This window comes from Buteo buteo, chromosome 3 (assembly GCF_964188355.1).
Source record: "Buteo buteo chromosome 3, bButBut1.hap1.1, whole genome shotgun sequence".
In the NCBI taxonomy this organism is placed as follows: Eukaryota; Metazoa; Chordata; class Aves; order Accipitriformes; family Accipitridae; genus Buteo; species Buteo buteo.
In genome coordinates, this window is record NC_134173.1 from 53595107 (window position 1) to 53883464 (window position 288358).

Sequence of the window (288358 nt, forward strand, 5' to 3'; positions counted from 1 at the left end):
ACACATTTTGTAAAAAAAAAAAGGCCTTTGGTGAAGTTTGTCCCTTAATCCCAGTCCAGCCTGGTGTGACTCGATGTTGGGGTTGTGATCGGGTGGCCAGTGCCCATTGGAGGCCTGGGGGGAGTCGGGGTGGCACAAAGGCAGCGCAGTGATCGCTGCCTGACAGTCTGCATCAGAAACGCCCAGGCCTGCAGCTTTCTCTTGGCAGCTCTGTCTCATCGCCTGGCTTCCATTACCCACTCATTGCAGTTCTTATTACATAATTCCTTTGGGTTAAAAACACTTGGTTTCAGCTTCATGCTGGGCTTTCCACTTGCCTTTGTCCCTATAAAATCAGGGTGACAAGAGGAGCCGGTGGTGGAGCACTTGGCTATGAGCCAAGGTAAGCACAGCCGTTCTCCATGGGACCAGGCATGGAAATGCTCCTACCGCAGTCTGGTGCTCCTAGCTGGAGGGCTCAGGAGTGTGGGGAGGCAGCAAGTGGATCCCAAGACAATCTTTTGTTATTTCTGTGACCTACAAGGGTTATTTCTTTTCTCGTCTTTCCTCCTCGCACTCATTTCTATCTTTCCAAATCATCTGTCTGGCTTCTGGTCTTCAGTTCTGCTCCTTCTAGTGTTAGTGCGTATGCTTAGCTTCATGCTTGCCATCAGAGATTGCCCTTGCACAGATTTAAGGATGAGCGTAGGCATTTGGTGGTTTTGCAGGTCTTAGCCCCGAGTCCTTCATGGGCGCTGCCCATATGGATACTCGTGGTCCATGAGGAGCCCATTAGCTGCTATTCTCTTTGCCTGTGGAAGGCCTTCCCTTTGCAGGTTGCAGATGATATTTTGGTCTTTGATAGATTCTACCAAGTACGTAAATCCCTGATAATCATGGATTGTAACATGAAAGAAAACGTGAGCTTGGTTTATTTGTTAAAGACATGCCTGAAAGGTCTGAATGTTAAAAAAACACCCTACAGTAGTAAATCACCTGCCCCTTGGTGTCTGACAACCATTAGGATGCTTCCTGTACTCAGCTTCTCTGTCTTCACATTCATTCTTTTATGTTATTTGTTTCTAATGTGGCGTTCTGTTTTCCTGCTGTTAAGGATCCTGCCAGCATAAGGAATGCTATTTCTGGTTTCCGCTTTGACTTGGGGCAAGTTGCAACCTCTTTATCTCTTCCCATCCCTGCAGACGGGGCTGCCTTTAAGACCCCGTGCCTATGTGAGGTCCTACAGATTTGGCCTAACTGGAGTTTTCCTCCCTTTGCTTCACTGCACTTCACTCACCCACATCAAACAGTGCTGAAATTGTTGCTTCGTTGGATTTCAATCCCACCCCTAGGAAGGGGATACACAGAATCGTGTCCTAAGTATTTGCAACATACTTTGAAGGAGAAGGATTATATTGAACAATCTGTTTAATATAAGGAATATATTATACAATCTGTGTGTGACACCCACGAGGAGCAGACCACTGAAAATCTGATAAGATTTCAGTGGGGAACGCAGCCTAAAAATCAATGACACAGCACGTCCGGAAGGTGGATCTAGAAATAGCATGTTAACTGTTGAGAGGTGTCACGTTCCTGGGACTGGGTGGCACGCAGCGAGAGCACTCCAGGCATGGCCACCTACCCCACTGGGGACAAGGGTCCTGCCACTTCCCAGCACAGAGCCAGCTGCTGCACCCACACTGCGCAGGGATCTCCAGGGATGCACGTTTGCCTGGGAGGGGCTGGGAAAGCGATGAGTGGGGTGAGAGATTGCTTGTGCCAGATTCACTTTGTTTTCCTACATGGCATTCCTGTTTTGATAGGGAAGCAACCAGAGCGGGAACCGAAGACGATTGTGATCTCAACACCACCCGTCAGCCAAGGCACTCACAGAGCACAGGGCAAGCAAGGCGAGGGGTGTGGAAGAACATCTGCCCAGGGAATGTCCCTGGGCTCTTCTTGCCCCTTCCAGGGCCAGGGTTCTCTAAAGAGGGATAGGTTTCGCTAAAGCAAAAGAGACCATTACGGTCCTTATGACCATTTGACTTGGGCTATAAAACGCTGCCTGCAGCCTTCTGACTTAAACCACAAGTGGTAATTTGTAAGAGAGACTGATATGTTTTGCTTTCTTGGTTATTGCTCCTTTCCCATGTCCAATGACTGATGTAATACACGGACACGTTCAGCGGTGGAAACATGCTGGCATAGGCAAGCGATCGGGCTGAGGCTCCTAAGCTCTGCAATACCACCATTTTCCCCAGTTGAGAAATACCATGGACTAGTCATAGCAAGACTTCTTGTTTTGGCTTCTGGAGCACACATTCCTGGTGCTGTCAATTCCTGCAATATTTATTTTGAAGACATAGCTCCTGGATCCATTCAACTAGGTGCAAATCGCAGCTGCCTCTTACTCGCCACCCCCTCACCCCTAAAAGTTTCTAGTCTTCCTGTCGAGGGAGAAAAGTCCAATAAAATGAAATCTTGGGGCAGAAAGCCAAGTGGGGATCCAAAACGGGCTGGCATTTTGGGACAACCCCCCCCTCCCCGTGATTTTCAACCCCTCCGTCCCGTTTTTTCCGGCACTCGACGCTGCCTCCCGGGCTACCTCGGGAGGGTGGCGCGGAGCAGCGATGCGAAATCCGGCGGCAGAGCGCTGAAAACACGCGGCAGCGGCCAGATTTCCCTTGAAAAGCGGGAGCCTTTCCACGTCCCCGCTTTTATACCGGGCCAGCCCTCGCTCCGTCGACCCGCGGCGCTGCTCATGTTTTCCACTGGGGGGGAGGACGAGAGAGGGGAGACCGGGGCGGTGGAGAAGCAGGAGGAGGAGGAGGAGGCGGAGGAGGAGGCGGGGGGGGGGCGGGGGGAGTGGGGGGAAAGTTGCTTGAATTTGCGAGGGGCGAGAGCCGGCGGCGGCGGCGCGCCGCCTCCTTCCACTGGCTGGGGGAGCTGCCAATCTGTGTTGTAATCCTGCAGGAATTTCTGCGGGGTTTAACTGGGAGCCGCGCCGCCGCCGCCGCGCACTCGGGGCGGAGGGAGGGCGGCGGAGCCGGCAGCGCGCAGCCTGCAGCCCGGGCGCCCCAGCGCCGCGCAGCATCGGGCCCGCCGGGCAGCGGCGGAGCGGAGCGGAGCGCGGAGAGGAGCGGAAAGAGCGCGGCGGTGCGGAGGGCGCCCGCGGCCCTGCCCCGCGCCCCCCCGGGCGCTGCCGAGCGCCGCCGCCGCTCCCCCCCCCCCCGCCCCGGTTTCTCCTTTGTGCCCGGCCCCAGGCGGCCGCCGCGCCGGCTCCGCGGGAATAATGCGGGGCGTGTGGCTAGCGCTCACCGTCAGCTTCGTGGCCTGCGCCTCCGGGCAGCCGGTGAGTGCCGGGGTGGGCGGAGGGGAGCGGGGACGCGGGGGACGGGGAGGGGGGTGGCAGCCCCGCGGGGCGCGGCGGGACGGGACGGGACGGGACGGGACGGGGGCGGCCGCCTCGGCTCCGTCTGCCGAGCGCGGGGAGCGCAGCCCCGGCCCCGCCCCGCGGCATCGTCGCCCGCCGGGACGGCGGACCGGTTCGCGGGGGCATCTGTTGATAGCTGAGCGCTCTGCAAACGGGAAAAAAAAAAGAGGACCCCCCCCCAAAAAAAAAAAAACGAAGCACCCTGCCGCCCTCCAGCGAGCCTCATCCCAAGTTTGCCGCGACGACCCACCCGCCCGCCGGCCCCGGAGCCCCCCTGGTGCCTCTTCCTTGCCGTCCCGGAGGAGGGAGGGGGGGGGCGGCGCGGCGGCGTGGGCTTGGGTCCGGGAGCCCTCGGGGGGCTGCGTTCCGCGGGGCTTTGTAGCCGTCCCGGCCCAGTAGCGGGAGCCGCCGGGCCGCACCGCGTCCGAGCGGCCGCCCGAGGCCCCCCGGCCCCGCGGGCGGCGAGGCGGGAGCGTCTCCTTGCAAAGTCACCCCTTCCCGGCCGGTTGCTAAAAAGAGGGAAAAAAAAAAAAAAAGCAGTAACTGCCTTCGGCCGCGCGGCTCAGGACTCCCCAGAACCCTCGGGTACGCCGCGCTGCTGCGCCTTTCCTTGCGCGGGCGCGCAGCGGTGCGCGCCTCCCCGCCAGCCCCGGTGCCGGCCCCGGAGGCGCCGGTGCCGGCTCCGCAGAGCCCGAGCCTGCCGCTGGCCCCCGCCGGCCCTTCCCCGACGGGCTTGCCGCGAGATGCTCGGGATAATGCCGCTGTTGACACTTTTTCCGAGCCACAAGTGTATTTGCTGACCGGGGACCTCTGCTTAATGCAATTAACTCGGTTGCCGGGATTTGTACCTCTGGAAAAGCCACTCTCCGGTGAAGCGCTCCCACCCTTTCGTGTGGCGGAGCCCATGAAGGCCGGCGAGAGGGTTTTAGTCTTTGCCGTTGGTGGATCTGAGATTGTCTTGAGGGAAGGGGGCATGCGGGTGACACTGTTGCAGTGTTTGGGCAAATACTAGGAAATAATAAATTGAGGTTTCAGTATGAAATTAAAAAACCATGACAATTTAATCCAATTAAAATGAGCCGCTCCGCTGAACTAAATATGTCACTAGCTTGGGTTAACTTTTGAAGTTGTCTAGCTATTGTATAAATTAGCCCAGACACAGCCTTCCTGAAATCTGGCTCATCATTAGGGATTTCTAAGGATACAATTGCAAAACACTTTTCTTAAGGACTAATTAAAAAAGGATGGCGAACAACACCGACTCCTGTTTCCGCTAAGCGTAACTGCACTGCAGAAACACCCTTGGCTAATGAGATACAATACACTTTAATTTTATAGAAATGCTGTTATTACGAAGTTCTCTGATGGTGTAGTAACTATTAAACTGCCACAGTAATTAGTAAAGTATTAAGTTTTATGGGTTTTTGCCTTAGGATGAGCACGCTGCGGCAGCGTGAGGCGGGTTGTCGGGGCGTACCGGGGCAGCGCGGTTCGGGGGGCAGGAGGGAGAGCGAGGTGGGGGGAGCCTGCCTGGCTCTGGTGCAGCACCCTCGCTGCTGCCAGAAAGTTGTGGAGAAATTGGAAAAGTAAAGGGAGGGTGGTTTTTTTTCTTTTCTATTTTTTTTTCCCTCCTCTTTTTTTTTTTTCTTTCACTATGTCTGGCAGCAGCTACATGGTCCCTTAAGGTAGGATTTTGTAGACGCATCTCTGGGAAAAGATAGATGCCAAATCTGTTGTCTCTGCACAAGGCTGTCCTGGTCGTAAGAGGAATTTTATATGGATGCTTAAACCCCCCCTGCTAGCTCTCCAGAGCACTGTCAAGGGGGTTTAGCTCTGAATTTCTTCCCCTTTGTTTGATTCTGCTGTTTATTATTTAGGCAAAGCTGTAAGGTAAAAATCTCGTTTCTGATGAAGTAAATTATCCAGGAGTTTTTTGGGCAGTGGGAGGGGAAGACAGCAGGAGATTTTGTTTCCTAAAGCAATGAGTTCCCTGCGTTTGCGTCATATAACCAACAAACCTCTTTATTGGTGTGGGCCAAGTAGATGTCAGAGCCATGTTAAAAATGTACTGGAAATGAGACCTGCCACTGAACCTGGGAGCGGTTTGTCCGTGCTGGCTGCACGCTTTGTGTGCCCTGACACGGGCTGTCGTGCCGCAGATGGGCTCCGTTCTGCCGTGCCAGCTCCCCTGGGGGAGCAGCCCTTTGGGGACACGGGTGGGATGCAGGGGGGGTGAGGGGGAGCCCAACCTGTTCATGCCAACCTGCGCGTGGTGGCAAGCGCTGCCCACATCAAAGCTGGTGGATCACAGCCAGGGCTTGTGGGGTGGTTTGCTGCCATCAGCGCAGCGCCCGGTGAGACGTCAGTTTAGAGCGGGGTCCGGTAACCCCGGCGGGCATGGAGGATTCACCCAGGCTTGGCTGAATGGCAAAACGTGTGCTTTTTAGCTACCTTCAAAGTTTCCTGGTTTGCTTTCAGGAGAGGGAAAGAGAGTGACATGAAACCCCTGGAAAGAAAAGGCAAACTCTGTAAGTGAAGGGCCTGATGTGCCTTTTAAAAGGTTGGGTCCGGTCCTGATGATAGCGGGAGTCGGCTCTTGCTGATTTTAATAGCACCAGAGAGCAGCGCCAAGTATCCAGCTGTACTTGTCAGCTCCCATTCGGAAGAGGCTGATAAACCTTTCCGTTTCATCCTGGTTCGCAGCAGTGGGACGAGTGGTTTTCCAGAGCTTATGTGATGGTCTAATCCTCTCTGCAAGCCCAAGCGCCTGTTGGGAAACTTTGCTGGCTAGCAGCTTGTGCTGTGTACCGTAGCGTTATAGTGCTGCTCTCCTAACAGAAGGCTAATCGCAGCTCTCCTTGTGAGGTTTCTGGAATCTGGAGACTTTGCTTCACATCAGCAATGCCTGTGCGTGGCGTTGGTTTTTAGGCTTTCAGTAAAATAGAGGACTGGGGCATCAACATTAACTGGGTGGTCTTCCTGTTTCTTCTGTACGCATCTAAGCACTGATTTGTTGGCATAAATGTAGTTATTGAAGGATGATCCAAGGGTAATATTTGGTATATTTTTTCAGAAGTATTTAGTATTTTAGAAGAACAATGCTGTAATTTTCCTGCATTTCTTTCTAATGGTTACTTTGCTTTTGGAATTTGGAAAATTGATAGTGTGTTGGAGAGGAGGAATGTTGTTTTATTTTGAAAAAGGCAGCTAGGCTTTGGAGATAGTAATTAGAGGCGAAGAGGGAAGAAGGGCTGAAGAGATAGGTGGCATTTCAGATTTATATGCCGTGCGTGTCTCTCCTAAGCATGTTAAATCTGCATTGCCAAGTAAGTTCCAAAGAAAGGTAGGAAGCTTTTTAGTCTTCATTTATTTCCACCCTTCCCCAATTCACGTGAGCTTTTTCTTCTCACTGTAGAATTAATAAATGTTTGTCCATTGCTTTTTGTGGCTCGGCAGCCCCTGGAATCAGCCAGCAGTATCTGCCACGGCTGCTTCCCTTGCTCTGGCTGAACATCTGGGTGCTCCCATCCAACAGCTGCCTGCACTGCCGTGCACTGGAAATTCGGGGGAGCTCTGGGTTTTGCCACTAGTCTCGGGTATTATGATTCTGGTGCTGCAATGAAGCTGCCCTTTACCTGGTTGCTCTTGGGAGCCATTTTCTGGGAACGGATTTCCCTCCCAGGTTAGCTTATCTTTCAAAAATTAAAGAATGGATGATTCTTGACCTGAGATCAAACACTGAAGCAGTTTCTCTTTTTAATATCTTAGCCCCGAGGTCTGCACTGGAACTGAATTAATACTCAGGCCTAAAGTGCAGAGATGTTTTCTCTGCATTTTTTTCTAGATCCTTATCGAAGAAGTAGATGAGAGCCTTGTCTTCAGGAACAAGTCGGGACAAATATCTCGGGGTTTGAAGTCGGGTACGGGGATTGTGGTTATTGGGCAGATGATACCTCTGTGGTAGGTTTGAAGCAATTGCTGCAGCTAATGGGGTAAAGATGGTGGACTTTAGAGAACGAGCCGTAAGCCTTGGGTTTGTTTGAAGTTTTGATGGATCTAAACTCTGTGGTCCTAATCTTAAATGCAATCTCAGGATGACCAGATCAAGGCCTAATTCCTTGGCTAGCAGAGGTGCGAGTTATGAAAAGCCGCACGTCAAACGCACAGCCATGATCTAATGCCTCCAGGGAGGATGCTGGAGAGCTACCTGCCATCCTCGGTGGGGAACGTGGCATTTTGGCAGGGAGTCCTGAGCCTGGAGAAGAGCTCGTCCCTGCCTGCAGCAGCTGAGCTCTCATCGGAGCAGCCAGTCGTTTGCAGAGCTCTCCGTTTGCCCTGTTCTTCATGGCCAGTTGTCTTTATAAAACATCAAGGAGAGGCATATGGATGGCATTTATTAATTACATTATCTCACCAGATTGACTTTTGCCATTGACCAGTTTAAACATTTTCCTTATGGCAAAGAATTACAGGCTTTAGTAAGGCTCAACGACTGAACAAAGGGCTCTTGTCTAGTTACGGAAAAGTGCTCTTTTGTCTTCTGAATAGATTTGACTGACTATGATTTTTAACAGAAATGTTGTGTTTGAGACTGGCAAGCTTATTTGAGGCCCCATGTAAGAGCCTACTTGAATGTAAGTCATAAAGATGCCCTCTGTGCTGCCGCATTTGAGAGAGGACGCATAAGTCATGAGCAAGCCTTTTGGTCCGCATTCAAGTTGCTTTGCTCTCCGTGTTGTAGCAAGCATGAGAGAATTACTGTAGGCTGTTCTGCGAACGGCTTGTTGTTTGGTTATCTTCAGTTCATGCTTACAAGATGATAATAAACTGCTATCTATAATCTTTTCAGGACTAGTAATTTATTCATAGGTTACATGGCCCTATTCAGTGATTTGGGAACAAGATTTCTCTTGCTCACATTGAAGTATAATTTGCAATCTCTCGAGTAAAGACTGCATTAGTGTTTGACCCTGTAATAATGACAGTTCTCTGTACGTATGTTGTTTTCTTGATTAGCTCAGCCCTGAGGGATGCTTTCAAAGCATACTAGATATTTGGGCAGAAATACAAAATACATGTAATCCTCAAAAGTATTGGAAAACTGCAGTAGGAGAAAACACAGCATTTAACAAACGTTTGCAACAAGTACTTTTGCGCTGAACAAATGATTTTTCTTGATGCCTCAAGTAGGGGGTTCATTTAAAGTGAAATAATGACTAATAGGGCGGTGATGAATCTGCAGAACTTGGCCTTGTCTGTAGATCCGCTATTAGTGTGTCACGTAAGCTGTGCTCAGCTAAAGCCTGAGCTGGACACTCCATCTGAAATCACTATTTTTAGTTTATATATAAACAACTTCTTCAGAAATCTCCCCTCTAAGCTAAATTTTTTGTTCCAAAGGTGAATTGATTTAGGAAAGTTCAAATAAAAACCTGTTTGGCTGTGTTTGAGTTGTGAGCATGAAGATAAATACATACTTTGTACTCTTATTAATGGTAGGGAGACAAAGAGACTTGCAGAAGGTCAAACAGCCTGTGGCATACGCAGGAACTGAATTGAAATGTTCAGAAAACAGCATTGTGATTAACAACCAGAATGTATTGTCTGTATTTAAATATTATGTTGTCAGACATGTTTTGTTCCTGCTTGATTAACCATAATAAAGCGTAATTTTCTCTAGAGGTGCTTCCACACTAATGGAGGTCACTTGTCACCTTTCAGATCAGTGTGAAGTGGCCCATCCTTATTTTTTGAAGTGTATTGCAGAAGTGTGACTGTAATGGTCTCGCAGAGCTGTAGGAAACAGTGCTGCTAAAGTAATACAGCCTAGGAGGTGAAGTACTTCCCAGGGAGCAGTTGGGTGCATGGCTGGCGTGGCCTCAGGACTAAGGATGTTTCAAGAGAGAAGAAAAAAAATGTAATGTACGTGCTGCCACAAGAATGAATAACCTAACTAGGTCTTCTATCTCTCCTACCTTCCCCAGGATCATCTCTGGTATGTCTGCTTCTGTCCCTCCATTAGTTATACAAGTAGAAGAAACCTTTCCTCTTTCTCTGGGCTGAGCTGCATTAGTTCCAGCTGTGGTGACTCTGCAGTGTCTGTAGGAACAGCTGGCTGGACACAGCAGCTGGAGGGCGCAGCTGTGACCAGCCAAGCCCCGTGCGCTTGATCTCTTTCAGCTTTAAGAGCTGAGTCTTGTTTGCTTTTTGGATGGGGGTCTGCAGGGGAAGGCTAATAATGGGTTTGAATACATGGCGTATCTTGCAGGCTGCAGAGAGGAGAGGTGTCCAGGAGGCAGATTCTTCCTTTGCTGCATTGTTTATCCATGCTTGCTTCGTTGTGGAGATCCCAGAATCACTGTGTCACTTAAACTGATTACCAGGTGAAAGCCTCCACAAAGCCTTCCCTTTGAATCCCTTTCAAGTGTTGTGCAGTTCTGCGTTCAAATATGCAGGCGTGGAGACATGACATTGATGGTGTTCTTGTTATTTAAAATGAAAACCTGCAAGGGAAGCAAAGCGGAAAGGTGGAGCTGGTTCAAAGTAATGGAAACGCACCATCATTGGGACATCTGAAAATTGAGCTTCTGTTGAATATAAATTTGTGACATTGCATAAATAAAAATAAGTATGGCTTAGCCCTATAAATAATAACAGTGTATAATTCCTGCAGCAAGGATTTGCATAGAATAACGTTGCTGAGAAACCAGGTTCTGAGTTTGCTGTGGAAGGGGGGTTGCAGAACATCCAGGTCCTGTCCTGGCTGTGGGACTGCATCTCCTTCGAGTCCGGAGCTCAGGGGCACTCGGTACTTGCCACTGGTGGCAGTGCAAGCACAGTAAATGTAAGTGCTTGTGCAGCAAGGAGAAGGAGCATCCACGAACAGGGTGTGTGACTTTTGGTTATGTTAGTAACTGGCTTGTGTCTCATTGTAAGAAGGTGAAAAGTTCTCAAGAACTGCTGTGGTAGCATACAATGTTAGAAGATTAATGCTTTACGATCATTAGTGACTTAAGCATCTGTAGCAAGTGGAACTCACAAATCTCTTTCTCCATGGTAGAACAAGAAAGATGACTAGTCCTGGAGGTAGATAGGAAAAGTCACTGAAGTGCCACGTATATCTTCTAAATTCTTGTCTTTGGTGGAGTTGCTTATAATTTTCCAGTCATGTGCTCTTTGATTATTTCTCATCTGTGAAGGCTGATTTTTTTGAATGTAACATCTAAAATGGTATGAAACGAAACTTTTTGGAGTACGTTGGAAATTAAGTGCCCATACAAACTGTCTTCCACAGATCATACAGTGCTGAGCTCTCTGCAGCTGTTGCAGTTCTAGCTTGGAAGGTCTTTGAAACTTTGCGTGTATATGTGTATTTTATATAGATCTTTATTCTACACAGATCTCTATTTTACATATATTTTTATTTTATGTACTTTTGTGTGGGTATCTTTTATGAAAGGCAGTATGTCTTTCAAGTGTCAGGAGAAGAAATGCCCCGCAGAACATGAGAAGGACTCCCGGTTTAATAAACAGAACAAAATTGCTCTCAAAATTGTCTTAATAATTCTCTTGGCCTGAATTAGGGTGGGAGGAGCAGCTTCCCTGACCTTACCAGGAAAAAAAGCCTTAAACAGAAGGTGGTCTTTACAAACGGTTTTCTTCTTGTTTCTTCACTTGTGATTTAATACAAAAATTTCTTAACAGTTTTCCTCCATAAGCATGATTTGATCTGCCGGAGCTCCCACAGGTGCTTGTGGTTTGATTCTCCAGCACAGCTTTCCCTCTGCCCTCAAAGCTGTGGTAAGGGGACAGGCATGGTTGTCACTGCAAAATGTGAATGAGTTGGAAAAATTTTGTTCTGAAGAGAAAAACTAGGAATAGTGGTTAGCATAGGTCTGTACCTGACCTGGCCAGAGCTGTTGTGACCAAATGGACTCTGGGCTCAGCTGAAATTGTCCGTCCATGTTGCAGCTTGAGCCAATTGAATTTTCCTTTTCCTCCCTTTTGACCAAAACGCTTTGGTGGACATGTCTGTCTGGTGCGTGAAAATGTGGCAGAGGTTTCCAGAGAGTTTGGCAGTGAGCATGAGGTAGGTGAGGAAGCCTGTGGCAAACCACGAGATGGTTTGTGCTCTTCTGGTAGGAGCTGTGGTCCTTCCTGCGGAGCAGCATAGAGCATCTGGTGGCCTGCAGAGGGGAGGGATGACATGAGGGCATTGAAGAAGTGGCAACTCTGAAAACTTGACTATAAAAAGATATACTGATACCATTTAACAGCCTTATCTCCAACCTATTGAATAATGTTTGGATACCTCATTGCCGCTTAATGGCCTGACAGAGTAGGGTTTGAGGGTGAGGAGAGTAGGTAGTATGGCCACCTGTTAAAAACAGACTTAACTCCTTAAAGCGCACAGGTGCTGGAGGAGACAGGGCGTTAAAAGTTGTGTGTGACTGGCTGTCTCCAGTCGTGCTGCCTATTGGAAATGCTTTTCTCTCTGGTGGCGTTTAGCCCAAGCAGCCATGCCCTGTTGAAGAGCAGGACTATGTTCTGCAAGGGGGCACCTCTTTGCCTTTGGTGAGGCCCAGGCTCAGTAATAAATAGCGTTTCTGCTGGGTTGGGGAGGCAGAGGTGTGCCCGTGCCACCGTGCTGGGGCTCACTGGATGGAGGGAACTTCTGAGCTCCTGATAATGCAAGAGCATTTGGTCTAAAATGGTTTGAGACAGTACTCTTAATAGTATTGCTGTGCTCAAAATGCCACTTCTTGTCTGTTTTGTAACTGTAAGGCATTAGAAAGGGGAAATGACCTTTCTTTCCTTTTGTTCCTGTTCTTACTGTGATTCACAACCTGAAAAGCTTATTCTACCCTTGGCTGGTTTGGGGTTTTGTGCTTTCACTGATGCTGCTTTCTTGACCGTATCTCTCCCACTTAACCAAGAGCTGGTGACTTGGCATCTTGATGTAGGTCTGTTCTGGTGGACACCTATAATTCGTTTTCTGCCTGGTGGCATCACTTGTCATATACCAAAAGCCAGATAAACTTAATAGTGATGAAGGTTTCCTGATACTTTTTTTGAGAACCATGAATCTTGTCTGTGGGTTAAAAAAGTCTTCTGGGCTTGTGAATACTTAGTAATGCTTCCGAGGTCATGTACCAATCATTTTATTTTTTATTTTTCTGACCTTCTCCATCTGCACTGGAAGAATTAGGCAGCTTTGGGTTATGACAGAAAAATAGACAGGTAGGAGGCTCTGTGATACTTCTTCACCATGCTACTTCTTGCTGTTTCACATAACATCTGAGGATCTTATCTCCACTGGTTTAAATGTGTAAATGTATTTGACTTGAGGAACCTGAGGAGGACTGAGGAGAAAACTTCTTCTGGCAGACGCTGTCAGTCTCAAAAAAAGTAGGTAGGCTCCCTTGTCATGAAGATTGTGGCTGTACAGACAGTCAGAGCTGGCACAGTTCCCATGTAGTAGAGTAGCTCGCACGGCATTTCTGTATTTGTGATCAGAGATGAAGGGGTCCTAAGGGAGGATTAGCAAGAGTATTTTTGGGGATTTCTCTGTGGCTTCCTAGAGATGCACAGAAAAAGCTGATCTCTTTCTCTCTCTCGTTATTTAATTCAGCTAACCTAATTGGAAAACCTCCTTAGAGCAGACTCTGGCAGCTAGCTGTAGCAGCTGTACAATTAGTAGTGTCACCTAACAGGAGAGCAAAACAAGGAGCAGTAGGAAACTGGAGGTGGATGTTTCTGTGTATCTTAACAACCCTCCCAACAGCCAGGCTTGCTAGAATGAACTCAGCTGTGAATTTTAAGAGCTTAAAAAAAAAAAAAAAAAGGAAAAGTCTGAGTTTTTACCGACTTAAATTTTGAATGCCTCGATTTTCTTACCACCAGTCTTGTTAAGCTGTTAAGCTCCACAAAAGGTGTATTTGACCCCAGCGTTACTGTTTTGGCTATATAACCCCCTCTTACTCATTGAAGTCATTTGGGGGTTTGGGCATTGTTGTAGTTTATTTACAGATTAATTTAATAATGAAATTTTACACAAACATAACCGGACGTGGAGGCTCCTGGGTTCTCTTGCCCATTCCTTGGGGTGTGAGCAGTAAAGCTGAGCGGGGAGGAGGTGTATAATTAACTGCTTTATATATCTGGGGACAGTTCTTTGGCCTCTGCCCTCCCAGCTTGGCTACTGGAGTATGCTTTATTTGGGGACAGCCCTGAAGCCCATTAAGAGCAGCAGCTGGTGTGGAGGAGAGCAGCAGCCCCGGGGCTGACTGTTCTGCAGCAGGGCAGGAGGTGACGGAGACGGTGGCAGTGATGCTTCCTGGCCGCATGGTTCAGAGCTCTACGTGGGCACCAGAGGGCAAAGACAGGTTTGCATTTGAATTGCCAATTTGGCACTTTACAACTTCACATTATTAATTACCATGATGCTAATGTCGTCTAGCCATACATGTATATTCAGGGAGCATTTACTTAAGAGTATCTGTGGGGCAAGTCTTAATTTCCCACTCTGTGTGGAGTTATGTGGTCGTCATATTTGAAATGTGTGACCCATGGTTATAAAGGATGGGTTTTAGAAGTGCTATTAACCGAGTGGCATGTGTCAGGGACTGGAAAATGTAGGCTATTTATAATTATCCACAGGTGGAGAGGGAGGCAGCAATGCAGAGTACCAGTAATAATTATCAGCAGTGTAGAAGTTCATCTCTTAAGCCGTTGGGTCTAATGGACTAAAAAGTATTTGATCTGAAGTCTGGCACAGCCTTCAGATGGAACTGTTCAAAGGCATCCTGACCTAATTTTGCTGCGGAAGTGTGCGAGCCTTCCTCATTCCCCTAATTTGTTGCAGAAGGTTTCAATGATAAAGTCTTCATCCCCTACACGTGCATATATTTTACTGCAGAGCATTTGAATAAAAGCAGCCATTACAAGCCAGGTGGTAAATATAGCACGCAGCTTAACAGAAAAGACCTTCAATTACGCAGAGGCGGGCCCTTCTCCTGCACTTTGCAGTTGTCAATTAGCTTTCCTTAAGACTTTTTTTTATTTGCTAGGTCTTTTTGTAACTAATTGCAAAGCCTGAAGTGCAGTGCTGGCTCTGTGTGTACGAGTAAAGACTTCATGTTATGCTGAACTCCTATTTCAGTGAACAGCTCTAAAACGTGAAGCAGCTTATAAATAAAAGTTTGCTTTCTTTTCCAGGGACATAAATCATTAATTTATAAAACATTGTCCACAGAGCTATGCAAATTTATCAGTTAAAGCTTATAGCGTAAGTGCTTTGACTTTCCTTTGGATAAATCAAAGCAGATGTAATGACATTATGTCTTAATGGACTTTTGTCTTCAAAAGAAAATGGGGAAAAAAGAAGTCTGTTTTTCAACGGTGGTACGATAGACTGTACTACAGAGATGGGTGGTGCTCCGTGTTATTGTCTGTGTAGGTGTAGGCTGTTTTTATCACAAGACAAAAACAAACAAAGCAACCTGAACTGAGAGTTTTTAAATTCTGTCTAACCTGTCACTTGTCTGTTTTCTCATGCCATTATCACCGCAGTGGTGGTGTAAGACTACCAGTTTCCTACCAGAAATGTCGCTTTTTGTTCAGTGTGGGTTTTTTGACTTGTGCTAACGGTATTTCTGAGCAATACTGCGCAGTACATGGTAACTATAGTGCACTTATTTGTAATTTGTATCTTAAGCTCTATATACTCTTTTTCTCTCCCATCTCTTGTGCTTTCAACCTTAGACTGATTCCCCCCCCCCCCCGCCCCGCTGCTTTTGTGCTGTCAGACAAGGCAGGTAACTTAGCACTGGCACCACTCTTCAGTCTCATGTTGCAAGTACAAGATCCAAGAGCAGAAGAAAAGGTTGATGAAGAACTGGGCCTGCTCTGGTCCTTTGCCTACCCTCAGGAATCCTTCTGCTCACTCAGCTTGCAGCAGTGAAAAAGAGGGAGCGGGGAGGAGGCGGTGGAGTGACTGAAGTACTGGCAGAGCTCTTGGTGGGGAGGGGATGCTGGACTGCTGACATGTCTTGGCCAGACCATAATTCAAGGAAAAACCTGGAGGTGACTGGTCTGGGGTGGAAAAGAGTCACTGTATCAGGGATACTAGCTCCATCTTTGACTTGTCAGGTGTGTCTGTTTGACAGCACTGGAGCACATGAACCAAGTGTTTAAGCAGATGTGGATGATTTGAGCACTGCATCCCTCATCCCCTTTGCTTTTTGGAAAGTGTGTGGAGCCAAACTTTGCAGCTTGGCATTTCTCCCTGCTCTTCAGGTTTTCTTGCAAGCCTTTGTATTCTCGTCTCGGACTGGGGAGGGATGGAAATGGTGGGTGTGAGGTGCTGATGAAGCCAGCGCTCCTCCTCTGACCTACAGCATCACTTCAAAACTTATTTTTGTGCAAATCACCATTTGACTGTTGAAGTGATCAGTAACTGTGCTTGCTCAAATGGAGGGGGAGCCGGCTGAAGTTAGGACTAGTTGGAGAAGTATCAGGTTACTGAGGGCACTATAATCAAGGTGACAGCTGCTTTCCTTATGCTATACTGAAACAAAATATCCCAAACTGCTCGACAGACCCTCACCAAATACATTAACCTCAGTACTTTTACTCTTTCCACAAGTTGGTGGAATACTTAGCACTGTTGGCTAATGAAATACTGGAGTGCTAATCTCTTTCCATGGATACCAGAGGGGAAAATGTTGAGTATTGCTACACCAAGAGTGCAAGCGTACGCATGCGCTAATGAACTCTTTCAAGGCAAGCAGTGCAGGGAAGAAAGCAGTTTCTCCCTGGGCTGCTTGTGCACCCGCTGTAGGTGCTGAGTGTGGCACGGGGGGAAAGAGGAAAAGTGGGCTCCAGCGCACCCGGGGGGATTATCTGTGGCTCAGCAGCTGCTGTCTGGATGCTCGCTTCTCCATACTCTGCATGGTGAGCAACCTGTTAACAGAAACCTGTCTCCCTCCCACTCCTACCAAAGTATTTACACTTGCCCTTAAGTAATTATTTCTTTCTTTGGCTACTTAAGCTGACATACTTTGAGATACTCAGGAGTGAAAAATGGGAGGTGCTACTTGATATAGCCTTGATGTGCTGCTCGGGAGAAGTGTGTTTGAGGAGCAGGCTATGAGAGTCCTCTCTGAGCTCTATACCTCCCTTCTAATAATACCAGTTGATATGATTTTATTTTATTTTAAACAAAAACTCCTGTGGGTGTCTTAGCCACAGAAAACCACAAAAATACCTTGCTGGGTTTTGGGTGCAGTTTGTTTCCAGCGATGAAGGGCAAGCATGTGTGGGGAAGAGGTTTATGTGAAAGAATAAGATAAATGGAGACCACGAGAAATTACTAGTCCTGGACTTCATTGTGGGACTGTGAATAAAGTTTTAGGAATGGTCCTCTGGTACAAAGCCCTAACAGGCTTAGAGAGAACTAGCCTTGCGCTTAGTTTTTGGATTGCCAGAGGCTTGCTCCCAGAGCAGTCAGAGGACTAAAAGCCCTGCTTTCCTTCAAGGCAGAGGGACCTTTTCCCAGGCCCCTGCGGAAGGGTCTGCTGAAACAGACGGCATCAGGAAAAGGGAGGTTGAACTGAGGAGCCTGAATCTGTAAAGACAGACTTAAAAATTGCAGGGGCGAAAGGCAAGAGTAATCTTCTAATTGCTGAGCCTCACTGTACGGAAAGTGTAGCTTTAGCGGTTACGTGCCGACTGCCACATCCCCTTTCTGGTTAGGAAAGGCAAGAACAAGGAGTGAAAGGACTCAGAAAATCATCTGGATTAACCTTGACTCACACAGGTCTGATAAAAGGCACCAGGATTTCCCTGAGTGCATTTTAAGAGATGGCTGTAAAAGCCTGAGGCAGGTGGAGCTGCAGCAGGAGGGAAGGTGGGCAGTCTCCAGCTGCAGGATTTGCCAGGGGCTCCTTCCCCACCATGAACTCCCTCCACGCAGCCCTCCTGTTCCGCCGGGCTGCCAGCGCAACTGGAAACCTCCCCTTTCCCCGGCCAAAGAGCCTTCTCCAGCTTATGGAAAAGCACGTCTCTATCACTTCATTTGTGGTCAATGACGTGAAGTGTTTCCAGAGTTGAGAGTACATGCGGAGCAGTGCTGATACTCCTGTCAGGGCAAAGAAACAGGCTGAGAGTTAAGGTATTGGTACTGCACAAACTCTGTATTTCCTGGCTTGCAGTTGCTTGGTTATTTCAAAGCACCTAGTTTATCCTTTTGTCTTTTCTCAGTTGCACCTAACTGGGGCAAAGCCTGTGCTGTGTGGAGACCACGTTGGAAGATGTGCATTTTGAATCAGAGAAACTGCTCAATAGTGAGGAAGGACGAATACCTGACAAACAGCTTTTATACCTCATGATTTTTACTTGTTAGAAGGTCTGGAGCACGCGGTGCCCCAATAACAAATCTCCCATGAGCAGAAGACTAAGCCACGATAGTCACAGTTGCATCCAGGCTTTCCCACGGGGACTAGTTAACCTGAACCCTTGCAGGAGGATGGATGAGGTGTGCCAGGTCCCCAGTCATGCAGCAGAGATCCCTTGCACCTCTGTTTTCAAAATTCTTGAGGTTTTTCTTCCTTACAATGCAAATAGAGGCTGAAACTGTAAGGCTGACCTCTTGCATGAGGTGACAGCTTCTTCCAAGGGAGAAGGAACAAGCACCAAGGAAATTAAAGGGAGAGTTGTTCCAATAAGGATTTTTTAGGGCTGTTTTGTTTTCTTTTTCCATAATTATTTTTAATCCTCTACTGCTGGCAGCATAAGAGGCATCAGAAGAAGGCAGTGTGTTCATTAGGTGTGGTGCAGGACTTGTGAAGCCTGACCAAAATGAATAGGCTTCACTGGATGGGCACTGAGTACATGCTCTGGAAATAACTCCTTCATTTTCTCTTGGGGTTTGGGAGATGAAGGGCGACTTTCTTTCAGCCCTCCTACTTATTTAAAATAATATGCTGGCATGCCAAGCAGAGCAGGATTTATTTTTAATAATGCTGGGAGAAGAAGCTCATGATTAAGAAACTGGTGGTTTGTGACTCTTAGTTTGTTTTCTTGTATTTTTGATGCTGGTGTTTGTATGCTAAGGTGTTCATAAAAGCATAAGAAAGTGTATTTTCGGGAAAGTTGTGAAATGGATGGCAATCTCCAAAAGGACAGGGTGTCTCTTCTGGCAGCATCATGGTCAAACAAGTCAATATGTATTTTGGTAAGGAACCTAATTTTGAAAACATCTATGGATCTGTCCCATCGTGCCCTCCTTAATGTGTTTGTAATTCCAGGCAGTCTTGGAAACACCACAGATGTCAAATCCAAGTATTTTCTTTTTTATATTTCGGGAACTTAAAATTACTTTTTAATTCTGTGATAACGGTCTGGATTGCTGCACAGTAAATACACTGGATTTATAGTATAATTAGCACAAGTTAGGGATGAAGTAGCCCAGAACTCCAGTAGTGGTGTCTCAGCACTTTCTGTGGAGGAAGAGGTAGCTGAGTACCAACTTCTGTTCATTTTTTACCTCTCAGCTGAAACTGTTGCTAACAGACCTTATTTGGGTGTTTGTATTTCCGATGTGGAGGGGTCTGCCCTCAACTAATGAAAACCGTCAAACTTTCCTCTGCTGAAAATTTGGTAGAGGGGATGGAGTGATGCTGCGCTGCTGCTGCTGCTGCTGATCTCCTGTGGGTACAGAGGGCATCGAGAAAGTCAGACGGAGAGAGACAGGGCAAGAGGAGAGAAGAGCCACAGTGTGACTTTACATGCTGAAAATCATCCTGTGACTGCTCACAACCAACTAACACCATTCCACAAAATTATGCATGCTTTGGAAGTGGCTGCAGCAACAGATGGGAGAGAGGCAGCCTTCCCTGAAAAGGAGGAAAAAGCCTCAAGAAAACCCACTTGCTGTAACTTTTGTTTCCTTCTACTTCTGTTTTTGTTGGGTTTTGGTTTTCTTTCGTTATATGGAGGATGTGACTACAATCAGTTCCTCGCTGTACTCTGCCCAAGAGTCAAGCGAAGCACTGATGGAGCGTGAGTGGGTACCCAGCACCGTCACTGCCTGCAGAGGTGCCAGGAGGTGAAGGGGTTGCCTCGTCTCACCAGTCCCTGAGCTGCTCACCTCCTTCAAACCGGTGCTTTGTCAAGGAAGCAAGTTTTGCAAGTAATGTTGTGAGAGGTGAGGGAGAAGGTGATTTGTTTGTGGGACTCCAAAAAGACGATCCGGGGAAGTGGAGGTGTGTCTGCTACTATAGCTGCTCTTGTGAAAGCAGAGGACTGCTTCCACTATGAGAAGCAGGGCAGAGTGGCAGGTTGGAGCTGACTGTTTCGATGGAAAAAAACCCAATACCCCTTGTGGTATTTCACATCTGAACTGATGTGAAAATACACAAACCAATATAGCTGTTATGTCAATAAATCAGCGTAACGTAAGAAATATCTAGCTCCTACTGCAACACCAGCAAATCAGTTACTGCTTTGTTACGCTCACGTATGAAGTAAAGTACCTGTATTTTATCAGTTTATCTTTGGAAATCTCTATGATTCAGGGCTTTCAGCATATGAATTAACCCAGTTAAAGGTTATGCGTTGCAGTGCATATGGTTATAGCGTTCTTACTTATATGATGAAAATTAGCTAATATTTTATATAAGCTATTAAAACTTATTTAGCTTTTACCTAATAAATATTTATTAGGTGCTAAATATCAGTCATTCATCCCTGATAAATCAGGTTCTCCAGGAGGCAGCTTCAGCTGGGAAGTCATCTCTCTCCTGTCCTCTCTGCACAGTTCTACATTAAGCGATGTTTCCCACCTGCTGCTTTTTGGCCACGGTTGGAATGTCCCTTTTCAGTGCCTGTCACCCAGTCTGGATGGAGATGTGGGTATCTTGCACTTCCCAGCACTCAGAAAGGGGCCAGTTCTCCAGGACAAATCCTCTTAGAGATATGAATTCATTTGCTTTGCAGGGAGGATTGAAATGGATCATCTACTCATGCGATGCTGTGATTTCTCCTTGGGAATTTAGGTGGATATTATGCATGTCACACAGCTGAGCTTCTGAACACATTCTTCTTTTTAAAATATGCTTTTAACTGTCAATATACTCATCTGTGAAACTTAAGCATCCAGAATTGACAGGTGTTTTTTTAGGACTAGACAGTCTTTGCAGAGAGGCAAGTGGGAAGGCAGTAGTAAAATAAAGCATTAGACTATTTGGGATTGCTGGTTCAGCTTTAGTATCAGGGATGACAAGTCTGGGTGTACTATGGATGCCATTTTCCAGGACACCGTGGGCCATGCTAATGCATTTAGACTTTGGGAGGGAGCAAGATTTTCTACAGAACAGGAAAACAATAATTCATCTGTATGCATTATGGCTGTTTGGTGGCAAGGGCAAAACACCATTTATATATGAAAGGTTCGTATGTTACAAGGGAGAAAAAAGACAGGGCAGGGGGGAGCTAAAAAGAATTGGCCAGAATTGTATTGGTTTGTTAAAAAACAACAGACTAGGTAAAAACTCACCAAAAAAAAGATCCGCCCCAAAGTCTAACTGATTTTACCATGATCAGCTATGGCCTACCAGGATAGCCTCAAACAGCAGCTTGGGATATGCTGCTGGCTGTTTTAAAAATAAATGATTGGTAAGTGGTGTTTTGCTGATGCATTAAGTGGCGGTTTGCTGCAGGATTGCCTTGGGGAATCAAAACAAGTTAGAGACTTTACTTTTTCAAATGTAAAGTTTCTATTGCCAAGCAGTTCAGGGATTTCCATGCATCAGCATGATCTGCATGGATTATGGAGCCAGATTTAGTTAAATGCTTTTACCATTTAAAAAAGTCAACACTTCCTAGCAATCTTGTATAAGGAACACTAGATAGTGTATTAATTTCCTTTTCAGTCAGTGTGTCCTGCATGAGGTTTTATTTTTTTTTTTTTTAAAGTGACCATAGCATATAAAACTTTGAGGATTAAAAGTAACTTTCAAGGGTGTAATTACAACGCAGTTCTCTGCTGCAAACACTTGTTTTGTAAACTGTCTCTGTGCAGCTGGACTTACCCTTTGAATGAAGCCTTATGTACCACCAGAGTTAATATTTAAACCAAACCACCCGCTTAAAATTGGCTACCCATTACCGCAGTTACATTAAATTAGAAACTCTGGTAACAAAGTGAAAAGGTTCTTGTTTTATAGCATGAGCCGCTTTCCCACCCTCAGGCAGCAAACTTGCTCTGAAGAAAATGGAGTTCAGTCCTCCAGCTGCACATGGCCATCTCAGTGCCGCGAAAATAGAAACCGGTGCTATCCCAAATGCATAATTCATCCCGTAGCTAGCAGGCATTCATGCAATACAGTAAATGGCGATGGCTCCTTTGAGCGTGCCGCGGGTGAACAGCAGCGCTGGGGCTGCGGTGCCTGCGCTCGCGTGCCCGTTCCCGGCTCAGGCTCTTCCGTCCTGTGCCCGGTGGGAAAGGTGCCCTAAGAATGACGTGGGCAGCCTTGCTGGGGCATGCAGGGACCCCTCTGATTTTGGTGAAGTGACCATAACTTAAGTTATGGGGAAGCTTAACCTGATATTGTCTTGGTTAATGTAAAGCAAAGAGTTGTAGAAATTAACAGAGCTCAACTTTGCTGGTATCCTTTGGATGAAAATATATTGCTCTACGGAACATGATTATGTTCTGCATTTGTATAGGAAAAAACAGTTTTGTAAGCTGTATAAATGCTGTGTGTTGTATTTTTCTTCCTTCCCTCTTTCCCACAAACCAGTATTTGTTTCTTCCCCTCCATCACATCAGTGTTACTAGTTACTGCCACCAAAAACAGAGAGTTGAGATCAAGATGGTGTTCACTGTTGAATATTTGAGAAGCACAGCATAAAGTAGCTCATTAATAGCATCCTTTTCCTCGTCTACTTCTGAGCAAAATTTTCTGAGCATTTCTTAATTTCCACTAAGAAATTTGAGATACTCTTGCTTTTACTCTTGGTTCTGAGCAAATGCCATCAACTTGAGTGAAGTTTGTGTTGTAGTAGTTTGAGATCTTACTCCAGCATACAAAAAAAAAGCTGTAGCTTTGGAGACACTGAAGGATTGAATAATCTCAGGTAGAAAGGGAATACAGAAAGGTGTTGGGTTTTTTACAGAGTGAAAGCATGAGAAAGATAGCTGACCTGTTACTTGTTTTGATAATAGATACATACACATCTGTTTCTCTACTGCTTTGATTTATGGAGGAATAAACATTGAGCAATGAAAGTAAATATGCCATGTCAGAGAAAGGTAGAAATTTAGGTGGCTTCTCAGCAAAGAGAGGAAATGCTTTGAAGTCTGTCCTGTACGAGTGCAGAGTTACAAGCACGCAAAACTTTTCATTCATTACGATGCCTTTCAAAAGAGATCTTTTTTAATAGGCTTCACCAAAATGATTCTTAAAAAAAATTAAAAAAAAAAAAAGTAGTTCCTTACTTGCTTGCAGGTCTTTTCACCCCTCTTCTAAGATGTTTTGTTGCTGTATCTCTGTGTCCACATAGGATGTAGATTTGGCAGAACTTCATTTATTTAGGAAGGGGAAGTGCTTCAGTTACACTAGGTATCCATCAGTGACTCTGATGGATGCAGAGAAGTGTTGACTGTTTCATGGTTATGCCTTAAGGAAATTAATCCCCAAATTAAGTGGATGCTTGAACCAGCGGGAGAAGGCCATTCAGAGAAGTGTGGCCATCTTAATGTCCCAAGTACATCCCTAGTGCCAGCAGTGGGGTGGGCAGCCCTCCTGCCTGAGCCCCACCACCAGCTCCCCCTGGGGCTGGTGCCCCAAGCCCCCCGTGGCATCTCTGCAGGGTGGAGGGGGGCTGGCATGGCTTGGAGGCTCTCCAGCTGTGCTGCCAGCTGTGTCCTTGCTGAGGAGCAGGTGGGCTGGGCACACGGCTGGGAGCCCCACGCTGCCCCGTGGTCCTGGCTCGGTTGCCTCACTGACCCTGTCCTCCTCCCACGACGAAGGGTCTGGCTGCCCTGCCGTTGGCGTGTGATGGCCACGTGGGACGAGTACTGCCTGGGGTCTGCCTGTGGGCCAGGGGCCATGGCTTGGCCACGTGGCCTCAGTAGCTGAAGCCAAGCTAAATCAGAAGGCTTGGGGATTTCAGTCATCAAGGGAGAGAGGTCGAGCTGGCAGCGATTCCTTGTTGCAGGAGTCCACATCTGTTAGTGCATGTGCTTTGCTCTGCTGGATGATGGTCTTTATTTTGCTGGAATTTAGGACAACCCCAGTCTCTACTTTACTTAGATGTATTTTGGTTGTATAACACTAAACAGTGGCTGATCCATCGCCTCACTTTGCTCTCTTCAGCTTCTGGTGATTGTCGACCTTTAAATAAAACTTTGTGCAACTGTGATAGAGTTTGTGTTGTGGGCAAGCTCTAAGCCAAAAGTGGTAGCAGGGCACTGAGCCAAAACTGACCCCGTGTGTTCCTTGGAGGGTTTGTTGACTCTGTTAAAATGCTCCATGAAGTGGTTTCACTGTTTTGGATTGATCCAAGACAGGCCAAAGCATGCTTTTGTCTGCTGGAGATCTGTTTATTTATTTATGAACTTACAAAATAATTTTAGTGCTCTGGAGGGAGAAGAGAATGGTACAAAATTCAGTATAAACACCGAATGGCATGAACCCTTAGACTAACACTGCACAGGTTGCGTTATTCAGTACCATATCTCAGGGAGAAGTCTGTGAAGGAAGCAAAACCCACCAAGTGTTGCACTGGGAGGAGCAGCCTGTGTAGCCTGGGCTGAGCACGAGGAGCTGACAAATGCAGAGAAGAGGCAGCTGGCTGCCTTGCAAGTTTGTCCTAGGAACTGTTGCTTCTTTTATAATTTGATTCATTTTTTATTTTTTATATACCGAAGGCAGTTTATGTGCTGTGTTTGGCAATTAAAGTTAGGAATGCAGCTGAGAGGGGGAATGCAAATCACTGCAGACAAGCATGAAATTGTCTCAGTGGAAAAGATGAGTAACTTCAGAAGAGAGTCCTGTACAAAGTGGCTCACTTATTTTGATCAGCCCTTCAGAGAGGGAACTGAAAGAAGTCTGTGAGTCTTGACAAGTTTCCACCATGCTAACTGGAAGAAAGGATGTTTCTTCTGTGCCTCATGTGAAGGAAACCAGTGGTTGTCATTGCCTGGTAATTCTATTACCTGTTGTTCCTAAGTGTGACTGAAGCACAGTACGTGTGCCATGTCCCTTTTTTGGTTAAGTAATATTTTCCATCACAAGCTCTTCTTGCAGCCTTGTTTGTGAAGCAGTCTTGTTTTCTTACTTGATAACTGTCAGTTGCCTGCTCTTCTCCCAAATCCTCACCCCTGTCCCAAACTCAAACTACTAAGCAGTGTAGGCATAAACCCATGGCATCTTGCCTGTCTCTGGAGCTGCAGCCCAGGCCTGGCTGAAGCCCAGGCTGTTGGATGGCCACTGCCTTGCTCCTGCTTGAGGATACTCTACATAGCACAAGCAGTGCATGTTTGCAAGGGCAGGAATTGCACTGTAGCACCTGGGAACCTGCAGCTGTAGCCTTTGGTCTAGCGTTGAGTTGGCCAACTCGTACAAGGTGTAGGTATGGGTCTAGCAGTGCAGAGGTTGTGCATATGAACCTCAGCGAAGTTGCAGAGTTGAGTCCTCCAAAGTTGATGCCACATGTGACACATGGACTGAAGCCTTAATTCTGTTCTTACATACTCACGATCCCTGGAAGTCATTTATAGTTCTGATTCTGTTCTTTGTTTCCTGCCAGAGAAGCTTTGGTGGTGTGTCCCATATAGATCAGGCACAGATGAGGTCTAGTTTATTGGGGTGGAGTACTTCACTTGAAACTGTACTTACTCCTGTGTTCCTCCAAAGCTAGTTGCTCTGCCCCTGGACTGGGGAGCTGGCAGGATTTGTAGGCACGTACCCTGTGGTGAGTGCAGTAAGGTTGTACCTCCGAAGCCCGTAGTCAGTTCTGCTTCGCTCCAGAGGATTTGGCAAACCCAAATCCTTCCTGCTGTGCCGTTAGGCCTGGCAGATGAATGTGATTAAAAATAAATCTGGCAGCTAACTGTTTGAATTCCCAGGTGGCTGAATTTCTATGTAATAGGACTTTCACCATAATTTATCCGCTTGGGGTGTATTAGCGATGAAAAGCTGCCTTTCTGCAATCACAGTTTTATTCATCATGTTTTGTTTCTGCAGTTGCTCGGTCTTTATGTCACTCATCTTTGCTACTAGGTGGCTTTTGCTACTGTAAAATTTGAGGTACTTTATTAAGGAGAAGCTATATCAGGAAATTACATCTTTATTACGCCTGCCCTAGTATATACTTTCCTTCCTTCCTTTCTTCTCCATTTTTCTCATACCACTTCAGCCTCAGAGCTCAGGTGATGAGAATTCCTTTGCTCTTTGTTAGTGAGGCCTTTCTCCTGTTTGAGGAGTAGCCGTCAGGCAGCGACCTGCACCTGGATGCTCACATGTGGCAGGGCAAACCGTGGCCTGGGTGTGCGAGGTGCTCGCTGTGGTACCTCCTTCTCCTGTGGGCAGGTCTGTCCTTGGTGATGGGGGGCTGGTCTCCTCCTGAGGCTGCCTCGCCAGCAGAAGAGGGAGGGTGGTGTCTTGGAAAGTAGAAAAAACTGGTGTGGCCTACATGGCAACGTGGTTTTTCTTTTTGGCAGCTGTTTTACTTGACTGAAATTCCAGCAGCCGTGCTTCGTGCGTGACTCTTGGGGGAGCAGGTTTCCAAATCGTATTGGTGCAGTGACTTGGCTGGTGCCAGCAGTCGATATGATCTGTATTTGTCCCTCAAGGTGTGTGACACCTGCTTGTGTAATGTTGATAAAAGCAAAATAGGCAGAGAAATTTTTTCCCCTCCCCTTTTCCAAGTGAAGCTTCAGCTTTGGACCTCTCTCTTCTTGGATGTGCCAAGGGAGTTCACCTCAAAAAAGGTGTTGTGTGAGTTTGAAAGCACGGTGTAATCTGCAGTGTGGGATTTCTGCTAGCATGTCACCTCACCCTGCTTCACTGGCCTTTTGAAGAACTTGACAAGGAAAGTAGAATTCATAGTTTATGACATGTTTGTATGGGAACAACAGTAATTTACCATAGACCCATAGTTTTTACTCTCTTCCCATAATTCACCTTAAACTGCTCAGTTTTAGAAAGTGTGTGCATTATAAAGGGGTTTTTTTTCTGGTTTTATATCTTTTACACATATTCTGTGGGAAGTTTTTATAAAAGATACTTTTTTTTAATGTCATTAACTTCCTATGTCATTTTCTTCAGTGTTGTATGATACTGAATGAGCATTCCTCCTGTTTCTTGAAGCATCTTGCCTTTGTTATTGTATAATGTTTCTGTAATTCATTAAGCTTTATAAGAGTTTCTTTGCAGTGAAAGAAAAGAATTGCAGGTATTTCAGGAATCTATGAATAGCTATCTCATAAAAAAAGGCTAATAAGAGGGGAGCATTTTTTTCTTGGTAAGCTGAGTTTCAAGAGAGGTGAGTACTAAGAGCTCAGTGTTGCGGCCTCCTTGCTAAAACTTGATACTTCAGCTGTGTAAAAGCAAGCTGTAGTCTTCAATGAGATTGTGGAGAGATAAAAATACAGATCCACACTGTGTCAGAGTATTTCTTGCCACAGCACTGAGTGAGCACTGAGGTCTCTTTATCTAAACCAGAAGTGACAGCAGTGTTGCCTTCAGCATGGCCAAGAGCTAAGGTAGAAGGAGGGGTACTGGATAACAAGTCCCATTTGAGCGCCTGTAAAAAAGTAAATAACTAAATTACTTGCAAATTCTGTAGTATGCTACAAGTCCGTCTCTAGTAAGGAGCGTTAAATAATTCTGGTTTGGAAAGACATCTCGGGATGACCATTTTACCTTTTAGAAAAGTAATTCTGCTAGATTTGCTTTGCTCTATATAGTGAACTGCAGTAGTTGCTGTGAGAGCCCTTCAACCTTAATGCCTTCCTTTTAGGAAGTGGTATTGCTAATGGGAAGTTGTACAGATTAGGTTATATCAGTGCCTGGTTTCTATCAAACAGCTTGGCAGGAATTGCTGCATTCTCTGCTAATAGATTCGGTCCTCTAATGGTGTATCTTTCTAAACGCAATCTCAAATGAGATACGGTAGTACGACTTTTGTTTCATGTCTGTACTTAAGAGTATTGCCTTTAAATCATGGAGGCTTATTGTGCTTCAGTTTACTTATGTTTAATTTTTAAGCAGGGATTCCCTTGAGCTAGGTACTCAGTTTTACTTAAGGCACATAATAAGGTAAGTATCAGATGTGGATGATTGTTTAATGGCCATGGATTTTCACAGTGTAATTAAGGTTAATGTTTTCCTAAACTTATTTGGTTTTCTATCTTTTTCAGTTAGTGTCCAATATAAACGATAGGTTCGTAGGCTACCTCTGCTCTAATTTCTTTTTAATTTTTCTAATGTGATTTAATTATTTCTGAGGGGGAGAAAAATCCTCTCTGGTTTGGCTTCAGCATTTCAGCAACCTGTAACCTTAGAGGAATATGCTAAAGCCTGAATTTAGCTAAACTTTTCTTTTTCCTCTCTCATCAGTAATGACTAGAAACAGGTTTCCATAATAGAAGGCTGCTTCTTTCGAGGGCAGTAGTATTACCTGTGCTGTGTGTTCAACCCACACAAGGTGGGTTTCAGTACAGATGCTGAAGAGCAGTTCCATCTCTGTTAGCAGTTCCAACAAAATAAAGGGGTTTTTTTCCTGTTGTCAGAAGCAGCCTTAGGATTTTGCTATTGGGCAAAGTTACCCCCAAATAAGTAAGCCTAAATTTATGCATAGTACTTATGCTGTATCAATTTTGAAAATAACACTCATTCCTTCCTAAAATAAAAGACATTTGATTCAATGCTACTGGTTCAAGGCAGTATCAGCAAGACACAGATAAATCTTGCCTGTGTGTTTGAAAGCAGGAGAAACATTGGGATGTTGTCTCGCTTCACACAGAAAAAATTTTAGGCCCAGATAATAGAGCTCATTGAGCAAGTTTAAACTGGGAATATGTTCTCTGCCTTGAAAGGATGGAACATACAGAGAGTATGCAGCTTGCTGATGAGTTCTAGTTATCTGTGACTGTTGTTATTGCAGCAACTATGCTTCATGTGAAAATCAAGGAAATTCAGAAGTATATGCAAGTTTTCAAAACAGATAAAGATTAAAAACCCTCCCTCTGTCCCCCACAGCCCGTGTTGTGATCCTCAAGCTGTTGTGAGGAGTTTGTGTATTGTTTTCTGTTCCTCACAAGAGGTACTTGTATTTAAAAGAAATTAAAAGCCCCTGTGGGAATGCCTGTTCTGTAGGAAGCTGTCAAGGCTTTCTAGTTGTATATGCAGTAAAGCTTACATGTTACTTGCACAGAAGTTAATTGCTCCTATGTTTAACTTAATCACAGACCTCAGGCATATAAAGGAATTAAAATGTGGGACTTGTCCTTCCTTGGTGGTGGCTGGATTTTGGGAGGGGTTTTTTTTGTGTGTGTGTGTGTTATGTATAGAGTTGTTTTGGTTTTTTTTCTAAAATTGTCCTTTTATCCCCTTTAGAATTATTGCAGTAAAGCAAAATGCCTATTTTTAATAGAAGTGAGTGCAGTATGGAGTACAGTCGTGCATTTATTTTTTTTTTTGTCTGCCTGTACAAATTACATTCTACATACTATGCTGCAGTGTCTTAGTAGGCAGTCTGATTTATGGTTGAAGATAAATACCATTGCTACTGTTTTTGAGAGCCTGGGAAGGAAGGAAATAGGTAGTCTTTCTGGTTAGCTTTTAGTGGAGTGCTCTGAAATGCTTGGCCTTTAGTCAAGAGAACAAAAGCCCTCTTGTTGGTTTATGAGGTTTTGGGGTGTGCCTACACCCTAAACATGTCGTAGTAGCATCTATTTTGGAAGCTTTATTTGGAGCTTTCATCAATGATGAGGAGGGGAGAGCTACTATCAACTCCTCTGCCTGGCCAATTTTTGGCTTAATCAGCCAAGAGGGAAACATCAGTAATAATGCATCAGCCTTGGCAAATCCTGCCTGGACAGGTCTTTCTGGCTTTGCAGAAAGAATGAGATGTTAAGCAAGATTTGCTGCTGATCTCTGTATAAATATGGCTGGTGGTGTGTACAATGAGAAACTCTGGAAGTAAAAGATCAACAGGTGTTTTAACATAGGTAATGCTTCACTCTGCTGTCTTCAACTGCCCATCTAATATAAGATCCAGTTCAGGATTTCAGCCTGCAAGTCCTTTATAATGTCCTCTGAAGACTTGCCTTGGTTTTGCAAAGGGACCATGTGGCTGAGAACTGCTGAAAAGCTACATGTAAATCTGTGCAAATCACCTCATAGCTATGTACACTGAAATGATAGTAAAGCTTGCTCCAAATCAGAATGTTTTCTCCAGCTCTTATGCTGTAGGTACGACTAAGTGACGTCTTCTAATCCCATGCCTGTGTTTCCAGGCATAAGACTGAAAATGGTTTTCTGTGTAGCTGTGGAGCCCAGGGCTGATGAAAATGCTGATCTCTCACTGCAGAGCCAGGACAGCACAAGCCTGGTGAGAAGGGTGCCCTTCTCTTTCTCACCATGCCCTTGTCAGCATTTCACCATGGCAAAAGGGGATGAGGATTATTCCTTCCACAAGAAGCTGTGGCTGCTGCAGCAGCCTGCTCTCCCACAGCCTCCAACATGGATGTGTCAGAGGCGGCAGGGGATGCGTGGAATTTAGTAATCTGTAGGAGAGCTCAACAGGGTGCTGCACAGCTTAGATGTGCCCCTTCACTGGTGCAGGAGCTGTTGCTGGTTCTCAGGGTCTTTCCCACAGCAGCAAGGGGAACCAGTTTAAGCAACTCTCAAGTTGTGGTGAGGAAGGCAAAGATTGGGGTTCTTGGTTTTCTATTTATTACAAAAATTGTCTAATAGATTTGTGTTACAAAGATGTTAGTGTTCTTCTCACTTCTACAAGGAACAGGTTATTTAAATTAGCTGTGAAGGTTTGGAAACTTTCTTTTTCTGTGCTTGGCATTTTTAAAAAAGGCGACCTGAGAGAAAAAATTCTTGAGTGTAGTTCTTGTATCCGGTGTAATTGTCTTGCACACATGGGATACGGAAGTCTGTGTTGACATCTGACGTTGTGAGAAGCATCTGGAGGTTTAGCGTGGACCTCGTCATCCTAGAAGTTTCTAGGTGGTGTAAGTGGACTCTGGAAGACCTGTTGGGTGACACCCTGGAGCTGTCTCCAAAGCTTGCCCTGCTGTGCAGGAGTTGCTGTCACTGAAGGGTGATAAGCCAGGCTTTGTTCATGTTATATTCAATACCTGTGTATAGGGAGTGTGTGCTGAGGTTACAAAGCTGAGCGTTTCAGAAGTTTCAGACACCTGCACAACCTTCATTCAAGGTCCTTTGTCTTGTATGCCACAGACCAGTCCCTGATTCGTAGACAGCCTCCTTCTGCCTGCAGCTCCTTCCCTCCCAGCATGGGACAGAGAAGAAAAAATCTTACCTTTTTGTGCCATTTGAGATAGCTTCTAGCACTGGGAGGTTCGCACAGTCCTGGAAGGTGCAACGGGGCCTGCAGGAGGCACACGTCCATCTGGAGCAGGAGCTGGGGACAAGGCAGGGTGCCTGAGGCATCTCAAGCAGTGCTACGTCCCCGTGTTTAGGAAGCTCAACAGGGCTCCCCTGGCTGCATTGACTAGATTTCCACTGATTAAAATAGGATTTTGGACACTGAGCTCAAGGCAAACGCCTGCCTAAAAGTAGGTGTCTTTGGAGCTGAATCCCTTGCTTTAAACCTGTCCCTCTGGGTAGCTGGGCCTCTCCAGGAATGGGTTTTAAATTTTCCATGCTTGTTTGTGCTTTTTCTCTTTTCCCTTTCCCCTATTGCTGACTTCAGCTTGGGGCCAGGAAGCACACCGATATCCTGTAATTGCCTTTCAGATGTTAGCTGTGAAGTTGCTTTTGTATAATTGTCTTGTTTTGTTCTCAGCTTGTTTGTTCCCACAGCCTCCTATTACATTAGGACAATATGTCCCTCTCGGAAGGTTTTCTAAGCCACTGTAAGGTAATTTCATCTTGCTGACCAGGACACCATTGTCTGTAAGTGCATTATATGCAGGTATCCTTAGGGAGTTTTCATACTGTGTGGGCATTTATCAATAGCCTGGCTTGAAAGAGAAGAAGGTGACACAGGAATAGGAACTGGAGTGCTGTCTTATGCTGAGGGAATAGGTCCTTATTGTTTGTAGGTAGAATAGGTATATAATTACCAGCAATTTCAAGCACTTTTTAACATAAGCACATCTCACATTTACATGTTGGCCTTAGGTCAATTTTTCTGCTATACTGTAATTGATAGGTATACAATCCTCTTTTACATAGAAAAGAACTGTGAATTTTGAACTGGTTTGACTGGTTTCTGTCTCATTGCATGATAGATATGGGATGTTTAATTTTAAGCCTTAATAGATTACACTTCATTCTCATTGTGCATGAGAAAATAAAATAAAATACACAGTCTGCAGGTTTTACAAACCATTACGTCCTTCCGAGATAGCACAAGTTTGAATAGTTGTGTATCTTGTGGATTTTGATTACTGTATCGTAATGCAGCTACTCCTTTGGTTTTCATTTCTCAAAGTGGCACGTGGAAAATCTTATTTCTAAAGCATTATGTTCAGCATGCATTCTCCTCTACACCCTGGATGGTATTGAGAAAGGATCTGATGATATATGTTACCGTTCATTTAATGACTGTCCAGGGTAGAATTAACAACTGGAAGAGAGTTGCAGTGCTCCAAGAGTGGAACAATCTAACTTTCATAGCAGTCATCAAGCGACTATAAGCAGCATTAAGAGGAAAAAAGTTTACCTGGAAGAATTTTTTTGGCACATAGTACTGTGCTAATTAGACAGCAGAAGTGGTTTTCTATACAGCCAGGTCCGCGCATTTAGTTGCATGACGGTGCTGTCCGGGTGCTTATATACTTCAGAGCTGAAATAGCTGCTGTTGTACATGGCCAGAGAAATACAGCTGCTTCGTGCTGAAAGAACTCTGCTATCAGGAATTATGCTGCGTTTGATTTTTTTTTCCTCCTTTGTAAAGCATCCAGAGAAATGAGTCCCGGCTGTCCCAGTCCAGGGACGAGTCACCTACTTGGTTGGGTTATACGGTGTCATTACAAATAAACAGAGGTCTCTTATTGGAACAGTCAGCTGCAAAAATATGGGTCTGCAGCCTGAAGTCATGGGGTTTGGGTTTTTTTCCAGTGCATCTTATGGCAGCACTGAGATACTGAGGTTTCCTTCCGAGTCTCATAAATGTGCTGTTGTCACAGTAATTGTTCCCTTGGAAAATGCAGAAGATCTGCTGGCTTTGCAATGTGCCTCTCTACTGTTTTATTCCAAAACTCATTCAGACCTACTGGAACCTGACATTATAGGTGCCATTTCAGTTAGAGATTGACTCCCTTGCTTATCATGTGTTGGAAGGACTGTTCAGCTGTTAACTGTTAACTGAGGAGTCTGAATTCAGACATAAAATCAGGGCTGTGAACAGCCCTCTGGAGGAGTATACCTCTCTCCATTGATCTGTAGAAGGACCTTTTGGTCCTAAATTTAGCTACTCTGAATTGAAGTAAAGTTAGGTGCTTGAAATACACAGTGACTTTCTGTCTCTCCATCTTCTTAGTCTCATCTGAGAGTGCTGCTGTAGTAAAGCCCTGAATTCGATAATCCAGCATGAGGCCAGTGAGTTCAAAATTACAAGTGAAGTCTATTTGTAGTGATTATGCTAATTGTACAGAGATATTGAGAGGGAAAGGAATGTGCATATGACTCTTTGGGGACTCACTTTGATCCTTTGCCTCCCTGTGCCAAGCAGAGAGGGACACAGAGAGTAGGAGTAGGTGCAGATAACGTTTGAAAAATACTTTACGTTTCATCTGAGGCTGATGTTACGTTTTAGGCCGCGGCACTTTTCACCAGGCCAGCTGAAACCACCAGCCCATGCAGGAGGCACCGTCGAGGTTGGGTGGTTGCAGTCAGCAGCAGAGCTGAGCACCGGCATTGCGAGGAGCAGTGCCCTTCTGCTGCGCTCCTTGTCCTGACCAGCTGCCATGCTGGGCCCTTGCTGGAAGCTCAGAATGTATTGATGAATAAATAGATGGGGCAGGAGCTGCCTTTAAACTAGTTGTCAGCTGAGAGGTGTGAAATCAGTGACTGATATCGCTGTTATGGAGAACCGATTTCACTTTTGCCACATCTAAATTGAATGATGTAACTTGTGCATTTGTGGGACAAGCTGTCCGCCCACTCCAGATAAAGCAAGGGGCTCTCCCACGTGAAATCCTGGCTTTTGGGAGGGGATGAAGGGGCAAGCAGGTGACGGATGTTAGTCATATGCTTTATATACCATGTTAGAGAGCACTGTGCAACAACCTATGCATGGCAGAATAAAGGAACATGAAAAGGTTCATCATTAATCCACTCTGGAAGCCATCTCTCGTGTAAGAGAGATGGCCTGGGCCTGGTGATGTCCCACTGGGGAAGTGGGGTAATGCAGGTATCACCCTGTTGCAAGGGAGAGCTACCAGTCTTTAGCTCTGGCCTCGCTCCAACCTGAATCCCATGCCTGGGCTAGAGTGCCCACGTCTCCTTCTTGGTCTTCCCCTGCTTAAATGGAAACACCTTTAGTTTTCTTGAGTAGGGGCATCAGCTGCTGGCATGCATAGCTTGTGCTGGCAGGGTCTGCGAGAGTGAGGGATACTTACATCTTAACCAAAACGTGTCAACACAGATTACGTTGTTAAAAGAAGTAAGCCTTTGAATCCCCAAGATGACAGTCGTAATCCCACAGTCATTACAACATCAAGCAACAAGTCTGAAAAAGATGTCGAGTTTGATGCTGTTGCTTGGGATGGCTTTAAGCCAAAGCAGCCAAGATCCATGGGCGGCACGGGACCACAGCTGCGTCCTGTGCTTTCTTCTGAGGTGCTGAGGTTTCAAAGAGTGGGAGGATGAGGGCTCTGGTGGGATACTCTGCTTTGCTTTGGCAAGCCCTCAGGGTATTTACTGCAATAATGCATTCAGAGGGGAAGTAACATGGCAAATAGCTGCCATAAGTGGAGGTTTCACGGTATCTTCTGTGCTTTGCTTGAAAATACAAGCCTGAGACTTGACGTGTGCCAGGATCACTGTGAATACAAACTGAATCTGTGTTTAATTCCTCTTTAGCATTGGGGTATAAACAAGGAGTATGTGCCCTGGAAATTTTTCCAGCTGCTTGCAGAGAAGCAGTAATGGAAGCTCAGTGTTGAGATTGATTGATTACTCACAGATTATAGAGCAGCAATTGCAGACAGTTTTACTGTTTAAACACTGCTTGGTATTAAACCACTTTTATAGCAGACTAGAAAGGCAGATGTCCATTTAATCTGTTTGGCTCCTTCAGTGCTGCATAATGTCATGAATGACAACCTTCTCCGGCAAAACAGAAACCTTCAGCTGCACGATCCAGCGCAGTAGGCTTGGAAGTGAGGGAGAAGCTTGCTCCTCTTAGCGACTCCTTTGGTGAACGTGAGCTTTAACTTTCAAATGATAGGGCTGATTATAAATTGATAATAGGATAAGATATATCTTAGGATATAAAGGATACTGGTTATAAATCAATGATAAGATGTTAAGTTGATTTCCTAAGATAGTATAAGGTGGAGGGGTGGTGTGAGGTATCCTAAACTATCCCTTTATTTGAATCTCATGTATTGGTTTAAAAAAGAAAAGACAAAAAAAGCAGTACTATTGCAGCCTGTCCCTCAGTGAGGTTTTGTGGTCAAATCTTTAAAAGTGCCACTTTTATACTTTGCTTCAGCAAATGCTGACGGACTGCAGTTGGCTGTTACAAACCCGAACGCTTTCCATTTTGTGTTACCTCTGAACTGTGGCTGTAATGAGCACAGAGAGGGGAACAGCACAACCCCCTTTCGTCCTCACAAAATGGGGTTTCGAAAAACCAGCCCCCGTTGGCTGGTCAGTGCTGGCTGGACTTGCTGCAGAGCTGGTACAAAGCAGGCTGGGAGGAGTTAACGTCCAGCGGGTGCGTGCCCGGGGACAGCTCACTGGAAACTTCTCCTCAGCTTTCCGATGACAAAATGAGGTTTTTCACTCTGAATGCAAATGGTGTCCCACTTCAAACCGGCCCTACTGGGAAAGTAATGAAGAAAACACTGCATTGTCTGTGAAGGCAGGCCGCGACTTGCCTGCCGGGTCGCCTTTGGCTCCTGGCACCGTGTGCTGCCTGCCCGAAGCCGGCGGCCGCCGAGCCGGTCCGTGTGAGGAGCGGACGCGTCCCCGGACCCTGACGGCTGCCGGTGCCCTGGGCCGCGGGGCAGGTGGGACAGACCCTTCCCGCTCCCTCCTGCTCCGTGGCCTGCTGTAGAAGATGGAGTGACCTCCAAAGCAGATTTCAATAACGTTAGACTTGCAGAGCGTGGCCTGGTCTTTCTTTTCAAAACTGTGAACAGGCTCATGGAGGACATAGTGTTTGAGCAGAAAATAAAGAGCGAGTCCTGGCTTTCCGGCAGGCTTTGTGGCAGGTGGGGCTGTCGGCAGAGCCTCCTGACTCTGCCCTCACCCCGGTAATCGAAAACCGAGGCGTTATCCCACAGCTTTGCGCTGTGTTTTGGGGGGTTTATGTCACTTTTTTGGCGTTGTTCTTCACAACCGTTCATTTTCCCCCCCTTCAAACTAATTTTAAAAGAATGAAATGGAGGCTTGTTAAGCCTTTCGGTTGCATAACGTGCTGTATCTGAGCCGTAAGCCAGTAGTAATCTGCTCTCGCAGCCCATCAGAGGCTTCCCTGAGGGACTGCAGCACGGGCCTATGTGTGCGCACACGTAATTAATGGAGGAAGGACAGCCCCTGCCAGGAGCTGGACCGGGGCCTTCGGTTTCTGTCAGCTGTTAAGCGAGCAGTTTCAGCACAGCAAACTCTTGGGGTGCCGGTTTATCTTGGTAAGCCAATTTTTCTACAAGTGAAGTGCAGCTACGTGTTGCACTGGATGAGTATCATTCGTTTTCATGGGATGTGTCCAGTATGGACTCATTTTTTAAAAGAAATGAAATGAGCTGATGACTCTGCTTTATCAAAATGACAGTAGCTGTTGCATTCTTCTGCCTAATGGTCTTTGTTTATCATGTCGTTGTGAAGTCGAATGAACTTCTGAGTGAATTTTAAGAAGAAGCATCAGCTACAGACATGAATTGAGTTTTCAGCAGGAATGATCTTCACCTTCTCAGTTCTCAAATGCTTCCTGGTCATTGTCTGCCTTCATTCAATTATTGTCCCTGAAAATGGCATGTGAAAGTATCTTTCTGATCTCTTCTGTCTGGTCAAAGCAAGTAAACAAATACTGCTTGCCGTGATGTACCATGCTGCAATTGTCTCCTTATAGTTGTCTTCCCCAACATGCCATAAAAAGCTGCCTCCATTTGTATTATTTGCAGAATGGTATTTATCAACAAGTTCTTGATCTAATTTGCTCATGTATGTTTGTAAGAAAACCTGATTTACACATGTCATGCCCTGCCCTGTGAGGAGAGGTTTATTCATGATCAAAATGTCTGATTTGAGAACTTAAATTACAATATTATTACACGATAGAAAACTCCTCTGCGCTTTCTAGCAAAGCCACATTACAGGTGCATTCTTCTATCTACCTGTATAGATGCATATGTTAAAATGCCGCTTCACGTTGCATTGCTCTCATTTGAAACAGTCCTTGACCGCTCTGTTTTCTTAGATATACATATGCAAGTGTACTAGTAATGTTGCAAAACTATTCTGTGTTGTCTTGCTGTGGCAGATCTGAATGTCTTGCCGTATGGTCTCACTAAGCTGAGTCTTTACACCACCCCTCTTTGTCCTCGGATTTTTTTTTTAAGCTCCGAGGACCCAGGGAGGTGAGCAGGTTTGTGCAAGGTCAGGTCTATTAAGCAGCCAACATTTGTAACACTTAGGCTGATGAAACCCCTTTTTGCTTGTTCCATTTCTGAGTGCCAAGTGACCCTTTTACTGAAGCAAACAGAAACAGGAACTAAGCAGCTTTCTAATGCCATCAGTGTAGCAACCTTTTTTATTGCTTCCAGAGAAAAACCTGTGGTTTGAATTAAACTTTTGTTATCAGTCTGGGGAAAGCCTTATGAAGTGCAATTGCTTTGGACATATCTGCAATGAAACTTTAAGAAAATTTGTCCATTTGATTGACGGCTGTATGGAGCAGATTATGTGCTGTATTTTTGAAGCAGAACTGTCAGAAATAAGGTGCAGATAATTGGAATACATTTGTGCTTTATCTAGAATAACTCAGGGTTGACAGGTTACTTATCTATTGTGTCCACTATTTTTGCCAACACTTAACAATGTTAAGTAGCATAAAGCTGCCAGTGCTGAATTAGTTGCTTCTCTAAGACATTGCTTAGAAGGTGGTTTTGTGGTATTTGCAAACTTTACTGAATTGATGACTTTAGAAAACATCTGTTCTTTCTATTCACTCTGCAAGGTACAGGTTTAACAAGGAAATAGGAAAGTTGATCCAACATCCAGAAATAAAATATCACTAGCAGAGATTTTGTGGACTCAATTTGTATCAGTTTAAATCTCTTTCTTTTACCCTTCTCCCAGGGCAGCTTCCTCTGTATGTCTTGGCCCTCAGCTGAGAGTCTAGTTATCAAGTGTGATACAGAAGTTGGTATCAAATCTAAATCTCTCAGTGCCTGTGTGGGGAGTCACTTGAGTGCATTTTATAGTATGCCCTTGGATTAAAACAGGGTAGGTCTTAGTCATTCTTATGACACCAAGGAGTATTATGGGTCACTGGCCACACAACCTTTCAGAATATGAAACTTCAAAGTAAAAGGACGTGCAAGAATTGCTTCCCCAAAATGGATCACCCTGTAAATATTTTTGATGAGTAAGAAAGTAGAAGTAGCGTGGATCTGGCTGCTCGACTGTGGCTATTCATAAATTACAATCCAAAGAAGACTGCTGCGCTAGCGCTGGCCTTCTCGGTTGATACCTTCAGGTATGAGCCTGCAGAAGACCATGAGATTGCTTTTTGATGTGTGCTGATATGTGTTGAGTTGAGGTTTGCTTTTCCTACCATGCCACAGAAATATGGTCCTCAAGCTGGAGGCCTTTATCTGATACGGGATTTAAGAATAAAGCAGAGTGTTTCGGTCTTGAGTTTGAAGTATGAGAAATTTACCTTTCTTTTTCTTTTTCCCCTTCCTCACCTCCTAAGCCAGGTAATGTGTTTTCTTACTCAGTAGGTAAATACGCTTGCTAGCTTCTGTTTCAGAGAGAGAGAGAGAGAGATGTAAGTGCCAACAAGGCAAAAGAAAGTGTGCAAGTTAAATAGGATGGTCCGGAAAATATGTGGATTTGGTCTATTTTGTCTGCTGTGCATTCACATTGACCCCTCTCAGGAGGTGGCTTAGGTGCGTAGCCAGATTCCTGGCAGCAGGGCAGTGATCTACAGGATATTAGAAGCATATCAGGAAAGTGGAGAAAAAAAGAAATGAAAAGGGAACTTGACAGACCCCTTTCTCATTTCTGCTTAGTACTGCCCCGTTTTGTGCTGTATTGTAAGCAGTGCTTTAGCAATAATACAGACAAAGCCTAACAAAGAGACCTGCTTGCTGGCAGAAAGTTGCTTAAAATAACTTACTGAGGATAAAGAGGCTGCCCAGGTCAATAATGCTGTGAAATCCTCAATGTGTAACAGCTCCAGGAGGTTTTGTAGGCATATGGATTTTTAAAAGCTTTAGACTGTTGATAAGGCAGTAAAGATTGTAGAGGGCTGCTAACCTTGTATTGATGGTGCTGGGACAGTTTTATGAAGATGTGGAGTTTGACTATAGAAATACTGAAATCTTTGTTCCCTTCAGCAGAACTCTGATTTAAAGTATGAATGCTAGAAAGGAAGGGTTGTTCTTTGTTAACAGATATTTAATACCATTAGGAATCTTTGTTGTATTTTACTCTTCAGTCAGATCTATGACTGTTAAAAATGCTGTAAAACAACTTACCTGGCTTGCTATCCTTCAAATCAAGGGAAGTTATCCAGTAGAGTGTAGTTTATCCCTACCTTCATTATGAATGTAATTATTTTGATTCTAGTTTTATGTAGCATTATTTTTAAAACATCAGCTGAAGGTAATCAATATGAAGCTTATTTCAGCCAGTTTTCATTAAAGGTAGCCAATCGTGATAACTGGGAGAGATTATGTTACCAGTTCACTAATCCTTCAGTTAAAGCAGCAGCTTTTTGACCATGCTTTAAACCAAAAAATTGTAATGTGCTGTTTGAAGATGGTCCCTTATGTAATTCCAGTTGAAACTTATTTTGAGAAATTCCTATATGTTCCTCTTCAGAGTTGTTAGATCCATGTTCTGTCACATCCACATGCACAGCTCATAAGGAGGGAGTAGCACAGGGGAAAGGGCAGGAGCTGGGGTTCTGGTGAGGAGGGGAACGTCTGTAGAAAATCAGGTGTCAGCCTTTCCGCTGCTCGTGGAGTAACTCTTTTAGTTTAGTGTACCTTATATTATGCGGTTTCAGCTTGATGCTTTCTATGTACTTTTGTGGGTATTTTTAAGAGCAGACATATGTCAGATGGTTCTTCTCAGGAATGTGAATGCATGTTAATCATTATGGTGCGTGGAAGTGTCCTAGAGCAGGTATGGAGGCTCACAGCAGACTGCCTCACCGAGGCTCTGCCTCGTTTTCTCTTGCTGTGCAGTTGATATGGGTGGGGTCAGGCAGCTGCAAAACCGAAATTCCTAACAATATAGTTCAAATTCTCTTTTAGTGGTTCTGCTCAGTATATCCATCTAGTTTCCAAATGCAGCCCTGGGCTGTATTTGCCTTCAGAAGAAATCGTCCCCTTGGTTCCCTTGTCCAGTATGATGCTGCGCTGCAAGCCCGAGGGAGCCGCCAGGAGAGTCAAAGATGGAGGGAGGGCAGGAGGGAAAACCCTTCCTTCTTGCCTCAGGCCCAGCTGGCTAGGAAGTTGGCTGGTGCTGCAGGCAGGGTGCCATGCCCCCCCCTGCCCCAGCCCAACCTGTCTGTTGTCTTTGGCTGGGGAGTCAGGTGGGCTTGAGTCGGTGATGCACCAGTTCCTTCTCCCTGGTGGAAGGAGGGGAGTCGTGCCTGAAGGGCAGCATACCAGACAGAAGACTGCTCCTGAAGCCACGTAGCCTGTACAGGCCGCTGTATCTCTGATTTCACTCAACTGCTTTTATAGTAGATGTTATTAGAGTGATTCTTTATCCCATCTGAAGTAAACTCATTCCTTATCTTTGTATGCATCAAAGAGGATATGAACACCAAGCCTTTGTAGCAAAAATTCAGTTAAGTAAGATGAGATCAGAGTGCTGAATCCAACAACTTAATCTTGTAGACCAGTGAGATGAGTGGGAGTTGGCACCTGGCAACAGCAGTAAAGTCATCTTTGTTGTCTTACTGTTTGGGGATCTGGGATACAAAGAGGTATCTCACAAGGATGTACCTGGTCGCTCAGTGCTTTCTGTGTTTGCTGTCTCTGTCTGAGAAGACTACACCGGTGGAAAGAGTAGCAGTGGTACCATTTATCCTTTTGGCCTCAGAGATTATGGCTTTTGCCCTAATTTAACCAAGTTTTGGATTTACTAGTGCTTTTCCTGCCAGAGGACAAACTGATCCCCTAGCTCCGTGCTTCCAGCCACCACCCAACAAGTTGGAAGTAGTTACCTGAAAGTAGTTACCTGAATAAATGAGTCTTCTGACTGCAGGTGTCAAGCAGAAGTGTCCACTGAGAGATTCGCAGACCTTGTTGTTCAATAAGTCCCTATCGAATAACAGATTACGCATTCAAGGATTGGAAATGCTCACTCCTTGAGCTGTAAAGTCTGATTCTTCCTCATCTTTGACAAACTTCAGTTGCCCTACATAAACTTTGCTAGTAATATTTAATTGGTGCTAAATGTAACTTTAATAATACACTTGTTTTATATGTAATTTCTCTGTTTATGCGAAAGGAATGTAATTGACTGAGACAGTTTACTGCCAATTCTTGCTACTAATGGCAAAAATATCTTAATTTAAATGATTTCACATTAGTTGATTTTGGGTTCCTCACATGGGGTTATTTTGTTGAAATCCACAGACTGGAAAGGAATCAATATGGGGCTTTTGAAACTGGTGGAGGTTTGCAGTGCTCCCACTACGATTGATTACAGCTGCTTTTGTAGGGCTTTAAAAAGAACAATCTGTATTAAAAACATCATTCTTTGGTATGAGCTCGAACAGCTCCAAATAGGTTTCCATGGGGGCTGCCCTGCAATTTGACCACTTCAAGGGATTGCAGTAATCACCAGTGGGCCAGGGCAGCGAGGCAGAGGAAAGGCTATTAGGTGGGGAGTTATTGGCATGCATGCCAAAGAGGTTACCCTGGCAGCTTTAATCATTCATCCACATTCTCAAGAGGAGGGAGGAAAATATAAGTGTTAGTTCTTCTGATTGATTAGGAAAAAGGATCAGTAAAGCATGAAAGGAGAGGGGAGGTGTGCATAGAAGAGCCAGTGCGTGTTAGATTTAAAAGCACTGACTGGGGCAGGTACATGTAGTTATGACCTCTGTACCAAAAGCTACCTGCTTCTTCCGTTACTGTCAGATTTGTGACTGGCAATTCAAAGACAGGCTAACCTCTTCATTCAGCATTTTCAAAGGAGCACATTTAACTTCTTGGTCACGGCTATGCCTTAAATTTAACCTGTCTGCACATGGGCTGATGTGTCCTTAAAAAACTGATTAGCATTTTGAGCTGTGACAACGATTTGCATGGTGGTTTTGATCCTATTTTTGGTGAAACCAATGGCTGCTTTTTGGAAAACGTGCAGAAAATTGCTATGCTAATTGAGATAAATCAATCTGTGATGCACATTGCTGGCTGCTGGCTTCTGATGCTGTTTCGCCTGCACATTGCCCTTTAATATTTCAATCTGGAGTAGCACTTCGGAAGCTGATTCAGCTGTAGCCATTCTAAAATAGTTTCCCTGTTGTATCGTGCCTACGTCAAAGCCAGAGTTGAAGAATAAACTGTTCTTTGCATCAATTGATGGCTTGGCATGAAAGCTGAAAGGGCTTTGAATCTTTTAATTTTGGGATTCCCGGAGAAGCTTTGGTATTAAACTTCTGCTTTTACATGGGAAATGAGAATTGCTGTGTACTGTACCTTGACTGTTAGGCAGTCTTGAGGTTTTCAAGGTAAAGGAGACAACTAAACTGCAGCGTTCAGTTCTGGGTTTCATGTACAAGGAGAGAAAGACTTGTTGGTGCCGAGTGAGGGAATGTGATACAGTGTCAAATCAGGGGGTCCATGTAAACAGCACAGCAGTACTGTTTCCTTGGGTTGGCGTATCAGATTTGCCCTGCCCCTCTGTCATTCCTAAGTAACCATTTTTAAGTTGGAGTAAGTTTATGTGGTCACTGAATTAGGAAGATCTCCTGGTCCTAACCGGTAGCCTGTGTGGAGGTGATCTGACCATGCAGGTCCTCAGCTGTACATCTAGGGAAGGACCAACAGGTCTGGTCCTCTCTCGAGAGTGGGCTTTCAGCACGAGCTGCTGTAGAACTGCAGGAAACTTTTATTGCTGGAGAAAGAAAATAAAATGTCTGTAGTTGCATATCCTATGATCCAGGTAGCTTTTACTTGCTGAGTTGTCAGATGAGGCTGTGGGACTTCTCCTGAGGAGACTCTGCCCAAGTGAAGAACTGCTCTTCACTGGGGTATAGTGGTGGCAGAGATCCACAGAGGTAAAGGTTTGTTTTTTCAGAAAATTCTGCATAACTGAATGAAGATGTAGGCATCTTCTGCAGGGTAGATGATGAAGGCATCTTTTGTAGGGGCAGACCCAACTATGGTCTCACTCAGCTAGCAGTCCTTTAATACTACTTCACGTGGGCTTGAGCCTAGCTGGATAGCCTAGGAGGCCTAGGAGGGCTGTTGGGTAATTGATGAGGATCTCTTTTTGTTCATTTACTAAATATCTGTTGTAGTTGGAGAGCATTGAACAAGTTGCTTGGTCTGTCTTTCATCACAAATACTGCTGTTGATACTTGTGCGTAAGGATAGAAAGCTCTGGCTGATCTTGCTGCCTTGCTTGCTCGCCTCCCTCCTGCATCTTCATACAGCAACCTCTGTCCCACCGTGGGCAACAGTTTCTGGACAAGGGATTAGATTAATAGACTAAAGTTTGGTCTCTGTGTGCATCTAGTAGATAAATGATGCACAAGTGGAAATTTTCACAGACTGTGAAAAGAAGTGGAAAGATAGAAGTTTTTGCATTGGAATTTACCTCAAATAGACCAGAACTTTAGAGGACGTTTATCTTTCTCCTCAAGGCAGGACAAGCCTCAGCTCCAAAGCTGTAAGCAGGCCAAAGACCCACTACACGGATCTGTGAGCCTTTATAATGGGAAGAAAAACATTTTCAATTAAGCTTGAACAAGTTCTCCTGTTATCGTTTTAAGTTCTGTTATCACATAATGTACCATACGGCATGTAATTACACATTGGGGAATATTTCTAAAGGCACAGATGACTGTTAGAAAACAGGCACATGAGTTTCTATGACTTTGTGAAGAGTGCGAACTTAAATCTATCAACTGCAGCACTGTAATTTCTTTGGTGCGTGGCCGTAAGTGAACAGTAGCTGATGTGGTGGTGGCTTGTTGGTGTCTCCTTACCCCGGGGGGCTCTTTGCCTTGGAGCATTTCCCTGTGAGCACCATGGATGCCGTGTATTTTCTTTAGTGCAAGCCATGACACAGACTGCTGAAATGCCTGACACCAGCAAGAGCTGTTTTATTAATGCTGTCCCTGTCAAATACGCCTCTGTTTTGGTAATTAGTCTGGCGTAACAGACTGTGCGCATCTTAAAAGCCAGCATATTTTGACTCTTGGCTCTGACATGAGGCAATCTCTGTAAATCAGCTCTTTTGGTAGACTCCTCTATTGTTGAATGCTAGCGGTAGTAGAAGCAGTTTGCAGTACTTGTGTTTATTTTGGGCTCTCCGCCTTTCCTCGGCAGCCACGAGCGGTCAAACCCTTTCTTTATCTGTCGTGAGGGATTGGAGGCCTAAAGCTATAGTTTTGTGCAGCATCAGGAAGTTCTTCTGCATGAGGTACAAGGAGCGTGAATAATCTTTCTGGCATGTGCTCCAGCCACGGTAGTGGCTCTGCACTGCACCAGACAGGATCTCAGCCTGCTGCGCCGCTGCTGGCACCGGCGCCGTCCCCGCGGGCAAACACCCGATTTACAACAGCACTAGTAGGGACACCCGTACAAAGCTGATTTACTCTTCCACCCTTACCTGAAGAAGGGCAGCAAACGTCCTCTAAGATTTTAAAAATACCTTTGGAAACGAGCTCTCTGGAATGAGTCACCGCGATTAAAGCTTGTTATTTAATTGGCCAAAGCCAGCGGTGGGGGAGGCGGTGGCTTTTGCAAATTTGGTCCAGGCAGTTCCCATCGTGAGGCTGGTTTTTGCATTGGGCACGTGGATGAGCAGAAGGACTGGCACAGAAAGGTGGCAGCCTTGGAGAGTGCTTAGAGGGTTTTAAGCTGTTCCGAGGTAAAACTGGGAGATGGTAACCATGTCAAAATAATTCAGGGGAAATGAGCAATGCAGATGTTGGCTTCTGTATGAAACCCTTGCTCTCAAACTTGGAAAATTCAATCTGGGGCCTGTTGTTATGGAAATAATATTTTTGCTGTGATCACAGTTACCCAGACCATGGTGTCGTGCAGCTTTCCTGCAGCCAGTACCCACTCCACTGACATCACCATTGTGCAGGCAGTACAGTTTCTCCAAGGAAGAAAATGGGGAGTGCTTAGATGGTTATACTTAAATTACATCGCTAATTATTAGCATCTTATTTCTCAAAAAATCCCACAACTGCCCACCACCGTGCCTCCCACCCCCACTTCTGCTGAAGGCCCCACCACAGTTGGCACAGTGCACTGAGATGGGGTTTGCTGGGAGGACTTTAAGGCCTGCTAGTCCTTAAAAATGGCCATCAGCACCTTGAAAGGAAATAATGGGGACTATGTCTCTCCTTTTCTTCTGTGCCCAGCTGTAGGGCATATCAGTGAAAGGAAAGAAAGGCATCTGTACTAAGACAATTAGTGGCAAACATGCTTTGTAAAGTAAAATCCTCCTTCAAAATTAGGTGGTTGTAGCAGGGTACACGTGGGCAGCATAGGGATGTGCCCGCTGAAGGAGGCTGATGAGTGCTGTCAGAGCCGGCAGAGGCTCATCTCTGAGAACCATTAATACAATGAGAAATGGAAGGTGAATGCTCTTCTGGTTAGCACGTTTCTCTGCAAAAACCTAGTGCTTTGGGGTGTAAATCTGATTTTCAAGTTTGGTGCTGTAGAATTTTTTTGTTTAAAATAATGACTCTTATTCCTGGACAAGGTTAATGAACTCTTAATGGGAGAGTCTCACCAGTGGAATAGTTTTCCTGGTGTGATGAGGTAAAGCAAAGAAATGGTGAACAATGATAGGAAGATACCTGCCAGCTTCGAGGATGGCAATGCTGAAGTCTGTTAGGACTAACTCCTATTGGGTGGCAGATCGTAGTTCCTTTTGCAGGAAGCCTAGAGGGAAATACAGCTTCTCCATCACACAACTGCCTTTTCTCCAGCCTTCAGTGGGAGTCTGCAATGGCCCTCAGGCTTTAGGTGAATGCATTCAGGTAGTTAGCTTTCCAAAAATGTAGTGTGTATGAAGAATGCATCACTTCAGTGAACTCAGGCTGACAGCTGAGCATGCTTTTACACAAGCATGTATAGAACAGCACTATCTGTTAATAGGAGAGGAAAATCTGTTTTCTTTCTCCTTCTTACATATCGGATCACTGCCTAATCAACAGCTGTAATGCTTGCAAATTTTCAGAGCCTTCTGGCTTAGATATTTGTGATCTAACATCACTTTTAAAATATTAGTCTCTGGTTCTGTGCATACTAAACGGGTTACATCTAAAAGACTTCCATCTGGGGAAAAAGGGAGGCAATGTACCATTAATAACCCAGCTGCAAACCTCAAATTCTCTGTCCCATACATATACCCAAAAAGGCAGAGAACAGAAATTTGAGTGCATCTGTAAGTAATAAAATGTTTCCTTCCATATGTCAGTTACTCATTGCTCTTCTGTCTGAGTTTCAAACAGCCACGACAGCCATGGTAGACATTACTTCTCCACTGCTCCTCACACCAGCTTTCTTGGCTTCATCCACATGGCACAAGTGTCTTTAATGTCTTACTCCTAAATCATCCCCATGTAATGGGAAGACTGACTGTAACAGCAGCATTGGAAAAGGGAATGGCTATGACAGGGCACTTTGTACTTTTTTTTTTTTTTAATGAAGTGCACCATCCTTTCCCAACCTTCCTATTGTCTGAAGATTGTTTCCAATTTTTTGCCATTGTAATTTTGATGAATGATTTATGCCTTTCATGAGATGATGAGTCAGAAAAAGCTTTTTTGCTTTTTTTTTCTTTCTCATTTAGTGTCAGAATGAGGTTTTTTTTAAGTATGTCCTGGATGATCTAAATTAATTGAATTAAAAAATAATTTAAAATGTAAGTTTTAGTAAAATAAAGACATTGAGATTTCAAATTCAACATATTACTGGTATGGGAGTATCTTTTATCTAGTACTTAATGAGTGCTAATCTACACTACATCCATGAGATTTAGATTTATGCCAGTGTAGTCAATAACCAGACAGGAATCAGTGATCATTGGCATGTAGCATGTGAAGTATTTAGGTCACAGGATTTTGCAGCATTATATTCTTGGAATAAAAACGTAAGTGGGATAACAATGATGGATGAGAATGCAATCTCTGTCAAGAGGTAACGAGCAGTTTTTGTGGCTTCAGGGCCAGATTAAAGGCCTGATAACAGAGACATCCTTGCCTGGTGTTCCTGCCGTTTTAATAGATCTGAAAATAAGGCTGTTATATAAAAGTGACATGAGGGCCCTCATTTCAATTGTTAGCCATAGGAAATAGTCCCTTAAATATTTGGCCTTCATAATAACTAAAAATAGATCTGTGGAGTTGGAATTTGCAAACTTTTTTATTTTTCCTCCTAAGCATATTGAAGTGCTAGTACAGACCTTTCTCTGTCCAAGCCTACTGACAACAGATTTGTTTTTCCAACTTGTCTTTTGTGAGCACCCTGGAAGTAGTCCACAGGCCCCCATGGATTCCCAGCTGACAAGTGAGAAAACGTTTCTAGAGCAAATATTAAATCAAATTTATTTTTACTTAGCATAAAATTGCAAAGCTCGGCTTCAGTGCTTGATACTTACTTAAGCACCATGAAGCATTCTTTTATTTCCATTAACCGTCTCTCATTTTTCTAAGCTTAATCTTCACAGAATTATTTTTAACGGCTGTGCATTTCTTGTTGACTGTTGGGCTTTTCTTTTTATTTTTAACCTTAAGGCAGTTTTCATTCCAAGTGGCCTAAGGCAGCTACATGTTTCTGAGCAACTGGGAAAAGAGATGCAAGCTGTGAGTGTACAGGGGGTGCCCCTACCCCAAGTGTATTAGCCAGCTTGCAAAAGAGTCTGTTTAGGGACAGTGCAATGCATTTATCTATGCAAATGCTTGGGAATTTTTAAGCTTGGGTATGCTTCTTTGTGCCTTTGGTTTGAGAGGGTGCTCCTGTCCTGCCTGAGTTCTACTAGACGAGAATCATTCGTACGGGAAACAGGCTGAAGCAAGCGGCCCTGGCCAGAAAAGCTGCAGAGCATCTTACTCACGTGGAGCTTGATGTCTGATCTGAATGCATTTGGAGTTCACTATACCATATATTTCTCCCTACAGTAAATATTGTACTGGATCTGTAAGACTGTGGGGAATAGTTTTCTCATTCTGATGGAGTTGTGCCATCCACAATACTAGATATTAAATAATTTTTCACATTGTATCCTTTGCATCCCCAGAATAAAATACAATGGATGCTCAAATTGCTGCTGAAAACTACCCAGGCTTTTCTTCCATTTCTGTTCCTCTGTTTTCAGCTGGTTTAAATCTTGAGAACATCTCGGCATAGCTAGAAATGAGAGCTTTTGGCAGCTGAAAAGCCATAATTCATCGAAAGAAAGGGAATGAATATGATGGTGGGGAGCCTGGCTGACTAGGCGCTTGCAGCTTGGGCTGGGTTGGGTTAGCTGTTCAGCTGTCTTACAAAAACTGAATCTTTAGAAGAACTGTCAGGGATCATTTGTGTCTTCTCTGAGTCCTGTGAGGCTCGAAAGAGCAAGAAAACAGGGTTGTTTGTTTTGGAGCAGGGGGATGTTTTGGATTTTGTTTGTTTTTTGAATTCTGCTAAGTTTGCTTCTGATATAGATAGATGTGGGAAATGGCCTAGGGAATAAATTGATTCGTAAGTTCATATGTTTATTCAACACTAAAAATTCTGGGCATGGACGTGTGATACTGTTCTCATGCAGACTAGTTTTCATTCACTAACATTTGCAAACTCAGGCTGTTTCTCGGCTGTTGCCACATGCTATTGGCAATTTCCATTGTTAGGAAATTTCTCCAGGTAGGTCTTCAATTTTTTTTCCCAGCTTGGCATTGGGTAACATTTACTGCCTCTGATATCCTTTGAGTATTGTATGCCTTTTCTATACTCATGGTCAGCCACCTGCATTTCCTTTTAAGTATGTTTTGTTTTTTCCTGCCTGATATTGAGGAGTGGGCTGTTTTGTACCACAATTGTGGCTGAAAGTAAAATGATGTGAAGGGGTTTGGTCCATTGTGACAGCCTGATCAACAGTAGGATATTTGTCCTGTGACAGGGAGTTGTTTTCCTATACGGAAACAGTCTCAGCTGTGTCTTAATTACAATACCATCTATACACCTACCGAGTTACTTCAGGCCTTCCTTTGGAGACATCTTTTAAAGGAATTAAGTCATTTGATGGTGACCAGACATTGTCTTGAATTTCTGCTTTGGACTGCAGCCAGTTCCAGGCAGACCGTGTGAACTAGCAGCAGCAGATGAGAGCAGGCTTTTTGTAAACCTATCTTAAAAACAGGGCTTTTTTTCCCCCACATATCCCACAGGTAAAAGCTGCCATAGCAAGAGTAGACTTTGACCAGGTATTGTGTTGTTCTTCTTTTCCTCTGTAGAAGAAAAACACCATAACACTGTTTTAGTTCAGAGCTGTTCAGAGAAGTGTTAGGTACCCTCAGTGCAAAGGTTTTTTACCCTGAAATACTCAGGATGGCCTTTCTGCTTTCCATGAAGAATCGTTTTTTATTGTAAATCAAACTGAAGAGCAGTTTTCTGCCGTGAAGAAGCTTAGAACAGGAATCTGTTGACAAAAACCTCCTAAAAAAAAAAAGGCAAAAATGTCTTCAACACTATTTTTTAGACCTCTGGGAAAAAATTTGCCTCAGAAAGTCAGACGTGGGTCTTTCCATACAGGAGTTACCCCTTTCACAGTTTGGTACCGCTTTAGGAAAGCTACAGTGAATGTTGGATAGCATAAAATGGGCAATCAATGCCATGCAGTAAAAAGTAAGATGGAAACCCTTAGGACACAGAGCAGCAGGTTTGGGTGCTTATATGAGATACAGAACAGATATATTTTGGTATAGCATTTTGATATTTGGCTTTTTGACTTAAAACTCCATTTGCAACTGCCATACTTTTTCAACAAGTCGTGGCAAATGGGCATTCACAGAAATGCTGGTAAAAGTAATAGTAGTAATAGCAGCAGGTACCTTCTCAGTCATCAATACATGGCTCCCATAAGGAAGTCCTGGTTTTGGCTGGAATAAAGTTCATTTTCTTCTTAGTAGCTTGTATAGTGCTGTGTTTTGGATTTAGGATGAGAATAATGTTCATTTAGGAATTGGAGCATCTTGCCTGACCAGAATTTTGGAGATATGCTGTCTGATCTGGCAGGAAATGTCATAATCCTTAATCAACAGCACTGTCTTGGAAACATTTGTATTCTGTAGTCCCAGTTGTTCATTCTAACTTGTAAAGAGTTTTGTGAGGTTTGGCTCGATATACCTCTGAGATGGTTTTTGATGTGTGCTCTTGTTGCTTCCCATTTGAGATCAAATGACAGACCTCACGTGACAGCCTATAGGTATGTGTATTTGAGATCCTGACAGAGGGCTTCAATCCTAGGATTTGCTTCTCTCTTGTTACAGAAGCTCTGCAGAGTATATTGCAAATCCCATTTATTCATTCATGCATTTAATGAGATGAAGAGTGATTTGAAGGGGGCTTGCTTCCTAAAGATTAGGTGATTTCTTAGTTTTCATTGTGCAGCCTTGGATTTTTTTTTATGCTGTAATTTTTACAAATTTCTTTAACATCTTAGACAAATGCATTGCATAAACTGGAAGTATAAACTGTTCAGTGTGCCATCATCAACTTTGGAAACAGGAGAGAAGATTGAGAGATTGTTACGCTGGAGAACTGTTATCTTTTTAACCATTCCCTCTTATCTGTTTTCCAGAGAGCAGATTTGACCTCTGATAAAGATTTATACCTTGACAACAGCTCTGTTGAAGAAGCATCAGGCGTCTATCCAATTGATGATGATGATTATTCATCTGGGTCAGGTTCAGGTGAGACAACATGTCACAATTTTATTTTAAAAAGTGTAAGAAGTAGTGCAATTATTTGAGGAAAAGCTGTGCAGTTTTCCTTTATAAGTTGGAGATGATACTTTCAGTGTGTACCATGAGTGCTTGGCTCTCTACAGAGCATTGAGCATCCCTATGGACTGAGTTTTAAATATCAACTTTCTGCTCTTTTCTCTTACTCCTTAGTTGCATCATTTCACTGCACTATTTTCTCTCTGCTGTCCCTCTGGTTTCTGTGTAGATCTCTCTGGAGTTTAGAAATAAGGATTAGAGGAGGCTTAGTTCTCCCATAGCATAAAGCTAATTTAGTAGACTGTAAGAAAACATAGTGGCAGTAAACTTGTTTTCTCTTACATGCATTCAGGTTGACGTAAACATGGTGTCCACTTCTTTTTTGTTGTTGTTCTTTTAAATTTGGAAGTCTAGATACTGCCAAAAGCATGACAGTTTTCTCTGTGGTAACTACATCCATATAGTGAATAAAGAAATTCATAAACATAACATACTGATTTCTCAGACTTAAACACCATTAGAGGCATGTAGCTAGCTCATCATTTTTCAAAAAACTGTCAGTGAAACCTCATTAATAATTTCTTTTAGAAAGCCTCTTTGTGGAGTGTCTTCTAGACTAGCTGGGAGGCTCCAGCCATTAAAAGTTAAGTGCAGGATTTTATGGTAGTTCTGGAAGAGAAATTTCCTTATTGTTGTGAGCATTTGCTGAGCTGTTGTGGAAATCCCATTTATTTTCCAAGTGTGTTACTTATTTTTTTGTTATTGCACTTTTTGTAATCTGTCTTTGATACTTATATATACTTGTAAATTTTTGAAGGGTAAGCCCTTCTTGTAGCACCTTGTCTTCGTTACTGTTGTAAGCCACAGTTGAGATTTTTTGGATAGATTTTTGTTTTTCCTTTCTTTTGGAGTTTCAAAGATATGTTAAAATGAAGTCTGCAGAGATCTGATTGTGCTGCCAGGTAAATTCAGGCCCATCAGTCACTGGCACCTGGGTAATACCCTGTGTTTTGGGAGTCCTCCATAGGGGGAATTTGATGTTCCATTATGATCAATGGCTTAATCAGGCCTCCTTGCTGTAGGCTTCTTTGAGGGGAATTTTAACTTCATTTGAAAAAAAAAAAAAACCAACAACCAACCACTCAACCTAACAACTCAGTGATTTCATCCAGTTACCAGGACTGTTCTAAGGAAATTTCTCATCTCTGAGAAAATTGCCCTTTCAGTTAGCATCTCATTCTGTCATGTCTTCAGGTGACTTTGTAAGCTTCAGGAAAGGAGATAGGCTGACAATAAATAGCAGTATCGAGAATGGTCTGTTTTGGTTTTATTTCCTCCCTCTGTGGAGTTTGGCTGTTTCTAATATGGATGATTCAAAATGCAACCCTGCTTTTGAAGTGGAAAGGACTATACAAGAACTGGCTTCAGATTTTATTAAACCATCTCAGTGATAAAAGTGGAACCAGAAGGACAGAAACTACATCCAGACTTCACCAAAAGTAACACCTTGGCTTTCTCTTCTCTCTTTTCCTGTGCTTAGCCTTGAGCCACGGGTGGAAGATGGAGTGCGTAACACACACTTATGCTACCTCTGACAATCTCTTTCCTGCAAGAAAGCAGGAAAAGTCTCACTGTAGACTGGGACTAGTTGAATGTCCCTCCAGAGGGCTCATGTGACAGTACCAAAATCTAAATCTTTTGAACAAAGGAAGAACTCTTCAGTTCAAATAATCTTCTGAGCAATCTCTGAGCCTAACTTTTTTCACGTAAGAAAAAAACTCAAAAGGGAAGCAAATTAGCATCCCCTCTGCCCTGCTCATTCTATACTTACTGCTATCTCTATTTTATGAAGTAGAAAGTGTCCTGCAGATGTACCAATGATCAGTTTTCCTCATATTATGTTGAATGTGTCTCTCTTCAGTGATGTAGTGTTCCTAGCAGGAAGAGCCTTCCCACACAAGAGTTGTTTTCTTGCTATGTAATTCCACTCCAAGCAAACAGATCCAAGATGACAACATGCTGACTCTTTTCCTTGGTATGAAAATTGTTAGCTGCCACCAGGCCTTTGGAGATAAACAGGAATTGTCAGCACCACCATTAATGCCCTTGCAGGTCTACAAGCAGCATTAACATGGACAAATGTCACTGTAAGCATGACACATTTCAAACTAGAAATTTGCTGAGGGCTTTTTGTAAGGAGGAAAAAAGGTGATGGTGTTCTGATTTTTTCTTTTCTTTCCTTTCATAGCCTCTTTATTCTTCATGTACATTCAGCTACTGTTGTGCATTTGCCCAAGTGTTCAGTCTGAATCCATTGGTCAAGTTTCCAAAAGAACCGTGGCTGCTTCCTGCTTGTCCTGTATCAAAAGCAGAAAGTCTGTAGTGAATTTGTTAGTCCATGATTTCCTTCTTGCAGTCTCCACCTCTGAGGAGATGCCTCAGTCTGTCATCACTCTTTTTAGTGTAAGTGTTCGTATATAGCGTAATAATAAAAGAATGAAAATAGTTTTCCTGCCTATATAAAACTTGAAATGCTTTTATAGCTACTGTTGCTTTTTCCTCTGGCATAAAAGATCTTAACTGAGCCTTGGTCTTGCAGGTACCTGGAAGTAGCTGCTAAGCAGCGTGACTACCCTTATGTTAAGGAAAGGTACCATCTCTATTAGATTTATCTACAAGTTCTTTGGAAAACTATCTATCTGTCTGGTTCTTGTGTCTTCTCTTTACTTACTTCTGGCAGGCAAGTCTCTGCACTATATATATCAGAATCTCATTTTCCCTTCCCCTTCTTCTATTCCCCAGCCTAATACTTCTCAGTCAATAGCAGCTCAAGTTGAGAAGTTTAGCTCGGGATGAACTAGGCCTAGATGGATATTGTGACTGGGGACTCTTCCTGGAGGAAAGTACGGTGGTGGGGTTGGAACTCCTCCAAGAAACACAAAAGCAGATCTGCTTTGGCTCTTGACCTAACGGGAAGCCAAAGTTATGCTTCAAGGCTGGAAGGCAGTTTCAGAGTCCAGTGGCAGTGTGGCGTGGGGCTGGGTGACAGGCGGTGGCATGGCTGGGGGGGCCATGGTTCTGGGGGGGAGGCATGGGCGCTGTCCCAGGTGCTGATCAGGAGGCAGCACGGGGCCATGGCTGGCACTGGATGATCCTGGCCCTGGTGGCAGTGTGCCCAGCGGGCACTCCAGGCGGGTGACACACACCCTCCTGGTGTGCTTCCCCTCCCGTGGTGCAGGCAACACAGCAAGTATTCATTTCCCATTTCCTAAAGTTCCACTTGTAAGTGCCTTTCAGATTGGCTTGGAGCAAGAGCTTCTTCTGTCCATCTGCTACACCAGCCCCAAGCATGCTTCATGACATTGACTGCCTGGTTCTCCAGGCCCTTTAACATAAAAACCTACTCTGATACCGTATGAGAGTGTGTTTTTGTTGTGCTGGACAGAATCTAATACTTCAGTGCAGTTAGGACTCTTCCTTTTATTCTTTCTTCAAGTTTAGTTGGTTTTTTTCCCTCCTCAGGTGAGAATTATCAGAGACACGACATCCTTGCACTGTCCACATTTAGTTCAGCTGCCCTGATAGGGCACTAGTCTTATGTTTACAGTGTCATCTCTGGTTGCATAACACTATGTTGATTAAGGGTTGCATTGGGGACTTTTCATGTGAATGGGGGTGAGATAAGCCAGCTAAAAATGTGTCTTTCTGGTATGTGTTGCATTGATGATAGAGATGGAAGATGTGAAAGAAATGGTGGTTATGTGTGCGCCCACCTTATGACAAGTTTGCTTGTGGTGGTAGTACTCCCAGAGTGTGATGTGCAACAGCAAACAAACATGATGCCAAAAGATAGGGTGAAATGATTGGATTTGTTTGGTAGGAAGAGTTAATCACTCACTACTTTGCAAGTAAGAGTGCTAACTACTGTGGGCTTTTTTGTAGTGTACAATAATTTAAGCTGGCACAGTCTTAATTTCCTGACAAGTTTCCTCAAGCATCAAAAGTGTGAAGGAGCATTTGCATTCCCATCATCCAAGGAGCAGCTAATAGACACATCACTGAGGGCTATACTAGATATTTCCAATACTACAGCACAATCTGGAGCTATTTTGACCACTATGAAGATAGCAGTTAGGCAACCTGAAGAAGTTGCAGTGGATAAAAGACAGTGTGTGGTGGTCAAGAGCTCTCAATTCTATATCACAGAGATGGCTATGGGTTTAATTACTGCAGGGTTCTTGCAGTGCCCTCACTAAGAGGGCAATATCTACTTGTAGAGTGACTCAAGGCAGTTAATACCCAACACCATCACCCAAACTGGCCAATTCCAGAAACCTTCTAAAGAGACATGGGTATTTTCAAAAGGAAGAAGTAAGCTCTCATACTCCAACCATTTCACAGTATTCCTCTTAAGAACCTAGCTGGAAATTACGCTCATGACACTGTAGGTTTTTTCTTTCCTGTCCTATTTAGATTCAGGGAGGAGAGTGGTTCTCTTTTTTTTAACTTTTAGGGAACATGATACTATATAAAATGCTAATGCTATGTTCTGGAGAGCATTAGGGAGGTTTTTTTGATCCTTCAGTCCTATTTATGGGTTATTCTGAGAATACTACTCTGTTTAGCAAAGGAAATGCCTTCCCCTTGTTTAGACCTACTCCAAGCCAAGCAGAGACCTGTCTAGATAAAGCTAATTAGAAAGCAGGAACCATAGGGATGTGTCTGAGCCAGTACCTGAGTCAGGCCTAAACGATAGGTGCCCAGGTGTTTTGGGGATTGTCAGGACTCACCTGAGGCCGTGTGGAAGAGGAGTTGGGTACCTTTGGTGCAAATCTAGCAACTAGTCCAGGAGCTAGATTAGTCACCCAGTTGTTGAGAGACTGGAGATCTGCATCCTCCATAGCGAGAGAGGTTCAGATCTTTAATGCTCACCATTTTATCTGGCAGACACAACCATGGCCTAAAGCAAAAGTGGTATTTAAGGATTTGGAGGAGCAGTTGTGATTAAATGGGACTTATCATTTCATAAAAAGAAGAAAATAAAGTTCTGTACTCTCAAAGTGTGTTTCATCAGATCTCTAATCTGATCATCAATTTTAATTTCCTTGACTGTGAAAGTCTTGTGTAATTTGGAGGAACTTTGGAAGGTAAAGCAGGCCGAGCTATCCTTTGGGCCCTTATTTCTCAAAGAAAACTCTTGAGGCAAAGCCAGAAAATTTTTCCTGTTGGCTGCTTTTCCTCACCTCTGTTTTGAAGAAGGATGTTGGTTTTTTGATCTTTGAGTAGCATTTCAGGAAAATACCTAATTCTTGTTGTGAGGTCTTTATTCTGGAGATTGCACTGTAATTTTGGTATCTCTGAAGATTTTTCCAGTATTATTGTGTGGCGGTAGCTTTAATGTAGTACTTTTTTTAATGATTCCAAATATTCTTTTCTACAGTACAGAAGTTGTTTTAGTTATTGTCTTGTTAACGCCCTTCCTTTCAATGCCAAATGTATATAATTCTTGAATGTGAGTTCAAAACTTTGCTATTGCACTTGTATTTTCAGCCTGTTTTCTTTCACTACAAAAATAAGATAAGAGGTCAGTTTGGAATGAGTGAGTCATACCATTCTGCTGTTAGAGGATATATTTTTATTTGTTAGGAATTACTCTTATGCACATTTGCTGGATTTATTGCCCAATGGTTACTTGGGTAACCGGTGTCTGTAATGAGCGGAACACATTGAGATTCGTAAGGAGTGGTCCAAGAAGAGGTTGATTCTTTTTCTCTTTCAGGTCTTGCAATAATTTAGTCTCTTGTCTGTGTCTTCTTCCTTTCAGTATCACTAAAGGATATTTATTAGACATGTCCATTATCTTATTCTAAAGGAGCCTTCATACTCCAGCAGGGCTTTGAACGTGGAGGAAATTAAATTTAAGGTCATCTTTAGGGAGTTTTCTATCCTCTTACTCTTTATTTCAAAAGAAAAAGGCTTCTGTATTATGTGGAGTTTAAAAACATGTGAATTCCTAGTGACTGAAACATAAAATAATAGCAATCTTTATGTGGGTAGAAACTACTCGGTTTTTTATGTTTGAGGATTTAACAGATTTGCTGTATAGGAGAGATTTTGTTGTTGAAGCAGTGTGTTATAGGGAAAAACTGTTCAGTTCATGTTGTTTAAGTCAAGTGAGGATTAAAGAAGTTATTTGATTGATTTGTTTATGACATGTAATTATCTGGTGATTATTGAACTATAGTTTGGGGCTCAATATCAGCAATACAACAGATAACCACAATGCCAGCCACTTACAAAATGGTCATATGCAACTACGAGTTTCCAACCCCCCCTTCTGTAACTGATCCCAACATGTGCCACAGGCACACAAAGACTTGTGTGCACACACACATCCCTCTCGCAGGCGTGGGGTGTGCAAGCTCCCCTCCTCTGGGTGTGCAGGACGCCCTGCCCACAGTCCTTCGCTGTGGGGGATGTGGGTGCCCCCAGCCCCATGTGATACCAGGGCCCCACCACCTCCTGCCACCCCCAGGAGGTGACCCTGTGCCCCCAGGGTGCAGGTCCCGGGGTTGCCCCTGTGGAGAGCTAGAGGTGGCTCCTGGGAGCAGCCATGAGGCTGGGGGTTGGCACTGCCAAGCCCTGGCAGAACCCCCGCTGCCATGGGGCCATGTCAGATAGTCACACCAGCCCTGACAGCAGCTGCTTTAGCTCCAGGGTCTCTCCCCTGTTACAAGTGTTTATGCTTTTTTCATACTTCTTTTCAGGCTGGTTCCTTCTGTTTCAAAAATATCATGGTAATTTCCTGGTTACTGCTTAATCCAACTGGTGGCCTCCCTTCCTCTTTCATGGGATCACTTGGGGCAAATATCTCCCTGACAGTTTGGGGCACTCTGTTTGCACTCGCATCTTTATCTTAGCAGGCATTGTCATCTAGGCCATTTGCCTAGGGTGGGCTGTGCAAGCACCCCTACCTTAGTGTCATAATAAAAAAAGTAATTGGTCTGGAAGAATTTCACAGGGCAGTGAAATGTCACCTTTTTTGCCTCCAGGTGCTGAAGAAGATGAGGATAGTTCAGTGATAACAACATCCAGAACACTTCCAAAGTTACCGACAACTAGTGATGCATCTAGGGCTGAGACCACCACGGTGAAAATGCAGACCAAGGTGCCTGCACAAACAAAGGTGCGTGGCTGGAGAGCAACACCATTTAAAATGGTTCCACTGTACCCCATTGATAGCTTGATCTTAACTTTGTTTGATTTATATGGATTAAAAAGCCCCCACAAACTTTATTTAATGCTACTGCAGCCTTTTAAATGAATACAGAGCTGCTCGGTTTCATTCCTACTAGAAAGTCTCTATAGGGATGTCTGGATTTCACATGAAAGAAGAGATGCAGAAAAGAATATTTCATGATACACAAGAGTTTCTCATGACACCTTTGGGTCTGAGCTGTACCTTTTTTGCATCTCTCAAGGAGTTATTAAAAAATTCTACATGAAACTTCTCTTCTCAAAGGAGAATGTTGTGTGGTCGGCTGTAGTTTGAACACTTGCCAGGTTCCACTTACTATTTCAGTATTCCCTTCTACTACCATAGGTAATGTTGTCTAAGTTACCCTCAAAGGCATTCTGAATATAACATACCTGATGGGTTAATTTCAGAATTGTTATTTCATTCAGAGGCTGTTATTCTGATAAACACCGGCAATATTTAGCAGCTGTTTGCTAAATATACTTTTGGGGGTTTTAAACTTGTGGATAGTGTTTTTCATTCTGACATCATGGCGACAAATAGATCCAGTTACAATGTCTGGTATAGCATTCTGTGATCAAAAAACTTCCTGCGTGTTGTGTTTGTCAGTATTGTGGAGTATGTGTGTAGAGCCACAGCTTCGTGGCTGCCCATGACGGGCAGTGACTGTGCTGACTTGTGGTGCGCCCTGTCTGTAAACGATGCTCTGTTTTCCTTTTTGTGCCACAGTCACCTGAAGAAATTGATAAAGAGGAAAGGCCTGAGACAGATGCCAAGAAAAAGAGTGATGAGCCAGGGGATGACACTGACGTGTTCACTGAGAAGCATTCAGAAAACCTCTTCCAGAGAACAGAAGTTCTGGCAGGTGAGGCGGCATTTGCCAAGGTCTATCTCACCAGAAATGCCACAGAAAACAGAGGGAATCCATATCAAATAATGCAAACTCAACATTAGTATTTTCTTGGTAGATTCTTAAACACTTTCATAGTGGGTAGCCAGTGGTTGATTTGATGAGAATGAGACGGGCATCTTCTGGAGTTAATTAATAGTGAAGTCTGTTGCTAATTGATTTGACGCCCACAAGTTAAATACTGCCTGCTTAATATCTGGAGCTTCCACAGCTCGGAAAGGGAGTTGCAATTTGGATTGATGCTTGGAGTGTAGAAATGTATTTCTTACCCACACTACCAAGAGCACACTGCTGTCTGGTGCATCTGGTGCAGATGGACACTGCCTGGGAGGAGCTCATGGCAGGGGTGGGTGGATGGAGAGGGATGGAGGAGCACGGTCCTTAGGATACAGATGGTCTATTTCCATGCATAACCCAGGGAGGCATAGGCTGGCCACCAATGCTTTCACTACATGGGAGGTTTTTTTGGCATAAGAACAGTGTTTGTAGGTATACTTTTCCCCCATGTCCTCAGAGGGGGTGTTGGGACCCATGAAAGTCACACAGGTTTGGACCACATCTTCCTATGAGCATCCAAATGTGAAATAGCCTTAATACCCACATCAGTGGAAGCATGTAGGTTTGCTCTTGAAGTCTAGTTAGAGTTGATACTTTCTACACACTTGCTAGTGCATGATGAATGCAATGCCTCTGTTCCTACAGGTACATGAAATGTTCTCTCCTATTACTCATCAACAGGAAATTCATTTCAGTCTAGAGTCGGAGTGAAAACTGATGGAGAAAAGGGAAATCCCATTTCTTGGCTAGTGTAACAAAATAGTTCTTTTAAGGCTGAAAATGTTAACTGTTGAAAAATGAGTTTGAAAGAAAAGTTATTATTATAAATTAAGACAACTTTATGCTCTGGCAGTATTGGCAGCTTTCTTAATTGAGGTTTTGGAAAATTTTTGATAACCTTTTTAGTGCTGTGGGTTGTTGGATGTTGACTTGTAGGTGGAATGTCCTTTTAAATGATTGCCTTCATAAACACAGACAGGCTTTCTGAGAATATATTTCAGGATACTAATAATGAAGACAGTTGCATAATGGGAGCCCTTTTCTGCAATTTGAAAATAACGGCAAACTCATTGTGTGCGATGAAAAAGAAACGTGGTGTTAAACTTGTTTTTCTGGCATATTGTGAATCTTTGTTTCTTTGATTACAGCTGTTATTGCTGGTGGAGTTATCGGTTTTCTTTTCGCAATCTTCCTTATCCTGCTGCTGGTATATCGCATGAGAAAGAAGGATGAAGGCAGTTACGACCTTGGTGAACGTAAACCATCCTGTGCTGCCTATCAAAAGGCACCTACTAAGGAGTTTTACGCGTAAAATTCCTATTTAGTGTCTCTATTTATGAGATCACTGAACTTTTTTAAATAAAGCTTTTGCATAGAATAATGAAGATTTTTTTTTTTCATTAAAGAGCCATTATGGCACCTTTATGATAAAATCCCATTGTATTTAAAACTTTTCATGTATTCCTTTAAAAATGTAAAATTAAAACTTAACATTTGCAGTGTTCTGTGAATAACAGTGGCAAAGCATTATTTTATAAAACCATTGATGTTCACTGAATCATTTTTAAAACTTTATGCATAAATATAAAATAATGAAAATTATTGTTTTATCCTATGGTTCAATGAAAGTTGTTTAATTTTTGTTGGCATGTCTCAGATTGATCTTACAAGTTAGATTTTATTTCATTAATTTATCTGTTTCCAAAAAAATGCCTTTTTGTAGTTGTCATGGTGCAATTTGTCTTCAGATAATTCAGATAACAGTAACTTTTAGTGTAAATGTAATTTTTCAGCTACGTAAACTTTAACCTCCACTTTGTATAAATTTAAGTGTCAGAATATCAATTTTACACTTTGCATTGTTTCTCAGCGTACCTGTAGCTTCAGTGACATTTGTAACAGCAAATTAATGTGTAAAATTGGATTATTACTACAAACTGTATAGTCGTGTTCTTACTAAACAAATCTCCTGTAAGGAAGATTTGGAGTAAGCTACTGACAAATCTAAGCAAACCCAAAGACTCTAACAGTATTTTGAGAAGTTGCTGCAGATTTCTATGGCCACTGTATTTGTTAATTATTTGCAATTTGAAGGTACAAGTAGGGGTTTAAATTTTTGTTCTTTAAAAATGCGTTTAAGTTGTAAAAGTCTTTTAAAGCCTTTGAAGTGCCTATGATTATATGTAACTCGTTGCAGACTGGTGTTAATGAGTATATAACAGTAAAAGAAAATGTTGGTATTTTATAAGCACAGACAATTCTAATGGTAACTTTTGTAGTCTTACATGGATAGACATAATTGTAATTTGGGAACATAAACACTACTGAATAAATCATGTGGCCTAATACTGAGAATTCCATTGTGATATACTTTTGTACGCTTTTCATTTTATGTCTGCTTGCTTATGTTTTAATGTCACAGACTACATCTAGTAGATCTTAAAAACCCAGACCAAAAAACAAAGGCTGTTGATCAGGCTGATCCTCAGACCAGATGTATTGCACAAGTGACAGAGAAAAGTGGGAATGTTTATGTCTTGCATCTGGTGTATGAGTTACGAGTCATTCAACCTTTGCAGTATATTTAATGGCAGTATTGACACAGACCTGTTTGTCCTGCAAATGTTGTTTTCCATACTGTAAAATTCAAAGAAGTGCCCGGGTTCATTTATTGTGTATATCAGTTTTTGATTTGTTGTTCAGGTTTGTTTTTTGCCTGGCCTTTTGGAAAAGTTTGGTTTATTCTGCTCGGACTCCAGCAGAAGAGATGAGACAAGTGGAGTATCTTCATAAGAGAAGAAAGAAATATTCTCAGTAGAAGAGAAAAGGCTCTGTTGCTTAGACCTCAGATAGGTGTTGGATAGAGGGACACATGGAGAAGATGATAGTCTGCCTCCTTATATTATGCTTTGTAACAGACAAATGGCTTCGTCTTCTGCTCTGTTAACCTCCTCATTTTTTATTCTTGAGATTTCCAAAATATAGGTGTCCAGGACGTCAAGCTGAACTGCTTCTCAGAAATGGCAATGTATTGTAAATAAGATCTGGTAGCTCTTCAGATAAGAGTTACCTAACTTGTATTTGTTGCTGTCCCAAGTTCAGTGGTCATTTAGGAACAAACGAATACTATCCTGTGCTAAAATATTTAATATATTGCTTTTTAAATTACTTATTCTTACTGGCAAGTTTTTCAAAGCCATACAAGTTCAACAAGTAAAAACAGGGTAAGAATTTAACAGGTATATCTTATTGTGCAATATTTAGTGAAATTCAATTAGTAAAATAACTGCTTGAAATAACTGTGCCAAGAAAAGAAAATTTCTGGCAAATGCTGTGCCACTGCTGTAAAATAAAGCATTTGTTCAAGTGCCAAAATAAAGTCTACCATGCCTAAACTAATACTTTATTTGTATAGTCTGACATCCAGTTTTTTGAAGCCTACTTTGCTTAAGGTAGTAGATCTGAATTTTCTTTAAGGGTGCAATGAATATCACTGTAAGTATAGCTATAAATATGAAACACCAGATAAATTGTCTCCTCCTTCTTCATAAGCAAATTGATATTGAGAAGCTATTTTCTTTTTATGTATATATGTTAGACTCTGCCTCTATACCTTATGTAGAGGACACTTTAGCCAATGTAGACATCTGTTGTAATTATGCAGGCTACCAAATATTATGCTTGTCTGGTTCCTCCCACATCTGCTTACAAGCAGAAGCAATAGTAAAGTTTCAGCTCTATTTCACCACTCGCCTTTTTTTCCCCTACACATCCATTATCCGCTCTGTTACATGCAGAAGAGGTTTAATGCAGAAGAGGTTTAATGTTTCAGCTATGTACACGGACTTAAAGTATCGCAGTCCTCCCACCCTCCCTAACAAAAACCCAAAACTTTAACATGCAGTAGGCACGATAGTAGCATTTATCATCTCGCGATCTCTTTGCCTTTCTGTTTTCAGTGCCAAACCGTACTATTAGGGAAAAATTCAAACAAAGCTATCATCTCAATTATAAACATTGGTTCAGTTTTCATCAGTTCGAAAACCAGGCTGATGCAGACACCCGGCTTCCAGCAACACTGTTCAGAAGAAATCGGCAGCTGAATGTGCATCTCTCACACTGAGGTTTCCTAGCACGAGTTGGTCTTTGGTTTTGCTTCCCTTTTGTTCTCCCCTTCCTGGATGTGTTTCTAGCAATACTCTGGCTACTCATGGATGTTGCTGGGCAGCTGGGAGTCCCGGTGCCAGGCTGTGGATGCTGCGCCGCCTGCCCGCAGCTAGCAGCGGCATCTCTACCCCTGGGATGGCTTTTCCTGGAGACCCTTGGCTCTTCTCTGCTGGAGCTGCTGTAGCAGCTCTGAAATTCCTCAGCAACCTGATACGGTGTCTCCTTGTGATTGATAGGCTCTAGTGTTTATCAAAATGCCATTTTGCTTTGATTTACCCTGGGTTATAAATGGTTACTTCCTCTTAGATTCTTTGCAAATGAAGCCCAATGCAAGTAACGTAAAGCTTTTGTTAAAAGAAGTCTCTTGCCTTTGCTTTATTCATGGAAAAATAACTTCAGAAGTTGAGTTCCTGGTTCCTTTGCTTGCCAGCTTTACGAGTGAATTGTAGCTCATGTTTACAGGCCGCATAGCTAGCTTTTTCTTCACTTTGGGCTTTGCACTTCATTGAAATAGGATAAGTTAAACCCAGAATTGTCCTCTTGTATCTCCTAACAAGAGAATAGCGCATTTGTAACTTTGGCTAGTTATTGCTTTTTTTTTTCCCTTGGAGCTGTGTATTGAAATGATGAACTGCAGTCTTAAATGATAGATACTATTTTTAAGCAACATACGGAATACAGGAAACTTTTGTAAGAAAGAAGTATCCAGATAAACATCAAACAAAAACTATTGGTGTGAAGGAGAGGATGATAGTGTGCTGAGTATTATATTCCTTGCTCAAAAAAGCAAACAAGGAGAAGGGAAAAGGAATCTGAGGGGAAAAAGATCTCTCAGGAAAGTATTATTCTTACAGATTGAAATAATATAGCAATTTTTTAAAAACTTGCAATCAGTTATATTTGTTACTTAGTGCTTGCTTAATCAGACTGGCATCATTGCCTTTAAGGAATTTGCAATATGTTGTCTATTTTTAATGAGCTTTAATATTATTTTTGTTACATTTAAGCTCTTGCCTGTGCGTCACAGAGCTCTGAACCTTGATGTGAAAACTCTGTGCTGTGAACTTCTAGAGCATTGCCTTTCCAAAACTTTCTTCAGGTTTGGGAAGCATGACTTTGCTGTACAGTTTGAGAAAAGATATAGCAAGTATCCCCCTCCTTGGCACACCTTCTGGTCTTGGGATGGTTCGTGGCTGGAGCAGAAGAGCGGTTTTGCTAAGGGACTGGAGCGGGAGAGGGGGGAGGCTGACATGTGCATTTCATTTCCTCCTGAGTCTTGGGCTGACCAGGCGCTGGGTTCAGCTGTGTGGGTGGGAGTGGGGGAGCTGTAACCCAACCCTGCCAGTGGAAAAGATGCTTTGCCAAGATTTCTTCCTCTGTGAAGTAAGTTGTATGCTTTTTGCTTTGAAAACAAACAAATGATAAATCTTAAGCTCAGTAGAGCTAGAAATGGAAACGTGGGCTCCTGCCCTGACCCTTGTGAACCAATTTCACATGTGCATTGGATGTGCAGAGTAGCTCCTCGCGTGGGTGGAAATCTGAAAAACCCTCCGTGTGTTTGCAGTATCTGAGCTTAGTTTCTAGCAGGGATGGGGGAGGAGGGATAGGGCCCTATGCAGAACTACAGACATTAATTTGGGGTGAGTGGAAAGAAGGCAGGAAGAGAAACTGTCCTGACAGCCCACATTTTCCACTGGAACTTCAAAGGCATTTTGTTTTCTTGAGTTGTTGCTGTCACACTGAATTTGCTCTTAACAGAGAGAACCTGTAGGCAGGGGAGCGGGCAGGTGTTGGTGTCATACGCTGAGAGACGCTCTTGGTTGCACACAGCTTCCCAGCACATCGGAGGTCTGTGCTACCTGTTGCAGATGTTGCCAGTCGCAGCTTCTGCTGGCTGCTGACCCCCCTGATTTGCAGAGGAACTACTACAGCAAAACGGGTGGAGGACCCGCAGCGTTGACCCTGCACAACTTCTGCTGCCCACAGGAGGTGCTGGGAGGGTGGCAGGAGGCAACGTCTGGGGTGCTGCATTGCACTTGGAAGGGTCTGGCTTGTCATTTGTCCATGGGAGTTGGGAAGAAACGGATGAGACATGCAACTGGGGCTTTGCAGTTGAGATGTGCTGTTGCGTATTGAAGCAACTTTCCGTTTGTTTTCCGTACTTGGGAGATGTCAAGCTTTCACTCCCCCTAACTCCTTCGATATCAAATGTGTTTATGGCATAGCCTGCAGAGCTCTTGAGTTTTTAAATTCACGTTGCAGCTTAAAAACTGTGCTGTAGTTGGGCTGGGCCTGAGGGCCGCTGTCTCTCATGGCTGAAGGTCAGGTCCAAAGAATTTCTCCAGCTTGGCAGTTCAGCCCCAGCCCAGAGTCAGAAGAAGTAGGAATGCTTGTGAAAAACTTCCAGAAAAATATTGCAAAACCTGTAAGAGTTTGTTGAAAATAAACAGAGACCAAGTTCTCTGTAGGGGGTGACTTAAATTCATTTGGATTTCTTCTGGGGCATTATGCAATTTTTTTCCCATGGATCTTTTGTTGATTTGTTGAATGCAGAGGAAGCTTCTGATTCTTTTCTATTTTTAATCCAAGTGCTGACATCTAAGGAACAGTAATTCCACCAGACAAGCTACTTGAAGCTTATCTAGTGGTGGGAAACTAAGCTCAGTGGAGGAAGAAGTTCTGTGTCCTAGTTACCCACCCACCTTGTATGGCCATATGTAGTCCTAGAGGCTAAACAAAGTTTGGTGCCCATTTTCCTGAGCTCCTGTGGTGGAACAGGAGCTTTCTCTAAACACTGCAGCTCCCCAGAGGATACCAAAGAGAAATGGGAACAGTCTTACTTTTTTATGTTTTTGTGTCATAACCTATAATACTAGCACTCATCTCCTTCCTACTCCCCTTTCTAAATATAGTGGCAGGGGAGAAGTCAACAACCATCACACTAAACAGTACTGAAAGAATGTAAAACAGCCCAAAGTTCAGTTTTCATCATTCATTCCTATAATTTTCATTACCGCAGAGCTAACAGAAGAGTCTCTTGTGAAAGGAAGAGAAGCGGAGCATGTGCTTCCTTCTGGACCAGCTCACAGTGCTAGCTGAGTTAATGCTGACTTGGGGAAAAACCTCTTCTTGGGAAGGAACAGCTTCTGAGGCCAAGTCTCGGATGGTTGAGGGCACAGCTTAACTCCTGCTGAGACCAAAAAGCTTGAATGAAGGACCCTGCCTTGACCTGGTGCCTCATTGCCAGGCTAGCAGAGGTGCCACCTTCATGCAGGTGAGGCAAGGCTGGAGGAACGGTACTAGTAAATCTTCATTATCTGAGCTCTATCCCATAGGAAAACCTTCCCTGAGAATCACAGACAGCTTATATCATTGACTACAATCAAAGCAGCAGCAAGAAACCTTTCTTTAAATCATCAGCTTTCACCTTGTTTTGCATGTGCTCAGGTATTTTCCTAAAGAAACTTGGTTTTCATTGGCTGGTAAACAAGGCAGCTTGTTAACTTGTAATTTAATTTAATCTTTACAGTAAATTTTGTACTTCTTTTTGCTCTGCAGGAGTACACACTATTTACATATTTATGCTATTACAAAGCTTAACTTCCATTTTTATATTCTAGTTTTTCCATTCTGTTATGTTAAAAATGGTAAATAAATATTTATTTACCAGCTGATTCAGTTTATAGCTTTTATTTGTTTCAACTTGCTTTTCAATGGAAATTGAGACTTCATTAAGAATGCATAAAATTACCGCTTCTTATAAAGTAAAATATACTAAGCACATCAGAACAAAGATTAGCAAAACCATTTTGACTTCAAAGCATATGTAATTATTGGAAGTAGCTTATTTACTAGGCAAAAGCATTTTTGCTAGTTACTGAATTGAACTGAGTAATTCCAATCACAATGTCTGTTAAGACTTTAAAACCAGTAGGTTTCAATCTTTCTTCTTTTCTCCCATAGGTTGGAAGAGTACAAGCTTTCCTGCTTTTTCAGCTTCTAAGTGGTTTTTTAAAAAAAAGCCTGAAAATGAAAAAAAAAAAGAGAATTTTATACCTACAGAAGAGCTGTCAAAGAGTCTAAAGTTTTCTTTTATCATCTCAAAAACTGGTTACAGGTGCTCAGCCATGTGACTTTTCTCCCAATTCATGGTTTGATTTTTGTAACAGCTCTGGCAGTAGAAATCATCAATTTTTCTCTGCCAGTATGTGCTTTTTATAACACACATTCAACGACTAAAAGCTAAGTGGAATTTTACTTCAGCCTTTCCTGATGGGACTTTTAATGCAGATTCTGAAACTCTGTAGACTTGTTCAGCTCTGGCTCTTCTAGATTCTAAGAAATACTGTACCTGTCCTTAAATAAGCAATGTGTTCTTTTACACAAGCTTTTAGTATATCAGCTTTTCACTTTCCAGCATGTGTATCAAAGGTTTCAAACTGTGATCAGACAGAATTTGCAAATTTGAGTAAGAATCATGCCATCTTCTAAATATATGCTGTAGAGGATCAGAAAAGGACTCCAAAACTTTAGTTAGTTTTAATAGTAACACATTGACTCTCTTGCAGAATCACAATTTTTGAAGTTTAAATAATTAATGCTGTATTATCTCTGCTTGACTTCAGCAGCCTGTTCAGAGTCTTGTAGTTAAACCTAGAAAGAGATATTAGTGAAGCTGGGTCTCAGAGCATGCATCTACACAGAGTGGGGAGTTGTGTCTGTTTGCATTCAAAACCTACCACTAAATAAAACACCTCTCACTTTTGGGCCTGTTCAGCTGGTAACAAGCTATTTTGGCACTCAGTTTCTGTCCATCTGTCTAGTATCCGACACTCCAAGAACACTCCCCTTCCCAATACAGTACAATGGCTGGCTGAAGCATCATTATCCAGAGAAGTCACACTCCTGCTCAGCCTCCCATCTGCCTCTGTTAGATGGATGTTTTCTTGGCTCATCCGGTACAAAGACAGCCTGTAACATTTTCAACACAGTTCAACCCAGCCCAAGCTGTGCCCAGGGAGTAACTGTGTCTTCATGCAGGGCAGTGGGGTTGTGCTGGATGTCCTTTAGCATCATAGAATCATTTAGGTTGGAAAAGACCTTTAAGATCATGGAGTCCAACTGTCAACCCAACACCACCATGCCCACTAAACCATGTCCTGAAGTGCCTTGTCTACGCGTTTAATACCTCCAGGGATGGTGACACCACCACTTCCCTGGGCAGTCTCTTCCAATGCCTGACAAGCCTTTCAGCAAAGAAATTTTTCCTTATGTCCAATCTAAACCTCCCCTGGCGCAACTTGAGGCCATTTCCTCTCATCCTACCACTAGTTACTTGATAGAAGAGACCAGTACCCACCTGGCTACAACCTCCCTCCAGGTAGTTGTAGAGAGCGATAAGGTCTCCCCTCAGCCTCCTTTTCTCCAGACTGAACAACCGCAGTTCCCTCAGCCGCTCCCCATAAGACTTGTGCTCCAGGCCCCTCACCACCTTTGCTGCCCTTCTCTGGACACGCTCCAGCACCTCCATGTCTTTCCTGTAGTGAGGGGCCTTTGAACTTGGAACTCACCGTTAACAGTAGGTGTGTTATGAAAAAAAGGGCTGCTTTGGTACACAGCAGGGTAGAGGATTCCCTTTACTAAGTCCATATATCCAGAAATAACAGATGTATTTTATCTGAATTTTTAAAAGTATCTATGGATTTAAACTTTTTTGGGAAAAATATGTGTTGAATAAGTTGAGCCTGGATTTTATCCTCACAAAAATATTGAGACAAATAAAGGTACCTAGCTGTAGTGGAGAGAGTTGCTGAAAGAAACTATAATTTAATTCCTTCATCATAAGAAAACTTATTTAGAGCAGTATTTAATGTATTTTTAATGCAAATATATGATAATTGATGTTAGGCATCCAAATGCCTTTGGTTTGTAAACACAGGAGTGGAAGAAGACTCATGTATATTGCTGGAGCATTTGCCACCCGAAGACTGGAGATCCACAGGAATGCAGAGACAGGGCTCCCTGCACCTCTGGTTTTACATCAGGTGCCCATGCTCTGCTCTCTACATATGGCAGTGTAAGTCACACAGTTTATAAGGAGAGTCAAGTGGGAACACTTTCCACCAATGCTTAACAAAACCCTTTCTGTGGCACGGCAAACCCATTGTCCCTGTAAGTAAACCTGTAGTAATCTGCAGGAGAAATTACTCTGCCAGGCTATGTCTTATTGGCAAGTTTTGCTACCAGAACTTCAGTGGGGTCATGAGTTGCTGACATTTTTATGTCCCTGGAGCATGTGTGTTCATCACTGCTTTTTTGAGGTGCTGCATGCCCTCGCTGCAAGAGGCTGTAGCAGAAGGGCTGCTGCACACTGAGTAAGGACCCAGGGCTTGCAGCTGCCAACATTGCTGTGTTCTTGGAGCATGTATACAGTGGCATTTTGCCAGTGGCTATATGTTGGCTTGTGTTGTTCAGAGAGGAGATTTCACCTTGTCAGGAGAGGCTGAATTTTGTTGGCTTACATCAACTTAGTATGAGAATGCATAGAAACTCAGGGCAACCAATGCCGACTTCTGACTGTAAACCTGTGTAGCACTGGACAGGCCCCAGCTAAGATGTGTCCCAAGCAAGCACACCCTACCAGCCCACTGCAGGCAGATGTTCTGCTCTCAGCTGATGCTGCTCTTGAGACCTGAAAAAAACAAGTCTCTGGCACAGCAGCAGAAAAGCTAGCAGAATTTGTGTGGAAGAATACATGCCATGAGGTGCTTGCTGTTTTTCTTTCACAATATCCCTACCTTTTCCCCATTCTATCCACTATTAGGACATACCTATTTGCTGCCAGGCTGCATAAGTGGAAAGACATACAAGTCAGGGTGAAGCTTGAACACTTCTTCCTAGGAAGAACTGAAACCCAGTGCTTCTTGGAAACTTAGGAATATTTCTTTTCAGCTCCTTTAACTGAAAAATAAGAGGAAATAAAAGCTGAAGTTTGCATTGATTAGCAGTCCATATTTACCTGCCTACAGTGCAAAGCAACAAAGAAAAATTTTTAAACGAGGAAAACACCTTCTAGTGGTACTGAAATACAATGTGGACCTAGAGGAGACTTTTGGGAGACTGAGTCAAAACACAGAAAATGCTTTGGTGAAGTAAATAAGTGTCATAAAATGAAAATTGAGATCATGTTTCTAAACAAGTGTAGCTGGTATATTAGTAATTCCTTCAGGCTGGTACAGTGTGCTCCCACTTCAAACACCTTTTGTGTTTGGACCTGTGCTGGCAGCTTTTCAAAGGAATCTTGTACTTTCTTCCCTCTCCCTCACCACTTTGCATAATAATTAGTATGTGAATATGCTTGTGATTTCTTCTTGTTATTTTAACACAGTCAAATTTTAGAGACTTCAATAAAGTTCGGAGCTCCACCGAAGCAGTCCTTGCTCCAGAAGCCATGCAGCCTAAACGGACTAGAAAAACAAAGCACAGTTAAATAGCATCATCCATCATCCCCATTCTGTGCAGGGAGAAGCATGGTATCAAGTGACTGTCCTATCAGAAGAGATTCAGGATCCATTCAGGCAGTATCCTGTGCCTAACAGCACACTCCACCAGTTGCTTCACATACTGTATAATAGAAGGTGAAAAAGATCCAGCAGTAAGAAGTGTCATCTGTCCTCACATTAGATTTCATTCCCCTTTCCAGCAGTTAGATACCGGCTTATTCCCTGAAGCACCAAATTATAATCAGATAATTCTGATTATTTTTGACATTCATATATATCCAATCCCTTTCCTGAGTATTAAGTTCTTGACTCTGACACTGTTCCTACCAGCATAATCACAGCAATCTTGTAAAGATACATCCATATGGGGACCTTCAAGCACCTGAATAGTCTAATGAGTTCAGAAGTATGCAAGATGGATCACATGGGTGATTTCTGGATGCAGGGGGGGGGGGGGGCTAGGATTTTGCCCAGCATAGTAGCTTATAAAGTCTGGGAAACTGAGCACAGGTCTCCTCAGCTCCAGCCTCTCCCTGATTTACAATTACAATCCTGAGGAGGGAAGAATAGCAATCTGAAAGTCCTGAAGCTGCAGACTAAAGGAAAACAAAACTATGCATTTAGTGAATAATGCAAAATATGAGAAAATAATGTAAGAGATGGGTGTGATGGAAATACCTTTCCTGAGGCTAAGTCGGTACTGATGTGTTTCAAACCCATAAACAGATATGTGCATGTTGCTGGCTAAAGAGGCTTGGGGGGTGGAGCTCTAAGTTTTGTTGTTATGTCTCCACTTGCTCTTACTTATTGCTTCTCAAGGCAAGGACATGAGCAGCGTGCTCTTTTCCCTCTAACCTGGGATTAATGACAGCCATACCAAGATTTCTCCACCCTTCTGACTATTTGATGACGGGGAAAAAAGATGGTTTATTATCACTCGTCCTTCTGATTCCTTGGCTGTGGAGGATTAACAAAGCAAGCTAATTCAGGAAAAATTAATGGGAAACAAGTTTTGAAAAGTGATTTAATTGTAAAGGGAGCAAATGAAGAGAGAAGGAATCACTTCCAGGAATGAACCAAAATCCTAAATTCAAATACTGCAAGTACAGTTTTACATGAGCTTGTTCACACAGACCTGTTCCGTGTTCTCTCTCTCCCTGGAAGCAAAAAGGAAAGCCATACATTGGCAGTGAAGTTCAAGACGTTGTGGGTGCAGCAGCCACCAAACTTTGGGGATGGAATATTTTCTTGCTTGACTTACAGCGACACGTTTATAACTATTTAATCACTGTGTATAATCTCTTTCCAGAGATACAGTCCCAGATGGACACTTACAGCTTACATGGCACAGTATGTGAAGAATATACAGCATGCACAGGCAGATCTCTAACAGCCATTTCCTTGTGCAACATTTTTATTGAAACAGTTATTTTGTTACCCTCAAGGAACAGGACTCTGAAGGACCGCAGCAGTTTGAGAAAGGTATTGTTGCATCCCACTGCCACGCTCCATGATCTGTATAGCAAAGGACACAGCCCCAGCTGCAAAAATGTACCATCCAGACTGTGCACTGAAAAATGCAAGTGAAAAATACAAATGAGTCACCTCAAATAAACGGGTGGAGGAGTCAGGTTGGCAGGGACAGCCATTATCTTATAATAAAGTGTGTTTCGAATCCCTCCTCAAGGTACATGCCCATGAAGCTCATTAGTATTACAGTCTTTTCACGTAGGTAGAAAGTTCATGAATATTGGAATACTGTGTTGAATATTAGAGGGAAATTATTCACCGTCTTCCTGCTACAGCAGCTTTTTGGAAATGCACCAAGGTCTTTGATCCTAAAACCACTTACCTATAAGCACCTGGGTAGTCCCGTTGACTTAAGTAGAATCAGTCGAGAGCTTCAATTCAAGTGTTTGCAGATTAAGACCCACGTTTGCATTTTCAGACCTTATTTACAGAAGAATTTGCACTCATTTACCCAAGTGTTTTTTTAAACACTTTATTTAAATGAGTGCAGTGCTGTGCAGGAGGCCGCCACGCAAGAAGCGGTGGCCCTACCTCGGTTGCCAGCGGTGTGAAGGCAGCGACGGCTCTCAGCGCGCTGGAAACCACCAAAGAATGACACGTCCTGCGCTGGAAACCACCAAGGAACGACACGTCCTGCCACATTCTTTAGTACCCAGGCAGAAGGCCGCTGCCACCACGCAGGCAGCGGGAAAGCCTCCTCACGCTTCACCTGTTGGCTGTACGTCCTCGCCCCACTAACAAAAACGCCACCCCGTGGAGCAGGCAGCCCCCTCGCACCGAGGGGGCTTCTCCCGGGGAAGGGCGGCTGGTGGTGGTGCAGGGGTGGGAGTTCGTAGGCCTCACCGAGAGGCCGGCATCGGGCGGGAGGGCCCGGGCCGGGCCCGCCTCGCTTCGCCTCGCCTCAGAGGGACCGACGAGGCGCTACGGCCCGACACGCCGGCAAGCGGGGGGACGCCCGGCCTCGCCCGCAACGCAACGCAGCGCCGGCCCCGAGGCGGCTTCCACGCGGCTGCAGGCGGCCTCGGCGCTACCGGCCCCAGCCGGGCCGGGTCGGCGGCCCGCCCCTGCCAACCCTCGCAGCGGCTCCTCCTCCCCCCGGTCCCCGCCCGGCCGGGCGGGCGGAGGCGGTGCTGGCGCAGCGGCTGCCGCCCGATCTGCACGGGGAAGGTGCGTGTTTGCTCTGCTCCCCTCCTCCTCCTCCTTTTCCGCCTCCTCCTCCTCCTCCTCACAGGGGGCCCCCGCGCGGGAAGCGCTCGCCCGGGCTGCTCTGCCCCTCGCCCGGCTGCAGCGCTCTCCCCGGGCCGCTCTCCTCGCGGGGGACCCGGCTGCGGCTGCGGCTCGGCCGCCTGGTTGGGGTCGAGGAGGGGCACGCAGGCCGCCATCACCGGCGCCTCGGCGGGACTCAGCCCCGTCTCCTCCTCTTGCCGAGGCCTTGCTTTAAAGCGCTGCCAGCATGCGCTGGGGTATGTGTGTGTGTGTGTCCCCGAAATGGGGCCTTCAGCCTCGGGCGCTGCCCTGGGTCGGTGGGCTGGAGTCCCCCGGCCTGGCAGCGGGGCGTCGGGCCCACCTCGGGCCTGTCCTCACGCCCTTCTCTGGAGGGGGAAAAACACCGGCTTGGTCGCCCTTCAGCAACACGGGCGCTCCATTGCATGGCGAGAAATGCCTGCTTCCCCTCTGGTTCCTTTTAATCTTTAATTATTTATTTAATAATTAAACGATTAATTTAGAAATGGTTTAATAATTAAGCAAATATCGGCCCGCAGTTGGAGCTGGCCGTCACGCACGTGCTCGGGGGACGTGTGGCCGGCGTTAGGCGAGGCACGGTGCTCTGCCGTGATCTTGAAACCGGCAGAGTTGACAGCAGTCGCTGACTGAAAGCTAAGCCGCTGCAAATGGGTAAAACCCATAAATACCAGATGGGTGCATTAGATATTTAATTACATTTTATGGCAGACTTCATAGTGAAGAGGTCCCAGCATGTAAAGTGGTTTAGTGCTTCTGAGTAGGAAATCCTAGTAACTAGTACCCGTTAGATTTGTTTTGACAGGATTTTATTCTTCAAAGACTACCTTTTTCAAATTCATGCAAAAGGGAAAAGTATGAGAGGCATTTTTATATATGTATATACATTTTTTATGTATGTGTATATGCATATACATATTTTATAGAAGTACTAAAATATATATGAGGGAGAGAAAATCGACATACAAAAAAATGAAAAAAATGTAAGTTTTGCAAGCTGAATCAGATTTTACTAAGGAAGCATTAGATAACAGAGGAGCCTTTTGAATCTAGTGGTTATGTCTGACAGGTTACAAGTCTGCTCAGAACTGCTGAAGAGAAAATTCAAAATACAAGCACCAGATTTCTGTTTCTTTGTTGATTACATGTTTCTTCCTTAAAACTGCAGAATTTTTGGGACCTGGCTTTCTTAAGTGCTGCATGAGCATCCAAAGCACCTGCTCAGAGAGGGCCATGCATGTGCAACACCTGAAATCCTGATTTCTTGTTTTGTAAGCCTTAGTTTTCAAAATTTTGCCTGTCTGGTTTTCACTCTGTTCAAAATTAGATTAATTTTTACTGTTTCTAGAGATAGTTCCACATCTGCTCGCCCTTTTGTATCAAAAGACTGTAAGAGTGTTGTAATCTGTCGATGAAGGGGAAGCGTGTGGGTGTTTCTTCTTATAAAGCAAGACTTGGTATGACTGTAGAACAGATTCCCTGTGTGGGAATGGAAAAATTGCTCACATCTACGTCTATCTAGAATGTATCTTTCTATTTTAGCTTGAGAAATTCATAAGATTTAAGCTAGGGTGAGAAAAATTGGCCTTGATTTTGCTCGGGTTATTTTTCTGGGAGGATGAAAGCTGTTAATAAAAGTCTTTCTCACGCTTACCTACAATCACTTCTTAAAATCACCAGTCTTGTCTGGTGCTCCCTCTGTTAGATTATTACTTTAAATAAAACCTCAAACACTTCTTTCCCCAAAGAAGCCCCACAAAGCCTGCCATATCCCTGAGAGTTCTTACGTCCCTTGTTTCCTTGTAATTTTTGACTAATTTCTTTAGACTTATCCACTCTATCTTGAATAGCATCTATCAATTGTGCTTGCAATCAGTTTTACTTTACCCAAACTTCAATCTTTCAGATGAAGTCTGTGCGGATAAACTTGGATCAGAGCCACTGCAGCTTTAGAGATTCATACAAAGCCTTTGTCTTAACCAATCTTGTTTCTTGGTGTTTTAAATATATGTAATTCTTTTGAACAGCAGAGCAATGAGATAGTAAATCAGATAAGAACAGATTGCAAATCTGGGCTGGGGAAGAACAACCTGGCATTGACCCCTGTTGGGAGACATCTGTCAGTAAAAGCTCATATAAATTCTTATTTGTTTTATAACATGGTTTTGCAAATGCCTGCATGTCTTTAATGCCAAATCAGGAAAGGAAGCAACTTACACAGTCTCTTATTGTTGATATAATTGCATGAACTCATAATGCACATGGGATTCTTTTATCTATTCCTGCTATAGCGTGTAAAACTTTCTTGTTTAAGATTGAAAACTTTGTCCTGTCATTTTTTCGTTCCTTTCCAGTTGTGTGTGGATGAAGATGAAGGATGGCAGTACATCTAAGAGATAGCAGCTGCAGGGGTGAAATATTTTGCTTAAAAAAGTACTTTGTGTGTAGAAATGTACAAAACGATTACAATCTTGAAGCTCTACAGTTCTTTCTCTTCTGTCTCGACAGGAAATATTATCTGTCAGAAACTGCATTGCAGTAATCTTTCACGTTTTTGTTACCAAATGTCTGCAATAATCTCAAAGTAGTGAAATAAGTGTAAGTTCTTTCTTCAGTTGACCCCCAGTCACTTACATTTTCACTGTGATGTCAATAGTGAATTTTTAGCTCTGATTTTCTGATCTCGTAAATGCCAATTACTTGATTAAGTCAGTATTTCTGACAGAATCTGTGGAGGATGCTCTGCTTTTTTTTGTTTTGATTTTACAATAGGAGAAAAAATTGTATGTCAGCTTGAGAAAAATGTTAACATTGTTAGCCTGTAGTTTTAAGAAATGGTAATTTGGGTGCCTTGATCTTATAAGAGCCTTGATTTCTGTTTTTGAAACAGAGAGAATGGACCAATGGTGGTGGTAGTGGGGTATTTATTTATTTATTTATTCATGTGGTTTTTGTTTGTTTGGTGTTTTTTTTTTTTAAATGGAGGGCATTCAGACACCCAGCTCATTTGGATTCTTTTTTCTGTCCTGGTATTAATAATAGTAATATTTTCTCAGAGTCTTTTGAATCTAATTAACATAGACCTGTTTGATGAATTTTCTCCACAGTGGGTGAGAGAAAAAACATGAAAATCCCTTTGGTGCTGTTGCTGCCAAGAGGGAGTTGATAGAAGTATCTAATGAACAGACATACGGATTAAAATGCATCTCTAAGAAGTTACGTATTTTGGCAAAATGTTTCTCTCTACTACCCATTGCAATCAGAGGTGTGGTAAAAAACCTATGATCTTAAAACCTGACTTTAAAAGAGACTAATGCTGTTTTAGAAAAGAAGAATTCCAGTCAAGTTTATCTCAATTCTCTAAGATAAAGTTAAATCAATGTTTTTTTGTGTTATAGTGAGAGGAGGTTAATCTCAGGTCACCTCTCATAGACATTTCTTACATCATAGGATATATAAACAACTAAGATTTACTTTAAACTTGCCTGAATGACCATCCTGCATTCAGTACAACAGTGACGGTTTCAGCCAGCTCAGGATTTGACCAAGCCTGTTTTGTGACCCCACAGATGCAGCATCTTGTGCAACTGAGAATTGTTGTCACCCTTGTGAAGGCTGTTTTAGTACTGATGTGAGAAAACAGTTCTGGTTTTAAGTATATGTGTGTTGGGGTTTTTTTTGCTTTCTTTTTCCTCCAGTTGCTGGTTATGGTGTCTGATCTTTTACTTAAATGTAGTGATAGCACATTTCCTGCCAGAAGTCTCTGTATGAAAGGGAATGAGATCACTTTTCCACCCTCCCACAATTTTTCTAGCTTTCATCTGCTACATGTATATTGATATCCTGTGCCTTTAATTTTTGTGTTAGTTTTTTTCAGAGGCACTTGACTGTGAATTTACATAAGACGAGTGAGTCAAAAGTAATTTTGTGTTTCAAGTAGCCCTGCAAAAGGGGCTTATGTAATATTATGCATGTGCCAATAGACATTTGAGAAAGAAAAGTGCTTTTTTGAGGCCTTAAAATGAGATCTGAGCCAATAGACTCTGTTGGGAAAGCATCCACTTTTTTATCTGTAACTTTTGAAGACAGAAGCATAAATTTTATTTATCTGTAATGGTTTCCCTTCTACTCTCCACAGGTTTTGAGATTAGCATTTCTGATCTTGTTGATTTTTACTGTTCTGAATCACAGGGCTCACCTTCTAGTGCTCTCTCTGGTCATGTTCTCCCATACAAAATGCGAGCGCTCTTCCATGGCAGACTGTGTAAACACTTCTTGGAGTTTTAGTTTAATGAAATTATTTATTGCTTTGGAAGCAGAAAGAATTGGAAGTTACTAATTTCTTTAAGATTGATCATATACTGCAGTAGACTATTAATATTTTCTCTTATGACAACTAGGTAAGGCAGAAAAGTACATTACTAATCTCAGGTAATGTATTCAGTGCTGCCGAAAAATACACAGAGCAGACAATTTCTACCTCGGTGATGCACTGTGAGATACCCTAGAAGGAAAACAAAGTCAGCTTGATTTTAATTACTTCTTCAGTTTGATTGTCTTGAAATAGTTGTTGAGTAAGTAATCTCTAGAGGGTTTCCAGAAGCAAAAAAGTCTCAGGAATAGGCTTGGAAAACTCTGTGCAAGCTCTGAGTTACTACCCTTGTCTAATTTACCTGCAGCTGCTGCGGAGGCTTCCATCCCAGCCACCCACCTGTCCCTTGGTCAGTGATTCTCACCCAGGTAGCAGAGGTAGTGGAAAGAACAGAGCTGTCTGCTCTTCAGGCTGCAGGGACTGCCACAGTCCAATCTTCCTTCAAGTAGTATATCCCCATTTTCTTTTGGCAGTAACCTACTGATACTAATGCTCATGATTAATATCTGCAAACAAAGAATAAATGTTTTTCAATGGATTGGTTCCCAGAACCAACTTGCTGCCTGACCATATGGATGAGGTTCTGGTGCAAGTGAATGACAGTTTGGAGGGCAGAGCCACTGTAGCTGGGACCTAGATGGACTTAAGCCACAACTGATCAAAATCTTCTGTTGCCCAGTCCATAGGCTGGTAAAGTACACCTACACTGATTTTAATATACGGTACTACTGCAGCTAAGGTCTGTGATTCATGCTTCATTTTGGACTTAACTCTTATAGCTGAAGAGAAAACTTGCAGAAAGGGTGGTAGTGAGTTTGAATATCTCCGAGTAACTGAATGTGGACAGATGTGCTTGTTTCCAGCAAGTGATGCTGCCCAAGTCAGCAGATAGATCTTGCTTTGCAGTGCTATCTGGTGTGCACTATAGTCGTGATTATTGAAAAGACATGGCATAGCCAAACACAGCATATCCAATACGAGTGGATCATATGGGGCTTTTTGGTAGTTGTCCAATTTTGGACTGTTCTGGAAAATGTGGTGTTGAGAGAGGAGAAGGTGGTCAAACTGGAAGAAACTTGGAGACAACAGCTTATGCTGAATGTCAAAACATCTCTTAAAAGTTTTCTGTGCTTGTAGCAGGTGACAACGCTGTCTTTAGCCTCACGTCTAAATTTTGACTGGGACAATGAATTTTTTGTCTCATTGGAAAAAGAGGGTGTCAGAATAGTATGATTATCTTTCTGTGTTTACATCTGGCAGTAGGTGAGCTGAAAACTCATTCACAAATCATTTTCCCTAGAGGAAAAGGTATTTCCCACCTCTAAGTGGTGTTTCTGTGAGCAGTTCTCTCACTGCTCAAAGTAGGTCTGATTTTTTGGCCCAGAATATTGGTTTTGAATAAAAATAATCCTTTTGACACAACAACATGAGTTATTTTGTGTTCGTAAGCGAACAAGACTTTATGCTTTCTCTAGTATTTTGTCATGGCTAGAAATGATACTTTTTTTTCCGCACATCATACTCTCCCATCTGACGTTATCTGTGAAACAAATTTATGAAAATTGCTTTATGGTTTAAGCTTTTGGTCTGGAAGAAGCCAATGCGTGGTTTAAGCTTTATTTGAAGAGCTGTTGTTATGAATAGTGATATATCCTATGTTTCTCCAATCTAGGTCATTTGGCAAATTTTATTTAAAGTAGAAGCATTAAAAAAACCCATACAAAGTGATTCCTGTTTTGCTGACCCTCACTTTAATTCAGGAGATGAACCCAGCAGTTAAAAACCACATATGTGTCTATAAAGCATATCTGATGTTTATATGCTTGTTTTTGTTTGTTTGTTTGTTTTTTAAACCAGTGCCATTTTCTTGTGATTATGGTGCAGCCCTCTCAGTTATCTCATCATTGCGTTACACACCACACTCTTGTCAGTCCCACTGTCATGCATTTACAGGTCCCAAGGGTTTACCAAAGTCAGAGCAGTTATATTTTGGGGGAGTAGTAGTCAAATTTTGTAATTTTTTTCTATCCTTTCACATGCTGCTTTATCTCCTTTGATTTTTCCTCATTGTTGTAATGCTGGAAGATATGGCACTTCTCTGTTGCTTCTGTGCTCAGTGCATTGGTATTAGAATTAAATTTATTCACACAGGAGGGTTCAGGTTGTTCAGCCTGGAGAAGAGAAGGCTCTGGGGAGAGCTTATTGCAGCCTTTCAGTACTTAAAGGGGGCCTACGAGAAAGACGGAGAGAGACTTTTCAGCAGGCCCTGTTGCAACAGGACAAGATAATGGCTTTAAACTAAAAGAGGGTAGATTCAGACTAGATATAAGGAAGAAATTTTTTATGATGAGGGTGGTGAAACACTGGAACAGGTTGCCCGGAGAGGTGGTAGAGGGCCCATCCCTGGAAACATTCAAGGTCAGGTCGGATGGGCCTCTAAGCAACCTGATCTGATTGAAGATGTCCCTGCTGATTGCAGGGTGGTTGGACTAGATGACCTTTAAAGGTCTGTTCCAACCCAAACTATTCTGTGATTTTATGAAGACTGTTTTCTGAAAATCCAGAACACGCAGCCTGGTTGAACAGCTTGCAGACAGGAATGGGAGCATGGGAAAGTTCCTTTGAAGAATGTTATATAAAAATAACTATTGGGAACTTATCAGTACGTGAACTGTATATAAAAAAACAGATGCATACTGGATAAATAATAATTAGACTAGGCATCTGTCTAATGCAACCTCCCCAAATTATCAAAATGAAACATGCTGTCTAACATCTCCTGTCCCTACAGATGAGTGGTACAGGAAGGATGAAAGTCAGCTAATACTAGCTTTTTTCCTGGAAAACATTTTCAGCTGTGGTGAAGTAACAGCTGGGCTGTTAGCTGCAAGCATCACTGCAACTGCGGGTGGTGATCTGTGCAAGCTCAGCTGCTCTTCTGAAAGCAAAAGGTAACTTTGCTGTAGAAAAAGCCTTAATCTAGGGATTAAATGGGATAGTAAACTTAAGAAATGTAGGCTTCTTGCTGACCTTGCCTGCTCTTCAGGTGTTTATATCTAAGTACTTTGTACTCAACAAGTAGGACTTGTTGGTAAACATGGAATAAGGGATGTAGGATTAGTGTTGCCTTCAGATTTGTTTCAATGGGTGACTGGGAAGTCATCATCATTGGGGAGCAGGTTTGATATGTAATTCATAGCCCAAAGCACTGTTTATACCCCAGCCTGGCTTCGAAATGGTTTCAAAGAAGAGCTTTCTAAGGAGTGACCCTAATATGGAAATCATGGAAGCGTGGGCACATGTGGCGAGACCATCATCCTTGAAAGGATCAGCACTTCATTGACAAGTCAAAGATGACTTTTTGGCTGCTTCTGAGTGAAGGAGCAGTTGTAACTTCATGTGAACTCTACCTCATCAAGTGCCCCTGCTAGCAAGCTGATATATGTGATAACATCGAAACCAAGTATAAGCAATCCTCTAATACCAGTTTCATTTTAATTTGGAATTGCATTTAATTCATGAAAAGACTGACATTTGCAACATCTGGATTCTCTGAAGGAGGCAGAGGCTCCATTTTTTCCTCATACTAGTAACACCAGAGCCACAAATGTTAAATAGTCTCTCTACTCATGCTGTGGATAAAGCCCTATGAATTTTATGCAATTATGACAAGGCAAATGTGAGGGTTTGAAAAATCACCCTTTATAGCTAAATCAAAATAAAGTGCTCTAAGTGGGTTGTTCCTGCAAGCTTTTGTCTCCTTAATGATTGGTCTTGTGACTAGAAACGCTTAAAAGCAGCGTTCCTAAAGCTGTGCTTGCAGAGGGCTGCTTAGCAGGTAGGATAAAAGCCAGAGGTGTCCTGATGCCGGGGGTCCCTGCCCAGTTTGGTAACACTGTATCTAAATAGCAATTTAAAGAGTGTCTAAATACGTTCACTTTTTATTGTGTTCCAGGCGTAACTCCTCCAGCAGACCCAGAAGGAGCTTCTGGCTGTCACCTGCAATAGCAGAAGGATAGCATGAGCAACTGGGGTCTCGAAATGGAGCTGTGGGCTCTCTGGGCTGTGCTTGGCTGTGCGCTTCTCGAGCTCAGGTGCAGTCACTCGCCTGGGCCTGGTGCATTCTTGGCAGTGGTGGTGAGCTGGTTTTCTCAAAGATGGCCAGTGTGAAAACTTCTCTGGAGTTTGGGAGCTGACACCTGCATGCCAGCTTTGCCTTATACAGTCTGAACTGTGCAGAAGTATTTAAGACCTAGGAGGAAACTTCTGGCTGTTTTGTTTCCTCCTGTACTTCCTTAGCATAATTTAATCTCTGTGTATTATTGGTCAGGTGCAGTGTCAGAATCATGTCAATGCAAAGACAGGGAGATATCTTAACATAATATTTGCAGAGAGAGGGTTGATTACATTCTGTCTTTGATAGTGTTGCAGATGCAGTAAAATGTGTGCCGGAAAAATGACATATATGTATACCTAGTCAACTTATGTTTGCCAAAGTCAATATCTTCCCTTAACATGACACTGAAGTACAGTATCAGCTTTTGTATTGTCACATTCAAGACCCTACTAAGCACTTGGATCAACCAAATGGTACCACAGGTAGTTTGGTAGCTAGAACAAAGAACCCGTGAGGACTTTAAATGATAGATCTCTATTTGTTTTTCTAATACCATGAGATTCAAACAATAATTGTGTTGAGAAAAGGGAGTTTCATAGTTCGTTAAACTACCTTCCTTCTCACAAATATTTTTTTGCCATTTTGGAAAGCTATCTCCAGTGTAGCTCCTGAATATGTTTTGGCAGTGGTACTTCTTTTATTTATTCTGAAGCTGCTGTTGGTATTTGTGCATGTTTGTTCTATGGTATCTCTGCAGGTACAGCTGTACAAGAATAAGGCATTTATTTTTGCTTGGACAGTTACTGTATTAACAACAACATCTAAAATCTATTCTATTCTATTTTGATATTTTTCTAAAGACTTTCCCTGATGAAAAACTTAAAAAAAAAACCCAAACAACTGGAAACTTTCTGGAAACTGTTGGCTTCAGATCTCTTGAAAAATGCTGATCAAGGCCAATGGCTAATATTCCTGAACCTGAAAACTATACTGTAGGCATATTCTATGTTTAGCTTTATAGATAATTCACTGTGTAAGCATCTTACTAAATAGAAAACATAGTTTATAATGCTGTTAGTCCAATGCTACTGCACTCAATTAAATATTTTAATTTGAGCACATGGATGGGATTTGAACGTATAAATTGCTAATACGGCTACTTTTCCTGGTGTTAATTCTGTGTACTGAGAAGTCAACACAGTCCTCTAAAAGGTGTTTTAGACTGTTGATTCCACTTTGAACATCCGCTCAGGTTTATGTTGTCACTCTTTGGCTGCTTCAGAGAGAAGTTTCTTCTGTTTCAGCCGTCTGCTTAGAATGGTAATTCATCAAAAGACATTAAGAAATTAGTGTTCATTCAGGTGTCAGTTATTCTTTGGTTCTGAGCAGTGTATTCCTCTCTTTCATGTTAAAACACCAAAGGACCTGTAGCTAGCAGTAGCAAGATGCATGTTTGAGAACTAAATATTCAAAATGAACTTTAAATTTTGCATTGAGGTACTTTCATGTGAAAATTTTATACATCTGGGCTTCCCTGTCTGTATTTGCTGATGTTCAAATTTTGTCTACACAGAAAATTGTCAATACTTACCTAAGATTCGCTAACCTATAGCAGCTCAGTGTAAGCTATTTCACAGGTTACCTGCATGATGGATCTATGGATCTTCTGAGTTACTGCATGAGAATTCTGGAGAGAAACATGCCAGCTGAGTTAGTGTGTGAACAACAATAGAGAGCAGACATTTTCAGATATTTATTACTAGTATACCAGATACAGTAATTGTTTACATTTATGGCTATTTTGCTATGCTCTATTAAAAAAATACCAACACAACTTAAACACATCTTTAAAAATTCACTTTTGGAAGTAGAATTGCATGGCTCAGAAAAATAGGAATTGTCTTACCCAGACTCACTGGTGTCAACATTTGTCACTGCTCTCTCTATATAATCGGTGCGTTTACTCTTTGGTATGTTCTTTGGGTGTTTTTTTTGTTGTTTTTGTTTTGTTTTGTTTTTTTCCACTTTGATTTCCTGTTGACTTTTTGTAATATCACCATTTGCTTCACTGCAATGAGCTTTTGACCGGCTTGTCTTGGTAGTGTCAGGAGAAAGGGGCTGAGTGGTCATGCTAATTGAAATGTCTTTCATGTGCAACTGAATCACTTGGAGGTGTCACTTCTGGGTCCCTCCTCTTCCACTTGTTTGTCCATTTTGTATGTCTGTAGTTGTAAGGCCCTAAAGGCATGTTTGTCTGTATCTGTGCAGTGGGTAGCACTGTGGACCCTGATCTTGACTGGGACTGTTGAATGCCACTTGAAATAAAAAAAAATTAATACTGATAGATGTCGGCTTCCATAACTGACTTTTTTTGTTCTCTGGTAGCAAAACTGTTTGATAATTTTTTGTCTCTAAAATGGCAGTAAAAAGTAATTAGAAGTTAAATACAGAATCAGAACCGCATTATGCACGGTAGCTGTAGTACTCCATGATCAAATGTGTGCTGCAATGGAGAGTAGCTTTGGTGAAGAAATGTTGTTGGAGCTTTCCTCAATGTCAGAAAGAGGTCTGGTTTTGCTAATTTATTTCTAAAAATTGGCTGAAAACCAGTTTTCTATCAAGCTCTTTAAGTAAAGTGTATCCATCTTGCTTACAGTTTGTTCTTTGCCTTGTTTCTTTACATTTAAACTTTTTAAGCTTGCTTTTCTTTGTATGTTGCAGTGCAGTCTGTGGTGGGATGGTGGCCCCAATTGTACATTGCCACTGAAGTGTAGCAATTTGTTTCTGATGTTGATATGTGGGAATACAGCATGATATTTGAGTACCAGTATTATGCCCTAGTGAACGTGATGAAATCGTAAATGACATACTTCATAACATATCTCATTGAAATTAATATCCTTTCCCACCCTTAATATAAGTAAAGAAATGTGTGGATCTTAAAGATCATTTTTCTGTCAGTTGTAATGAGAAATCTTCATGCTGTGCCTTTTTCATATAGTTGTATTTACAAATTCATCTTTTGTTTCTTTGGAAAGGGAAGGCACGGTGGGCATATCGTAGAGTAAGGAGGCAAAAGACTAGAATATCAGTTTTCTTAACAAATCTAGCAATATGTTCACCAGATTTCTTAGCTTCACAAAACCACTTGAATGTTGTTACTATAGCAGGAGGAGGAACATACCTTTTCTTGTGACTGTAGAGAAAGACTGTATGAAAAAACTAACAAATAAAGATGTTCAGAAAAGTTACAGTTATTTTAATCTGGAAATTTTATTTATTAATATTCTTAAATATCTCATCCTATTCGGCAATGTTGAATAATTATTGACTTAATTTGGGATTGTGGTGCTACTTAGAGTCTGTAAAATGAGACTGTAGCTGTATGGAGTAAAATAGCTAAAATGGTTGGATACTTTTGAAAATGTTGGTCTTGCCTTTTTTTGCTCTTTTTCTTTGAAGTGTTTAATAATGTGCCTAACTTTTCTCTGAATTTGTTGACTTAAAATGAAAAATTTTGTTCCATATACAAAGCAAATATGCTTTGTAGGTGTGTGGTCATAGAGGAATATTATTCTTGTCATTTATGGAATCACTAAGAATTTAACTTAAGAGTTTATAATTCTAGAGTGGTATATGATGTATGTAGGTGAGATTATCATCTGGCGTAATTTTTGTTAAGGCCAGACAGGTCGCTTCATCAGAAAACTTGGCCTGTTGCACTCCATTACATAATTAGTAACTAAGGTTGCTTATTTTGGTGGTTCATTTTGGCAAATATCCTGACCCTTAGTAGTGTATAGTCACCTTTAAAACTGAGATTTAATCGCTGGAAGGAGATACTCAAAGTATTTGTATTTTCTGGCCAAAATCTGGAGCAACATAAAACATACGTGTTCTGTAGGACTGAACAGCCTTCTGCTGGAATGCTGCTTGGAGGAGCACCAGAAGTGCCTGCGAGTGCCAGATAGCAATTTGATTCCTTTTGGCTTTCATAGGGGTGGCAGACCAACTTGTGACAGTAACAGCCCTGCACTGACTGTCGTTAATGGAACTTGGTTTGCTCCCATTACAATGTCCGTCCATCAACTTTAGCAGTTTTGCTTTCTAGAGATATGGATTGATCATTTGCTCATAGCTCATACCTTCTGTTTTAGGCTTTCTCCTGGTATGAAGATAGGTTTCATCCTTTGCCTGGATGCAGTCTGCTAGTCTTTCAATAAAAACTTGGAAAGAAAATGTTTAGCATTAGAGTTGTGGGAATAATTTAGCTAAATACAGGATATAAGATGTCTTGTTGAATGTGTTGTAAAAAAGAAACTTAGTTTAGCATTTCGACAGATGTTTAAGTATGGGCCCTTGCTGGCAATTCTTGTCTTTGCTGCCCCTTAGTTGGTGGCATCTTGTTTCTCTCTCTTGGATACTTCATTCTTTTCCATAGCCTAATTCATGTCCTCAGATAAGAAAATACAGAAAATACAGAAGAGTTTGTAAGAGAAGATTTCTGTGGTTATATTGCCTCAATAAAAAGGGAATGCTTTTCTCCTGTAGGAAAGGCTGAAAGAAAAACACGCAGTTCAGTGTCTCAGTTATATATGAATTTTGTGAAAAGATACAAGATATGTGTCTATCCCAAGGGCCTTTACAATAAAGAAAGGTTTCCTAAATTAGTAAGAGGCCACTAATGTTTTGTCTCAGAATCGGTGTCTGTGAATACTTTTTTCATAAGCCAGTCTTTCTATGTCTGAAGGCAACCTGTCTTGTTTTTTACACTACAGCAATAGCTGTGGACTTTAAGGAATTGTCACCAAAGTTAAGCATCAAAATACCAGGTAATATAATTGCAGCTCTATTTTGTTATGTTTTGATTTAATTGTAAAAAATCATCTTTCCCACCCTCCTCCCCAGTTGTCTTTCAATGCCATCAGCTGGCATTAGCTGTGTACTTTGGCATTCATTGTAATATGAAAAACATTGTGTATTTCGGTGTCATTGTTTCCTAACTGCCTTCCTTTCATTAAGTATTTCTGTTCTATTCAGTTGTTCTCATCTAAAAATCCCACTGAATTCCTGTCTTTTGCCTCTGAAAAAATAATCTGCTCCCTTTTGAGAACTGTTTGCATTTTGAATGCTCATTAAGAATAATATCAGCTGCTATGTGGCCTAAGCATTGTTTGGTGGTTATATTGTCCTTTTTTTTTTTTTACTGAATTTTTGTCTTGTCTGTCACTGCTTCTTAGGGAGGTAGCAGACTGATCATTTCTGTAGCTTTGCTGATACAGTACTCTGCACATGGATTACGGTGTGATTCTTCGGGATTACTGCCATCCGTTTTAGCAGCAACTAGTGAATAAGATTATATCAAGGTAGCCTGTTACTATTCTGAGGCTTGCAGGTGAAGAAAGAGTTAAGTATCGTTCCCTTTACTGCTTCCTTCCTATGTTAAGCTGTAGTACTTCCACCATACACAGTATAAAGGGGGTATGAACTTTTTCATTTGCCAAATGGGGAGCTATGACTGCAGTGTCTCTTGGCACATCTGTAGTTTCTCTGTTTTAATCCTTAGCCTTCTTTAAACATTTCACTTCCTATTCTGTCCACATAAGTCAATATCACTACCTGGGCATATATGGTCATACACTACTAGGTCGCACTTATCTTTTCAAGGATTTCAGGACATATCTTGAGTTGTAGCAAATCAAGGTAGTTCTTCTGAAGTGGATAAAGGTAAAACTACCCATGATTTGGTGTTTCCTTTGGAGTTTTAGACTTAATATTTCATAGTGTATTCAAAGTCTTGTATCCATATTGTGTTGTACCTTTCCTTTCTTTAGCTTTGGATGTAAAAAGGCTCATTTTAAGGACTTTGTAATATAAATGGAACTTTGACTGTGAGTGTTCCCAAAGCCAAGATTTTCCAGCTGATTAAACGTTCTCCAAGATGAGGAATCTTGACAATTCTGGAAAAGCAGTCTTTGAGGAATGTCTGCTTTTTTACTTCACTCTTCACGATCATAAAGCTTCTCCCCTCTTTCTAAGTGGTGGAAGAAGTCTATGACTTATTTTTAGGCATAAATTTCCTCCTCATTTTGCAAGTCCACCTAGCCTTCCAGCCATCCTACTCCACAGCTGTCACAACAAACTTTCTTTCAGATGCTATTAAATGTATCAGACATCACTCGGCAGTATGTGAGTTTGTTACCCTGGGGCATTTCAGTCCATTCTCATGTTATCAAAACCACTGTGTGATTTCAAGGTTTCCTACATTCCTTGGAGGAAAATCAAATGGTACATGGTTAGAAAACTGATAGATACGCTGCAGATTTAGCAGATCTCTAGCAATTAAGTGGTTAATATCCTCAATTTATTGTTTTCTTTCCTCATTTCCCATAACCATGACTCTTGTGAACTCTCTGTATCTTTTGTCTGTATTTTCAACTGGGATCTTGGGAAAACTTTGCCACACTGGAGAAGAAGCGTTGCTCTGGCTTTGTTTATCCTATTTCTGTTCCCTCTGCTCCTCTTTCAGTTATGTGTTTACTGTAGAGAGTATTCTCATCTGAGAGGTTTTTTTTTATCCTCTTTCTCTCATTCTTTTCCATCTGTTACATTTAAGTAATTTGTATTGTAATAATTTTAATGGTGGTAACACCAGTTAGCCTCGTTACAGATTGGGTGTGCTGAAGCTCTTTTATATAAGGGCACCATAAAAGATGAAGATCCCAATGATCTTGCCCTTTAGCGTCAAAGACAGTAGTTAGCAACAGACAAATGCATCAGACAATAGGTGGAAGCATCCTTAAAGTAGCTACTTCGCTACTATTAAACATATCTTCTTATGGGACTGTCTGCACTACCAACGTAGCATTGTGCTGTACTTTTCATTCTCTTTCATACTCATTGGAGCTGAAAAAGACTTCTTTCTTGCCTTTAATTTCTCTTTTTCTTCTGCATACCTAGCACCTTTCTCCCTTGATTTTTTTAAAATCCTTTCAGCTTGTGTTTATGGCTTCCTTTCATATTCTGAATCACAGATTTAGGTTGGAGGGCATCTTTTGAGCTCATCTAGTCCAAACCTTCTGTTTAAGCAGGGTCAGCTGCAGCAGGTTGCCCAGGCCCATGCCCAGTCAGGTTTGGAATATCTCCCCATATGGACACTTCACAACCTCTCTGGGCAAGCTGTTACAGTGTTTGACCACCCTCACAGTAAAAAAGTGCAATCTTGTTTTCAGATGGAATTTCATATGTTTCAGTTTGTGCCCATTGCCTTTAGTTCTGTTGATGGGCACCACTGAAAAGACCCTGGCTCTGTCGTCTTCATTCCCTCCCATCAGGTATTTATACCCATTGATGAAACCCCTCCTGGGTCTTGTCTTCTGCTGGCTTTGAACAGTCCCAGCTCTCTCAGCCTCCCCTCATAGGATAGATACTCCAGTCCCTTAATCATCTTCATGGTCCTTTGTTGGACTCTCTCCAGTATGTTCCTGTCTCTCTTGTACTGGGGAGCCCAGAAATGGACAAATACTCTAAGTGTGGTCTCTCCAGGGCTGAGTAGAGGGGGAAGATCACCTCTTTCCTGCTGCTGGCCACACTCCTCCTAATGTGCAGCCCACTAGGCTGTTGGTCTTTGCCATGAGGTTGCATTGCTGACTCATGCTTAGCTTGTCCACCAGGACTCCACAGCCTTTCTCTGCCAGGCTGCTTTCCAGATGGATGGCCCCAGCCTGTCTTGGTGCATGGGGGTTAGTCCTCCCCAAATACAGGACTTTTTCATTTCCTCTTGTTGAACTTCATAAGGTTCCTGCCTGCCTATTTCTCCATTCACTCTGAGTGGCAGGACAACCATTGTGTACATTAGCCACTCCTGCTAACTTCCTATCATCTGCAAGTCTGTTGAGGCTGCACTGTGTTCAAGCATCCAGATCATTAATGGAGATGTTTAAGAATACTGGACCAGGTATTGACTTCTAGGAGATACCACTAGTTAACTGGCCACCAGCTAGATGGTGTGTGAATAATGAAAACCCTCTGAGCTTGGTTGGTTAGCTGGTTTTCAGTCCATCTCACTGTCTGCTCATCCAGCCCATACTTCATCAGCTTCCCTAAGACCTTATGGGAGACAGTGTCAAATGTCTTACTAATGTCAAGGCAAACAACATCCACTGCTCTCTCCTCAACTACCAAGCCAGTAATTTGTCCTAGAAGGCTATCAGGTTGATCAAGCATGATTTCCTCTTGGTAAATCCATGCTAACTATTCTGAGTCACTGTCTTGTCCTTCATATGTTTGGAAATAATTTCCAGGAGGATTTTCTCCTGTTACCTTGCCAGGGATTGAGGTGAGGCTGACTGGCCTGTAGTTCCCCACTCTTACTTCTTGCAATTCTTGAAGATAGGACTGACATGACCTTTCAAAGATAATTGAGAGTGGTCTCACAGTGACATCAACTAGCTCTCTCAGCATTTGTGGGTGCAACCCATCAGGCCCCATGGATTTACATATGTCTATTTTGTTTAAGTGCTGGCTAACCTGGTCTTCCTCCACTGGGGGTGTGTCTTCTTTGCTCCAGATTTTCCCTTTGAAATGTTCTGCTAGGATTTTGCAAGAAGAAATCTCTTTCTTCTATGGACTATGTTCAGACCAAATCCTTCCTTCTGTATATGGATCCAGGTACTGCCATGGCTGGATGCCCCCTATCCACTTCACCTGAAGCTAAAAAAACTGGAACTGTTCTACATTACTGCCTTTTAGCTTTGTATTCGTTTTGGACCACAGAGTTTCCATGGTCCTTAAGTGTAGTCTTTCATCCTGGGAAGTTGAGAGCCTGTATAACCCTTTAAGCTGGAGATGATTAAGCCCTGAGCCCTGCTGAAGTTTCTGAAGGGACCAAATTCATCTGACATAAACATGCAGTGTCTAATATGTGAATGGCTTTCAGTTCTACTCAAAATGGGAAGAGGAGCAATGGTGACTCCCACTTTTTTGCTTGTTATGTCAGTGATTAGAAGTCCCTTTCAAGAAGTGAAAGGTAGGGGTTGTCGGTTTTATATGGTATTGAGAGCTTCACTTTTTAGGATAATACCCTAAACATGAGGCTGCAGGTAAGGCTGGCACAGGACCATTCTGTGTCCTTTCCATGCATGGAAGATTTACAGGGTCAGAGAAATAAAGTAGAGGGATTGTAACCCTCTAATGAGCATCCTTGCTTCCTGGAAGGGCAAGGGCAATCCCAGATTCTTATCCCTAGTTTAGAAAATGGTTATTTTGTATTAAAGAGCTGTGGAATGAGATGCATTAATAGGACTCGGAGAAAAGACTGTACTTCCTGAAAGTGTGTTTTCTTCTCATCTCGTTTTGCTCTAAACTTCTACTGAAGAAATTCAGTGAATAAATAAATGCATTGAACAATTGTGACTGTCTTTTTTAATTCAGCTGGCACTGTGATGTTCATTTGCTGAGTCTAAGTAGTGAGATGTGCAAAAATCAGTAGTCTCTTTTCCCAGGTGATTCACTGGGGTGATAAACTTAATGTTGCAGAGACTGGGACAACAGATGTGTTGTTCTTTCCCTGAATTAGCAGTGGAGTGATTCCTGTATTGCAGTCCAAGTGAGTATTACGTTATTTTACCTAGCACAGAATTATTTCTGAACGCTACTAGCTTTTGGACAGATTATGCTGGACTATTCAAGGAAAGCACAATAAATTACATTCCCATTCTTGTGTCCTTGCTCAGGGTTTGAATTCAGTTACACTCCTTTTACAATGCAGTGACAGGTAGTGAAACGTTGTACATGGCAGGAGTATGGTACATCCACAAAAGCTGTGGAAACATCCCTGTTCTCAGTGTTCAGTGGGAAATTCCTGGAAAAAGTGTGGCTTTTAAATGGAGCTCCTCTGGGGCAGCCTTTGGAGTGAGGATGCTGCTGGTTTTGAATGTGGCCAGGAAGAGCAAAGGCAGCATTTCTTAGTTAAGGGAAACGTGATAACTGTGGTTACATTTCTCCATTGAAAAACTGCACAGAGTTGGTAGCTGGGGGCTATGGCCAATGCTGATTAAACAATCCCCCTGTGTTTTCTGTTTAACAACTAAATGTATCAGCTTTGTCTGGTAGATTTTACAAACCCTTAAACAAACAAAACCCCAAACTTTAAGTTTTTGAAACTAACTCTACAAAGTTGTTGTCTTCCTCCACTCAGCAAGAATTTGTCTTATGGCAGAAATCAGATTATCTTGCTTGCTTCTTTGTGGATGATGAGCTTGGCAAAAATCAGGGAATGTGTATGGTCATCCTGAGAAAATTACTGATGTCTCTAGCAGAGGATGTCTATAAGCATGTAATTAACTGGTCCAAAGGGAAGGAACATGGGGAAAGTACAGAGTGTAGCAATAAAAATGCACCAATACCCTCTGTGTAGTATAACCACAAATAAGCAGTAACTGAGACTATAAAAGACATTTTGCATTTCTCTGTCGGTGTCCTGAGATAACCTGAGTCTTCTGCTCCTGGTTGTGTAAGACCTTTGCCCTGTCTGTCTTGCAGAGAGGGAGGAAATCTGTGTGATAGATTTATCATTCATAGATGAAATCACAGATTATTTTTGTTGTTCTTTTGGGAAAATGACTCTTCACTGTAAAGAATTTATTACTGCCTCGATCTCAAGTTTAGGGGACATTTGAAGAGTTAAGGAGAATAGCTTAATATTCTTATATTGATAAAGCTATTGTTTAACTTGCTGTTTATGAAAAGACCCATAAAGACCTACGCAAGGCTGGCAATTTGTGCTGGTTATCATATGAGCTAGGTTTGGTGACTCCAAAAAGTTTGTGTATGTGTTTTTTTGGGGGGTTGGGTTTTTTCTCTTTTGGTGGTTAATGGATCCTAGAAATGTGGTTTAATCTTTTCACTCTTTCTGTGTCTTAATTCTGCATTGCACAGCTGGTGTTTCAGATGACATCTTATGAATGCAGGCCTGGTGGGTCATCCTCCTTTCTTGGTAGCTGATCAGACAGCTCTTACAAAAATATTGTAGGTTGTCTCTTCTGTTTCCATTGATGAATCCGTGCTTCTAAGTGCCTGTACACTAATATACACAATATCGGGAATAAATACAAGGAGTTAGAGATCTGTGTGCAGTTGCAGGGCTGTGATCTTGTTGGGACCATGGAGATGTGGAGGGATAGCTCACATGACTGGAATGCTGCAATGGATGGGTATATGCTCTTTAGAAAGGGCAGGCTGGGAAGAAAAGGAGGTGGAGTTGCCCTTTATGTGAGAGGACAGCTGGAGTGCTTGGAGTTCTGCCTGGGGATGGATGATGAGCCAACTGAGAGCTTATGCATAAGGATTAAAGAGCAGACCAATACGGGTGACATTGTAGTAGCTGTCTGCTGTAGGCTACCTGATCAGCAAAAATGAGTAGATGAGGCCTTGACAACTGAAAGTAGTTTCTCCTTCACAGGCCCAGATGCTTGTGGTGGTCTTTAACCATCGCATTATCTTCTGGAGGGTCAGCACAGCAGGTTATAAGCAATCCAGGAGGTTCCTGACACAGGTATTAGAGAAGCGAGCAAGGAAGGGACCTCATACAAGCAAGGGAGGGCTGGTTGTGGTATGAAGATCAAAAGCAGCCTTGGCTGCAGTCACCGTGACATAATGGAGTTCAGGATCCTAAGAGCAGGGCAAAAAGCAAGACCACAGCTCTGGACTTCAGGAAAGAAGACTTTGACCTCTTCAAAGATCTGCTTGATAAAAGTCCTGTGGGATAAGGCCCTGAAAGAGGGAAGAGGATCCCAAGAAAGCTTGTTAATATTCAAGCATCACCTACTCCAAGCTCAAGAACAGTCCATCTCAACAAGCAGGTGGACAAGCAAAGATGCCAGGAGGCCTGCATGGATGAACGAGGAGCTCCTGGCAGAATGCAGACATAAAAAGGAAGTGTACAGAAGGTGGAAGCAGGAACAGGTGACCGTGGAGGAATACAGAGATGCTGTGTGAGCAGGCAGGGATGGGTTTAGGAAAGCCAAAGCCCACCTGGAGCTGAATCTGACAAGGAATGTGAAGGGCAACAAGACTGTCGTGGTTTAACCCCAGCCAGCAACTAAGCACCACGCAGCCGCTCACTCACTCCCCCCCCACCCAGTGGGATGGGGGAGAAAATCAGGAAAAGAAGTAAAACTCCTGGGTTGAGATAAGAACGGTTTAATAGAACAGAAAAGAAGAAACTAATAATGATAATGATAACACTAACAAAATGACAGCAGTAGTAATAAAAGGATTGAAATGTACAAATGATGCGCAGGGCAATTGCTCACCGCCCGCCGACCGACACCCAGCCCGTCCCCGAGCGGCCAAAATCCCTGCCCCCCCCTTCCTAGTTCCTAAACTAGATGGGACGTCACATGGTATGGAATACACTGTTGGCCAGTTTGGGTCAGGTGCCCTGGCTGGGCATGAGAAGCTGAAGAATCCTTGACTATAGTCTAAACACTACTGAGCAACAACTGAAAACATCAGTGTTATCAGCATTCTTCACATACTGAACTCAAAACATAGCACTGTACCAGCTACTAGGAAGACAGTTAATTCTATCCCAGCTGAAACCAGGACAGACGACCTTCCATAAGGACATAAGCAGCAAATGAGAGACTAGGGGAAAGGTGGGCCTGCTGCTGAATGGGGCAGGGGAGCTGATGATGACACAAGACATGGAAAAAGTTGGGGAACTGAATACCTTCTTCACCTCAGTTTTTATTAGTATGACCAGCGTTCAGAAATCCCAGGTCCTGGAGACCAGGGGGAGAGTTTGGAACAAGGAAGTGTTACCCTTGGTGAAGAGGGTCAGGTCAGGGAATACTTAAGAAAACTAGACATCCATAGGTCCATGGGCCTTGGTGGAATGCACCCACGAGTGCTGGGGGAGCTGGCTGATGTCACTGCAAGACCATTCTTGATAGCCTTTGGAAGATCACGGCAATCAGCAGAGGTACCTGAGGACTGGAAGAGAGAAAACATCACACCTATCTTCAAAAAGCACGGGAAGGAGGACCCAGAGAACTACAGGCTGGGCAGCCTCACCTCAATCATGAAGATACAGAGCAACCCATCCTGGAAATAATTTCCAGGCACATGAAGGACAAGATGGTGACTGGGAGTAGTCAGCATGGGTTCACCAAGGGGGAGGTCATGCTTGACCAACCTGATAACCTTCTATGATGAAATGCCTGGCTTAGTAAATGAGGGGAGAACAATGGGTATTTTCTACCTTGACATTAGTAAGGCTTTTGACACTGTCTCCCATAAGATCTTGGAGAAGGTGATGAAGTATGGGCTGGATGAGCAGACAGTGAAGTGGATTGAAAACCGGCTCAACAACTGAGCTGAGAGGGTTGTGATTATTGGCACAAAGTCTGGTTGGCGGCCAGTAACTAGAGGTGTCCCCCAGAAGCCAATATTTGGTCCAGTACTCTTCAACGTCTTCTTTAATGATCTGGATGCTTGGACAGAGGGCACCCCCAGCAAGTTTGCAGACGATACAAAGTTAGGAGGAGTGGCTGGAACAGCAGATGGTTTTGCTGACATTCAGAGGGATGTCAACAGGCTGGAAAAATGAGCTGACAGGAGCCTCATGAAGTTCAACAAGGGGAGGTGAAAAGTCCTGCACCTGATGAGGAACAACCCAATGCACCAAGACACGCTGGGGGCTGCCCAGCTGGAAAGCAGCTTTTCAGAAAAGGATCTGGGGGTCCCAGTGGGTGCAAAGTTGAACAAGCTGGCAGTGTACTTTTGTAGCAAAGGCCTACAGCCTGGTGGACTGCATTAGGAGGGATGTTTGCAAGCAGTTTGAGGGACATGATCCTTCCTCTCTGCTCAGCTGTGGTGAGGCCACACATGGAGTGTTGTGTCCAGTTCTGGGCTCCCCAATGTAAGAAAGAGATGGTTAGAGATGGTTAAGGGATTGGAGCATCTTCCATATGAGGAGTGGCTGAGGGAGCTGGGACTGTTGAGCCCAGAGAAGAGAAGGCTCAGAGGGATCTCATCAGTGGGTATAAATACTGGATGGGAGGGTGCAAAGAGGATAGAACCAGGCTCTTTACGGTGATGCCTAGTGACAGGATCAGAGGCAGTGGGCACAAACTGAAACACAGGAGGTTCCGTCTGAACATCAGGAAACACTTTTTACAGTGGTGGTGACTGAGCACTGGCACATGTTGCCCAGAGAGGTTGTGGAGTCTCCCTCCTTGGAGACATTCAAAAGCCATGTGGGCATGGTCTGGGCAGCCTGCTCTAGATGGCCCTGCTTGAGCAGGGGGGCTGGACAAGATGAGTTCCAGAGGCTTATTTTTATTTATTTATTTTTAGCAAATGCTGGAAAATGGTCCAGAATGAACATCTTGACAAAACGAGTTCATCTGTTTGTGGTTCATTGTAACAAACATAAGTGGAAAGGTGGTTTCTTAGCTTAGATCATTCAGAATGGAGCTTGCAGAAGCTTCAAATACAACTGTGGCATGTGCTCCCAGAGGCACAAAACTGGTGTAACCTCACCTTTACTCTCTCAGGAACTGGCTCAACTGCTGGTTTGCTGTGTGGCATCTGGTGGTGGGAGTTAATTCAGGAATATCCTGCAATCAGTGTTCTGTGGCGGTCAGATGAGGTAGATACTCTGGTCCCTTCTGGCATTATGATTTAAAAAACTATTTGGTTATTGTGAAATTTGCCTACTCCGTAAAATGACTGAGAATTAATGCTCGATTAAAGGTCCTGTAGTGTGCAATTGTCTGAAAATAAAGGAGGATTTTTTTTGTATTTTGCATGTGAATATCATGTGTGGATATAATGTGTACAAATACATGTGTGTATACACACACACACATACTCATACCCTCCCCCCTACCTTTGTACCTGCTCTCTTTATGCATATAACATCATGAACCAAAAATACAAGATAAGTATATTGTCCTCAGGTTCCTCAGGTCAGTGATTATAAAATGAAGAGTATAACTCTCCAGAAATACTGAATAAATACAAACAGGGAAGAAGGGTAACATGGAAATCTTAACAGCAGAAGCTTTTAGTAATACTTCTGCCATGCAAGTCTGATTTACCCATATTTTATCCTTATTAGCCAACTAATTAGTCCTTTGCTATTTGTAGAACAATTGTTATTTTGTAGAGTAGAGGCTAACATTTGCCTTTAGTGTTACTGGTTTTTAAGGCAAATTACATTTTTTTTCAAAAATACTGATATACCCATGAAAGTCCATGGCAAAAAGTGCTGAATCAAAATCTTCTTGGCCTAGTAGTAATTGCCTCTTCACTTGGCTGTGACTAATTACTATTTTTTTAAGTCTCATAATAGCTGCAGCTATAGAGCTGATTTAAAGGCCTTATTTCTTATTGCCAATTTTTATAATTCAAATTGCAGCCTGATTTAAATTCAAAGGAAAATGAAACAATTACATTTCCCTTAGTGTGTATCAATAAAGACCTTTATATTTTGGGTTTGGATAATCATACTTCCTATGTTATAAGAGCTTTGCAACTACTTCAACTGATTTCAGAGGTTTTTTTGTCAGTTCAGTTAATAGTATGGACAAACTGTTGCTTTTATGGGATTGAAAATTTGTAAGATCTTAAAAATGAGAACTTTTAATGCTAAGTTGGATAAACTATTAAGCGTTAACAAAGATAACTCTTGGTATTCAATGCAGGATCAGCACCCCTGGCACTGTATCTCTCTACAGTGCTGCTGAAGTCAGGCCTTAAAAGATACACCAGTTAATGAGAAATTGCGTTTCTCTGGTAGTCACAGATTTATGCAATGAAGAAATTCATACTTTCTTCCTGGGGGCATTGGATCTAAATTGCTCTGACATCTTTCTTGAGCGATAGAAAGTGCCTTCCTGATTATGAAGATAGAGATTAAAAAGCACATTTATTCATGAATGGTTTAAGAAATGTTTGCATCCAGGTATTTTGTGTGAAGACATGTGATTTGGCACTTCTGGCAAATTCTGCTCCTAACAGAAAGGAGAGGTAAAGCTCCTCCTGGATGGGAGCAGCCCTGGGTTTTGATTCAGTGAAGGATGTGATTATTTAAAGGGATGCAGCATTCCAAGGATGTTTCTGAAGACCACAACAAAGATTATGTCCAGTGGTCTAAGTATCTTTTTCATTTGCTTTCAATAATTGTGTCTCCAAGTTGAGTTTACTTTCCTGTCAGTTCTGATCAAAGCATTTTCATGATAAACTGATTACTTTTTATTTTGGTCTGTCTGCCAATCCAAATAACAAAAAGTATTGCTGATAGCTGTATGATTTTTTTTAATATTCTTTCTTTTTTTTCTTTTTGTCTCTCCAACAGGCCATCTGTGGAAAAGAAAAAGAAAAAATGAAGTATGTATTCTTAATACTTTTCATGAATTTATTACCACAGTATGCTGGGAAGTCTTTGAGAAGAGATGATAGATACCCGAAAACATTTGAAGACATTAAAAATGAGATAGCTGGCTATACTGATATTGCTAAAGCTATTATTGACCTTGCTGTTCATGGAAAAGCTCAGAACAGATCCTATGAAAGATTAGCAGTTTTTGCCGATACCATAGGACCTAGACTCAGTGGTTCAAAAAATCTAGATGCAGCCATCAAGTATATGTTCAGTGCCCTGCAGGAAGACGGGCTGGAAAATGTGCATCTGGAGCCTGTGAAAGTACCACACTGGGAAAGAGGAGAAGAGTTTGCAATGATGCTGGAACCAAGGAATCACAGTATTGCTATTTTGGGACTTGGGAGCAGTGTTGCAACTCCTCCAGAAGGTAACTCTTCCTTTTGGAATTAAGTATCACTTGCTTTTCAATACCAAACTGTATTATATGGCTAACAACTTCCTCTCTCAATGGTCAAACTGAAGTTTTCTGCCTGCTATAATAGTTCTGCAAGACGAGATGCTACTTTTCTGTGCGACATGGTTATAAATTATGCAGTTTGGTTTAACTCAGTTTGGTTGAACCGGCTTGTAAAATTAAAGTTTTTTTCTCCATTAAATCTATACCCTGTTGTTTAACACTGCTGAACCTTGTTTGCAAAGATTCTGCTCCTCCATTGAGGTTGGTGGAAAACTTGTTCTTGTGATCTGGGGCTTTCCAGCCCCTCTTTTTAATTTTGGCCAGAGAAGTTCTCTATGGACTGTTGAGTTGACACATGATTTCTGCTCTTCTTGCTGTGCCCTATCCTGCCAAGCTCAGCACTTCACTCTGGCAAAAAACAAGACAGCAGGAAGAGGAGGAGAATCTCATGCTGAGCTTGGAAAGTGCCAGCCCCTCGCTAAGCGTGGCAATTGGTACCTGTGTGTCCTTTCCTCCCCCTGTCTCATGCTCACCTTGGAAAAGTCTTTGGCACTTACCTCTTACTGAACTATGCGTTGCCTTTTAGTGGATCATGTGTGATATGTTACTTCAGGAACAAGAATAATTGTTAGCTTGGCTCAGCAAAATTCAGATGTTTTGAGCCCCAAATATTAGCTCACTTGCAAATGAAATGATTTATAAGATACTCCTTTTGTATATATTGATGTAGGGCAGGAGTGCTATTTAAAGGCCAGATGACAACCTTCTTCTGTGATTGCTCTGCATAAATAACAATAGACTTATTCCTAGACCACTTCAAAAGCAGTCTTATTCCTTTATGAGAAAATAACTTTAGTTTAGGAAATAAAAGGTAACATGATACTTATAATTTTTTTTTGAATTGTAAATTTTTGTAATAGTGAGCTTTCTGTTTGAAACAAATAATGTATAAAAGCTGTTTTGTTTAGAAAAATTATATAGCCCTTCAAAACACAACAAAGTGAAAGTGGGTAATTTAAGATATGTTTGGAATAAATCTTACTTGGTTTGGGAAACTGCTACTGTAAATTTTGTCTGAAGTATTTCTGTCATATCGAGGTAAATACATGCCTAAAATGCAAAACAACTAAAACCTTTAATAATATCTGTTTATCCCATGATATGTCTAAGGCTTAGTGCTTTGGTAAGAGAATATTTACAGCAAATGTTAAACCTACAACTTATTTTCTATCCTTTCCAGTCCTATTCCAAGATTCCTAAAAAGGAAGCTAAAATTAAAATGGTGTTTTTGGTGTTGAGCAAGTGTTACTGAACCTGCAAAGAGAACCTGGAATTTAATCTTGGCTAACATCTTCACATCCTGAGAAGTGATCACATCCCGCTTCCCTTTCTTAGCTGTGTAGTTACTTGCATTTGGCTGGTCTTACTCCTAGGTTTCCCTTTTTTCATTTAGAAAGATACTGAATTTACGTCTTTAAAATTGCTCACAGAGGCTAATCATGTCCTACCTTTTCATCTGATCTCATTATACTGATGACTGAATGGTCTAGCTGGTACCTGTGGCTGGTGATATCTTGGAAGATAACATTGTATTATCCAGTGCTGGTTTATACTGAGTAATGTTCAAAACCCCCACATTATTCTTCCTCACCTTTTTACTTTCCTCTGACATCGGCCACGTTTCTGAAGAGGTGTATGTGTTGGTGCTACAAGACTGCATGGCAATGAGATCTCTCACAGGAGAGTGGGCAGTTTCTCACACTTGGTGGAATAATTTTGATTAAATTACTTACCTTCTGACTTAAAATCTGTCCTACTGTTTGTGGCTGTTACAATTTCTGCTGGTCTCATCTTACTCTGTGCAAGCTGTGACAGGTTTTCGTGCTTGAGGAGGTTATGTGGGGTAGCTGGTCCCTGATGAGCTCTTGGCTGTCGTTCTTCCGATCACTGGACTGGCCGCCTGGCTGTCGGAAATGCCTGGTGAGAGCCACTCATCATCAGCCTCTCCAGGCAAGAGAATTGCAAGATGTGCTGCTCAGAAAAGCGCCTGTCCTAAAACTCACACTCATCCCAAGCATGGAGAAAAAATAGTGTGGTTAAACTATTAAAATCACCACCTCATCACTTCCGAGGAATTCATTGTCAGATCCACTCCCTCTGCTGTAACCAGCAATTGTCACCATGCCCTATTCCTGAAAAAAAAGGATAGGCAACTGAATCACATCAGAAATATTTGAACAATTTCCCTCAGTGAGGGAATACCGGCAGTTCTGATTTGTCTTGTTTTAGCCAACAAACTGTGGAAGTGTGTGAGTCATCCTGTAATCGAAATAATGCAATTCAATATTTCATCAATATGAGATGCTTGATGCTGATTCTCCTGGTATTGTGCTGCTGTTGCTGCATGGGATTAAACCAGGGAGATCTACCGCTGCTGTGCCGTGCTTTGCCAGAGTAATGTGTTAAAGGCTGAGGACTGGCGTTCAGGCGTCGGCTCCATGTTCTGGCCATTGGCGCCTGGGTTCTGCCCAGGGGCAGAGACACCCTTCAGAGCTGCCTCTAAAGTGGATGTGCAGGTGACCCCTGAAGGTGTTTGATGTTAGCTTGATAGTTATTCTGCATTTTAAATCAGTGCATTTTAAATCATTCCTATCAGGATATGTTTCAGACCCCTCGGTTTATAAACCACTGTCTGTAGAGCCCTGACAGATCCCTTCCTTGACACTACCTGGTGCCTACTTAGAGACAGAGGACAGCACTGGCTCAACTTTTTGTCTTTTAAGGTCTGGGGATGGGATTAAGATGGGAGGGGGTGACTCCTCATCCCAGCAGGAGGTACAGGACAGCATTTCTTGCTTTCTCATCCTCTCAGTTATGTCCTGTATTCCTCTCTTCCCATTAAGTGCCTGTAGGCTTTGGACCTGATGTGCTAAGAAAATAGGAAGTATTGGCAGAAACTTAAAACGTTGCTTCTCTCTGGATGTGCTTAGTGCTTCATGCTGGACATGGTGGCCCCCGCTGCTCTCAAAGCTCCTCCTGGAGCTCAGCTCCCTAAGCTAGTGCTCTGAAGGGCTCTTGATTAACATGGCAATAGCCTAACAGCGGTTAGAAACCTGGCTTTGCATGTTGGAAATTCAGGGTTTATTTTCCCTTCTGTCCATGGAAATTCAAACCAGTGTTTCCTAAGAGTGACCCAATGACCAGAGCACACGCTGAGGCTGCTCACTTTCCATTTTGGCACACACCAAGCAAGTGTGGAAAAAAATCCGTGATCCTTTGGGGCAGGAACAGGAAGCCCTAAATAGTAGCAGTATTTTAGCCATGGAGCCTGAGCCAGCATTGACTACAGGATACAAGGAGTGTCTCTTCCTCTAGGTCTTCTATCTAACCCATGCCTATGGGGTTGAAAACCTTAGGGCATGTGGACAGAACTTTGCCTGTTTATTGGATTTGCTGGGATTTGCCTACTTTGGCTCAGATATGAGTTTGGCATACTGATGGTTGGCTCACTCGAGGTTGAAACAGTTCTGATTATGTGCAGGAGGCTTTTTGGTACCTTGTGATCTTATGGGTAAAATCCGCATTTCCCTATTTTCTTCTTTAGAACTGGGCAACATGCCAGGATGTCAAGTTTCCAGATTCAGTCTGATTTACACAGCAAAAAGGGGCAGCACAGAAAAGGCTAGATTTTTTTTTTTTTTTTATTGAAGAGGAAAAAAAACATTTTCAGTGTTTCCCAAGATTTGAAGATGTTGGGTCAAAAAGAAAGTTTTCACTTCCTTTGATCTCCTTACAAGGAGGGAGTAACTTTCATGCCTGTCTTAGCAACAGAGAGAGGAGAAACATGAAACGCAAAATGACCTGGATTTCCAGAAGTCAGCAGAGATTGAAAATGGTCACCACCTCGAAGAAATGGATTCCTAGGTAACAAACAGGGTTGAATGTTAGAAAGCCCTCATTTTAGGGAGCTGGCAAACTGGAGGTTTACCATATTTTGTCAATGTCCGTGTCTCATTTCCAGTGTTTCAACATTGGCAAAACATAGAGATATATGTAGAGAGACTCTGTTGATTTCTGGTAGTAGTGATTATATCCCCCAAATTCTGAGGAAAATAGATATAATTGTTGCTTTGAGAATCCCATAATTAAAGGAAAGTAGTAGTTTAGCAGATGTTTGACCATAAAGTATCAAAGAATTCATATTTTCTGCATGTGTTTTAAAATGCACTTTTTTCTTTTCCTGATGGGTGACCTTGCCCTTTCATTTTAAAGGAATACTGACAAGTAGAACCAACCCCAGAATGCAGCCTGCCCGAAATGTCGCCTCAGAAAAGGAACAGTCTCTAGTTTCTATGTACTGTTTGTTGCAGTGAAACTGAAATAACATAAATCTGAAGATGATGTATTGGCAGACTTTTTCCTAGTTTTTGTGTTCGAGTCGTGGGTTTTTTTGTTTAACTATCAACAACATTTGGTCCAGTCTTGCTCTTATAGAAGGTGGTGGGAGTTTTGCCACTTAGATAATATGAAAATAGTTCCAGCCTGTTATTTATAAAATAGGGATTATATGTGTCTCGAAGCTGTTGAAGGCGTGTGCTGTTGCTGTAGGCTCACAGTCTTTTTAAGCCAGGGATGCTGCTGAAAGAAGTGGTCTGGCCCCAGTCCTGGCTGATGTATTTTTCCCCAGTGTTGACCCTCCTTTTTTGTTTCTCAGTGGTGGATTAGGGAATTCAGCTAGATTAACAAAAGGCCAACAAAAAAGTTAATTTTAATGTGTATCAGAGGATTTACCCTTGAGTTGCCAGCATCTCGGATGACCACTGACCTACTGGGAGAGGAGATCCTTCTGGAGGGGCTTGGGTACCCCCCTTGTTGAGGGGTTCAGTGCTGAGAACAGGGGTTGGAGAGATTCATAGGCATGAGAGCACAGTGCACAGCAAAGCCTTCCTTCTGTCTTCACTGGATCCCTCTTTTTCTATGCGTGAGGAGCTATTGATTCATATCTTGAGACCATGGGCCTCAGTATTGGGTGCCTGGATTGTTTATTATTACTTAGAGCAGCGCTGCTTGCAGTATGATAATTATGCTACTGTTTTTCTTGGAATGTAAAAGATGATGTCCATGAAGGACCTCAGATGCTGTGGTGTTCAGTGGCGCAGTGTCTGGGCCAATAGTTAGTGCAGTTGCATTTCAAAGATTTAGAGAGTAGGAGTAGCTGTGTGGCTTTGATGTGGACATGCTGTGTGGGAGGGACATGGGTTCCGATTGCTGCTTTAATGAATGTTCAAGTGAACTATATGGATTGGCAACAGCAAAAAAGTTGAATATCAGGCCTTGGCCCTTTTCAGTGTTGCTGAGTTTGAGGGTGGTTACCTCAAGGATGGTAAACCCAGGCTGAAGCTCCTGCCTCACACTAATGGAGGCAGGATTTGAACATGGTTTTCTACATGTGTGAGGAGTGCATGCACAGCTGGGTGGCACTGTCACCTTCCCTCCCAGGGGATGGCCTGCAGTGACTGGCATCTTGACTCGCTTAGCAGGGAATAGTTGCCCTCTGTACTTCCTGCCTTGGGCACCTGTGTGCTCCGAAACTGGCTTTTCTGGATCCCACTCTTGGATGCCTGATTATTCCCAGACACTGCATAGCAAGCCTGTGCCCTGTGCAGGGCTGCTCCTGGAAGAACCAGGACCGTTGCCCTGCTCTTTCAGCATCCAAGGCTTTGTGCTGGAGGTTGGGTCCAACCCTCTTGCTGCTAGGATTTACTGCTACACAGTAAGCTACATGTTATTGAAACCAAACTGTTCTAATGAGATCCAGTACTTGCTGGAAATTGTAAGTCGTATTTGTAAAAAATGTGACTATTATATAGTGGTGTTTTTTCTCTGTGTTCTTCTTAAAGAATGGAGTAATAGGTTTAGTCTCTGTGCTATGCATCAGAGCTGAATAGCCTCATATCCTTTTGGATAACTCTCCTATGTAATTCTAGTTTCATGAAGTAATTCTCTTTACTGTTCCACAGAGTAGGTGAGGTCACATTTTCCAGAAGTGTATTCAGATTTTACAAAATCTTTCTTCCTGATAAAAGCCTCCTTCTTCGTTTCACAGTTCCCCTGAAATAGTTAATCTTTTCTTCATGTTATAATTCTTATATCAATACATATTGATACGTGTTGATAGAGCAAATGTGTTTCCAGGTGTTAAAGTATTTTAAATTTTCAGTAAATGTTAATAATTTTTGAGGGAGAAAAAAATAAGTGATGATATGAATCTTTCATTTGCTTCAGCCTGACACCAAGCCTTAATTTGATGAGTTCATTATGGACCCAGAATTTGGGTCTGTTTTTCTGAAAATCTTGTTGAATTATGTGGGGCATTGGGAGAAAGCTGAACTAATTCCTGGAGAGAGCTGAAAAGCTACATGTTTTTAAAAAAGGCAAGATAGAGGTTGAGGGGAAAAATGTTTTCTGGCCTGATTTTAGAGGATGCTGAACCTAAATAGGATATAACACCACGTCCCTAATGTTACTTAGCTTTCAAGAATATATTTGCCTTTTCCCTCTACTCCCCAAAACCTTCTTTTCTTTGACCTGTCCCAACAACTGCCTTTCTTCCCTATCTCCAGGCATATATATCTAATTTTTCACTGTTGTATGCTTCATCTTCTTACATCCTCATCCAGGAGTATTGATCCTGGCATGTGGTCCGGCTCTGTGCAGGATGATGTGGCATCCAGGGTCCAAGACTGCTATTTTTACAGAAGCATTGCACATCCCAGCTGCTGCATTATAACTTTGTATGTGCAGCTCTTTCCTGTGACCCATGCAAAAAAATTTCTAGGTTTTCTGTAACTCTGTGAAAGAAGCTACCTTGCAAGTAGGCACGAGACAGTGCACGTGGGCCATTTCTGAAAGAAGCAGGAGCATGGTACTTTTATCCTGGGGAGATGGTCGAGTCTGAAGAACAACTGAATTAGCCAGGCTAAGGTCAGAAAAGCTTGGGTCTACCACCTGCATGTGCTTGCGGTCGGCATGGAATACAGTATACCGTGGTGCAGCAGCCTCCAGACTAAATTAGCTTTGTGGGAGAGCTGAGGTGGAAATGGAGAAATCTGAGAAGTTGCAGCCATCTAGCAGACATGAAACAAGGGTGGTCTGATGTCTCTGGTCTGCAAGGTATAGCTGTGATGGTCAGGTAGGCTTCATGCACTGCTCTTGTGGTGTGTTGCTGCTCCTACTCTGTCTTCTTCCTACCATGAAGAAGTGTCTTGATTTCCTGGTCCTGGTGTCCTAATGTTTGGTTCTGATGAATGGGGAGGTAGCTCTCTGTCTCCCTCTTGCTCTCATGACTGCAGAGGCCAGGATGTGTTTCAGATACATTCTTCCCCACTTTAAAAATCTCCACCAGTACCAGAACAATTAGATGTGTTGTTGACTTTTTGTGTTGATATTTCAGGCAGTATTCTATGCTTAGGATGCAAAAATTTTAAATATATAACACACAGAGAAGTTTAGCAGAGACTTAGTTGATGTAGTTTCCAGCTTTGTTGTGTCTAGCTCTAAAAATACTGTATTTAAATTTTTTTAAGCAAAAATTGCCTTGTCCATTAGATTATTTATTTGACAGTGGCAGCTTCAGTGCATGTGGATTAGCAGCATCGCTGTTCCATAGTGTGATTTGTAAGAGAAATCATAATTCTTATGTTAACACAGTTTGAAGTAAATGAAGTTTGGAAGGTACATAGGGGTCAGTTGTTCACTTGCTGTTACTGAAAAAATTTATTGTCAAGTTAATGATGGCTGCATTTGGCTTTGTAACTAGATCTCCAGGGGACTGTTGCTGTTAACTGGATGACAAAAATGAGACTGGGGGGAAAAAAGGAAGAGACTAAGGCTGTAATTGAGGAATGAGGAAATCAGTATCCAGTAAGATTAAACAGTATGTAAATTATATTTCTTTCTGGCTTTGCTAAATCCCCCTTTTAATACAGCAATTGATTGTAACTAACTAGGTTGAATTTCTGTGTGTTTATGAGTTGAGTGTTTCTAGGATAGTAATAAAAACCAGTGGAGACTGGGTTCCTAAGTCTCAGGAATTCCTCATACTTGATATGGTAAAGTCTTGCCATGTCTTGCCCTGGTGTGGCCAAGAACAGCAACAACATTCTGTATGAAGTTTCCTTGATGTTTTAGTAGAGATTCTTCAGTTTTTAAAATCTGATAATAAGGTGAATTTTCCTTTTTTTTTCTTACTCTTCTTGAAACCTGTTACTAACACAAACAGATGGATAGCTCCAGATACTAAAATGGCTTAAATATTCACTGCATTTAATCTTGGGGAGAATAAGTAATCTTGTGAGGAATTCCCTTTGAACTAATCTACTTCTGGCATGATTGCTGGCAGGTAAGCAAGGTGCTAGGAGGTGAGTCTCCAGACAGAATTCTTCATGCCAAGAATCAGACTTCTGAGGTATGGCAATGTTGCAGACAGCTGATTTACAAGTGCTTTTATATATACCAATGTCTCTATATGTGTGTGTATATATATATATGATTGGACATATATATATATGTAGACTATCTGTAGCTAATAAAGGGTAACTGTAATCAGTCTTGCGTTCTTCCTGCCTGTGACAGATTTTAGACTTTGCTAATGAATACCATGCCATTTATTTCAGCTGGCAGTGTGATCATGAAAGTTGTGGCATATCCAAGTGTTTGGATAGAAATGTACATTTCTGTGTACAGAGGACTTTGTAATCCATAAATTTTGTAGGTAATTGAAAGTTGCCTGCTTGTTCCCACCATTAACACCCTTCCTATACCTTAATTCTCAAAATGACAGGGTACAATTTACTGTTTAATATGAGAAATGAAAGGAGATCCATAGTACTACATAGATTCTTTTGCTCACTGGCCCAACCCAACGATATGTGTAATGTTTCACATGGTAAGAACAAATAAATAATCTTCAGCTTCATACAGTCAGCCAAGTTCATCATGTTCATAATTCTGTCTTCTATGCTTCATGCTCTTTAGTTAGCTAATTCCCCAAATGCTCTGTATTCATCTTTTGGACTGTGTGGGTTATATTCTTTATATCTTGCTTAAGTAAGCAGGCAATCTGGCTCCTTCCTTACATGGGTTTTCTGAAGACTTCTATTCAATAATACACATACAAGCTCTGGATCAGATAATGAAAGGAGTAAGAAAGAGATAGAACAGCTTTTGACATGGGATGCAGAGCCATAAGGCACTGAATTGGTAGGAGATGCTAGGGGTAGAGTTTTGTTAATTTGCTTAAAGGCTAAGTAAGTTGAGGCATTTCCCATTTTTAAAAGGAGTAACTCATTCCCCTTAAACTGATAAACTGTTGGGTTTTTTGTTTCATTTCTCCCCTTGCACAGGAGGTCTTAGGGTGGTTTGTGTATGTGTGTCCACATCTGTATTTAAGATAAACATTGCTCTTGTCACTTCAATAGATGAGACTGAAATGGTATAAAAGTGGATTAAAATGCAAATGAGTTGTTGACTTAGTCAGAAGTTACACAGGAGTGAAGTTTTACTTTGTTACAGAATGCACTGCAATTGCTGCTTTTAGTATACTGTGCTGCCATTAAGTTAAACTTGCAGAAAGACCCTTTGTTTTGTTTTGTCAAAGGATGGCTTTATTTAGTTTTTTTCGGAACATTCAAAAGTAGAGATACTGGGCTGGAGTTTGCAGCTATGTGTTCTTTCTCTTAGCTTTAATTCCCACAAAGCTCACTTTAAAACCACTGATGCCTGTCATCTAGGGAGGGCCATAAATGTACTTCTCCATGATATTTCTTAGGGATTATAGATGGTTACTAGCTCTCTGTAGTGTTCTTTAAAAAGCATCCAGGGTTGGTGTTTGTTCATTAATGCAGTAATGCCAAGAAGAGTTACAGTCCTTGCTTCCCTTGACGAGCAGTCAGTAATACAATGTGTGCCCTTCCAGTGCCTGCTGCATGATCCAAGTGGAGCATTGGGGAGAGCTAATAGGAAATACAGATTGCAGTATCAACCTACTGAGACCATGACTTTTCTTGTGAAAAACAAAATTTTGCAGATACCTGGCTTTACTTCCAGTGGCATGGTTCCATACCCGGAATGATCCTGTCACTGGGATGCTCCTTAGGTAGGCAGCTGAACCTGCAGTTCATTAGAAGCAGCTGGAGTCTGTTAACATGCTCACCTACCTGCCAACAACAACTAGTAAAATTTGAAGGTGATTCTCTGGTTTGGCTCTCTGCCTCCTTCTGTAAAGCTAAGAATCTGAATAGTTATTTAAAATTTTTACACCTCTCACACTAGGTTAGTTCTGTAGCTAAAACTCATGGGCTTTTGCTGTAGCAGTAGATGTCTTTTGCCCTCTTAGTGGTGCACTCTTAAGAAACCAAACTGGTGCTGGAAGAGATGATCTTCCTATTTTTCTATCAGTTCTTCTCATGTGTTACAGTCTCAACTACAAGACTTTGAAATCTTCTCCAAGGAGAAACATTTTCTTCTTAAAAACATGATAGTTTGACTTCTTCAACAAATCCTTGCTAGACATTTGTTATTAGTTTTAGTTTTCACTGACATATTCTGTGGCTTTTAGGTGAAATGTACAACACTAAAATTTCAAGCATCCATTACTTCTATTTAGAAGGAAAGTACCAGCCCAAGTTGTTAAGCAGTTTCTACTTATCTCTGTAACCAATCAACAAAATTGGATTTTAAGCATAGTGGTCATTGTAATGAATTACTTCTTAAATGCTGTGAAATATAGTTCCTCAATTAATGTTCTAAAAAGTTAGAACGATTCTCTGGCTTTGGGAAAAACTACTTATCTATAAAATCCTTTGTTTTTTCAAGCTGGGTGGGTTCTAACTTACCATGTGTGAATAGTTCTGCAGAAATACCTGCCTATGTTCTCTGTATAATAACTGGGAAAGATAGGCTGCTGGAAGAGCTCCCAGAAGGAGATCCAGTAGAACTGTGGTATTCTCCTGCAAAATTTGTTGAAACTGAAGAGCTTTAATTTCATTTCATTTATGGATTAAATAATTTTGTAAGTGTTTCAGTCTAAAAATATGTGCTTCCAGTTGTCTTATGTTAAGCTAAGTTGTTTAGCAACATATCAAAACAGTTCCATGAAAGGATTACTATCTTGTTTTATTAATCCCATAGGCAGCTTTTGCAAATGTTTTTGTACTATAGATGATTGCAGTGAGGCATTAAAGCACAGGCAGAGAACAGAATTCCCCTCATGTATCCTTCTTGTCCTTCAAGTTATGTTTTAATACCAATCTGATAGCATGGTTTACAGAACTGTGTGTACTTGGTTCAGGGTGCTATTACAGCTATTTACTACCAATCCCTGATGAAGCATTTCACGTAGTCTTCCTTTTCCAGTAAGAAGTTAAATCTGATTTCTTGTGTTCTGCACAGTCCATGCTTTTCTGTCTGTTAAAACTAGTTGTAGGGAAGTTACAGGAAAGCAATGTTAAAGCCACTGTAATACTTTCTTTCAGGAATTACAGCCGAAGCCATAGTGGTAGCCTCTTTTGATGAACTGCACAAAAGAGCTCAGGAGGCCAAGGGGAAGATTGTTGTCTACAATGAACCTTTCATCAGTTATGGTGAAACTGTGCGATACAGATCACAGGGAGCAGTGGAAGCTGCTAAAGCTGGAGCAGTGGCATCCCTCATTAGATCCATTGCTTCTTTTTCTATTCACAGGTAAGCGTTTTTCTCTTTTCTCCCCGTGACTCACATTTCAGTCTTTAGTTCACATGTCATTTCTGGGCAGGCATTTTTGTTCTCCATGACTTAAACCTTGCCAGTTACGAGTGGGTGTTTGATTTTGAAACTATTGGCTGCACAATAGTTCTTTTCCCCTGTGCTTTGTCATTCTTTTAAAATGTTTTCATTTTTTGTTGCTGATCCAAATTTTGTATGATACTTTTTTAAAAGAAGTTCCTGCATTCTCAAGGCTGCCATAAATATTCTGAGATCAACCAAAATCAAATGCCTTTGGTGACAACATGTACCAGACTGTCAGTGATGATATGAACTGGTCATTCTGTATATTTGACTAGAATATAAGTGTACAGTTTTTATTGTATTGGTCATTTTCCTAGCGTGAGGCTGACTTGTACTAGATGAAGGAGTAGTCTGCTTTGAACAGAATTATTTAGAACACTTCAGCAGTAAGGTTTGTAATTCTCATGCTGCTTTTAAGTAAGGTAAGTTGAAATAATGATTTTTTAAAAGTATTTTTAGATGTCTTAGTACATTACTTATTTATCATATATAGTGTTATATTACTGAAATGAGCTTTTTTAGTTTTCTTCTGGTTGGTAACAGAATTCCTTATTTTATCTGGTGATTTTTTCCAACTCTGAAAGCTTACACTTAAAATGCTCATCTATTGTGAAAAAGACTAGTTGAGGCATAGAGAGGAAGTGGAGAAGAGTCCAGCCATAAAGTAAAAGGATGACAGATACACGCTGTCTTTTAACATAGTATTTTTAAAATTTTACGCAGTTATTGGTGAACTTAATGCCTGCAGTGAGCCTTGTGTAGTAGCCTGCTGGTTGCGATGAGAGTTCTGGTCACGCGGGCTCGGACAGCAGAGCTGGACTGAGGACTGCAGATGGGACAGACCCATCTCCCTGCCCAGCCTCCTGAACCTGAGCTGCAGCCTGAGCAGGAGTGGCAGGGGCTTTAAGTGATGCCAGACACAAAGCTTGACTGCTTAAACTGTAGAGCTGTGTTAATAAAACGACTTAAGACAGCATGGAAGAGAGACACGCAGTTTATACAAGAGGTGCTGTATTTTGTAATGTTCTTTTTTTGGCAAATACATTTTTAGAACAGTACAGGCCATTTACTCCTTCCCCTAGTTGCCCAGTAACTCTTTACCCACTGAGGAGTCATTGGCAGTGGCTAACCTGACCCTGAATGTGTGCCACATCATAAACTAGAATTGTGTTCTGTTTAGATAACACCATGGTTTCTTTTTGATCTCTGCTCCTAGGTTTTCTTTCTACACAAGTCTAGGCTGAAGGTGGGAAAGGGCGGTATGGCTTTGGGTCTTGCTTGAGGCTGGGACTGGGAAGTGGCTGGGACAAGCACTTGGAAGCATGCTTGATTCCACCATTTCAGACAGAACATAAGTGGTCACACCTCAGCAGTATGAGAAGTGTGCAAGTGTCACCATTTGTGTCAGAATGTCTGAGAGATGCAGTAATGCCAACTAACTGTATTGGATCATGTGCAGAGGACAGCTCTGCTGCCAGTGTAGTTGCTTGATAGCATTTTTATATGCTCTGTGTTCCCTTAAAGAAGCCAACATTACCTATTTAAAATGTTTTCTCAAAAATAAAGTACTTAGATGCTATCCAAACTATACTAGTGTATTTCTTGATCCCCAACAAATGGGATGTTTACGATATATTTTCTAACACTTTCAATTTTCTAGTAAAGTTCATAATAATGAACAGATAGTAGAATATGTTTCAAAAACAGTTTTATGAAAAATTACATGGTTTCAAAATAGTCTTATTTGATATCATCAAAGAATATTGCAATCTATAATCTGTTGACTATCTGAAAACCAGAAGATGATCTTTCCTGTCCTTAGTTCTGGTGCCCTGGAGAGGTATCCATTGAAAGCGACTCTTTGTATCTCTGTTTGCCAGACTATTTATGGAAATGCATTTTAACATGTAATGGAAAATTTAGAGATGAGGAACAGAGGTGGAGACTGAAGGTAGTAAAGCCTGTTTATTAGGTCTGGGTACTGGCATTACAGCTATTTCAGAATTGAATGAAAAGAGAAGAGAAACAGATGCTAAATGCATGTTTGTTTAGAAGTATTGAATCCTTAATTGAGGCTGGGAGCTGAGGTGTCATTCCCAAAAGCAATTTCAAATTTAGATGCTGCCAGGAAGCATTTTTTCATTAAATGTACTTTCTGTCCTTTCTTCATTTACCTTCACTTAGGGTTTTTTTGGGTGTGGGAGGGATTGGTTAATCTATTTTTTCCTATAATAAGGGAAGTATTCAGGTCCAGTCCATCACTTCTGTCACTCTGTGATGCCTAGATCTGTTTGTCTTGTTTCTAACAGAAAATAGGTATTGCTGTAGGCAGGATGGATTTTCTTATCTCCATGCCTTCTCCTATGTTTTCTCTTAATCACCAGCTGTGTGTCTCCTTACTGATGTGCTGTGCTGGATGGACGCTATGCTGGATGTGGTGCTTCTTGTCAATCAGTGTCTGGGGCACTGTTTGTTCAAGTCGCTTGCCTTTTTGATTGACTGATGGGAAATACTGCATTGCTGCAGGGAGTAGTGTGTTAGAAGGGTGAGAGATGGAAGGTAAAAAGCCGATAAAAGACTTGTAAGCGTTGTGAAAGAAAGTCTTGCATTCTTGCAATTTGTATACTGCTGCTTTGTTGACCAGAACCTTTTCTTCTTGGGCCTGTGGGTTTACATGTGCACCTATAATATGAATAACTGCTAATGGGATTGTGGCAGTTCTCCAAAACATCCTGGAAACATCTTAGAAGAAAGTATCCTCCTTCTGGTACTGCACTATCCCACTTTCCTCAGGAAAATGAAGGGTGGAACTTCACAATTTTCCCTAAATTATATCAGCTTTGGTGTGGTTTGTTTGTTTGTTTGTTTGTTTTTTAAGATTTCAACCCCTTTTGGACAGGAGGTTGCTTATGTGATTGTTCTATTTGCAATGAATTAAGCTGGCTGGAACAATGGAAGCCACTTTGTGGTGTGATTTCTAGGTGACCTTGCAATGTGAATAATATTGATAGGTTAATACTAGGTACTTTCTAGTAGATTAACATTTTAGGCTTATTAGGGCTGATTATTAAAGCTTACTGACAGGATGGAATTGGTAAAATCACAACATGAATTAAATCAGTGTTCTCTTGTTGGCAGCTCGGTGGCTGTTCCTTGTTCCAGAGATGGCAAGCGACTGCCACATTATCAAGAGCAAAGTTTGAAGGGAACCTTTGAGCAGGGATTATGTGGGCAGTTTATTTTTCTTTACGGTATGATCATATAGCTGTGGAGTGAATGAAACCACTTAGGGACTCAGGCATCCCAACTCTGAATAAGGGCAAGAAGGAATGAACCTGAAAATACTCAGGAAAACTCATTGCTGTGTTTATATTGGGGGTCATGCCAACTCACCAATGACAGTGAAGGACTGGAAGGATTTGTTGTTGAGTTTCAAGGAGTGAATTTATTTATTTAGGACAGAAATGGTAAGTGAATAGGAAATAAAATGAGCAACAGCATCTCCCTTGGCCTGTGAAGAGATGACAGTAGTTAGGTGGTTGATATTACCATGTTGCGTGGCAGTTGTGTCTCATGGCATTGTCCCCATGTTGTGTTAGAGTCAAATAATTCTCTTGCTACTTTATAGGTATCATATAAGAGTGGGTTTTGTTACTTAGGAGAAAGTCACTGCAACAGGTAGGTAATTTTCCCTGCCCTCCCCCCCAAATGCTGTGTTTATGACAGCCTTTTTCCCAGTAACAATTTCCTGAAGCACTGGCAATTTGGTGGTGAAAACATTTAAGCATGGATATAAGGAGTTAAGAGTAACAGAACTATTTTTAATGAACCTTCTCAAATAACACATATTACTGCAATCAGTCAACAGAATCCATAGTATTCGGCTTTGTGGAGAAATCCAGGTGTTGACTTTTTTTGCTTTAATAGCTTGGCTGTGCTGTGATTAACTGTCTTGTACAAGTTAAAGTAATACATACGTTTACTGTTGTATACAATAAACTGATGAGTATTTCCCAGTTTGTAGTGGATGTTTTTACAGTAAGAATACTCAATTTACAAGGCATGGTTAAAAATGTGGTTGTTATAAGCTAGCCATAAGTATGTTTTTTTGCTTCCTAGTTGTACATTTTCACAACATTTTATACATAAAAGGTATCCTTTAGCTATTGAAATGGTCCAGTATTTATCCTGTGGTGAATACTCTTATGAATCTAAAACTATAAGTAAATCCTTCTGTTCCTCAAGAACCAGAGATGAGATAAAGTCGTAACACTGTGTCTTGTAATAATAAACCCTTTAAGGGCTCTAGAAAGAAGCAAATTTGAGTGTTTTTCAAGAACTCAAAAAGAAAGTTCCCCAGAATTCTCAGAGATAAATGCCAAGAGCCCAATTATTATTTTTTTAAATGCCGCAGAACAATCTCTACAGTATATAAGAAATCCAACAGGGAACATGTTACAAGGCCGAAGCAGACCAAGGAGTACTTTGACCCAGTCTGAAGACTGTTAACAAGGACACTTACTTGGTCAAGTTCTTCTCTTTTTTGGCTGAATTCAGCATCTTATACTTATCTGAAGTAATTAATTTCCTTCACTTTCTCTCCCCTTGTCCAGGCTACAGGTGGGCAAGACACAATGTCTGCTTGCGAAGCTCTAGTAACTCTCATCAAAAGCTGTTTCTCGATGAAAGCTGAATTCATGAGTGGCATGGTGCAACTCAAGGTTTATGGTAGAGGTCGCATGGATAGCCCGAGTGGATGCATATGACACAATTAAGTGTGGGCATGCCAGGGCTGGAATATAATTTCATGTAATATATGTGAATTTGAAAACTGTTGCTTTTCCATTATCTTAATTTCCCCTTTTTGTCACCTCACTTGGTTTATTTTCTTCTACCATGTATAGTCATGTATACCTTTTTGTAAATACATTGTACTCTCAAAGTGCATTTTCTTTTCCTCTCCTGTTTTCCCTTTTATTCTTCACTGCTTTGTAAACAATTTATTCCCTTCTCAATCTTGCTGGCAATGCATGTGAGTTAGTGTCATTTTTCAGCTTTTGGGTGTTAGCAGAGTGATTCCTTATGACATCACCTCTTCTAATGCTTGGCCTGCTGCCTTTGGTTCCAGATGTGAGACTTGCTTACTAAGGAGAGCTTCCTCCTTTCCCTAAAATTCCATGTCTAAGGAAAGTAAGGGCTTATTCACATCAGTGGTGGCAGACACACTCAACTTCTGCTCCTTCTGGCAAGTTTTCTGAAATCTGAGGTGGTACAGTAGTATTGGTAGGGTTTCTTTAGCTTTTATTTGTCTTTTGTAGCAAAGAGATGCGTTGGTGGTCTTTAAAACTGATGTTTTATCTTTGAAAGGCTGTATCCTCTGATTGTGTCATGAGCCCTGAAAGCTCCTTTTCCTCCTGTTCTGCTCCTCCTTCCACAATGAATGGCAGTAGATCTAATTTTTTGCTACCATCTTAGGAGCCTTTCTTCCTATGACCCGTTCTGCTGTCTGTAGAGGGGGAGCAGTGCCATGTCCATGTGGGATTGTATTTCAGCTGGTAAGCGCTGGCTAAGACTTCTGTGTGAGCGTGAGGGCAGTTCTCTGTTAATATGGCACTTGCCATGGCCTGAGCCCAGCCTGCTCATGAGCTGTAAGTCAGGTCCCTAACCACCTCTATTGCTCTGTGAGCATGTGGTCTAGCTAAGCAGACCTATATTCCCTTCCATGTATCATAGGCTGGGAGTCAAGCAGGTGAGACAGGTCACTTTGCCCTAGAAAGCTGCCCCTGTTGCCCATTAAATGGCTTGGACCACCAGCTATTATTTTCAGCCAAAAAATCTTGACCTATGTGTAAATTTCTAAAGCTTAACCTACATCCTAAAATAATTTCAGGAGCTCTTCAGCTAACCGCTTCATTTTTATTGTCTTCTTTCATTTTTGTTATTTAATAAACAAAACAGTTGCTGTGAACAAGCAAGCCTATGGTAGCACAAAACAGGAGTTAGGTTTGTCGTCACTTTTTCTTCACTCACACTGTCTGTTGTAGCATGGGACTGGTCATCCAGATTGCTGCTCAACTAAAAAAACAATAGCTTTCCTCAGGCATTTGAGTTTAACTAAGATTGTTCACTGCCACTGGCACCTGTTGAAAGGAAAAAAATGAAATTGGTTTATATGTATGAAATGAAGTAGGAGGTTTTGTATAATTAGTTTTTGTAAGTTTTTGCTTCACTTCGCTCTTTTCGCTCAACACTCATACACACCTTTTTCTGATCTGCCTATAGCACCCTGGTGACTAAGTGATTTTCTGGGCTGCTGAAGCCACGCAGCCTCAGTGGCATATCTGGCCATGTTCAGGGGCCAGCCTGGCTGAAGCTCACAAGACGCGTAGCTGGAGAGAAGCCGACAGGTAACATCTCTGGCCGCGTGTACAGGCTTAGTGTGCGTGAGCTGCCAGTGCCTTGGCTATATTTGAATTTTGGTCCCCCTCTCCAAGTCCTGTGTCAGTTCAGGAATTTGTGGTTACTCTGGCTTTTGGCCTGTTAGCGCATGTGGTATGTGAGTTCATTTCCTGCAGTTCTGTTCAGTCCTCTCAATTTTTTCTTGCTTCTAATTAAGCTAGCCTTGGGCTCTCAAGTCTGCAGGGTGGGATGTGTTTTAGTCCATCTGTAAACCCACTTCTTTGGTTTTTGGTTAATGAAATAATCTTGTGTCTTGGTCTGTTGGGATTAGGGAAAATATTTTACTGGTTGTCCAAACTTTTTCCTCTTCTAGCTGCAAATAATTTTTACATGTTCAAAACAAAAATCCTTGTGTTGCAATGGAGTTTTTCTGTCTGATGATATAATTAAGTTAAAAATAACTTTTTTTAAAAAGTAAAGCTGCAATTAAAGATTTAGGTGCAACAGCTGAGACTGAGCATGTGTTAGTGGTTGGGCTGTGCTAGGTGCACTTATTGAGTGCATCTTCTGGTTTAGTTTCATGTGAAAGGAATCTAACATTGGTTCTCAGAGACTGCTCGGTGGTTGGGCAGCCAGGAATTTTGGGAGGTTCACTTCAAAAGCTCATTCTTTATTCAAACTAAAAGGCTAATATGGACATACCATGTGAGACCTTTAAGAAAGTCACATCATCTATATAATAATTTAAACTTTTTATGGTGTAATTTCTATTGTTGTAGCCAGAGATGTGCCCTCTGTGATACGAAGATTCACTTAATCAGTGCAGGTTGTGGCTCTTCATTATCAAATGGCAATTCCAAGAGGGAGTGCAGGGACAGAGACGAACGAGGTTTTCTGTAAGTCAGGGAAGACAAACTTAGGGATATTCTCTGCATGTCAGCCAAGTAGGTCTCCTTGATGCTGATATGTACGTAAAATCAAACATTATTATTATTGAAAACTTTTTCATAGAAATGGATAAACCAGATTGCCTTTTTGTCAAGAAAAAACACTGAGAAAGATCTGTTTTAGAAGGGAGAAAGTTACTGGGTTAAGTTTCCAGAAATAATGTTTTTCAAAGGATGTCTGGGGCACAAGACATTTATCTGAGTGTAAAAGTAAACTATTTCTGTATTCCTTGAGCAAAAAAATCTACTATTTTTACCTCTTTTTTCCATTTCATGTGACAGTGCTAAGCTGGAATCTGGAATTCTCCTTGATTGCTTGTAATGCTATGTTCTTTGGTTCTGGTGCATGCTATTATGAGCAGTGCCACCACTTTACTTCCAGGGAGCTAGTTCTTGTTGGAAGTACTGAAAATGAAGAGTTTGCCTCTGTTATGTGTGGATCTGATGCCTTCGTTTATTTACTCAAGAAACTTCCTTTGCTTATTGCCATCTTCCAGTGACAAGAGTAACTGTTCTTATTATTTCCTTGTGGTTTTTAAGTGTTTTTTTTCTTCCCTAGCACGTGAGTTTTATGTGCAGAGGGTGAAGTGGTGAATGTGTGTGTTGAAGAGTTATTGTGTTTCAGTGGGGAGGAGAATGCAGTTGTGGTCAAGGCAGTTTAGAATTCATCTCTGAGGGAATTGGAAAACTGATGAACCTGATTCTCCTCGGCTTGATATTGTGCGTGCTCGCTTTTGAGACTGCAGAATTGTTATAAAAATAGTCTCCTTCTGAGTAGGCAGCACCTTCTGTCTGCTTTGCACAGGCTTGGGGAATGCACGAGGCATAAGGGCAGCAGGAAGCTGGGTGATAACTGTAGAGATGTAACAGTAATACTGTAGCATGACTGAAGAAATTGGGAAGCACCACTGATTATTTCTTAACACTCTTCACTTATGGGATTAGTATAGTGGCAGGAATTGTTCATAGGAAACATGTCAATGAGAGACTGTCCTAAGGCAATATCCTGTGGCAATAGGATACAGCAATATTGTGTTCTGTTCTACTAAGGGACCAGGAAACAAAGATAAAACCCTTGTTTGTGGTGTAACAAGAGGAAATAAGAGCAGACCATGTTTTATAAGTCTCTGGTGAGCTTGTGGAAGATTCTAGTTATGTTTCACAGCACTGTGCATGTTGTCTTGCTGCCCTTAGAGATATGAATTGTTGGTGTGCTGTGGGATTCATTTTCTTGCCCTGCACTTAGGGGCTTTCTCTCCAGGATGTCTCTATATGTTGTTGACTGACAATTCATTAATTTTTACTTTGCTTCCTATGTTCCCTGAAGGCCAACATGCCAGACTGCATTCTGCAGTGCAGTCTTTATGCTTACTTTTGGGCAAATCCTGTCAGCAAGAGAACTTGGATGTCCTTAGAAGAAATGGAGCCTGTGCTTTAGAAGATCACCATATTGCACAGTGGATTCTTGCTATTTGAGCAGTGATTAAGGAGTCAAATTTCAGGTAACTTCATAAGAGTGAGAAATCTCTAGATGATGTTTCTTAAGTACCAATCTCTCTGGCTTTTGCCAAACTTTTTGCCTCTTTTTGCTTTGAACTGCATAACTCTGTTTTTTCCAGTAGACAGGGCTTGATATGACATCTGAAACCTCTGGGTAATTTCATACGTCTGGCAGATTTGTTTTCTTACAAAGTCAGTAAAATGCTGATGAGACTAACAAGGGCTTTCTCTACCTCCTAGTTTTGGCTACTCCTGTTCAGGAATATGTAATTGGAAAGAGTTTCATCCATTTGTGTCTAGTAATATAAACAGTGTCCTGTAACTTTGGTAGAGGCAGGTAAAGGGCTAGTAAAATCTTTGTCAGTAGACTCTATTGTCCAGAGAGATGCTGTAAGGATAATGGTCCTTTTGAAATCCTCGCTTCCTCACCATTAGCTTCCCAAGGCAAACCTTTATCAATGTAGTATTCAAGGTGTTTTTTAATTCTCTTCTGGCCCACCCACTCTCCTAACATTACTGACTCAAATTTTCTTGGTGGCTAGATGGCCACCCGAACCATGAATAACATGTGTTAACTCTGGTCTTATTTGGGTACCATGAGCACCCGCTGATGAGATTTGGTAATATTCTGGAGTTAGAAAAATTTAAAGGAACCATTTTGTTCTGCCTTTGCATTACTGGTTCATGTATATAAAGATGTTGAGCATATAAAACTGCCAAGTCTTGGGTTTCTTGTACTGATCTTTAAGGAGTTACAGCTGTGCTTGCTGTGGGTTGAGCACTGGGAACTTTAGCAGTTTCTGTGATTTCCTGTTTCTCCCTAATCAGCTCCGGCTTTCTTCAGTGCTGCCAGTCCCTTCTGAGTCTGTATGAGTTGCTGTGCCTACAAAAGCCCTGTTAGCAAGTTCAGAACCTTCTGACATGATTGTAATGTCTTGATCCATCAATTGCAGATTCTGTTTTAATGTTCTCACAATATTCATTTTTCTTGATTACACTGACAAGTGTCTCACTAGTATGTGGCAACCATAAATGTCGAGGATTGTAGGAAAACCTGACAACAAAAATGCAGATAAACATTACAGAGAGGGATCTGAAGAATACAATGCCAATGAATTATTTTCACAAGGAGTGTATTTATTTTCAGCTGCTGATAAGATCTGAGAAGTATGTGGACTGTCATTTCATTTCTCTGTAACTCTCTGTGTTTTTTCTGTGTAAGTACAGCACTGAGGACTTTATCTGGAGTGTTCATCTCCAGAGCACGTGAGCACATGGGTCTGGACAACTGGAAGAGATTAAACAGTACTAGAGTAGTTGTGCCAGAATGGTACAGAATTGGTGTTTGGGGTATCCTAGCCTAATACTCTCCTTTTTTCATTTAAAAAAAAAAGGAAAAGAAAAAAAAAGAGAGTGAAGGCTCTGTTTATTGATGTATTCTAGGATTAACTCCATTAATTTCAAGTTACACAGCAACTCACTTTTTGATTTTGGTCCAAGCAGTGCTGAAACAGCTTCTACAGAGGTCTACTGTATAGATTCACCTGCTTATGCAATTTTATTATTTTCATGTCTTATAATTGGTTTTCCAGTTTGTACTTTCCACTGAGTATTGTTTCTACTTCCTGTACTACTCGAGATACTTTTTCAGAATCTATCTGGTATTGTTCTTAACCTGATGATGTTACTAAAAATGATCTACATATTACAGAACAGTTTTAGCATGTATATATTAAAGTTTTATTTATGAAAAATATTGTATCTGCTGTAAAACATCTGAAGTATTCTTTTCAAGGTTTACTGCTGATTTCCAATAGTGAACACAGGTTTATGTCGGGACTCTGGCTGGATTTGTGTGCTTCAGAATCTGTCTCATGCATACAACAAAATGTTTTATTTTGGTATGTAACCTTTTACTTGTGTCATGTAGAACAAACAGGCTGACAAATATAGATGCCATTTTTAAAATATACTTAATGTACTAGTCAACTGTTAATATTCACAATCTCTGGTTTATGCCCCAGGCATGCAGAGGATTTGGAAATGCTAATTCCTCTTTTTTTTTTTGCCTTGTTTGCTTAAACATGTGAGCAAACGTGTATGGTTTGCTCCAACATACTATGATTTCTCTTTACAAGAATGCTTGCATTGGTTTTCAGGGGGTAGGGGGCCTCTTGTTTTTGCTGGTTCTTCCATTTCCCACAGTCTTGCTTGTGGCTTGTCCATATGGTAAGGTATTTCTGTGTTATTTCATTAAATGTTGTCTTCACATAGGATGGCCTCACCCTGCTGCGTTAGGTCTGCTATGATCTATGTCAGGCATTTAACTATGATGAGCTAGTCCTGTTTGTATGATGAAACCCTTTATTTATGGCACACAAATTTTGACTTGTGTTTTTAGGAAGTTAGAGCCAATTATTCCACAGTTGTTGTTTAGAATTGTTTTCTAAATGTAGCCTGATGTTGACGGCCAACAGTAATAATGGGCTCTTCCCTGTAGAAGTAATGTCTTGTGCCTTGTAAGTGTAACTATTTCAATTACTTTAATCCTTTTCTCCAGCTTTGTTTTCCCCTTCAAATCCAATCAGTCACCTGAGCCTCTCTCTTATCATGTCCATCTTGTTGCATCAAATACTAATTCTTTGGTCTTGCCTGCAGGGTAGGGCTAAATGGTGAAAATCCTTCTCCATCTGGTTTATTAAATGAGAGGTGCCAACTCCTGTTTCTGCTCTGCCAGTGATGCCAGCTTTGATTACTTGCCTGTTGTCCTCTCCTTCAGGCACCTTATACTTTCTCTGATTTTGTTTCTATATTTGGGAGGATGGTGCAAACCTAAAGCCATAACTTTGTTCTCTTCCAACTTTCCTTTTTAAATCTGACCTTTGGGTTTGTATTTATAGATTGTTCCCATATGTCATTAGCTAGGTAGGTGACTAGGGTCTGTGACTTCTGCTAAACTGTGTCACCGTTACCTTGCTTTCCTAGTCACTGTCCGCAGTACTTCTGCATTGGCTGTCTAATACGAATATTGCAAATACTCTGTGAAACAGAGGAGGTTGTCTTTGATATGTTTCTGTTCATTACTATTAAGCAGCGTTGAGCTTTGACTGCAATTCCTGGATTTTTAATCTACTGTGATCACAAAAGAAGAACATTTATTTTAAGAATAAGAAACAGAAGGGAACAACATGGTTTCTGATTTACTTATTTCTATTTGGATTTCATCACATTAGTTTGCTGGTGACTGTGAAGCACACAAAATATACCTCAACAAGAGATATTGAAACTATTGTATCATTAGATACATTTGTCAAATGAGGGAGAATAATCATGTGAATTAACTAAAACCAGGGATTCTGAAGTTCCATTCATCACTCTGCCCCGTGGGATCTTGAGTAGCTCACGGTAATTTCTCTCTTTCCCTATTTGCAAGCAGTGGTAATGTATTGTGGTTTAACCCCAGCCAGCAACTAAGCACCACGCAGCCACTCACTCACTCCTCCCCTCTCCCAGTGGGATGGGGAGCAGAATCAGGAAAAAAAAGTAAAACTCGTGGATTGAGATAAGAACAGTTTAGTAACTAAAAAAAACCCCCAACCCAATAATAATAATAATAATAATAACACAAATATAATAGCAATAATAATCGTTGTAATGAAAAGGAATATAACAAAAAGAGAGAAATTAGACCCCAGAAAAGACAAGTGAAGCACAATGCAGTTGCTCACCACCCGCTGACTGATGCCCAAGCAGTGATCTGCCCCTCCCGGCCAACTCCCCCCAGTTTATATACTGAGCATGACATTCTATGGTATGGAATATTCCTTTGGCTAGTTTGGGTCAGCTGTCCTGGCCATGCTTCCTGCCAGCTTCTAGTACACCTGCTTGGTGGCAGAGCTTGGGAAACTAAAAAATACTTAACTTGGGATAAGAACTACTTAACAACAACTAAAACATCAGTATTATCAACATTATTCACACACTAAATCCAAAACACACTGTACCAGTTACTAGGAAGAGAATGAACTCTATCCCAGCCAAATCCAGGACAGAATGTTAACTTAGTGTAACATTTGCACATTGTTTACTGTGAAGAAGACAACATTAAAAGTCACCTCTTCTAAACTGTGATTAGTTAGCCAATAGTAGATTCTGCAATAATTTGCCTATGCCAAAACCAAGTAATGGTTGTATTATTACATAACAATGGGTGACTACTGCTGCTAAGTAATCCATTATATAACCATGGGGTTTTATGTTAAAATAAAATGTAGTGTGTTTCATTGTGAACTTCTGCTAGATTGAGATTTCAGGTTGACCTAACAGACATCTGTAGGAAGGCTCTGGAAGGAGGCGAATGACAGAGAATACAGGTCATTTCCTTGGCGTATCGTATTTTCAAATGTAAATATTTAAAAGCAATTGGTTCACTGTAGCTCAAAGGATTTGGATTTTGAGTTCAATTCAGTAACAACTCACCATGAGAGTGTTGAAGCCACTGGAAAGAGCATGAAGGAGCTGGAATTTCATAAAAGTACAAGGCTTTTTCCTAGTAACAGCTCTTTATAATCAAGAACAAGATGAACTTTAGAAATCAGGTCCTGGGATTCAAATGTGATTTTGCCAAAAGTCTGAGGTTGGGAAAGAATGAGCTTACAGGTGGGGTGTGAGGGAGGTTTTAGCTGTTCTATAATCTTTGTAGTGCTTGCACCTTTTCAGGGAGTAGACTGTGATCCTTCTTTGAGGAGGTTCTGTGTCTCCCTCTAAGTTTCTCTCCCTGCAGTCTCAAAGAAGGAAACAACTTTCAGGGCTCCTAGTTTCAGGCTCTGAGAAGGCTGCAGTTGCTGCTGGAGGCACATGGGAGAGCCAGAAAGAGTGTGCAGGGACCAGACAGCTTGAGTACACACTCTGTATCTCCAGAAAGGGCATTAGAGGGACCTGTTTGTGCTGAAGCCCAAAGAGGTGGAGCAGGGATTCAACACTGTCCGGATGAGAGAGCATCCGAGGCTGTAACTATGTGGGTTTTTTCCCTCTTCCTTTACTCAGTTTATAAAGCTGACAATCTAGGAAAACACAAATGGTGTGCTGCAGTGTCTGAGAGAATTGTAACATTTCAGTCTTGCCAGAAATGCAATGTGGAGAGGCATACCCATGAGAAAACTTTAGAAGAGCTACTTGGAATAAGTGCAGCTGCAATTTATGATTTTAGAAGCGTAACTGTTTTTCAGTGCCTAAAATTAAGTTTCAGTCATGTAAATCTTTGTATGGTACTTCTCAGTGACAGTCAGTGATGGGTTCCTTTAACCCTTTCCCATATAGAGCAGTACCTTTTGTTTCTCGGATATTTCAATGTTACTTAGTGGAATGACTTAAGAGTTAGTGAAAAGATGGCAAGTGTGAAAAGATGACAAGGAATTGGAGAACACCATTGTAAAGCATCAAACTTCCAGGTAATGCTTGTCCATAGAAGTTTCCTGAGAGAGGAAAGGAGAATGCTGTTCATTCCTCTGACGGTCTCCTCCATAAGGTATCTAAATTGAAACAACTAGTGTAATTGGTCATACTTTTAATACAAAATTTTAAAAAAGAACAATTTTAAATGCTTAGATCAGTGTCAGCTCATCATGCAATGTGCTTGGCTGTGTATCTGTATAAACAGAAGATGTATAGAAAGAGGATGTTGTTACTCTTAAGTCAATTAAAGCTGATTAAAGAAAATGTAATGAAATTTCAAAGTGCTCAGGTCAGTTTGGTATGCTTGGGTAACTGTTGGGTATTAGAGAAAGTATCTGTGAGGCTTGAAGGGGTTTTTAGTCCAAGTATGTTTGTGGCTGAGAAATTCTAACCACAAATACACTACTTTTTTCACCTCCACCTGAGTTTTTCCAGAAGGACATTACAGGGTTAACAGGAAGCAGAGCTCATGAGCTGGACAAACTGGCTGTCAGGGTTTTAGAAGGGTGCTCCAAGATGGGTCTGTCTCCCCCAGTTGTTTGACAAATCATGAATTTCCAAGGAAGAATATTTTTTATCAGCATTTTTGCAGCCAGGCCACTCAATAGTTTCATAGCTATGGCAGCAAGAAGTGATAACTGTGTGATTTGCAGTGTACCATGGGTCATGTCAACCATCAACTGTTCATTGCAGGTGAACAGTTCAGTGGTAAAGTCGTGGATTAAGCACTGTCCTGTTAAACCCAGATTTTTGTTAATACTGGTATTAATCAGCATATGGGCTACATCACAAGATTCACGTGCAGGTCAGTGAACCTTTATCTTCATGTAGATGAAACTATTGAAAGCTTTCTTTGAGGGCTGGGTGTACAAAGGCTTTGCAAGCTGGAAGTGATCTTTGGACTGCACTTACAGAACAACTGCTGTAAACTATGCAAAAAATAGTTATGAACTGCACACATTCAGAGTTGTTCCGTAGAATTCAGTATCTGTTTATAGACAAGCTAGATTTGAGACAAGTACCATTTCCAGTGCATAATTTAAGTAACTCCACTAAGCTTACACAGAAGTGAGGTACAGAGTATTTTACAGAAACAAATTTTTGCTTGACAGCTGCAAGTCAATTCAGCCTGTGCATACGAGCTTGTAAAACACAGTTCTACTTCTAAAATTGTATGATACACTTCTTTCTAAGTAGATACAGTTTTTTAAAAGATTTTCTATTTATATTATTGATGAAGTTACATATGTGGTCTCAGTGTTAACATTAATCATTAACTATCAGTAAGATAATTTTCCTGCATAGTGTTCTTCAGGGGGGAAAATCATTCCTACTTAGTATTTGAACACTGGGAAGAAAGTTCCCACTTTTTATTCTGTTACTGCCTTGCAGTGTGGCACTAGGTGGGCTTTAGTGTTTTCATATCTTGACCTCTGAGACTGTGGTGTGTGCACAAGTCTATGAATGCAGGTGACTCACTGCATGCCCTTCCTTGTGGAGTCCATCTGAGCAGAAGAGTGACACCCAGGACAGATGGGCGAGGAGGAAGCAGGGAAGCCTATGGTCCCCCCTGACAGCCCTCTTCTCCTGGAGCTACCAGAGGTGAGCTCGGAGAGCTGTGGCATTCCCATGGCTGTCGGTTTTCAGGTAGTGTGGAATCCCAATGCACCTTCACCACCACCACAGTTCACCTGATCTGACTGGCTGTGTGCCTGTATCTCTTGGTTAAGGTCCAAAAGCATTTGTGTATTTAAATTTATGTACAGACTATAAAATTCATGATCATTATTGTACATTCTAACAAAAGCCTCCAGCCTGCTACCAGTTTTCCAACAACATTTTCCTCAGCAACATGGATCAGCTAATGAAAAGGAAAGAAAATTGTATTGTTTCAGACAGTCTCTCTTCCAGCAGAGACTCTCCTAGGCACTCTTTATTGGATATTAAAGGAATCCATAAAATGTAAGAGTGGGATTGAGAATAATCTTTTCTCTCCCCTTCGGCAGATGATGAAAGAATCAGCGTATCTCCAGGATTAAATAGGAAAAGCACAAACCTTCAAACAATAAGCAAAATAGTATGAGTATGTAGTATGTAAGAAGAGCACGACAAACTTGATATCTAAAATAAAACAGTGAGAAAGCATTGCCATTTGGCAGCCTTTTCTCTTTTCCTTTTGAGGAAGGAAAATTACTTGAATTCTCAAGACTTAACTGTTTTCTTGGGAAACCCCTACATTTATTTCCTCATGGTAGCTGCTGTGTAGCGGGTGTTCTTCCTGCATGCTCCCAAAGAAACCAGCAGCACAGGAAGATCTCCAGAACTGATTCAGTCATTATCCCAACCATGGTTTGCACTGGAAAAATATTTTTTTTCAGCCTGGCACTCTTCATTTCCCAGACGCAACACTAATTGCCAGGAAAGGAGCTGTTCAGAGGAAACATGTACCTATTGGGACATTTTGTATTTCATCTGATGTAGATTATGAAGCTTTTGGAAGAATCTGCCACAGTCAACAAATACAGCTGGGGAAAGAATGCTCATGCTTGGCATGACATTTTGCTGTGCTGCTCAATATTTAGTCCTAGTTCACAGAATTTGTTATAATGTTATAATAAGCTTTAAAAATATATACTGTTGCTAAAAGGAACTTTTCTGTTTACAGTGGATTTCAAGTTTCAGGGTGTATCTGTAACTTTGGAGCAACAGGCAAGACTTGCCTGAGTTTTGAAAATAAAGACATACCATTTTATTGGAGAATGAGTTTATCAAATCAGTGTAATACACTATTAGATAAAGTGTCCTTATCACTTAAGAATTTACATTGCATCTTACATTGTGTGAGTGTTGTATAATATGTCAAATAGATAGGCAAATATAATGAACATGTGATGTTAAAATAGTTCCTTTCATGTGGCACTACTAAAATCTCTCACTTGAGGGGGAAAAATAAGTGGTACCCCATCCGTATTATTTTTACTAACATAGTTTTTATTGTCTTGACCTGAAGTTACTTCTTTTTACTTGAACAGCAAAAGTGTTGGATTGCTTAATAGAGCATCAAAAAGGAGTTTAATATTCCACAGAAATTAGATCTGTGGGAGTAAAAGAAGCATTTATGTAGTGAAGATGTTTCAGAGTTTCAGTTTTCTTCGGAAAATACAGGGTCTCACCCAGACAAGTGTCTTTCTTGCAGTGGCTTTTGGTTTTCTCACTGCTTGAGACAGAATTCAGTGAGGCCCTTTGCTCTTTCTTCTCATATGCAGTCAGTTTTTAAACGCTTTCCCCCTGCTCCCCACCTTCTATTGAAGTTAATGGAAGATTTGCCACTGATTTTCAGTGGAAACAGGGTTATACTCACAAACAGCAGAAAAGATGTCTAGATTTCTCCATTTCCTCTCTTCTATTTCACTTCTGGGATTTACTTCCATGCTATCTATGGTAGTAATACCCAAGTTATTCTACTGTCTATTTTTTTAGTTTTAAAAGCTCTCCCCTTTTATTCGTTTACATAGTTGCTGTTGGTGCTTCCCCTTTGTCATTCCCATTCCTAACTTGTGGGTTTTTTCTAGACTGCCCTTGTATTCCTGTTAACCTTAAGTGTTACTTTTTACACTTTAAAAATTTATCTCCATGAGGCTTTGTTTGCATTGCCCCATTGCCCCAACTTATTGTAGGGAAAAGCTATTCCTAAATACGTTTAAGTTAGGTTTGTATTGCAGTTTTTTTATGGAGGACAGTGTCCGAAGAGGGTACTGCTCTGAATGGTGTGTAGTGTGGAGAAGGGAGGGAAGAAGAAAAGTGCCATCCACGCCCTCTTCTGTGAGTTCGAAACTTTCCCCTGCCTCCTTTCAGACCTTGCTCCCCTCTATTCACCTCTGTGCTTAGTTGATTAAAAGGAAGAAGTTTTATGGTGGGTGAGACCAGTATCCTCCATCTCTACCCTTTTCCTTCAGTTCACTGAAAGTGTCTGCTGCGTATTGCCCTTTACCATGACCATCTTTCGAAAGGAGGAGGAACCTTGCCGTACTGTCCCATAATATATTGTATTCAATGCCAGAGGAGGCTCAAGTGTGACTTAATGTATATACCTGAGTATGGAAGAGCTTGACCTTCCCTGCTACTTACTGTCTGCAGTGAAGCAGAGTCTTGGAAGCACTGATATGGTGATTGATCCTACCCTGAAAGCTCTGATGCCTCTTCACACCTGTTTATGCCTGATAATTGTAATGTAAGAATTCATTATCAATAATAACAAAAGTCATTAAATGGAGAAGGTATGAAGGCCAGATCAGTATTCTAGACAGATAGCTGTTAGTTTGGTTAGGCATTGCTAGCCCTGTGATGCCTCTTTGTCTGATTCTCTTCTTTCCAAATAAAGAAAATTTGTTGTTGTTGTTGTTGTTGTTGTTTTGGTTTTCATTTTTTTGTTTGGATTTATTTATATGCTTCCTGTAGGTATAAAATATAACATCTGTTTCCAGTGAGGTTTTTTTTTTAATTTGTCCTGTGTGCTCCCTAGTCTCTGGTGATAGAGGGGTCACTGAAGACATAAATATGGCTTCTGCTCAAGGCTGAGAAGCCAGAAGTTCAACAAAAAATAAAAAGAAACTGCATGAAGCCAGAAGCCTTGCAGCTGCTGGCAATTAGAATTGTCATTGGCGTTCCCTCCAGGAGCCCTCTGCTAACATACCTATGGTAGCGTGCAACAGGCAGCTGCATTCTCACAGCGCAGCGATGTAAACAGGGGGAGGGAGCTTGGTTGTTCATGTTGAGCCGAAGGAGGCCAAACAGGTGTATGACTTAAATCGTTCCCTCAAGGTATTGTCAGCTGCTGGAGAGTCGTCCTCATCTCTGTAAGATGCAGAAAGTTTCTTTTTCAGTTGAAAAGCAGCTGATGCAAGCCTCCATTTCTTACAGACATTTGGAAAGCATTGTGCAGACTTTTCAACTTTCCCAGCAGTTGGATAGTCCCGGGGTGGAATTCATTGGACTTGCTTCATTTGATCATTTTACCATTCACAGTTGTTTTCTGCTCCTTGTTTGACAAACCGTATCTAGTCCACACTATTTTTTAAATCTTCTGTGGTTATCATAGAATTCCCTTGGTGCATGTGGTACTGAATATTATAATGAAATAGAAACATATACGTGTTAGTTGCATTCTGTAGCCTGGCACATATGTAATTATGTCAAAGCTATTATGCTTGTTTGGTAAAGCCTAATTTTAATGAGTGCCTAGCACTGATTAGATGCAGTTTTCTAAATGTTAATTTAAATGGAGTCCATGTGGTAACAGAGTAATGCTGTACTCTTTCAAAGGGAGTTTTCCTTTGTAAGGGCAATAGTTTCTGGAGTCTCTCTCACACTTCATTACACTTGTGCAGATGCTACATCAATTAAAGGTTGGTACAAAGTAATCTGGAAGAGACTGTCTAGCTAGACTCCAAATATTCTATCTGCAACAGACTGCTATATTATTTAATTTCATATTTGTACTACATTGTATTTTTGCTCCTTAGTTTCTTAAAATTTTCTGTGCATATTCATATTTTGTTTCCAAGTTAGCAGTCTTGCTATTATTTCAACTTACAGTAAACCAACAAATCAAATCCTACAAAGCCAATATAATAAGCAAACAAAGCAAGAGCATCTTGGGACAAATGATGACAGAAACACAAAATTAGGCTGCATCTATTTATTTTATATTTTGCCAAGTGGCTGTAAAAGGGGAATAGTCTTGATTTTATTTTTAAAGACCTGTTTCTTCTGAGAAGATTAACGATACTTTTGACATTTTGACTAATTCTGTTACAGTTTGGACTCTCTATCCAGATAATGGTGAGAATCTTGAAGGAACGTACACAGTCTGAGTGCACACAAGGACAAGTTTTGTTTTGTAAGGACTTCATGGTGCTGGAAGAGGGGATTCACTGGAATGGAGTTCCGCCTTTGCCATACTGCTCTCAATGAAGAGAAAGATACAGGAGTGAGGCACTCATGAGTAGCTATTCTCTGTAGCTAAGTGTGAGATCAAGATGTACAGTTTCCCTTCTGTTTTGCTACAGTGTTCTATCACTCCTTTAAAGTGTAAAGCTTTGTACGTGAGCATGTTTTCTGTGATATGTAGAATATACAAGTGAAAAAACAGAGCCAAAGTAGGAGGAGGATGTGAGCCTATTACTGAGAGTTAAGGCTGCGATCTTGCTATGGGTATAGCTATTGATTAATATAGTCATGGTTCCATTCAGGAATGTATTTCATGATTTAAGTCAGTAATAACAAACTAGCTGACCTGATATGAATGTTTAGTTTATATGTGGTTGGTACAGTGAATATGGCATGAGTCCTGTAGAAAATAGGTGGTCATGTATGTAATTAGAGTCTCACAATGTGTTTGTATGAGTGAGTAAACTAAAGCTACTTAGACAACATTCATTTTGTATTTCCCAACCCTACATTGCTTTATGAGGTTGGTGTGAAGAATTGTGCATTGGGGGGGAGTGTATACACATTATGGCTGAAACAGGTCTTTGTAAGCTTTAGTATAATCAAGTTTTGTTTGGTTTTTTTTTTCTATTAGTCATGTTAGAGTTCTTGGAATGTCATGCTTACTTCTCCCTTTAGTATATTTGCTATCTTTGCCCGAGGTTTCAACTTGAGATGTGTTTTCCATCAGAGCATCCAGTTTAGCTTGAAGCAGTGGTTCTTACACAGTTCATTTGCCCTTGGGCATTTTAGCTTATCTTAGAGATAAGAGCTGGTAGTCCAGGCATGAAGACTGTGAGGTCAGCTACCACAGTAACAAGAGTTAGAACTGACCTGACACCAGCAGCACATCTTTTCATCCACACCGGTTAGTTTCTCCACATTTGATTATTTTACTCAGAAGAGAAACTAACTAGCTGCCTCTTGACTTTTTTACTCTTCCTTTACACTTTTCTGTAAGATGTAATCTGTTTCTTACTAGTCATTTGATGTGCACTTCTAACAGAGAAGATGCTTTATTTTTTGGAGCCTTTCCTCTGCTTTGTTATTCATACTGTGATATTTCTCTTAGATACTTTCCAAGATGTGAAATCTAGGAGTTTATCAAAAGCAAAACCCAACCACTTTATTTATCTGAATCTTGTCAGCTGTTGGAAAAGGAATGTCAAGACCGAATGATGATGAGTTTTTATTAACATTAATAGATTTATAAAAGATTAATCTAGCTAGATGTGTTCAATTTTTTAAGTAGTTTAAATATGGAGATGAGGTGATCCAGTAGCTCTAAAATCAGAAGAACAGGTGCTTTTGTTAAATAAATTAAAAAAAAAAAAAAAAAAAAAGAACTGCCCACCCCCCTCTCCTCTACTGAACACCAAACTATGGTATTGGACTATGAGTAGGTTAGATGTTAAATGGCCTAATTGCCATTGAAGTTTTGCAAAATGAATTCAGGCTTTGCAGGATGACAACATTTTCAGAGAGAGTGTGGGTTTGAAGCAGCAAAAGCGGACATCATTCCCAGGTGTTAGTAGGAAACACCAGAGGTGCACCTTGCTTGCCTGTAGGTACCAACATTGCAAAGGTAGATGCTGATTCTGAGTCAGGGTTGCTTTGTGATCTCCCTAGCTGGTTTTATGTGATCCTTTCTTTTCTTTTTCAAGGGACAGGGAATGGCAAATGCAAGTCAGATTTTTTTATTTTTTTTCAGTAAAATCCTTTTACTTTAGAAAGACTAGCCACAAAGTCATGTTTGTTCAGACTCAGTGAAAAAAAGTCTTCCTTGCCCACCAGTACCAAAATTCTTTCTCCTGAACTACATCCTCTTCACCCTGTTCTGAGGCAAACTCAGGACTGCTTCTCTTCATCTTCATCTGTTGACACACAAAGTCTGCTAATATCTTTTTTATTTTGTTTAGTTAATTCTTGCTCAGGTCTTGCCATATGGCCAGCAGCCTTTCCAGTTTTTGGTTATCTCTGCATAAAAGGGGCTAAATTTACTTAGAATTTTTTTGATGTACTCTTTGACACTTTAAGCAATTTATTGTGTAGATACACTTAACACAGGGTGTATTTTGCATGCATGTAAACTTTAATCAGGTATATCCCAGGATGCTTACTGTCTGCCGCAAATGTTTTCTATCCAAGTTCATCTTGTAACATTAAGAATATACAGTACTGTGATATTTGCCTTGTGCCTTTGTACTGATAATGCTTAGGGTCCATTTCCCTTTTTGTAGCAATCATTTGGACAGTCATCCATTCCCTTCAGGTCCTGGTATCTTCTGAACAGTTGCTGGCTCTGCCTGCCTGTGCCAAAACATCTTAATTTGGGTTGTTGGGTTTGCCTTTATAATCTTGGAAAAATAGTAGTTTGAGCATAAAAATGTAAGACTACCAAGTGACTTTAAGGTTTATTTTTTGGAGTAGCTGGGGTAAATTTTGTACCTGCAAGTTCATTTGGGGCGTGTAAGCACGTGTGCATCTCAGTGGGTTGTCAGAAGCTTTATTCACAGTTGTGGTGGGGCATCGGGATTGAGCATCCAAAAGAAATGTAATTGCTACTTATATTGGAGAAACAATACAGTTTTAGGGGTTTCTTTTGTTGAGCATCTCGGGAAATAACAAGGAGAGTGAAATCAATACAGGTGGTGATAAAACTTGAATTACTACAGTTCAGTGTACACGGCATGTTAGTAATAAGACATAATCTTGCCAGAAAACACAGGTGAATGGCTTCATTTAAAATGAGCAGAAACTGTTTGTTTCTGCTCAGTTGTTGAATGTAAGGTTTTTTTGAACATTAATACATGAAATTGTCATCTCTCTTTTTTTCCAGTGTGTTCTTTATTTTATGTTTTTTGGAAAGTCTCCTGGTTAACATGCTGGGTATATCTCCAAACACTCAAAGAAATATTAAACATGTGCAGCAAATTGTTGTGGTTTAAAGTGGGGTTGAGGGGGGCCTTTTTTTTTTAACAAGGACAAAGGGAAAAAAAGAAAAAAGATCTGAATTTACAAGTCTATATGAGTTTATCCCACTAAGGGAGGATTATGTGGCACAAGAGATTCTGAGTACCCAGGTAACTCCGTTATTTCAAAGGTGAGCTACTGGTTACCCGACCTGCAAAGCTGATGAGAAGAAGGGGCACTGGCCTTCATATGAGGTTCAGCCGTAAACAACTGGGAAAAGTAGCTTCCTAAGCTGTTGCCACCTAATAAACAGATCTGCCTACACTCTGAAGCAGCTCCTGTAAGACCTCTGTGAACTGATTTTTTAGTATTTTCTTTTCAAATAAATGTTTATACATATCTACTCTGCAAGGTAAGTTATTGATTACAATATGACTTGTTATTGTTGAGAAGGATTTCTTCTTCTAAACAAATAGAACTGAATAATCTCTCACATTTTACCTAATCTATATCCTTACAAAGCAGATTTCTCCCTTTCTCCTCACCACATCTCCAGGAATTAAGTGGGATTTTTCCAGTTTAGAAGCCTTAAAAATCCCTCAAATTTTTAAAAATTTTTGTTTAAATGTATAAACAGTCTGCTGCTGTAAGCAGGCTCATAGGTGAAGATTTTCATGTATTGGACATGGTTCTGGGCAACCAGCTCTGGGTGACTCTGCTTCAGCAGGGGAGTTGGACCAGATGACATCCAGAGGTCCCTGCCAAACTCAACCATTCTGCAATTCTGTTACTAATATATGGATAAATAGTATTAAAATTTGTAACAGCTGATGTGAAGAATGTCTCTAATCTGGTTTGAAAGCTCCCAACTCTAGCCCTTCTTCATAGGGTGACACGTAGGTAAAGATATGATTTAGCTTTAGATATTTCCTTCGGAAACATAATTCACTGGCATTTCACTGATGAAGTCAGAATTTAGTAACTGAGACAAACAGACAAATAGCATATTCATAAGAATATTGAAGAAGCCTCTAGATGGCTGAACATTTTATTTATTTTGAAAACACCTCTGGAGTAGTGACTGAAACATGAGAATTACAAAGTAGACCTGAAATAAAGGGTTGCAGATGTATTATTTCAGCTTACAGATTTCCTGCAGAGGATGGTCAGTACTGGAGAGCTGCTTATTCAGTTTTACCCTAATATTTCAATGCGCACTTCTAAGCTTATTTTAGGATTTAGGACATGTAATTGTATGCCCATCGATTTCTGATCATTATTGTGGTATCAGAATGGTTCTCAAGTGTTCATTGAGTCTGTCTGCTTGAAACAGAGTATTTTTATTTCCTTTTTTTCCCTGTCTGTGAAACAAAGAGTATTTTTATTTCCATTTTACAAGTGGGACATGAAGGCAATGAATGATTTAATATCGGACGTATTTGAGAATTTGGGCATACATCTAGATCCTGATTTCTCTTTTTCCCCCCACATGTTTCTTGCTGCTGTATCTGGCTTTATATACAACTTCACTTCAAAAGCGTTGACTTCAGCTGCAGCTGTAATGGTCAGGACTTCTGCAAGTCAGAGCCAAAGATCACAACAGAAGCACCACAAAATGAGAAATATGTAAATAATGGCCAAATGTGAAAAAACATTGAACGAACTTGCTAAGGCACTTGTCCATTACCTTTTAGCGATCCTGTGATGTCAGACGTGGAATCCTCACTTCAGTTAGCTCTGCATACGGCAGTGGTAGAAGGAGCCTCTGGAAGGGAAATAATTGCTTTAAATAGTCATGAAACCATCTGCAGCTTTCTGAGAGGAAAGAAGTCACTCCATATCGCACTGTGAATGTCAGAGGAACTTTGTGATTATTTTTAGGGGTTTATTTTTTTTCCCTTTTTTTTTATTTCCACAAGGCATAGCTATTCCTAAATGGGAGACACTGAAGCCTTACATCTAGTGGTGCATATTTTTCTTCTTCTTTGTGTAATGTATGTAAAGTTAATTGTTGTGGGCTATTTGTTTTTTGGGTTTTTTTTAATTCTTTTTCATCTACAGATAGTGGTTGAAACCTTGAGTGTACTGAGAATGAATAAATGTGCTTTTTTTTTTTTTATGGTCTCATTGTCTTATTTTTCCTGAAGTCTCTCATATTAGCGCTCTTCAAAATAGATCTCCAGTCTGATGTTGAAATAGTTGAAGTAGTGAATTTAATTTCATTACTTGTCACAGGGAAAATAATGCACTTCTTACAAACTGTTCACTTATCAGCTTTTCATTGCTTTTCTTCCTAATAAAGCACTGAAGGAAGTGTGGTATCAGAGCATTTACTACTGTAATGTCAAAGCTTGGTAATGACCTAAATAAAGCTGACACAGAATAGCTTTTAGACATACAGAATGCTAACAGTCAGATATTCTGATTAGTATAACAACACTTGATGTATTTTATGTAAAGGTTTATTTAAAAACAGTAAATATATCCTTTTTGAGAGTCTGCTGGGGATGGTAGTGAAAGTGGTCTTTTTAATAATTCTATAATAATGATAATAATTTACAGAGCTAAGTCATTAACACTGTGTTTTTATTGTTCTTTTCACAGCCCACATACTGGGTGGCAGGATTACCAGCCTGATGTGCCCCAGATTCCCACTGCTTGCATCTCTGTGGAAGATGCTGAAATGATGTCACGAATGTCTTTCCGGGGCACTAAGATTGTTGTGCACCTGAAGATGGGGGCTAAAACCTATCCAGACTCTCCTTCCTTTAACACTGTGGCAGAGATAGTTGGAAGCAAGTACCCAGAGCAGGTGAGTGAGAATATACAAAAAGAAACTTAATAACTTATTTTGTTCTTTAAAATATGAAAAAACAAACGCAAAGAACAGCCCTTCCTAAGAAATCCCTCGAGCGAGTAACTCATTCACCTGTTCTTCTACATTTCAGACATATTGGCTTTGCAGTCTTTTTCAGGTAGCAGGTTTGAAACCACCAGGCTCAGTTCTAACGTACTAGGGTATATTTTAGAAAACTATAAGAATTAATGTGTTCTAAGAACAGGAAGTTCAACTAAACTGTACACAATTTAACCTCCTCCTTTTTGTTTCTCTGCATAGGCTTACAAAGAAGCGTGTATGTAAGCAGAAGGGAGATCCTAGCACTGTAACGAATACAGTTATTGTTTTAAATAACGAGTAGTAAGTTAAGGTTGCCATAATGATTTGTGCTTGGAGTTTGCTTATTGTTCTGTTAATAATCTTCAAGTGGTTTCTTGATCAGGCAAATAAGACAGGTTCTGCTGTCCAGAAATAAAATTGTTTGCCTGAGTTTTTCCTCAGATGAAAAGTGAATGCAGGATGTCAGTTTAACTTTTTTGAAGATGGTGTTTCTTATACAAAGCATTGCTGCATTTAGCAGGAGTTGTATGTGTGTTAGTTTGAAGGAATAAACCATCTGCGCTAAAAAGTATTGCAAATTCTGTTTGAACACTAGTTAATCCTAAATTGTTGGTTTCCATTTTAAGACTTTTCTTCTTGCTTTCTCTTTTCTTCCAACTTCTTAGCCAAAAATCATGCAAACTAGATTTGTGGTACTGAAGGATTTGTGCCTGGAATGAGGTCTTCCATGTCAGCTTACAACATGGAATGATTTTTCTGGCAGTATGGTTTATTGTGAAAATGCTGATGCAAGCTCAGTTACAGCAGCACTAGAAATTGCTGCTAGAGTACATGTACGGAACCATGATTCTTTTTTAAACATTGTAGTTTTCTAACCTCAATGGAAAACAAGAATGACTATCTCTGTCCTTTAAACCAGGCATAGCTCTTAAAAGATTTTATGTTTTCTGAGATGGTAGTTCTGTAGCTCTGGCTTGTGATGTCTAGAGATCCTCCGTGTTAGCATGAATGTACTGTTTCAGAAGCTTGATCACTGGGCAGGGAAAAAGTAACTACCCTTATGGCTGGTTGGATTACATACCATCACCTATGAGTCTAGCTTCATGAAACACGTATTTACTAAGTTAAAGACAATGCCCCAACTTCTAAATTAGGGTACAGTTAATTTAATTTTATGTCATCTGAATTTTTAGCCATGCTTCTGACCAACTAATAGGCTATCTTTCCTGAATTATGTTTGGTGTATTCAACATTCGATGTTTCAATTTAGGTTATGAAGTGTCCAAATGTAACCTTCAAAGATATGTTAAGGTGCTAGCCTGTACTTGATTTTCTCTTTGCTGTCCTGCTGTTTCTTTAAGTAATGAAATGGATTGGGATCTCTTCACTTCTTCCACTGAGAAGCTCAGTTTTTTGAAACACTGGGTAAAGACTTATTTACAAGCCCCCTGCTGATGTTAATGGGAGTGGTAGTGGACACACTTTGAAAATGTAACCAAGAAACAGAAAAATAAAACAAGTGAATGTTTAGGTTTTTTAGTACTCAGTTCCTCTTGGAGCCTTAATGGGTGCTTCACCACTCTCATTCCACTGTGTTACTCTGGTAAAAATGGGAACCATCTAGCTATTTAGGCAATAAAATACATTGCAGACCCAAACTCTTACAATGCCTTTTATACCAAAGTGTTTCAAAATGCAGTGCAAATCCAGGGGAATAGAAAGGTGCCATTTCCACGGGCCAAAATTTCAATTTAAGTTTTGAATTGAAACAAAAGCAAATCTCTGAACTCTGGGTGAGAAATCAGCAGCGGGTGGTATCGCTTTTACAAAGGTCTAAAGCAAAACAGTTTGAAATTAGGCTGAAGCCTGTGAAACATAACTGGTCACAGGTATTGGAGCAAATTATAGCTTAAAAAACTGGAATTTAATTGAAAATGAGGGTCATTGTAGGATACCAAAGATGTCTGGTGAGATGTGATACAGTTCTAGATGTAATTGCACGTTAGGCATGTTTGTGTTCATCTATATATTGACCAGAATTTAATGTACTGCTTGATTTATAAACAATTCATTAATTCCTCCTATGAGATTTTAGCATGTTTATTAAATATAATCACCAAGAACTGAAATAATATTTGTCTGAAAATTTTATGTTACAAGCAATGTTGAATATTATTATTAAAATCCTTTAAAGGAGAAAACAATTTATTGGTTTTTCTTAACCTGTTTTTTTTTATTTTGTTTGACCACTCTTGTAGAGTGTCCAGTTCAGTTCCTCCTTTTTAAGTCATTTTTCCAAGTGTTTTGTGTGGATTCTTGCATATAGCAATGAAGGGGGGAAAAAGTAAAACTAGAAAAATGTTAAGGAAAACAGAAAAAAATCCTAGTTGAAATATTTCTGACATATTTTTCTAAAAGTTTGCTGTATTTTAAAATTAGTGTTCTTAAAATCTTGAAATACATGCTTTGTTTTGCTGTTGCAAGAAATGTTTGATATCATAAAAATTAATAGTCAGAATTGTCAAACTTGCAAATCTTTGTTTAGACACCTATGCTTAACCAACACATTTACATTCCTGAATAACTTAAAGCAGTAAAAGAAATGTAATTACTGCTTTCTGAAGCATCAAGCTCTCAGGAATGCATTCATCTTCAGAAGCGATGATGTGACATGGGTGCAGATGTCCTGTTGCTTTTTGAGGCAGCTCTGCACCCAAGGCATGCAGGTACTTTTGAAAAATTCGCCCACTGATACTTCAGGTTTCTGTTCTGCTTTATCCTTTCTGTTTGGCCAGCCAGTAGCAGTAAGCAAATGCCTTAGCATCAATTGCTCCAACGAAGGAAAATGTACTTTGAAACCTGCTGTAAGTTGCAACTTTGCACTACCAAGTTTTCAGGTGGTGTGGAAAGCACAGAACAGAAAAAGGAAATGGATTTTGTCATGCTGTCAGTAAAGTTCAGCGTCTCATGAATGTCTCTGGTCTGTTTATCTTTGTATTATCCCTTCTAAGTTAGGGAAGGGCTGCTTTCCCAACACAGGACCCTTGCTACTGTCAGAGTGGGCATGACCGTTCATGTTCTGAGCAGAGACATCCACCATCCCCGCTGTCAGTCCTGGGGTCCTTGTTTAGTGCCTGCTGAGGCCTGAATACCTGTAGGTGCCCAAAGGAGGTGAGCCTGTGCCTATAAGATAATGAGTTCAAGATCAAGCTTTTCTTCATACAAACAGATTGGAAGCAGTGGGACCAAACATGCTTATGACTTGATGCCCTGGAAGCCTTTCTGAGCTTGGGATCCCATTCTCACAGTGCTTAGGACAGCAGTGAGAGTGGAAAACCTGTGGGTTGTGGGATTTAACATATTTAAGCCTTTATGACTGCTGACAGTTGAGCCAAAGAGTTTGTGAAATGAGAAAGGTATGGTAGCAGAACCTACTGAGGTCCAGGCTATTGCAGGTTAGAGACATTTGCAGTCCATTCCTGACTTTTATCTTGGAGAAGGAGTTTTTGAAGCACACTGTTGAACCTGGGACCATGCTGTTAGCATCCTTTTGTACTGTATTGTATATTGGTAAGATGTTTTATTTAAACTATGTAAATTGACACTGGAGACTGACTGACTGAGAAATTCACAAGTTAACTAATGTGGTTTTCATTTGAAATTCAGGCAGAGCTGGCAGTAAAACATGTTTGTCTTCTCATTTTAATACAGATGTAACATGGTTGGTCTTAAAGTGCAGAAGCAACCATCCCCATCTCTGGGGAAATGCTATAAATAGCAGCTGTTTCTTGTTAGTCTGGCTTCAATGTACCTAATGTGCCAAACACGGAACCACAAAATACTTGATTAGCTGAAAAGGTATCAAAGTGGATAAAGATATAACTCTTCTATAATCCTGACTTTCAGCGTCTTTCTGTACTGCGTATTTCTTGGTGTGCAGTGCTGTTTTACTTATCTTACAGTTACTAAGTGATGGGAAAACTGTTTCCTAAGTGCCCTACAAAGTACATAAATTTAATCGTTGCTCATTATTGTGTGATCTAGCATAAATACTGTAGACCAGAAACAGAGGAGCTCATAAGTGGCTTTTTTTGAATCCTGAAGAGCTGTTCCAGGAATTCACTCTACACAGCTTTTTTGCCTCCTGTTTTTATGGAGTGCCATATCTACAAAATGTACCATTTGAAAAGTGACTCTATTTTGAACACCACAGGCATAAAAGACCATTGAAGAATGTACTGTAGCTCTGAGCCAAGTTTGGACAGCACTTTGAAAGTAGCAGTCCCAGGAATGACCTGAGAAACAGAGATCCTAAGGTAATAGATTGTGAAGTTCTCTACCAATCTGTGATTGATGTAACAGAACCTGTTCTACAAAGGAAATGGCAGCTTATTTACTTTTTCATTCTTCTTCCTTTCCCTGTTTCAAAAATCAGCCCTCTCTCGGAATTTGTGATACTGGGCAAAGCTCCAGGGAACAAGAGAACATGAAAATTGTCCAGGCTTCTGAGCCTGTTAGGCATTCATGCACGTAAGGGAAGAAATAATTTGTAGACCAAAAAAAAACCCCAACCCCAGGGAAAAAAAAAAAAAAAAAGGACTTCTCTGAAGATGTGTAATACTCAGTACAATGTTGTTTTATGGCCTGGCATCAGTTCTACATATGTTAACAAAATGTCTATCCATTAGCCCTTTGATGTGGCTTCCAGATATCCCTATGCTCAAACTAAATCATGCATACAATAGAGCTTTGAGTAGAAAGGTTTTAAGAGCCTGGTGCCATCACGTTATGGCTCCATTATCACATTTTCTCCAAGTGGATTGTTTTGCTATTCATTCCAAAATGTTGAAGGGTTTGTAACTGCACTTCTGTGAGCCTCTCTCCTGTGACTGTAAGCTGATGCCTGTCGCTGCTAGAATTTAAGAGATGATTATGGAGATTGGGTTTTGAGAGTGCCAGTCCATTACTTCATGATAGTGAACTGATGGGAAAGAAGATGACGAAAGAGAAATGGTGAAAAAGGAACAAGAGAAAGGCTGAAGAAGGAACACTGGCATTGTTAGGAAATGTTGTATTTTCTTTGAAGTTTTTGTATCAATATTTGCTGAAAGAAGTAGTACCCTCTGTGAGTGTGTTTGTTTTTTTAGTAACAGGACTTTGTCCTATGAATTGGGGCGGTTGGTTTTGATAGTGTGCCTTGTGGGAGTGGCAATATTGCTGTCATTTGTTCTTAAAAAGAGGTCTTGTAATGATGAAAATAGTCAAATTAATATGAAACTGATATGGAGGAAAATTTTTCTTTGTAACTTGACCATTTTAAGAATGTGTTGGGTTTTTTTTACTGCCAGAAGGCCTAGCAAATTTTAAGACTAAAGTGCATGCTAAGTTTTGTGGTGTAGAGCTTGGCAAATCTTCTAAAACTTGAATTGCCCATCTAAAACCCAAAAGCTGAAAGCATCTAATTCTGCTAGGGAGAACTTGGCAAGAGTTTGCCTTCTGGCTCTGAATGACTGATATGCCCTAAAGTAGGCACGTTTTTTGGAAACCTCAATATCTGGGTATGCAACAAATACATCTTAAAAGTAATTTGTACATATGTGGTTCATGTTGTTAAGGGGCAACAGTTAAAAAGCATTGTACTACGTAGAGTGTGTGTCTGAAATATTGGTGGAACAAGTGAATGTGTATATGTGGAAGAAAGATTCAAAACAACTTAGATCTTTTTAAAAATTATTTTCCTGATATAATGTTGCTGGAAGGCATCAGGTCAGATTCACCAGTGTAATGTGACCTTTGTAATGTTCAGTTCTTTTCAAAATGACTAGACTGCATCTATAAATGGGCAGCTGAGAGTCAGGGGGAGAGGGCCGTGGTAGTAGCAGTCTCTGCTGATCTTGGAGACACCTGAAGTTGCTGTGTGTCTCAGCTTGGGGATGCCAGAGCAGAACCAAGAGATGTGTTCCACTGGGTGCAGGCAAGCCAGCAGCTCTTTGAAAGCGTCCTCCTCTTGCCAGCTGAGGCACAGTAACCATCACTGCATAAGAGCTATTGCAATATGAAGGAAAAATGTATCAGCTTTAGTTGCCATTGACACCTGGTCTCCAGATGGACCAGAGTGTGCTAACTCAACTCTCTGACACACAACTGGAGAAGAGAAGGCTCCAAACTGGAGAAGAGGAGACTCCAGGGAGACCTTATAGCAGCCTTCCTGTGCCTAAAGGGAGCCTACAAGAAAGCTGGAGGGGGACTTTTTACAAGGGCATGTAGTGGTAGGACAAGAGGTAATGGCTTTAAACTGAAGGAGGGTGGATTGAGATTAGATGTAAGGAAGAAGTTCTTCACTGTGAGGGTGGTGAGGCACTGGAACAGGTTGCCCAGAGAAACTGTGGATGCCCCATCCCTGGAAGTGTTCAAGGCCAGGTTGGATGGGGTTTGAGCAACCTGGTCTAGTGGAAGGTGTCCGTGCCCAGGGCAGGGGGATAGGAACTAGATGATCTTTAAGGTCCCTTCCAACCCAAACCATTCTATGATTCTATGATGATTCTATGATATCCTAGATTACTACAGCACCAGAGTGACAGTGACAAGGGATGAGGTGGCCTTCCTCACTGGAGTCAAGTGGAGTTTGGAGGAATTGAGTGCTGCTGTCATCCTGCTATACATGTTCTGTTTAGATTCTCTTGAGGTAACCTCAGACAGTGTGCTTTCTGCCTTCCACCTGAGCTTGGGTGTAGATATCACCGTATACACGACAGCTGGCTGCCTACCCCAGCCCCTTTCTTTTTTTGAATCCAGGCTGGTACCTGCCCAAAGCTACTTGCTAGACCTTTGCTCTGTGTGCTACTCTTCAGAGCGTATGGTTGGGTTTTAAATCCTCTAATTCCTAAACTGCAACCAAATGAATTGTGGGACTAGAAATTAAAAAGTAACATTTAGGGTGCTTGTTCTGTTGGCCAGCAAATTTATCTGAGCATGCAGTTTTGTAGTCCTTTTGATGATGTGAGTATAAGCAGATACACTTTTCTTCCCACCCATTCCTTTGTCTCTACTCCCACACAGCAGTTTAAAGAATTACTGTGGGATTTTATTTCAGTAATAATTTACAAATACACATAGGGTTTACAGAATGGTTGTGAAAGCCTTTTTTCTCCACATTGACAAAGTTATCTTCTAAAATTACACTGCATCCCTCTTGCATTCTGCAATGCAAGAGTTTCTAAAGGGTAGTCCTGGGTTTGGCAGATGTGATACTTGCCTGAGGCATGAAGTAAGAAGCCACAATATTGAGGAGGAAGGAGGAAAGGAACTATATCGTACTTTTCATTATGAACAAGTAGGTGCCAGAAATGCTAGTGTCGAGCATCAAGGATTGGTTTTAAAACAACTATTCACTACAGAAGTAGTCAAATATCTGCAGCAGTATGTTTGTATTTGTTAGATGCAGACTATAGTATTTGTTAAGTGCAGACTGTATGTTTGACCTTGTACAACAGAAGGAGGACTACCAAGATAGTTCTTGTCCTAGTGAGTCTGCAGTCCAGAAGATGAGTAGAGTGCTAAAACAATACATCTTTTCCATGCAAGTCTAATGGGAAACTGCATGTCTAAGAGCATGTGGGTTGGATATAGAGCGCTGTTCAACACAGATTCAGAGGTTCCCACACACAGGACCAATGTGGAGGAAGATCTGACAATGGGATTTTAGATGGTGGACAGAGTTAACATTGTTAATGGAGTGGAGGGGAAATGCTAAAAGCAGTGAAGTCTAAAATGATCAGGTTGGGGCCGAAGTGAAAGGGGGAAAGAACTTGGTCTGCTCAATCACACTGAGATGCTGACAGTACAGGTGTTATTCTAAGAAACATGTGGTTGCAGCAGCTGAGAAAGATGGTTACTCAATGATTTAGCAGAGTATCTAGCAGAGTTCGTAGTTTTGGTGGGCAGAGAGGCAGTATTCTTGAGAAACACTGAACCAGCTGCAGAATTGTGGGTAGACTTGTTAGGGTTTCACGCATCACATTGCTGCTTTGTGAGAACAAGGAGTGCGGAGAGATGGTGAAAACAATAAACTGACCACAGTTGGCATGGTCATTAAGAAAATTAGTCTCAAGACCTTGGTTTGCTTCATTAGTATGTGCTTCAAAATGTTGATATAATTCTTTCTTTTTTTTTTTTTATACCATTGTTATATAGTTTTTTATACAGTTTCATTGGCCTAGAAGGATTCCTTTAGGCTTCTGAGACCTTTAAGGCCTTGCACTTTGCCACTGTAGTTTTATTGTAAATGTAGTCACAATGATGCAAAAGTATTTATTATGGTTTGGCAAAGCAAAATACACTGTAAAGCACATTATACCGGTAAAATTTGTCCAAAATTATTATTAATAAAATGTTAAAGATCTTGTGAGGCTGGCAGGCATAAATCTCAATTAAATCAAAGAATAAATTTTGTTCATAGAGTTTCTCAAGTATTATTGGTACTTATACCAACAATATATCATGATGTAATATGTAAGTTATCTACAGTTTCATTGTGCACATATATAATTCTAATTAATTGTAACAGGTAAATGGAAAGTTTGAACAAATTCCCGATTTACATGGTTAACTCTTTTCAGTAGTACTTGTCAGAAAAGTAAACTGGTTTATGTGTTTAGGACTGAGATCCCATTTCTTCTTTACTGAAGTTGTAAAGAAAAAAAAGGACATGTTACAGGGTCTGTAACAGAAAATATATTTTGTACTACAGGTTCTGTAGGTTTGCTTCTTTATACATACCAAAAAGTATGTTCCTCACAGTCTGCGTCTGTTTTTCCCACTAGTTTTTATTCTGCCATTTATTCCATAGACTAGTTTACAAATTTGAACAAAAAGAAACTAAAATGCGTATTCTTCTGGTAGTTACATAGTCCCTTGACATCTGATTTCTATCACAGTGTTTGAATTTACAACCATCATTGTGAAATATTAGTCTCAAGAACAGTGTACAATGTCCTGGTATAAATTACTCAGAAAAAACCCTCTTATGTCCCATTTCATCTAATCATACATAAATTTTCATACAGAGGGTGGAGAATGGAATAATATCATGATGTAAGATGAAATAGACTGTAAACCATACTGCCTTAGCAATTGCACCAAATCAGTGTTTTTCTCCTAGAGTGCATATAAGCAAATAGAAATAGGATTTTCCTTGTATTTTAAATATTTCAACTCAGCGGGGAAGGATATTAATGCTGTCTCAGTACTTCTGTATCACTTAAAATTCTGAGCTTTATTTTTTAATTGTGTGCCTGGTTTAATGATCATTGTGCTTAGTTTCTACTTTCGGTGATGTCAACTGGACAAAGATTTTTCTAATCCTCTCCGTGTGCCAAGTTTAATGTGCTGCTTGTGGGAGAAGGTATTTAATGAAATAATATTCCTTCACTGTAATGGAATTTGTTGCTGTAAGCTATATATATATGATAGTTTTAGGACACCATCTTCTGTGGCGTGCTGCTCAGCAGAGTAGAGCATATTCTACCATTCCAAATGGGAAATGTCTGTCATCCAGCTTCTTGCCAGGAGAGTGATTACTGAGCTGTAAAACGTGATGTCCTCTGTCCTCTTCTTCCCCCTTTCAAATAATCAGGAAGAGGACCTGAGGTCACATTATTCTTTGTGAAAGAAAGGGAAAACAAGATCTTGAACTCTTGACAAGTATGTTCCTCTCTGTCTTATCTTACAAGCAGGTACTACAGCTTGTGGTCTGTTCTGCTTGTGTGATTTTGTTTCTTGGCATTGTAAACCTCAAGTCTTGGATTTATGTTCTCCACTTCTACTTGAAGTCCACTGACCTCCGTTTATATGCTAAAGTGTTCCAGGGATCTGTTCACTTAGCTGGAATTAATGTTCAGATGATACTTTATTTGACTGTCTCTCAACACATTCTGCAAGTTGTTCTGCAAGTCTTTCTGGAAGACTGCAGCTGTGTATGTAAATAGGCTGTAGTTAATAAGCCTATTTATAGCAAGCTCAAGTCTGATGATTTTTTTTCTCATTCATTAGAGTTTCCAACCTTCAAATAAGTTCAACAAAATAATTGGATTGCACCCTTACCCACTAAGTATGGTGCATTTACTTTTTCATTGATTAATTTGGTAGTTGAATTAAAAATTGCCTAGATAAATTTAAATGCTGAGTTTCAGGAAAGAGATATAGCTAAGTATAAAGAACTATAAATAAGCTGGCTTTGATAGGTTGGTTAAATTTCAACAAAATTTGTAAGGATATTCTAGATTATATGAAAACATATAAACTTTATATTCTTTTATCTGTGGACTTTGTTACACACACAATTTCCTGCTAGAGATCAATGTAACAGCCCTTGCTGCCCTTGCAAAATACTCAGCAAGTCTTTCAGAGTGCTTGAGATTATTCATCGCGCAAAGTCAGCAATGGCTAACACTCAAATTACTTGCATTTTCATTTTTCTGTGACAGGTTTTTCTGTGAATTATAAAGAACTCAAGGGATGTTCACAGTCGCACTTCAGTGTGACCTTCTGAATCTGCTGGTGACTGGACCAGGGTAAGGGAATGAAGAATGTGATTGCAAGTGTTGGCAGGGTCACAAAGATAAAGTACTAAATACTCTGGAGGAGAGAACAACAATTCAGAATAATCTTGGCAAATTCATAGGAACCATCAATACTCAGGATGAAATGTGATCTGCTTTTCTTTAGGAAGCAGAAATTGAATGTACAATGTGCCCTGGCAGGGTGACCTATACAGGGTCCCTGCTGTATTCACTGAGAACAGTTGTAAGGTACTTAGGACTTACCAGGCATGGTACAAATTGTGGCATAAAAGTAATGAGATGACATCCAACTTTTCCGTGGAAGAGCTGTCCTGCTCTGTGAGCAAGCATGTTTTAGACAGATCCACAAGTTTGGGGGTTGAAGGGTCACACTTGAAGAACATGTTTGTACAGAGATGAATGAAGGCGTCTAGACAATCTTCATGACTGCAAAAAGCTCAGGCTCCTGAGAGAGCATCTGATCATTCGGCATGCTGTAATTGCTGCAGTTTGTTTCAAAAGCCTCTGCACTGAAGAAATTACTTTGGTTTTTTAATTATCTATATAGCACATTTAAAGCTCTTTTAGTGACCTTTCAGCATAGGATTCTGCAATATCACAAAGCACGAATGTTAGCTATTTAAGATCTACCCAATAATATATAGATGGGAAAATACATAATTTGCATGTCTGTCAAATTGAATCACTTGCTGCTAAATTCAATTTTGTTAATGGATAAAGGAATCCAAGTTTGTGTTGAAAGCACAAAGAAATTTCATTTTTGTTTTCTAATAGTCAACTTTTCCCTAATTGGGAAAGGCTGTGTATATTTAAAGGAAAAACAACAAAAAATTCCAACCAAACCTTTCCCTGCTTAACAGAGAATCACTTAATGTATTTAATTAAGGTGACCTTTGAAAGCTACTACAAAATTGAAGAAGGAGCAGCTAGCTTGCAGTAATTTTAGCTGTTTAAATGTAGTGGCACTGAAACTGTTTAAATTGCTGTAAATACAGTTTTAGTGGTTTGAAAGAATCTTCTTTGTCTATAATTGCATTTTCATTTAAATGTATATCTTTTAGGAATAGATAAGGGTTTCTTCTCTCAGGGTGGTGTAAAAAGATACTAGCATATTTTCAGTGATTTCATTTTTCTTCTTTGAGTGCTTTAAAATCTCTTGTTGAATCTTTGAAGCAGAGAACTGATCTTTTTTTTTTCCCTTATCTGAAACCACATATTTAATTGTAATGTGAATCATAATTGCTAATACCAATTTAAAGCTGGGATGTTGAACCAAGCAGAACCAGAGATGAAGGGATTATCCACACTGTGTTGAATAAATACAGCATCTTGCTGTATGGATGCAACACTGACCTGGGATATGAGTGTAATGACAGTAGGTAATGTGGTGTCTTTCCCATCGTGTAACTCAAAACATCCATCTCTTGTAGTGTAGAATAAGAGACATCTTTTTCCCTCTCTTCCTTGGTGAACCAACTGCAATGATAAACTCTATCAGATGATAATCCACAGAAATTATTTATCTGAAACAATTAGCATAATGCTGTGCAATTGGTCTAAAGCTGACCTACTGAATTAGTAATTAAGAAACCTTAGTTTATCTAAGGTTCTCTAGGCAGTCCTGTGAAGAGCTTCCATTTTTTTCAGAGCTCTCTTCATTTTGTCTGCAGTGTCTCAGATTTAACCAAAACTTTGCCTCTAGAAGAAAATAAAATTATTTTCTGGGACAGATTTAACAAACATGCATCTTTAACAATTTTGTTCTGCAGGTGAAATTGGAATTGGTTGGATGTGTGTATCAATACATAAGATCAATATTTTAACAAGTGATAAATCTAAAATGTTTATCACAATCTTCTTTGAACCTTGGAAAAGGGATCTGAAAGTAACTAGCCTTTTTTCAGAGTTTTTTACACTATTTTTTTAATGTTTCTTGAAAATAATAAAAATGAAGGAAAAATGGTAGCATAGATAGGTAGCAAAATTGACTCAAACTGTGAGCAAAGGAATGAAATAATTCTGCGTCACTTTTTCACAAGCATAATAAATGGCACAAAAATATTTTAACTGTGATGAATAAAAACACTCTGTAGGTAACCCACCTATCACAAATTTACAAAACCAAAGGAAATGTAAATTCAAGATATCATGATGTGACTCTCTGTTTCAGTCTGGGACCTGGAGATACAACCTTCACCACTGGAATACTACCCACACAACAGGTAATGCACTGCAGTGCTAAGTTTGCATTGGTGGGGATGCCAAATTTCTAACTCCCTTCCTCTCACATCCTATTGTCATAAACCAGCAGCCTTTACCCAGATGTAATCCCCACCATCTGTCTTACTGCAGTCCCTTTTTGAAGTCGTGTGGATAGTCTTTCCTCCTTCTCCCATTTGTTTAAAATTAAGTGCAGGAAGAATTGTTTAGCTGTGTGCTACAGCCAGATTCTTGCACTGTGGCCTGCAGAGTACCAAATGATGGAAACGGTTTTGGTGGTCGACAAAATGAGTCAGCTGGTAGTCAGGCTGCAGTTTTGGGAAGAGGAAGGAAGTGCTGTGCAGGTCTCAAGCCCGTGTCCTCTGTGGCTTTTTGGCTCAGCCATGAACGGGCTGTCATTTTGTGGGCCAGGAGCACGTTTTTGAATGAAGAGCTATATTGAAATACCCATTGCTGTCAACCTTATTTAATTTTGTGACGCTTTAACTGTGCATCTGCTCTGCCATTCCCCTGCTGAGTGCCTGCAAACGTGGTGAATGCGCCTTCCCCAGCATTGCTGGTTTGGGCTGGGGAGTGCTGACTCTGCTAGGGCAAGTCCTGGGGAAAAATGAAGGCAGTCGGAGGTTGGGGGTTGCCACCGATTGTTTCTAAAGAGATTTTTCCTCTTCAGTTGACCACTTGGTGTAACCCAAGCAGTGCTAGGCATATGAGGCACATTTATTTCAGTTACAAATTTGTAGTAACTGCTCTCTGAGTTCAAGGTGACCTACAGAGGGTTGCCTCTCCTACCCGGTATTGTTACCTCACTTCTGATTTATGTGTTGAAAGGAAATGGGAGCGAGAAGTATTCAGAGAGTAGTTTCTCCTTCAGGTATTTATGTGTTAAAGCAACTCCAAAGAAACTGAATGTGCCAGCTGCTGTTCTGTCCTGAACCTCTCATTCCCAAGCAAAACCACAGAGTGACTACTCGAAGACTATTAGAAGCTCATCTGACAGAATTTAACCTTCTAGAATTGGCATGGTTGCTGTCCAGGCCGGAAGATGAGCCACCTGTGTTGCAGTGTTAATGGTTAAAAGAGAGACAACATTCATGGCTTCCTGAGGTCTCTGCTAAAATGCTTCGAGTCCTTCCTGAAGCAGTCCCCATGAGTGGTGATGAAACTCCTGTTGTTCAGTTCTCTCTTCCTGCTTTTCAACAATCTCAGAGAATTGTGGAGTGAACTGTTAAGACGACATGGACTCAAGCACCAATAACATGTGGATGAGACAAGCCTACATATTCTTTCTTCCTTACCACGTATTTCTACAGTAATAGGACCAAGATTGTTTTGATCCTGTGCTTAGGTGAGATCAGTTCATGAATGAAGAACAGTTAGGTGAAGGTGAACTTGACAGAGGAGAGTTCTGATGAGACAAAAAGGCTTTCTGAAGAATCCGCACACCCGGTACTTCTGTCTTCTACTGAAGATATGTACCCTATACTGATAAATTAGTCATATGCAAGATATTGATCCTTCTCTACTGCTCTTCAATTTTATGGGCCTATGCTATCTAAAAACACAGGATGAAAACTGTAAACTCAGTATATATGCTCCTCTTGTGTGAGGGGCCACATTCTGACAAAGCTGTTGTAGATGTTACTTCTCAAAGTTGGTCCAAGCCTGTAGAATTAAATTCTGCAGGAAATAAGGGTTTTTACTGACCTTCTGTTCCGGACAAAGGCAGCTTCCTTTGACCTCACTTTCTCTGCCATAGACATACAGCACCATGTACATCTGCAAACACTGTTCCTCCAGCAAAAATAAACAAAACTTTTTAGAAGATGCCACAAGAAGACATTCCAATATATGTTTTGGTCCCCTTGGAATAGGTTAAAGGACAAACAGCATATGAGAGATACTCATCCTGCAGAATGATACACTGCCAGTGGGTGTTTAACATGTACTCGTTACAGAGATTAATACATAGCCAGGGCTACTCTGATGCTACAGGTACAAATAAAGAACTTTTTATCTATTTAGTTTTTAAAAAAACAGCTAAGGGTGGGTCTAGTATTAGATTTTAGTCCGTTACTTTATGTCTTAAATGTCAGGGAAAGATCAGGCTTTGGGAGTAGGGGGTTCTACCTGATTAAGGGGCACCAATCCCATGAAAATCTGTACCAAAAATTTAGGGCCTCCCCCCAGTAGATAGGCCGGTAGGTGAACTCAGGATAAGAAGCAGGAAAATGGCATCTGGTTGAAGCTTTCTCACTTTATATCTGGGCTACAGAAGCATTTGGGGAGGCATTGTCTTCTTCCTGCCAGTAGCATCTGGACAGATCAAGTACTTGGAAATAAAATTATCATTGGGGAGTAGTCTGGCATTTATATTTCCTCCTATAGAGAAATGTATGTCCATGGTGGTATACAGCCCTGAGCAGCCAACCCTGTGAGGGTTCACACATGGGAGCCATCAAGTAAAAGGAACCCAAGTCCCCTGTCCAAGTGTGCAAATTTTGCTCTTGGATGAAGTCATTCATTTGCCTGGGGTTTCTCTTGGATTTTGTAGTCCTTTCAGATGCCCAAATATTCGTGATGCTAGTAAACACTGGCTTAAACTTAGTTTGCCAAAAGATGCAGTAGGCCAGATCCATGACTCATGATGATCTGTATCTTTTTTTTTTCTTTCATTATTTTGCTGGAAATTAAGCAGCTTTTCAAAGACTCAGCAAATACCAAATAACAGCAGCCTGTGTGCTGAGCTCCCATCCCAGTGTTCTGCTGACTTCAGTAGTTTTCTGCTGAATGCAGAAGCAAGATCTGATGTTAGTACCTCAATTTTAATGCTCTATACAACTCTGCTGTCCATTTTTAAATGTACTCTTCAAAATCTCTACAGTTTGTCTGCCAGTGGACAGGTAGGAGACAACTGCCAGGGGAAATGAATATAGATGATAAAGTGGATTCTCCCAAGGAAAAAAATCAGACTTCATATCCATTTATTAGAATTTTAACTTTCCCTTCTGCTTGCATCCTCCTTATCCCAACCAAGCATGTCTGAGTGAATAAGGTTGTTTCTTTACTTACAGTCTCAGGAAGAGGGCTAGAAAGAAGAGACTTCTATTTTTACATTCATGGGAATATGTTAATACAACGATGAGGGGGACCTTAAGTACCAAGGAAAATGTATTCTAAATTTATTTTTATTAAAAAAAAAAATGCGGTATGTGCTGAATCCTCTTTTTGATTGCTGAAAGTTTTGTGTTACACAGCCTGTCTTGCATACTTTTGAGAAGAATCTTTGGCTGGAAATGCATGTTATACACTGAAATAGGAATATTTTTGTTCATTTAAACCTGCTTATTCCAAGAAGAGTTGAAAAATTTCGGGAGAAATTTTTGCTGTGTAAGATGTTTTGTTTCTGGATGTGATGGTGCACAAATAATATATATCGGACATGCTTGGCTATAGAGTTACATTGTTCTTGGCGATCTAATCAGGAAGATATTCAGTGAATGTTGTCAGAGCTGGGAATGGACCAGAGCAAGTATTTATAAAACAATAACTTAAGTGCAATTCACTTTTCCTTGAAATTCTAATCTGGCTGAGTTTCTTATAGAGATTTTTATTTAAATTATGTCTAATAACCAAAATTATATCTGCAAACTCCATTTTGGTTAAGGCTTATACAGCTATTTATTTAAGAGGCTGTGTGGAGGACAAGGTGCAATTACTAAATTCAACAGATTCACTTGCTGGTTTTGGGGCCATATTTTTTCTTCCTTACCTCCACCACTGGGAACCCATGCAGTGTCTTTTACGCATTATTCTATATTAACTAAACATACTCTCAATATTTAACTGTATAGAGATGTCTTTTGAAACCTGTGACACTGTTTTCGACTTTTTGCTGTGTCTTATAAGAATGAAAAATTCTGCAGTTGAAAGTAGATGTGGTACTTTTGATTTACTGTCTTGTTCGAAAGTGTATGTGAAAGAGGTTCACAGTGATGCTGCGCTCAGGAACTATAACTCTTCTGAAGATAAAAGAAATTGTTATAATCCTTTCACTGGCTAATTTCTGCATGCTGTAAATGGATTGCTGTGTATCCAGGGAAAATTGCTCAAGGGAAAAAGAGTTTGTGACTTTCATTTAGTGCATTTTGTGCAGCAGTTACTAGGCTAGACAGAATGATTAATAAATTACTGGTTTAGTAACTTGGAACGAATCACTTTTGCTGTAACTGAATTACTAAAAAAATCATGCAACAACAATAAAAGGTTTTTACAGCGAAATTAAATATTTTGAACAGTGCTTTCTGTACTTGACAAGTTAATGTACCCTTTTTATGGAATAAATTGCTTTACTGTGGTTTAGGAGGGGGAGATTTATTAAGATGCTACAAGCGATTGTGCTGGAGAAGTGCATCCCCTTCTTTCTTTTTTGATGGGGTTTTAGTACTGGAATTGCCTTAGTATGCTCTTGCCCACCCTGCCATGCTGTGACAGCAAGTCGGCAGGATCAACTCAGTGAAGTTGAAGATCCACTCCGTGAAGCTGACCAGTGCGGGGAATGAGGCCAAGTGGAGATGCATCAGGACCCAGTTGCACCGATATAGTCATATTCAGTCTGCTGCAGTTTTAGTTCGTAGAAGTCCACGGCACTGGCAGTGTCTCCATCAGGTTGGGAGAACTGAGGTAAATGCTCAGGAAGCAGCAGTTAGGTGACTCCGTGACAGACATGTACTGTTGTCGTGGTTTAACCCCAGCCAGCAACTAAGCACCACGCAGCCGCTCACTCACTCCCCCCCCCCCATCCAGTGGGATGGGGGAGAAAATCGGGAAAAGAAGTAAAACTTGTGGGTTGAGATAAGAACAGTTTAATAGAACAGAAAAGAAGAAACTAATAATGATAATGATAACACTAATAAAATGACAACAGTAGTAATAAAAGGATTGGAATGTACAAATGATGCACAGTGCAATTGCTCACCATCCGCCGACCAACACCCAGCCAGTCCCCGAGCAGTGATTCCCTCCCCCACTTCCCAGTTCCTATACTAGATGTGATGTTACATGGTATGGAATACACCGTTGGCCAGTTTGGGTCAGGTGCCCTGGCTGTGTCCTGTGCCAACTTCTTGTGCCCCTCCAGCTTTCTCGCTGGCTGGGCATGAGAAGCTGAAAAATCCTTGACTTTAGACTAAACACTACTTAGCAACAACTGACAACATCAGTGTTATCAACATTCTTTGCATACTGAACTCAAAACATAGCACTGTACCAGCTACTAGGAAGACAGTTAACTCTATCCCAGCTGAAACCAGGACAACTGTCTTATACCTGAAGCATCAGACTGGTTTTGAAGAGTCTTTTGATCCTTATCTATTTTTCCTCCCTAAAATAAAGTGTAAATTTTCTCAGACAAGGATATAGGTGAAGTGTTTCAAGGTTCCTATGAAGTGCCTAATCCAGAATGGCTTTTCTGCCTGTGTTTTCCAGGCAGAGCAACCAGAGGCATTCTGAGATTCAATTTCCTGACTTGGTTCATGTCCTTTGTGTTGATCACATTTCCTCTCAGCTTTTAGCAATCTCAGCTGAAGTTCCTTTGTATGTACAGAATACTTAACGTTTGTCACATGGAGCATTTTTTTATGTATATGCTTGTTGTTTAGGGGTTTTTTGAGCATGTTTTTGCCAATAGAAAGCAGACTTAATCATGAGCTGTGCTTTTTGTGATACTTCGAGCGAGCAAACAGGGTGCATACAGTTTACTTCTGTGTTCAGCAGTTCCGGCAGAGAAACCAAACAGCCGTATCTGTTTAGACTGCCTCCATTCTGCTGAGCCTTTGTAGCCCTGCCAAAGTTCTCCACATCACTGAGCCTCCCCATGAAAACCAGAGACCACTTCACTTTGTTCACGGGGCTGAAAGCTGCTCACAGTGTGGGATTTGGGGAGTGAAATTCCTTCAAGAATGAATTACACTCAACCAGTTAGAGTTGTCAGAGGAGTAAATCAAAGGGATTATTTGTTTTGACTCGTGCCCGATTTGTTTTTAACAATATTATGCTCAGTCAGAAAATTAAAAAAAGCCCCTTAATTAAGTGTGATATTTTTATAAGCAAGAAACAGGCAGAAGAATCTGGCTTAGCTTTCACTGTGCCCTCCGAGTAAGAACTTTATCATCAGAACCGTACTGGCTTCTTTCTATTATGTCTTATAATGGACAACAATCATGCTTTAAAAATTGGGTGAGAGGATTGTGGTTTGTATAATATAACGCTTAAGCAGGGGTCAAAAGATTGTACCTATATCTAAAAATTTGTTCATGGGAACTGCTCTGCTTCTATAAATTGTTTATAAAGAATTAAAAACAAAGTGACAGAAATGCAGATGCCATGATATGAAGTGGGCAAAGCAGAATTATTTTAGGGAACCCCCCCCCCCTTCTTTTGTTTTTCAGTTTTCCAAACATTTGAAAGCAACTGTGATGGAATATAACTTCAGACTGCAGAATTATTAGCAAATATCCTTACAAATAACCACTGAGGAAACTACTTCTCATCCCAATACTATTTCCAGCAGGTTGTGCTTGTAAACTACTTTGGAGACTTAAGGAAAGAGAATAGGAATGAACTGTTGCTTTCAACATTGTTAAAGTATGTTAAAAATTATGCTTGAATAGTCAATGTTATTAGCTCAGATTTCTCATTGCTCAGCTACAAAAGTAATTAATTCTTTGATTATGAACTTAAGAAAGGTTTAGTTGAACTAGTTAAATAGGCTATATAATGGCAAGTGAAATTTGTGACGAACTGCCACTGTATAACCTTTGGTAAAGAGATTTCAGGAGATAAAACAGGTAGGTGTCTTTGTCATTTTATCATTAATACCAGATCAGTTGCACATGCAGTGGACCTGTAAGGAAACCTATGTAATCAGTACTAATGAATAGCATTTTGACACTATTGACTTAAATTGTAGTGTTTATAGCTGGAAAATATTAATACCGTGAGTCCTGTAGGTTTCAAAACAGGTTTAAACAGTTAACATGGCTTTATTAGATGGGATAAAATGTTCTTGAGAAGACATTTGAAAATTTGATATTTATGCAACAGCAGGGCTGAAGGAGGGGATGGGAAAAATTTGCAACTTTAAAGATGTGACGGATGCCACCTCTGAATCTAGACATAAGATGTAACTGTATCTAGGTGAAATTACCATGTTCCTTCATTCAAAATTGTGTCTTTTGGAAATTCTATTGGCAATGAATATTTTTTAGCTTATGCAAATTTTTATCAGAACAGAAAATGTTTTGGACAGTGCTAGTAGATGATGTTTAGAGCTGCATTATTTGACTATTTGTTATGATAAATGTTTATAGTGCGTTAGTTACAGTAGTTAATAATAAAAAGCTTTGTATCCATTGCTACTTTAAAATCAAATGTGGGGACCAAAACGGCTTTGCATTCACTGAAAGTATTTTTTCTGAAAGTGGTCCTGTTAACTTGGGCAACCTTCAGTCTTATTAAAGGGGATAGAAGTTAGTTGTATTTTAACCAGTACCATGTAAATGTTCCATCACACTGAATGTTGGTGGTGACGACATCTGTGACCTCGACTGTTCTGTTGTGTCCTGTGCTACACCAGTTGCAGCTGTGTCACAGCAGTGCCTGCCGGCTTTGTGTCATCCTTGCCGGTTTTTAGGTTCAGGTCACTGAGCATCCTGCAATAAGGACTGACAGTCTGAAGGTGAGTAGATGTTCTAGAGGAATGAATGAAATAGGTTTATTGTTTTGGCTTTAGTCCATGTTGCTGAAGAGGTACCACCTGTGCTGGTAGAAGGGTGGAATTTCACAAGCACTGAAAAATCTGGGGTCAGTTATCCAAATCTTGCAACCCAGAGACAGTTATCCACGTGCGGTTACCCTCTGTGGAAATATTTGGTACTTGCTAAACTTATGGTCCAGTAATAAGAAAAGGAGACTGAGTAGTGTTCTCATCTAAAACAAATAATATGATTGCCCTCCTAATTTTGCTATATTCAGATATCTGTAGTTGTGTCCGTAGTATCCCAGGTTTTCAGGACACTTAAACAGAATAACAAGGTAGTTAGCCTCCCAAAGATTTTACAGTTGAAACTGGGGATGAGAGAAGAGTTAAGTGGATGACACATAGGGAGCAATTAAAATACTGCTTTGTAGAAAGTTTGGAAATACAGATTTTGAAATAAAAGTTCCAGAAGTTAAGAGCAAGTACAGAAAGCTGTTTGACAGAAGTGGGGGAAGCTCAGGGATTAAACTCACTAAGAGGATTTTGAGGCATGGGGAGTGACATGGTTGGGCAGTAGAAAGAGAAATCCTTTTACTCTGTCATGTTTAACTGAGGAATTAGGAATGTCAGAGAAAAGGAGGTTACAAAGGGGAGGTAATGAAAAAGGATGGAGAGAGGTGTGAATCACAGTATGTGCACAGGGAATTAAACCAAGAACGACTTCAGAAGGTAGTGAGAGAGAGGAGACCCAAGTTTTTTAAATCCTGACAGAGAGAGAGAAATGAGAAATGGCAGATAATAAATTTGAGAGTCTCTAACTACTCAGCTCTTCTGAAACCAAAGTCTGTTCTCATAGCCAGCATTTCTTGCAGGCTCATGTAGGTCCTAGAGGTGTCTGCCAGTTTGCCTTCTTTTGCTTTTACAAACTCTCTTCTTCAGATATTCTGTTCTTGATGGTTGCATGTAGATTTAAATTCTCTATATGTAGTATTTTTTCAGCCCTTTCTATACTTTCAAGAACAGGTAATTCCTTTTATTCACTTTTATCCCAGGTAATACAGAGGTTTTCTGAAATAGAATTTCCTGGCGCTGCCACACCACCACATAATTCAATTGCAAGGATTTGTTGCACTTTAGGTATCTTAGATGGGACTTCATCTGGAAGTCCATCTTTTGCTTTCAATTTTCAGTCCTGCAAAGGAATAATATTGATTACTTTAAAGGAATTCAGTGCAAAGAACACAAAATGTAGGCACAGGATGGGGAATGACAGGTGAGAATGACTGTAGAATAATTATGTATTTTTGAAGTGAGTGGGTTGGTGGAGGAGGAGGAGGACAAAATGTCCGCGCATAGTGTGAATAATTGCTTGAGATAAACTAAGCAGGAACTATTTAGATGGAATATCGTGAAAAGCTTCCTGAGAGAGGTCTTTAGCTGTCTACAGAATGGCCGATCACTTAGCTCCCTGAGTTTCCTCCGTTCATGTTTTAAATGTTTCAAATGCTGCAAAATACGGACAAGGAGGAAAGTTTGCTGTCACATTGCATCTCTTCTGCCTCTAGTTTTTAGTCTGTTTTTGTTAGTTCCACTATCTTATTGAAAAAACTTCTACTTAAAAAGCAAAATAAATTCCAATGTATGAATAAATACACTTTGCTCAGCTGTCTTCTTGCTGGAGAGACCTTGGGATATGCCCAGTCCAAAGAGGAGAAAGTGCTACAGGATTGTGGGCTGTCGTATCCAAATCTTCAGGCTTGCAGTTGGGAACTGTTGCTTGTGCTCAAAGCTGAGGGGTTTTTTTTTCCTTACCCCCAAAGGTTTTGGTTTATCTCCCAGTCAGTGAACATGACAGAAGCATGTCGGAACTAGTGAGGGAGGTTTTCATTTATATAATGTGGGATTGTTTCCATTACCTGGAAAGTCTGGGAGAAAAGCACAAAGGAGAAACAAAGGAGTTTCTAAAATATCTGCATGTGCAGCCTGCAAAAGAGTGATGATTTTCATCAGATAATTGCCCATCCATGCAGTAGATAGCAAATGAGCCAAAGGCAGCAGTGACAGAAATTACACAGCTGTTGGGAGAAAACTCCATTGCAGTTGTCTTTACAAGACACTTCTGGAACTGGCTGAACTTCTGCTGGCCTTGCACTTACAGTGTTGTACACCTTTGATGCTGCTTTGGTATTCATAATGTGTAGTTAGTATGTTTTCCTCTTGCTCATCCAATCCTTAGATCTCTTCTGTTTTGATGGAAATTGAAACTAGCCTGGACTCTTTTCAGAAGCTTTCTGGAGACGATGTCTTCCACCTTCTGAAATAATCCATCTCCTCCCAATATACATTTTGGTGAATTGTTTTTAGGGCTCCTTCAGATGCTTCGTGGTGTAGTGAAATCCAGCTCTCAAGACAAGTTATTCTGCATTTTAGGGCGATGTTAACAGTGACTTGTCCAAACTGGACGCAGTTTGCTGAGTTGCATGAAAGCTACAACAAAATTCTTTTAAAGACAGTTTGTCCAACTTGGGGATAAAGTGGGATCTAGCTGTATTTACATTTAAGTGTCTCACGGAAAAGAGAGATGAATTGACTATCTGCTGTCTAAGAAGTGTTACATCATGAGGATACGGGAAATTTGGGGACATTTGCTTCACATTGGTCCTAATTGCTGGCTATTTACATGGAAAGTTAATGCATGGAGCATGTTATATAAACCAAAAGAAATAACAAATACTGTAAACACTGCTTGGTTCAGATGTATGCAGCCAGACTAATCAAAACTATATTTAAACTGTGTTAGTTGTAAGTGTTTAGACAAGATCCAACAAATTGTTTCTTGGCTGCTGTAGAGAAGGCTTATATCCAGCTTCAAAGGCTTTTACACAGGGTCAGAGTTTCCTTATGCTTCCCTTCTATAAAAGCCATGAGAAAAAAGCTGTGTCCTTCTCTGCTTTCCCGCTCTGTTGATATGAATGTTATTACTTGCACTGATGTCCTGAATGCGTTGTTCACTAGTTGACGTATTCATCATGCATCTCCCTTCATAAAAATTAAGGGGCTCCCACCCTCAGCCATGCTAGTTCAGAGAAAAATGGTTTAGGTTATTGTAATTATTTTACTCAAATTTCAATTTTGTAATCTGTTAGCACTGTCCCCTGCTTCCTTTGTGCTTTTATTTGTTTATTTTTTTAAATCTCTCAAAATTTATATTTTCTTGTTTTGGTGTAGGAGGTATATTTAACATACCATCTATTACACAATTTAGGTATGTGGCTAGTGCTGAGTTGCTCCAAATAGTGTATGAGAAGCATCTTTCCAGCAAGCACTGGGAGAGGAGAAACTTCAGACCAAACCACCAGGCATACACAATGGCTTCTTTGTGCCTGTGGTTAACATGTTCCAACTAATAAACCTAACTAGTATTTTCATTCATAAAGGATGCACTGCCAAAACCCTTGACACTGAAAACTGTAATTTTTTTCAGTAAATATAGACAAACAATAAAAAAAAAATGCAACCTAATCAGTAAAATGCGACCCTTGCAGAAAAAAACCCCATCCTTGTTTACTAATGTGCTGCCCACAGAATATTGCTTGGAGTCATTCTATGTAGAGACTCATGCTTCTCTGGCAAAACTTGTAGTCTGTCATGGTAGACATCTTCATTTTGAGAGAAATGAGCATACTGTCTGTATACGCAGAGAACAGCTTTTTTGGGAATCAGTCAAACTCCATACTGCACCAAATCCAATAATTGTCCTCTGCAGATGTAAAGCACACATCTTTTACACTGTCTGAAATCAGTGTAACATATACAAACAGTGCTATTTAATCAACAAGTGATTTCTCACTGTGATAAGAAGAGGAAGGGAATATACAGGGATGCTGGACACATCACTAAACACCATAGAAGTTATTCAGATGTTGTGATGGGTTCTGAGAAACTCCATGAAATACAATAGTCCTTGTTTGTAGGTTCAATTAGAGAAAAAAATTTTAAACAAAACAAACTCAGAATACAGTCCAGACCCTGCAGATCATGTGGAAAGGAGAATTGGGAGTAACATATTTTTAGCTCACATATTAATTTATTTGACTGTCTCTGACATCATGTGTTGTCTGGATTAAAAACATTTGTGTTCAAAAGGTCTTCTGTCTCCCGTATCTAAACAAAACCCAGGTATATGTTCACTGGAATTTCAACCACTGCTCATGTGGTCACCTTTAAATATTCCTAATGTGATAGTGATATACTTAGTAATTTCCCTTCTATTGAGAGCCTTAGAAAAGTAGTTTTCTTGCTACGGCTGATTGGCATGAATAAAATGCCTTTTAAAATATATAATAGTAGTCTAGAGTCAAGAAATATGATTTAATACCTAGTAAATTGTGGGTTTATGAAAAATTGTGTATAAGGTCCTGGATTTAGGGGGAAGGCAAACACTTTGCAAAAACAAGATGCAGAAGCACTGAAGGCAGATTCTTTGTTTTACTTTAACATATTGTTATTACTGGCCTAGATAATCTCACCATCAGTCTTTCCCCTCAAGTATAAGAAAATGTACTTCTCTGGTTTTGGTATAATTCTGGGTTCCGCAATGTTACTTCAGAAAAGGAATTTGCTACAAATGTCATGCTAAATGAACTTTAATCTTGTAACACTCTATTGTATTTTGTATGTGCATGCACTTTCTCATATTGAAAAACATGTGCATCTCATTTTATATATAAACTGTTGTTGATTTAAGTCTTTGATGATCTGAGATTAGATTCTGAAAACTAAAAATTTAATAACTTGTGGGACATTTAAGGGTACATGAAATGTTACATGTTCTGGTTAGAATGCATACACACATCATATCTGAAGATGTATGGCCCGTTAAGAAATTCTGAAGATGAATGGTGCTTTATGAAATGTTTTCTGGTTTTCTTTTCTGTGTCCTGCATGGTGGTCAAGCTGTCAATAAATAGGCTCTCAGGGCTGAATTAATTGAGAGGAAATTGGAGTTGAATATTGGAGAGGCAGGAGAAAAGACTGAAATTGGATGATAAAGTAGCTTTCCAGGAATGTGATAAAATGCCTGCATGTCTCATTTTCACCATCTCTGGTTGCTGAATGGAGGTTGCCCTCTCCTCTCTGTCCTTACTATGAGGATTCATTTTCCTGTCTTTCAGATAAAGTTGCTCTGATTCAGCCTGAATTAGGCAGTGGGAGAGGAGAGGAATATCTTGAGAAGTGCTCTCTCTTTTCATTTGCCTGGTAGCCACAGTGACCCACTGAAGGTGGCTGACCCCTCATACCTGTGAGGGAAACCTTGTCAGGTGTGCTGGGGTCAAGATTCCACCCTGAAGCTTATAAAATGGGAGTGGGGAGGATGGGAGGGAGATTTTAGTTACAACCTGATACTTAAGCTTTTCATACTCATGAAAACCAGTGTGGACTTACGGGTGTGACTGCTGATCAAGATGGTCTGGAGAGCAAGCAAAGGAAGGTCTCCAGATGCTGTTATGGCAATTATGGTGAGGGTGTTGTGTGGAGATGCCAAGACAGCCCTGTGATGGAAAATCATTGGCATCTCTAGCACAACTTTTGTTATTACAGAAACCGGCTGTTTAACACCCATCCTTTGCCAGTGCAGTTCCTGCTCAGTGTACCTTGAGCTTTTATTGTGCTTTGTCCTTCTTCCCAGAGGAAACTCAGGTCTCTCATAACCACTTAAAAGCTTTTCTGTAATACATTTACAGCCTGATTTTCAGTCCTGGTTTTGTTCTTCAGTGTTCCCTTGGGGTAATTTGGAGAGGTTGTGTCCTTAGTAAAACAATCTGCTGTAGCCCAATAGAAAGAGCTCACTATTGAGGCAATCTAGCACACATTTTTGTATGTGTTTGTGTTTTCTGAACTTCTGGTACTCAATTGTGCTTTCACTGGTGACATGCTCAGAGCAAAGGACATGTTACAACACTACCAGCTAATATCTTTTCCCAGGCAGCAGTTTATATAAATTTCTTCCCCTTAAACCTATGCTGATTTGATGATACTGGCAACAAGTCATGGGCAATTCTGGTGACATACTTGAATTGGAGTCAACCCTTTCTACAGAATTGCAGAAACTTTTTATCTGCAGCTTTCTCTTTACCTCATTTGACTTCTTTACTGTTTCTACTAACTTCTTTCCTCATGTCTTTTTAAAGAAGTAAAACATTAGCTAGCTTTTTTTGGAAAGGCATGTTTACTGGAGAATGCAGAATAACTCTGAGTTGATTGTGGAGTAGAAAGTAACTGTAAGTTTGCTTATTAGATTGCAAAGTTTGTAGGCAAAATCCTAGAAATATTTCAGTTCTGTGTCTTTTTGTCATATATATGGCTCAGTTACAATTATAATGGTGTAATTATGGTAGCAGTGTTAGTATTGAATGTCCTGCAGCCGGGAGGAGTAAATGTTAGTTACTAGAGTGAGATCTGCAACTACATTCTGGGTTATGTGAATGTAGGTGGTTTCAGAAAATGAATATGCAGCTTACTTGGTTTAGGGATGTATGCATTGCAGAGGACCTGTTCTTTGGAGCGGCTTTTTCCAAGAGGGTGTCTGACACATGTTGTTCGAGTAAGTTATCCTGCCAAACTGAGGGGTTTCAGTATGACAGGAGTAGCAATGCACTAGCAGAGTAGTTTTGCCTTTTTTTGCTCTTAGTAATAGAACAAGTTAATTTGCATTTTGTTTCATTTCTAACATGCAAAATCCAGGTGAATACTTTTGCTTACTGTTGTTCAGGAAGACCAGTCTAATAAATATTCAAGTTTCCTGCCTGTCCTGACCTTATTTTGCGATCAACATTTTTCAAAGCCATAATTAAGATGTCCTCCAGTGTTACCACCTTTGAATCAAACGGTGGCTCCTATTCCTTTTGGTCTGTCCTTGCCATATATGGACAAAAAGGGAACTGTCTGCATAAAGGCTTCAGTCTCTTGAGAAGAACGTGGTGGACAGAAGAAATGCTGGCCAACCTTCGAGCATCTTTTCTTCTTTCAACAGGAATGAAGCATCCAAGAATGGCTTGGAAAGTCAGTAGTAAATTTTATAAGACATCAGTGGGAGGAGAAGAATTTAGAGAGAACTACAGATTCCTATCAGTTATTCTGAAATTGTTGTGTTATTAAATCCACTAACGTGGGAATAAAATTGCTGAACGCACTCAAATGAGAAACATATGAACCAGATTTTTCATGCAGTTAGGTCTGATAACAAGGACTGGAGTGGATGCATTGGGAGAATCTTGTTCCCCATGCCCCTAATTCTCTGTGTGCAGTCTTGTTAGAAGTTTATTTAAAGGCTAGAATAAGTTTCTTTTAACACTCAACCACTAAAATATTTAAGCAGGTACAGCCCTGATATAATCTTAACTAAACATGCCTTTCAAGCTTATTAATACGGGACATATAATCAGTTTTGTGTACTACTGTGATAACCATTGTGTTTAATTTTGAAAGTTAAAGACACAAATCCTAATAAAATTAGAACAGGAGCCTCTGAGAACAATGCCTGAAGGAGAAATTAAATTCATTTCAACACAAACAGATATGAAATGAAGTACAAATAGAACAGCAGTAATAATTTTAGTATGACACAAGGTTTCATTAAAAAATCCAACAACCTTTATTGTATCCAGTGTAAGGGTTGTGGAAGCTGAATGAATATAGGGTCTTCTTAATGCATATTTTGGAGGTGATTGAAGACTGATGTCTAATAGCAGTCAGTGGTGCTTGCCAGCTGGTTAGCCAGTACTATATAGATGTCAGAATTTCTGTGAGCATACTTTCCTCTGTCATGTGTGAAATTGGGAGGTGCTGGGAAAGTTAACTAAAGAAGTTATTTCAACTTGCAGAGAAACTAGAGGGAGATGACATTAGCAATGAGACACAACCTTTCAGATGAAGGTCAGGGATTCAGATCTGAGGTGAAGTGACAGGGAGTATTAGCACTGACAGATTTTGAGTGGCCTAGGGACATAAATTTGATGTTAAGTCCATGTAGACAGAAACCAACATCACACAAACCCATCTGTATAATCTGTACCTAGCTGGCACTTCCGTTTTTTTTCTTTCTGCTTTCCTCTCTGTAGCTGGACATGGGGGAAAAAAAATTCTGCTGTGAACATTTTCACAAGCTCAAAAAGTTTCCCATGCTATGGAGGATGTGAAGAAATTTGTGCCCGTCAGTATGTCAGAGATGATACCAACCTGCAGCCATTCCATAGGTGCTTGATAGAGGGGAGATGGAGACCCAGGTACAAAAGCATGGCTCGGCTTGGTTCCGGAGTGTGGCCATGAGGACACCTCTACCACTTTTGGGATGAGTGCTGTAATCACTTTGCTTGTCCCTTCCAATAAATATTCAAATGTTTCACACAAGCTGGACCAGTTCCAAATGAGATAACTTCCATTTTCTGGTACCCCACCTGTGGTAGTCACACCATGATTTTGGAAAGAGGCAGGACAAGGGACTTGTGTATCTCCTCCCTTTCTCTTACTGCAGTTGACTTGTTTTTCACCTTTCTCCAGGGTTTGTCCAGAGCCATGAGTTATCCGTCTGCTCTCTGATCTGTGCAAGGGAAGCACTGGTTTGTGCCTGGCATAGAATCACAGAATCATGGAATCATAGAGTCGTTTAGGTTGGAAAAGACCTTTAAGATCACCAAGTACAACTGTTAACCTAACACTGCCAAGTCCACCACTAAACCGTGTCCTAAAGTGCCTTGTCTACGTATTTTTTGAATACCTCCAGAGACGGTGACACCACCACTTCCCTGGGCAGCCTGTTCCAATGCCTGACAAGCCTTTCAGTAAAGAAATTTTTCCTAATATCCAATCTAAACCTCCCCTGGCACAACTTGAGGCCATTTCCTCTCATCCTATCACTAGTTACTTGATAGAAGAGACCGGTACCCACCTGGCTACAACCTCTTTTCAGGTAGTTGTAGAGAGCGATAAGGTCTCCCCTCAGCCTCCTTTTCTCCAGACTGAACAGCCCCAGTTCCCTCAGCTGCTCCTCATAAGACTTGTCCTCTAGACCCTTCAGCAGCTTCATTGTCCTTCTTTGGACACACATGTGCATGTATTAAAAGATGGCAACAGGCAGTAGCCATACAGTGCCCAGATGGCTCATGTGCTTGAACTACTTTCCAGCCTTGTGGTATGCCAAATGTCTTGAAGTGCGTGCTGCCACTGTTTTTTCCTGCTTTGCCACAGCTGTACTTTGCGCCAGGTTTTCCAAAGTCCCCTGCACTCCAAATGCATTCCAGAGCCCTTGCGTTACTGGTTCCAATAATCCAAATCTTTGAGCAGAAATTCCACCCTGGGAATCATCCTGACAACAGTTGTCTCATCTGGTCTTTTACAGAAATTGTTTGAGTTTGAAAAATCAGCCCTCTTTTGGTGAAAACTTGTGTCAAACACACTTTAAGTTTCACAATAGTATGTAAACAAAGAAATTAAGGACAGATGAACATGAAGGGTGAGCTATCACTTTGTATCAAAACTCTGGGTTTTTGAGATACACTGAAGGGAGTTGAGTAGGGAAATCTGTCAGTGTTACATGAAAGTACTTAGCTGTGTCTCTGTGAATAGGAATCTTTGGCTTCTTTGGGGCTGTGGACAGGTACTAGAAATTGTGGACTGACTTTTTGTTTGTGTAAGGAGATACAGCTCCAGTAATTTCAACATAAGTCAGGGGCTTTGAGTCTCCACTTCTTAGTATTTTCCATGAATGCTGTCATAAATATAGGAATAACTGTTAATCTTCACTGTATCCCTACATAATAAACAGTTGTTTAGTCCCATTTTACTGATGAAGAGATCAATATAATATAATTAACTAATTTGAATTTCAAAATGAGAAATTAATGATTTTCTTTGTCCACACTTAAGCCCCAACAGAAGTGCTGTTTTAATTATCGGAAACCAAAAGAAACCAAAGAGACTGTAATTGGTGAAAGAAGACTTGTAATCTGAAAGTGATGTTGAGACTTTGAAGATGTCTCATACAGTATGTAAAGCAATTCTTTTAGGGTCAGTGTAACATAAAGACTTTTCTTCATGTTGCAAGCCAAGTAATGTCCTGTTTCTGTGGGTTCTTGCAGCAGTCATAAAACTATTAGACAAAAATTGCAAATGATTCCATAAAATGGATTTCATACCAACTTTAATTTTCACTATGATTTTGACTGCCCTGAGTAGAAGAGAGGTCTTTTATCTTGTGCCAGTAAAATACTATATTGAAGATTGCACTTGTACATTAGCTGTCTGGATCTTGAGGGACATACTTGCGTTTGGTAGAACTGATTTCCAAGTTGTGTTCTGCTTTTGTGTCTCTTAAATGAAATTTTCAGAGCCAAAATAAATGTGGATTATTTATAGAGCCAGAAGAAAATGTGTATTATTCATTCTGGAATCAGTGTCATAATTACAACAAGAGACCTCTGGACATCATGTAGTCTGACCCTGTGCTCAAAGCCAGGTCAACTAGAGCAGGTTGTGTAGGGCTTGGATTTTGAATATCTCCAAGGATGGAGACCCCACAGCCTCTCTGGGTAGCAGTTCCAATGTTCTACAAACCTTGTAGTAAAAAAGGCTTTTTCTTATTTTTAAATTGAATTTCTTCTATTTCAGTTTGTGCCTGTTGCCTCTTGTTCTGTCAGTGGGCACTACTGAGAAGAGCCTGGCTCCATCTTCTTTACATCCCCCGTCAAGTATTTATACGCATTGATGAGATCCCCCAAGCCTTCTCTCCTGCAGTCCCAGCTCTGTCAGACGCTCCAGTCCCTTCAACATCTCTGTGGCCCTTGGTTGGACTTATTCCAATACATTCATGTCTTGTTCTGGGGAGCTCAGAGCTGGACACAGCACCCAAATGTGTCTCTGCAGTGCTGAGTAGAAGGGAAGGATCACCTCCCTTGACCTGCTGGCAACACTCTGCCTGATGCAGCCCAGATGCTGTTGGCCTTGTTTATGGCACAGGCACATTGCTGGCTCATGGTCAACTAGTTGTCCACCAGGACCCCAAGCTACTTCTCTGCCAAACTGCTTTCCAGCTGGTCAGCCCCAGCATGATCCTTGAAAATCAGCCAGCTCTCCTGGACCCTTTTTCTCTCCAGCTCTGCGTCCCATAGGATTCTTACAAGCAGGTCCTTGAACCGGCTAAACTCTACTTTCCTGAAGTCCAGGGCTGAAATCCTGTCATTTGCCTTGCTCCTTCCTCACAGGATCCTGACCTCTGCCATCTTATGTTCACTGCAGACCTTCACATCCCCAATCAGTTCTTCCTTGTTTGTAAGTATGAGGTCCAGCAGAGCATCTCCCTCATGGGTTCTTCGATCAAAGTTGTCATCTGTGTACTCCAGAGACCTCCTGGACTGCTTGTGCCCTGCTGTGTTTTCCCTTCAGCAGATGTTGGGTTGGTTAAAGAGCACCATGAGAACCAGGGCCTGCAAATGTGGGGCTTCTTGCATATGTCTGAAGAAGGTCTCGTCTATGTCTTCCTCTTCAGGCTATCTGTAGCAGGCGCACTGCAGTGTCACCCACATCTGTCTGCCTGCTAATCCTGACCCACAAGTTCCCAGCTGGCTCATCATCCAGCCCCAGGCAAAGCTCCAGGAGATCCCACTGCTCTCACACAAAGGGCAACTCCGTCTCATCACCCTACCAGCCTGTCCTGCCTGAAGAGCCTGTACCCATTATTTGCAGCCCTCTGGTCATGTAAGCCATCCCACCATGCCTCTGGGACCCCTAGGAGATGGCAGCCCTGCATCTGCACACAGACCTCCATTCTTCCTGCCCATTCCCCATGCTGCCTGTGCTGGTGTTTCAGTTATCACTTTGTACTAACTTCCTACCCCCACAGTGGGTTGCTGCACTTCTGGAAATGCGTGAAGTTAGCACTGCATTGAGTTTATCATGCAGTTTAAGAGAGAAACAACGTGTGTATGGGAAAAAGAACTAAAAATGTTACGTACACATTAAAAAAATTAGTAAGGAATAGTAAGAATCTTAAAAAAACCCTGTGACAAATAAAAGGATAACCTTAGCAAAATTCTGAGAAAACTTGTGCAGGTGCCAGGAATGTGGGATAACTCATTGAAATAAAAAAGGGTTACAGTAATCAAATGAAAGACTAATTTAGTGTTTTAGCATACTATACAATGAAATCCTTTAAGTGGCAGAGGAAGAAATGGCAAGAACCTGGCCTACGCGTGGATTTGTGGAGTAAGAGGGCAGCATCAGAAGAGCCTCCATCATAGGCTGGAGTTGCAGCTGTAAACACAGACAGACCTGTAAATCTGTGACCATGAGAGGAGGAAGTTTTTGCCATCATATAATAGGTATTAGGAAAAATATTTTCCTAAGAGCAAACATTGAAACACTTTGTCCAGAGAGGTTGTGGCATCTCCATCTTTGGAAATTTTCAGAACTCAGCTGGGCAAAATGATAAGTGATCAGATCTAAGTTGACCCTGCTGTGAGCAGGGTGTAGAAGTTGATGAGCACCCAGAGGTCCCTTCCAGCCTCAAGTATTCTCTGATGCTCAGTGTCTGGCACTGGAATGTAAGTGTTACGTTTTGAAGCCTCCTCTCTTGTAGTTCTCTGCTGTTATTACAGCCACCTAAGGGTTGTTTTGACTTGCTTCCATCAGCAATCTTCTTGGAGTATTTGTAAGATGAAGTCTATTTTCTGGAGGACAGTTCAGAGTTGGCTACTCAAGATGGCTTTCAGGACATATTAGGTCATCAGAATGCTCTAAGGCAGTGCTAGCAGGGCATGGGTCTGACTTAAGGGGTCCTCTAGTGTTCTTGAGATGAAACAATAGTTTTGTAATTTTTTTGAGAAAAATGTACAATTTTTACAGTTTTGGAAAGGGGTGTTCGCCAGTAGTGCATAATATCACAGTGTACAAGTAGGACAGTTTTTGTAAATGCTTCAATGAAAGAAGTAGCACTAGGCATTAGTGTTTATTTTAGCTGAGATTAATTTTGATATCTGCTAAAAGAAATTTTGAAGATAAAACATTTGGGAATGTTGCTAGATCTGTAGTAATGTGGAATCATATATACCCCTGAAGTGAAAAATATAAAAATACAAAGACTCTAGATTATAAAATAATCCCATTCTTCATACACAAATCACCTACTACATGTGTAAGGGAAGTCTTCCTTTGGTAAGTGTAGAAAAAGGATTGTTTCTCTCTGCACATCAGGTCAGACGCCATTTCAGCTTTCATACAGGGGTACTGCAGAGATTCTTTGCTAATCTTTGAACTAGAAAAATAGCAGCTACAACATCGTCTTTGTGCAAGGGTAAGAGATATTTCAGTGATACCTAGTTTTGTTTAGAGTTAGTTACTGTTATGATTTTTCCTCTTAAAACCTCTAGAGGCGGGCTGAAATATATAAATTAAAATCCTTATTTTTGAAATACAGTATTACGAAGAGTGGTATTATTTCTGAAATATTACAGATCAGGAAATAGGAAATAAAAGATTCTAGGGAACTTAAATATGGAAATGATAAGTCTTAAAATCCAACATTTAATATGAAATGGTAGTAATTTCAATACTTGGTTATCTTTGAATGCTCATACAGTTTCTATGTCTCGTTACCTTTAGTACAAATCCCTTATCAGTAATAATTTATTTTCAGACTAATTTTCTCCTTCACTGTCCTATTTGCCATAAATGATATCAGCCCATGCTATTTAACTACTCAGTGGTTTTGAGATTCACTTCAAACAGGGAGGTTTGGTTGCAATACTTTTCGAGAACACTTTATTTCCAATCACTTTTACAAAGTAGAGATTCAGCTTTAAAGAGTTTACTGTATTTTGTGACACAGAGGCTCTTTGAAGGTTAATCAGCTTTTTAGCAGTGATAGGGTTGGATTCTTGTGTGACTAAGTGAGTCACTTCTGTTTCATGTGCAGATCTATCATTTAATCTGAAGCCTGGAAGTTAAGACTTACTACACTGCATAGTAAGTAGAAAAGACAGTTTTTGTTTTAATCATTTTTTTCTTTCTGAACTTCACTGTCTCTTTAGGACTGTAAATTAGTTGAGACAGCTAGACTGATTATTTAAGAACCATTCCTAATGTGCGTGAAATCTAATAAAAGGAGCTGTACAGTGAAGTCATATTATTTGGACACCAAAGCTAAAAACTAATTTGAAGAAATATTCTTATATATACCAAATAAAATTCACTAAATGTGGTAATGTTCCTGATTTACATTTAGGGCATAATTTAATCCAATTGCAGTTTAACTGGAGGCAGTTAGTGTTTTCTTAAAGGCAAGTGCAGAAACTCACAAATCTTTTTTCACATATTTGTAGCCCAAAACAACTACTTGGGAAATGGTCAGGGAAGACTTTCATGAAGACTTTTTACAAAGTAAGCGTTTTTTAAAACTGATTATCTCTGATACAGCTCCATGCTTGAATTTTGCTTTTGAAGTTGATAGAATTACACACAATAGCGTAGACCTGTGGTTAAACATAACTGGACAAAGTATTTTCTTCTGGTAGTAATGAACTGCACATTTTTAAATACAGGAGAGTTTATATTCAAATATTTATATCATAGAATCATAGAGTCATAGAATGGTTTGGGTTGGAAGGGACCTTAAAGATCACCTAGTTCCAACAGCCCTGCCATGGGCAGGGACACCTTCCACTAGACCAGGTTGCTCAAAGCCCCATCCAACCTGGCCTTGAACACTGCCAGGGATGGGCCAGCCACAACTTCTCTGGGCAACCTGTTCCAGTGCCTCACCACCCTCACAGTGAAGAAATATTATATATATATCTAACCTTGGATGTAAGTCCAATTCTAATCCCATGCCATATAGTGCTATGTTGCTGATGGGCACTCAACTTTTTGTCAGTTTTGTCTTCCCCAAACGTTGAGATGCTGAGCTTGAAATAATGGTAGTATAGATACAAAATGCAGTGTCTCTGCAAGAACTATTTAAATGGTTATCTTTATTATGCAGTGCTTAAGAAGTTTCCTTCAAGTCTCTATCCTGTGGTTGGAATAGCTGGGCTGGATTCCAGAAAGGAAGATGATGTCTGATGCATTTGCTGCAGTCTGTGGGCTGCTACAGCACATAGGATTACAAGTTCTGATTAGAGTTCAGAAGGCTTTTGATGGAAAAGCCAAGGGACTTATTTACAGAATCTTACTGCATGATACAAATAAATAACTATTGTAAATATTTTAAAACTTAAGGAATGTTGGTTTGTATACAGGGATGTGGTTCTGGACACGAAATATCAAGTAGGAAGAGTTGATAACTCTTAATTTGTTATTGGTTTTGCAGTATGAGTTGAAGAGAGAAAGGTTTGAGGTGAAGTAGGGAAGAGAATGGGTCAGGGCAAAAATCCTAATTACACACCAACATTTCATTCCATTAAGATGACACAACTTTTTCCTGAAAAAGGGGAAAGAGAATACAGTCTGGAAACTAAGAATTACTTTAAAAGAGGAAGGTTGCTGTGGACACTAGTGCCAGCTTTGCTTTGTGGGTAAGCAGTAGAAAAGCATATTGCTTGGTGTTGCCATTTTCCAGAACATATTTGCGAGCACTACTGCGGATGACACTAATACGTCCTAAAATTGCTGCGCCAGATTTACTACTCCTAATTTGCAAATCTGTGTATATGAAGACTTTATTTAATCATAGTTTTGAAGGCAGGTTAAGAATGATGGGCTTAAATTTAGTCCTGACGGCTGTTTTATTAGCCCACTAGTTAGATACATGATATGCTGCCTTTCCCTTTTCCCTTATTCTCATGCTGTTAACACAGTGAAATGAAGAAAATCTTTAGATCCTCATAAACTGAAGCCACCTGGCAGTTCATAGTTGTCATGCTATCCAAATGGAAAGATTACTCAAAATGTACTCCCTATGCTTAGGAGGTCAGGCCTGAATTTGGTGCTGGGTTCCTCTGTCTGAGAAGCTGGGATTAAGAGTTTTTCAGTCATGGTTTAGTTAGTATTAGAAATTTTGTTTGGGACTGGGGAAAATAGGAAATTGTGAAGTGAGAGAGTGCATGTGTGAGTAAAAAGAGTAATAAGTATCTGAGGAAGGAGAGAATTTATAGGCAATTTTTTGATAGGATTGAATTGGGGATCCTGATTCTTATCTGACTTGTTTTCCTCTAATTTTGGTCCAAACACAAATCAACTGTATGTGGTGTTCGTATGTGTAAGTTAAGTACTGTACAAATATCCCATGCACTGGGAGGGGATTCATGCAGAAAAAATCCCCGGTCAAATAATGTAAGACCTTATTGTGGTACCTAGAGCTTAAGATGGACCTATTTAGAAGCAAACTGGAGAAAAAAGAACCACAAAAATTTAAATAGGAATGCTTTTCATGAGTTTCCAGGTAATTGGGAACTGGGCTGGAACACTGTAGACCTGTGCTGCCTGAGCAAACGACTAACTCATGGCAGTATTTGGCTGAAAATATGGACAAGCAGTTGAAAAGAATTCAAGTTACAGTTTAGAGCACTTCACTATTTTAGCTTGGAGTTTTGGCATACAGACACTTGGAGTTTGTGTCTTGGCTAAAGATGCTCGATCTGGTTCTAATATCCTGTTTAGTTTTTGGTCATCCCATTCTCTGTGTCTGTGATCCTTGTTTAAGTTTTCTGTCCTCTCCGTGCAAGTTAAGGTGCTCCTTATCTTCCCTTTCTGCTGGAGGAAGATGTAAGGAAAAACCCCTTTCAGTGGTTTGGATAATGAAAGTATTACTAAGTTTTTCTAAGAGAATGTGTTGATAACCAGATTCCATCAATAAAGGTCCTACTTTGTGGACCCTAACCTCCATCCATAAAGTTGTCTTCATCCATGAAGGGCAAAGATGAATGACGACTTCATTACTCTTCCATTACCGTCTACCTTAGTGACATGAAATAACTTTTCACAACTTGATACAAATGTTATTGTAGCTTAAATTCTGTGATTGCAAACGTTACTTACAGCTCTTTCCTAATGTTTATTATTTATGATCTCTAATGTTGCATAGAAAGAAGCCTTTGCCTTGTACCTCTACAGGAGGAAGTAAGGTTGTGGAGATTAACTACAAGTGGAATAGACTTTTCTTTAAATTCTCTCTAACCAAGCAGAAGGTAGTTCACCTACATTTTATGAGGTTACTGCGTGACAAATGCAATAGGCATGTGTGACTATGTATGGAATGGGAGATTATTTTTTAGTTGCAAAACCCATCCTGCTTAGAAAAGGATAACTCCATGATGTATGCAAATGTATGTGAACATGTGGTTCCTCTTCCTAATCTTCTTGGGTTTAAAATATAAAATATATATTTATATAAATATATAAAATATAATATAAATTTCAAAATATTTCAGTATGCTTTATTGAAACGCTGGGCAGGACTTAAAGTCATCCAATAGAGGTCATAATGCTGGTGCAGAAGGAAATAGAAGAACTCATCTGTTTGAAATGTTTCCTGCAGTTTCACTTCTGTTGTATTGTCTCAGGACTATGTCTAAAGTAACATTTCTTAGCTGTGTCACTGCAGAAAAGCCAAATCTTAAGTTGTCGTGTTGCATGCAAGCTGTCTTATCCTAAATTTATTTTTGGTCAATTTGGCAGATGTGTATTGCTGTATTTGTACTGGCCTATACCATTGCTTGTGGTTTCTTTGTATATTTAAAAAAAATACTTATACTTACATATACTTACACTGCTTTGCAGTGCTTACATTCTGTTGGCAGGTGCTGACATTTCTATAGGGAAGTTTGTACAAATGTAAGTGACTAGTCTATGTGTAGGTTTGGAGCTGAGAACCACGTAACAGATTTGAAAGAAATGTGGAAAACGCAATAATCATATGTCCTTGATAGCGTTAACTGCCTTTGTTATTAACCCACCTGTACAAAGAACTATACTACTATTATTTTATAATATTATTTTAAATAATATAGTGGTTTAGAGTGAATTTCAGAAATATTTCCATTCATTGCCCAGGCACATTATATCTACTTAAAGATGAAGATAAACATAGGGTTTTCGTTATTTTATGACTGAGTCTTATTTTAAGAATGTCTATGGCTAGCTATCAGCAGAATCACTGAAACATTCATTTTAGCAGCTGCTACAAAAGCATGACAGTTTAAAAAAACAACTGTTCTGAAAAAACTTTCACATAGAAGTACATTGGTTGTATTTATGTAATTGCTCTTGGCATCAGCTTAAGTAAATTTAAGTAAAAGTTCATCCATAAAATTATCTGACTTTCTCAATCCACTTGAACCTTGACCTGTTTTGGTGTAATGTTCTGAACTTCGTAAAGATGCTTTGTGATTGGCATCTGGAACCCCAAATGGGATTACACCACTGTCTTCTGGTTCAGACTTTCCTGCTGTTGCAATATGTGTTGTTTCACAGAAATGAGGAGTAATTCACTCTCAGACGCTCATGTTGAGGTTGGTGCCAGGGAACAGCATTAGTGAGGTCTTCTTTCACTGCTGAAGACAAGGCATCACTTGTATTGTAAACTTGGTTCTCTCTCAGTGTGTTTACAGACTTGTTCTAAATAATTCGCTTCAGCTTGAAACTCTGTTTCCCAGGAAAGTGAATAGTTATCTTCTTAAAACCAATTTTTGCTTTAAGAACAAATAAACTACATGGTAATTTTGAATTTGTGGAATAGACGTCCTTTATACCACAGACAGTTGTGCTTTCGCTCAGAGCCTTTTCTGTTCTTTTTAAATTATTATTTGCAAATTCCTTATTGAGTGGACAGTAATGAGTCTGCATCAGTCAACTGCAAAGCGTAGTGGTGTTTGAGGTCTGTCCTCAATAGACAGGTTGCAGTGGGGCTGCATGGGCATCCCAAGCTCTCAAAGCAGAGTTCATTCATGCATTGCCCTCACCACCTGCACGCATGTGTGTGTGTGTGCGCTTAGTCCTCCCTTACAAGAAAACAAAACGAGCAAGGAGTACCGCAGTAAGCACTTCCTTTCTGCTCTCATTTCAGAAAGGTTTCTACCTCCAAAGCTGGCATAACTTTTCTTAGATTATCTGGTTTCAAGCTATGTTGCTATTGTAGCAGAGGGTTGCTGCAGATTAAGTACTTCTACTGCAGGGCAGCATCCCTGGAAAACGTGCTGTTTGCAGTCTTTCGTGCTGGGCCTGGGAGGATCATGACATTAAATTGCAGGAATACCTCCTGAGTAAATCTGAGGCTTTTACAGAGGGGCCTGCCATCCAAATTTAAGCTCTTTTGAAGGAGGGGAGGTTTTGGGATAAGGGCTGCAGCATGTCTGTCTACTACCAAGAAAATCAGTCTGTGCTGGAAAGTAAGCACATGTTGAGTTAAGGCTGCATAAGCAGAAAAGAGAGTTGAAACATCTGAGAAGGAAAGAGTAAGCTGCTCTTCGGAGTTTGATCACAAGCTTTTCCAGCTTCTAAGGCATGACACTTATGGTTTTTGTAATACACACATTTATAAACATTTCATAGTGTAATTTTTAAATTTAAAGGGGTTTGGTGCATTCTGCTTGGGCATATGGCAATACAATGGATATGACTGCCTATTCATCATGGCCTGTGTTTAATACAAAGGGGCCTTTTAGTTGTTACCTGAGTTTGTACTTGGTTGGATAAAAAACATGGTTGGTTGATGAGCACTTAATGCTTTTTGTCTTGCTGTGATCTGTTTGTCCGTTATTTTTAATAACCAGTGAAAATGTACTAAGATTTCTTTCATGCGAAGGGGAAAATAGAGATCTTTGTGCTTGAGCCCCAAGTTAGTTCCTTGCAACGTTAGCTACGCACTTAGAGCACAGGCTGTCACCCTCCAGGGGTGATAATAGGAAAACCTCATTATATTCTCATTTTTAGTGCTAGAGTAGTTGTCCTGTGATGGATAAAAGCTGAGATGATATACCAGGAGATCCTCATCCCTTAGGGAGAAGAAGGTGGCAGGAGGAATGAGTATTTTTCCCCTTTTTTCTAGATCCCACAACTCTGAGACCTGTTTGACATCAGCCGACCAGAGAGTGGGAAGCATCCCCTCATGTATGGCCAGTTCTGGGCAGGACACAAGCAGATGCTCCAGGGTCTCCTTCAGGTTTTCCTCAGTGCTGAGCTGTATAGGTTGGACCCTTCCACTTGCACCTTATCCCAAGGGTGCTTTTTACTGGCACTAGTTCTTCAAAGATTCCTTGGGCACTGCAGCGGTTCCCTGCTCTTGTTTTTGTCCTATTGCATCATTTAACCTCACTGCCTGCTCGGTTCAGAGTTCTTGTCCCTCCTTGACCTCTCCATTGCAATCATAGATCCATCAGCCCTTCAGCTTCAGGTCCAGTTTGGGAACTGTCTCACTTCTGGTATTGGTCTGATGCTGCTTGTTGACATGTCAAGAGTTCGGATCTAAAAGTGGGTGTTTCTGGAGATAGGTATACTAGTATTCTCTACTGTAGCCAGAAAACTTTCTTTGCAGAAGACCCAGCTGGGACTTGCTGCCATGTTGTTTTTAATTTAAAATATCCTTATGACTAATGGAGCTATAAAATACTTTGTCATTGTTGTAGCACATATGGGATCCAATAATAAATTAGAGGTTCTCTGTGACAAGTACCATAGATATATAATAAAACAACAACCTTTGTCTGGGAACACTTCAGTCTAAGTTCATATTTCTTCCTTATGCACCCCAAAATAGGGTTAATCAAATTTCATGCCTAGGATCTTAAACAGCTGGAATATGAAAGCAATTTTCACCATTCTGCAATGTAGTAGTCCTGTATCTCTGGAAAGTATGCACTTTGTTAATGCACAAGACAAAGCCTTTCATTTAAACATTTATTACAGCGTATCTAGTTTGATTTAGGCAGTGGTTTGAAGCAGTAGGATGCATTTGGTCATCCCAGATTTATATTCAGTGACTAGAGAACAATGTTTTAATTTTATTTGAAATGTTTCCTTCCTCCAATTCTAAACTAAAAAGCCAAATTTATGACAAAATCATTAAAATGCTTTAATGCTGAACTGACTTTTCTGATTCAGTGTTTTTATGTAGGTATGTTTTCTCATAATTGCTTTTCCAGATTGTATTGGTCAGTGGACATCTGGACAGCTGGGACGTTGGGCAGGGAGCTATGGATGATGGTGGTGGAGCATTTATATCATGGGAAGCATTATCACTCATTAAGGATCTGGGTAAATATTTAATTTTACAGTATTTTTAATGCATTACATTTCCAGGACATTTTGTATGCTGTCTAAACTGGATTTTCTATTTTATCCATTCCTCTGAGCACAAATATTCATACTTAGTATAAATATTTTGCAAGTTTGTCTGTTAAGCTCCTTCTTTCATTACAGGGATCATCCAAAAGCAACACCATCAGTCAATGATCTAGAAAGTGCTTTGAGCTTGCATGGTCACCATCATCATAGAATGAAAGTTCAGTGTAAGATACGATATCTAGGTACCTTAGAAGAAAGCAACTCCTTTTCATTTTGTCTTCATTAGTTCCTTCCTATTAAAGAAGATGAAGCTTCATGAAGCCACAGATAGCCTTCTGATATTGTTGTCTGCCTTTTAAGGAAACATTGTGTGGTGGATTGACCCTGGCTGCATGCCAGGTGCCCACCAAAGCCATCCTATCACTCCCCCCACCTCAGCTGGACAGGGGCGAGAAAATATAACAAAGGGCTCGTGGGTCGACATAAGGACAGGAGAGATCATCACCAATTACCATCATGGGCAAAACAGACTCAGCTTGGGGAAAATTAACTCAATTTATTACCCATCAACCAGAGTAGGGTAATGAGAAATAAAACCAAATCTCAAAATACCTTCCCTCCACCCCTCCCTTCTTCCTGGGCACAACTTCACTCCCGGATTCTCTACCTACCCCCCGCAGAGGTGCAGGGGGATGGGGAATGGGGTTTATGGTCAGTTCATCACACGTTATCTCTGTTGCTTCATCCTCTTCAGGGGCAAGACTCATCACACTCTTCCCCTGCTCCAGTGTGGGGTCCCTCCCATGGGAGACAGTCCTCCATGAACTTCTCAAACGTGGGACCTTCCCACGGGCTGCAGTTCTTCATGAACTTCTTCAGCATGGGTCCCTTCCATGGTGTGCAGTCCTTCAGGCACAGACTGCTCCAGCATGGGTCCCCCAAGGGGTCACAAGTCCTGCCAGAAAACCTGCTCCGTGGGCTCCTCTCTCCACAGATGCACAGGTCCTGCCAGGAACCTGCTCCAGGGCAGGCTTCCCACGGGGTCACAGCCTCCTTCGGGCACTCACCTACTCTGGCGTGGGGTCCTCCACAGGCTGCAGGTGGATATCTGCTCCACCGTGGACCTCCCTGGGCTGCAGGGCAACAGCCTGCCTCACCAGGGTCTTCCCCATGGGCTGCAGGGGAATCTCTGCTCCAGCACCTGGAGCATCACCTCCCCCTCCTTCTTCCCTCACCTCGGTGTCTGCAGGGCTGGTTTTTTACATGTTCTCACTCCTCTCTCCAGTTGCCGTTTCTGTGTGCCCCACAACTTTTTTTCCTTCTTAAATATGTTATCACAGAGGCGCTACCACTATTGCTGATTGCCTTGGTTGGCGGCGGGTCTGTCTTGGAGCCGGCTGGTATTGGCTCTGTTGGACATAGGGGAAGCTTCCAGCAGCTTCTCACAGAAGCCACCACTGTAACCACCTCCACTACCGAAACCTTGCCACACAAACCCAATACAATTGTCATTCAACACATTCCTAAATCTTTCGCTGTCCTGCGTGTTGCTTTTACAGCAGCTACTCAGTTAATTCAATTCCCAACCCCTTACCTCGCTTTTGACAACTTCTCAAGACAATTTCACCTAAGTCTCTCTCAAGACCATGTAACTAGGACTGGATTGAGGCAATGATCGTGCCTCTGGTCTTTCTTCTTTCATCTACATGTAAAGATATTCAGCAAAAATGATTCTAAACTTCACAGAAGCTCATATTTCCCGTGTATATATTTCAGTGGTTTTGTTTTTTCCTTGAGTATTCTTCCTAAATAAATTTATATCCTGCCTGGACTTGTTCCACCAAATATTGATAGATACATCTATACCATCAAACTGGTGCATTCTCAGCTTTGCACTTGAGGGCTGATTTCCTGATTATGCTGCTTTTATGTTGCTGTGTGCTTGAGCTCTGCTTTGGACTGTGACAGCAGATTTCCTTGGCAAAGGTAGTCCTGGTCAGAGGAAGTACACACTTGAGTCTCATCACTACAAGGATACACTTCTGTCAAATTTGGCTTAACCATGGTGACCTGTCAAATGTTGTGGGCTCATAGGTCTCATCAAGCAATATTTGACACTGAGGCCTTGCACACTGTAATATCCTGCTACAATAGGTTTGTGGGATGCAGAGCAATGTTGTTTCTAGGGATCACTTCTTTGAATCATTCTTGGTAATCAGCAGGGTGACAAGGTGAGTGGGGTCTGGAATTTGGTCTGTAGATCTGCTGGACACTTCTGGAGTTGATATTCTAGCACACAGGCTGTCAGCCCTGGACTTGCTGGTCTCCCTCCTCCAGAATTTCTGCTCAGCAGAAGTATCCGTAGAACTAAACCTCCATGCTGTCATTGCTAAATGTAGATAAAGAGGGAGAGAAAGAGAAAAAGGCAGCTTCTAGCCTGGATTTGTCTGTTCCAGTAGTGCTATGGATAAAATGCCAGTGTGGACTTGCTCAGCCTACTGCCTTCTGGTTTGCATAGCCCCCCAAGGCCAATTTCTTCTACTCATAGGCTTCACCTGACTTGTGGGTAGAAGTGGGCTGCACACAGCATGTTGTTGTAGAAGGGCATGGTCTACATATGCCTACATAGGGTGTGTTTGGTGGGAGAGATGGTCCACAAGGTAAGATGAGATAGGGCCGGTGTATGTGCAAGAGGGAGCTATGGTTGCACAGTCATCCGCCTGTGTTCTCCAGACACCCGGCCTCTCAAAGTTTGGTCTGGTGTCCTGCTGTCCCCAGTCTTCTGTGGCCTAGTCTGATTTCTGGTCTCCAAACTGCAAATTCCAGTCTTACTACTTGATCTGTAGTTTTTTGCTGGTTTTACTTCCATACAGGCTTTTGTCTCTATAGCCCTCAAAGCTAGTTCAAAACAGGCTTCTTAGATTGTCAAGTTGATATCCAAGGATGCTTTTCCCCCTTCATCAGATGGAATTATTTTTCCTCCTTATTCCCTTTTTCCAGAACTGTATCCGGTGGTCAAGAGGAATGCACCATGCATTCATTAAAAACTAAAATCAGCTGCTGCTCCTCCTCATAGCTCTGGCAGAGTTTAAATAATAAACTAGCTTTCCCTGCTTCTGATCAGAAAGGTTTGTGCACATGAACGATCTCAGTGTTTCTTGAAAAGCTCTTTGTAGACAAGCTCTGTTATGTGATTAGCCACTCATACTGCAGTGGTGAACATCAGACATCCCTGTGAATTCCTATTCCTTTATTTTGCATTATTTGAACCTCTTATCTTTCATTTTCCCAGCCTCGGAATGATTGGAATGTCAGTCTGTGATGGAAAATAAAGTGCATCTGTTTTAATTTTTTTTTTGTCTTTTAAAAGTAAACTAAAGAGGATTCTTCTGTAGAAGAACAGGCCTACTTCTTCTTTTAGTGTTTTTTAATCTTTCTTTTATGATTCTTGGAAAATTTTCTATGCTCCCTCCACCTTCAGGAAAAAAAGAATTATGCTTCTGTGTTTGCTGACTCTATTCCATTCAGAATAAACTATTTTGTGTCTCTCTTAAGGGCAAATTCATGGTGGCATTGTATAATTCTTATTCACTGGGTTTCCCTTCACGCATGACTGAAATGCATCACTCTCTGCTTGTTCAAATATTTGTTTTCCTCTGGTAGTAGCCTGTGTATTTGCTGTACGACCTGTGGTGAAATGCTGTTTTCTCAGCTGGGAAATGCCAAAGCCTTTGCTGATGCTCTCTGTTCTGGCCAGCTGTTGTGTTCAGCTTTCCTTGTTATACCACTGTTCTTGCACGAATGTAAGGCTGGGAGAAGACTTCTGGGTCATCACATCAAACCTGTAGATAACCATGGGGGATAGGGCCTTTCACAAACTGTCTTCCATAGCAGATTGGTTAATGCAGATTTTATATCTTAAGATGCACATAAAATCTGACAAAAAGGACAGCAAAATAACAGATGTGCAGATTGTGTAAAAAATGAATTAATGAGTTTTATTAAAAATCAATTCCATAGATTGTGTTTTGAGTGAGCATTATATTTTGAACTGTGGAGACTTGGTTTAATATTCTTTTGGACCCTCATAAATTCAGTGTCAGACTAGTCCACCAAATATGTTTGACCTGGGGATAAGCCAACTCAACTGGCTTGTCCATAAGCACGTGTAGAATTTTTTTACTGTGTACTGGGAGCCTTAAAGCCATGGTGCTTTGTGTAGCCATAAAAACTGTGTCTGCGTTTACGAGAGCATAAGTGATCTTACAGCTATGGTGACATGATCTTAAAGCTGAAGCAAGCATTCTGAAATATGAATTCTAGCATATGAAGTTTGTATCGTTTAGTGAGAAATACTGCCACTACTTCTGCCATGGTCCATTGGTTCAATGAAAGCAAGATATTACCATGCTATTTAAGCGGGTTTTTTTCAGTGATGATCTAATAGCACTTCATCATTATATCACTGTGACCCTTGGATGTGGCTGGTGGACACAAGTTATGCCTGTTAATTAGGATTTTGATAATTCCATGTTGTACTTAAAGAATGATTATACTTTAAACACCATTCCATACTTTCAACATAACCTCCTTCCCAAACCATTTAATAGCTATTGGCTTAGGACCAAATACATGAAATTCATTGAAAAATCATTAAAATTATAGTTTAAGATGGTCGTAATTTATTTTAAGCAGTGCAGTTTGTTTTCTTGCCTCAAGTAAAATTTTTTAACAGTTTTTGCTTTTATTTCTAAGTAAATCAGTTACTTAATGCATTAGCCTTTATATTTCTTGAATCTTTAGTGGTAGCTTTTATTTTTTTAATTGAGCTGGCAGTTTCTGTACCATACTGATAACTTTTTTTCTTTCTGGTGCTTTTGTAGATTTTCAGACACTATAATAGTTACATGTTCCCTACAAGGACACGTAACAGTAGCACAATCTGAAGTAGTTTTACACAGTCTTCAAAACGTCAAACTTTTGGTAGGATTTTTTTTTTTCCATTTCACTTTTTGACTTCACATGAATGCTATTTCTTTTTGAGAAAAAGGGAACTACATGAAGACCAGATTGAACTGAACTAATTTTGTATTATATTACCAGAGAGTAGAATGAAAAGATTTATTTCATGTAAAATCCCATGTATACATTTCAAAAGAGTAGTACCTTAAAAACATAGGGCCAGATTGTGAACTACTGTAGGTTTTGAATACTGTTTAGAGCTATAACAATTCAGTTAGACCTGGAAAGTAGAATTGCTAAAAAGTGGAAAGTTTCAAGTTTGTCTGAATACTTTGCTTCTAATAGCTGTAATGTCTCTCTGCCCATCTTCCACACTGGGATGATGGGAAGGGGGCACCTACTGGAGGTGCTGTTCCCTCTCCTCCTCCTCCAGGGAGGAAGCACAGGCAGCAAATTCAGAGCAAATGCCAACATTTAGATGGTTACATTTCAGCAAGGCAAATCTTGTTCCAAGTGGCTTTTCCACAGCCACCCTGTGCAGAAAATTGAACCCTGTCTCTTCTCTTCTGTGTGGCTGCAGCTTCACTCTCAAAACACCCCTTTCACCAACATACAGTTAAATGTCAGCACCGACTTGTGCACCTGTTGGTACCAGCACTGGTTGTAGACATCTCCTGACTGGAGTAAACAGAAGTGTTTTCCTTAGTGCACCCGTATCAAGTTCTCCATATCAACTATACTCTCACAGCTGCTTGCTTTGCTGGTAGCTAATCTGAGAAAAATTCACCAACTAGTGGCCATATTGACTAATGTTATCCAAAGGGGTCTTTTCTCCTGCTGAACACTGAAGTTTAACCAAGCACAAAGGAAAGATAAACAGTATTTTTTCTCCCGGAACTCTTGAAGCCTATATACGCCGCTGATCGGCAAGATTTGTGGTGAGCTGCTTCATGGCTTATGTGCTTAAAAAATGAAGAACTGGAATTGTTTCCGCAGAAGTTGTTTATGTGAAGAAAGATGAAAGTTTCAGCCAGTTATTGCTCTTTATTCCTTTTTCTGGGAATAAAGACGTCTTCAGAGGCACTGAGGCAGTTTGTGAGCTGGTCTGAACTGGTAAACTCCCATTCCTTCAGTGGAGCTGCGGCTGTTGTGATTAGCTGAGGATTTCTGATGCTTAAGAAATTACCCTTCATAACTGCACGCAGGGTGTCCAAGGCAGTTAGCCTGTGCAATGTGCAGTTTGCTTGTAGCTGTATCTGGCAGCTGCTGCCCTCCCCAGCCCACTGCAGTTTTTTAACCTTTTGATCAATTTTAACTAAATTTGGTAGAGGCATAGGAATATTTAGAATGTGAAGTTCTGATACGTTCTTTGCACATGGGTGATTGAGGAGAGGTGGGTGAGTGCATTATGTGCCAACTAAGGGAGAGGCAGGAAGAAACTCCGCTTTTATCCTTTCCCTATGATGACAAATGCCTGGTTAATCAGCACACGAGTAGCTTTTGTGTAAGCACCAGAGCCTCTTTATTTTTAATCTGTCTGCAAACCCAGTGTGATAGGTAGCAAGTATTGCTAAGGCGACAGTGAGAAAGTTGCTTGGGGTAATTTAGAGATGATGGGAAGGCACTGGGGGTGTTTTAGGGAGGAAGGGCTGAGGGGTTCCCATCTTTAAGCCAAGGGAATCCAAGTGGTGTTGCATGAGCTGTGATGTGGTGTGAGAGCATTTGGAAGCTGTAGGAGAGACAGCACTCAAGCAAATTGGGGTTTTCTACGTTTGCAGAACAGCTGTGTTGCTAATTACATTCTAGAAACCTCAAACCCAACTTGTTTTCAGTTTGCATTTATAATTCTCAAATTTTATGTTTGGTAGTTTGTGTGCAAAAAAGAGCATCTCTGGAGTGGTCAATACCATTTGCCTCAGCAGTTTCATGTTAGTCTGGTTAATGCTCTGGTGTCATTTGAAACACAATTTCTCTTGTCCCTGTGTCACATGAGGTTTACAAAAGAAGCTGCCTTTCCAGGTGAGGTGAAAGACTGGTTAAGCAGCTACTCATAAAAAATCACCATAAAATTACAGCAAATTTATTTTGGTGCCATATTTTGCCTTGGGTTGGCTATACAGGTTGGACAGACAGCCTGTGGGACTTGACCCTGCTCTGGATATTGGTTGCCAGTTTCTGTGAAGGAGGTATTTGTGTTCACCTGCCACCACTTCAAACCTGCGGCTGCCACCATGCTGGTCTTGCTCAGGACTAATACTTCTGTATGATGTATTTGAGCAAGAAGCAGGTAGTATGTATCTGATGATTTCTGAGCTTTAGCCAGTGCTGTCTGTTTGCTCCTAATCCAGCTGTGTTCCTGCATCACTTGGCTGAGGGACATTTCCCAGCCGAGGCCACAGGCTCTCTGCCCTGCTCCCACCCCGGGGAGCGCCTGGCCAAAGCCACCTCATGCTCCAGCACTAGAAAATATGGGACTTTTACCTTTGAAGGGAGCTTGAGGGAACTGAATAATGACAATAATAGTAAAAGGTCTTTAGAAGGTGGTTGTATGGCAGTGTCAGCTTTCCCAGCTTAATATTTTAAGCCTCCTAACTGCAGTAGAGAGCCCACTGGAGTTAGAGATACAGTTGATTTTGATGGATGAATTTCACTGCTTTCTTCTGAAAAACTTCAGACATGATAACTGTTGTGTCTCTTTTTAATTAAAACAGCTGGAGCCATTTTTTTTTTCCTGTTGAGAAGGGGAGCTGATGAGGTCTGCTACTTGACATCACAGTCTAGTTTGTTTCAGAGTCTCATCTCTGCTAGCACAGGAGGAATCAAATAGTCAACAGGTCCTTTTTTCAGATCCCAAGTTACTTTCAGCAACATTTACCCACAAGCTCTCTCTCCTTGTTCAGAAATATGTTTTATACCTTTCCCTGGCAGTGTTTGGGTCTCGCTTGCTCCATCACTTGTCAACTCTTAGTGCCCTGCCAAGCCCAGAGCTGCACACGTGTCCGCCAGCTACTGCCCAGTCTGTGTGTTTATGGGGTGCATCTTCAGAAGAAGCCCAATGGCTGTCCTGTGAATTTGCCAAATCGCGAACTTATCCTCTTTCCCTTCAATTGCTTGAACTGCAGCAGTGTAAGGCATTGCCAGTTACTGCTATCTGAACTCCTGCCTGTGTTGAAGTAGTCAGTATAGACTTCAGGAAAGGCTGCACTCCAAAGACCACTATAGTGATGGATTGTGGTACAGAGTAAATGTTTCCCCGCTTTTGCTGTTGTCTCATGCACTGAGCTCATGTTCAGTCATGTCTGCGTGCCACATTAGACCAGGAAGTCTGCTGCTTGGACTGTGCCTCCAAGTGCTTCTGGGAATCCTGGTTCTTCCATGTAAAAAAATATTTGCTATGGGGAGCTGCCAGAGACAGTGAATAACAGGAGTCAAGTAGATGAACGGGGCACATTTTCCTCTTCCGCACCCAGGGCAGGATGCCTGATGCTATTGCTGCTAGAGCAGCCTGATGAAGGAAGGATGATTGTTGACAAAGTCTAATGCCAGCCATCACACTTTTTACATGGCTTTCCTGCATTCCTAGACGATGATCTATATGCACATGAGGAAGGGAGAAACGTATGGTGGTAGGTGCTATGCGTAGTTTCCCCTCTTCCTCTCTTTGCCAGCGTTACGGGGAAATGGAGTTTCCTGACTCAACTTTCCTATAGATGTAGACATGGATCTGGCACAACCAAATTTCTCTGTCGTAGGAGAAAGGCACAGAAAACTACAGAGATATTTTTAAAACAATGCACGTAAGAATTTTTAAGGTACTACCTGAATTACATTTTATGTAACTCATAAGGAGTTGATTAGACAGTTTTTTCCCCTTAAAACTTATTTAAGGTTGAAATTGTAACTCTCATCTAAATTATACCCGTGACTAATGTGACTGGAAAACCATAAGACAGATTTTTATGCAGTTCACTATAGTCTTTGTAAGAAGTTACATTTCTCAGGTCCAAATTCACTTGCTAATATATGAGGGCTAAAGTTATGTTTTATTAAAAAAATGATCACAGAAGTAATTCCTTTTCTGCTAGTTTAATTGAAGTCATATAACTGCAATTTTAACCTACTTGCCAAAAATTTTGTTAAACATTTTTCTGAATTTCCTATAGCTGTGGTGGTGTAGTTGTTTGCCATCTAGTAGATATGTTGTGAAACATGATTAAATGACTGCTTTTACTGTAGGGTGTTTAGTTGTTTTTTTTTTTTAATTAAATATGCCTGATATTAACTCCTTGTTCTTACATTCTTTCTACTTCCCCAAAGTTGCATATTTTATTCTGACCTTCACCTTTTGCAAATCTATTATATCTACTTGGTATGAAATACCTGCATATGCAGATGCATTTATTCCTTCATTTCAACATTTGGTTGAATACATATTTTGCAAATACTTAAATCTTCAATTTCCATACTGGATTGGCATAGCAGAGGGGTGACTGTAGACATACAAAGTTGTTAATGTGGTGGTAAATTTAGGCATACAGCCCTCCATAACAATGTTGCCCTATGTCCTGTGGCCTGCTGCTTCTTTGCAAGCTTTAATTTACCTAGGAAATTCAAGAAAAAATGTGTGCTTTATTTATCTATAAAAATCTTAAAAAGCTGGTGACGGAGGCTATTGTGATTTTTTTTCAAATCTGTAATGTGGCTGACGTGGTGAAATGCTGAAATCCTTCCCAGATGAAGTCAGCAGCATCTTGTCCTTACTGTCAGGTTTTTTAAAGGTATATATTTTCAATATGGAGAGACAAGTGTGGCTGATGTATTTTCTGACTCATCACCTCTGAGGACAGTCTAACAGATTAGGGGTTTTTCTGATCCAAAGAGCGGGGCAGCAGAGGCAGAAGGCAGAGCAACCACTCAGTAAGATCAAACCATGGTTGATGCTTATAATTCAGAGAGTGCAGGAGCGGAGCCCTGCATTGCCTTTTCTGCTTCACTATTTGATGAGTCCTCCAAATACCTTTAAGGAAGAAGGTGCTCCTAAAGAGGAATAAGGTGCGTTTTAAAGGTGGACAGCGTCCTCTTCCTTTTGTGGGAGTTGGAGAACACGGCAACAGTATCAGAGCAGGGCAGGGAGTGGAGGAGTCCTCTGCTGACTTGGTGCTTTGCTGTTTTACACAGGCAAGTAGCGGGTTTCCTTTTCTTTTTTTTGTAGATGTGACTTGTATTGACTTTATGACACCACACTAACTGGTTCTTTGTTTAAAACCTCACGTGCAGAAGAGCACATTTGTCAGCACTTCTTGTCTGAGCTCTGCCTGAGCCGTGCTGCCGGGTGGCAAAGAGGTGGCCCCCAGAGAAACCCTCGCGCTGGCAGCGTTGCTGCCTGGCTCAGTTGCAGTCCATCGCGCCAGGCTCTGGGCTTGGCTTCCCTCTTCTCTCCCATCTCCCCACTCAAAAGGCTTAATCCGTATTATTTTTGTTACTAGATTTGCAAATCATTCACAGCTTTCCCCTCCAGTCTTGTATACCCAGCTCTTTCCTTGACATTTCCTCTTGGATATTCCATCGCTTTCTTAACATAAACCTACCTCAGGTCTCTCACGTTTCCCACCTCCCTTCTTCTGTAAATCTGCCCTTCCTATTCTGTTGTAAACTCCTCAGCCTCTGTAAAAACAAGAAAAAAAAAAAGTTTGGATTAACCTCAGTGTCTCTCTGCAGTGCCATCGATGCTGCTGTCCCGCCAGTGGAGCTCTGGGAGCCCCCGTCCCTCCCTCACCCAGCTCACCTCAGGCCTCGCCGTCTCCCTGTGCCCAGCGGGCTGTCCAAGAAGCTGCTCCCGCTTGCGGCTGTGGCAGAGTCGTGTCCTCTTACCCCCCAAAACGAGATTAAGCTGCAGCGCCCAGCTTGGCTCCTGCCTCCACTTTCAGTTCCCACTCCCCAGCCCCTGACCTGCCCGTTTGTTGTCTTCTTCCTGCGACGCCATGTCTCCTCTCCAGGAGACCTCGTCTCCCTTTTCTGCAGACCTTCAAGACTCAGAGTTTTACTCGCTTCCCAGCGCTACCCTGTGCAAGCACTTCGTCCTCAGTGCTGCGAGCAGAACCCCTATCAACAGAGAAAAATCAAGCAGATTGCATTAGACTATTTTAAGAAAAAAACCAAAGGCAGTTTCCCAAGCAAAAAGCTGTTTCCTATGTATAAATTGAGCTTCACTAGGGAATTACCAGTACATCATAGTCAGGGCTTAAGTAATACTAAAAGGGTTTTTTTGAGGTGTGTTTTGCCTTACTTTCTGAAGCTTATAACTTTAATAGTCTTAGATTTTCTCTGTTAAATTATTATTTTTCACTCAAATAAAAAACATTTCTTCTTAAATAAATGTCTAACTAGACAGACACTTTTCTGCACAAATAGTGAGATTGGTTGTCTGAATCATAGAGGATTGTATTTCTAATAACAGAATGAATGCCAAAATCCTGCTGGTTTAGAATGGAGACTTATTCTTGGTCTTCAGAGGAAAAAGTCTGGACATCCTCAATTAATTGCATTATTACTGTCATCCTATACATTGCAGCTTATTGCTATATGTATAGTCTTTGAAATTAGCCAGAGAAACGGCATGCTAGGGGTAAGAGCTTTTTTCTCTAAACAGTGCTTGCCCATGCCACAGAAAACATAAATTAAGTAATAGTCTCTAAAATACTTGGGAGTATTGAAATCTTCCTGCTTTCTATTTCAAAAGCTATCCAAACCCTGTCAGAAAAGCAATATAATTGGGTAGCAAATGTTAGGAATTTATGCATCCTCACTTTATTGGGACCTTAGCTTACTGGGACCTCTAGGAGAGGCCAAAACTGCAGACTAAGTGTGGGCTTTTACTCTGGAAATACTATGTAGAAGAAGGCTGTGACACCAAAACTGTGTACAGTCTATTAGACAAAAAGAAAAAGGGCTTAAAAAGTTATTGTGGCTTGATGAAAGTGACCTTATTTGATAGTTCACTTGAGGTCTAGACCAGAATAGGGAATATTATAACTAAAAATATCAGTGATGTAAAAAATAGGCAGTTTAATGAGAATGCAATGAGACCTAAAATATGTAACTTGCTGTGAAGCCTAGCAGTTTAATTAAACCAGCAAATAGAGCATTTGCTGATATTCTAGAAATTTCAGAAAATCTCCTGTTTCCCAATCTGTTAAGGAGCAAAACTGTTTCCACTTTAGAACATCAAATCTAAAAGAAAATGAAAAAAACCCTCTGAATATTTGACCAGATTTAAAAAAAAATTAACAGAGCATTGCTAGTTTGGAGAGGATTTTAATGCAAAACAGAGCAATTAAGAATGACTATTGACACAGCTAATTTGACCCTAAAATATGCACCAGAAATTGCATTTGTTCTTTTTTTTTTTTGCAGAAGGCTGCTAGTAAAGTCACAAGAGACTTGGGAAATTTCCATGAAAACTGTGCAACAAAGAAGACATGGCAGGAGAGAGGATGGGGAAAACAGGAGACATAGCATGGAGGAAACTTAAAGACTGAGACACAGTTTCCTAAGACACTGTTTTCAGACAAACTCAGTTGATACTGCATTAAATTAAGAAGGATGAGGACAAGCTAGTAATCAAGAAAAGTGTAAGTGCCTCATTAAAAAGGGTAGTAGTCATGTGTTTGTCAGTGCTGTGTGTGTTCCAGCTTCAAACTCTAAACCTGCAGCTCGTCATCAAAGGAGTCCCTTTAAAGCAGAATGCCATCACGTGAACAAGCCATGGGTGACTGGTGTATTAGGTGTGTATCAGGGCCCGCTATGAATTGTTCAGGCAATAATTTCTAAGATAGATTTGTGGCACAAAGTATCAAGTGAGAGTCTCAATGTTTTGTAGCATGCCTGGGAGAAAATTAACAGTGTCCAGCTAAAGCTTTCAGCTCCAAAAAGCAGTGCATGGGACATGGACAATAATCTGCTGTTGTTAAAAGCACAGAGTTTGAGTTTGGTAAGGTCATTGTCTTGCTTGAGTAATTTCAGCTGGTATGAAGCACATGATACAAGTAGAATATTGCTGTTGTAACGTAGCTGAAGGAAGAGAAGTGTTCCACATCATTGATATTACATCAAGGACTTAACAGAGATCTTATTAAATATAACATTTCATTCTTGTTTACAGAAAACTATGCTGATACTTGAAATGGAAGCAGATTGTACCACTGTGTTTGATGATGAATTCTTGTCTTCTTTAGCAAAATGTGGAGTACTGGTTTTATTTTTATTTTATGCTGTGGCAGAGGTTTTAGAAATTCCAGGCATTTTATGAGAAGTGCATGCATGATAGAAATGTCCCAACTAATGTCACACAGTAAATCCCCTGTCTAAGCAACTGCAAACCTGAAAAAGGTAGGGAGTGCATTAGGAATTTAATGATTGTCAGCAGCATCATCATGTATCTTACTACTTTTTGTATAAATACCCCTTTAAAGAAATGCCAGGCCACAGGGTAATAATGCAGAAAAATGTGTCACTCGTGATGTTAAATGCAGCAGTGGACAAGACTTGAGGATGATGCATCTGTATATACCTCTCCCTAGTAGCTCCTAAAGCAAATACATAAGTGGCTTAGGCAGTATTAGAGAGTAAGGGATCCGGTAGTGCAATTTGTTCTACTTTGATGCTCAATTCAAGGCTTTGCTGGGCCATTTATGTAGGGCTTGGGAGGGTGAAGCTGACAAAGCTCTAAGAAACCTCATGGTTTTCACAGTGTAAAAGCACATGGTGGGGGGCTACAGTTATTTTCCTTTTTATTAGATACAGATGATCTTCAGCCCCATCTTTGTACTGCTAAGGAGCTTCTCGTCTCTTCAGCTAATGCAACTTCTTACGAATGTTCTTAATAATCGGGGGGGGAATTAAATACAGCTTTCAGACTGAAAAAATAGAAATAGACTTTAGAAATTAAAACCAAGAAGGTAGTATTTTACCACTGAATACTATAAATGCAAGTTAAAATACTTTACCTGTTAATCTACTCACATCCGTTTGCAGTTTGCTTATAGGCCTCATGTAAACTGAACAGCTATTTGATTTGCTTGTGGGTAATTCCAGTGCCTTGGCTTGCAGGGGAAAATATCCTTTTTCACAAAGGTGGAATGCTTTTCATATTTTCAAGAGCTAATCAGTCTTATAACAACATGATGACTTCTCTTGAAGAAGTCTGATTAGCCATCTATACACTGTCTTTTTAGAAAATCCTATATCTTTGTACTTAATCCTCCCCATCAGTAAGGATTTATGTTTATAAAGTGGGAAAAATATTTACTGAAGGAAATGTAGTATTTACACTACCGATCTCTATTTTGATTAAAAAAAAAAGACACAATTCAAATTCTCCCTCCTGGCTTACGTACTATCATCTTGAGGGTGAAGCAAGTTTATTTTTTTACATTACATGTGACAGATGAGCTTAATTTGTCTGTGTTTGTACTAAACCGTACATTTCAGTTTCACTGTGTGGGAATGTCTCAATTCTATCAAGCATGAGCAAGATATGTAGGACATAAAATTCAGGTCTTGTATAGCATCCTGGTAAGTATCTGTCACAAGGACATCATCCACGTGTGTAAGAACATGTGTGGATTTAGTAAACGCTGTCATGTCTAGAAAATATCCATTTTAGATTTACAAAGAATGTAAAATGTGTATATATAAATATATATGTGCATGTGTGTGTAACACCCCCATGTTATTTGCTGACAATTATCTTTTAAATAAGTTATGAAAAAAAAGCTTTTGGCAAAATTCTTCATTGTAGTTGAGGTTGAAGTCAAACTGATTAGTTAATACCACTTAGTTACAAATTTTTTTTCTCAAGCATTTAGTATTTTGGCTAATCTAGGCTTGCTGCTGACATCTGCAAGTGTGAGCACTCTGTGATGGTTTAAAAGAAAATAGAGTCAATATGAGCTGCATCTTAGTGTGACTAAAGTGTTTGTGGTACCCAAGGACAACAAAAGAGCTAGCAGCCACTCCAGCACAGAGGGACTATAATACAGCAAGTGTCCTGCTGTACTTACTACACACATTTTCTTAGTCATAGATTGACCATATCAATGTTTTTATTCATTCTTTAACTTAGGAGCCCAGGTGCCCTATAGTATTTTTTATGCTTTGGGTAGACCATAAGGATGTAGAGGTTGATCAGTAAAATGCACCTTTGTGGTAAACTATGATTATGTTTCCAAGTTAAGGGTAAGATAGAGGGGGAAAAAAAAAGCTACTTCATGTTTCTAAAACATTGGAGATTTGTAAATTATTCTGTAACTGGAGGAGGATCTATAGTTGTTTTGGTTTTGGTTTTAGTTACGTGAGCATAGAAAGAATAATTTATTTGAGTACCAGCTATCACCTTTTCAATGTTGTCCTCCTGTAAATCCCTACTATTCTCTTTATGAAGATGCAGCAGTAGGATGGAAACTGGGAATTCAGTGTTTTTTTGAGCAGGTGCTGAGTTCTGCAACTTTCATTTGAGTTACATAATCTCAGATCCCAGTGACCCAGGAAGGACACGGTAGGATCCCTGCACTGATGCATCAGTGAATGCTGTTACAACCTGCTGCACTTTGCCAAAATGATCTATTTAAATGGTCTGGGTAACTTGACAATTTTTTTTCCTGCTGATATCCTCTTTTTTTTAGACTACGTAATATGTCATTTATATAGATAAAAAGGAAAGAGGCACTATTTTATCTGTGAAACAGTTTTCCTTCATTTTATAATTTGCTACCTACCCCTCTACATGGTACACCAATCACAGAACATATTTTTCTAGTCCAAGTGCTATTTTATCATGCCTTTTCAATACATATTTGGGCGGTGATCTCAAGACTTTTGATTTTGCGGAGATGATACCTTGCTTAGGAACCAGTAGTTTTTAAGAAGCAAGCCAAAATACTTAAAAAACATTAAAAAAAATATTGTAACTTAAGTACAGTACTTCATATTTTTTAATAAAAACATGCATTAAGAATATTCTTAGCAATTTTACTTGTGAATATTGGATTTGTCTGATGTTCTTTGCTCAGAATAGCTGTGTTTTTAATAACAGGTGGATAAATACTTATCGCTTTCAGATTAAGATAATGAGGAAATTAAATTTTCCTCTGTAGACTTTGTTTTGTATTTAAAATAACTGCCTCCATAGCTTATATATATTTATTTTTTTTTAACTTGCCCATTTAATTTCAGTAGAACACACAAGTGAATCTGCTGACAGAAATCTGTGAGATTGTAAGAGCTGATACACCACCTCCAGGGCTGGAAAGACAAAGCTCAGCAGGGCTTCTTTATTTCCCCAACTTTAATGGACAGAGGCAATGATGGGCTAGGAGGGGGCCATAAGAATCTCAAACTTCTTCCCTGCAAGTGAGCTGAGACTTTCTCAAGCTTCTGCAGAGCAGGAGAGACTGGCTGGCTTGCAGCCCATCTGAGCCCAACACGATGTCCCTGATCGCTGACCCGAGTCCCCCTTAGGGCAGCAGTGACAGACTAAAAGCATCTTTGATTTGCCTGGGTGGAGGCAGGAGATGCTGCTCCTCTGTCTCAAGCATCTCCTACCAAAGCTGCTTTCACAGCCTTCGTGTGGTGGGCTGGAGACTGAGCTTCAGTGCTTTGTGATACAACAAACACACCTCTGTTTTCCACCTAAACTACAGTGCCATTGGAACCGTGCCACAGGACCGGCAGCTCTATTCTCTATACCCAACACCTTTTTCTTCTTTAGAGCCACCTCTTCTAACCAAGCCGCTAACACATTTGTGGATATTTTGGGTCTAAAGTCTTTCTAACTTCAACCCGATCACTATTTTATTATCTTAATTTTATCTCATTGGCCATCTGGCTGACTTGAAAAGTGAAGGAGGCTAATCCTGTACTGTCATGATTTAGGAGAAGACCAGGGAATCCTGCTGCTTGTCTTTAAAATAATGAGGTTTGACAACCTTTCTGTTTACAGTCAGCAGATCAACATTTAGAAAATACACCTTTAAACAACTTGTTTGCACTTCCTTCATTATGAAATACTGGAAAATCCAAGGTGTTTTCTTCAGATTTTGAGTATACCTTGTATACTCTGCCTTCAATTATGAAGATGGCTAGCACATAGTTTCAAGAAAGAAATCTTCAGTTGATTTTCATTGTGTCAAGAAGAAAAATAATGAAGGTCAGGTCTATTTGTAAGCTTCATCCATTTCACATAGGAAATGAAGTTTTGACACTGATACTGATACTACTTCTCCTCAGCACAGAACTGTGTGTGGTAATTTATGCTTTATCACTTGAGATAGTCTTCTCACTGGTTTTTCTTTTTTTCTTTTTTTATAATTTGAGGGGCCTTATTTTTGCTTGAACATAATTAGCATTACACTGCACAGAGAACACTATTTCTTCTTGATCTGTTTGCTCTTCCATGCTCTCAGGTTTGATGTCTCAAATGTATTCGTTTATGAATAGAATCAATCAAATAAATAAAGGGCAACAACTTCTATCTGTTCAGTTCTGCCATGGCAGAAATGGTTTCAAAATTTATCTGAGAACTTACCTTTTTTACTGAGCTACCACAGCAAAACAGAAAATGGCCTGTGTTTGCCTTGTTTTAAAAAGCTGTGCATACATCCAGCAGCCAGTTGTATTTCAGATTCCAAAGTACAGATTGTTGCTTTAATTTCTCTGATAAAAAGCAAAATAATATTGCAGAGCCCCTCAGTTCTTGAAATGCGTAAACATTTCTCATAAAAATCCACCAGCTCATTTTCAATTAATTGTAATAAATTAACCATGGCAAAGCAATGGTAATTCTCATGAAAATTTGATTTAGATCTGCTGAAAGTGGACACACATTACTTACTGCAGGTCACCACAATGACAGCAGCTTGTCTCAGAAAACTATCAAGGTAGTTATTTTATGCTATGGTTTTCAGACACCTACAGTATGTCCCCAAAATGTACTTCTTTTGTGCTACTGCAACTGGTAGCAGCACCACAATGGCCCACTCCTTCCTCGCATGGGCTCTTTCCCCGCACCCCAGTCCTTCCCCACAAACAAGCAAAAAGTATTCTTGACAACAAAACCCACACTTGAAATAGGTTGCGTTTGGTGAAGGTAGAGTTGACTGAATGGAAACCCAAGCTTTTCATGCATTGGAGAGTGGAGACCAATGCAAAAAATGCTCAAATATATGGCTATTTAGTACTAAAAACAATTTTTAAAATTATGTTTTAGGACTTCGCCCAAAAAGGACTCTGCGCTTGGTGCTATGGACAGCAGAAGAGCAAGGAGGAATAGGTGCCAAGCAATACTATCAGTTGCACAAGGTAAATGATGTCTTCAAATTATTTGCTTGACAGCACTTTTCTCCCTAGTCTTGTGACTTGCATATTATTTTTGTCAAAATGTTCAGCTTAATATCTGACCGAAAGTAGTGATTCCAGTTCTGCCTGAAAGTATATTTTCTGGTTTTAATCATAAATATGAACTTCATTTTACATTTAACAGAAAGTGATGCGACCACACATATACATGTTCTGCTTGACCTAAGATACTTTGTCACAAAACTGTTCTGAAACAGATATTTCATGATGATATCTGCCATAGCTTTCAAACATAGCTAACTTTCTGAGAATGAATGACTAATGGTCTACATGTGTTGGCAATATAAATAAATTTTGTTTGCCTTATATATTTCTGCTTGGTTGCATTTTCCCATAATATTTTACAATGTAAAACATAAAATAATACAAAGAAAAATCTTTGCTATCTTATCTTAATAGTATGTAATCTAAAATACTCTTTGCCAATCATTAGTTTTATGGGATCTGGAACATTTTAAATGGTTGATTTCTGATGAGGCAAGAAACACACAAAGTCTATGACTGGTTATCAGGATAAAAATACTGTGTATTGTCACATCTGTCTCTCCTGCCAACAACTGCCTTTTCAAAGTACATCATGACATAAAGGGCAGTTGCATAAAACTATTTTTGGAGATAAGTCTTTGGAATATGTGTGTGGGTTTTTTCCGAGAAAAATTATGCTGTGCCCATATAACTAAGCTAAAGTAGTTATCTTTTATTCTTTTCCCTAATTTAGTAGTGTTACTCTCAGCAATGGTTAATATATCCAAGGCAGAGACAAGATGAATGCAGATGTGTTTAGGAAGTCACCTGCTGTACAATAGTATGAAAGCATGCTTACAAGCAATTCCTAAAAGTATGTTTTTAATGGTAAGCAACCTATCAGAACAAATAAATGGAAATTTCACTTTGAATCAAGTTCATTGTGATGAACAAAACTAAATCAATTTGCATCTGCAGTAGGGTTGTCAGAGATAGCCTTACTGTGGTTATGGTTTTCTGGCTAATTGATGAACAGTGAATTATTTCCCACTAACTTGTTCAACATTACGAAGAAGTGTATGTAACTACCTATATATAATGTAGTTCCTCCTTATATCTCCAAATTATAGGGGTAGCTCAGCTTTCTCATTTCAAAGAGGTACCTAAAGAGCTTGCTTTCTCAGCTTCAGGGAGTTGACAGGCTGTGGTTTAGTATGTATTAAGGCCTCTGGATTTACCACTGGTACTCTGGTGTTCAGCAAGATTAAACTAGAATGAAATGTTCTGGAATACATAGCACAGGAAAGAGAGGCTTCTCGTGTACAAAAGTGCATTTCGGAAGAGCTGGAGGGATGCTCTGTGCCTAGTGCACTCCACTCATGAGAAATGTATCATTGCCTCTTTAGATTTCCATGTTGGACAATAGGCTCCATCCTATGGTGACGTTGTCAGTAACAGATGAAATTGTCTCATGCACGTCTCACCTTTTGCCAAAATGTCTGCATTTCACTGTTGTCTCTGGGATTTATATTCAGAAGTAATATCAAAAAGCAGGCTTAAGGATCAAACAGGGAAATATAAAGCAGTCTGGGTGTTGTTTGAAAGACATTTGGTTACTTTGCTTTTAAAAAAATTGAGACAAAGATGTGTCTCAATTTTTGCTCTGCTGGTGCGATTCCATCTGGATGTTGTGCTCTGTCAAGAAAGCCCAGTCTAACTTAAAAAGAGTTTGTAATTTACATGGAGAATTTAAGCAGAAATGACATCCGTCTGCTGTTTGTTGTTCTTGTTTCCCCCCTGCCATGTGATCTGGCATAATTATAAATTAATATGACTCTAGGACATCACATTACTCATAATAACAAAATAAAGCAGATTAATACTTTACATTATATTTAGTATGAAAAATAACTTAACCTTTTAATGATTTACTTGCACAAATTTCTGGCAATTAGGATAGTATGGCACAAACATTGCTTGCTGATGGTAATGAGTACAAGTTAACTAAGAGTGGTATTTAAAGATGCCTTGTTAAATGAAAGATGGCTTGTATGACTCATCTACATAGCTGGGCTTATTATGGCTTTAGTTCGCTACAAACAAGTAGAAATATGAATGCAGTAATTCAGCACAGGCAGACATGGATCTCCTTGACGTGGTAAATTACCTCCTCATGTCAGTGGAAATGTGGCAAGGGAGAAGAAATGAAGACAATATAGTACTGGACAAGTACAAATACTTTTACTTTTGTAGCTTATTTATTATTTCTTTCAATTTAATTTCAGATCTTTCTTCCTCATCCGTCATTATAGGTTGCCACTGCTAGAAAGTGGCTAAGTTACTGCAGAAATAACTGAGATAGCAGCAGCATAGTGGCTTTACTGTGGTGCCAATAATGAACTCATATCCCTGCATAATAACATTATTTGTATCACTCAAGTATTTCTGTAGAGCCCAGTATTGTAGTTTCTGATTATTAAAACTAGTGATAGGGTATATTGATTGTTCAGAGCTTTATGAGAATGTAAGAGCTGCCCTATTGGGTTGACTGAAAGCTCAGTCTAGGGCTGTCTCCTGTTTCTGATAGCATCCAGTAAATAGATGTTTAGGAATAGCATATTTGCCCAACTGCAGTCACAATAACTCAGACACACAGATTACCCATGCAACTGTGCTTTCATTTTATCAAATATTTTTCTGGAGAGCATCTCATGGTCCTCATCCTTTGTTTCCTTTGTATGATTTTTCTAAGACACTTCCAAGAGTTGAAAGCCGAGTATCGTCCAGCAGTTTCAGTGCCCCCATTAGTGCAGGGTTACCTGCCACCCACCAGTACATTGCAGAGCACCTGCTCAGTTTTGACCATGGGGGAGATGCCTCCCAGGGGAATCACCTGCACCTTTGTTCCCAAAGGAGATACCTGCTGAAGTGCACACTGCTTTTAACTGTTAGCCAATAATTAGATTTAATCCCAGACTGGAAAAAGTCTTGATTTTCCTTTACAGTAAAGACTCCTTATCTTGATGAAGGGTGTCCTGGTTTCAGCTGGGATGGAGTTAACTGTCTTCCTAGTAGCTGGTACAGTGCTATGTTTTGAGTTCAGTATGAGAAGAAAGTTGATAACACTGATGTTTTCAGTTGTTGCTAAGTAGTGTTTAGTCTAAAGTCAAGGATTTTTCAGCTTCTCATGCCCAGCCAGCGAGAAAGCTGGAGGGGCACAAGAAGGTGGCACAGGACACAGCCAGGGCAGCTGACCCAAACTGGCCAACGGGGTATTCCATACTATGTAACATCACATCTAGTATAGAAACTGGGGTGGCAGGGGCGGGGGGGATCGCTGCTCGGGGACTAACTAGGCATCGATTGGCAGGTGGTGAGCAATTGCACTGTGCATCATTTGTATATTCCAATCCTTTTATCATTACTGCTGTCACTTTATTAGTGTTATCATTATCATTTTCTTCTTTTCTGTTCTATTAAACCATTCTTATCTCAACCCACGAGTTTTACTTCTTTTCCTGATTTTCTCCCCCATCCCACTGGGTGTGGGGGGAGTAAGTGAGCAGCTGCGTGGTGCTTAGTTGCTGGCTGGGGTTAAACCACGACAAGGGTAATGAAATTAAAGGATCTAAATGTAAATCAGGCTCCAGATCTTGGGGTTTGACACTACATCTGAAGTCTTTGCCCAGTGCTAGGTGTTGTGTGGCCCAGTTGCTGAGTAGGGTTCTTACTTACAGACAATACACTAAATAACTTCAAAAATGTGAAACATTGCAACTGCTGCTTTCCTTTCCAAGTTGAATGGAAGAAGCAGAAGGAACATGGTTTAGTAATTCTGGAGGACCTCATGTTGCAGCTAGTCAGTACAGATTCTCCTACAACCTTTAACAATGTTACCTGAGTGCCCTCCAGTAGGGTTTTTAATTTTTTTTTGTATGTTTACTGTTAGGCTATCTTCATGAAAGGAGAAAGAAGCATATGTAACGAAGTGTCTGGCCTCCTTTTCATTGCTTCAGACTAGTTTCTGTGAAAGATCTGTGTACCATGAAGACAAGGTTACAGTTATTTACCCAGCTGAATTAAGGGACTATGAATGGCTGATAATATTTATTTTGGAATAGAAGTATTGCATACAATTTCCTGGGAAAGCAAATACATTTTGTAATTAGAAGACTAAGAGATCCTAGGCCACATTCAAATTTACTTTAGTAACTCTGTTGTGATCGTTGGAGGCATTAATGTGTTATGAATTTAATTCAAACCGCATTAGAGAAAGCATTCTTAAAATATTTCTGCATGCTTTTATTCCTATCTTAATGATGTTTACAGTACTTACCTAAATTTCTGGTGCAAACACCATACACTGTTTTAACTTTTTAGTAAAGGTTTAACTTCATGAAAAATATCAATCACCAGTGTTTACTATGGTTTCCTTTTTTGTGTTTATTACCAAGAAGATTTGATATTTTGCCCAAACTGGGTCTGCATGGAAACAGGACTTTCTGAAATGCTGGTATCTTGTTGTTGCTGATTTAAGTACTCTTTGTTGATGCTCCTATGAGGTTTCTACTGTGATTTGCTAATGAGTTACTTTCCCTAAGAAGCAAATATCCAAAAAATTTCCTGTTGCTTTCAGGTGAAATGATTCTTCCCCAGAAAATATTGGCTCCTCAAAACCAGAGTTTTCAGAAAACTTGTGTATTTCAAAATCCTGTTTGTTTCCCAAGGTACCAAGTACTCTGGTGAAATGTGAGACATGGATTTGTGTCTGATTTGAACCAAACGTATCAAGGACTTTAATGTGGGTTCTTTTATCCCAGTGAAATACGTTGACCATTTGCCTGTTGACTGTTCTCAGGAAATATTCTCTGTAATCAAAAGTTCTGTAAGATTTCTGCTGGTTGCTTTGACCACTGCTGTCCTGTTGATCCCTTTCATTGAGAAATGAAAGAAATGCATAAAGAGAGAAATGTTCAGTTAGAAAACTACAAAAAGAAAATAATTGCAATGTATTCTCCAGAATCACAGTTAACAAGCAGTAGCACCCTTGATTGTATCAAGCACAGTAAAGCTAGCATAATTATACAATTATATTTTACATGGATTCTAGGTCAGTAAGAATGCATAATTCTTAATATTGAAGTGTCACATTCCTAGCAAAAGCTGCAGAGAAAGCCAGATTTTGCTAAAACAGAAGAATGGGTTGATTCCTTACCCTGTCTGAAGCAGAGAAGACCCAGAATCAGTCATGACAGTGTGTCTCCTGGCCGCCTAGTCTTCGTTCCATGGGGGCAAATTTCATGCACGTCTAGTGTTAGGAGAAATTTTGTCTTTGCATTTTTCCTCCCTTTCCCTCATGTGAGTAGCAGAGCTGCTGTCTGAAACGTGCGCTGGTGGAGACATCTTCTGAGGATAGCTGCTCTGCTTTCATACTCCAGGCAGATTCACCCAACCACAGGTCCTTGGTGTTTTGGGATGTTCTGCTGTAAGCAAGCTGGGCACCTTCTATCCCAACTCCCCGCAGCTGTGCAAGACACAGAAAATTGTTGCCTGTTGTTGACTCACCATGATGAACTTTCTCCTCATTGACTTCTTTTAATCTAAACATTTCACCTCTTACCCAGATGAGAACCTAAAAGCATTCTGCATAAAAGCAGCAAATATTAACAATGTGTGTGCTGTGATAATTTCTAAGGTGTTGCCAATTTATTTTCATCTATCTTTTATTGAAAGTTACAAAAGTACTCATTTGCTTACTGAAAGAGTAAAAATCATCTTTGGTTGAAAGACATGAAACCACAATTTTTAATTTTGGCAGTGTTGCTTATTTTCAAATGAAAACCTAAAACCTTTCAAAAAAAGGACAGTGGTGGGACAGTCATTCAGAATCATAGACAGTGTTTTGATACCCTTGTATTTGAGCAGTAAAAGGGCTTAAGTTATGGAACGTTTTCCAGGAAGAGTGCTTCTTTTTGATATGCCTCTTTGTCAAAGGAAAGACCTCCCAAGACAAGGCTTCAGGTAATCTGATGCATACCTTACTTAGCCTGCTGCTGTCTTCAGAGCTGTCTGCTTTTTCTTGTCTATCATCCCAGAGAACTTACAATACTGAATGGTCATCTCTGTGAGAGCTGGCAAGTGGTTGCAGAGGAAACAGTAGTGGTATTGTACAAGGCAAGACATGCTAGTAGTATGTTTTTACTAAGTGAAATGCTAATAGGTACATGACCAAATCCTGCTCCAGGGCTGTTGAAGTTACTAGAACGTTTGTCCTTGGCTTCTTGGAGGTCAGAACTCCATAACTCTGATAGAGAACAAGCCATAAAATCTGTGGACTTTTTTACAGATTGCTTTCCCACAAAATGTGGCAGAAAAATATTTCATCTTTTAACAAAAGTATGAGCCTTATTCATACCTTGTCATCTATCAAAGATTGTGCCAATCTTCAGCTTTACAGCAGCTTTCTCCCATATAATGATGGGGTAATTTACAAAAATTTATAACTCACAGTGTTGCTGATTTTCCCTGTCTTCATTCAAAAAGAGTGTGAGTGGTATGATCACACTTGTGGCTGGGTTATTATGCCTTGATGCTGGCACATCTCTGCTTCCTAACAGCTGTTCTGGTGTTTTTTCTCTGGTTTCCATTTATGCTGGTTTGCTTCATTAAATAATCTTGATCCTAAACAGCAACTCAAAATTATACTACACCATGTTTATATATTATTAAATACTTAGAGGGTATTATTTATTTTGGTTTTTTCTTTTCCAGCTGTCACATGCACTTAGGTGTTTTCTGGTGTTTTCTCTTGTGGTATCTGTAGTCTTAGTTGCCAGCCTAACAAAGCTGGACTTTGATTTAAACACACTTTTAGTACTTCAAGTGGGATGACCATCATTTCACAGTAAGTTCTGCAACACAGTTGTCACCATGCTATACTTGGATCCCAACTGCTCTGAGTCAAATACTGGAATACAAGAATACAAGTGTTGCTGTTTCCTAAAGTTAAGTGTAAATCAATAACAGAAAGCTGAAAATGCACTGTCGGATTAACTGATGTCCCTTATTACTGGAACAAATTAACCATTAGTCAAAGACAGTGCTTTGCCATTACAGACTTCAGTATTTTCCCTGTAAGGTGGTGATTTTTCTCAGTGGAATGAAAAAGCAAATCAGTAAGTGAGCTATTGGACAAGTAATAACACTCTATTTTAAATAGCCCCAAATTACTAAAGGCTTTTAGGACAGCTGTTCCCTCCCTTATCCTTTCAGGTATCTCACTGCTTTAGCTGGGTAAGAGGAATTGCCATCAGTGACTTGGTAGATTAGTCATGAGATGTTGGAGTCTAGTTTCACATTTGGTGAAAATTAAGAATTGGGATTTTGACTGAATAAGTAGATACCTGTAAGGTATACCTGCTTGGGATTGCCAGTGTCTATGCTAGATGGGACATGTTTCCTACCAATAGAAGTACCAGTCATGCATATGACAAGGGTTTGTTTTCTTAATTGAAAAGATTTGACTGTAATTACATGTTTTCAAGTGTTTGCCTTAGAGATGAGAAGCACTTTTTTTAAAGTTCTGCTTAGCAGAGATAAAAACAGATTGTTTATAGAGAAAACAGAAATAAAAGGAATTAAAATAAAGAAATTAAAAATAGGAGAAGTATTGGCAAGGATCATGCCTATGTTTCATTTAAAAATCAGTAAGAGTTAAACATGGTAAGTTAAAGAGAGGTGACCTCTTCTGTGACCAAGTCATAGGAAGATAAAGGGTTAAAGTCTATTTTGATGTTCAGAGAATTAGGCAGCAGGTTACACCCAAGAAAATTTAATTTTCTGGTATGTGCTAAGAGAAGTGGCACAGTATCAAGATGCAGCAAATGGGATTACTTTCTGAAAAAATTGCGTACTGAGTTTAAAATGCTTATTTAAATGATACCTTCCCTATGAGCAAAAATGAAGGAAACAGCTGAGCCTGTAGTTATTTTATAAAATCTTACCGCTTTCTTATGCTGTTCCCTTAAATTAGTCAAGGGAGCAATGTACAGTCTCACCCTGCTTTGCTAAGTGGCAGTTAACCCTGCACCATAGAGGGCAAAGGACAACGGAGCATCTTCCCTATAGCATTTTTCCCAGCACATATTTCTTTCTGTATAAGTAGAAACACCAATATATGTGTAGAAAAGTGGGTATGGTGAAACCAAACTAACCCCCTTTTTTTTAAGATTGCAACTTTTGAACTCCACAGTGAATAGTTTTGTAATTAAGCCTATCTTCTAGTGGACAAAATAGGGAAAAAACTTTCTCAGGGACACATAGTACTTCAAGTAGTTGTGACCTGTTTCTTTTTTGTCCTCCAACGAGTCTAGTTTCTCTCCCCAGGGTGTCCTGTTTTCATGCCACGCCAGCACGTTCTAAGAACTGAACAGCTTTCTTACAGAGCAAGGATATGGTGTAATGTATTGTGGGTGGTTTGTTTTCTCAGTTTCATATTAAAAACACATGCAAACTTTTATATGAAAAAACAACTGAAGACTGCAGTAGTGCTGCTATGCTAGTGGTTTATGAAGTTTTGGAACTTAGGAATTCTGTTCTTTGGAGTGGTAGGTGAGATTTCTTCTCAGTGTCTGCACTGTTCCCATGCTCACTCTTCTCCTCACCTCACTGCCCTGAATAGTCCCTTCCACTTGCCTTATTGCTCCTACTCATTGCAGCTTCTCTAAAAATAAGCAGAAGTCCTGCTTTGAAGACTCAGCCAGAGTCCATTCTGAATGATTTCTATCATGGTATTTATACAGAGCTCACTATAATTAAGTTAGCTTTTGTTGGCAATTAACCAGCACACTGAAATGTGTATTGTCTTCCCTAAGTCTTGCTCCTTGGGCTTGTGATATAAAGAAGATTTACATTTTGAGACATTCTTTCTGTTGTACCTGTGACTTTGGAGCATCATTGGTCCCTTTTACCATGCAGTGTGCTTTTCTTGGCCTGCTTCTCTCCCACTGTGTTCAGAGGGTCTGTGAATCACGATCTCATGTTGAGGCTCCTGACCTGTAATACTGCATTTGATAGGCCTAGACACCACATGTATCCCAATTCTTTACATTTAATCTTTTATAAACTGAAGGGTTTTTTCCTTGTATAAAAATAGTGATTGCCAATTTGGTGACAATGTTGGGTATTTCCACCTTGATTTCCAGTAGTTGCATGGGTGGATAGGTGGATTGGTTATTTTAAGGTACTATAACATTTACAGTTACTTCATCATATGCAAAGATTTTTTATTAATTTTTTTAACAACTGGATGTATTTCTCAGTTAGAAATGAATACGTTTGCTATGTCAGAACTTGTTTCACTCAAAAGAGAAAAGTTTTTGGAAAGTAGAATATAAAATGCAGTTCTTGGCAAATTCTATAAAGAATTTCTGAAAACTTATGTGACTATCACATTCACAGCCACCTGTAGTTCATATTTGGTTTTATATCCAGAAAAATGTGAAAGAATACTTTACTGAATTGTAGGCGTATGTAAGCTGTTAATGACATGGATCTGTTACTCACCGCTATCACATATCTCTTGTAACGATTTTCTTGTAATAACCCATGACAGCCATAAAATTCTGGAATGAAATCTGGGCATAGGAGTAAAACCTGCAGTAAGTTCTCTTAGTCACATTCAAGATAGTCTGAAGTATAGCTTTTTTCTGCCTGACCTGGCCATAAACTGTTTTCTTTTGCAAAAAAAAAGTTACATGCCTCACAAAAACATTGAGACCTTCCTTCATGTAAAGTCCCTAAGTATTTTACTCCAATTAAACCTTTGTGACTGAACATTCTGAGTGTATGGGAAGCAAATAAATGGCTCTGGATGCTAATTTTTGTTCTTTTAGCTAAAAAGAAACTTCCAAGTGCACACAAAAAGCAAATGTTATTATACCATTTGCACACAAAATCTTAAAATTTCACGTTTCCTGTAAGGACTTACCTTGCAAGCACAAACTTCCATTAAAACAGACATTATTCCTTCAGGTCAGGAGGAACCTTGGCATTTCAGTACTCAACCAAAGTCAGAATTAACTACATGCTATATTGAAAATATTGTGTTTCTGAAGAAGCAGCAGCTGGTTTGTTTTTTTTTTTTAAATGGGACGTCCTTCACAGTCTAAGCAAGCTTTGAATGCATCTACTTTTAAAGGCAACCAGACTGCGTACCCTCCCTGCTGCAAGAGAATTTCTGAGTTTCAGGTCTGAGAAGAAAGTGAGAGCTGCAAGTGAGAACTGAAGTATGGTGGTAATGGCTTACCTTTCTAGGTGGCACTTCAGAATTCTTAAAGCAAATATTTGGGGCCAGCAGGCCAGTCATGTTGTGGCTCCTACAGGATATTGATGCCTCAGAACTGAACTTAAACTGTTTCGGCGTTTTCATACAGAAAGATTAGGTCCCTACATTTATGCTTATATACACATGATCACAGGAAGCATTTCTCTGCTTCTTGAACAAATTTGTTATGGTATGCTCACACTGACATCTAGAATCCAGTATCTGGCGCCAGTTAAAATAGCAATCATAAACCAGTATCTTCTTTCCTTACATGTTTAGGAAAATATCTCCAACTTCGATATCGTCATGGAGTCTGATGAGGGCACCTTCCAGCCATCTGGACTGGGTTTTACTGGCAATGCTAAAGCTCGGGACATCATGAAAGAGATCATGACTCTGCTGCAGCCCATCAATGTTACGGATGTTTATGACAACGCAGATGGAACAGACATCGATTACTGGATGAGAGACGGGGTGCCCGGTGAGCATGCTTTACAGGAGACATCACTCCTCCCGTGCAGTGGCACGTCAGATGGGTGGACTGGTGTTTTGAAAATAGTGAGAAATGCTTTCTCTCAAGGAGTAAAATTTACTGTAGGTAAAATGTGGAAATGTTAAAAGGTGACCAAAAGAAATAGGACATAAAGTGCATTTGAGCTACAGTTTAATAATGGTATAGATTATACGTAGCATAACATGACTAAAATCTTCTTTTCGGCTTTAAGGATTTTAATAATTAATCCCAGACTGGTGGTTTATAAATAGTAAACTAAGGCAGAGGGGAATTCTCCAATGCAGAACAAATAATTTTTCTATTATTATTATTTTGACTTTGAAATACAGGGCTTTTTCTCCCTGTTTTATATGCTGAAGAAACAATGTTTGTGAGATGTGACATTTAAAAGGTTATGGGGCATTAAGGTGTGCTAAAGGGATAAAATTCTCCTAAGTCTGAAGTGGTTTAGGGGTTTCTTTGGAGTATTATATCAGGGTCCCAGTGAGGAGCAGCTTGTTGGCAAAGAGGCTTGCAATCTGTGAGAGATCCACCACTGGCAGCTCCCCCATGCAGGAGGCCCCACACTAGCATGGGGGCTTACAGGAGACAAGAGTCCCAATTAGAGGCCAGCCTGGGTGAAGCTTTAGTGAATTTCCATGGTAGTTTCCACACTTGAATAACAGTAGAAAGAAAAGTGTCATAACACTGATATTTAAAAAATTATGATTGGTTTTAAAATTTTAAGGTTCTTTTTCTCCAGTGTTTTATGACTGAAGTAGGCTGGCGCATTTCTCATGCTAGTTTTACTAGTAGATACTATATGCTTAGAATCTCTTAATATTTTATTAACTGCCTTGTTTTTTACCTGGTCTTGTGGAAGATGCAGTGGGTCATGGAATATATGCTTCTTATTTATGGTCAGAACACTTGTCACTCACCTGGGATGCACAAAGATACCATAAAGTTGACTGCTTCAATAAATGTGTGGATGTGAAATTTTCAAAGCAAAATAGGTATGCTGGGCAAGAAGTATGGATGAATGGATATTGTTAAACAGCTAGGGATTCATCTTCAGCTGGTGTGCTGCTTTCCAGGTGAGGTGCAACCTGTTCGGAGCAACATCATACAGCTGTGACATTGGTGTGCACTCGCGTTCCTAGTCTCTGCGGGTGCGTCTTACCTGAGTGTTAGGACCACGTGCTGAGTTGAGAGACCGTAAGCACTGCTGAGAGGCTGTAGCCATGCATCGTCCTCCACAGCCTGCAAGCACCCGTGCAAAGACATCTGGTCCAGAATTTCAGACCAGCATGTCTGTGTTGTAGCTGGAGTATGAGAACTCACCACTCAGCCTGTGTTTAGAAAATGCAAGTGTTTCAGAATTTTTTCCTAGGCAAGGTGTTAGGAGCATTAGAGATAGTCCTCAGGGACTGGCATTGTGCTTCCCATCTGAGTGCAACAGATTATGGAAGAAGAGAGAAAAAATTAACATTCAAATGCCTGGTTTTCAGTTGATAATGTGAATGGTGCTTGTGATGGCAGTGTGTATTGAGCTCTTCTACATGATTTTTCATCAGCTGAGGTGCACCTGGAGCATAAACAGCTACAATTGCCATGGTCATCTTGATTGGTCACCTGGGCTACATGTGTAAAGTACAGTGAGCAGGGCAGAAACGGGAGCCCTCTCCCACAGTCATCTGTATTCCTCAGAAAGCATAAACTATGAAAAATATCATAAACTATAAGCTCAACCTTGGGAAAACATAAATACACCAGAACTGAGACCTCAGTTTTTAAATAAATCTGATTTGCTTTCCTATTAAAAATTTGGCACATTAATTGATGGTGGGGTTTTTTGCTGTCTGAAGCTTTGATTCATTTAACTTCCCATTAAGCAAATAACAAAGTGTTCTTGCAGCATAAAGGAACAGTGATTCTTTTTTTCCCCCATCAAGCCCCAGTGGGAAGGAATTAGCTCCACTAAAAGAATTTCGGCTGCTTTAGATTGTATTTCATACTGTACCAGGGAGAAGTCTAAGACATCTTGTAATCTTCACGCCTTGTCTGCAGTATTCTCACTGCTCGAATGAGCCCTTATGGTATATAATAACATTGGAACAAATTGAACACACTGTAACAGCTTTTATAATTTTGTCCAATTTAAACAAGCAGTCAAGTGTTGACACTTCATCAATTTTATTTAAATATTTTCTTGAAAATACACTTGGTGGCTTTGTTTCGGCAACAGTGAGAGAAAATATAGTGTACTTCTTGAACAGTAAGCATGGTTTCTGACATAATTTCTCTAGACTTTTTCTCCTTTTCGGTGTTAAAAAGATTCTGGGATTTACCTTTTTAGATGCTATTAAAATTCTGCTCCTCCTGCTCCTTTTGGTCTGAAAGATCCACAGAGGGCAACAGTACGTGTGTTTTTCAGACCTGTTCATAGCTGCTTCTGAGACAGGCGAAGTGACTCTGGCTCCTTACTCTCTGCTATTTCCAGCATGTTTATTTTTAATGGGCATGCAGTGAAATGTTATTTGTAATGTTACTTAAACGTATTTGCAAGAAAACAGCAGTGGCTATTCTGAAATTTCAGGATGAGAGAGGCCAGGAGAGTTCAGAGTGCTTTTCAAACCATAGGCTGAAGCTTAACTAATACTTCTAAAGCACAAGCAAGGTGATCTGCACCAAACACAGCAGTTTAATGCTTTGTGACTGCAGAATATTAGAAATATTTCTGTCAGTGGCCTTTACATTAGGATTATTTTGAGAACAGTTCAGCCCAGCAATGAGGAATGTCTGTAGCTGTGTTTTTCTAGTGATAGCCAGTTTCCAGCTACTGAAAATATTTGTATAACATTTGTTTTGCTTTTTCATGAAGGATAAATCAAATGAAATGGGGTTTTTGTGGTGTCCTATTTTACACTGTGGTTTTACAGTTTGAGGTGACCATTGGTCCTAAGACTGCTCCTTTATTAATTATGCAATTATCTTCCTCAGCTTTCTTTTTAAGGATTCAGTTACGTATTTATTTTTAGTTAGGGATACATCTAAATTGTGGCATGTAAAGGTGCTCCTTTCCAACACTAAGTCCTAATCAAGTTTGGCCAGAATTTGCAAATATAGGTGGGGAGATGGTTTGGTTGGGTTTATTTGTTTGGTTTCTTTGCATGCTTTTTCACAACAGGCTTTTTCAGTGTCTGAAAGGGTTAAAAAAACATTAAGCAAGCCCTGCTAGACCAGCGCTCAGGTATTTTTGTTGAAAAAGCAAGGTGTCTGATGATCACAAGGATGCTTTGAACATGTTTTAGACCAGTTCCTAAGGTAATGGGACCGGGGCTGCATCAGCCTTCCCTGCAAACTTTCAGAAACTGAGAAGGGGGAATGACGTGATTATATTTGTATTATGGTATCCAGTGAACATTAGTTCAGTTTTAGGTGTTACGGGCGAGGAAAACAGGTGCTCTCCTATTTTTGCAGAGGGAAGGCTGTTGTGACACAGTGTTCCCAGGAGAGCTGGTTCAAGGATGCTCCTTGCTGCCGGGCCGATCAGGGAGGTTATCTGTCGCTGCAGTGCTTACGATGGGAACAATTGTCTATTAGGAACTGAGCTGTATTTGAGATCAAGCTGACCCAGGACATCAAGCAACTCCCCAAAGACATGTGGCAACTCTTCTATTTAAAATTCAACCAGTGACCTAAAGGTAAAACTCCTTTTTACAATGTCACTCTGAACCTTGATGGTTGTTTGTGTCTTTCTGTCTCCACAGTGACAGTGTCTCGCTTTTTCGTTACATTACACAAGAAGAGGAATTATTCTTCCAGAAACTAATAAACCAGTAGTTCATCTAACTTTAATGTTTCTTCTCAAATCAAAAATTCATTGCTAACCCAACCTATTAGTCATTTTCTTGGAGGTGGCAAACAAGTAATATCATATATCATTTCTCTCATTTTTATATCTTCATAGTACTTCTTTATTAGCTTCACCTAAAATAAGATGTATTGTGGCTTTAGACAACAGACTTTGACATGCACGATTTCCTTTCTTATTATCTAAGAGGTTAAATCCTTCAGTTCCACCCCTTTTCTAGAGCATGCTGCCCCATCATCCCCCGGTCCCCACCATCCCTTGTAGCACCAAACTCCAGTGTGAGCCTGCCGGCGTGCTTAAGCCAAGCCTGCTCCTCTGCTCCATGTCAGCCAGGGGCATGTTTGAGAAAGTGGTGTAATGGGAAAACTCCCTGACTTGAGGTTGCCAGCTGGGCATGAAGAATTGGATAAACTCTCTATTTCCCAAATTGTAAGTGGGTAACCTGTGTTCACTCTCACCTACATCACTGTTTGGAAGTGATACTACACTGTGATGCATGAAGCACTGCCCCTCAGTGTACCTGTTTTATACTGCCCACAGACTTGGGCAGACTCTTTGGATCCACTTTCTAAGCTTCTTTTTATTGCCAAAAGAATAAAAACTGCAAAGAAAAAGAGGAAGAATCAGATTTACATACTCTAGGACTTCATAGGCCAATGGTGAAAAGCCTTTGGCTTGATTGTGCACAGGTGAGGGATGTTGCACTTGACAAAGACCTTCCTACAGGATGAGGGAAAGAGAAAAACGTTTCCTTAAAAATAGACATTAAACTTAACTTCCTCACTTTAATACATAGCATTTAAGTGATTCATGATCTGAGATGTTTATCATGTGGAGAGCTCCAGTTATCTGATCAAGTGACTAACACAAATGAAATGTCTCCTGCTCACTCATGGAGCAAAAAGTTGGACAAAACTCCTGAACGCTACCCGCAGAACCAGATTTATGCATAGTATTATAAGTACTTAGATAATTTTAGTTACTCCACAGGTGCCACATTTTTGTACTTGATGAGTTCCCACTGCTCTGGACAAGTGTTGAAGCACACTGCCAAGACCAGCCACTATGGGCCTGATTTTTTTTTTTTGTGGAAATGAGTGGTAGGGGGTTTATGGTGTACACCTATGTCTTGTCTGAGTCTTGATCTCAGTAAGCCTGAGATATACCAGCACTGTTGTGTGATAATTAGCAATATTGTATTGCTTTTTCCAGGTCATTCCTCTCCTTTTAAATATCTTACTTTATCATTCCAAAAGGAAATATGGTGAATGAGTGTGTTCTTGCAGAAGTCAAATTTTCTGCAACTTGGGAGGTATTAAATTAAACCAGTATGCTAAGAGAACAATTATAATTGCTTGGCACTTAAAGAACCTACTATAAGTGCTACAGCTATTAGAACCATTTAAAATCTTGATCGCAGAAAGAACTGTGTGTATTAATCTGTAAAATAATTCATCTATGCTCTAATTTATCATTGTTCCATAAAATAGGCGTTTGAAATTAGAAATTACTCTAGAGTAATTAAACAAATTTAATATGCTGCAACTTTTTATGAAGGTGGATACCTTAAATGGCTCAGAGTTTAACATAATATCTCAGTTATATTAGCCTTTCATATGACCTTTTTCTGCTTTTAATAAAGTTAATAAGGTCTTTGAGACTAATCATTTAATGAAAGGACTAGTCTGTAAATTATGGTATGTTTTCTTATTAGTTGTGCTATTTGACTACCAGACAAGCTTGACCATACTTTACATAGAATTCTTTCCACCTTTGTTCTGCTTGGGCTGAGTCTTGTTTTGGCATATTGGAGTATTGGGCTACTTCTAATAATTAACAGGAAGCATCGGAATTGCAAGGTTTTTTGTTTCACATAGATTAGACACAGACCGTGCAAATATTCAGCTGGGATAGTACTGTGGGAGAGAAGGATGGAGTTGGGCGATTAGGCACAGTGCCTGAATGCAGATTTTACTGGTAGTTTTAAGAGGGCTTTCTCATTAGACCATGTACATTCTAATGTGAGGGCACAGGGTGGTCATGTCAAGTCAAAAATAATGTGTCATCTTTGGGGCAAAATAATTCATGATTGTAGCAAATACTTGAAAACTGCTCATTCATACTTATTTTGACAAAAATGAAGACCGCTTCTGAATGAACTTGCTGAAGTCTACTTTAACTATGAATTCCCACTCTTCAGTAATATGTTTTAAGAGTATTTTATTAGAGACTGATAGAAGTACTAAGAAGAGAAAGGTTGACACAATCAAGGGTGAATGCTGCAATTGCTAGCAGGTAGTACTAAGTGGTTTTACTTCACTCAATATTAGTGACATTTTAGTAAGAGCAAGATCACAAAAGAACTGCAGGAAGACTTGAAAGTCTAGAAATCCTACCTCACAGTGAGAAACAGGAGACCTTAAATCTCTCTCCATTTACGCAAAACTATATTAAGTGATGACTCAACTACAGCATACATATTAGGCTGGGAAGTGATTTGTCTAATTACAGTGCCTTTCTCCCTTGTTTTAAAAAATAGTCTGTTAGCAATTCAGTCTATCTGAGTCTAAACAAATTCAAAGTGGAAGAAAGCAAACACCTTCTTCCAATAAGGTTAGAGAGCTACAGAAGCACCTTGCAGACTTGGTGAATTCTCCATCGTTTTGAATGTGTAAAACAAGACTTGGCTGTCCTTCAAAAAGTAAAGGGTAATTCAATCAGGAGGAATGGGCTTGATGCAGCAGATACAAGGTGAGGTTCTTTGCCATGTGTTATTTGGAAGGTGTGATTATATGGTAATGGGTCTTGCTGGCCTTAAAAAATCTGTGAATCTGCCAGTAAATCTTACATGCATTTTCTATAATTAAATGCCTCCTTCCCCATTTAAGCCTCACCCATTTCAAACAGACTAGCTTTTTGAATGTCAAAAGCTTTTGTCTGATTTGTACAATGTTTAGGTAATCCTGATTACAATTAAAAAAATAGAACTATTGTTAACTTGCCAATCCCAGAGGAAATTTGAACCATGAAACCAAAAATATTTGCAAAACTCTATCAAACATTGCTGAACAGCTTGAATTTCTTATTTTATTTCTAGTTATTCTCTTTTCTTCAGTATCTGTGATGCAGTTTATTTGACAAAGTTTTCTTGGTGATCACAAGCTAAGAATTACAGCACATGGGTTAAGCAGCTGATATTACATAGCATTTACATTTATCTTTCAAAAAACTAGGCAAGACAGGTTTAAAATAATCTTATTTGAATATTACAATAAATTAGTTTGAAACACTGACATTCTGATTGGGTTTTGGAATCCTGGAAGAAGTAAAAATGTTCCAGTGCATTCAACACTGTACAAATATTAAACAAGCTCATTAATCTAGTAATGAAAACTTAAATTAAGGTGTTTCAAATAAAATAGTAAATTCTAATGGTTCTTGCACTTTTTGGCTAGTGGACTTCTTTCTCTTATTTTGTCACTGTTCCTTCCATGAATATCAGTAAGGTTGAATTTTTTCCTTACTTTTAGATGCTTACTCTTCTAAAAATTACATGAGGTGGATTGGTGTAAAAGACCCTGTTATAAATAGTTTTCTTCTGTAAGCACACAAAATTGCTAAATATTTCAGAAACCGTCAATAAATTTGCTCCTGCCACTCACCTTGTTAGTAAGAGAATACGCTCTGTCTCAGAAAAGAAACACTGAAAATATCTGAGAATCTCATTTGGATTTGGGGTGTGGTTGGTTTTATTCTGGCTGTGCCTCTGAGAGGCATATTAATTCTCTATTGTTTGCTGCGTAGGAAAGCTGAATTCTGTTTCTGTGGGTGGGAATATTCTTTTCATATGGAAGTATTTGCCATTTGTTGATCCTAAAATAACAAGTGTCCTACATTAACACAGAGACCTCAGTGTTAACATGCTAAATATGTAGTTTGGAAGTACAAGTTAGTTAAGCTTTATTCCTAGAACTGTCCCCTACTTCACTGAAGCTCATGCAAATAATGAAATAAATAGAAAAAAAAGGCGTGTGTGTGTGTGTGTCTAATTTGTGTTCTGTAAGGAAGTTGGAGGTGGAAAGTGTTTGCCAATGGAAAAGTGTGAAAGTTAAATGTGATTTTCTCCTTTTTTTTTTTTTTACCTTTTTAGAATTTGACTGTATGAAAAATAAGACACATTGGAAATGTTGGGAGATTTCTCACCAAATGTGTAATGATCCGGAATAGCTGTTAGAAACAACAGCAGAAATGTCTGTGGATTTGTGGATTTCATTCCTGGAAAACAAACTGTAATGGCATCAGTATTGAAAACTGAATAAAAAATAAACCTTTCAGTAGCATTCCAAGAAGACCATGCATAAGCTGCTCTTGATGGGAGGGACGCAGGTTAAAAGGATTAAGATCTGGCTTGCAGCTCTCCAAGTAGTTTCCTATATGAAGTCATATGATGAGTGTTTCTAATAGGATTCTTCAGGGCTTGGTACATCCTCAACTATTCAGAGTTTCCACTGGTGGTTTGGAATCAAGTTTAAAATTACAACAAAACACAGCTGATGTAATTGCTATTGGAATGATAAAGAATGATGAGAACAAGCTGATCATCCAGCCAGGGTGATTATGTAAGTTTGAGTCCTCTCTGTCCACATGGTTCACACTATTCTTGTACTGGAGTCCCAAAAGAAGATACAATATTTAGAAGAAAACACTTCCTTGGACCTGTTGGCTACCCGATTGCTGATGTAGCCCATCTGTTCCCTTCATTGCCACGAGGTTTCACTGGTGCCTCTTGTGCAGCAGGTCCTGCAGGTCCTGTTCTGCAGAGCTGCTACCCTGCTAGTGCACCTCCAGCCTGTACTGTTCCAGTAGGTTGTCCTGTTCCAGTATAGGACTTTGGTTTTGTCTTTGCTGAATTTTCTGAGGTCCTTGTCAGGCCACTCCTGGATTTTGAGCTCTCTGAACAGTAGCTCTGCCTTCCAGCATACACAACTGCTCCTTCCACAAATTAAATGAAGATGTGGGCCATCCCTGTCGTCTGGGTGGTTTCTGAAGATGCAAAGGGTACTGGCCTGCTATTGACCCCTGAGGGTGACACCACTCATAACCAGCCACCAGTTAGACCTCAAACTCTTGATGGCTACCCTTTGAGCCCAGTGGTCTGGTGAGTTTTCCACCCACCTTTACTCTACTACTCCAGTCCATAAAGTTCCTGGGAACTGAGGTTAGTTTGTCTGGCTTATAGGTCTCTGGATCCTTCTGCTTTTTGGTTTTTTTTAAATGGTGTCCTGGTTTCAGCTGGGATAGAGTTAACTGTCTTCCTAGTAGCTGGTACAGTGCTATGTTTTGAGTTCAGTATGAGAAGAAAGTTGATAACACTGATGTTTTTAGTTGTTGCTAAGTAGTGTTTAGACTAAAGTCAAGGATTTTTCAGCTTCTCATGCCCAGCCAGGGCACAAGAAGTTGGCACAGGACACAGCCAGGGCACCTGACCCAAAGTGGCCAACGGTGTATTCCATACCATGGGACGTCCCATCTAATATAGGAACTGGGAAGTGGGGGAGGGAATCGCCGCTCGGGGACGAGCTGGGTGTCGGTCGGCGGGTGGTGAGCGATTGCCCTGCGCATCATTTGCACATTTCAATCCTTTTATTACTACTGTTGTCATTTTATTAGTGTTATCTTTATCATTATTAGTTTCTTCTTTTCTGTTCTATTAAACCGTTCTTATCTCAACCCAGGAGTTTTACTTCTTTTTTCCCGATTTTCTCCCCCATCCCACTGGATGGGGGGGGAGTGAGTGAGCAGCTGCGTGGTGCTTAGTTGCTGGCTGGGGTTAAACCACGACAAATGGGCATAACATTTGCCTTTTTTCAGTCATTGGGGACTTCCCCTGATTGCCACTTTTCCGAGATGATAGAAAGCAACCTCTCAGTGGCATTGGCCGGCTCCCTCATGAAGCCCATCCAATACCATTTATTTGTATTTGCCCCATTTACTTAAACAATGCCTAATTTCATCTTCCTATACCATAAGTAGTACCTATTCCCCCTTGTCCCCAACTCTGCTGCCAGGCAGAGACCTGAGAGTTACTTTAAAGTTTAAACCACTGCAATTACTTTCTTATTATTCTTCTGTTACTCATTATAGCCAATATAGCAAATAATATAGCACTTCCACAGCATTTTTTTCCCAAGCAATCTAAAAGTTTTATGTGGAAAGGAGGCTGTAAAAACATCTTGACTGGCTGTGTGGGCACATTGGAGGTTTGAACCAAGTATGTTTTTGATCCAGGATCAGAAAGCTTTTCAGTGACAGAGCTTTAGATATTACTCAGAAAACTTGTCCCTTCCTTAAGCAGCAAACACATCATGCTTTCATTTGCAGGTGACATTTTAGGTGTAAATGTCTGAGGCTTCTGAAGAATGCTTTTGATAGTAGACCTAGCTGAACAAATACAAAGCTCAGGAATCATTTATAGAGACATCTTCCTTAAAGGAGCAAGTTCAAAATTATTTCAGTGGCAGTCCCTCCAGGACATTGTTAACATTTATGAACTTCAGAATGGGAACTTTCTAACTGTTTGTCTTCAAAAATGATTCGACAGATTTGGTCTACAGTGCTACTGAATTTCAGAAGAGCAGAATTTATTGAGCACCAATTTTTTTTCCTGGATATCTCCCTTTCCAGTGACATTATACGTGTTTTCATGCAACAATTCCTGTCAATTCAGTCATGGAATAGACCACAGAAAAACACTTAAGTGTTTTTAGAACACTTAAGTGTCAGGAACTGAATATACATTTGTATTTTGTAGTGGCAAATCCTCAAGAAAGGATTGTGGGCTGTGTAGGAATGCAAGAGAGAAGGTACAAGGATACTGTTCTGGCTCTGGCATCAGCTGCTATTATCACTGAACAATATATGCTTCCTCAGGTTCCCTAATGATAACAGTTACCAGAGGTGTGCTGAGGAGCTATTTTTGTCTGTAAGGTACAATAAAGAGGAAAGTGTCTTCAATACCTTCCTAATTAAGCTGGTCCATCTTCTGCTGGAATCGTCAGACCTTGCATTTATTTAGCACAAGAGCAGCTTTACCTGATCAAATGTTGTGGATGTGTGTAAATTAAATAGCAGCGTACATGGAAAAAACTTCCTACAAATGTATTCTGGGGACATGTAAACAAATCTGTCTGCAAGAACAAAGCATGCACCTCAACATGAGCAGCAGTTTATTCAAATTCTCCATCCGAAGAGCCAGAAAACCTTATTAAGAATTATTACCCATCAGGGCCAGTCTGTCCACAGCTCTCAACTGTTTGCAGGGCCCATGACAGAGTGCTGTCTCAATCACCATGTAAGGCTTGGAAATCCACCAAAGAAAATGGGCACTTTTCCTGTTGCTTAGCTGGCTAAACTGGATTTTAAAACAGTTCAGTTCTATTAACTATATGAAACCTGAGCAATGACCTTCTGGGACAGCGGAATTTTTGTAGTTGTTGCTGCTGTTTTTAAAAAAAGCTAAAGTAAAGAAATAGCTGAAAGCAGGGATTTTCAGACTCTGGTCTCCAGACTCCTGGGGGATTGTGGATTACTCCTAAAAATGTACGACTTCATCTGCTACTAAGAAGAGAGCAAGTTTGTTGTCAGTGGTCTTGATTATCCATCTGTTGTCAGTTGGGATCATCCATGTGCTTGAAAATGTTTATGGGTTTTAAAATTGGAAGCAGTTGAAAACCGTTAATGTGGCATTGTGGAGGGGAAAGAAGTTGAGCAGCTTGGCTTCTCAAAGGGTAGATTCTCCATCCTTACAAGCTGAGACATGAGGGTTTAGAGTACTGGCATTTTACAGCTATCCCAAATTCCCTTGGGGATGTGTAACATACAAACACGTCACCAGCTGGAAGCTACTGGAAGTAACTTACAAAAGTAAATTAGAATACGATACAGAAAAACTAAAATTATCTGACGACAGAGGTTATTGTGAAGAATCCTAAAGTAAAGTGGTTTTACCTAAACAAGGGTTGTCTGGATTGCCTGCCTGCTTCCCTCCCTCCCCAAATCCAAACCCACAGCAACAACAACCAAAGAACAGTGGAAGGTGCTGGGAGCAGGCTGAGAAACATCAGTGCTCAGTTGCTCATCTCTGAGCACCAGTGAAGTCACAGAAGTGATTTTCAAAAATTTTTATGACTTGTACTCCATAAACTTCTAGAAGAAAGACTTTTAGAACAGTTTTCCACACACACGTGCATTGCAGTTCATGTGAAACACTTAGGAGTGGGACATTTTTCTGGTGTAAAGTTCTTATTTCTAGACTGTTTGTAAAATGCAACAATGTTACTCCAGAAGTTTGATGTCTAGTTTAATGCAGCATGGAAAGTTCACTTGGAGTAGTGATCCTGAATTTCCCTCTGCCTCGCAGGCCAAACTTGGCTGTAGCCATGGGTCAAGTCAAGTGCCAGAGAAAGAAGATCTGTAGTCTATTAAGGAGCTAATTCAGAAATGCATACAAACAGATGAGATTTCAAAGAACCACAGAGCTGGCAAGAAGGTCTCTAGAGAGCCTCTAAACATCCTCCATTCCAACACAGTCTCGCCAATGCCTGTGTCATTTCTTTCACGTTTGTTTATGCTGTTCTTGAAGACTTACTATAATGGAAACATTATAGACCAGCTGGTACGTCCCAGTTCTATTCTAAGTGCTTAGGGAGGTTTTTCTGGTATCTAGCCTAAGTTTTGCCTGCTGCAATTTAAGTGCATTAGCTCTCTTTTCTTTCCATTATGAACCCAGAGACATGGTTATTTCTTTCATCTTGCAGCAGGTTTTTATGTGAAGTTGATTTTTTCCTTTCTTGGTGTAGTAGTTTATACTTGCCCCTTCTGATCTTCATCCTGGATTTTTTTTCAAGTGTCTCGTTAGTGAAGATCACGTAACAAATTCTCATCATGCTCTCAGTGTCCCTGCTATACTTCCCTGGTTAGTGTCATCTCTTAGCGTAGGAAGACTCTGCTCCATTGTTTTTGTCTATAATGAAAATACCAAATAGCCTCAGACCCCTATGGTGCCCCACTCTGTATCTCCTTCCATGTTTTACTCCCTGAGTACACTGACCATCCAGTTTGGATCAACCTTGTAATATACAACATTTTCTTTGTCTCTTCTGGTGTCCTTAGTGATTAACATAACTTTGAACTTTTATACATTGTTTATAGGATCAGAAAGTTAGTTCAAAGGGAGCCATCGTGAGGACATAGACTGAGGTGCTGCACCATACTATGTTCTGGTAGCATCTGGACATCACAGTGCTTTTGTGTCTGACATTAAAAACATTGATCCTAGGTGTATGTTTTGGGGTTTCTTCAGAGTTAGAATGCATTGCAGAACCAGTTTCTGTAGGTAGATTAGCTCTTTAAGTCTTAAGGAAAGAAAGAAACGTTGATGTGTATAAACAAGATCTATTTTGATGAGATTAGAATGGAAAATAACAGAATGGTGAGTTCCACTAAGAATAAACATTTAGTTAAAATTTAGAGCAATGGTAGAAACTAGTTTTTTAAGGTTTTTATTTCACATATGTAGTAAGTCAAGAAAATGTGCATAACTGGGCTATTTGGGTTTACTGTTTTATTTCACTTTGTGAGAAAAGTTTGGGGTGCCTTTTATTTTCATTTGAGTTGGGAAAAGAGAAAAGCAGAATTGTGTCATTTGCTACAAAATGAAAAACCCAGCTTTCCCCAGCTCTGCCTTTCCTTGTCTGCCTGTCTTAAGGATTCCATGAAACTGCAGTTCTTTGCATCATGTATTACTGCAGCAAGGTAATATGGGTTACAAATTATTAGTTTAATCAAAGCAAACCAGTCTTTATACTGTACAAGCTACTCTCTGGAATTTGATGCAGACACAAAGGAGGCTGGTTCCAGGTTTTATCAGATTGTCCTGTCATGACTTAAGGTGGAAGCCACCAACAAAACTATCATCATCTCTGGAAAGAAAAAAGAAAATACATGAGAGACATATAGGAACAGCACAGAAAAGATGAATAGTTATCCTCTGTAATATTACATTATAGATAGTGCTCTATTATATTATAGAGAATAACAATTCACCTTTTATAATCTAAACAGAGGATCAGAGCATCAACACTAACCAGAAAACAGACTTAAGACAAAAAGTCACACTTCTCTGGACAATGGATAATTGAATGGAGGAAATCAGTACCATAAGACATTTTGGAGACCAGAATCAAACGTGAATTTAAAAAGGACGGACTACTGCATGGGAGAAAGGTCCAGCAAAGTCTGTCCAACACAGTGATATGAGTGCAAGTTCCTACTCAGAAAATCCTTAATCTGCTGATGGCTGGACAGGTATACTGAAGGAGGAAACCCTATTTCTCCCATTCTTTCTCACAATGTTGGCTGCTACCAGAGAGCGGGTAGCAGGCTGGCTGAACCTTTGGGGTTTTTCCCAGTTCATCTGGTTTTATGTTCTAAGTAGTGCTAGTCTGCGTATAGTCTAAATAGTGTTAAATAATCCAGGTACTCTTTACAGTCAGTGGCCTTTTAGATGCAGGAATGTTCTGTGTGTTATTTGAAGTGTTAGATGTAAATTATGATGCAGTCTTTCCTTTGAGCCTTTGTCTCTGTATAATTTAAATCCAAGGCCCTCGTCCTGCAGCCCGGTGCCTGCAGCTTCCCGCTGCAGCACTTGGCCTGAGCTGAAAGGCAGTGTAACACAGACGGGAAGGGAAAGAAAGGGGAGAGGGAAGGTGAAGTGGCTGGGGTAGAGCTGTGTAGAGTCTTAGGCTTTCAGCTTTCTAGGCTAGCTACTCTCAAATGAAATCATCTTTTAGTTGCTTTCCAGATTTAGGCCAGACATAATCAGGAAATATTAATGGTACCAACGATTGTTATTGACGCCTTGTGTATTACTTCTGTTCTGTGCTTTAAAAATGACAACTGAATCTGCAAGCAGATGAGATGTTGCAGCAGCAGCCCTTTGCTTCCAAATTACAGAGACCCCGAAATAAGCTGAATGGGTTTGAAATAAAAAAAAAAAAAGTTATAAAGTATTTTTTCATTTGTATTTCAGAGCAGAATTAAGGCCCCGTGTACATGCTACAAATATCACCAAAAGAAGTCTTTAGAAAAACACTGCTGAAGGCTGGGCAGTTGTTGTTGTTCTTGCACTCAGGCTTTAACCAGTGCATCTCGCAGACTGACCTGGGCCTTTGCATTAATAGTAACCCCTGGAGAAACAGGCAGCAGTCTTGTAGGCTGCAGTTTGCCTCTACACAGTCTATACTGGTTTGGGGCAAGACATAGTGCATTCTCATTTTGTTGTCTCTGTTCACAGCCTGTACACAGAAAGCTGCAGAAATAGATGGCCACTAATAGCTAAAATCCCTAGTTTTGGCAAAGCCTAGGTTAATTCTTGGGGTGTTTTCTTCCCCATGCAAAAGGGTGAGGGAGGTTCCTAAGCTGTTTGCATAGAACTGCCACTGCCAGCCTTGAAAATTGTTATTAGGTCTCCAGCCACCATTAGTCTCAAGCTTGTAACTGCCAGCAGCCTGGAGATCGGGTCTGACAGGGCGGCTCTCACTCTCTCGCTGTGCTGAAGTGTGAGAACCACAGGCTGAACGTGTCAGGGCTTCAACACTCCGCTGCAGCAGCTTGTTTTCTTGGCCTGAACAATTTTAGCCCTTCTAAGTTCTAGCTAAGAAACAGATTTCATTGTGCAGCTAATTGACGAGTTTTAGATATCTTAATCTTGAAAACATCCCAAATTATACACTTCTTTAATTTTAAATCCCTAAGATGTACTAAATGGGAAGCATTGAGGAAATTTAATTAGACTGCCTGCCTCTTCCTTTAGTTCCCAAGTACTATGGGTACTTTTTTTGTCCACCAGAACCTGCTGGCTAGATTTTGGGGCAGATGTTCATGTGCAGTCATGATTAAAAGCACGTGCATTGGATGCTGTTGAAGCCTCTAAGCATTCTGCATTTATGTCTTTTGTTTCAGGATGCTTGGGGAAAAGAAGGGATCGTCACACAGTTAAAAATGTCATCTGCTTGCTTTCTTCTTTTCCATGCAGCTCCTCTCTTTCAGTCAGACAAGTAGCTGCCAGGAAATCTATTAATGGTAAAATGATTTTGATACATGGTGCAATGTTTTTGAGAACATTATCTTGTTATCTTTAAAAACTTTTTCACTCAGTATACTCGACCTAGTGACAATTTCATTTCACTATCCCTTGGCCCAAGTAATGACTTCAGGTTTCTAATTAGAGAGCAAGAGGGAAGGGACTGCAGGTGGTCCCTGGGGCCTGAGCTAAGATTGCTAAGAAACACTCCTGTAATAATTTAACAGGCATGAGAGCTCCTGCCTGCCGAGCCAGCTTGGTCGGTCCTCCCCAGCCAGCCATGTTTTGGCTTCACCTCCCTGAGCTGTGCGAGTCGTGGTTTGGGCCCCTCTCTCAGCCCTCCTTATGGCTTACCTGGGCAAAACCAGCTGCCTCCCTCTTTTAGGTGTAGAGCATCCTTTCAGCGGCAAATTAATCAAGCAATATTGAATAAATGTTCCCGTCGTGGATAGTGTTATTCCATGCCTTTTGCTGCTTTTCGCTGGCCGTTCTCTTTCTTCTTGGCTTGCAGTACATTTTAAATTCATTGAGACAGGAAAAAGTGTGATTGCTCTTCCACTGTTTCAAGAAGAGGATATTTGGCTGCTCCATTCACTGAAATAGATAGCTGTAAAGGCACTCTGGGTGCCTCATCTAATTCCAGATAAGCCTTGAGCTCTCAATACACAGCACAAGACAGAATCTAATTATTGAAGTAATTATTATTGCCTTCTCTGCTATACCGTGTTTTTCCAAACCCAGAGCCACCTTTGGAGTCACAGCTGTGAACCCTGCTGGCAGCAGTGGGACGTGATGGCAGTCTGTCAGCCTGGGAACAATTTGACTGTACTTACCTGGAATGAGTTACTTATTTAAAGTCTCACTTGTCTATTTTTTGACCCTGAAAAGAATACGTGATGGGGGAAAGTTTTCCCTTCTTCACTCAATGCATTCTGATTTCAATGGCTGCATTTCTGAAAAGGTGGTGCTTTTTTTTTCACCTCTTCTGAGGAATCTAATACTAGCTAAGGCTACGGTTGGGCTACCCAGGACTAATGAGACCTGCCGGTTTTTCTTCTTCTGTGTCAGTCTTTGTAGGGGTAGGAAGTGGAAACTATTCAATCAATAATCATGCAACACTATTTTGCAACAATGGATCTTAAAGAGACAAAAATCATCCTCTTTTTCTTTTGTTACTATCAAATGCCTGTGAGCTTTAAAGTGAGGATGTAAAAGTGAAATAAATATTGGCCAGAGTGTAAAAATTTTTCATTCAGATATTATTTTTAGGTAAGACCTGTAATTCCAGTTTGACTGAGTAGTCATTGCAGTCCTTTGAGTTTATACCATGCCATTCTATTTAGCAAGTGCACATTTGGCTCATGAAAGGTTTTAAATTATGTGTGGGTTGGTGTATGTGTATGTATATGTATATGTATATGTTTGCTGTGTAAAAAAAGTCTTCAATTTGTGTATTTGAAAGGAACCAATGGTCATATCTACTCTTTTCCAATGAAACCTGAGTATTTTGAACTTTTTGATAGACTGTAAGGTTTATCTATATTCTCAGACTTCTCTTAATGATGAACATAGTATAGGAAACATTTTAATTGATTTGAGAAGTGTGTATTGGTGAAGTAATTAAAAGGAAGGCAGGTTGATGAGGGTGGATATCTAATCCATCTAATCTGGGTTTAATGCCCTGAGTGCCTGTCGAATGGGATTCTGATTATGAAAACTTGCATTTGGGGAGCATATCTTTCTCCTACAAAAGGTAAGCATAGCAATGCAGAGATTAAGATTTTTTTTTTAAGAAATGTATTAAATTCTATCTTCTCTATATTAAAATAATTATAATCATTTGGTAATAATCTTGCTCTAGGCTGCTAACAATCATCATCACTGGCTCTTTTTCCCCTTTGCATTAGTCTATAGGTGGTGTTTGAATGTAGCACCATAAACAGCTTTACAAGAGAGTGCTTGCACTTGATTTCTTTGACTAAATCCAAATCAAAATGGCTTCAATTTATACAGCTGTAAACACTGCTCTAAGTTTTAGCGTGGGCACAATATATCAGAAGGATGGTAGAATCATAGAATCATTTAGACTGGAAAATACCTTTAAGATCATCAAGTCCAACTGTCAGCAATGCCCACTAAACCATGTCCTGAAGTGCCTTGTTGATGCACTTTTTTAATACCTCCAGGGATGGTGACTCAACCCTTTCCCTGGGCAGCCTGTCCCAATGCCTGACAACCCTTAGTAAGGAGAGTTTCAACTAATAGAGGTTTGTTTACTTTGTGTTGCGTAGAGTCTGGTCACTGTTATCAAATTATCCACGTTTGTTGCATCAGACATAGAACGTTGTGCCATTTGTAGCTGCTCATGAAATTTCTGTAAAAGCTGCACTGAGAAACACGAGCATATAATTTAAAATGAGGCCTTGGGCATTTTTATTCCCAAATGGTGAAAAATATGTATTGGTCCTTGATTTGCGCAGAAATTGTGATTGCGATGGAGATAGTCAGGTGGCATCTGGAGGAGAATTTTCAAAGCTACAATCACAGCTTGGCATTCAGGGCAGCTGGATGTGCTGGTGCCTTGTTCTGCTTCTGTAAAGTTTCACCCAACCAGTCTTTGTTTTCCATGTTTTAAATGGGGCCTTCACCCATATAGATTTAATTTGAATGAAAACAAAACCCTCTCAAATTTGTAAGAAAACAGCATGTTCTGTGCATGGTAATACAGAGAATGCAGTAAGCCTATCTTTAAGGCAAATGCTATTTGCGCTTACTGGTAGGACTGAGGCTCTGTTGCTGAAAGCAAACAGGTTAACCTTTCCACTTAGAATTAATTGTCAGTTTCTCTTAGTGTTCTTTCTAAGCTTATATGACTTCTGTTTCACTCTTAATATATTTGCATTTTGACAAGTTACTGTGTACGCACTGTGGTAAAACAGCTATCACAGCAACTCAAATTTACAGGTTGGAAGAATCATGCTAGTTAGGGACATTGCTTTATTTACTCTCTCTTCTTCTAGGATTAGTTCTGTTCTGTGGATTAGCCAGGGCCTACATCCAGTTAGTGCTACACTGCAGAGTCAGAGCAGGTGTGAGGAATTTCTGTCCTTCCCTCCCTCAAAGGACAGAAATCCTTTAATTTCCCCTTTTCTTTTCCAAATGGGGCCCCATGTAATTTCATGAAACATTAAAACAGAGAAAGATTTTGAGATCGTGGACAACAGTGTTGCAGCAGGTGTCCTCACTGTACCTTAATTCTTTTTTTTCTTTTTTTTTTGTTAAAGTATCTTGTTTCTTTGCAGCTTTGCTGACAAAAATATGCAATTTGTTGCTTAAGAACATTGACTCATTAGAATTGCTTATTTCCCTTCTGCTGCTTTGTGTTCACAGCCTGTGGGACAACGTGATCTGTAGACCAGAATGGGGAGGATTACTACAGCTTTGTTTCAGAAATGACTCAAAACTCCCAGATCTGAACAGCCCTGAACTTTGCAATAAGATCAGATCTGAACTTTGTTTCAAGTACCTCTCTGTTTTTCTATTCATAATGAACTAGCTAAATATATACTAGATCAAATGAAAGAGGAATTTCATCACCAATACCTGGAGAATCTAACTTTTATTAGGAAGTAACTTACATTGGTTTAAAACTCAAGTATGCATTAATCAAAGTAACGACAGATATTTTGAAGGATACTTTATTGTTGTAGCCATAGTATTCTTCCAGCCTTGTCTAATGGTCCTACATCTAAAATCTACCATGACCTTGAAGAGTTTTATAGTCTCCATGGGGTATGACAGAAAAGAGACAGTAAAAACCCTTGCTTGTCTTGGTGTAGTTGTATAAATGCAGTTGCTGTTTATGTGATATAAAACATAACAGACTTGCAGTGTGCTTAAGTTGTGTTTTACTTAAAGTAGGGTGACCATTTGTTTTTTTCATAACTAGTTAAGCACCAGAGTGGTCATTAACAGGCTTTGTTCACCATCTGGGCAGAAGAGAGCTCTGCTTAGTTGGGTCCCATGAATGTTGGCATTTCTAGGAGTTGGCTGCTTGCTGGGGAGGGCCCTACAGGTACTTTGTGGTTAAACATCCAGTTGTGATCATATCTAGGAGGGGAGGTTAGAGCTTGCAGGGAACTTCAGTGGAATCTTGCATGTTTCCTCTCAATCTCCAGCATCCTCTGGGAAAGCAGACCTAAAGGCTTGTATTAAATTGGATTGCGAGTTTGGCTTAGGAAATAGCTCCTTCGATTGTAAAATACAGGGAAGCTTCCTGAATGGATTGAAAATGTAAATGAGTGCAAACAGTTACTGCAAACAGAAATGCTGCTCAAACACCCACTAAGTGGGTCATTTTCATGGCTCCCGCTCCCCACATCCGAACTTCAAACCATCCAGGGGGTGCCTGTTTCCACTGAATTTCTGGGGTGGTTTGGAAGCTGTTGGCACAGGGTGGAGCAATGGTCTACCCCTGGGCTTTAGAGGAAAGCTCTTTGGCTAGTGGAGGACGGTGAAGAAAGCACTTCAATATGCTGGGTTTCTAAGCAGGTTTATAACATCAGCTACATGGTGCAGTTATACAGAGAGTATAGAGACAAACAGAAATACATTTGATTAGGAAAGATGGTTTACATGGGTCCCAGTCTTCACTTGACCCTCGTGTGTGACATTTAAAGCTTGATGGCATTAAAATAAATCACATGCTCAAACTTTAACTGCTTTGCTGAGCTGAGGCATAAACAAAAACATGAAAAAGAATTCTAAATTAGCAAAATTGCTGATTTTGCAATGACTTTCATCCCTCTTACACGGAGAATGCAAAATGTAAAGGATTTAGAACTCCAACAACCAATTTTAAAACTATCAGCTTTGTTAAGTAGTCTCTACATAATATAAGTAGCCATATACATCATTTTAAAGAAAGCACAAATGAAATAAAATATATTAAAATATACATAACATAAACATACATATACAGACATCTACTACAGGTATATAACCCTTCTAAATTGAAATGCCCTAAGTAGAGAATCTTCTAAAGAGGGATCTGTGAATCACTGAACCAGGGTGGCCACAGAGCCAAGAGAAGGGCTTCAAAGACAGAAAATACAAAAGTAATGGAAGAGTCTGTGTAGCTTTTGAAGAAAGAAGTCATGCCTCACCAATCTAGCAGGGCTTTTTCAGAGAAGTTTATAACCATTTCTGCTGCCAGATCTGGTCAGCAAAGTACAGTCGAGTCTTCAAAAGCTGCTGGATCAAAGACCTTTAAAGAAATAAGCTACTGTGAGATAAGAGGTATTTTCCTCTTGCAGAGTAATACCTGATTAAAAGAAGGTAGAAATAAATTGTCCTCTTCATAATGGAGAAGGGCTTTATTAGGCTGCCCAGCCCCCTTTTTTTGGCACTTTGGATGTTCACAAAACTCCATGCTAGCTGCAAATGGAGTGAATAGCAAGACTAGCAAGTTGGCAAAGTTTGCTGATGACTACTTCAAATATTTTGTATCAGAACTGATGCTGTTAAAATGTGACAGTAATCTTATAGTAGAAAATGCCTAAGAATACAACAGCCAGTGACATTTTTGTGTCAATAAATGCAGAGTAATGCAGTTTATGTGCTATGCATACACGACAACAGGATCCATTCAAGAAGAAAGATCTGGGAATCACTGTGGATAATTGTCTGAAGTTGTCAACTCAGTGCCCAGGGATGGTAAAAAGCACAGTGTTTTGTGCAGCTAGGGAAGGAAGAGAGAAGAAACAGGAAGTTTTCATAGGTAACCTGTTGCGGTATGCTGCAGTCATGAGTCCATTCACACACTGGTGTTTGCAGGCAGTATTAGGCTTCTCATCTCGGGAATGGTGAAACACCATTAGAAAAGGGAGAAGAAGAGTCACCAGCAGCCTGCAATCTCAGAGATATTAAATAGTTTCTGTATGAGGAGGACTCTTCAGCTTGGGAAAAAGCTACTGAGTTAGGGTGTGATAGAAGCGTATTAAGCCATCAATGGTATGAAGATGGTGAACGAAGAGAGGCAGGGTGCTACTACTGCAGCTCATGAAGCGAGAATCATAGCATGCCCACATGAAATGCTCAGGCACACCCTGCATTGCCACGGAGCTGTGGCTGGCAGAGGTGTAAATAGGTTCAAAAATGGGATTAGTAAGCCTGTAGAGCATTTCTCCATCCCAGGTAGCCAGCCCGCAAGTGTGGGGTCATGTTTGGGCAGTGCCAGCTAGGAAGACTCACCCTTTTATTTTCTTCTTTTAAAAAAGCCTTGCTGATTTAAGACAGAGGGTGGATGAGTGGAGGAAGAGCTTCCAATGAGTGCCTTTTACTGTTGAAGCTTCATCTGTTTATGTTTTTGTTCCAGTTAAGTGCTGTTTAGGGTACTATTTTAGAGTCTAGTCAACCTGTGCTCTATGTAGTAGAACTGCTTCCTTCCCTGAGACCTCATTTCACAGGATTTCATGCAAGTTTAGATTAAATCCTCAGCTGTCACTGGTCCTCTGCCGCAATGAGTGAAACGTTAATGCATTGCAAAAGTAACTGTGATAATCCTGAGCTGTAATTTAGTCTGTTTAGTGTATCCAGAGGATTAATTCTCAAATGCATTAAGCAAAACAGGAAATAATGCACACTTCATATTGTTTCCCTTACACTGTAGTCTCATTTAATTAGCCACTGAAACAACTGACTGAAAGCTTTCCCTCTGCCTTGTTGTTTGAATCATGAATTTTAAAGACTTTTGAGAGAATGACTCAGGAGGTGAAACAGCAGGACTTCTGATGTTATTTATAAGCTCTGTACTGGAAACTATTTCAGTGTCTGTCGCCATGAAACTCAAGCAACTTAGTCTGTAATTTCATCATTTGAGACTAAATGACAGGAGAACTAATGCTGTCAGCGCCCCACTAAACAGCATTAGCATTCTCTATTGCCTCTGCTTACTTGAAAAATGGATAATGAAATAATTGGCATTAAAGCCAGCCATCAACAAAGGTTATCCCACGAAAGAAGAGGTTAATATGTGCACCAAAATACATGCAATACATGTCTGCAATAATTGGGTTTTCATTACAGTAATAGTTCCAAAGACTGTGATTAAGTGACGGCAGCTCACAAAACATCTGTGCAACACCTAGCACAAGCAGCCAAGCGCTCCACGGGGCTTGCAGCAATGGGGATGCTGTGGCACGGTGGGGAGCCTTCCAGCCAACCCATCCCAAACAGAACTACCATTGCAGCAGGCTTACTCCCTGACCACTTAAGATTTGTGACTTTGCTGGGTTTTAGAAAGACACAAAATGAAAATAAAAAAATAAGAAATTATGTTCCTGTTCATATCTTTTATCTGTTTTTTCTTTGGTAGCTCTTTGACACACATCCTTTGAAGGAAAAATCATGTGTCTCCCCACCTCTGCCCTGCAGTTTTGACCTTTCAAAATGTCTGGGGCAGCAGTGCTCCAGCTATGAAAAGTGAGAGGCTATTGATTCTGTTACTGTATGGACATATCTGTACCTCCACATCCCCATTTCATAGGGTGTGTAGGAGCACAAAGCTGAGTTAGCACTCTGGTGTGAGGAGAATGCTCTTATCTTAAGTATTTATGCTTTCCTGGTACATAGCAGTTTTTAACTGCATAGAAGATTGTGGTGTATCCCTTTGCCTCTTTTTTTCCTAATTCTAAGCACTTGACATGAAGGAAAAGGACATATATTTCATCAGGTCTTGCTTTATTTCCAAGGCATTGTAATTTTTTAGTACATTCCTGCATAGTGTCATTGGCATTAAAAAGGTCCAAGATTGGAATAAACTTGATAATGAAGTAAAGGAATTTTTCTTGTTTCTTAAGGAAAAAGCAGGAAACAAAAGCAATCTTTAATTGATGGGGGAAAAAAGGAATCTGTCTTTTGTAGCCAGGAAAATCACTGCAGAAATAAAAATAAGGTTTCAGATCAGGTCTTTGTGTTGACATCTTACTACAAGCAGTACCTTTGATAGTATGGAGATTTGTCTTCACGGGGAGATGAAGCTTGAACACATAGGTACATGGAAGATGCAAGAGATACATGTTATCTTGCAAAGCCTTTCTTTTAGCTTCATAAACTTTGGAAACTTTGAGCAAAACTTCCGTTGTTAAGGCATTTGCAGCTTTGCTGTTAGGAGGTAGTACAGCTTGTTCAACAGGGCACTGGCCTAGGCTCAGATGTCTGGCATCTATTTCTTTCTCAGCTGCTGTGGGAAAATGAATGTGCCATCTCATCTCTGCATGCCTCTCTCATCCTGCAGTCCCTCTTGTCTGTTTAGAGTGTATGTTCTTCTGAGCTGGAGTCTCTTTTATTTGGAGGCGTATATATACTGTGTAAAATGGAGTGGCAATTCTGCAGCTCCTCTAGGGACTACTGTAAAATGAAACCCAAAGAAGTTATACATTGTTGTAATTCATTAGCATATTAACTTCACTATATAGGGCAATGTACACATAGAGGTCAGTATCCCAAAGATCTAACTGTAATATTGAAGACCCAGCACACCCAAGAGAGGTTATACAAACACTGGGGAATTTCCTATTGTATTTGAAAGTTTCATGGAATGGCTGTGTTGTGAAGTTTACTTGAAAGCAAATACAACTGGGAAGCCATTGATAGGGCTGTACGGGAAATGTGTACTGACTTCCAGACTCACATTTGGCTTCCTTTGGCAATTAAATGCTATTTGGGTTATAAAAAAGGAAAGAAACAAAATGTAGGACAGAATGTAATGCAGAATGTTTTACACTGGAAAAATACTCTGGAGTTACTATATGCTTTCCCCCTTGAAGACATCTGTGTTTTATGGAAACTGCCTTTGTAATCATTCTGATAATCAATAACTAATTTCCCAGTCTTTGTTTGCACCAATGACAATAATTTTAATGCTTAAATATCTGGCAATAGAGTTTAATTCTAATGGTGACTTAAAATAGCAGCGCATATGAAGGTAGTAGTGCCTGACAGTGACTGACAAGAAGCAGTGGTCATCACTGACACGCTCATCATTCATTTTGTGGTTCATTCATCCTTCTACCTCAATAGCAGCATCACATCTTCTTAAGTTGGCAAGAAGAAAATGTGGCAGACAGTTTATTAATGTGTGAAGAATCGGTGTTTAATGTGGACATGTTGTAAGGCAGGTAAATATTCTGGTCATCAGCTAATTAACATTCACATTGTGCATTTCATGCTGAGGTCAGAAGCTAGAAGGGATGAGCAGTTTTTCAGAATTCCTCAATGCGTGTGCGTGGATTTTCATCAAGATACTCTTACACAGCTGATTACTGAAAATACATTGTCAGTATCCATTACCAAAGCAGGTGCTTTTACTTGCCTTGTGCAGTGCGTCAAACCATGTATGAAATATAGCTGGTTATGCAGAGACTCATGAAATGAAGACATGAATAAGCTTGAATTGAAGAATTTGTTTATGGTGTGTCAGTTATAAGAGATGTCTGAATGAGCTGAGGAAATGGCACCATGGGTTAGAGAATCCCACAGAATGGTTGAGGTTGGCAGGCACCTCTTGAGCTCATGTAGTCCATCCCCCCTGCTCAAGCAGGGTCAGCTGCAGCAGATTGCCCAGGACCATGTCCACTCAGGTTTTTAATATCTCCAAGGATGGAGACTCCACAGTCAATCTGGGCAATCTGTCCCCATGTTTGACCACCCTCTCAGTAAAAAAGTGTTTTCTGGCATTCAGATGGGATTTCATGTGGTTTGATTTGTGGTGATTGTCTCTTGTCCTGTCAGTGGGACTGACAGGAGCCTGGCTCCCTCTTCTTCGTTCCCTCCCATCTGGTATTTATACAGATCTCTTCTCCAGGCTGAACAGCCCCAGCTCTCTCAGCCTTTCTTCATACGAAAGATGCCCCAGTCCATTAATTGTCTTAGTGGCCCTGTGCTGGACTCCAGTAAGGAGCTCCAGATGGGTAGATGGAGAGATGCCATTTCTGGAGATGGTGGCCCTGGTGCAGTGGCACAGGAGGTGGTGTATCTTACTCCTGCTCCATGAGGTAGCCACCATCTGGGGCTAGGAAACAAGGTCCTGACGGCAAGTTTGGGCAAGTCACAAACAGGGCAAATGGAGAGGATGGCAGGGTTGGCAACGGTAGCAGCAGGAGGTTGACAAACAACAGTCATTAGGTTTGGTTGTTGCTTCTGGGAATTCACATTAATAAAACAAAAAGCAATGGACTGCTTTGGTGCAGTTTTATACCGCTCCCTTATTTTTCTCACAACTGCATGACAGTGAATCGGCACATGAACAAACACTTGCGCTTGGTGGCAAAGCTTGGAAGATGGCAAGTCTTAAAAGAAGGTGCAGCACTTGGGGAACGGAGAAGGGGTAAATAATGTCTATATATGAGAGACTGGTTGAACTGTGTGTAGCAGACCTGCAATACCTAGGATCAATAAGTTTCCTAGGAGCTGGATTTGATCACAGGACACCTGCCTGCTGTGCTAAGGGTACCCCTGTGATTAATGATTTTGTCAGCTCAGATGACACCAGTATCACCCCAAACCCCCCAGTGCAATTTGGGTTTTCAACAGGCATTTGATCACACAAGAGCATTTGCTGGTTGCGCATGTTTTTAAAAGTATTACATTTATGGAGTAAGTTGATCTGTTTGGCAAGCGCTGCCCTGCTTTACAACCTAAGGACAAAATCGGTTTCATCTGCAGCCTGCTGAGCATGCAGACTCACTACTCGGTCAAGTATAAGGAAACGAGCTCAGAAGGAGTCGAAAGCAGAAAAACAAAATAAAAACCCGCAACCTCCACAACAAAGAAACCAGAAAGCCCAGCCTGAGAAGTTAGAAGCATTACTGAGCGTTTCCGTCTGACCCTACTTATGCCACTATTTCCCACAAAGGGCAAGTAAGGTGGTGCCTCGCTGCGACAAGGAGAATGCTGCTTTAAGTTCCCAAAATACACATGTTGTGCTACTGAATAGTGGACTGCTTGACCCCGGCAGCTGGGCCGAACGTGAGATGTATCTTCCCTGGTCCCTCCATCAGACCCATGTCAACAGGTCCCACCAGGCACCTGGGGGATCGCCAGTGGCACTAGGTAGCTGCCATTAGGTAACTGAACTGCACCGCTGTACTAAAGGGGGTTTTTAAATGGAACTATGAATTATCTATATATTATCTTACCTAAGCTGTAAATTATTAATTATTTTCATTTTTTATTTCCAGTATTTTTGATGCACTCAGTAAGTACAGCATTTTTGGCAGCGGTTTTTACCATACCCTTTTTTCATGCCACAACACCTACTACATCCAGCTAGAAGCAGTTTCTCACTGATTTCCTTATTGCCCAGCAGTGTTCCTCATGTGATTCGCATCACTGTAAATGTGAACAGACTGAAAAAGGACAATTAAAGAGTGTTGTTTGGCAAACATCCCTCTTTTCTTTATGGGTCTTCTTGCTCTGCAAACACAGGAAAGCAGCAAAGTGCATAAAACGTGACAGTGGAGCACCCAGCCCATCGCTTGTTTTTCTGTTTGAGTATTGGTTCCACCTGGAAATCAGAATTAAATATGGGATACTTACCTACATAATACCTCCCATCTGAGGATTTTTAAGTACTTAATTAGACCTTTCAGACTCTTGTAAGGCTGTATACTATCCCCTTTCTAGGTGGCTAGCATGGAGATGGGTGAATAATTTATAGGTCTAGGAGACTTGGCTACTAATCTGTTTTACTTGACTGCTAGCTTATGTAGCTGGCAAAAATAAACTTTCATTTGTTACTGGCTGTTGTTCCTGAGGGAAATGTTACATAATAACAACAAAAAAACCCCATTAGGTGGATGGTGGGTGAAAGAACAAAATGGTTAGCAACTGGAGTTTTAAAACTTGGATCTAGTTGAATTTTTCCAGTTTCTTTCAAGCTTCTGGAAGCGGCATGCTTGGCTTTTCAGGCAGGTTTTGTTTGAGAAGGGTTAATAATTCAGTGGCTATCAAGGATACAGTACAGTCAGCCAGCTGATGTGCTTTGAAACCTCACTGTTTGAAGTGTTATGCAGAATTCTTCTGTCCCTGCCCCTGCCTTCTGTAGGATGGCACTTGTGCTCACAGCATTGCTTCTTCTGTTAGTTTTTTAGAAAAGGGGCTGTAGGATCCCATGGACTTTATTTAGGTAACCCAACATTACTGCAGTCTGCAGAGCCCTGCAGAGCTTCCCTCTTCATGGTCATCTGCAGGGGTTGATCTCAGTCCTGGATGCATTTACTGGCAAAAGGGTACTATTCAGTGTCTTACCGTAGCCCAGTGACCTCTGGAAGCCATAAATATCTCTGGGCAGCTAATATCAACATGGAGGAGTCTCAAGTTTGGAGCAGAAGACATGAAAATTGCTTGCAGTCGTATCTGTGCCCCAGGGTGTTTCATGTCTAGAGGCTTGCGTGAGGCCCTCGGCTGTAAACTGTTCTTCTGCTCAAAGCCAAGAACATGGATTTTCACTTTTGTTTCTAATTACATAGGATAAAACTGCTTTCTTAGGGTCTTTTCTTTAGTCTCACAAGATGTTTGCAGGTCACTGACTTCAATGCTAGCCCAAGAGATGAAAGAAACAGCACAGCCAGTTTAGGAACCCTTCCATATTCTCTCTACTCGTACACTCTGATGTTTCTTGCACATTAATTTCTTGATGCCAAAGTCAGATCATTTGCTGATTTTTAAAATCAATTTAGAGAAACAAATCTGTTTCAGCATTTCAGGGAGTTAAACGTTACAAAGCAATGGATGTTTATCCTTGTTCCATTCACAGAGATGAAATGCTAGTCTGTAAATCCATAGTTACTGTGATTAGTGAGATGTCTATGACAAATTCCAGGCATTAAATTTTTGTCTTGAGCCTTACAAAAGTGTTCAAAAATTGTAATGGGTTTGCCTGAGTGGCTTAACTTGTAATGTGTGTGTAGTGCAGAAGTCCATCAGTTAACGAATTTATCATTGTTCAACCCTTTTATGGTTGTATATATTTAAAAGAATTCAGAATCAAATTTTAAAAGTGAATATGACTTGGCATAAATTCAATGCTAAAATTAGTGGAACATGATTCAGCACCTGTAACCTACCCAGTGACTTCTGTGGGATTGCATTGCTTCAAGTCAGTAGCAAACAAGTCTCTTTAAGAGCAAGAAGAGCCTCTTAAAATCAATCACAATACCATATAACCATATGCTACAGCATTTGGTCTTTCTGCATATCATCTCTCTTATGAAGGGATCTTCACCTTGGATGGAATTATAAAATGCATTATCTTTTATTCCTTCTCTCTAAAATAGCAGTGAAACAAGCGGTCCAAGTCAGTCCCCATTACAGCAATAGAAGCATGCCTGTTAACCACAGTGAGAGCTGGACTCTGTCGTGAATGACTATACAAGTGATCAAAAGACATGTATTATAGGAATGTACAGTTATGCTGTGAGAAATTTTGCTTTCATTCTCTTCAAAGGCTTCAAGCATCTCAGAGAAACCAGGAAAAATCATAACAGTAAGTCTTATGAGCACACATGAGTTTATCAAAGCCCTCATCATCTGATACTTATTTCCACTGCGTGTAAATAAATATATGAATAATTTATTTACTTCATCTTTATAATCAAACAATCCTGGTTTTTTTTTCCTGTCTTACTTGGCATGGTAGGAGTAGCCTCAGTCTGTGTTTCTGCCGGGGGCCCATAGCTCTTACTTGTGAATTCACATCAGTGCTTGTTCTCTGGGTTTGATGACCAAGGCAGGAGGAGGTCCTGTCGTGCTAGGTGGGTCCTACCCTGGGAGCTGTGCACCTCCCAGCCGGATGAGCGGGCAGGCCAAGGCAATCAACGCAAAGGAATTGCAAGCAGTGAATCAGTGTGGTGGGGGTAAATATCACATTTACTTACTTTCAAAATTTGGCGTGGAATTCTGTTAATGGTGGAAGGGTTGTTGAGATTAAAACAAAGCATAAAACCAGAGAACAGGAGGCAGAGGTAATGAAGTGGGAGAGAAGAAATTGCAAGGGGACAAGGGGTCAGACAGGGTCAGTGGGGACTGGACCAGGCAGAGGATGGCCGGGGTGAAAATCTCTGCTGCAGCACCCGGTGTGGTGGCAGCTTCTCCTGCTCCTCTTGGCTTTGGTCTGCCTTGGGGCCTTGCGTGATGCCTCCCTGGCATTATTTGTGCTCCCTGAGCCCACCTGGCCTGGGGAAGAGTAGTCCTTTCCCTGCCCATGTGCCCTCGGAGGAAGTCAGTTGTTCCTGAATGGGAAGAACTGTGGTTTCACCCAACTTGCTTCTGCCCCAGCTGATGAGGACTCCTGACTGAGAGGGTAACGTAGTCCTGGGCTATCTAGGTTACCCCAGGTTATATGGAGAACTGCTCTGAAACAGCATATCCTTGCGATGAACAAAGTCGCAAAAGCAAAAGCAAATTCCAAAGCGTTCCCCAACACAAATAACAGCAAGGAGAGGATCCATCACTCAGTCATAACTCATCATCAGAGCAGTGGGATGAAGAATGGAGGAAGCGCCACCACATGTGAGGTTCCTATAGGGATTTTCCTACTTGGACTCTGGTAGTCTTTGAGGAAAATGGATGTATACTGTTGCTGAGGAAACGAGTCTCCCAGGGGAAGGTCGGCTTTTCCCCGGTGTGAATTTTTGCTGCCTCACGCTCACTCAAGTCAATTAACCTAAAACCTACAAACCGCACATGCCATGTCTCTGTGCAGTTATTATATGGAACTTTATACAGTTGCATGTGGATTTAATCATAAACAGCCCAGGAATGGATTCAAGTTTATATTCCTCTTTAAATATTTGTATTCCTATAATGGAATATTGCCCATTTTTCTCTGTAGGTGCCAGCTTGCGTGATGACCTCAGTAAATACTTCTGGTTTCATCATTCTCAAGGGGACACGATGACAGTTCAGGATCCAAACCAGATGAATCTCTGTGCTGCTGTTTGGACTGTTGTCTCCTATGTGATTGCTGACATGGAGGAGATGTTGCCAAGGTAATAAAACACCAAGAAAGAGGGTTTCTGTTCTTCAGTAAAGATTGTGAGTCCACTAATGCATGTGGTCTACAGCTGTGGGAAATTCTGGGTTTCACCCAGAATTGTGCATTATTATGTCTGTCTTCCTCAAAGCACATGCTCTTTTACACATTTGCTGTTTTGATGTCTTCCATTTGTTATTTTCACTTAAAATTTCTTCTTTTAAGTACTTTTTAAATTTCTGATGAACGTATGATACCTCTTTGATTATGATATAATAACCATTTGTATGCCAAGTGATCCTATGCAGCAGGAAAAATATACCAAATAAATTTGTTGCATCAGAATAAGTAATGTATTGAGTTAGTGTACACATTTATGGGTTTGGTTTTGGTCTTTTGCTCTATGCATTAAAGTGATGTACTCTTAATAAAACAGCCCCCTTTTTTTACTCTAAGATAATAGTGTAGTTTAAAGTTATAGGACAAATTAATCTTGGCTGTTTTAATGGTAATGTATGGTAAAATGGTCAAATAATGGTCAAAATGCTAAAATAATAGGGCTTTTAATAGTTCATTCAGCTCCTGCTGGTAAATCTTACTAAAGGTTGTTTCATGCAAGACTCAGATAAACCAGGACATAGAGGATAGAAAGCCAACCACAGGACTCCCAGATCTCCTGTGTTTCTTCGGGCACCTCCCTGTGGAAAGCTGTGTGTGTCCTTTTCTTTCTGATGGAATACTTGCCATACTGACATGCAGAGAATTTCATATGGCAGTTTTTCTCTGAAATGCCATGATGTTTCAGAAACAGCATCACAGCTGTAATTTGTGACCTTTACTACCTGCCAGCTGATATCCAAAGAAAGTATAAAAGCAGATTTTAATTCAGTCTCCTGAAGCCATTCCCAGCTGCCCCTCTCTTGCGGTGATCCTCTCCCCTGCTGGAAGCCAGGCAAGAGGATGCTGGGACATATGCACTTTGATGAAGGAATTAATCTGGGAACTTGATTCTTGTATACTTTATTGGGTTTTGGGGTTGGGTTTTTTTCCTGCTCAAAGATTATGAATATTCAGATGAGTTTCAGGGGTATCTGTAGAGAAGATGTAACTGGTGTTGGGGAATATTTTAAGGCATATGATTTCTGCTTATTTCTTTGTGACATGATCCTTGTTTGTGCTTTTAAATTTTACAACAAGCAAACTTACTGATGTGAATACCTGCTGCAATATAATCAACGCCAGACAACTAATGTAGCGAACAACAAGGAGTATTAAACCAAATGGCAAGCAGTTCCTGGTGCTGTTAATCAGCTCTGTAGCTGAGCAATAACTGAGTGATGAGCCATTCATTTTTATAGTATTAATAACCATGATATCTGTTTACCATGATAATAACTGGTTTACATCAAATTTATTAAATATTTCAATTTTCCCTCCAAATCATTTCAGGAACATAAAAGCTACCTGGAGATACTCTGCTCTTTCTTTTTAAAGAAACAGTATTGAAATAAAGTTAGCAAAAATTTCTTCTGCTTTCAAGGCATGATGCCTATGCTTCTTTTCTCTGATTTGCTTGACAAGAGCATAGCTGGTGGTGCTCACCACTGACAGATCCTCAGCTGTCTCTAAATCCAGCCTTTTGACCTTCACAGAATATTACTGACTGTTTCCTGAACTGCGTTCCACATCTTTTTCCCTCAAGGTGTGCCACTTTGTACATCAGAGACTCAGAAGGGTTTTCCATGAAGTTACGTTTATTGTTACAAAACTTAACCTGTGCTTACTTGGAAACAGGGTTTATTTGTGGTTTTCTCCATTGTCTCAAGTCAAATGGAGAATCTCTGGAGTCAAGAATACTCTCTGCAGAGGAGAAGAACGCTGTGGGATGCACATTGCACCACGGCGCATCCCAAGATGTGCTTGTTGGCTCCTAGGCTACATAAGATAGGCCATAAAAATTAAGACTGTGATGCCCCTGAAGAAAATTTAACCTTCATGTCAACTTCAGATACATAGTTCTAGAGAGAAGCTTTGCAGAGTGGATTTTGAAAAAAATGTTCAAAAATCAAAATTGCCATCTTATTTGTATAAAAATAGTGACATTAAAAATATTTTCCTTCTCAAATTGAAAAACAAAGATTTTTTTACATGTAAAAACACATTTCATTAAAATAAGACATTGTCTTTTTGAATTACCAGTTCTTTTTTGTCTGATTTGTAATGGTTCTCAGACCTAAAAGTACAGCTGTTCAAGGTGCTGTCCTGATAACCTGCCTGTTCAGATGTACCTCTTTCAAAAATTTCCATAAACGAAGAGATGCTAATAAATTTCTTTCCTTTCCCAGTGGGATTTTGTACCTTCTGTGCAATAGCTCATCTTTATCCCTGCTCAGTGTAGCAATTATTCTGTTTCAATTGGTGGCAATTAAACTTATATCGGCTGATCAATTTTCAGTTCAAGAGCTCTTCTGAAGTGATCCAGGTAAGCCAACATAACTTTGCTTTCCACTGGCATGCCACCTTTGATTTTTGAGATTTTTCTCAACTTCAGTCGAGAAAGTAATAGTTGAGGATATTATTTATATCACTATTGTTGTCAGGGTCAGCTCCCATAAATCTGTGTTTTTCATAAGTATTTTGGTGACATTCTAAGATAAAGGGGCCATGTGTACATTTCCCTCTGATAAAATAAAACACTATCAGCTTTGGACTAGGTTGCTTTTTGCCTGCAAAGATCTGTAAGCTAAGAGTTGAAAAAACAGCAGTAGTATTTAAATATATGTCAAAAATTTAAATTTCAAATAAACATTTTCCTCAAGGTATTACATATCTCTTGCATCTGCTGAGAAGGGAGGCCCCTGGGTAGTCTTCCTTTCTGCTACAATTCAAAGCTTTCAGACATAGTTACAGAGGGATGAGGCCAATACATAATTCATTTACCCGACTAGACTATAGCACAAATGCTGATGAAAAGTCTTTTTTCAATACTGCATAATGTAACATAGGTAATTTTGCCAGTAATAAAAGAAGAATTGCAGGATAGGAAACCGAATTGGTGCTTTTGTCCTTCATGTGTCAAGACTTTATTGGAGTTTCACTGACTCTTTGAATGATTCAGTTCTATGTGATCCCACAAGATTTTTACCTCCCTTAAAATAATTAAAAACAAAGAAAGAGAGCTATTTCCTGGAACAAGAGATGAAGCAGTGCGTCTGCCACTGCTATACTGCAAACATCTCTGGCTGTATATTTAGTTAGTATGCTTCCCCCATAACGATTTGAGACACTTCCATTTACCATGAGTAAATATCAAACTGATCTTGATATCTATATCTGTCTCATGAAATATACACACCATCTAAATGTGCCCAAATGATTAATTTACTGCTGTGTAATGATTAGCATAAAAATCTCATCACTGCACAGGATAGAAATGTTACCACTAATTGCTGGTTGAAGTGAACAATGTTTTCTGCATAGAAATTAATGATGCATGCATCGCAGCTCTTCAATGGGAAAATTCAAGACTTTCTGGAAGAGAAGCTGCTGCTTTTTTTTTTTCCTTTCTGCTGAATCATAGGAAGGCCTGATCACATATAATAGAAAGGAATATTATTTTGTGCACAGTCCATTTTATCTTTGCACCACACTTATGGAAATGTTTTAATTTAGACCTTTTGTAATCTTCTGTCTACAGCAAATGCATGTAAGCACTGTCCACGTGCACACTGTAGTCTTTCATGGTCAATACTTCTGGAAGCTCCAGCCCTTGTGCACAAAAGTTTGGCCAGCTATGGAGCTGTGATTTGTACTTACAGTTGTTTAATAAATACATTGTGCTAGCACCTGATTAAGGCTTTTAGGTGCTTCTCTTCTTAGTAATCCTCTTTGCCCTTGGAGGAAGGACCTCAATGACAACTTTATATCCAGCTCTGTGTTTAGCTTGCAGTTTGATTTCACTTCAGGACAGAACAACCTCCTTTAGTTTATGTAAAGTTTCTATTTTCTTGGGTTTTTTGGGTCTTTCACTCCATCTTTCTCATCATCTGTACTGTGATATGGATAATAGGAATGACTAACCAACTGAAAAAATCTGTGTATTTTGTGCCTTGGGGCTCAGGAACTGCAAGACGTGATTGAGATGATTCTGAAGAGCAACACCTAGCACATGGGTGAAAGCTCCATCCAGGCCACCACTTGCCTTTATCACTGGCCTATGTTACGGCCAGACAGAGCTTTGTGATCAATATGTAATGAGTTTTCATCACCAGTCATGATTTTCTACATAACTATGTGAAAATCAGGTTTATGGAAACCAAAGAGGGAAGCGCTGGAGAAGGGACCACAAAAATTAGAGCAAGGTAACACTGAGGCAGGGACTGTGTCTTCAAGTACCAATGTTTTACTCTGCTGTGCTGGTTGAGTTGAGGAACACTACCTAAACCTACCTCAGTTTCACTGTTAAATGTTGGTAGTGGTGTTTGGTGTAGCCTGATTTAGCAACACTGTGTTAAAATACATGATGCATGTAAAATGTAAGTTCATAGCAGAGGTGATGTTCAATTGGAGGAGAGGAATAAGAAGTTAACGCCTTTTAGCTGCATGAGAATTCATCTGTAGAATCTGTCTTTTAGTAATTACTGTTTGCATTTACATTACTTGCATTATTCGCATTTGCTTTACTACTTGCATTTACTATTTGTCATGACAAACAAAAAGAAATAGTCCTCCACCAGATACTGCCATTTCAAGATAGAATTTGGACATTAGGCATATCCATTTTAAACTATGGTACAGTACTTGGCATCCAGGAATTATGTGGGACAATTATGTATGCAAAATAGTCGCACACAATGCCATCTATATATATAATTTCACAGCTTTGGACCATCACACATATGCTAAGTCTCTTTCACAAAATCAGTGGCCATACAGTGGGGCAGTATGGGAAAAGAGAATACATCAAATGATTTTCCAAAAGCCATGCAGCCAGTCAGTCCTGAAGTGAAGTTTAGGATACAGAAGTTCCTACCTCAGCCAAGCTGTGCTGCCCATAAATGAGTTGCTACTTTCTTTTTATACCACTGAGATAATTTTGAAGCTGAAGTGTAAAATTTTGTGCAAAAGTGACATTTTTGACTGATCATATGCAACACACTGGACTGCGAATTCAAGGGAGAGAAATAAGAAAATAATTTTTGTGTTTTCTCTCAGCTAACCAAGTCAGTGATTTCTGGAAGGAAAACAAGTAGGCTTATGCCATTTATATTAACCTTAAAACAAATTAATGCATGCCTGCACACATTTCCCTCTCTATACATAACACAGAAAAGCTTTCTCACCTTGGAGATAACTTCATTTCTGCTTATTATCAAAGCATGTACTTTATAAGCAGAAGTTGCCAAAAAAAATTCTGGATTTACAGAGTGGCAACTATATTCTTTAGCCTTAGTAGGAATTGAGATAATAGTGCTGCATGCATCTTGATAAAACTGATGTCCTGTGCATGGACCGAATCTTTCAGAATGTCTTCAAAACTCTGATTTCGCTGAGGTTCTTTGTGACTCGTGTTATAATCTCTGAAATATTTTGACTTCACCTTTGTGAATGTGATTATTCAGTATGTTACTTATCCTAAATTATCTATGCCTTTGCTTTTTCCAGGGATATTATGTCATACTATTACAGCTGCAGAGAATTCATATCATTGCCTGTACTTAAAAGCAACTTTCCCAGTTCTTTTTCACTTCAAGTCATCGTTTTTTATTTTACTTTAAATTTCTATCACTAGGACGGAAAGGTATCACAGCTTTTAATATGATACACAATGTAGAGGCTAATCATTGTTCAAAAGCAGATAACAAAATATCCACATTTTAAAATAAAATTGCTGTGCTGTTCTTTCTGTGGCTATTATCAAGCTTTAGCTCATCAGTAAGATGAGTGTAATAAAAGGAATTACTAGAAAGTGAGTCATGAGACATTTAACCATGGACAGTTTAACAGGAATAAATCACTGCATAGTTTCTGAATGGAAATAAAATGTTGACAGCTTTACCCCTACAAATTGCTCATCATAGAAGCAGAGAAAGTTATAAATATCTACAGGAAAATGCAGGCTTCTCTTCAGCAGTGATTCCCAATGCTGAGTTCTGCATAGTAGTTATTTTAAGCCTTTATAATGTAGCCTGAACCTGTAACATGAAACGTCGAGAAGAAAATATACACTAGTTGTGAATTCCTATATGCCTTTTTTGCAATGGTAAGCAGGATACAGATCTATTGGGAACTCAGTCTAGCTTTAGTATTGCTGTCCCTCCAAGCAGGAGTCCCTTCTGGCTATATAGTGAGCTTATTGGAAGGATAAGTATGAGCAGTAGAAGAATTTACTTAAAAATTTGGTCTTCTTAGATCTTCATAAAATGATGAAATTGTGGTTTTTTGTTGTTTTGGTTTGTTGTTTTTTTTTTTAATGAAGAAATACCTTCAGCTTGTTAAATAGCTGAACTTAGGTTTTGGCATGTGCAGTTGTTGAAGCCTCTTTTCATTCCTCTCATAAACAGTAGTGTCTCTGTAGGTATGAGAAGATAATAAATGAAATAATTCAGTAAACTCTGTATAAGTATCACATGTATTAAACAACAACCTAAGTTACAAAAAATGAATCCATTTATCAACAGGAACAAATTTTTAAACATGAAGAGAGGATTAATTTCCAAGTTGTTAGAAGGAAGCAGACGGGATAGAAGTGTAGACTTTTACTTTTGATTGAGCAAAATCTCATTTCAGGTGTTTGACATCGTGTGTTCACTTGAACTCAAAGGAGAAGTTACAGAAAATGTACATATCCTTCTCTGTTGAGAAAAATCCCAACAGTGCTTGCTGGTACCAGCAGAAGCTGCTCCGCTGGAGGCTCTCTGGTTAGGGGATTCTCCATCCCCTATGCATTTGATAACATGCTGGGTGTTCTATATTCCCAGGACTCTGTAAGCTTGAATTTATGGGGTGAAGACCAGAAGCATTTGTTGGGAATGTTCTGCAAGAAGTGTGTGACACAGCTGTTCTTGACACCACGTCTTCGTGTGACAAACAAATAATAAATGAGCCATGAATAGCTCAGCCACTCACCTCAGCCCGAGTGGTTGCCCTGTGGTCCTGTGGAAAGGGTGGTCACTCCAGGCTTCATCTAGAAAAAAGAGAGCTGAGGATCACTGACCAGAGTCCAGGTGTTGACCCCTTTCTATACAGCTAATGTTGGATAGCCATGGAGAATCTTTCTGCTCATCCACTGGGTGCAGAGATCCTTTGCATCCATACTCCCATAGAACTAGAATGACAGGAGAGTTTTCATGCTTGGTGACCATGCGGAGGTGAATACTTTTTTTTGCACTCCAAATGCTAGAAGTTCAGGAAGAGATCAGGGTCACAGACTCTATTTTCCTCCCAAATAGCCTGAATTATAGCTCAAACTGCAGTACTTGGATGTCTTTTAGACTTGGATTTGCAATGGATTTGTAATATATAACATTGTCATCACACTGTGAAATCACTGAAGTCTAATACTTTTCATGTTCCATATCTCTGCATTTCAGAGCTGTGTCTAAACAAGCAGGAACAGTAATGGCTGTCAGCGGAGCACTTGACAGTATCTTCAAAGCAGAAGAACTGAGTAAACATTTGCTGTGTGTGCTCTATTAGGTGTCAACGAAAATTTTATCCCTCCCTCCCTCATCTGTGAAGTGATGAATGGGGAAAACATTACTGCTCTGTGTTTGTGCAGCAGTTAGTCTCAGAGCTGCTGCTACAATACTTCTAAATCGGTTTGAGGTGTAAGATTATATGAGACATCAGGATTTGGCAAACTTCAGAGAAGTTGCAAATGTAGCAATGTTGTTTATTGCACAGTGTTTATTCACACAGTAATGGGTGATCCTTTAAAACAGAAGTATAAGAGTTTTGCAGTATTTGCAGAAACAGTTTGCTGACCAGCTAAAGACCTTTGTTACTTTATTGTTGTAAACTAACAAAGTAAAATTAATACCTGTTTTTTTTAACTTATCACTTTTAGATTTCTCTATGGAAAAAAATGATCAGCCCAGTTTAAAATAACTGTAGGAGGATCTCCCAGAGTTTCTTTGATTTACACTGGCTTAAAATATGAAGAAACAAAGATTGCAGCTTCCGATAAGCATTGGTCAAGTCAGTAGGAATTTGTTTAAAAACATTTGCAAATGTGGGCAGATGGCGTCGGGTGTTCTGCACTGTAGCAGAGCAAGCAGTTACATTAGGCTCTTTCTTTTCCCCAAAGTTATCCTGATTTTTACAAAAATCCTCCTGTTGCCATTAATCTCCAACATTCTAACAAGCTCTAAATTTACCACCATGCTGTAAAAGTTTACTTTTTGGCCACTTTTTTTTCACCTTAGAATAAGCTCAGTCTAGTGGTTTTAACTTAAGACAATAAACCAGGAACTCCCAAGTTCTAATTCTGCCTCGGTAACCATCTTGCTGGGTGGTCTTGGCACACCCTAAAGGTATGCCTTCTGTGCAGATTTAATTTGTTAAAAATGAAAAAAAAAGAAAAAAAAGGTCTACTTCCTAGTGTGGATGCGGCCAGAGGTGTGGGACACTGTTTGTTCTAATGAGGTATCTTTTATCTTCAGTCATAACCTGAAAACAACTGAGGTTTGGGCATCTTCTTGTTTATGCTCTGTAGGTGAATTAACCTTGCAGATAAATAATATTCCAGCTTGGCTGAAATCTGAATACCATTGCAGTCCATCTTCACTGTGGCTGATGCACAGTTTGGAATGGAAAAGACATCAGAATTTGGTGGGGTTTTGACCTCGAAACAGATAAAATCTTGGAGATGTGGAGTATTTTCTGATGGTTAAAAAATTGGACCCTCTACATGTGAAATTGTAAATGCTTCTCTTCAAAGTTCTGCGCAGAGACTTCTAGAAAATAACATCGAGGGCAAAGTACAAAAACCATCATGCATAGTAATACCATGAGCCTGAAAAGGGAATATATTCCAAATTTGAAGTGTTTGTTGGTTGGGTTTTTTTTCAAGAATAAGAGTTAGGATAATAAAACTGCAGAGTAAGTTTAATAAAGTGTCTAATTTATTCTTAATCCAAAGTCATTTTCTTATGGCTCAGGAAATAAGCCCTACTGGAGTCAATTCAGAGAAAATCCAGCAAACAGAACTAGGTCTTGCCCTTCTTCACTATCCTGAACAGAAATCTACGTGAATCTCACATATTCTGCTTCTGTTCCTGGTGCTTACTGAGCCTTTATTACAAATAATTAGGAGTCATCCCTCATAAAGCACTTACAAGTTAGTTAAATGTCAGAGGATTTCCCTCTATGTTTGGTTTTATTACAAACTCGTCTACTATCCTCTCAATTTTCTTAGTAGATACAATTAAGGACACTGAAGACTTCTCAGGGTATAAATTAAAGTCAAAATTTGAAGTAGTGCCAGTGGCTTAAGAAGACAGTTTACTGATAACTAAGTCTTCAAACTCCCTAATACATCAATTACCTGCTTTTTCACCTGCTGACCCCAGCTCTAGATTTGGTACATGGTATTAACTGCATCTCTTTGCTAAAGGAAATCACAACAGAACTTAGTTTTATAAAAACATTCTTCTTTGTACTTTAAGGAGAAACTAAAACTGTCTTTAAAATACTTATTGCCCTCAAATATTTTTTCCAGCTACTTTTTTTAAAAGTCAGTTTCAATTTCTGTCACTAGTGATATGCATCTTCACAATTTACGAAGCCAAAAGCAAGCAGCGCAGGGAGGACTTATTCTTCTTGCAGGCACTAACGTAATCAAACAGTAGTGGTTAAAAAAGTAGAACCACCAATTACATACAATAAGTCTGAGATGCTGCCATTTGATGAATGAAAAACTTTCTTGTCTTTTATTTTGGGTGGAAGAAAACTAAACATCTTTAGGGAAATGGGATGTATAAGTTAAAATATCAAGAAGTGCAAATGTGAGGATGAGAAATTCGTATTGTGCCCAAGTGAGGTAACGTAGCATGAAGATACCCGAAGCACTCAACTATTCTGGTAGCTGGAAAAAAGAAGAAACTGAAGAGCAAAATGCCTATATTCAGTGCAACTATATAAAAAGTAAGGAATTTATAATCCAGGAAACTGCCTCAGATGTTGTTACGGAACCAAGAGTTGGGCCAGGCTGATGGCAGGCTTGGAAGTTTAAAGCAGCTTTAAGCAAACCTGAGCCAGCTGAGTGGAAGAAATGTATAACTTATGGGGTCATTATCCTTTGTCACCCAAGCAGGTGAAAATTGGCTGATCTCAATGCACGCACTTATATTAGAATTTTGGTTCAAGGGAAATTTGGAACAACAGTCCCCGATGCCAGAAGAATTGTTGTATGAAGCTGTGGTTGGAAACTGCAGTGTGTAACACTGCTACAGCAGGGCTTTTCATCTTTCTTTTTCCTTTTGCCGAGGATTGTTTCATGCAGTCAATGCTGAGTCTTTTGTCAAGTTTACTTTAAAGTTGAAATTGATGGACTTCCCACGATTTCCCCTGAGCAAGTTTTCTTTGCAGTGAATCTTCCCTACAAACTTCTTCGGAGCTTGTAACTTAGCAGTGGGATAATGCTGGTGTTCAACGTGCTTGCACAATTTTCAGGCACAAAACCCCTGCCCTTTAATTTGTCTTCTAGGAGAAAATTATGTTCATGTGACTGCAGATGTTGATGATTTATTTATATTACATGCAGTGATTCTTAACTGAAGAAAGAAAGCAAACCCCAACTGTTTCGCTGCTTCTCCAGCCTTTTGAGGTTGGTGCCTTTGTGGAACTGCAGCAGCAGTCTGGGAATAACAGGTGAAAAGAAAACTGCTGCATGGAGAGCGTAGGCAGGGCTTGTCGGTCATCCGATTGCTGTGCTATTTGCCTTCACCATGTCACTACAAATTCAATATCTCAACATCACATCCAGAGAAGGTTTACAAAATCCAAAGGGCATTTTTGCCTCACACATTTTTGCCTCACCTTTTTTGATAAAGGATGTTCTGAAATGTCCAGACTTGCCTCCCTTAGCCGCAAAGGGTTTTAGTGAGGTTGCTATTTAATACTATAGTTTGCTATCTAATGTGTTAATGTAAACAACAGGAATAAAAGTCCACCAAAGATTGTTTTTACATTTTAATCTTTAGCAAAAATGATTGCACATTTTTGTACATGATTGAAGCAAAAGATACTGCGCAGATGAAGCAAGACATTTCCCGGCAGGAGGAAGGTGTGGTTCTGTGAGATAAAAGGAAGGTGTATGTTTTCTCACTACTGAATTTGTCTGAAGATAAATCTTATAACAAATTTCCCCTTAATGTTGTGAGGATCCATAAATTCAGGTCAAATTAAATAGCCAGCCAATCTGCATTTTAAATAATGGTGTCACTAATAAATAGAAAGAAGATCAGAGAGCTATGATGTGGCAAGTCCTCTGAAAGTCTCTTAATGGCAGTTAATAAAGAGAACTTCAGAATCAATACATGACTTTCCTGGAAGCCAATGTAAAGTCATTAAATCAAGAGTAATATAATGTAAGCTTATATGCCTGCAAGAATTCAAGCATTCATGTCCCGGCCACTTTGTGTCTAGGGAAAAAGATGATCAAAACTTCTGTGAAGCAAACCAATGTCTTACAACACTAATTTCTGCAAAACAAGAGCTTTCGCAAGAAATTGAAAATCATTCCCTCAAAGTAACTGTTTCAAAGTAACTCAAAGGCACTGTTTCACAAAAAGTTGCATTCTCTCCCTGACTGGCTGCAGAGGGACAGACTGTTTGATTTGGTCTTGAGAAAAAACCATTACTGTCTTTCCTTTGTAATACGTGAAATGAAAGGACTGTGCCTGGCACAAAGACAAGCCCTCCTGTGAATGCTACAGATTGTTTTTCATTGTATTGTTAAAAGTCTTTTATTTCCAACTCCTCCCCATTTCCTAGACCTGGCTACCAAAGCCCAACAAGACCTCAAACCAAACAAGCATTTAACACAACAACAACAACAAAAGCCCAACTGTATTTTAAGACTTTAAAATATTTTTCTTTCCTTGTTCAAACAGCTATCTATTTACTTTCAAACACAGGCAGTCTCTGTGGTTCAAGTTGTTTATATCAAGAGACTCCTCTCCATCCCCATCTTCCAGTAAAGTCTTCTGAACACTTGATATTAACCATAATGTATTTACGCAGCTTTGTGGTGTTTTGTTCTGGTGCAACATAGCATGGTTTCACTAGCAACTGGCAAAGCTCTTGAAGGTTCCTTTTACAGAGTTTTTCTACAAGTTTTTCTCCTCCATGTTGATTCCTTTGGGCTTGAGTGGTGACACCCTGCAAACATCCCTTTAATCCTGACTGTGTGTTAGGAAAAAAAAAAAAATTAAACATGAAAAATAGAAAAAAACAAAACAGAGAAGAGCCTGTCCCTTGAGATTTCCCTATAGACGAGTGTGCTGTTTCTCTTGGCTTCATAGAGAAGATATGGTGGAAAAACTAAGTTCCTCAGTGAATGTAGGCTGTTGCTATATATAGACCTAGTTTCATGTAAAGGCATAGGAAGCTTAGGAAACCTGGTAATGAAATATATGTTAAGGCACAAAGCCAGTTACATTCAATATGATTTCAGGTTTTATTGAGAAGACCCTATAATGTATTTTATGGAGTGCATAAAGCTGACAATGTAATAAAACCAGACATAGATCTTGAATGCACACAGGTAGGCTAGCTCCACTCATTCCCGAATTCAAATACACACCCTATTAGATCTTCACACAAGATCTTGCACTGATGTGGTGTAACACTCAAAGTTTACACTGACTTATAGAACGTGGTGCAAAATCATACTAACATCTCTGAAATCAAAACCTAAAAGTGAGTTGTATCAGCTTACACCACTGAAAGCAGCCACTCATAACTGAAATCAGTGTTTACCCAAGATTTTGCACTTACTTGCAAAGCAAAGTTAAGTGGTGCAACTTTCTGTTGCTGATAAGCCCTAAGGTTGCCCGCTGCTGGTGTACTCATGGTGTGTGGCACTGGCTGCCCATTTGTGGGTGGGAGTGCTTGTGTTTGATCTGCAAACACTCTTTGATAAGGTTGAAACAACTATACTGTGGGCAAAAAACAATCCAAAACTGTCCCTGGCAGCACTGAGAAAAGACCGCCGCTGTGGGCGCCTGTGGCCTGGGTCGTTTCTGAAACAAGAGATGTTGATTCCAACATTATTTCTCCACCCAATTCATCTAACCTCCATCCCAACAAACAAAGTAGCAGTTGGCAAGAGGGGATCATTTCCAAGTGTGTTGTCTGGGAATTCCGGACATCAACAGCATCCAAGTGACTTGTCCGACGGTACAGCTGTGGTGAAGCAGGGCCTTGGCACTTACGCTCTGCTGCTCGCGGTGCCTGGGCAGTGCTGGAAGTGGAACCCCTCTGAATTGCCCACAGAGAGCGTGCAAATGCTGTTTGCCACCGAGGGCCGACTCCCGTAATGCACAAGGGCTGCTGAATATGAGTTTACGGGCTTCTGGCCAAGGGACTTGTTTTCCAGCAAGCTGCTGCGGCTGCTGCTGCTGCTTTGGCTCCGCACGAGGGTGTAGTGACAGCAGTCGGTCCTTCCCCTAGTCCTGAGATAACCTGTGTCACCACCGTGACAGATCAGCTGGTGAAGTGTGTAAAGTGCCCTCGTGAGAGACCGCCCTGATCTACCCGTTCATAATCTGAAAACTATTCCTTGGCATCGTTTCTTCTCCAGCATTGGTAGGGGACTCTGCCCTGTGCAGTTTTGTACACAGAGAAATGGAAGCAAGTTGAAATGGTTACTTCAGGTTAATCTTTGTTTACTGTTTTGCTTTTTTAATAGAAAAACAGGTTCAGGAACAACTCTCATGATATTAAAGCAAATAAAGCTTATCTGCCACCAGAATAAAAAGACCTGGATGTGAAAGCATTTCACAGTCATACCGGCCTGGGAGAAGGTGCAGTTAGTGAGAGCCACATAGAGGGAAACCTGTTTAGCTCTGTTACTTCAGTGTTAATGCAGTATATAGCAAAGTATAAAAGTATTCTGTATTTGTAAGATAATGTTGTAAAATGTGGGTTTGTTATATCAGACATACTAAATGGAAAACACAGACTCTGCTTGCAAATGAATATTACAAAGATTACCATGTTTTTGATCCTGTGATAAAAGTCATTAGATGTGCAAAGGAGATATCTGGAGGCACATTCCTGCTTTACTGGTGCATATATAGAGGGGATGTGAAGTCTAACAAAAATCAGATCACACAATTCTAGAAATTACTAATTGCAGAACTTGCTTTCATTTAAATGCATTCAAAACCCAATTTTTTTGTTAGCACATCAAAATAGGGTTACCCTTTTTTTAATGTATAGGAAAGAAGTAGTTAAAGGTCTGTAACAGCTGTTTCAATTGACCTAGTAAACTTTTTTCCATGTGTAAAAGGCAGCATAGTAAACAGAGAAGTTCTTGGAAGAAGCAACTGGTGGGGACAAGCATTGGGACAAGGAGTCTAAACAGGGAGGCAGAACTGAGTTCATTTGTCTATTTCATTTAGTTCCTCCAGACTCCTGGTTTTGTGTAAATAGAGCTGTGCTTTAAGAGCCTTTCTGTCTTTGTTGCTCCTCATGTGAGCAGGAAAGAGCCACAGAGCATGGCAGAGCCTTCAGCAGCATCCCTGTCTTCAGCTGGACCAGCACCATGTTTCGGTGGGTTTTCACATACAGATACAAAGGAGGCAATTTTCTTTCCACTTTCTGTGTTTGGCTTTTTCTCATATCAGAGTCATTAAGGGACATGTAACCATCAGCTTGAAGGACAGTTGGTCACTGCCAGCAAAAAGAAAACCAGGCTGCAATGAGAGATGATTGCTGTGTTTAATAAAAGTAACTCCACAACTTTTCATTCTTATTGTACTTGCTCCTAAAAGATGCTGGGAAAATTGCAGGATTTTGACTTCTTTCAGTTTCTTTTGCAGCACTTCAGAGAAGGAACAGAGCAGACCCCTCCATGCAGCTTTGTTGCCTTTCACTGAGAGACGCCTACATCTCACTTCGTCATCTAAGAATTATTGCACTGTCAGCAATTAATAATGATTCTCAAGCACAGAAGTTTTCCTTAATGAAATCTCCTACAATTCAGGTTGTCTCAAAATCAAAGATTTGTCTCAGTTTTTGGATTGCCTACACATTTAAAAACAATTCTGAGGTTTTAATTTATTTAAGAAGTAACTGAATGTACAGCAAAACTTTTCTTGACCTGTGTAGCAGTTGGAAATATAGGCAGATCTCACAGGAGATGTATAAAACGGGTGATGTTTTACATGCGCACCCAAATCTAGGCACTAACTGCCAAATGAATGATAAATTCTTTAAAGAAGGAACAAGCAGTATTAATTATGATTAAGTAACTGGACCCAGAGTGTGTTAATAATGCTGAATGTTAAAAATTAGCTGGAATCTAGTGTACAGAGTGAATATTTTTGGTTGACTGGCTATGGCTTATTTTGTAGTCAGGAGTGCTAAGCAATTGACCTGGTAAAGCTTCCTCTCCCCACTCACCCTGTCCAACTTCTGACAACATTTTTTGTTTGTTTGTTTATTTTTCACAGCTCTAACACATTAATTGCATTAGGGAGGGTATTAAAAATCTTGGCAGAATTACCCCAGTCTTGTCTTTTCATACCACTCCTACTAAAATGCATTGAAAGCTAAAGTAATTTGAAACAATAAACTTTCATCTGCTTCCCACATCTGCACTCAAAGAGTAGATCTACAGGTCCTAATTATAGTAATAAGCTGTAATTCATGTAGATACCTGTGAGTCACCAGTAAAGCTTTGAGTTCTCTGGTACAGTAAGTCTGTGTATGTATGTGTGTATAAATGCCATGCAGAAAATCCAGCACTAGCAGTATTAAAGTTGTGAAAGCAAGAAAACACCCTTTAAACTCAAATGATCATCCTGGCCCTGTGCTTTGTGTCCTTGCTGTATTAGGCAACCCCCTGTCCAAACAGGAATTGCCTATATTATTGGCCATACCTGTAAGTAAGCAGATGTGATATAAGCTAAACACCTGGCCTCCAGAGCTATCCCTGGGTTTTTTACTTAGACAAACATTTCTTTAACTTCAGTGAGACCTTAGCCCAACCTTATTATCAGGCCTTGGATTTTAGAACTTAAACTCTGTAATTAAACATACAGTTAAACATCCACTAACTGTTTTGTTGGTTTTTTTTTTTAACTAACACACAAGGAATACTGATTAGAAATCTAAAATGCCATCGATTTGAACATTGTTTTGGGAATGTTGAGTGGAAAAAAATTGCAGTGCAAGCTTCACACTGTGTACTTCCTGACTTGCACAGTACATGCCTATAAAGAGAAATTGCTGTGGAATGACTTTCCTGCAAAATAGCTCCATTTTCATGCATTGTAGAGGTTCATCATCTCCTCTTCCTGGGCTGTGTTACTTTCCACCCATATGAATCGTTTTCAGTTTGTAATTTCAGTGGGATCTCCATAACCGGTTCTGGTTTTATTTGTCAAGATACTCTTTTTTTAAAAATGGCCTGTTAGTGAAATATCCCTACAAGATGGTGTAAAATAAATTAATCTGCTATCAGCTCATATTCTTGTATGTGAATGGCTAAGTTCAAGGTTGCATATTCTGTATGACAGAAATATCCATAAATGGATGTAAGAATGCATTTTGCTTATATACCACTTCTAATAGCAAAGATGTTACAACTGGAACCGGTGGAAATTTTCTGTACGAATCATTTTCTTTTCTTCCCCAAAGAAGGAGTGACATTTATGAAAATAATTAATTTCCTTCTAAAGTTTGGGAGGGAAGGGAAATCCCCCAAAGCAGACATTTAGGTATTTCCAAATTTGAGGCTTAAATGGTTTTTATTCTTTCATTTTTTTCCCCATCTTTCTCCTGTCATTAAATGTGACAGAGTTAATCTTTGGGCTGTGAGATTCTGCTTGCTTTTATTCCCCTCTCACTAACTTTTCAAACAATGAGGATGTAGAAGAGAAAGTTGAAAGGTAAAACTCCTCTGATGTTACCTATTCTAATGCATTCAGGAGATAATTCACAAATTTGTTTTCAATTATTTTTTTTTTAATATTGGTGTGTGGTGTTTTCTTTTTAGATGTTACATTTCTTTGAAATGTTCCACCATATTGTTTTTTTCCTTTATTCAACTCACCCTTTTGACAGTGTCTTGAAATACTGAAAAATAGCCTAGCATTAAATTACATTACGGTAAAATTACAAATATAATACAGCACATTACCGGTGCATTTAGAGTTACAGCAAATCTCTGAATTTTAAACTACATTTCAATCATATTTACAGCTGTGATTTGAGTTGCTTCTGATAGGCTATACTTTTCCCTGTTTGTCATCTTGCGCTGCTTGTTTGCAGCCTGTAATTACAAGGTATGTTACTGTCTGCCTCGCTCAGCCGTGGAGTGGTTCTGAGGACAGTGCAATGGGAGCTGATGGCTGGTTCTCCAGTGCCTGAGCAGCCACAAACTCCAAGCTATTCCTGCTAACTTTGCTCAGTATCCAATTGGTCGTCTATCATGACCGGATGAAAAACACCCCAAAATGCTTTCAAAACCCTCTGTACAGCCTCTCCTCCTCTCTCCCTGGGACTGACTCCCTTTCTGTGCAAGCACTGGGGGAGAGCCCTGCACCCTCCGGCACTGTCCTGGGACTAAACACCTGCACGCTCAGGTCGGACCAAAACCACGCTGGCATAAACCAATTCAAGAATTTTTTTTTTTTTTTTTTTTACAAGAATCTGTGCCCTTTGCACACAGCACAGTGTATTTCCGTAGATCTCCATTGCAGCTTATTAATTTCTAGTATAAGCGTAGCCTTGTTTTTTAGCCCTTTTCAGTTTAACTTGGGGAAACAACCCACAGTCAAGGCTGTGCAAATTCCTTCAGAAATACCAGTGGATCAAGTGAAAAGCCAGAGTGTTGTTTTATCATACGGGAGAAACAGGGAAAGGACACAAGCTGCCTTCCCATCCTCTGCAGAGGCGCTGGGCACAACCTCTCTGCCCCCGAAGGACTAGTCTTACCACCACTGCCAGCAGCAGAGGCAAAGCCTTCAGCCGCAGCTGCTCCGAGAAGCGGACGTCTTGTATCCAAGTACTAGAGGAGGCTGAGGAAGAAATTTATGAGCAGGGATCGTGCCTAGAGGACTGAGCTAAACCATACCCAAATGAGGGCGTGCAGTGTCCACACTGCCCCTTCTGGGTACCATCAAGCCCCCAGCCTCCCTGCAAAGCCCTTCTCCTCAGCGCTCCCCTTCCCAGGTCTCTCCTGGCACAGGCAGTGGAAGCAGGACCTCAGCAACGCACTCCTCTAGCTGGACCTTAAAGGCAGTTGTTAGTCCTGTCTCAGCCAACAGCTTCTTCACGACTCTCCTTGTCGCTGTCTACACTTACGCTCATGTTCCTGCAGGTTTGCCCAATTGTCTGCACTGTACAAAGTGCCCCGGCACTCCTCCTGTGAAAGGAAAGGCACTCACATCAGCCCTGGGAGAGCAGCAGCCAGCCAAACGTGAGAGGTAATGGCCACCAGAAGGTCCCAAGGTCCTCAGGGCCACCATACTCTCCCACAGTCCTTTTGGGTCTTCCAGGTTGGTTTCCAAATAAAGGAATTCCCAGTCGATAGAAACACCCCAAATAAAAGCGCATCCAAAGCACACATTAGGGCTTGTAGGGAAGTCCCTTGCCTCTGCCTATACCCCAAAGTGTTTCATTGCTTGGGTTCCTGGGATCTTGTGACAGTTTTCCACTGAGGTTTGTCTTATGGCCGGTCTAAGGCAGGGCCCGAGGAGCTCAGTCATCCCGAAGACCTTCAGTTTCCACTGACTGACCAAAGACAATGCTCAAGGCTTTAGCCCTCACCACTCTCCAGCCAGCAGCAGGCCACGAGGAGATGGAAGAAGCTTCCCTCTCCTCAGCGTGATGGTTTCACCAGTGGTCAGTCACAGGAGGGCTGGAAAAGGAGACCTGTAGAGCAAGGGCATGCCCAATGTCCAAAAACTACTGCCACCCACAAAGGCCATTCTGTCCACCAGAGAGGAGCAAATGTGGCATTTTGAGATGAGACCACCTGTTCTGAACTGGATTTCTAACATGTACTGAAGACCAGGCTAACCAGTGCCTGGTTTTGAGATAAGGCAGCACTTTTTGGTTTTTATATGGGATCATATACCTACACACCACTGCAGTTTATCAGCATTTGAGTTTCAGGTCAAAGGAATGGGGAGGAGAGGCCAGGGTGTATCAATAGGAGTCAGAGACACCGGTACAGCTGGAAGGATGGTCCATATGCAAACCTTGCTGCTGTTGGAGTACTTCTACATGCTGTCTTCTGGTTAACCAAAATCAAAAATAAGAGATGATGGGCAGTCTTGCAGAGCTGGCCAGTTCCAGCATTTTCTGGTTTGCAGACATAACTCCACTGAGGTAGCTCACACATCGCTTCTGCGGAGCAAGCATCACCTGGGCCTCCTGTAAGGTGGTGGAGGGGGCATTTTTCTTGCAGGCATTAGGCAAAGGGGAGGCCAAAGGGCAGACTCTGTCATGACACTCTCAAGAGCGAGGCGAAGACAATGTGTTGGGTTTGGCCTCCGGGGCACTGTGAGGGCACCCTTACAGCACAGCCACAGCAAAGCTGGGTCAGGGTGTGGGATGTGGCTTTGGGGTAGGGTGGTGAACACTTGAAGTGATGGGTGGGATACATCATGGGTTGGAAAGAAGCTGTGCAAGTGAGGACTGAGAGCCTTGTGCCTTTTTAGGATTGTTACAGGTGCTGCAGAAGGTGAGCTCCTTTGAAAGGCAGCTTCCACTAAAATGCTGATGAGGTATTTCAGAAGCAAGCTAACCCAAAACCTATTGGGAACTAGGAGATCCTTATGGACAGATTACATTTTCATTTCACTGACTGCTTTAGTACCCAGATATCTCACATTTTCTTGACAGATGGATAGTGGGATATGGATGAGCCACTGGAGGTGGAGGGAGATGCAGGTGGGGAGCTCAGCCAGGTGGCCAGCAGAGCCCTGCTCACATCTGTTCTATCCTCTCCTGTGTGGCCATGGGCAGGCGGTTAACCTCGATTCCCTCCTCCCTCAGCTGGGGACAGCTCACAGCAGCGTTATCAGGCTCAAGCATTTCCCAGGTGTAGAATTGCAAACTATTTTTATTTCATGTCTGTAGGGTGCCAGGAACCTTCACTGCTCTGTGAACAATAGTAATGGTGGCTACGTCGGGCTGCCTGAAAGGTGGGTTGATCGTTAACCACCAGCAGCGTTTATGAGCGATTTGCACCTTTGAGAAGAGCTGAGCATAAAGTAAATCATAATTTATCCTCCTAGTTCTTCTTTGGTATAATATGTAGTTGTTTGTTGCTATTTAAAGATTTCTTTCAGTAAAATTATTGGTGCAGTGGATTCAGCTTAAAACATAGGCAGTTGCTGTGAGGGCAAGCCATGAAGGGGAGAGCCAGTAGGTTGCCCATCATCCCAGTGCTGCCCTTAGGAGGCAGCTTGACAGAGGAGATCCCCTTTCCCCAGCACAGCCTGATGCAATAGGTGATCTCCTCACATCAGAACTTTACTTGTGCTTTTCTGGAGGCACTTTGGCCTTTGCCACAAAATTCCTGCTGATGTGTCTCCTGGGGAATGGAGGGGAGGGGACCCTGCTCTCCTGAGCATCCCCTAAACTGCTGGGGAAGGCAGTGGACCTTTCCCTCTGGGTTTTGCCGGGACCTGCAGCATGGTGGTGCCCAGCCCGGAGTCCAGGGTCCCACTTTGGACTCCCAGGGGGGTTTCTGGCAACAAGCAGGGCTATTAAGTTCCTGGCCAGCTGCCTGCCCTGGGCTGCTCTCCGCTCCGCTCCATGCCATGCACCATGCAGCGGGGCTGGGGCTAGCAGGGGACATCTCTGCTCAGTGCCTGTGACAGTCACCTGCCTCTTGCTGAGTCTGGATTCATTTCTGTGGTGTGACATGATCCCTGTCCATCACACAGGGGCCATTATTAGCAACCTAGCAATTAATCCTCTTTCATAGCTGGGAATAGACACCTGGATGAGGCCAAGAGGCTGCAAAATGCTTCTAAGCATCTTCAAGACAAAAAAATGTTAAAGCAGTGGCTGTTACCTGCTGGTAACGGGTAAAAGGACAGAGAGGGAACATAAAACAGGGAAGGCAGGTAAAAATTACACTGGAGTCAGCTGCAAACACATGAGGAAATAGATGCAGTGTTATTAATAGGACAGATGCACCAGGGAGTCCAAAACCTAAAAATCCCTTCATTATCTAGTTAAAGGCTCCAAAAAGCTGTGGCTAAAATGTGAGATATCAGCCTAACAGGTCTGTTTATACAGACTTTTCTAAACAGTTCTCTAGTCAGATCTTTTGCTCTGCAAAATCTTTCTTTTTCCCTTGTGTTTTGATTCCTTTCATCTTAAAGGACACCCTGCCATTTCCCAATCTGTAAATAAAACTCACTATGATAAAGGTCATGAGCTCAGTCTCTGGGAAGAATTACCCCACAATGAAAGGTAAAGCCAATTTGGGGCCTGCCAGTACTGCCCTTTGCATCGACTGCTGCCAAGGCCTGATGAACATTGCCCAGCTCCTTGCATCTACCGAACTTGCATGAATATCAGCTCTTCCCCTTGCAATTATCCTGTGCTGCAAAACCAGGATTTTTGAGATTTACTAAAGAGTCAGGAGAGACCGTCATGGTGGGCAGAGCTGAAGAGCACTGAACCTAAGTTTTGGCCAGTGTGATGGAAAAGGTCCCTCGCTGGTTGGGTGTGGGATTTGTTTGCTCTGCGTGGTGCATGTGTGTATACTCAAATGCCTCGGTCCCTCCGCTCGAAAGCCAGCTCCGTTGGCAACTCCTGCCTGAATTCCACAGGAAAATATTTGGCAAATCACATGCTGACATGTTTATCTTGTTAGCTGTCAGGATGAGTAAGTGTGCACGCTGAACGCTATCATTCAGCTTGAATGGAGCAATAGCTACCACTCATGAAATCTGACAGAATAAATATATTTTCAAACATGATTTTTGTCAGATTCATATTAATCCTTTGTTCAGCTCCTGTCCTAAGTGACCTTAAATAGACCCGTGCTCACTGCAACCCCAAACTCCAGCTTAGGGCTCACACGGTGACCCTACGCAATCCAGAGATGACAAAGTGACACTGTTGCCTGCTCATAAGCGACGGATTGAGTTAGCTTCTGCTCTGGCATATATACATTTACATGTCTTCCAACATCTAATTACACTGAAGCATCCCACAGAAAGCTCGTATTTGGGCTTTTAATGCTAATCCAATAAAAAAGCAATGCAACCATTTCAAGATAATTATGGCATCAGCAACCCCCTGCCTGCTTTCAGGCAGGCATTCATGGGAACCCCTCGTGGGTGTTCAAACAGTGTGAGAAAATAGCGAGTGCATTGAATCTCATTTCTATGGCACAAATATTTCAGTGTGTTAGAGTACCTCAGAGCTAAGAAATCTCTGAAACATCAACATTTGGTTTCCTGCTTGATCTAAGCTGGCCTCGCCTGAGGCAAGGGTCGATAACATACTGCTCCGTTGTTTGCCAGAATTAAGAATAGCAGAGCTTGTCTGATCAGCTCCCTCTCCGGCGATATCAAAGTGCTTCATTCACATTAAAAAGCATCAAGCTTTGGCCCATTTCCCTTCTGATATTGGCAGAAGGGCAAGCGGGAGGGGGAAACGGTAGATTGATGGTTTCCCCATCCCTGATTTGTTTTGCTCTTTGCTTCAGCTTGCCCGAGAGGTGCCGGCATACCCAGGTCCGCAGGGGCAGTTTGTAAAGGGATGGCTTGAACAGTTCAGTGCAATGCTTGCGCATGAAGGAATGAGGCACTTAAAAGCCCTGGCAACTGTTTTAGGGCTGCTAGTATCAAGCAGGTAAGGACAGGATTAAGTCAGAGGTCTGTGCAATACAATAAGATCTGAAAATCAGTACAAGCTCTGGGAAGACACAGTAGAGTCACACAGCTCAGAAAGAAAAATGTGGCACGCTGATGTGAAATGGCAGAGTGATGAAATCAGGGCTTTTAGCAGCGCTATGCTCTATTTTAGCAGTGACAAAGACATGCCAGAGATAACTTTTTTTTCCCCAGAACCAATCACATTTCACATTTGAGGCACTTTAAGGGCATGAGACAGGCACCTGAAGTGAGCAAAAGCCAGAAGATGGTACCGGCACCTGCAGCTCCTCCCCTTCCACACCTGCAGCATCCTCGGTGCATTACTGCCACAACCACGGACTACCTCTCGTTTGGGTCCCTGCCTCCTTTGCTGGGCAGGATGAATAATGCTGCCTGAAAGAGCAGCTGTTCAATATTTATTTTTATCTGCAGAGTTCAGCATGTGGCCTTGACTGGCTGTACCACACAGCGCTGAAACTCCGCGCTCCCTGGCTTCTGCAGCAAATGCAGCAGGGGGGCAGCAGCTCCCTTTGCACATTGTGCCTTGGCCCATGCTGTGTGCTGAAGGAGGTAGGAGGGAAGGATGTCCGTCCTTGTTGTTTAAAGACCTTGCCCTTTTGAAATATCATTTGGTGAGGGGAGAAGTATTTGTTTAGGGAGGGGAGATTTGCTGGGTTTGTTTGGAGTGGTTTTCTACTGAATGGTACATCATGGGAAAGGGAAGGGTCCTCCGTGCTGTCCCAAGGAGGGCATCCACATGAAGCAGAGTGTTATAGGAAGCTCTGAGAGGCTTTCCATGTTAACCCACTTCAGTAAATCAAAGACAGCACTGTCCCTCACATCAGTGTGATTTAAATTAGGGTAAAGTCCTGTGTAACATTGCTGCAGTAGATGACACCACAATTACCTCTTGTCCCCTTTTTCTCTCTGTTCACAGCAAAAGGCAGTAAAACTGTTCAGCTCAGTTTATGAATTGCAGGACCAAGCAGCACCTGTAATTTCACATTGTTCAAACTAGCTTTTATCTCTTTTGACACAAATGCCAGACCCTTGTGTGCCACTGAACGGGCTGCCGGCAAGAAACTGTGGCTGAGTTATGCCAGTAATCCTGAAGTCTGTCAGCCAGCACGGGCTTCCAGGGAAAGAACAGGTTATGCTGGGACAGGAGGGCAAATCTGATGTGACAATCTATTTTTTAAGCTGAACGGGCATCGGTTAACGTGGCTGCTCTAGCCCAGGTCAATGTTCACTCCAGATTCAAGGTTTTACCTGGAATAAACCAGAAAGCAATAAAGCCTATTATTTCAGAAAGGACTTCTATGACTAACACATTCGTTCTCCTCTTTCAGTTGGAATGACCTATATTTGCTTTTGATATAAAATTTTTCATAGGGAAAAATTTCCCCTTCAGTTGTGTTTTACTTGCATTTGTCACATGCATTTTACTGGCGGAAAAGTCTTTTATAGTGCACCTTTTCTCTCTCTTTCTGTTTTCATTCCTCATTCAGAAAACTCAGAAAATCTTTCTAGAAGTAGTCAGCTCACTGGCATTTAAAGAATGAGCATCTTCCCAGGCAACGTAACATCTACATTTTTGTTTGTAATTTAAGCCAGAAAAAACAGTCAGTCTTAAAATGCAGCTCTGTGTGTTGTTTTACTGTTCCATGGTTAAGCAAACCCCGAGCCTTGGCCCAGTAAATCTTGTACCTATGTGCTGCAGCTCATTCGAACAGCACCAGAGGGACCTGGTCCCTGAGGCAGACCGGCCCCTCAGAGCACACCAGGAGAGGACAGTTCCTTTCTGGCCATTTCACCAAACACCTGGAGAACATGGCCAGGCTACCATCGCTTCTCTGGCGTGACTGGGGCTTCTTCAAAATCCCACAGCGTAGCTCTTCCAGCTTGAGGGAAGGATGCAGGGGAAATCCCAACTCAAACAGTTATTTTCCTAGTTTACTCCAAGCTCTGCAGATGCATGGTTCAGAATTAATCCCAGAGGCGGGCGTGCATTACTATTTCTTGTTCATAAATATTGATAGCTAAAGGACTATGTAACTAAAAAGGACCTTCAGTGCAGAAAGAGGAAGAAGGGTGTTCTGCTGGTGGGGAGAAGCTCTACCTCTGTTATCATCCTTTTAATGATACTGAGTCAATCTTTTCAGCTGTCCCTTCCTGCCTGTGCCCTTTTGAGGAGAAACCCAGAGTCAAAGGAGATTTCTGAAGGACAGAGAACTTATCTGGGACAGCCAGGGCAGGCCTGGTATGCTAGGGCTGTCCATCTTCCCTACAGGTGAGCGCTTTGCTCTCTGCAAAGGCATAATCCAAATCCAGGCCTCCTGCCCCAAATTCTCCAGGCATCTCTAGGCTTTGAGTCTTTGTGCTCAAAAATGCAGTTTCTCTCTAAAAGAAACAAGTCTGTGGACCAGCAGAATGAATGCATCCATTGGGGTAAGGGCTGCCTCTCTCCATGTGTGCTTACAGTGTAATTGGTGGCAGCCTCAGCTGTGGTCTCTAACAACATCCTGGCGGGCGGACAGGTTAAAAAAAGTCATCTTTATGTCCCGAGTAATTTCTCCCACCAAAAGAAAGAGGTCCATTTGAAGCTTGTCAGGCCTTTCAGGAAAAACTTTGCCATGTCGAGCAGAGCTTTTGGAGACACAGAGGGAAGGAGCTGGAGCAGCCAAGCATTGCCTTTAATATCCTCAGACATCCACGGCTTCGAGTCACCTCCCACTTCTTTGAACTGTTTTGCTGGTGCTGAAGCTGCATCTGCCCAAGATAAACTGTGAAGCCCTGATCTAGCTGTGGGGTCTGGCAAACTTCAGAGAGAAGCCATTGTCACGCTCTGTCACATTAATCTGGCTAGCAAGTCGATGCTGCTGCCAAAAGTCCTTGTAAAATATACTCTAATTAGGCAATTTTACAAAGCTTACAAATGGTATGGGGGGGGGGGGGGGTGCTTGCTTTTTTTTTAAAACCTGCTGGATTATAATGTCTCCTAACAGGGTAGTTATGGTTTAGCGTTACAGTCTTGCTTAGTTTGCTGAATCTGGCCTTTGGGTTAATCCATCAGCTGCCATTAATTTATGCAACCTGTGCAACTGAAATATATGGGACTTTTTCATAGAAAATCCTAAGCAAGGGGAAATTATCAGTTTAATATATATTTGGTGCTCTCCAAAATGACCATTGTTTTCACAAGTAACCCTTGGTGTGAAGTGCCAAGGCTTGTACAAATGTACTCTTGTACAAATCTAGGGAGAGCCAAGACACAATGAAATCCCAAGCAGCTGAGCTCAGCCAAGGCCCTCAGAGCTTTCCCCTACAGCTCTTCCAAAAAAGAGGCTCGAGAACATGTGTCCTGCTGCCACGATCGTCAACAACATCATGCAGGCACATCCTTAGGGCTTAGCCACTGCAGGGATCTTAATGCCTTTGCTCTTCATGTTGTCATTTTTTTATAGCAGCTCATGGGGGTGTGCTTGAGATCACTTTTGGCCCTTTGCTGCCCTGGGTGCCAGGAGCAAAGCCGCCACGCAGGGGGAGATGAAACCTGCCGCCTGCTTACACTGCAGGTTCACAGTGTGCCACCTCTAAGGAGCTGCCAAGCACGACCAGAGCACTTCGTGGAGCTGTGCAGTAACCAGACTTTGGCTTTTTTTTTTTTTTGCTTGTTTTTAATAGTTTGCTGAGGTCAGTGTAATCTGAAACAAGAGTCTCCCACTGTTTGCCCACACTGGACTATCACCCGCAGCAATGGGCTGAAGCCCTGCTGTGCCAGTAAGGCATCACTGAAACACTTGCAGAAATTGCAGCCCAGCCCAGTTCTCACTAACATGAGTTTCAAACAAGTGCAGCGCCGCTGGATTCAGTGCAATAAATCTTCATCCTTCACAGTGTGAGGGACAGACGTTCACTGAGCTGCTGTGGGTGTAGCATAACTGTACTTGCTCTTCCTATCCATCTGCTGATAAGAATTACCCTGTGTTTGTCTGTCCTCATCTACATCTGCCTTGTGACCTCCCTGCTATCCCAGCACTGCTTGAGTTTGGTTTTGGTGGTGAAAGAGACCATTCTGCCCCAGGCAAGGGGAGAGCTGGAGGCAGCTCTGACCTGGGCTGGGATTTCTCATAGCAACCCAGTGCCCACAGCCCTCTGTAACTCTTCATGACCATAGTATGGATGGATTTGCTCAGCTATTTCCTCTCTCCTTGTTGCCCTTCCGTAAAACTGCAAAATCATTAACATGTTAATCATTTTGTAAATTGGCAAGGACATTTTAATTGAATTTGCTCTTCAAGTGGATATGGAGGAGAACAGCATTAAAGCAGTTAGGAATGAAATAAGTCTATTAGGTCTTGCTTTTCCCTCTGGGACACTCACTAAATATAAAATTGGATTCCACTTGCTGGTAGATTGGTGGCCATAGAGAAGACAGCAATATGTGTTTTCTGTTGCCTTCACAGGCCACTAGCTTCATTGCAATGAAGATCTCAGACACCCATTGAACAAACTGGAGGAGAGTCAGCAGTAAGTGAAATAAAATTATCTCCACAGATGATGGTCCTGGAGCCCTCTGTTTGGGAACTACTGGCCTTGTGCCCTTGGTCCTCCCAGGAATAAGCAATGGTGGTCTTCTGGCAGTCTCCTGGCCCTGACGATGAGGCTTGAGTCTGAATTAGGTCTGAGCCAGAGCGCAGGTCTCGGAAAGCTGCAGTTGTCCCCAGTGCTGCAGCTATGGGCCTTGGTGCGAGGCTGGGCACGGGCTCCCTGCATCACGGCTTTACAGCATCTCTGTCCCCATGGCCTCCCTGTGCGGCTGGCCTGAGCGCTGTGCTGATGGGAAGGAGCTGTCAGTTTACTTTATTATTTCCATGAGCAGCTATTAATCATCCTGTTTCTCTTAATTCTGTTATTTTCAGAGGCGCAAAAGGAACATTAAACAAATAATAAACTTCTTACAACTAAGGAGGATTAGAGTCAAATGCTCAAACAAAGGACAGCAGGGATTTAAGGAAAATTGTATTTTCCATTTGTCTTTCTTCCACACCAAACCCCAGGGCAACAATCTCAGACAGCACATTTTGCAACTTTAAAGGAGCCTTAGCAGTTTTATCTCATCTCAAGCATGGTACAAGGAAAACTTGTGAACAGGGACCCAGACAAAGCCATTGAAGTTCAGTTCAATCACGTGCTTTGGAGGAAAGCTGTGTGATATAAAAGGAAACATTTTCAAAATCATCTAAAAAATGATGCTGGAGTCCAACACCATGCTGGGGACCTGTCCTTTACAGCCACTTTGTGGCTTTTGGAAATGTTAACAATATAATTTTGTGTGGATATTTCTCCATCACTCAAGACTAGGAGATATTAAAGGAAAAGTGAGAAGATTGCCCTAACAATGCTCCTCTGAAGATGGAAGCAGAATTAGAGCCAGCAGGGGGGAAGTGGGAGGCAGCAAAGGAAACGCCTTCGCTCCTGGAAAGGGGCAACATCTCACCCAAAACCGAACCAAAACAGACAGCCTACAAACATGCCCTTTTGGCAAAAGTCAGTCTGCACCTTATTCTCAAAGAAATCCAGCTGGTACCAGAAATGCCATATGTCAGCACAGACAGGGCATTCTTAAATAAATGTCTTTTTAAATTTTTTAATAACTTCCAGCTTCACCTGGTTACTGGTGGTGGATTGATATATTATTATGCCTCCATAGCTGAAGAGTTTTAAGTTATCACACATATGTCAACAGAAGGGGTAACAACTATGAATTATACGTGATGGGGGGGTGAATGGGGGATGATCTGAGATAACAATGAGTTGACAAAATGAGAATATTATGGAAGTTTTGAAATAGGTATTCACACACCTTTGTTTACTGCTGCCAAGTCTGTTTGTTGCCATTTGTTACCCCGCCCCAAGTCTTTTCCTTGCATGATCCTGCCCAGCCAAGAGAATTTCAAGGGCAACTGCTTAATGGTACAAAAGAAAGTGAAAGAAGTGGAGAAAGAGTTTGAATATGTCCGATCCTGCCAAAAAGACGAGCTGTGTTTTGGAAAAAGAGGTGCAGGAGCACCAGCAAAAGAAAGAGACGGAGGAGATGCCTTCCTTATCCTTTTGGCATACAGGCTGCCTTAGTGCTTTCCTCCCTGCCTTTGCATAATGGCACCGGAAGCCTGTAACGTATTTATTACTGTTGGAAATGCTGAGCCTGAACATGGGAGACGTGTGGGACAATGGAGACACTACAGAGCAGAAGCTGTGAATGCTGACACCAAGCAAGTTGCCAAAGCTTGCCATGAATAATGTAAGAATAGCTCCAGTCCTTTTCCTGCCCACACGGGGAGGTTTGAATGAATTCAGTGCTAATGTGCTCTCTGAGAATGTACGCTGCCAACTCTATTTTCATGGGGTAGAGTGGGAAAACTTAAAATCAGCCATCAAAGTTAAACTGCTTCCCGTTTCTCTGTAAGATGGTTACTGCTGAGCATAAATATGCATACGATAAAAATGTCCCTTTTTCTGGGCAGAATGACTGCAGGTAACTTACAATCAGTGTCGGATGCTGATACTGCGATGAGAGCTTCCTCTACATCCCCCCCGCTGTCACAGCTCAATAGAGACGGTATTCAAACCCACTGTTGCAAACAAATGGCTGTAGCTCCGTGAGCAGCACTTCTGCTGGTGCACAGAGTGCTGCATGCCGTACGCACAGCTCTGCAACAGCACACTGAGTATTGCACTCTACCCTGCTTCACTGGAGGGGAAAGAAGTGGAAAACGACACAAAATGGAGGAAGACTAAGGAAGGTAGCCCAGACATCATCATCAGTGACTTTGGCAGAACAATGTTTGGGTTAACTGCTGTCACGATAATTGGCCAACTACTCCCAGACTGAAGTACCCACATTCTGGCCATGCACAGGATCAACCATATTCGTGTAATGAAACCCTGCAATGCCTTCAGGGATGTGCTGCAATGGTGCATGTAGGAAAGATTAAGACAGGAAGAGAAAGGTGCTGCTCTTCCTCATGGTCCCATGGATGCATTAGAAACTCTTATTTCTTAGTGTTCATCAGCTGGGTTACCCAGACAAATTGAGCAGGATTTGAAGAAGTTCAGCTCATTGTTCCAGTCACTGACTAAACACTGTAGCAAATCACCATCAGTTCACACAGTTTAAACCAAATCAAGGTTGGGGTGTATTGATTCATTAACATTATGTAATGAACTGCCAATCATTGAACAATACATTCAGGATCAATATCAGCCATGCAACACATAACCACAATACCAGTCACAAGTGGTAACATGCAACTACAGATTTGTAAATCACCTTCTGTAACTGATCCCAACATGTGCCACATGCACACAGATTTGTGTGCACACACACATCCCCCTCCCAGGCTGTGGAGTTCGCACAGAACCTTCCTCGTTTGGGTGTGCAGGCCCCCCTGCCCACACACCCCTGCTGTGGGAGGTGTGGGTGCCCCAGCTCCGTGCAATCCTGCCCTGTCGCACACCCCTGCCACCCCAGATGTGGGTGAGTACCCCACCCCGGGAAGTGACCCCCGCTGCACCCAGGGTGTATGTTCCTGTGGTACACTCTTTCTGGAGGGGACAATTCAGGATCCCCAGGACACCTCCTCTGCCAACGTTCATTTTGCAGTGTGGGCCTGTGATGGTAGAGGTAAGGTCACTATTTTGCATGGCACCATGCAAAATGATTTCCTAGTTGGCACAAGTACCCAGCCACTAAGAAAGCCCAGAACCACTTTGGATTTGGGCCCTTGAGCATTGCAATAGCAGCGGAAGGGTTTACCAAATGATCTGCTGAGGAATAACTCCAAGGGCTGCTTTGTGCACATGCAACAACCCCTCCCAGCCTCAGAGGGAAGACCTCTCCCTGCTGTCTAGTCTTTGTGGTTTTTTTTTCTTTTGTTTGGGTTCTACCCTTAAAGTAGTCTCTCTTTCCATGAGACATGTTACACAAACTTACTGCTAAAGTGAAAAATGTATCTCTGCCTGAACTTCAAATCCTGTTATTGCAATATGACAAGCTGGAAGGAGTTTGTTCATCAAGAACATTGTGTAGGGCAATAGATAGTTGTGTGTTAACGTGTGTTGTGACTGTTTTGCTGGGTGTTGGTATAACAGGCTTCTGTGAAGTCATCTTTTTGATGCTCTGTAACAGTCTTAAGAAAGTATCAGAGTCTTACTCTGAGGGGGTAAAGAAGCAGAGCCCTCACCTACCCACGGAGGTGAGGACTTTGCAGTTTAAGAGACTGTGAATGGATCTGACCCATATAAGTGAAATACCTTTCTTCATTTATCTGTCATCTTTACAGATCCCTCCTTTCTGCTAATAAGTATGTTTTCAGATCCTGAGTTATATATTATCAGCTTTTAAGCTCTGAAACCAAGATATATTTTAACAGCTTTTAAGCTATAGTATCTGATTCTTCAGGGAGCCCAGAATCAGAAAGTAAACCAAACAAGAGCACAGTCCTTTCTGCAAAGACCTTGGGTTGTGGTTAATGGAAACAGCATTACATGTATACTGTCTTGGCCAAGTTCTGCATTTTGTTGCAGTCAGTGGTGATAGGGAAAAATCATCTGATCTCTAGAAAGCTTCAGATCTACCATTCAGGGTTTTTTTAGAAATACTTGCAGAAGTCAGCTCAACACTATTTAGTATCAAGGTCTCCATCTTATTACTTGAATGAAAAATAAGACGATAGTGAATTTTGGAACAAAACTAAATTTTACAGCATGAGAACTCATGCTGGAATAAAAGCTTGAATAAGCACTTCCTTTCCCATGAGCCTTAGGTGGATGGGAAACAACTTCTGCTCTGTCATTTTTCAGAAGGGAGAAGGGTCGGTGAAGACTGAGGTCTACTTCTGTATGCAAACCACATTTTACCAGAACAGGTAATTCATTAAATTAAATTTTAAAATTGTAATTCATTAAATCCTGGTTTTGATCCCAAGAAGGCAGGGGAGAGAAAACTAATTTTGTTTGTCTTTTTTTATTTTGGCTCCCGTGGGCTAATTGCATTGGGGGTCTGAAGTAATTCCAGTAGTACCAGGAGCACAGTGGGTGAAGACCATCATATTTCACAGACAAGAAAGAAGAAATTCACTCTAGGCTTGAGCCTTGAGGGTGGAAAACCAGGAGAAATGCACAGCAGCCACTCCACTGTAAACATCCTGACTTATTTCTGTGCAGTGATAGATGTTACTGCTTTTACAAATAGATACTAAAATTGAAAATGTCCTTCCTTGTGTTTAGAAGAAAGTACTTGTTCTCTAATTCAAATGAACTAAAGCAAACAAAATATGTTTTAATGAAGAGCTAAGTCTGCAGTGCTATTAAACCATTTGAGATTTGTACCCAGTCCTAGTCTGGGATGTAAGTAAATGATGTGGTCCACAGGAGCTGTTAATCTGAAGTCAAAGTGTGTACAGATGAAGCATTGCTTTACTTTTTAAGGAAAAGATCCTATGTTATAAAAGATTTGTTGACTCTTATTTGAAAAGTTTTGTAAAGTTTTGTAAAGGCTGAAAGTGGCTGTCCAAGGAGAACATGTAGTGTCCTGGTATCAGACAGTGCTAGATTTGTAATAAAACCAAAGTATAATAGTAAAAGGAAAATAACAAAAAATTGTTTAAAGCATAGCACTTGTCTTTAAAATATTGCTGCTTTCTTTTTATTCCACTGGTAGCAGCAAAACCACATTTAATATGCTGGCTGCTTGGAAGCCAGTATCTCTAACTGTCCTAAAAGATAATCTGATGTACTTTAAAATCCTGTGCCTTGTTTCTGCACCAAAATTTGATCAACTGTGGTCAAGATTTTTGTCATCTCAACGTGTAAATGACTGTTTAATCAGAAACACTTTACAAAAGGGTTTTGGTACAAAGTTCAGATTACCTTTGGGGTCTCCCATGCAATAAATAGAGACTTTCTGGTGATGTTAAATATACATCATTGCAGCTGAGTTTACTGGGCAGGTAGCAAAAGCTTTTGAGTTTCTGTCTGTATTGAATGTGACCTCTTTAGAATGAAGCAGGCCCTGACCCCAAACATGATCTGAGCATCTCTGACATCTTTACTTCAGGCTTAAGCTTCTTGTAAGTCTTCCTCATAGGTCTTGCTAGGACAGCTAACATCTGTCTGTATTAGTTCTATACATCTTCTATAGACTGAAACGCCACCAAGCAAGAAAAACAACTTTGTGCTTTATCACTTGTACTTCTCTTCACTATGAAGCCCTTCAGTGATGCTTGGCTTTTGGGTGTGGTTGAAAAGATGGTGTTCAGAATTTGTGAGGCACATGAAGGGATGCTTTTGTGAATTCTCAGTCTGCTAACATTAATCTTGGGCAAGTTGCTAGACTAACATCTTGATCAACAGACACAAACCCTGGAAATTGTGGGGGTGCTATTCATTCCAAAATTCAAACTGGAATTTCTAGCAAAAGGATTTCTAGGATGGCCTCACATCTAATTTAAAGTGACTGTAAATATTCTAATGGCACACGGCTGATGAATGACCAAGCAAGCATACTGTGGTCTTTTTAGTTATAAAGTAAACTCGGTACTCTACCTTCTGACGACACAAAGAGCAGCCCTGTCCCTCAGCATCATACTACCTGATCATATACTTAACTGAAGGAAAGAGCTGATAGAAGTCCTCATCTCTCAATGATCCAAATATCCTATTTCTCAAATGTTCCAAATACTTCCTTCCTTCCTCCACAGCTTCAGTAATACTGGGATTTATTTGCAAACAGAATCCTAGTAATAAGCCTTACCACCAAACGCTATTTCTAGCAAAGCAAATATCTGTAATAGAATGCAGAGAACTAACAAAATTCTAAAAGGGAATAAAATTTATTTCAGAAGTTAAAAATAGCTACTTTATGGAGTTCAGATTTATCTGGTGATGTAAATCAATTTCATTTAGTAGGAGTATGTGGCAGAAATATAGCCTGATACATCTATGCTTACCAAATGATGATACTTACTGAAGAACTAATCTTTTGTTAATTTTCCTGATGTGTATTAACAAATTCTGTATTTTTGCGAGCTATTTCTAGTATACTTTCGTATGTAGTATACTCCATAATTAAAACCTCAACCTTTCTCTTGAGCTAGCTACTTATTTATTTCTGGTAATGAAACAACAGAACACCAGCAGCAATATAGATAGATGGTGACATATTTCTCTAAATAGTGAAAATCAAAGTGTATCATTCACAGCAAAGAAAAGCCTTTGTTTATGGTCTTTCCTTTTTAAAAACAATTACATGTGTTTGCTTTATTGATGCTTTCCTGAGAGAGAACTGTTTGAAAGGGCACGTCTAGACTGCTCAGTGATGTTTGGTGACAGCAGGTACTCCCCTGCAAAGGAGCAGTGCCCATGCTGGGATCATCCTTGTGCCCAAGTCCACCTCTCTGCTACAAAACCTACGTGGCATTTCCAGGAACTGCAAATCGCATGTGTCAGCCTGAGTGTTCGTGTCCCAGATCAGTGATTAAAGGCTAGCTGCGTGTGCCAGGAAATGGAAATCTTCTATTATCCGTCTCAGCTGAAGAAGTTGTGTCGGTGTCTGCTAAAAGGAATCGGTGAGTTCTGCCCAGGTTGAAAAGTAACTTACAAAGTGGCTGGATGCAGTGGCTGAGCAGGAGGAGGACTAACGTGCTCCCCCATAGGGATGTGAGCACCACGGTAACCCATACAGAAAGCTGTAACAAGATTTTAGAAAAGTGATGTTTCTTTCAATTAAGAGACAAATCTGAGGGTTCTGAGACTGGAGAGGGACTCAATAGACATGATTTTTGTCTGTTCTAGTTATGAGAAACAACTTAATCTAATGGCACGAGTAAAGCTGACAGGGATCCAGGACTCCTACAGTTATAAATCCAACTCCATCTCTGAGCCGGTTGACACAGGTAGCTTTCTGACTCTGCCAGGTAATGTTAAGACAGAAGTAGGAACAGCAATATAGATAGGGCTTGGACAAATGTATTCACAGTGATTAAATAGCCCATCATTTGCAGTCTATTGGTTGTCCTTTGGCAGCTGTTCACTCTGGAGTCTGTCAGCCAAGCTGAATTCCCCTGGTGAGACCTATCAGTGGCTTCCAGCTGCTATCTGTAATGGTGGGGCACACCCCTACCCGTAACAGGTCGGTGAGTACTTGGGGAGACAGTGGTGCATTCCAGGAGCAAACGTGCACTTCCTCAGGTTGGTGTGCAGCCTGCTTGGTGCTCTCCTTCCTTTCCCCTGCCCATGAGCAGACCGAAGCTTGCGAGGTGATATGAAGCCCACAGAGAGGTCCTCTCCTCTTGCACCAGGAAGGGATCTTGGGGTACATCCCGGGGCAGTGCTGCCTTTGAGATGTCATCCTGGAGTTACCATACAGGAGAGGGCACTCCCTTGCTGGGTCTGACCACTCTAAGGTGTTTTGTCAGTCCTAAATAGCAATGTGGATGGACTCTTAAATGCTGACTCCACCTGCCATGCCAAGCAGCCACTCCAGTCCTGCCTGCCTCACCAGAGCTGCCTGCAAGGACTAGCTGAGGGTCTGGCAGCCTGGCTCTGTGGGCAGAAAGGTGGTTGTTATCTAGCAGTGGTAGAAGTAGACACTTGCCTCCTACGTGGGATGTGACAGCTTTACACCATGCTTGCAGAACAACAATGGGATGATGCATCAGCTCTGCTTTACCTGGCTTTTTGCTTCAGTGTCAGTCAAGCTGGTGGGATTACTCAATAGCTGCATGGCAACCTTCAGCCTTCTCCTTGGGTCTTAAAAGGATGATGCCTTCTAGGTGGTTAGATACCTGCTGACACGTTGCCCTCTGCTACTTGGTTAGGTTTTTACTCTGCAGTAATATGGGCAATAGTCAGTAACACTGTGGCTTTGCAGCTTTAATCTTTCCCCACTTATCTTCTCCCAGCAAAACAATTTTTGCTCAGCTGATTTCCCCAAACTTGCCTGAGAGCCTTATCTGTGTTAAGTCAATACATAACAATATGAAAATTTAAACAGAAAGCCACTTTCTTTGCTATTTAATTTGAGGAAGGGGAAAGGAGTGTTAATAGGTAATTTACAGGACCCAGATTGGAGGGGGAATCAATTCTTGATATAACTCCACGGTTCAGCAGCCATGGATGAATTCTGCCTAGTGACAGGCAAAAATGTTGATAAAGCTGAAAAGTCAGTGGGAGGGTAGTGATGGGTTTCAAGGCATGAGGAGAAATCACTGGCCAGTTGCTAGGTGATACGTGTCTAGCAGACCACTCTTCTGAAAAGGTGAGTGTGGTTTTCTTTTGTTTTAGCAAATATGATTACATCTAGGAAATCACATACATGCACATACACAAAGCTCTTTCTCTTCTCCTGCTTCTCCTGACTGATGGATTGATTTTTTTTTTTTTTTTTTTTTATAACCCATGCTTCTCTTTCTGTACTATTCTCTACAGTTAATGAAATCTAAGCGAGAACCTTGTAGCGGCTGGAGAGGAAGTTTCATGTGAGCTGTGGAGACTAGGTCACAAAATAAGCCATATTCTTCCCACTGAGCCAGGCTCTGAAGAAACAGAAACTGCCCTCTCTGCTATTCTCTCTCAAGATGCAGGAATGCCTGATGCTAGTAATTTGATCTCAGCTGGAGCTTAATTGGCATTATTCCTGTTGTTCAAAACCACAGCCAGTCTTCAGCATAATACATATGTATTTACACATTGTATATGTGCTCCTACTTCCCTCACTTGCAGGTCGGACTGAACATCAGTCCTGAGCTGTTTGGGCATCTAGCAATAATAGGTTACACCCCATATTATTTCACTGAGTGGCCATTTAACTGTTACAGCATCCTAAATCTATTCATTTGTTCAATATTAAGTAAGGTCTTAACCGTGGGGCAGTTCAACATTGACTTGATTAGTGTAGTTGTAATAATTCAAAACTTCTGATAGGGAGTAAGGAGCATGAACAAAAACAAGGCATATGCTCCAGTTTCTTATCAGTGTGCTTGGCTTTCTCCGTGTGGTCACGGGACACAGTGCACTGTATCTGTCTCTTCCCAAGGGTGTTCTTTGGGAGATAATGTCTATAAGGGCTGCTTTTGGCAGATAACTTCAGATGTCTCCTGGATTCGCCTGGGAATTAACCCAGAAGTGGAATGAGTCTGGGCAATTCCTGAAAATTAGTTGTTTTCCTCTCTTGAGTGGCTATCCGTCATTTCAGGCTTCCTAGGTTGGGCGCTGCTTATAATCTAAGCTTCACTAACCAGGTCTGGCCAGGTCCTACGAGGCCCACAAAGTTAATTTAAAATTCAGCCATCAATTTGTTAGGAGCATTGTCCTGCCCGCCTCTGTGAACAGCAGAGCAGCAGCAGTTTGGGAGAGCTGGGTGCTCACACGTACAGCACAACCACCGATGGACTTTGTAACGCCACATGACACCTTGCTAGCTTTGCTCATGTTGAATTTTGTGTTCTTCAAATGCTCTGCTCCGTGTCAACAGTGCCTGTTTTCCCTGTCATTGTTATTTCTAAATCTGGATTTCCTTTGGTTCTCTTGGTTTTAATTCCTTAAGGAATGAGATACTGAACCCTTTTTAAAAAGGTAGCCCACAGCAAAAGTTCAGAAGATGGCTGTGACATACTTGTGTCCAGCACCTCATGTGATTTGCCTCCCAGGTCAGGCAACTATGCTTTCAGCAGAGCTTCCCTGGCACCTTCTTGAGATTTAATCCAAAAGCAGTATTTGACTTTCTAAACTACTAAGCGTTATTATGTCTTCTTACAAAAAGGCAGTTTTTCCTGTGCATACTCATAGTTTAATGCAGAAAATGTAACATGGCAAAGAGCAGCAATATGCTGAGACCTCTCCTTAGGATAGAATATGGCTTAAAATTCCTTTTATGTTCTTTGAAAGTACAAATGTGTCTTGATATTGCTATGATATTGAATCCACTTCTGGCTTTTTGTTCTGGAGCTCATCCCCACAAATAGCCTCCTTCTGTTTCAGGCAAAGGTTCGCAACATCGCTGGAAACAACCCACTAATATGGTAGAGCAGTATCCATCAGAGGTGAAAAGCATTGTGTCACTTCTCATACAGCAGTTGTGGCAAACTCCTTGGTGATGTGCATAGTTGCCAATGATATGCAAGCATCCATGCAACATGGCCTGCCCACCCACCCCAAAATGGTTGGCTGTTGCTCTGGAGTTTGAGTCAGAAGCTCAGATGGCTGTGGAGCACATGGTTTTTACCTGCTGTTGTGGGTGGTAATGGGGTGGGCTAAAGGTCTATGTATGAAGGAGCACAAGGACAGCCCTGGGAGGGATCATGTCCTCATGCTGTACCCATTGCTCTAACCCCTTCCTTAGCAAGAGGAGCAAAATGGCTTTGCAATTGTATGTAGGACTAACTTTTGCTGCGTGTGTCTCCTCCATTACATGCACCACCCTCTGCTTCCCCAGCAGCTCCATACTCCTTTGACCTCTCTCTTGCCCCTCTCCCAGCCTTGTCCCAGCTCTCCCCACAGCTCAGCAGCTGCTTTAATGACTCCAGCACTGCGATAAGGCAAAATCCCACCCAACTAAGGGACACAGCTGCCGCCTTAGGAGGGACAAAGGGAGGGAGGATACATCTATGCTCTGTTTGGAGTGTATTTGCTAATATCCAAGGCTTATGGCCCAGTGTTGTTTGTTTAGGAAGCTTTCATTTTTGCTGTCATTACTGTGTGGACAGGGCAGCCATCAGTGTCCCCAGCCTCCACCATATATTCTGTGTTCCTAGCCCCAGCTGCACTGGACAGACAGGTCCTAGGAGTGTTCCAAAGCTGCGTGCTGGGCCCAGGCAGCACACACTGCCAGAGACCAGCCCAGCATCCCACATCCAGCAAGGCAGATGCACTGCCTGGGTCCCATTTACTTGCTCAGGCTCCAGAGGATCAGCAGGAAAAACTATCCTTGTAGGAAAGCAAACGTGTTAGAGGCTTAAGGGGGCATTTTGATAAAAGTCAGCTCATTTGAACGGTGTTACTCAGGAAACCTACACGTCAGTTTTGTATAATTTCAGCATCCCATCATGTCTCATAGCATCTTTTCTACTGCACTCCTCAGGCTCATAGGCTACGTCGCTCCTTCTAAACAGAATGTCTGGATCCAATCGGTAGCCCTGCAGCCAGGGAGCAGGGCACTGCTTGTTAGCATGAGTCAGCTCTACCTCCTCTACCCCATGACAGGGACATTTTGGCAGTGGTCCTTGGCATGCACTATCCCCTGAGTCATGACTGGGCAGGGGCCAGGAAAGTGCCCATTATTAGCATGGCCAAAACTGGTGCTGGGGAATGTGCTGAGATTTAGAGTATGGACAGCTACAGGGGAGTGCTCTGTGCAAGCCCAGTCCAAGTTCTCCTCTGGTTTTATGAATTAGTCTAGGTGTTCCTTCTTTGCAGCTACTATGGCTTCCACCTAGAGCTGGCTGAAATTTCTTGTAGTGAAATCTTTCCTAATTAAAATAAACCACATCTTTTGTTTCTTTGTTTGTTTTTTGTTTTTTGTCCACTGGAAGATGTTAATTCAGGTTAAAATGTTTAGATTATCTATGGAAAATTTTGAAAACAATAGCTTAATTTTAAACATTTACAGCATTGAGCATTTCCAGCTCAGGAGAGAAAAAGAAAAGAAGCCCTTACACTTGAAATATTTTTTCCCCCATTTGAATTCATTCTTAAGCTCCTGAAGAAAAAAGAGATGCTTCATTTGACATTTTTCACTTTACATTTCCACTGAGAGAACTTCAGTTTTCCAAATAGCTTTGGTTTTTCTTCTGAGAAATTGTCAGATGTAACTTACAACTTACATTAAACTCTCATCTTCAACAGATGTGATATAAGCTCCTTTACCTGTGAAAGAGGAATTGGTTTTGCCTGAATTACAAATATATTAAAACCACTTCTCTCTTGCTTGTGAATCCAGTACTTTATTTCTTGTTCAGGAAACAAATATCCTGCTCACATAACAGAGGCAGGGCTGGCATAGTAACATCATTATTTACAGTTGAGATCACCAAATGGGATCAATTTTAAGTAATCAATGTCCGGACAGAGCTGATAACTGTTGAAAGTGCTTCTAACAACTTAAGAAATCAGAATTTTTATTATTTTTCATGCAAAAAGTATGTGACTATGTTTCAGCTCTAAGACTTCTTTCCCTGAATGTCCTGGTTGTAGCAAAACCAACAGACCTTTAGTATGAATTCTGTGTGCCTTAGGTCACCCTGTGCCTTTGGTGAATATAACCAAGTCCTATGACTTTGCTCCATTTACAGTAGAGATTCTTAGTACCCACTGTTCTCTTTCCACTCGAGCTGAAGCTATAATCAGTGGTTGTGGAGACCAAGACTTTTATTAGTGTAAATTAGACTGGTGTATTGCTCTGGGTTTTTTTGTCAAGGGATTGACAAACTTTTCCTCAATTCCCTTTTCCACTAATGAGCTCAGAGCAGCAGGAAAAAAAACCCAAAGGCATGGAGACCAGCCACACTCCTGGGACTATCATTTCCAGATACACAGGGATCTAGAAATGCCAATCTATCAACACCAGGAATGTTTTAACCATCTAACATGCTGGAACCAGTTTCAGCCTCCTGTAATTCCCTCTGCTTAAGTGGAATTACTCCAGGGCTGAATGTGGCTCCCGATGCTATGTGCAAAACAAGCCGGCTGGGTTCTAATGTGTACAGACTCTGGAAAAAATAATAAAGAAAAAGACCTTAGAGGAAGATGACGTATATTGTGGCAGCTACTCTGGCTCAGGAAAAATACCCTAATTTATCAAAATTAATGAGTTTATCTAAGATTACTGTATCCTAAAATTCTAGAATGAGAATTACCTAATCATTTTTTTAAATAACAAGGCCACCGATTTATGGAAAAGTTCATGTGGCCTGTGAGACTGCAGTTCCTTTCTGGAAGGAGGAGAGATGACGTAGATATGTGGCCAACATGCATAATTAAGAATGAAAAAAATCCAACAGCACAATAAAACATGCCTTCAGGAAAGGGAAGGGGTGCTTCTCAGCATGGGACATTTGCAGGATAGGGAAATTAAGAGTCTACCACAGCAGAGGCACTGCTCTTCTGCTTGCCCAAGAGGAAATGGCAGGTTTCCTGAGATAGGTTTGTATTCAGACACCAAACAAGCTGAAAGGGACCCTGTGAGCAGTCTCTGGGTCATCCTCCCCTGCTGGAAAAGCACATCTCTGATGGCAGCTCCCTGGGTCATTTCTCCCCAAGAGAGCAGGCAGTCCTGACATCCCAGAGGGTCTCTGAAAAAGTAGTGGCTTTGCCTTGAAGCCTGGTCCTGGCAGGATCTCTGGTGGAGCTTTTAAAGCCTCTCCCCTTTCCCTGCTGGCATTGGAAGGGGTTGTCCTCCAAGGATGGCAATTACACAGGCTCCCCGATGAGCAAGGGGCATTCAGGGATATGTTCCTGGAAGAGCAGGAATTATGAACACCTTCAACCCACCACAGCAACAGCTCAAACCCAACTCATCGGCAGGCAGATTTTTCCTCCGTTGGGGATCTTATGATAGCTTATGCCTGCAGCATTACATCACTGAGCTGAATCCGGCCCGGGGCCAAAGCACTCATGGTTTGATGTAATGAGACATTACCCTTTTGGCTACAGCAGAGCGATGACCTTGAATGATGGCAGGAGTACTAATCTGCAGAGCATTTATGTGTAGTTCTAAATCAGATTAACATTTGCTGTGTATTCGGTTGTTTGGTAATGATCTATCATTTCACTTTCCAAAAGGGAGCAGCAATGGCCAGGGTGATTTTCTAAAGAGCACACAAAGTGATAAACCCAGAGATGGTGCAGGATACCTGCAGAGAACCCGCTGCCCCAGAAACACTGTACTTCTCTTTTGTGTCGAGTCCCTTGTCCCCTGGGTTTTGAAAATAGGCTTCAAAATTTTTGGTGTATCAGATGTATCACAAAGACAATCGACTCAGTCCACAATAGATACCATACACAGCATAAAATATTTGGTCAATCTGCCATCAGTAATAACTGACATCATTGTGAAAAGCAGCAGTTGTGCTTAATTGTTTAGGTTACAAAACCTTCAGCTTGACTCTTGTCTCTTGAGAATTTTTTTTCTTTTAAATGAAATCTACTTGGCAATTCTCTGGCCATAGTTGGAGGATTGCCTTTCAATGGCCAAAATAAGATGGTGTCTGACCTGCTAGTTTCACTGAGCATTGCTCAGTTCTCAAGACTTAAAAGACCAATAATAGTATTTTGCTACTTACAATGTGATGTGCTATACCACTGTATGCAGCAATATGTCAGAATGAAAGGACACCCATATAGCTGATGTCCATTAACAGTAAAAGGCCATGTATAGCAACCCCATAAGTGATACTTGCATTTCCCTTGGGAATTGAGTAGATGGTTTGATAAGCTGTTCTGCAAAGCATCCTAAAGCTTTCTGACAACAGGAAAAGATAATGTTTAATTTTTGCAGTAATTTTATGATCTCAGGAAATGATAGTTGTAGTGAACTGAAGTGATGGGGAGCTTTAATCTCGCTGCTGTGTAAACAGTTCAGGGAGGTGTTGTTAGGAGCACTGGTAGTCATTGCCACTGCCTGGGGTGGCACCACGATGCACCAGCTTGGAAGTAATGTCATCACATTTGAATTATGGGTGCAGCGGAGACCTCTGGGAGGTGGTACCTGGGCCTCTTCCAGTTGGTGCCACAGCACTGTATGAGCCACTGGCTGCCTGAAAATGGCACCTTCTCATAGGAAATGATGAGAAGCCAGGCACTCATGTTTGAGTGCTTCAATTATATTGGTTGCAAGCTTTCTACTTTGTGTTCATAATGGTGGGAAAAGTGCAACACTTGGAAAAGATCAGCCTGAACTTGAGGCTGGGAATACACACTCCTCCATGTCCTCTGCTTCTCATGGCTAGGAAAATGCCTTTTTTGCCTTGAAAAGATGTAAGAGAGATGGTTACCCCTCTTATCTCTACCATTCCCACTCTTTGCACCTTGCCACCGGACAATCAGAGCACCCTGGCTTCCCAGCTCGCTAGAGAGGACAACACTTGTCTGATACGGAGCAAGCTCTGCCTAGCCTCTGGGTCTGCTGAGCAGAACCATCTGGATTTGCTTCTCTATGTCTCATGAGTTAGGCACTTTTCAAAAGATTCTTGCTGCTGCTGTATGATTTTTTTAAATAAAAACATGTGGGGGATGAGACAAAATTGCCTGTGTCTTAGTGTTGCATTTGGTCATGTATGACCAGTAGTGACTCAGGCCTTTGTCTTCTTTCTCTGCCTTACACCTTTTCTTCTATATGTACCTTTTCAGTGACAGTAACTTTTAGATATGTTTTAGTACCAAAATTGCTACCCAAGAGTTTTGTGAAAAGAAGATCTGAAGATGAAAAATCTCACTGAGTAATATGCTAAAAACATTTCCTATGAAGTTTTTAACCATCTTCCAGCAACTCTTGGCATAACTACTTCAGTTCCTGGGAATTTTTTGTTGCCTAAATGAATGGTAAACAGGAGACAGGAAAGGGAAAGACCTGAGCAAGATTGATTTCTGTGTTGGAGGAAGGATATATATATACCCTTCCTTCACTCACATGGTCTTGAGAAAGTGTGATGGACATGGAGAGAGGGACAGATCTGGGAGGTATTTCTTCTTGCCATGTTACATGGGTCACATATTGCTTTCTTCTAACACAAAGCAAGGAACATCATTAGCTTAGAGAAAACAGTGCTGCCAACCCTTTTTCCTGCATTCATCCCTTCTGTTTCCATGCAAGACTCCTTAAATTTTTAATTATTTTTTTTGTCTTTCCTACCTGGTCTCCTACCCTAGTTTTAAAGGGGGGAAATATATATCCTACTAGCTCTAAAATGTAAATAATAGGCAGAATACAGGACAACCAAGATACAGTGGTAGAGAAACTTTCCTGTTTCTGAGTGATCAAAGATTTGCATGATTAAACTCAAACTAGGTAACACACTGCTTTCACAGACTACTTTGTTTCTCCCTTGCTGCCTTTAACAGCCTTTGGACTCTTCAGCCTTTCACATGCAACTCTGACTCTATTTCTTAAAACAAATGCTGACACCTGCTTCAACAACAGTATCTCCTGGGCCCCATAAAGGCTGAAAGCTCAGTAACCCTAAAGCAATTTCAGATTCTTGGCTCGAAGGCAATGTTAAACGTAAGCCAAAGACCCCAGTCATAACCAAGGTGCTACAGTTTAGCTTGCCCTATTTCTATTGCACTGCAGTCTTGCAGTTTTCATTTCAGAGCATGCTTGCTTTCCCCCTCATACTCCACATTTTAAAACAAAACCAGAGGTTTGTTGTTACAACATGACAGCAACAGGGATATTTTTCTCAAGCATAAAAAATACTGCTGCTGGCCCCTTCCTGAGCAGGGAAATAGAATACCTTTCTCAGTTTATTCTAGGCTCTGTGGTCATTTCAAGGGTCTTTAGGAGGATGCATGAGCTTGCTTAAGACATGCAGCACTATTTTTGAGCTTGAATCTCTTCAGAGAACCCACCTAGGGAGAGGGTGTTTAACATCTCACAACCACCCTGGTTGGCTTCTGTCAGTCTTCAGTGCCTTTATGGCTCTGTTTACAAAAGAACAAAATCCCCAGTTTCCAATTTGAATGCCACTAGCCATCTGTAACCTTAGAAAACACAGCATAGCCAAACATGGAATTTGCTCCTTTTTCATTTCCACTCCACCACCACCCTCTTCCTCTCTCCTTTGAACTGTTCTCACTGCTTGCCAGTGTAGTAGAGCTTGTTAACTGGCTGCCACTCTGATTTTTCACAAGTTTGCCACGTTGCAGTGACAAGACCATGTCAGGGCCCAGATGCTTCAGAGTAAATAAATAGCACATCTGGGATTTGGAAATGGGCCGGCTCTATATTATGGAAAAAGCTGGTGTGGAAACACATCCAAAGAATACACAGCTGGAAACTGTTAACTCTGGAAAGAAAGGAAAAAAAAAAGAAAAAGGAGGCAAAAACTCAGGAATTACTACTGCTTGAGATCTTGTGCATTATAATTGCTGAGAAACAGAAACTCAGTTTACACAGCAGTTAAATTAATGGCATTCCTGAAAAATTGATAGTTTATAATAATTGACCTCAAGCTACATAAAGGCAGCACAGGGTGGGAGGCTTGACTCCTCGCTGTCTGGCTTTCTTGGATGTGTTTGGTAACATCCCAGCTATTTGAATTTGCAGGCAAGCTGGTGGGAGGATATTGGTGGTAGAGCGATGCGACTGCCCTTCTGGAGCCATGCTGCTGAGAACCGCTGCAGTTTCCCAGGCCCCCGCACAGCCTGTGTCACTCAGGGTGTGCCGGCCCCAGAAGCACAGAGTGGAAGGAGACCCAAACGGAGGCAGCCGCACTCATTGCATCGGTCTCGCTGCCAGAGGAGCAGCACCCCTGCTAGATGATTCAGGACGGTGAATCAGCAGCAGCTACGGAGGGGGCTGCTCCCACCCACTCTCTGAGCCAAAACCATGTGCTGCTTCCACTGAGGGCAAGGCACAATTTCAGCAAGGTAAAACCAGGACAGGGGAGGCAAGAAGGAACCCAAAATAGAGTGAAATTGTATCTTTGGACTTTTTTTTTTTTTTTGGACAAGGATCCCCTCATTAAAAAAAAAAAAAAAAAGAGAGAGAAAATAAAAAGAAAAACCAAGACAAAGCAACAAAGCCCTCAGACAGGGAAATGACTGTGAGCAATTATTTTAAGCATTCTCCAAGAGAGGCATGCATCATGCAGAAAAGCTCCTACTTTTCATATGGGCACCAGTCCTAGTGTAGAGCTATCGATGGAGGGCAACACGCTGCTACAGTCCCCATGCTCAGGGAGCGTCTCTCCTTCCAGACTGCAGTAACTCTTTAATAGCTCTGAATGATCCTGTTTTTCCCAGATGAGATAACCATTGATTGCAGCTCAGAGCAGGCAAGCGAAGGCACCAGGCATCCTCCGTTCAAACCCAATGCAGCAGCCTGTGCTTCTGCAATAGGTTCACCACACATCAGAGAGGAGAAAACATTTTTTCACTTACTTTTTTCCTCTCTTGTTTGCCAGACTTCCTTTCTCTGGTACACATTAATTTGAATTTCTCATCGCATAAATAGAAAATGTTGTAATGGAGCAAACCCAGATTTCTAGATCAAAATATGCCTATTTGGGCAGCTTTGGGTCCATTGCCTATGTATAAAATAGGGCTAATTAGCAGTGGAGGTAGGTGATGCTACAGATGCTTTACTGTAGTTTTGTATGTCTAAGAAACCCTTTATTATGTCAAGACGTGCCATTTCATTTTCTGCATGCCTCATATTGATGCCTGAGTATTTCCTAGCATTTATTTTATTTACCCTAAGAACATTGTCCTTCCATTTACGGTTACGAAGTAGGATGTTTTGGCAAAATTCTTAAAAGATTTTGGGCAGAAGAACCTAAGGACTGCCTCTGAAAGCTTCCGGCATGACAGACGTAGGGGTGTGGAGTTAAGACACCATGTTTTGTGCCTCTGTCCCTGTCGTGGTTTAACCCCAGCCAGCAACTAAGCACCACGCAGCCGCTCACTCACTCCCCCCCCATCCAGTGGGATGGGGGAGAAAATCAGGAAAAGAAGTAAAACTCCTGGGTTGAGATAAGAACGGTTTAATAGAACAGAAAAGAAGAAACTAATAATGATAATGATAACACTAATAAAATGAAAACAGTAAGTAATAAAAGGATTGAAATGTACAAATGATGCACAGGGCAATTGCTCACCACCCGCCGACCAACACCCAGCCAGTCCCCCAGCGGCCAAATCACTGCCCCCCCTTCCCAGTTCCTAAACTAGATGGGACGTCACATGGTATGGAATACACCGTTGGCCAGTTTGGGTCAGGTGCCCTGGCTGGGCATGAGAAGCTGAAAAATCCCCGACCATAGTCTAAACACTACTGAGCAACAACTGAAAACATCAGTGTTATCAACATTCTTCGTGTACTGAACTCAAAACATAGCACTGTACCAGCTACTAGGAAGACAGTTAACTCCATCCCGGCTGAAACCAGGACAGTCCCTTAGACAGAGCATGGGAGGGACAGATGGCTTCAGAGCCAGCAAAAGCCAAGTGTGATTTTGCCTTCTATCTGAGGAAGACCAAACCAATTCTTCTCTCTCGGAGGAGTTCTCCTTCCCACTCAGACTGTTGTGCCAGCCACTGAGGCAGCCCCCTTGCACACACACCCACCTGCATTTCTGCCATGCCCTCATTTATCCCTTATTTAGCCCTATGCCCTTGTTACCTTATATAGGTCAGGCTGAGGGCAAGTGCTTAGCTCTGTGCGTGGAGAAGAAACCTAAAGCCTGAGGCTAAGAGCATGATACTTTGGGGTAGCCAGAGTTAGATCAAGCAAACCATATTGAGCATGCCCATGTCAGCAAACCAGGAGTATTTGCTTGCCCTGCCGCAGGGTGTTCTCTGCTTTCTCTGTGTATTACTGACAGTGCCAGCAGCAGTTACAACTTTTACTATAGTCATTTCTTGAATCCCCATGAGGGATTGGACATTAGCTGCTCTACAGATGCAGTGAGTTATACGTCAAGTTATTGGGTTCATTTGTGTTATTATGAATTAAGTGAAAGAAATCATATGGCCTGGGCAATGCAGGAAATACATAACATAAAACAAATCTGCAGGAATTTCTGAAGCTGTGTTCATCCAAACAAAACAAAATATCCCACAGAAGGCTGGAGGCAAGTCCTGACTTCCCAACCACCCAGGTCCCTCTTCCCCAGAGCTGTTTTGAAAGCAACCCTGCTCACTTTTTTGAAGAAAGGCCTGGGGTACCCACCCTCAGGAGAGGATGCAGAGTGGAAGAGATGTCTCCTTGCAGTGCTGCCTACGTCCATTTGATCTTACTGCAGCATCGTGGTTTCTACTGACTCAGCACCATGTTTTTCATGGATCCACTTCAGAGGGACTGGGCCCTCCCTGGGGGAATCCAAACCTGAGTTCCCCATCACAAATGGTGTAAGCTTTTCATTACCCAAGATTCTCTGAAAGAGAGCGCTCTGACTCCCGGCACCAGGATGATGCTCCTGTTCCACCTGCAGGTCTGCAGCTACAGAGTAGCTCAGTCCCTGGTAACAGAGGAGCTGGGAGCTGTGTTGAGGAGGAGCAGACAGATCCTGTGGGTCAACAACTGGTTGCACAGCTGGTGTTGACTACATGGATTTGTTTTCTACAAGCTCTTTGAGAATCAGGGACTTTGAGAATCAGTCAACAGGCTGGCCAACCCAGTGAGGAGTGCTTTAAACTAGGAGCAACGTGGAGGGAGATGATGACCCACAGCCAACTGAGGAGGGGGTGGACCAGGCTGGCAAGCAGAGGATGTAGGGTGATGAGGACAAGAGACACCTCACAAACAACAAAACAAGGGTGAAGGGAGCCCACCACTGGGCCCTCCCCTCCCATGGCTGGTCGGAGCAGTGCAACTGTGGGCACACATGACATGGCAGGCATGGTCTTGCTACAGTTGTGCCAGGCACTGCAAGTCAAGTGCATGGCACTGCAGACCATGATGGGCCATGGTGGAGCTGCTGGCTTTTAGACTGTCCTTTAGAATCTCCCCTTATGTAGTCACCTGTCTGCATGCTCATGCTGCCTCGCTCCTGTAGACAGTCATGGCAAAGCTGAAGCAGATGTTAGGAGTCTAGCCACATGACCCAGAGTAACAGGGCATGTGTAGCACCATGCTGGGATTAGGATTTTGTGGAAGCTCTGGAAGAAGAGCAAGGAGTTACAGAAGATCTGGGCAGTGTATGTGACTGCTAGGCTGGTCATCCTATCCATGAATGTTTTATGGAGATCAACAAGGGTCTGCAAGATGATGGAGGTGATATAGCCATAAAAGCCATGTGGACACAATGTGAGGATGTGAATCCTGTTAGTGTCACCACTTCCTAGCAAAGGAATTGCCTCTGATCCTTTCAG

At 41.2% G+C, this 288358-nt stretch overlaps 2 protein-coding genes and 1 long non-coding RNA gene across 4 annotated transcripts; 2 read left to right on the top strand and 1 right to left on the bottom strand.

The window, feature by feature from the left end:
* Positions 1 to 2957: 2957 nt before the first annotated feature.
* SDC2 (syndecan 2) lies at positions 2958 to 61803 on the top strand. Its single transcript, XM_075023656.1, has 5 exons — positions 2958 to 3334; positions 51082 to 51193; positions 58276 to 58409; positions 59211 to 59346; positions 60597 to 61803. The coding sequence occupies exons 1-5, from the start codon at positions 3275 to 3277 to the stop codon at positions 60758 to 60760; spliced, it is 606 nt and encodes a 201-aa protein (XP_074879757.1). The 5' UTR covers positions 2958 to 3274; the 3' UTR covers positions 60761 to 61803.
* A 10698-nt stretch (positions 61804 to 72501) lies between these two features.
* On the bottom strand, positions 72502 to 73528 carry LOC142029199 (uncharacterized). The gene is made up of 3 exons (XR_012649866.1): positions 73179 to 73528; positions 72970 to 73067; positions 72502 to 72687 (listed from the first exon to the last, which is right to left on the bottom strand). It is a non-coding gene; the product is annotated as an uncharacterized LOC142029199 (long non-coding RNA).
* Positions 73457 to 241464, top strand: CPQ (carboxypeptidase Q). 2 transcript variants are annotated; one of them, XR_012649865.1, is made up of 9 exons: positions 73698 to 73814; positions 98745 to 99198; positions 110763 to 110970; positions 136860 to 137067; positions 178836 to 178947; positions 197204 to 197295; positions 207920 to 208121; positions 211617 to 211840; positions 239046 to 239180. XR_012649865.1 is itself a non-coding variant. In XM_075023657.1 (8 exons), exons 2-8 carry the CDS (start codon positions 98772 to 98774, stop codon positions 239204 to 239206), a joined length of 1410 nt encoding a protein of 469 aa, XP_074879758.1. In that variant the 5' UTR covers positions 73457 to 73814; positions 98745 to 98771; the 3' UTR covers positions 239207 to 241464. The 2 variants fall into 2 exon arrangements, 1 of the variants encoding a protein (XP_074879758.1); XM_075023657.1 differs by lacking the exon at positions 211617 to 211840 and having other exon boundaries at positions 73457 to 73814; positions 239046 to 241464.
* Positions 241465 to 288358: the final 46894 nt, after the last annotated feature.

Excerpts from the sequence above, each read along its gene's own strand:
- SDC2 (XM_075023656.1), top strand. The coding sequence starts at position 3,275 with ATGCGGGGCGTGTGGCTAGCGCTCACCGTCAGCTTCGTGGCCTGCGCC. Across the intron at positions 3,335-51,081 it reads CCTGCGCCTCCGGGCAGCCG|AGAGCAGATTTGACCTCTGA; the intron begins GTGAGTGCCGGG and ends TCTGTTTTCCAG. Across the intron at positions 59,347-60,596 it reads GAGAACAGAAGTTCTGGCAG|CTGTTATTGCTGGTGGAGTT; the intron begins GTGAGGCGGCAT and ends CTTTGATTACAG.
- CPQ (XM_075023657.1), top strand. The coding sequence starts at position 98,772 with ATGAAGTATGTATTCTTAATACTTTTCATGAATTTATTACCACAGTAT. Across the intron at positions 110,971-136,859 it reads GCTTCTTTTTCTATTCACAG|CCCACATACTGGGTGGCAGG; the intron begins GTAAGCGTTTTT and ends TTCTTTTCACAG. Across the intron at positions 137,068-178,835 it reads GAAGCAAGTACCCAGAGCAG|ATTGTATTGGTCAGTGGACA; the intron begins GTGAGTGAGAAT and ends TTGCTTTTCCAG.